Genomic DNA, 271323 nt, shown 5'->3' with positions numbered 1-271323 from the left:
TGATCTAAGCCACTGAGCCACCGGGTAAATTCTTACAGTCACCCCTTGGGGGCTTAGTAAGTGGCTTAGATCACGTGACTTCCTAAAAAGGAATTAGACGGGTAATTGGTTTTCCTGACGGCTAAACGTTTTCCCGCGGGCTTGCTAAGTGGCTTAGATCACGTGACTTCCTAAAAAGGAAATAGACAGTTAGGTTGCTCTCATTTCACTCTGAACAGAGAACACCATACCCCAATGTAGTAATGGAAAATTAATTTTCCGTTTTCCTTCCAAAAGAGGGCTTCTCAGAGGCCTCCAATTTTGGTAACGGCTTCTCCGATGGAAAGGCCTCCGTGGTGGCTCGCTCGGATCGATATAAAAGGAAACTGTCACTTTCATAAATGGTTGCTCTCATTTCGCTCCGAACAGAGAACACCATACCCCAATGTAGTAATGGAAAATAAATTTTCCGTTTTCCTTCCAAAAGAGGGCTTCTCGGAGGCTTCCAATTTTGGTAGTGGCTTCTCCGATGGAAAGGCCTCCGTGGTGGCTCGCTCGGATCGATATAAAAGGAAACTGTCACTTTCATGAATAATAAAAGTATCGAAAGAAAAATACACCCTCTATTTTTCATCTATTTTATCTGCTTTTATCATAAAAATGAACAATATTCCACCATCAGCCATTATTCGCCGCCCAACGCACAATCATCTTGAAGAAAAAAGACGTCGTCGAGTAGCATTCATCAAGCTCTTGACGCAACTTGTAGCACCCGCCATAGGAATGCTTCCTTCGGTCAATGCGAACATCGTCGCAGCTTACGCTGGTTCGCCGCATCATTTTCGAGCAGCCAAGATCCTAAGAATTCACAGCACGGAATATTGGACATTGAGCCACTCGAATCTTCGCGATGACGACGGTCCTGGCAGCTATAAATATCATTACTGCATGTGCAAATCCATATTGGAATGGCTTGTCAATACTTTGTCTGTGCATCAGGAATTTGTGTCAGAGTCATCAAGAATGATACCAGTTTATATTCAAGTCTGCTGCGTACTATGGCGTTTTACAAATACTCACATTGGATACAGAATGTTTGAGACGCAATTTGGCTTTTCTCAAGGATCGTACCACAACTTTACTGTGCGATTCATAAAAGCTATTTGCGACATCCATGGCTCCAAAATCAAGTGGCCACGCTCTCCAGAAGAAGCCCGTGAAGCTTCCAACGCCTTTTCTTTGCCCTCCGGTTTACCTACCTCTCGAGATGCCTCAGCAAGGCTGCAAGGGGCGATTGGAGCTATGGATGGCAAGCTCGTGGTGATCCACAAACCAACGAAGCAAGGTCAACGGTGCTTTGACCGCAAACTGCATCACTCGATAAACTTGCTTGCTGTATGTGCTGCAGATGGGCGCTTTACTTTTATTGACGTAGGTCAATCAGGTACAGTAATCTACAAGAGATTTATTAATGTCTTTAACGTACACGTTGCTGACTGCAACTGCATCACAAATATATGTTTACTAGGGCGAACTCACGACGCCCGCGCTTTCAATAACAGTGCGCTCAATACCAGACTGCTGAGTGATCCTGAACAATGGTGTCCTAATGGAACATACATTCTTGACGGTTAGTAGTCCTGTACTTTTGATGTTCTACAGCTTTGCTTATATTCTGCATTTGAACCTATTCATAGATTCTGCTTTTCCTCTGCGGCCAATAATCATGACGCCGTATCCTAGCTCATCAACTGATCTAGCGGAAAAGCGATTCAACAAAGTCCATTCTTCAATGCGAATGGCTATTGAGCGAGCATTCAGTCGTCTTGTTTCCTGGTAGAGGTTCATGCGACATTACATGTACCTCATGGATCATACAAACCTGACGCTGGTGATTTATGCCTGTTGCATACTCCATAATATCTGTATCGAGCAGCTCGATCCGCACTCTGACGAACTGTTTCCATTGAACACAGAAGAGGATGAACAAACCGGACGTATATCAATAATAGATACTGATAGACAGTCTAGTACTAGAGAAGACAGTACAAGGTTGTTTGCACAAGGGCGTCAGAAACGCGATATGCTTAAAGAATCATTGTCCTCAAATCAATAAACGCAATACATTATACATTGCTCCAGTAATCGCTCTATATCTTTTAGATATTGACGTGAAGTGCTGCTTGGTACTAAAAGTCTGCATATAAAATAATTGGGCATCTTTTCGTAGCAGTTATTGTCTGTAATGGCATGACTAGTTTTCTTCTTCACATTCTGTAAAGTGCAGTAAAGTGCTATATTAGAAGATTTAGTCATCACACAGGGTATTCTAGATACACTTTTAACAATTCTGAATAAATGTCATATTATAATATAATAAAATTTATTGTTCTTCTTCGTTATTATTACTAGGCTCTCCACTTCTATTTGTGTTTGTAGGGCTACCAAACAAATCTCTTAGTGTCTGCAAGTACATATCATACCGGCGGTCTTCTGCTTCCTGCGCCTCTCGCGAATACTGGTCTTCTGCCTCCTCAAACCGCTGGAATGCCTCGCTGATGCTGGCAATGAGGCGATCGGTTTGCCGATCGGCATTCTCAAGGACAAGCTCTTGAAATGCCGCTGTTTGTCGTCGCTGTGTGGGCCGCTCGCTGACATCGTTATTGTTATCCCTTTCTCGTCGGGTGCTATTGACAACGAGGCCATCGAGGGAATCCATCGTGGCAGGAGGTACAATTGCAGGGTCAGTTCCCACAATTCTGTCTACAGCGTCATAGTAGCACCATCGCTCTTGACCTGAAGGGCCGTTCTCACCACTGTTGCGAATCGTAGCCCTAACATCGCGATATTCATCGACTAGATCTTGCCATTTCTTCTGTAATGCTTCTTTACTTCGACCTAACGGATCAGCTGCAACATACTCAGAAAGTATTTCATTCCAGATGCGACCTTTGGCTTGCGTTTCGATAACTGTCTTCAGTCTATCGTATCGAGTCCCTACAGCCGTAATGAGTGCATCGATGTAGGCCTCGTCCCATGTATGGCGTCGTGCAGAGGTAGGAATGGGCGTCTGCGAACTGGGTAGAGGCGATGTCAAATCACTATCAGCGGCCACTGATGCAGGCAATGCTTCTGGGGCTTGGGATTCCGGTGTCTGCATCGGTGCTTCTGAATCTTGCCGTTGCTGTGTCTGCTGCTGTTGCTAAGGATCTGATGATGAACTGGCGGGTGTCCACATCAAGATTTGAAAGTTGTTGTGGTTGTTGCTGTTGTTTAGCATAATAGGTATTAGAAAAAATAGAGAGGCAATGGATGAAGTGAATTATAGAGAAATTTATTTATTAGCTTCTACTATATTCACAGCGTATATATATATATATATATATATATACAGCAGTTGGGTACAAAGTTTCTTATGGCAATCGCGTTGTTATTCATGCAACACCTCGGGGTATGTACAGAAAAGGAAGTTTCTCGGCGCGGTGCGCCTTTATGTTCGATCCGAGTAGAGAGGACTTTGAATTCTTGCAAAACTATTTTGGGTTCTCTGTTCGGAGCGAAATGAGAGCAACCAATAAGGGTATTCTCAAAAAGGGCGAACGGCCGTTCGCCCCACCCACGAATAGAAATAAATTTAAAATGCCGAAAAATTGTATCCATATGAAGGTGGGTCGAAGCTTCCAAATTGAGCGAATCGTCGTCTCAACAAATAGTTGAGACGACGCCTCGGTCCGAACTCGAAAAGGAAAGTAGCTGTGTCACATCCATGCAATGGCAATCGACTTGAATTTGGAAAAGCAGAAAAGATATCATTTTTCCTATACCTATCAATAGTACATCATCATTGTAGTACCAATAGTACAGCTAGGTATCGCTGATATGAATGTTTTTAGAAATACAAGTTTATTCTGATCGTGCTTAAAAGATACGAAGAAACACAAAAAAAAAAATAAAGAAACCGCTCTTTTCCAATTTTCTTTTTTTTTCAATGGACAACAACTCCTGTTTATCAGTCATTCAAGCTAATCGCAAGCAGGCTACTCAACGCCGTTGCCGTATCAGTGAACGAAGACGTCGACTGTTTTGGCTTCTTATGACTACTATGGCCAAAGCATCGCTCCGAACATTAGGCTTCCTTCCAGAAATGTATGCTTACATTGGTTCCCCTCTCCATTTTCGCCAAGTTCGTGGTCCCTATCAAGCAAAGCGATCTATGGATTACTGGAGAATCGAGCATAAGAACTTGACGGATGATGACAACCCGTGAAACAGCTACAAGGCTCATTATCGCATGAACAAGGCTACTTTCATTTGGTTAGTGGATATGCTATCTGCAGATCCAGCTTTCCAACGTAGCTCTCCGCGTGTTACTCCACCGTACATCCAAATTGCTTGTGTTCTATGACGCTACACAAACACGCATCTTGGATACCGTTTGTTTAGTACTCGTTTTGGTTTTTCGCAAGGCTCTTACAGGAACTTCAGCCGGAACTTTATGCAAGCAATGGTGAACATACTCGGAAGGATGATCCGATGGCTGCAGACCCCAGAAGAAGTACAGAGAAATGCAGACGACTTTGCAAAAGTAGTTTTCGAATCGGATCGAACAAGAGCGGTAGCAAGACCCAAATTGCTAAATGTTATTGGGGCTATGGATGGGAAGCTAGTGATTATCCACAAGCTAAGTCATAGTGGGATAAGTTGGATGGATCGCAAAAACCACCATTCAATGAATCTCCTAGCTGTATGTGATCCACAGCAGCGGTTTTTGACTATTTATGTTGGTAAATCAGGTAACGTTCACAAATCACAATTTCCTTTCGTAATTGTATCCTTGCTAATATATTGTCATGATACAAGGTCGTACACACGATTCTCGGGTGTTTGCCAATTCGGAACTAGCAAGAGATTTGAAAAATGATCCAGATGCCAAATGTCCAAATGACTCATACATTATTGCAGGTATGTAAAGATGATTCATTATGTCTATATAGCAAGTTTATGCTAATTATAGTTTGCATTTAACAGATTCCGCTTATCCTCAACGCCCGTACATTATGACACCTTATCCGAAAAACACACGAGAGCGAGCCAAAAAAGATTTTAATTATGCTTTATCATCACAGCGTATGGTAATTGAACACGCATTTGGTGCGCTCACTTCGCGTTGGCGATTCCTTAAGCATTACTTGTACCAGCTGAATCCAGTCGATCTCGCCACCACCATCTATGTCTGCTGTATCCTCCACAATATCTGCATCGACCGACCTGGCAATGAACTCCCGGATAACATTGATGATTTTGACCAGGAGCTTAACGATCATCATCTTGTGAGTATTGCCGAAGTCGACGCGCGTCGTAGAACAGCCGAAGAAGATGAAGATAGTGGAAATACCGAAACTGCAACAGTAGTAAACATGGAACCAAATACTTCCAGCCTGCTGTCTATCTCTGTCGAACAAGACGACATCTTGACCGACGCTGAAGTACGGTGGCTACGTCAAGCAGGGAACGCCAAACGCGACACACTTAAGGATGAGTTACAAGCACGTCATTCCGGCCGGCGTCAAGCATAATTTGTATCAATAAAACCACAATGATAAGAGTCTTTAAAAACCCAATTTGTTTTAAGTAAATATCACTTATCCGAAATGGTTTGTTGAAGTTAATTCTCGATTTCCAATGCGCGAATTTATTGCGATCGATTGTTTTATTTTCTAGAATCAATAACCTCGCATTGGTTCCACAAAGTATGAATGTGACAAGTCATTATAGTTTCCACAAGTGTCAATAATTTGTGATATGTCAAGTGATACAAATAATACACTTATTCTTCAGTGTTATTTTGCTCTCTATTATTTTGACTACGGGTGAGTCCTACAAGTGCTGCAATTACATCTGCAATTCGCTCCTCTGCTCTGACCCTTCTTTCTTCTAACTGTCGTTGGCTTTCAGCTCTTCTGTTTTCAAGATCAACTATCGCTTGAAGCTGCTGTTGAAAACGTCGCTCATCGGCCGCTTCGCGCTCTGCGTCGAGTGTACATTCTTGTTCGGTGAACTGTTCGAAGATGCTGTCAAGTTTTTCAAACAGCTGTTCCCGGCCCCGCTCATGCGCCTCCAAAAGCTCACTGCCCAAGTCGTTGTTAACTCGTCGCCGCTGGGCTGGTGGTTGTTCCGCATCATCTGTGACAGAGTTGCCGGCATTTGCTTCATCATGAGTTCGAACCAGGTTGCCTTGACGATTTGAATCGATCGTTACCGGCGCTATCACACTCGCATCATCTTGAAGAAACGCCATCATCGCATCGTAGTGAGAGAACCTCTCTTGGTTGGGTCCTCCCCCATTTCTAATCTGATTCGTTTCCCCAGTGAGTCTTTGGAAGCGTCGAAGGAGCTTATCCCATTTCTTCTTGCAAGCACTTCTGCTACATCGATGTCCAGAACTGGTATCCTCAATGAACTTATTGCAGATCTTGTCCCACCATTCCCCTTTTTCTTGGTTGCTTCTACCGTTCTTCCAGCGAGTATAATATTCTTCGACAGCGCGGATCAATTCTGATTCTTCTTCTTCCATCCAGTGAGCAGTCGATTCTTCTTCCCTATCATCACCAGAGCCTACTGTATTGAGGTCAGAACCTTCACTGGCTTCAACCGTTTCTGGTTCTTGCTGTTGCGTGACGGCAGGCGTTGGTCGTACAGGTTGACTACTGTTTCTTGTGTTAAAACCTTGTGTTTCTGGTTCTTGCTGTTGGGTGACAGGAGGTGTTAATCGTACAAGCTGACTACCGTTTCTTCTGTTAAAACCTTGCGTAGCAGGAGACCAAATAATAAAATTGTCGCTCATGATAATAAAAGAAGATAAACGAAGTTGATGTGATAAAATAAGAAAGGGATAGATTTCGATGATAATTAGCATTTATTACTTCTTTATCCTGCCTATTTATATAGCCTGACATTCGGTAGGCATTTATAATAAGGAAAGTATTCATTTTATGCTGTTTTGACGGTCAATCGTCTTTTTTTGTTTAATATCTCTTACTACTACTTGGAGATGTGGATGAAAATAGTAATAGCATGGTCCGAACGCCCGCAAAATTGCTCTCAAAATGTCCGTATGGACTATCACAATTTTGGTAATACCTTACTTCTAAATCAGGACCCCGTCCGGACGGCCGTTCGCCCTTTTTGAGAACACCCTAATAAAAGTATCGAAAGAAAAATACACCCTCTATTTTTCATCTATTTTATCTGCTTTTATCATAAAAATGAACAATATTCCACCATCAGCCATTATTCGCCGCCTAACGCACAATCATCTTGAAGAAAAAAGACGTCGTCGAGCAGCATTCATCAAGCTCTTGACGCAACTTGTAGCACCTGCCATAGGAATGCTTCCTTCGGTCAATGCGAACATCGTCGCAGCCTACGCTGGTTCGCTGCATCATTTTCGAGCAGCTAAGATCCCAAGAATTCACAGCACGGAATATTGGACATTGAGCCACTCGAATCTTCGCGATGACGACGGTCCTGGCAGCTATAAATATCATTACCGCATGCGCAAATCCATATTGGAATGGCTTGTCAATACTTTGTCTGTGCATCAGGAATTTATGTCAGAGTCATCAAGAATGACACAAGTTTATATTCAAAGTCTGCTGCGTACTATGGCGTTTTACAAATACTCACATTGGATACAGAATGTTTGAGACGCAATTTGGCTTTTCTCAAGGATCGTACCACAACTTCACTGTGCGATTCATAAAAGCTATTTGCGACATCCATGGCTCCAAGATCAAGTGGCCACGCTCTCTAGAAGAAGCCCGTAAAGCTTCCAACGCCTTTTCTTTGCCCTCTGGTTTACCTACCTCTCGAGATGCCTCAGCAAGGCTGCAAGGGGCGATTGGAGCTATGGATGGCAAGCTCGTGGTGATCCATAAACCAACGAAGCAAGGTCAATGGTACTTTGACCGCAAACTGCATCACTCAATAAACTTGCTTGCTGTGTGTGCTGCAGATGGGCGCTTGACTTTTATTGACGTGGGTCAATCAGGTACAGTAATCTACAAGAGATTTATTAATGTCTTTAACGTACACATTGCTGACTGCAACTGCATCACAAATATATGTTCACTAGGGCGAACTCACGACGCCCGCGCTTTCAATAACAGTGCGCTCAATACCAGACTGCTGAGTGATCCTGAACAATGGTGTCCTAATGGAACATACATTCTTGACGGTTAGTAGTCCTGTACTTTTGATGTTCTACAGCTTTGCTTATATTCTGCATTTGAACCTATTCATAGATTCTGCTTTTCCTCTGCGGCCAATAATCATGACGCCGTATCCTAGCTCATCAACTGATCTAGCGGAAAAGCGATTCAACAAAGTCCATTCTTCAATGCGAATGGCTATTGAGCGAGCATTCAGTCGTCTTGTTTCCTGGTAGAGGTTCATGCGACATTACATGTACCTCATGGATCATACAAACCTGACGCTGGTGATTTATGCCTGTTGCATACTCCATAATATCTGTATCGAGCAGCTCGATCCGCACTCTGACGAACTGTTTCCATTGAACACAGAAGAGGATGAACAAACCGGACGTATATCAATAATAGATACTGATAGACAGTCTAGTACTAGAGAAGACAGTACAAGGTTGTTTGCACAAGGGCGTCAGAAACGCGATATGCTTAAAGAATCATTGTCCTCAAATCAATAAACGCAATACATTATACATTGCTCCAGTAATCGCTCTATATCTTTTAGATATTGACGTGAAGTGCTGCTTGGTACTAAAAGTCTGCATATAAAATAATTGGGCATCTTTTCGTAGCAGTTATTGTCTGTAATGGCATGACTAGTTTTCTTCTTCACATTCTGTAAAGTGCAGTAAAGTGCTATATTAGAAGATTTAGTCATCACACAGGGTATTCTAGATACACTTTTAACAATTCTGAATAAATGTCATATTATAATATAATAAAATTTATTGTTCTTCTTCGTTATTATTACTAGGCTCTCCACTTCTATTTGTGTTTGTAGGGCTACCAAACAAATCTCTTAGTGTCTGCAAGTACATATCATACCGGCGGTCTTCTGCTTCCTGCGCCTCTCGCGAATACTGGTCTTCTGCCTCCTCAAACCGCTGGAATGCCTCGCTGATGCTGGCAATGAGGCGATCGGTTTGCCGATCGGCATTCTCAAGGACAAGCTCTTGAAATGCCGCTGTTTGTCGTCGCTGTGTGGGCCGCTCGCTGACATCGTTATTGTTATCCCTTTCTCGTCGGGTGCTATTGACAACGAGGCCATCGAGGGAATCCATCGTGGCAGGAGGTACAATTGCAGGGTCAGTTCCCACAATTCTGTCTACAGCGTCATAGTAGCACCATCGCTCTTGACCTGAAGGGCCGTTCTCACCACTGTTGCGAATCGTAGCCCTAACATCGCGATATTCATCGACTAGATCTTGCCATTTCTTCTGTAATGCTTCTTTACTTCGACCTAACGGATCAGCTGCAACATACTCAGAAAGTATTTCATTCCAGATGCGACCTTTGGCTTGCGTTTCGATAACTGTCTTCAGTCTATCGTATCGAGTCCCTACAGCCGTAATGAGTGCATCGATGTAGGCCTCGTCCCATGTATGGCGTCGTGCAGAGGTAGGAACAGGTGTCTGCGAACCAGGTGGAGTTGATGTCATGTTGTTGCTGCCATCATTGTCATCACCATCAATGGCTGCTGATGCAGGCAATGCTTCTTGAACTTGGGATTCTTGTGCTTGCATCGGTGCTTCTGAATCTTGCCGTTGCTGTGTCTGCTGCTGTTGCTGAGGATCCTGGCGGGTGTCCACATCAAGATTTGAAAGTTGTTGTGGTTGTTGCTGTTGTTTGGCATAATAGGTATTAGAAAAAATAGAGAGGCAATGGATGAAGTAAATAATAGAGAAATTTATTTATTAGCTTCTACTATATTCACAGCGTATATATATATATATATATACAGTCGGGTACAAAGTTTCTTATGGCAATCGCGTTGTTATTCATGCAACACCTCGGGGTATATACAGAAAAGGAAGTTTCTCGGTGCAGTGCGCCTTTATGTTCGATCCGAGTAGAGAGGACTTTGAATTCTTGCAAAACTATTTTGGGTTCTCTGTTCGGAGCGAAATGAGAGTAACCTTAATTGGTTTTCCTGACGGCTAAATGTTTTCCCAGACTAAGCAGTAGCAGACATATATGCTTTAGTTTTTTCAAAACTTTGCGTTGGTGAAGTGGTCTAACGCACTAGCCTTATGTCCTACCTTTGGTAGAAGGTGCGAGTTTAAATCCCCCTTTTGCCAAACTTTAGTGTAAATTTTTTTTGAAAAACTGGTTTTTGCTATTATCCAACCAATTCTGATTATTTTCATATAAATAATATACCATCAGATGCAGCTTTTTTTCCTCGTTCCAATAAGTATAAAAGCATATATTTTTATATAGTAAGTCTATAGATCATCCCATTGCTTATACATTTATGGTATTATACTTTTTAGATATTTAAAGAGCATCTGTAGTAGTATAATGTAGAGTAAACTTAAAACTATTTGTTTTATTTGAAACGAATGAGTATCTGATAAGATATGAGTACTTCATGATAGAAAATATCAGTAGTTGATAGATAAGACTTTAGTGATAAAAATACTTTAATATACCCAAATTTAGATTGTGACTTTTATTTACAGAATAAATAGGAGCTGAATTTGAATTATGTAACATACATTTATAAGGTATAAATACAATATCTTTTTGAGAATTCTTTTTTTTCTTTAGTCTTCCCAGTTTCCCCACGAGAAAAAAATAAACTAGACCCTTTACACTATTTACATCTACTACATCTACTCTTTCTCCTACCTATATCTAAATACCTTTATTCAAACACTTATACACATATACAACTATATCTCTATACATAAAACAAACTATTACAAGGTATTCTTTTAAAGGAGAGTTAAGTATAAAAGTAAAGGTACTAACTAGTTTATAATAGTATGCCAATCTATAACAAAATCCCTACACCTACTGAGCCTTACTTCTTAAGTACTGAGGCCTGTATTCAGTTTCTATATGAAGAAGGCATTTTTTACCGTAGTATGAAGTGCCTTAACTATGACCGAGATATGCCTCTTTCTTGGTCTAGAGGAGCAAATGGCACTTCCCGATATACTAGCTGTAATTTGGAGCGGACTGTTCGGACTCATTCCTGTTTTCAACACCAGAATGTACCTCCACATGTTGTCTTACATATTAGTTTAGAATTGTTAATTAATACTAGTGCTACTAATATTATTAATAAGACTAAACTAACTTAGGAGACAGTTCGCCCGATAAGATATGATTACTTTCAACTATTTATTGAAGATATGGAGAGTATATTCAAAGGTATATATATTTCTCTTTCTACTTTGATTATTATATTTTATAACTATTAATAATATAGGTGAACCAGTTAGTGGCCCAGGAATTATTGTAGATATCGCTGAAACGAAGTTTGGCAAAAGAAAGCCGTCCGCCAATGGTATTAGTAGCTATGTTAAAGGTGTTTGGGTTTAGGGGGCAGTAGAACGGACACAAGAAAGACATATTATGATGGTGAATGTAGACCGGCGGAACCACCCTACATTAGAGCACTTGATCCAAAGGTATATCCTTAATGGATCAATCATTTACTCTAATGGATAGACAGCCTATAATACCCAACGGTTAGAGAGGATGGGTTATACCTATCATATGGTGAACCATGAGCTATATTTGTTATTCCTGGTACACAAATCCATACTAATACTATTGAAGGTAACTCTTGAAAAAAAATATTCTCCTTTTATATAATATCTAATACTCACTTTTAGGCAATTGGGGTGGGATAAAGCAGCTCATTACCCGGAACTATAGAACTAAAAAGCTAGTTAAAAAACAGCTTTTTTGGTTCATTTGGCAAAGGCGGTTTGCTGATGATCTATGGAATCATTTTCTCCATGTTATAAGGGAATCATATTTCATAGATCCTAGTGATCAGCAGCTACCTTTTGAGGGTAGTACTGATGATGCTGTTAGGCTCTTAGAACCTTTCTCTGAAGTACCAGTAGAAGAAGGAGATAATCTAGACTAAGAGGAGGGTAATATAGACCCCCTTAACCTTAGAGAACATCTCATAGTATAGTGATTACAAAATTATTGCAAATTTTCTTTTAAAAATAACTTTTTTATTATTTCTGAGATTTAAATTGAGTATATTAAAATAATCTATTTTAAAAACAAAATTTAACTTTATAAATATACTGTTTATGATGTTATTATATATTCTTAAAATATAAACATCTTCCTCCTTCTTCCTCTTCCCTTCCAGTCTCACCAACGGTGAACCAAAAAACGAAGTTTTTTCTATGAGCGAAGCTCCTCTTCTTTTAATATTAATTATATTAGAAAAATACCTACTGGTATTTTTTCTACATAAATTTAATTATTTTTAAAGAAAGAAAATAAAAATTGAGTATTTTTATTTTTCTTTTTATTGTTACACAAGAATTTAAAATGCTAAGCATTTTTAAATTCTAAAATATTAAATTTGGTTTTTTAAAAATGATTAAAAATATTAATTTAAAAAAAATACCAGTGGGTATTTTTTTATATTTAAGAATTATAATAATTTATTATATGTGAAAAATACCAGCGGGTATTTTTCTAGTAGAAATATTAAACCTTTTTGTCGGAGCTTCGCTCCTAGAGGTCACTCCGTTGCTTACTCCGTTCCCAGGTTTTGTCTTCGACAAAGACTGGAAGAGAGGGAGAGAGAGAGAGATTTTATATTTTATATAATTAATGTTCTTATAGAAAATTTTGAAAATAAATATAAGTTAGATATGATAAATCTATATTTATTTTAAAGTAGAGTAAATTTCTAAATATAATAATTTCTTTAAATATTTAGAATTATTAAATAATATTGTTATTTTCAATATAATTAAAAACCAAAATAAATAAAATAAGCTCTTAAATATTGTTTATAATTTCTAAAAAAATCCGTAGATATTTCATTAAATTTCTGAAATGTTCTATTAGGGGTATTCAATTACAAAAATGAAAATTTCGTATGAAATGAAAATCTGAACGGTTTGTAAAAATGGTACTCGAAAATTTTCATTTTCATTTTCAGTTTTTATTCGGATAAGAACGTATAGGAAATCAAAAAATGAAAATGAGAATGAACCCATTCCCTTTTCTGGTATTTCGTGACACCTTTACCGCAGCCATTTCCTTTTGTGTTGCACAGTCGACCATTATATCATAGCTTAGCAAAGTATGCGCAGTCAACAATTACATCATACCTTAGCAAAATATTGCATCTTTTCTTAACATTTTGCATTAATCATCGGATCCGCAGCAGGGTTAGCAAACATATAAATACTTTGTTTGTCGCATAAATAAACGATATCTTTTTAATATCTTGCAAAAACATACTCTTCTGATTTTTCTGGCCTTATACATCAACATCATGCAACACGAAAACTCCATCACTGAACCATCCTCGGCGACTGTCATCCCGGAATCGCAATTATTTACATTTAACAGTAACAGCAGTTCAATGTCGAACGATGGAAACAAGAACAAGCGGCGCAAGGGAAATCCATCTAATGCGGACGAGTCTTCAGGTAACATGATTTTTTCTGTCATATAGCTGTCATGCTGTGTATAGTTCTAATATTTACAAACATTGCATTTAATATAACAGAGAAGAAGAAGACTAAATCATGGAGTAAAGATAACGTTACCCCTGACAGCAAGTCATCCAAGACAATACTGTTGGAATGGTTGCTTGAACCTGGTAATTATCAACGCTACTGAGGTACTGGCGGCAATATGGCCAAGAATTCAAAGACTCAAGGAAACAAGGGCAATTCGAAGGATACTAGAAAGGTGATACTTACTGAGATCGTCCGAGAGCTGCACGGTCATGGTTTAACCCATTGAACAGCACACCATGTTTCGTGTAAGTTAAACGAATGGATCACCAACTTTAACAAAGCCAATGACTTGATTGGAGAGACCGGTGGCGGTAGACCTTATGGTGATGGGGCTATTGACAATGACGAGGATGGAGCCGATGAGGACAAGAGTGGTATGTAGTAATCAAAATGATTAGAACAAACTATCGGCCAGTGTATACTTGTTTGAAGCTAACATATAAATGCAAAATATATAGACAAAAACGTTAAAGCCGCCTTCAAATTCTATTACGAGTTGGAACAGATAATGAGCAATAACCATGCCAGTCGCCCCCTCTATCTTTCAGAATCTCTGCACATGCCAACGAACCACTCAAATGAAAACATTACAACATCTATACTGCCACCTTCATCATCACTGTTACCCTCTTCACCTACTCAATACCATCTAAGTTTCAACAACGACGACGACAACCTATATGATGACGATGACGGCGAAGACATTGATGAGGGCAACTCACAGCAACAGCAGCCCCAACAAGCCTCGTCGTCACAACCGACTCGTGCTCAAATCAAAAAATCTGAAAAAATAAGAAAGAACCCCTTGGCAGCAACACTCTGGGATATAAATAATGACAACAAGCGGTTTATGGAAGAAAGTTTAAAGCTCAAGCGAGAACTCGCAAAGCACAAAATGGATGTTTTTGAGCATCAACGCAAACTAGATATCTATCAACAACTACAACAAGAGCGAATGGATCGTCAACGGCAGCAATTAGAGGCAAAGAAATTACGGATCTAGGATTGTGAATCCAAAACAGCAATGATGAAGATAATGGTAGAAGCTGGTTTCACCAACAACGCAATTCAAAGAGCCGTATTTGACGATGATGATGACAAGACAAACTCGGGTGATTACGATGATGATGAGTCGTTGGCAAGCGAGCTACAGGAAATTGTAGGTAAGAATGGTCACGACGACAATGATGATGGCGATAATGACAGTGACGAGGAGGAGATGGATGAAGTAGTAGTGGTAGAAGATTGATGTTGATCCGATAAAGAGAATAATGATAGTAACAACAGAATAAATATACGATACATGATGACAGATATAATGACTAATTGTGATCGTTAATAATATGATGGAAGAGCTCTTCCCTTCTGGCCTTTCCTGGTGTCAGTCTATCACTATTCGGGATTGTCCAATTCACATTGTTTTCAGGCTGTTGTTCTTGCTGATCATTAACGACAGTTCGAAGTTCTTCGTCGTCGTACATGTCTTCGAAATTGTGTTTAGTTATGATGTTGTATAGAACAAAACAAGCCTTGATCCAATGGATTATTGGCTTCGCATCATCTTCATCTATTAAGTGCGGCGGTAGTTCCCGAAGGCTTTGGAAGCGCATCTTCAGCATTCCAATTGTATGTTCAATCCGAATTCGTACCTTTGATTTTGAACAATGTTAAGTGAATACAATTCTATCCTTATAGCACACCATACTGTATATTTTCTTACCGAGCTAAGTTTGTAATTGAACATTTCTTGTTCATCTGTCAAGCTGCCGTTGCGTCGCTTTTTGAATGGCACAATAACGTTTGGCAAACACTCAAAACCTGAGTCACCCAGAAGGTACTCTTCAGGCTTGAAGTATTGCTCAGGATGATGGCGGAGAGTGCTGTTGCTGAAGATGCGGCTGTCGTGAGTAGAGCCTGGCCAGCTGATGTATGAATAGATGATTTGTCTCTGGCTATTGCATACCAAAATGCCAGAAATACCATACTTCTTTTTATACGAGAAGTAGCTTTGCGGCTGAATGCAAGGCTCGCTTGCAAACAGAAAAAGAGTGCTGTCAATGATACCGATGCAATCTTCAAAAGCAGATCCACGACTTATATCACTTTTGGACAAGGACTTTTCTGCATTGTTAGGCCATTGGATATAGGTACTTTCAAGAGCCAAGATCGCCTCAATACACCTATTTGTGTAGTTGATCACAAAGCCCTCTAAAACGTATTACATTACATAAGTCTCAAGTGTAAAGACGTATGTATATAACTAAGTTTATTACGCGTAGTACCTCCAATCCCAAAGTATCTGGCAACATTCCTGATGCTTGCACCATTTCCGTAGAAACTAAGATGGCGCAAAGTGACAAGCAGTTGCACAAATACAGGTTTTTGTGGTTTCTGGCCACTTGAAACAAAGATCGCATTCTCTTTAATCAAATCGAGAATTAAGAAGAATGCATCTTTAGACATCCTAACTTCTTGGATAAATCGTTGTTCGTCCAACTCGTTGAAAAGCCAGTGAATCCTACTAGGAGCACGAGCGACTTTTTGTGCTCTATCAAGGTATCGTCGACTGCAACTTGTGTTATACACTTCCGTCCAAGGTATAGACAATAGCAAATTATGCGATAGCAAGACATCATCATTATCGCTATCCGAGTCGCCTGACATATCTTCATCATCGTCGATCATGGCCATCGTACTCTCGATTTGCTGTAAGTATGCCAAAGCTTCTAGGACACGTTCGTTTTGCTGTTTTTCACTGTATCTGGGCATACTTGGGAACAAAGGTGAATGTTTTGATGAAAAGAATTGAAAGAGGGGAAGTTGAATAAAAATGAAAAAAAAAAATTGAGTAATTGAGTACCCCAATTATTAGGTTTGAAATGAAAACTGTATTTAGTAATGGCGAGATTTTTCATTTCATACGAAATTTTCATTTTTGTAATTGAATACCCCTATTGTGTTTCCTAAATTAATTTGTAAATATGGTGCCCGCCACCTAGAAACGTAACTTTTTGGAGCAATTTTCAATGTTTTATTTCAACTTTTTTCACTTATACAACCCACTTTTTTGGTTTCATATAACGATAGAGAGAGGCTCAAAGAATAATTCTATGAAAACGTTTTGTATACATATAAGCAAAAAAAAATGAGAAATAAAGTGTTGAAGTTGGTGTCGATTTCAAAATTTAGCAGAGGATTTTGTCAGAATGTCCACCCTACTATACACTATTGTATATGACATTGAATCGGCGATTTCCATATTAAGAAGGTAGTGTAACATTAGTGGTAAGCACTGGTGCAATATATACCTCAGCCTTCCAATCAACATTGACTGTAATGGTGCCAGGTAAATTATAAGTAGGATGACAGTTTTATTATTCCTTCTTTTTCCAAAACATTCTATACAATGGGGAGACTCAACAAGTACTAGAAGAACCTTAAAATTGTGCAAGAGTCAAAGAATACAATTAAGTAAATTTCTTGTGCATTCAAAGAGAACTATCAGTTTCTAATAATCATTTAAGAAGAATGCGAGAGTAGTTTGTTTATTTACAGTGGACCCCCTTTAATGTCAACCCCTTTAATGTCAACCCCCGATACGGTCAACCTTTTTCTGAGAACCTCAAATTTTAGCAGAGATAAATTTCAACTTCTACATAAGGTCAATGTCAACACCTTAGCCAGGGTTGACTTCTTATTGAGGTCAAACATATCCAATCAAAAAAATTTATTCTGTCGTTGGTTGAAAATATTTTGTCAGAGATGATTGCGTAGCATACATTGCCTTTTGATATCTATTTCGAATTAATTGGATTTGAGGTATGGCATGTACTACTGCGTCATGGAGTTCCTCCTCCCTATCCAAAATATCAAGAAAAGTATTGATACATTCAGATTTCTCTTTAGCCGTCAATTCCTTTTCTTCCTCCTCTTCAACAACAACCTCTTCTACACTTGTTTCAGCAACAGCTGTCACCTCCTCAACGATTTCTTGTTCTGTAAGTGATGCAAGGTATACGTTGCGCTCATACTCAGGATCAAGGTTGACATCAGGACATTGATCACGGTTGACAGCTCCAGTAGAAGTAAGCTGTTGAACTTGAGCCTCCAACTCCCATCTGTCTGTCTCCTCTGCTTGGGCAACTTCAGTAGCAGCAAGACTATCTCCTTCTCCTAAATACTTGAAGATCGTAGCTTGGAAACAGTTTTGGATTGTTTCGGCGGTTACTGCCGTCCATGCCGCTTGAATCCACCTCATCGCTTGTAGTTGATTGACAATGAAAACTTTTTCAGCGGGGCCCACAACTTGACCATTCGCGTTTTGGATCATTCCAATAGAACGATACGCCTTTTCCAGCTGTCGTCGTTTGTACTGTGCCTTAAACGACCGAATAATCCCCCCATCGAGAGGTTGGATCACGGATGTCGTGTTGGGAGGCAAGAACAAAAGCTCAACGTTGACAGGTTCATAATTGACATAATGTCCAGAAAAGTTGTCTAGTAGCAAGATCACTTTTCTCTTCCTGGCACCCATGGCTCGATCGAATTTTCTCAGAATCTCTCGGAAACACTTTCTAGTCATCCAAGCCTTCTGATTGACGAAGTATTGCTTGAAGCCATGAAAGGCAGCATCCTTGTGTTTTTTATCAACCTTGAACGAGTCTGGACATACAGCATGACCAATGATAATGGGATCAACCCATTTATCACTACCATCTGCATTGCAAAGAAGCGCGACTGAGAGTCTTGTCTTGTCTTGTTTTCTGCCGCTGAACCCTTGAGTCCTAATTGTTGTCTTCGGCTCCAAGCGATAAAACAAGCTGGTTTCATCAAGATTATAGATATCTTGTTTCTTATATCGTTCAAGCTTGGCATGGATAGTATCCCTCTGTGCTTCAAGGGCATCAAGGTCTGCTGATTGCGCTTCTCCATGGATGCTATGTGCACTTAGCCCATATCTCCTTGAGAATCGGTCCGCCCAGCCATTTGATGCCTTGAATGCTTGAATTCCAATCAATTCTGCAAAGTTCCGGGCCTTCGTTTGAATCAGGTCCCAGGTTATCTAGATTTTATTTTTTTGTGCACAGTTAATCCAAAGCAACACCGCTTCTTCAACTTGCTATATATGGAACATCATTTCAGATAGACGAAGAGAAACAATAGCTATCAGTACAGTTCAATCAAATATATATTACTACTGCTATATATATACTATATACTCATACTTACAGGATATTGTCCTTTTCTATTGCGCATCCTTTTGGCGTCCCTTTCGTCACCAGGAGCTTCGGTGGATTTTTGCTTGATAATTTTGGAGATAGTGCTCTTGCTAGGGACCTTACTCAAGCGAAACTCCTTTTTGGCATACTCTGCCGCCATCTGCAGTGTAATGCCCTTCTTCGAGCTCTTGTAAGCAACAATCAGATCGCATTGCTCGTTAGTGAAGGAGACGTACTCACATAGTGTGGTAGTTGAAGTAGAGCTAGACATTTTGACAACATTTCAATCTTCCAGAAGTTATTCTTTATATACAGTACGGTACTACAGTGTGTCGGGGTGCGCTGGTTCAAAACTTTTATTATACAGTTAAACTTTGTTCCTAAATAGTCCACCCCCTTTAACGTCAACCCCCGTTAGCGTCAACACTTTCAGCTATACTTGAGGGTTGACATTAAAGGGGGTCCACTGTAAGTCATCCTCTGAGAAAGGACTCACTGGATGAAAAGCAGAAAAAATATAAGTCCCACTAGCAAATTTTCGATGAATAAATATCACTTAACTAAAAATGGAAATTTATAAAGGCGGAATCTTAAATTTTTGAAATGTCCACTTGTTGTTTCTAGGTGGCAGGCACTATATAAAGAATTTTTATAACTCCTAAAAAATTTGTAACTCTTAATTTTTATGAAATATCACAACTAGAGTACATACCCCCTTGAAGAGGAAAGAGAAGAAGTAGAAGAAGCAGAAGAAGATCAACAGCAACAAGAACAGCAAAATAGGGCCCTTCTTAATCTGCAAAGACAAAGGGTCCTACAGCATATAGAGCATCGGGATGAAAGGAGACGGCAGTAAGAGCAGCAACAACAACAAGAACGCGAGCAACAACAACAACAACAACATAGACAGCAACAACGCCAGTCACAACAGCAGTATGAGCAGCAAGAGCAAAGGCAACAGCAACAACACTTATAGATGCAGCAGCTTTTACAGCAACAACAACAACAGCAAATAACACAGCTGCAATCGGAATTAGAGCAAAAAGACCAACAGGTCCAACAACAGCAACAGCTCTTACAGCAGCAATGGCAGTTGATTTTTAGCTAAATCAGCTATATATACAACAACATCAGCAACAAGCATAACAAGTACAACAAATAAGTAATAATAATATTATTACTTTTATTAGTGATGAGGTTTAAAATAGTAGTAATGAGGAAGTTAATATAGAAGATTAGCCTTATTTTCCTTCCCTTCTTCTCTCTTTTTCTCTACTTTTATTCCTTCCTCCTTTTCATTCTCTCTTTACTTATGCTACCTTGCAAACCCTTTTCTATCTTATCTATTCTATATTTTACTCTTTTATAAATATCACTCTATTATTTCTATCTTATATATATTTATAATAAGAAGACTCATCGAATATCTTATAATAATAAGATTTCTAATGAAATTAAGAAATCTATTAATCATTAAGATATTAAAATCTAAAAAAATAAATCTTATTTTTTTTTATTTTATTCTATTTGTTAAAATCGAATCGATAGTTTGATTCCTAATACTGGGGGGGTCTGATAAAAAAACTTTGATTTTTTTGAAGAGGTCTTAACTTTGATGAAATCAATCCTAAACAACCAGTAGGTTGTTATTTAGACTTAATTGAGAATCTGAAAGATTCCAATAAGTCTCCTAACATAAAAATAAGTAACAAATTTTTTTACAAATCTGGCCTTCTTTCTAGCTGAGACTATTGCTTATATGTGACTCTATATGTAATTTTTTTTCCCACACTCTAGAAACATTTAGGTAAGCCAGAAATGAGGTTTATACATATTGGTTGCTGATGGATTAGAACTCTCGATCTTTTGGGTCTAAAGCTGATGCCTTGACCACTTTTGCACCTACCTTTCTATATATAGTAGTTGAGCAAAAACAGTCACTTTCGAGGAGAAGCAGTCACGGTCACCCAAGTTTTCCCTCTTTTTCCTTTTCTGTTCTTTTGGTAGATTTTTCTCCCTTCTTTCCTTTTAGGTCATTTAGGTGGATTTTTCCCCTCTCTTTCGATTTCTGCCATTCAGTTACATTTTCACTCTTTAGCAATTATTTGAAAATCATCTTTTCCCTTTATTTGTTTATGTGATTCCAATGTAAATACTTATACTAATCATTTAACAATAGCTTTTTCAAGAACCCCTTTTTTTAAAAAATCAAATATGTCTGCCAACAACTCTAGCTCTTATGCTTCAAAGGTCCACTCGTGGGCTTCGTTTGCCAAGTCGTTCGTCACTGGTAACAGCCAGTTGCGTGTTGAGGACTCGGTTTTGCCTTCGCCTTCGCTGCCGCAGCAAGAGCCTTTCCCTGCTTTGCCTGCTGCCCAATCGTCTCCCTTGTTAGCTTCTCCGGCCGTAGCTCTGGCCCCTGTTAATCAGGGTAACTGTGCACCTCGTCTGGAACGTAGAAACTCCTTGGAAAGTCTTCCTTCGGATTTTATCTGGGACGATTCCCAAGAGGCTGCTTCTCGTAATTATTGTTGCTCTCTCACTTTGTTTTACGTTTTACATCTCATTCTCTGAAAATAAAAATGCACTTCTTTTTTTAGCTCCAAAGGCTGCTTCCCCTCCTTTATTGAAAAAGAGAAAGGTTGTAGAATCAAGCTCTCCAGTAGGAAATGCTCGTTCTAGTATCTCTGGTGCATGTACAAACCAGCCGCTAGTCGCTCCTCGTCACTCAGCCTTGGAAAAAGGAAAGTTCCGGGCTCAGCCCAGTGCTGTACGTACACAGCAACCGGTATTGCAATCAACCCAAAAGTCTTCAATCGCAATTTTAGAGTGTTCAGATATCAGTTAAGGTAAACTTATCATTTATTTATAAAAGTATTCACACTATCATTTTCTACTTACTAAAAATAATTCAATCGTCAAACTTTTAAAACACTTCAGATAATCGCAAACCAGGTACTCTAAGCAAAAGTATGTATCCATAGTCTTTTTACTCTTTTACAATCTCTAATTTTTTACATCTACATAGTTTTCAAAAGACGTCCTGCTCCTGTGATCTCATCTATACCACTTTCTACCCAGGCATCTCATCGCCAATCAGCTCTGCCTTCATCAACATCATCCTTTACCCATAGTCCACATAAAACAATCATTGATGCAAACATACCCAATAGCGGCAGTGACTATAACCCTAGTCGTTCAGCACATTCCTCAATATCTAGTGGTTCAGAGAGTGAATCTAGCAACAACAGCGTAGTGAAAGCAACAGTATAGAGCCTGGTACTTCCCAGCCAACACAGCATTCTGGTGTTCTTTGTGGAATTGAAGAGTATAATTTATATTTTTCTTCAAAATCTGCTCGTAAGTGACACATTCGGAAAATGCACCAAAAAAAAGTTAATATTAAATATCCAAACGATCATGGTGTGTATCTTTCCTATACCATCTACCATTTATATTACATTGAAGTACTAATCACTTTATAGGAAAAGTAACTACACTTCTTGTAGATACCAAGCACTATGTGCATTGCCGTTGTGGCTTCAAGTCTACCAACTTTCAAGTAATACAGCGCCACTGTAGAAACTGTAATTTACCTTTGCCTGCCCCAACAGAACAACCTACTGTCACTGTACCTGCTTTAAATGTAGCATCTTTAAGTAATCATCTACCTATTGCAGATGCTTTTACTCGCTTGGAACCTGCCTTTGGCCCAACCTCAAATGTCAACACCAACAATAAACAAATCCCTTGGTTTTTCGTCCATACCAAGTGGTATGACATTGTCGAGGAGTGGAAAACAGGTAGTTATCATTTTATATTAGTAGCTATACTACATTTATAGCATCGTCTGTGTATTCACCATTCTCTTAATAGCGCATAGCCAACACCAACAACAACATCCTACCAATACGTCAAGAAACATCCCTCTCACTCTATATGACTTGACAAAGAAAATACACGTAGAGGAAAATATACTTAAAGTAGTCGCCAAGGTTAACAAGCAGCTTTTTGTTCGTTTACACAATTCTGTTCATGAGAAAGATTATACATTGCGTCGCTATCTCAAACAGAAAAAGTAAGTGTTCAAATCATCTTCTTTTCGTCAATCATCTACTCTAATTCATCTATCCCCTTTAGGCTCTCTGAACCTCTCCCTGATCATGGCTTTAATCAACTCGAACGTGCTAGCATCCAACGCTATACACAAACAGGCGCTAATCTTCTAATCTTTTTACTTCGCATCCGTCGTTCACCACACTGGTCTTCTGTTTTGGGTACTTGGTCTTCAATTATCAATACAATCCTCACCAACATTGCAACACTATCAGCAAATGTCAATCCAGCATAATTGTCATCACAAACAGCTACACAGATCGAATCACAAATTTGCAAATTGTGGATTACTTTATTGAAAGAAGAAAAACCTTTTGATGTCGCTATGAATGGATATACTATCGCTCGATTTGTCATTGCTTCTTACTTGCAGTTCAATGGCCAATTCAAAGACGTTTCCTCTATTGCACCATTCATTTCTCAAATCAAGTACTGGTTCCGTTTACTCTTACTCAACAACATATATACAAACTATGCTAGTCAAAATTTAATTACAGTGTAAGTTCTTTGCTTTAGCCTTCCATATTAGCCATTTTACACTCATATAACAATATCATATACAAACTCTTTTTTAGCTTCACCGCAAACTACCAACAGTATCTGATTGATGGCAAAGCATCTGCATATGCTGCTATTGCTGAGTACAGTCGCATTGCTTCCATTTCAGACTCGTCAGAGTTTGTCACAGATAAGATTGTCTGGACACCGCACTCCAACCATCTGTCACTTGCCATGGTCGAAACGAACGAGCGTATTCATGTACATGATTTACGTCTCTTGGCCAACAATTTAAAAACCACTATACAACAGAAAATACGTAAACTCACATTTGACATCGACCTTAATAATCTTCTTGAATTCCGCAACAACAAAGCTATACATCTGTATGACGATTTCAACAATCGTGATATCAATTATTCATTCTTTACCAACCCAAAAAACAACCTCTGTCACCAATTCGGTCATATCCTCCAGCATATACACACTACACCACACTTATCCCGTCATTATATTCAACATATAACAAACAACAGTACAACATACAATATATCTGCCATTAAAACATACATCACCACAGCTGAACAAATCCAACGCGATTTGTTCATGCTAATGCACCTCACATACGGACAAACAGCTCGGGCTACAGAGCTAGAAGGCACTTTATTACAAAACACAACATACATAACACGCAACTTGTATTGGTCAAACGAACATCAAATATTGATGCTTCTCACAACATACCAAAAAACTCGTAATATTAAACAACGTGACCAAGCAATTGCCCGTTTCATTCCTCACTATCTTATCCGCCTATTTCTCCACTACATCATATTCATCCGACCTATAGAAAGGTATTTACATTTTAAAAGTCTATCATGCAATGTCTCATTCTATTCTTTTCTCTAGCCTCTTCATTTATGAATGCTCAACTTCACAACAAAAAATACTTGATACAATGGCATACTTCTTCATACGCAACGGTGCTAAAATGTCAGCTGACCTGCTCCGAACACACTTTCAAGCCCGCTGGCATCAACTCCTTCCTTCTCGCCTTAGTTTTCAAGATTATCGTCATGTGTCCGTTGCATTCTCACGCTATCACATCCAATACTTGCTCACATACCACGGCTCAAATTATACAGTAGACCTGCAGGCAGGCCACTCGTCCAGAACTGCCACATACAATTATGCACAGGCAACAACAGACTCGAATGCACTCTCTTCTGTGGAGGGTAACCCTTAGTGTTATGATTTTAGTGAAATTATAAATATGTAAAAAATTATAAGTAATATAATTTTTAAATGTTTATAATAAATCATGAAATTAATTTTTTTAATTAAAAAAATAATTTCTTAAACACTATAAGATTCTCAACCAATAGGGTTAATCTCAACCATTATGTTTAAAACACTCTAAGTGGCGCAACGGTAGTGAGCAAGTCCCCTCTCTAGCCGAGGAATACTTGGACGAAGGCTAGCTTGACTGTGAGAGGCATAACTAAAATTAATTTACTGTTTACAGTAAAATTAATTATTATGGATTGAGCCTCTGTAGCAATAGAAGAGTACTTTATTGCTTCAGAAATGTGGCATGATTTTCTTGGTATATTATCTTTGTTCTCATACTTTCACAACCTATCATTGAAATGTATTCACTACTCGTCAATTATAGGTGTCGGCCCTGGGTGTCATCTCTTTCCAAGTGCTATTCTGCAGGCGGAACAAGACCAAGTTGCTGCCCAGCATGGTAAATTCTTGGCAAACGTGGCTGCTGCAGAGAATGTGGCATTGCTTGAGATGCAACACAGTTTGCAAGTGCAAAACAACTTGGACAGGCGCCAGTCAACAACCACTTCAGCACCACCAGCACTTCCGCAAGGTACATCCTTTTTTTTCATCATCCTTACATGTAAAATCATAATTAATATTGCTCTCTACATAGGCACATCCATCACACCATAGCTGCTTAACGCACTTGGTAAAGCCACTAACTCGCTGTCGCCTTCCTTCCAATCATTCGAACAGGCATAGCTTATCACCACCGTCATCTCCCGAGAATCTAGCATACTTGCCATCCAACCTACAGGCTCTGGTAAGTCCCTGCACTCGTTGTAATGGGTTGGTCGGGGATTGAATATATGAAGGAAGGAAAAGAGACTAGAGAAGAATAGTGAATTGAGTTGTTCTTTTTCTTTATTAAAATACTTGGCTATTTATATGTTTTCAGTGATATCTGTTATACTATAATATTGCTACTATGATGCTGTTAACGGTGCCTTCGATGGAGGCGCTCTTGATGGTGGATGGCGGCGCTGTAGATGGCGGCGCTGTAGATGACAGCGCGCCTGATTACTGCTGTGGGCTTATTGGCTTGCTTACACTCGTCGAGTCACATTTGACAACAGTCGTCGTTGTCCCACTTGTCGCACTTTTGGCTGATATGAAACGCCAGATTCAGCAAGCTGGGTTGTCTGTAATAGAATATACTCCGGATATCACTATACAGCACCCCTTGCCTAACATCATCATCGTCCAAGTTGAACATGCTAGCAGTCAACGGTTCCTCAACGTTGTGTAGCAAATCAACGACCATAATCAGCTAGCCTGAGTCGTAATTGATGAGGTGCATACAGCAATCACATGGCATTCATTCCGTCCGGCATTATATACACTCCTTTTCCTCTGTTCACTCACCGTTCCATTCCTTCTTTTATCCGCAACAATTCCACTGTTATTCGAATCCGACTTACGTGACATGTTTGGCGCAGACCTTTTGATTATACGACAGCTGTCAATGCGACCAAGCCTCTGTTATCAAATTATCAACACCACCAATCTGTAAGCTGCAGCAATATCACACCTACAAGCTCATTATTCACCATCATCATCACCATTATCCACCATCATCTACTGCTCTGCAGTAGATGCAACAACATCTATCAGCAACAAGCTTAAACAAGCATTACTGTACTACACTACACAAATATCTTACTTCCACTGTAATCTTTCGGTAGAAGAAAAACATAAACGAACAACTGCCTTTGTTTCCGGTGAGCTAAAAATTATGGTTGCAACAAGTGCATTTGGTGCTGGCATCGATTGCTCTACAATCTCAACAGTGATTCACCTCGGTGGCTCTGCATCAATCCTTGATTATGCTCAAGAAACTGGTCGTTCTGGTCGTAGTAGCTCCTGTGCACGGTGTCTGTACTTTGTTGACGTTGAACGCCAAAAAAGACAGATACAAAGTCTCAAGAGGGTAAACCGGCATCTATCTCTGTGGCAAGCATTTAATGATGTCATTTTGGCATCAAAATGCATCCGGCAGATACTTGCAGAGTCTTTAGACTCTCAAGTTACCAACTGCTTTGGGTATGGTAATGTTGAGCTTTGCTCTTATTGCCAAAAAATCAAAGGTATACACACAGTTTCATTTTAATATTCAAATTTTTAGACACTTAAGCTTCCAACCTATTTGTAGATTCTCCTCTCCCTCCTTCTACTACTGTCCGCCCCTCAACCGATTGGATTATCGATCACACACCACCATCAATTGTACGTATCTACAAAGTCATCTTTGTTATTACTCTATCAGCATTTTGTACTAAACTATACACCTTTCCTTAGCCGACACCAATTGACGCATATCTTGGTCTTTCTCGAAAGAGAAAGTACATATCGGATGCTGACAACTTCAAGTCAGTTATGATGATAGCCAAGGATCACTGCATACCTTGCTTGTTTACTTTTGGCATAGCCGAAAGTGAGCATACAACTTCTCTCCAGTGCATTTCTCATATTGGTCAATGTTTCCGTTGCTTTGGTGACCACTATGTCTCTAACCCAGCATGTGTGAAACCAATTAGGGAGGGCTTTTGCAAAAAGTGCCTTGTTCCTAACCAGTGGAACCAGACCATCTTCCATGATGGTAACTGGTCAAACTGCAGTGGTACCTATGAGGACCTGTTATACCGTCTCTGCTGGGCAGCCTATCGGCGTAAGCCCCAATTTATCTGCCAAGCTGGTTTCAAAGAAAGTTACCTTCAAGCAATTGAAATTCAACAAGATTTTGCATACTGGCTTATAGCTGCTGGCCCCCACACATATCCCAATAATGCCATGCATCTAGGCCATATCATTCTATCACACTTCTTTTTACATAAACATTTACCTCTCTGCTCTCCTCTCTTTATCTCTTTACACATACTTTCTCTTCTCCCCTTCTCTTTTTTATTATACTATATCTCCCTTATCTCTATTTTCTCTTTTTCTTTCTTTGATTGCCACCCCCTTTTCTCTTATTTTTTAAAATATATCATACTTCTTTATAGATCGATTTACACATAAAAAAAAGTGTTCTAGTGCTAAGTGTTTGCCTTTGTCCAAAAAATGATACTTGATATCATTTAAATAGATACAATACAAATGTAAATCAACTACTTGAAGCTGCCATATAGCTATTTGTTATATTTTTCAGGTCGAATGTTTTCCCTCAAATTCTGATGAAAAAATGATGATTGTCATTTGAACGTACATGCATGTATACTGATCCCACTACTTTAAGGGGCCAAAGATTCAACCTCAAAATCCACCTAGTCTACATAAGAGTATACTATATATTCAATAGTAAATTTGTCATATCACTATCATGTATTAAGTAAGTAAAGTTTTTCATCATAATAAATCGTGGTCCTGAGCCGTTTCTGATGCCAAATATCTAAAAATATTGTGGAGTCCACCTGGGGTCTACCTAGGTGGACTAGGTAGACTTGGTAGAGTATACCTTATGCTCAACAATAAATAGCTTATATCTCCACAATGTACTAATTACGTAAGGTTTTTCATCATAATAAATCGTGTTCCTAGGCTTTTTCTGATGCCAAATATTTAAAAATATTCTGGAGTCCACCTGGGGTCTACCTGGGTGGACTAAGTGGACTGGACCTACTAAGTAATTGCTGTGGCAACTCTATAGACCCGATTCGATGGTGGACACTACTGTGGATGCAGAAGTTGTATGCACCACCGATGGAGTTGGCTACTGTCTGATCAACGTGGACACCAAGCGAAGTAAAACTGAGGGAGTTGTTGTATGTGCGGATGTTTGTGCGGAATTGGGTGGAGGCCTCATCCGTGCCACGCAACAAACGGGAAATTTCAGGAGGGGTGGGGGAAAGGGGTGGCAATCGGACACTTCCTTGGTCACAGCATAGGCTAAATGCAGGTCGTACTTGGGAAGAGTTTGAGATGCGCTCTTGAATCCAAAGACGTGCATGGCAATTAGAGCATTCCCTGTCCATGCGACCAGAATAGTGCCGGGGAGGAATCACAGCTGCAACAGCACGGGCGATATTATGCATCTACATGAAGTAAAGGATCATTAATTGATATACTGAATGCTCAAGCTTCTAACAGCTGATGACTATATATCAACGAATAGCAAGTATAGCTGGTATAGATATGGTCACTAACATTTTGAGCAGCCTGGTTTGCAGGATTGTTTGGGCACAATCGGTTGGTGGAGCGATGATGACCCTCTTGCCCACAGCTTGAACACACAGGAACGCGTTCTTCGGTTTCAATTCCAGCTTCATGTTCATTTTGCTGACGTATTTGCAACCGAGCGGGATTATGAAGACAGTTGCGGTGCGAAATGCGTTGATGGCCGGGCAAGCCGCATGAAGGGCAAATTGGAGTTGACATGTTTGTTGATTGAAGTGAAGATTAGAAGTGAGTTTTGAAATGCGAGAAGAGAGAAGAGCAGTATACAGTGCAGCTCTTGTTTCTTTGTTGCACACAATAACTATTATGATCTCAGCAGCAAAACTCTCTTTGAAAAGTACTTTTTGCTTATATTCTCAACGCTCAAGGTCATGTCAGCAAGTCAAAATGTCAGGATTAGAAGATTGAGATGGCGTGTCTAACAATGATATATGCCTAAAAAAGTAAAGATTACTGTACACTGTGTAAAATTATGTGTAATAAAGTCAAAGTAAATAGAGGTACTGCAGTAGAGATAGCTGAGAAAAAAGAGTAAGAGAAAGAACAGCACAATGTCAACTTCCTTTTTGATATTGTTCATGTATGACAGGCATTTAGTAGCATCCGCACTTCGAATCGACCAGCTACTGCTGTCTTTAAATTATATGTGATGGTGTGTCTGTTCTATCCCCTCCGAACACTACCTCTCTTAATCCAAAATACACTTGTATCGCTTGTTTTCTTAAAACAATATATAATATATACGATTTTGGACTGTTTATTTATTGTATCAACAGAAAGTTACTTTTTGGTTTGCTTTGAAGTACATTGGTTTTCGTGAAATTCTGCCATTGCTTCATCTATCTCATCCACGACGTCTCTTGGATATAAGTATAAGTACTTGTAGTCGTCTGTTAAGCCTTCCTTAATCTTGCCTGGGTAAGCCTTACACATCGCCCTGTACTGCTCAACTTTTGCCAAGATTTCTTCATCGGATGGGCGTGGAGAGAATTCTATGTGGCTTGCTGACATGGAGATGAATGTTTTGTGATAAAGAGAGAGAGAAAAAGTTTTGTGTAGTATTTAATATTTACACACTCTGTTGTGCTTACAGCTTTATTCTACGTCGGAGGTAAACAGTGAAGCCACATTTTGATCGTTTGAATGCTAGAAGACAATGCTGTAATGGTTACACGGTCGCCATGGCGACGAAAAAGCGTTATGGACAGATGGACATATCGAACGCGTAAAGAGACTGTGAAGGAAAGAAAGGAGGAGGAGATTGAAAAGATTTCCTTTTTTGTGAGTTATAAATCATAAAACTGAAGGATTTTAATAAATAGATATGCAATGAATACGGTGTCATAAGCTATATTTCTTATATTAAATTTATATATCGTAATATATTTTTCCATAAGATCATGTTCAATTTGCAACCATTTTAAATTTTTGCTACCAACAAAAAATTTGTTACCAATAGTTTTTATATGAAAATAGTTGGTAATGCATATGCGCCGATGAGGTTAACATCAGGGACAACGTCTGGGGAAGCGCCGGGATTATTATTGAGGGCATTCTCAGCAACCCTGATGTCGATCCGCACCAAACGACCTGGTCAGCGATGCCAGAGACGACCTTGAAGGCGCGGGAAGACTTGGAGAGCACATGCCAAGGATTTGCACCCTTGGCTGCGTGCGTGAAAAGTTGGGCTGCAAACAAGATCCTGCAGCTTCGCTGGGACCGGGCAATAACCACTGTAGGAAAATTCTTGTGGTTCTTGTGAATTTCTTGTGAATTTGGACCCCCGCTGGCCTCATTCTTTTGGTTCTTATGGATTTCTTGTGGATTTCTTATAAATTTGTGACACTGCTCTAGGTCGCCAAATTTTTTTGTGGTTTTTGTGGATTCTTGTAGATTCTTGTGGATTTCTTGTAAATTTGTGACGTCTGTCACTGCCTGCTCTGGGTCACTAATTTTTTTTGGTGGTTCTTGTGGATTCTTGTGGATTCTTGTGATTAAACAATACTATCTTGATGTGAGCTTAAGTTAAATAACTAGTGGTTGTGTTGAAATGCTCTGGGTACATTTATTATTCATTTGACTGCTGCCATGTTCCCTTTGCACAAAACTACTGAGGAAACGAATAGCCGATCTTGCATTTGCCGTGAACAAGTTTTGGACGTGAATAAGATTTTGCGTCAACATTACAACAGGGAGCGCTTATTGTATGTGCAAAGAAGAACGTTATCATAGTCCCTTATTTATTTAACTTTCACGATCCAAATAGAATAAAAGCTTTGCTCGAAGCAACGCGTGGCGTTCCGCGCCAAAACTTGGCAGAACACTGCAATGACGTTTTGGACGCTATAAACAAAGAATATGAGAGAGGTGATTATGATTCTGATTTGGATCTTTCGCGTTTTATATGCGACCAAAGGTAAGTAAATAGCGATCCCACGCTGTTATTCGTTGCCACTGTAGTAAATAAGTTTTGTAAATGTATACATAGAGAACCGCCATCAAATACCTGCAGCAATGGATCTGGCTCCACTCATGTATACTCACCTCCTTCCCATATTTGTATGGCGCAAACTCTCCCGGCGACGATTCCTCAGCGCCAGAAACAATACCTTCGACTGGTACGAACGATATCGAAAAATATAGCATCTCTGCTGAGGAAACAATACGAAAACTCCAGACCATAGATGAACTGTTCGACGAGCTAGGTCTTCGATAATGAAATTTTTAAACTATATAAGAGGCACGAGTCAGATAATACATTTGTGGTGGGAAGGCGTGAAAGTTGAAAAGGAAAGGGGTGTAGTTAAAGGTAATAATAAAGAGAGTAACACATGTGAATAACGGGAATTGAGCAAACCTTCGTTATGCTTTTGTGGGCGAATGGATAGATGCAGTAGAAGTGTAGTCAATTGTGGATTTCAGAGTTTTCTAATGTCTCCGAGGTTCACATAGCCAGAGACTAATCCAGGATATACATAATGTAAACCGTTTTCTGAAATGGATGATTTGATCGTACCTGCAAAACTTCGAATGTTTTGGGCTTCTGTGACATACCATTTTGTATTTGATCGTGATAAGCCTGTGGGGTAACCCCATTGAGAAAGCTTCACGTCGCGCTTCAGTTCCACCAAGCAAAGTGTTGTATCCAGAGGATCAGGACATCAAATAAGTTCCACAAAGACAATTTCTTTATATGAATAACTATTAATAAGAATATTGGGAACTCTCTCTTTCTCTCGTAATAAAAACTTGACCGTTAAGAGTCTCACGAATTATCTCGTCCCATTTCCGATCCTCGACAAAACACAAAGAATGCGGGTTATTCCTGAAACACCACAATCTTCGTTAAAAAAACGCCTACCCTATAACACTCCAAAAGTGATTAGTATCCTTTTAGTGTAATTCCTAACCTCGATATGTGTGTGCGAATGAAAGATGAAGGTCGCCGAAGAAATCACCCCAAATGGTCTCTTGCTCCCTGTTTGCGAAACGGTAGTGTTTGTCCATTGGAAGTTCGAGCCAGATAAAGTGTGCCATCCTACTGCACAAATATCCAGCACCTAGACTCTCATAGACAGTGCCGTCTACAAAAAGGTTTGGTGCAACAACTATGCTTTCTTCAAAAGCATTTCCAACTTCGTCGAGTCCCATCACATCATCTTCGCCATCAATCATCATCCTATCTCCCTCATTCTGCTCCGCGCCAGCTCGCAGTCTCTTGTAATACTGTTTAAGGTGAGCCTTAAGTCTCAGATGACTATAGTCTGTCAACCTGGCGTTCCTTTTCAGTCGAGGCCCTCTCAATTCTGGCGCATCCTCATCATCGCAGTCATTCACCCCGTTTTTATCGCAACCAACATAAAAGACGTCATTCGCCTTATTGTCGTCGCTAGTGGTCGAGTGCTCAAAATCAAGGACTCTGCCCAAGAGCCTGATAATGGCAGTCTTGACATTTGCATTCTGGGCATTAACTCCTGGAAGCTTCCTTGATTGTATACGTCTTTTGGCTTCACCTGCAAGTTTCCATTAAAAATGAAGTAGACAGTTACATGTAAACATCACTTACCAACGGCTCTTTCCATGGGACGTGCACTAATCGATCTGAGAGGTCCGAGCATGCGAATGATATCTGGCGCATGTCACAGAAGGTAGTGGCAGATGGTGTATATGTTATTGGGCATATGGGGACCAGAGAGGAACATATGCCAAGAATTGATGCGGCTAAAAAGAAATGTTGGTTAAGTTAAGTAGTTAATCAAATGACTGTAACTTACTTATCCATGTCAATAAGCTGCTCGTCGGTTATATCCCAAGAAAGAGCCAAGGCACACGCAATAACCAGATTATTAAGTTGCTCGATGTGCTGGCATCCAGCAGCGTTCAACTGCTCAAACACTATCGATGGCAGAGCGAGTGACAGGAAATCAATCCAGTCAGCTGCATGTGCACTTGCAGGACAGGTAAAGATATCTTAAAGGAGTATATATATCGATATGTTATGCAAAAGAGAAACACGCACACATTCGTATGTCTGTTACCTGATAATGCACCATCTAATCCTATAGGAAGACTCGACACAGATTCCGACATAGCTATACCCATCTGTCTGATAGCGGCATCACTGAAGGCAAATGGTAATTGTGCATTGGCATAGGTTTTCGTGATCCATCTGTACACTTGGTGTGCGATGTTCTGGCCAATTAAATGCATCTCATCAAGTCCAAAAAATGATGCACCATGGAATGTCGGTAAGGCTGCTAATGGTGTCCCATACAAACCGCGTCGCTATGATAGTATATTTTTTTTGTTAAGTAACGCATGTATTCCTCTATATCATAGTCAATATGTTCAGATATTTACCGTATCTTCGTTAAGATACTCGCGGTTGCTTCTGCTTTGGTCCAGCTGAGCTCCACCAACGAAATATCTTGCTCGGCCATTGCCACTGGGACTGACGCAACTTGTAGCAAAGATAACACATACTCTGCAGCCGTAGTACGAAGTGTGTCCTGAGTGATATGCAAGATCCGTGACAGCAGGTATGTCTCCAGATGCAAGCATGAGATGCGCTTTTACTGGTATCGGCGCAGGAATGCCAGGACAACGCACTCGCATTCCAATTGTTCCCAAAACCTGAAGATCATCCATCAAAGGCTTTAAAAAGCTATGAATGTCTTTGGGCTTGTATGGTCCAGGGATAATGGCGACTTGGAGCATATTCTTCAGTTTGTATCTATATAGTATCTGGTTTATATCAGTGCCAAATCAAACCTTTATACGTTACTAGAATACCTTTCGGATTGAAGAAGCGTGAAGACTACAAGGTGGACAATCGTCATTGATATTGTATTATTACGGCCTCGACGGAATGGCACGAAACCGTCTACAAACAAGCCAAGCGTAATGTCATACTCTCCATCGAAAAAATGGCGGCAGATTTCGAAGGCACGCCCATCAACAATATCAGTCGTGACGCCTTCTTCTCCTACACTCTTGTTGCCAAATCTTAAAGTATCGCGACTCGTAGCGGTGGCAAACAAACTTGCAAGAAGGTGTGAGATAGGGATATATCTCATGACCTGTGCAGGCTTCCCGTTTTCCAAATAACGAGGCTTCTCGCACTTTGGGCACTTGTCTTGACTGCTAGTGATAAGAACACATCCATCCGCGCATATATCCAGATTCCTCGGCTTGATAGGGCAAATATATCCAGCCCTTTTGCTGGCCAAGTATGGGCTACACAAGTCTTCAAAAGTTGCGATTTTCCACTACGAAAAATGTTTAACATGTATATACATTGATCACTACTCATTTACTTACTGAAGCTGTCGATAGAGTGCTTCACAAAGCGATTGTAAAAGCTAATCAGATTGTCATGACAATCCCTCGGAAGATTGTAGTTAAGAACAATCGCCAATAGTTCGAGATCCCATCTGTTATCTTCGGCTTACTGCTCGATATTTGAAACATCGATTTCTTCGACATCCCCTTCATTAATGCGAGTTGGCGCGTCCTCAAGTGGAAGCATAGCTTCGACGTCGCTACCTTCGTCGTTATTTTCGCCACAGCTTTCGTTGTCACTGGTCTCGTGGTCTACGCTGTCACTTTCGCGATCAGCCGCAATGATCTCGGGAGGGACCTCGAGATTAGCGTTTCCCATCAAGGTACCAGGATCGGCATTCGTTAGGTCGGGTGCTAACACCAACGCAGTAACTGGTGGAGGCGAACTGCTGCTGCTACGGCACTGTTCCCGCTTATGTTCTTTGACGTGGTTTTTGTACTTTATTGCAGACCTAAAGGTCTCATCACAGTTATCGCAACAATATATGGGCATGGTGGATAGTGGACGATGAGTATGAAATGATAGGTAAGTCTCAATTGAACGATATGTTATAGCCACTTGATTAATTAAGGTGACAAATACTTTTAAATTACTGTGAAAGTTTCGCAAATTTTTTTTTCTTTCTTCTCTTCTTCCCAAAAACTTTTTTTTAAAAAAATGAACACTAACCAAACACCTTCCAACGCTAACCTCAATTTCCTCCAAGTCTTCACTCGTATGGAGCATCGTCTTATCAATGTAGAGACGAATCAAGCAATCATTCTGGAGAAGCTCGACCAACTGCTAACGGCGCAATCCCTAGTCGAGGTGCCAGTTGTCGATGAAGCAGAACTTGCTGAGACGGTTTCCCTCATTCCCCACCCAGTGGCTCTAAATACCAAGGGGAAGATGGTGAAGAAAGCTAACAAGGATGATGTCGAGCGCCTTCTCCTTCAAGGCTACCACCAGTTTGAAGGTGGTGCTTTGATCAAAGCCTAGATGGACATCAAGCACATCCGGGAGCGTGTTGTGGTTGTTCTGGAGAAGAGATTGCTGGATCGTGCTGACAACAGCGCGACCTGCTACTTTGCTAAGCTGCAAAGCAAGGATAGCAACTGGGCTATCAGCCTTTTCACGAACCTGGCAAAGAAGCAGGGAATTGATTTTGCTGTCTGCCAGGACCAGTGGGCAGCTCGCCACATCGTCCAAGAATGCTGGAATAACCACGGCAGATCCAGCAAGTTGAGGTATGATAACTACTACACTAGAGCAACCACAATTGTATATATATTAACTTTCAGGTAGACAACAAGAACCGGCTTCTGCTTCTCTTCCTGTCTCTTCTGCTTCTCTTCCTGTTTCCGCTTCTGCTCTTCCTGTCTCTTCTGCTTCTCTTCCTACTTCTCCTCCTGTCTCTTCTGCTCTTCCTGTCTCTTCTGCCTCTCTTCCTGTTTCCGCTTCTGCTCTTCCTGTCTCTTCTGCCTCTCTTCCTGTTTCCGCTTCTGCTCTTCCTGTCTCTTCTACTTTTCTTCCTGCTTCTCTTAATGTCTCCACTTCTGCTTTTCTTCCTGCTCCTGCCCCTACTCCTTCCTCCACGCAGTCTACCAAACGACGTCGTACTACAAAGCGGCTCGGAGCTGCTCCCCCCACAAAAATAAACATAATTAAAAGGTAAGTTAAAGTATCAGAAAGTTGATTATTGTATAAACACACACACATACAGTGGTCCCCCGCTTTTTGCAGCCCCACTTTTTGCAGATCCTCAGTTTTTGCAGATTTTTTTGGAGCATACCCGCTCATCACTTAATAAAATTGCAGTTTCCTCACTTTTTGCATTTTGCAGGCCAAAAATGGGGACCTGCAATTTTCCGCTATTAACTCGAGAGCCTGGGCCACAGAGTCTTGAACCAGTGACATCTACATGTAATGTTAATAGATAGCGTCCTTTTGCTCATCAGTAAGCTTTGGGTATTTTGCTTTTACCATAGTGGTGTGGAGGTGTTGATAGTGCAGTATATAAACATCAAGAATGAGACGACAGCCTTTTATATAAGAGTTGATTTATTATAAGTAGCCTCAGTACAACACCGACACTTTTAATTGGTTTACTATCATTGACACTTGATTGACATAATAGACTCAGTCTGTGTAACATCTCATACTCATCCTCACTTTTTGCAGTTCCCCACTTTTTGCAGTTTTTTTCCACCAAAAACCGCTGCTGCAAAAAGCGGGGGACCACTGTATACACGTATATATATAGCGAGAGTGTATGTGATATATATAGAGAGAGAAAGGGGTGGTTTTCATCTATATACGCTCGACCAGTATTCCATCAATTAATAAACCTTAGCTAGTATCATGTAATTGAATAAAGCTATTTTTTAAAATCTATATAATGAATATTCCACAAAAATGTTTTGTGAACGTGTGACCGCTTTGGTATTCCACAAAACGTTTTGTGATTCTCTTGTGAACATGTGACCGCTTTGGTATTCCACAAAACGTTTTGTGATTTTCTTGTGAACGTGTGACTGCTTTGATTTTCTTGTGAACGTGTGACCGCTTTATCGCTACTTTAAATTCACAAGAATCCACAAGAATTCTTGTTACTTTACTTAGTGTTTACAAGAATTTAAAATTCACAAGAATTTTCCTACAGTGAACCTACAAAAGACGTGTTGCTCAGGGCAGCATCTCCAAAAAGAATAGTAAGTACATACTAGGAGTATTAGCATTTCTGGTATATTTACCTATATATAATGCTTACCTTTGGACATTTATAGTTTTGAGACACCATAACTCATCAACATCATCAAGCGCTACACAAGAGGAAACATCTGTTTCTTCAGAAGAAAGGTATATATACTCTACCATTGCTAATGTATTTGGCATACTTTATAGCAAGTACATACTCACACATTGGTTGTATTCAAGCAGTACTCGTCAGCACCACGAGGTCGCAGCATTGCCGTCAACACCAACTACAGACGTCGTTCCACGGCTCATGGTGTCAGAGTCGGAAGATGAAGAAACGGCACAACTGCCAAGTTTGTTGCTGTCATTACACCAAGGTAAACAATAGATCAACGATCCATATTGCATAGCATGAAACAAGCATCCACGATATGCTAACACGATTGAAACAGAGACCACATCACGCAAACGCGCCTGTTCGTGTGATGGCTCTACTGATGACGTATCTGAGAGCACCAGTGGCTCTTGCGTCGGTGCTCGTGGTCCTCGTGGCCCCCATGCTCGTGGTGGTGGTGGTCGTGCTCGCGGTCGTGGTGGTCGTGGTGGTGGTGGCAACTAATCATAGCAGAATGCTAATCACACTTTTGACCTATGAATAAAATACAGTTATCTCCTATCAAATAATTTTTTTCGTATATCAGTGGTCGCAATTAATTAAAAATGAACACTTATTTTGCGTGTATACTGTACAATGCAAATATGATTTTTCAAAGTTTTATAATAGAAAGCAAAATTTAATAATAAACATATTTTTATTATCCAATCATGATCAGTTTTTTGCATATATAATATGAAAGAAGGCCAATGGAGAAATGTGAATAGCTAATGAAGTATCCAATGATGCTCCCAAACGGATACAGCTATACGTACAACGACCAATAAGACACGATGTATGTACCCAATCATAAACACAGTTGAACGCATTTCACGCTTCAGCTGACCAATAAGACGAATCAGAGAAACCACACATATTAAGGTATATTAAGGTATATTAAGGTTTTTTCAGGTTTTTTCAGGTTTAAAAAAGACCTGAATATACCTTAATTTGCCCGTTTCAGGTTTTTTCAGGTTTTAGGTTTTTTTAGGTTTATTAAGGTATATTAAGGTTTTTTCTTTCCTATAGTGTGACGAAGACGGTTTTAGAGGAAATGAGTCGAAAGCCAAGCGTCTTGAAGAACGGAGCAACAAAGCCATGATTACAGTATTATGCTGATGCATCGTCAGCACAGGCGATATATGGTTACACACAGCAGACACAGCAACCACTGCCATCGCAACAGCAGCAACCCATTTTCACGTCTGCTGGCATCATCCCTTAAAACGTATTAAGCTCACTCAAAACGCTAAAAGGCCTGCGCAACGATCCTCATCAAGTCAGCAACATGCAACTAATCCGGGAGGGCTAGGCAATCTTACATTGTATGGAAGTGACGGTGAAGAAAAGAAGACTAAATAAAAGAAACATCCATAATCGCACATTTCTTTGAAACTCACAAAGGTACTGATCAAGCGAGATAGAATTGGGAAGTTCACATGGGATAAAACTGCACCTCTATCACAATAATTGTGAGAAGCCCCACGTGCATAAGCTGGAATACATGTGTATGTACTTACATAGTAAATGGTACGATGTCTTGTTTCTTGGTATAGAGCATGACCCATTTTCCTTTTCTGTTGCCTTGCCTCTGAGATATGTACTGCATAAATATGTTAGTTTCCATCGGCTAACTTCGCTTCGATATTATGACAACAACAACGTTACACGAGCTCCAGAAAACTAAAATATTCTGAGTAGTATGTTGCTATATATTTGGGTGGTATCAGTGGCAGTTTTTTAGTATGAAGTCGTATTTGTTTATCACAGAGACAGCTCTTCTTCTGTTAGATGTTGAGCGATCGACATCACTCTTTCACACTCTCAAGTCTTTCAGTTCTGACATGTACATCCGCGTTTCCGCGTTTCTGTCTATGTCTCTGTAATATTAGATGTGAGTCGATGTGTGTGTGTCTCCATGCTATTGCTACAAGTGGTTAATCCGGTGTGCGCGTTTTCCAAGTGTCAATTGTCTGCCACGCTTGTGTATCCTCGTATGTCACCTTCTCAAAAAATACTTTGTGTGCGAAACAGCTAATGTGCTTACATATCCTCATGAGATTTTGTATAGTTGATGTTTTACCTTTTATACTATTTTTACATGCAACAGGTTTTATCACTGTTCCCAATCTGAAACGTGGTTCTGTTGCCTTTGTGGAGCAGCATTGTGGCGCGATCGACCATCTTAGTTCCACGGCAAGCATACACGTGTAATGCGAGGGCTTTTAGCTTGCAGTCTATGTGTCTCTATTTCTCTGTTTGGTGCCATCCACTACAAACGATTCTAGCACTAATCAGTCTAGCCTCAACGAGTATGACCATCGCGTAAATAAAGCTATATTTGCGAAGACGGCTTGTACCTTTATGTAGGACAGAAAAAGTATAGTCCGGAAATGAGTTGCCTCTCAGCCAGCTCATATATTTGGCCCGTTTCACATAATCACTTACAATTCGACATTTCGTTCTTAGATTGCCAGCTGTTAGCGAACATCGGCCACTTCTTGGAATCGACCCAGCAGAAAAGTGACGTCGATATGCGTATTGCACTGCTTCACAATAATTGAGTTCGAGTAAATGATTTGGCGGTAGGTAGCTTTAATCTCCTTTTACTTTTCACCGCGGTCGCCTATTCTTAATAACTGAGATATGTGTATACTACATATAAAGCGTGCTATGCTGGTAGAAGACATAGCCAATATCGCGGCTCGGCATTGTTTGATATATGGTACCAGGCCAGAGTGGGATATGACCGAAATGGTCGACAGATTGGCAGACTAAAGCGACGCAAGTCAATATAATCGCCAAAGACGGCTGCGATGGATAACCTCAACTACACTCCCCGACCGTCTATCATGACGGATGGAGCTACACTGCACCAATCATACAATGATGGGGGGTCCACAAGGGAACAACAAGCAAGAAAGCCATGTATCTGAAAGAAAGCAGGCACAAAACCAGAGGAGATATGCATCCAGACGAGTGTTGATTAACCACAAAATTATGAGGATACTATGGGCCTTGACTTTGGAAAAGTGTGCCCCGTGGCAACTGTCCTATTGCAACCAAACGTGATTTTCGGGGACGGACATACTATTTATTATAAAAGATATTATATGCTTTGTAACACAACCATTTCCTTTCCTGTAAAAACGGCATGAATAAATAAACATATCAGTTCGATGAAGCATCAAAGTCTTACAATCACAAAAAAGCTCCACCCGCTTTTTACCTCTGCTATCGCGCTGCTCCTTAGACAATGCTCCAGGCACATATATAGTGTCGATCCTTGTCCTCGGTCATGCCAGCCACTTGACAGTTTTCATTACTAAGAAGACACATCTTTACAGCTCCACCCGTGTTTAACAGCTTTTCAAGTCATCACGTCTCTAGTATAATGACAACTTCGTTCATCCAGTAGCAATCACACCCGTTTTGAGTCTTTAGCTTCTACAAAAAGAGTAACATCGAATAAAAAGCAACATCATCCTATTTATATATACCATGCTTCTCTCTCACCCCCCCTCTTCTCCTAGTTAGTTGACTCCACGGCATTGTTACCCTGTTTCCTCCAGCTATACCCCTTGCTCCTAGAAAGTTCTTTCTATACACTTGCATTTACCTTGGTAACCTCAGCTTCTTGAAATTTGTTATTCAAAAGAGCCATATTTCTGTCAATAAAGCGTAGTGGTTGTATCACTTGAGGGAGGTCGAGTAGTGTTAGGATGGAGTGACGAAGGGTGGTAATTCAACGTAAACTGCTCACACCGTGTAGAGACTAAGAACATAAAGATACAAAGCGTGCACGACGATCACTCGGACATTTCCGCAGACAAGCAACGGTAGCGGTCCTATGAGAAGATTGGGATGAAAGTAAAGAGGGAAAACCTCTGTTGGGCGTTCCGCATACCTTCACCTGCAGTTGTCCCAGCAGAAAGTGCATTGCACGTAGCACCCAACGAAGCCAACAACCACTGTAAGGAAACAACAAGTGGTAATTTTCGACCATATTACTGACTTGATACGTATAGTTCTAATTGAGTACTTTGACAATAACGAAAATGCTACGCTTGAGGATTTTGTCAGAGAAAATAAAGCAAGACTTCGATGTGCCAACAGTAATGTCAAACAATACTGGACTGGGCTTTCTCACAAAGTGTCAAGAGACTTGAAACGTCAAGTAGGCATTTTCTCGTTTTCTTTTATCTCAACAGCAAAGCTTATTCATTATGTTTATATCGTCAATCAGGTACTTGGTACGCCAGACTGGGGTAGCGTTTATGAGTTCCTGTACCTAAATGCCCCCGTTGCTGTCGCTGCTGTCGGTCCTGCAACCGATGATGCTACAAAATCATGTCGGTTTCTTGTGCAAATGCGAGAGGCACATCGGAAGATGCAAGACAAGTGGGTGCTGCCATCTGGCGCTTGTGTCGAAAATGAGATGGTTAATTATTGCAGCACACTGGACTTTCAGCAGTAAGCACTATCGTTTAAAAACATCATGATTATTTAGATATAATAGATGGCAAAAACTAACCGAGTTATAGCGCTGGCCATAGTTACATTCTCGACACAAACGATAGCTGCTGGGAAAATGTCTTCAGCGATGAAGATTTGAAATACATCAGAACTCATTCCCTGCCCAAGATAGCATCTGTTGAAGACGAAGACGTCATTTCGTATATCCGCTCGTTAAAGGATAAGGTACGGGTTTCTTTTTGCTATGGCTTCCAATCACAGTGTTATATTGTTGTAAGCAGTGATAGTGCAAGCTCCTTATCATGGATTTATTCATTGGGACACTATTTACTGTACAGAAAACATACAATGAAATAATGATGCATCTGACAAGGCACGCCCCATACACTGACGAAGAAAAGTACGACATCACCTGGCTACGCCAGTCAGTCATGAACTTGGCCAGCAACTATCGATCAAATTTCTTAATAAAGGCAGGTACATCAGAGGATGATATCTTGAGCCGAGTATGGTCGGTCATCCGGTATCTGTACGATGATACAAAAATCGATGTCCACAGGTACCTATGATCTCTTCTTATCTTAACTCAATCTACATCTGATAATATTATCTTTTGCTGACACTGGTTTATATGGTTTATAGCGGAGAACAAAGAAGCCCTGGCAACCAGCGAAGGCAGAAATATGAAAAGAACTCTAAAAGAAAGAAAGCTGCATAGGACACGCGTGGATCTCCGATTTGTCTACGATGGCGTAGAAATCGCTTGTGGTGAGGCCGGTCGCAAAAGCGAAGGTGAAAGGGGCACGAAAGAGATGCATGAAAGCCAGTTGAAATGCCCGAAGACACTGCGCGACATGTTTGTCAGCTTGGCGAAGAAATACACGGGCACCAAGCAAGACGTGATAACATTCGGCTTCATAATGATGGGTAAACTACATGGCTGTTTGTCATTTTCAGAAAGAGATAGTTTACTGACACCTTTATAAATTTCAGGATTTTCAATCTCATTATTATTCATGGATTGCCCTGGGCGCAGTGTCTGTCGTCTAACGCGCCTGCCGAAATACCACGTAACTACCGATATCGATGCATTCACAGATAATGTATTACCGATATTGGATATTCTTCTACAAGTCAAACACACGATGCTGCGCGTCATCAAAGCAGCTAGATCTAGCAAACCTCCTCCAGCCGACCTCGCCAGCACTCATGAGTTTTACATTCCGTTTTCTGCTTCTCCTTCGAGATCCTCTGTTTCTAAATCATTAACGTCAGCACCTGCTTCAGGCGGCATAAGGACTTCCTCTTTTATTATCATAAACAACCACAACAGCATCTTCATCAGGGATCCGCATCAGAGTCAAAAAATCGGAACTGGTATCGTCTCGAAATCATTTCGGCCCTGGTTACATAGAATCAAAGGATCCTAGTGTGCTGTTAACACCATAGGTAATAAAACAGCTTAATTTCGCGACAGCGGAAGAAAACAATGTGTAAATAAAAGTAAGCTAGCATCACCATTCTTTTCTCATACTGTAGATACCGATATTCACTTGTGGGCATTGTAGATGCCATTTCGTCCTTGAGCTAATTACCGAAGCCAAATTTCCATCAAGCGTGATCGATCATACAGTACGAATTGTCAAAGGTGATGGACCTTTTCTAGCCGCCAAAGGTACTATAGACAACGCTTACCGCGATACCCTATTAGTTTGGTACACATTGACTCTTTCTCTAACCAAAAATTAGGTCGGATATCTCTGGATCACACAGAACATGCATGGAAGACTTAAAACCAACTGACGACCTTGAAGAGGATAAACAAGGCCATTCCGGACGATCATTGCTCCTATTTGTGAAGGAGGTCCATGACGCGGGATACGACACACTACCATCAGTTAGCATCCCGAACAACCTCGCCAAGTAATAATTGTTTTCATGTTGCCACCATGTTATCCTAGCAGAGCCGCTGCCCGCTCTTTTAAGGGTCGTGTTGTGATAAAATTTAGCTATGATATTATACAAAGTAACGGATTCTTTATAAGCACATACACTATCTCCATCGTTGGTATGAAATTTGGCGAGGTGCTGAGGATGCTCTTAGCTTCAGTAAACCCCCATCTTTCTCCTTCGATATAATACTTCCATAAGCTGCCAGCCGTCAACAACCATATTATCCATTGTTAGCTCACAAACCCTATGATAAAAATCTCAAGATCAATCTATTTTCACCTACACCGAATAAGGCTGCTCTATTTTTACCATTGACAAGCTGCAACCAAAGCTCATGTACTACTGCCATGCTCCATTCTATATCGTGCCGTTTTGAGTTCGAGCACGTTGCATATTTAAACTTTTGCCATCATTTCTGTCGGTACTGCTGCGTTGCTCTGACATTGACAGTGCTTAGTCATCCGTACTGTGCATGCAGAGTTCTTTCTTTTTAGTAATTTCTCTATGTATGATATCCCATTATATAGTATAGGAAATAAAAGAACAAACCACTTGGGTATACATAACCTTGCGGACACCCCCACAAGTATATATATAGGATGTGTGTAACCTGATGAGGGTTAAGAATAGAAGGGGGTATCCGTATCAAAAGCCGCCTTGGAAATATCTTCACCATTACAATACTGTAATATTTGAAGCAATCTTTGGCAATAAAAAAGCGCGTTGATGTTGTTCAATACAAATGAGTATAAACAAGTCTATAATCGTCTTCATATTTGCTATCGTACAAGCCGACTCTATTCTAAAGAATCGAACAGCACATGGATAGTAGAGGAATATCTGGCCATCCAAGCCGGTACGTGTATGATAAAATAAACCCAGATAGTTTATACAAAGGCGGTCTAGAGAAGCTTCCGATAGTGGTTCATCTATCTATAGAGCTATCGGGTTTCTATCTGCAAAGTTCAAAGTGTACTTTGAAGAAAACACACCTGCGGTGTTTATACTAAGGATATCTGGAGTGACGTTCAAAGTCAAGTATTCATATTCGTGGCCATATACTCATTGATTACCCATGATAACTTCCCAGAAGCATGCAACACATCATACACGATTCTATTCTCGCATTGAAACACGACTTATTTTATGACCATGGAATTTGAGAGTAAGTAATCAAAAGAAGTCTAGAGCTTAAACTCTTTATACGTATTCTGCAACTTGTTCATACACAACGTTTTCAGTATTTTAGAGACCAGGCAGCAGAAAAAACTCAATCAAGATTCATACGAAAGAACAACGATGATACATATGCATCTGCTTCACTGAACATCCGTGTCATATCGTTTATTATGTATGGACCACATGTTCCAGCGTGTTACATCATGAGGTCCATCCCCAATTAATCTTATTAGTCGTGCACTTTTGCAAACATCGGCATAAAGAGTTTATTTATCTAGTAGTCTTCGTCTTCGCTATCACTTCCATAGGATGCAAGATTGCCCAGACCTCCCGGGTTGACTGCTTGTTGCTGACTTGACGATGACTGTTGTGCTGCGGATGACGGTGATGCTGACGGTGCAGCAGCATCGGATTTTGGGCTTTTTAACGTTTTGAGTGAGCTTAATACGTTCTGGGGAATGATGCCAGCAGACTTGGGGTTAGACTGCTGCGGTGGTTGCTGTGTCTGCTGTGTGTAACCATATATCGCCTGTGCTGACGATGCATCGGCATAATAATCATGGGTTTGTTGCTCGATTCTTTGACGCTTGGCCTTCAATTCCATTTCTCTAAAACCGTCTTCGTCAACCTCTCGTTTGATTTGGGTGTATTCAGCAGGCAATTCTGATTCTGCGTTTTGTCGCTCGTAGAATTGTCTAGGATCAAATCCTTGTTGGTCTTTTCCGGCTGCACCTCTCTCTTCATCTCCCTTCATCGTAGATTGCTCTGCAGTTGCCCATCTGGAACAATGTACAATTAGTAACCAACTATCTCCTTTAATTCACGTAGTAAGATTCAAACAGAATATTGTTTGCCTACCGCACATTGATAATTTCGTTATTATCTAACCCTTGGTTCATCATTGCCTCTCTTGCGAATTCTGCATTGTTTCTGGATTTATACGCGACGAAAGCTACACCTCTGTGCCGTAACAGCTTAACTATAATAGTTATATAATGGACCGGTGAGTATGCACATCAAAACATACCAGACGTGTGTATCAAATATAAAAGTAGTACCTCTCTCCAATTCACCAAACGGGGCAAAATGTTTTATTACAACATCACGCATGTTCCCGGTCGACGCAATCCGGCCGACATAAAGTGTCTTGTTTTGTGTATTAAACGAGCCAACACCACCCATATCTTGTCGAAATTCCCTTGAACGAGGAACCGAAATATCAATACACACGGGGATACGCACAGATCGCTTATGCACTGCTCTTTTTCATCTCTCAGCCCCAACAAGCTTACATAAATTTATCGCGTCCAAAACAGTCAATTGTCGTCTCAACCTCGTCACTTTCATTTGGGATTCGATGCAACATGGAACACTGAGCACCTTGAGCACACATGCCTTTGGCGAAAAAAAGGCAAAAGTACGCGTTGCGATTGTTTGTACCAACAGTGTCACCTGAGTCACGAGCAACATCGCACTTAAACTTCGCACGTACACTGTAGAAAACAATATTAAAAAGCCGTTTGAGCGATATAGATCTTCGCGTAGACTGCGTAGATGGGTACGTGTGCGTGCTTACCCTTTTTTACTCCAATCTCTCTCCAGGCCCTTCCATCGATTATGCCAGATATTATAGGTTCCTCCTTCAGGTCTTCTTTCTTTCAAGTATTCATCAAGAGTGGCTTTATCAACCTATGACAAATTAGCGTTCAATCTAAAGTAGATGACTATGTGATCCCTTACTTGTTGTCTTGCAGGTGCCATGTCAGTCGAAGCGTAAAAAAAGGAAAGAGTGTGCTGACCTCGCAGAATTCGATTTCCGAGATTTAAATTCTTCATGTGCTGTGACACCCCACCCCTTTTTTTTTATTGGAAGATTCAAAGATGACAATGAAAGAGCATTCTAAGGTCGCTATTATTACTGGTGCCAATGCTGGCGTCGGCTTCGGCATTATCCAACGGCTATTACAGGAAGACAAACACATTTCAATTGTGATGGCTTGTCGCAATCATACTCGTGCAAGTAATGCCCGGAAATCTCTTCTCGCTGAATTCCCTGAAGCCAATATCGATATCAAGCTCGTGGACGTTGGTAGTACGATCTCTGTTTTTGATTTTTGCAAAGCTGTAAAAGACAGGTTTGTGATGTCTATTACTCTATGCAGTATCTATACCGAAAGTCGTGCCAGCATCATAGGTCTAACGCATATGTTAATTTGACAATCGTACCACAGTTACTCGCATATTGATTATATATTTTGTAATGCTGGTATTCTAAGCACCAGCGGTATCAACTGGAGTCAAGTCGTATGGCAGTTCCTTGCCAGCCCTGTTGGGTTTATGGAGAGATCTGATGCTACAGTACAGATTGTAGGAGAAATCAACGCTGATGGGATGGGGAACGTTTTTGCAGCAAACGTATTTGGCCACTACATCATGGTACTATCATGAAGTCTTCACCAGTATTTTCTTTTCGATGAATTGCGAGTATCGCTTACCAAATTAGATTTGATTTAGGCAAGAGAGCTCGAATCTCTGCTACATATTAGCGGCGAAGGTCGTGTAATTTGGACAAGTTCATTGACAGCAGAGAAATCAGTGTTCGACATAGAAGATTGGCAAGGAATTAGAAGGTATGTCTCCTTTTATTCCTGCTAGACGTTGATCTTATGCATTTTATGTGTATTGATTTGCTCGTATTGTAGCTTAATGCCGTACGAGTCTTCAAAGTGGGCCTGTGATTTGGTAGCTATCGGAAGCAACACAAGATATGATAACGAAAAGCAAAATATCACATCTTTTTCAACGAGTCCTGGAGTAGTAGCAAGCTCGATTGGTAACCTGCCAATTTGGATAACCAAACTTCGAACATTAATTCACTATGCTGTGAGTGCATTATGGAAGAGCGCGCATATCTTAAATGCGTATTACTAGCATTACGCGTTACTAACTTGGAATGTATATAGTTTCGATTTGCTGGTGTTACTTCACAGAATATCACAGGATATCGAGGGGCTGTCGCGCATGCTTTTGTTGCTTTACAGCCACTAAAAACTCTGAACTACCTTTGCAGATACACATCGCTTACAAGCTGGCGCGGCGTTTCTTATGCTGAAGCCGAACCAATTTCAGATTACGATCCTATGGACGCTGAGAAACTTATACAACACTGTGAATTGGCGTATCAAGCCTGGAAGAACAAGTATACTCAATCTCGGATAGGATAAGGATCTTTAAAGAGTTTATCCGGAACATTACGAAAATTACAAGGTCCTATTTGCCACCACTAATTACGGACCTCATTCAATAATACATCCGCAATACCTTCTTCTTTGATCATCTCCTTGATACCTGTATGCATTTCAATTAGTTTAAATGCTCTCTTGAGGAGGCACTGCATTTTCTTTTAGCTGCGATAGGAACAGCAGTCAGTTTAGTGGGTTAGTAATCGAGGGAGAAAGGAGAGCGGGCGTAAGAAGGATACAATTAGGGAAACGCTTATGCATTGGTGATAGCGTATGATATAGCTTTTTTTCTAGATGCCACCTTCAAAAAAAAATTCATCATAAAGAAAAGAGAACTGGTCTGTGACGAGGAATAAGTGAGGGATATTAATAAACAATTGTTAAGTGCAGCCATTTAAGATATATACCATTCACATTTGGGCAAATGTCAAACGCCCTCGCGTTTCCAATTGGCACTCAGCGGTTTCGAGCCCTCACCCACACACTCTTCGTGACACACGACGTTTTGGTAGTTTGGGTTGCCATTGCGCAGCAACACACCATCTCTTTTAACTGTGTACCCGACATTAAGGTGAGACAGAATTCTCCTGATCGATAATCCACTAGAAAATCATCTAATTGGTCTCGAAAATAGTTGTGGATAACTCATCTGTTCAAAGATGACGGATACCAGTCAAACACAGCGCACATTCGCCGTGATTCGTGGTGGGAAGAATGAGTTGATGAATCTGCTCAACGATGCTGAAATCAGCATTACTTTTGAGAAACAAATTGCGCTTACAGTTGCTGATGCTAAAGAACTCACGGCCAGAAATGCTGATTTAAGAGCGTGCCTGGGAAGGTATGTTTGTTTGACTGAGGTACATATCTGTTCAGGCGTTCTATTTACTTACACAGGCCTGCCCAAACCTTTGTAGTAAACCTGCACAAGGATTGGTGCTCGAAGCTCAAGATGTTGCTGCACGTTGGCTGGATATTATCAACGAGCATGATGCGTATGTATTACGTCTGTTGTATACCTTTATAAGCATTAAAGAACCTCCGTATACTCATTATTGCTATTTTACAGAGCAAAGAGAAAGTATCTTTACGGTAGTCCTTCGCAAGCTGTTGCTGAGCAAGATATTACATGGATACGCAAACTGGCCAACAAGCAGAAGAATACTGTTGCTGCAACAGGTTCAAAGCTTCCGACTGCTACAGCCCGAAAAGCAACTTCAGCGATGACAGCTAACAAGACTGCAGAGGAAAGACGTACACCATCCCAACAAACACGTGTTACTCAAAGGCATACTACGGCCTCCAGAGGCAAGCCTCAGCCTAAACTAACTCAAAAAACAGCCAGAGAAATCAACAAAGCTAGTATTCCACGGTCACGTAGAGAAGATAATAACACTGCGACAGCAATGAAAGCACAGAAACCTAAGAATACCTCGGTAAAATTCTTGCGTTCACATCGGTGACAATACAGGCATGTTCCTAACAATTCAAGTAAACTATATGTAACTGTATTATAGGCTACTCGTCGAACGGTGTTGAAAACGTCGAACAAAAGTAATGATAATGATGATACCCTTGCAACAACAAGCACTACAGCAAGCGATACTGTTGACAATACCGTTACTTCACCCACCCTGGGCGGCAAATCCAGCTCAGCTTCTACTTCTGCGCTGTCGGAAGAGCAAGAAACATTGGCAACGATGGGAAATATCAATGAGGATGATGCTTCAAGCGACCTTCTACAGCCAGGTATAACGGATATAACGAAACCGACATCGAATGAATCGCTGTTATTCGGTGAATCGCAACCTTCCGAATCAACCCACGCTCCAAGTGAGCAAGATGCCGATGATGCGGAAAGTGATCACGATGCTGAAGTTGCTGCTGCTACAAATCACACTACTTCGACTATACCCGCTACTGAGCACTCTGCACTCAGAGCATCGCTTTCACCAAACAGCGTATCCTCGTTACCCCGTCCAGAAACACCTGAAGTCGACTCACTTCGGCTTCGCTTTGAATCGCTTGGACATACACGACCAGCGAATGCATCAAACCAACACAGAAAGAGTCTTTCCCCCGAAGCAGCACTTAAAATTAAAGAAACACGACCAAAGACACCAGGTGGTACGAAGGTCAAGAGCATGGTTGATTTTTTCATGGACGAAAACCTTCATAAATGGGAATTCTGAGTGCGCAACCAATCCCCCAAACCTTTGTATAACTTATCGTATTCAATATCCTCTCTTTACCCTTTCCCACCCCCCACTCATTACACAAATTAACATTGCGCGTTTAATAAATGATAAAATATATATTATACTGTCCAAGAAGCTACAACGTCAGCATCATCATCAGCGATGAAAGGCTGATCGATCGATTTGATCATGATATCTCCACATAAAGCACATTCACTGGCAACAATTTCATCCAACTCGTCCTTCAACTGCTCGGCGTGCCCAGCCAGCAAACGTGGGTCATTCTGTGCCCCATCAAGCGCTGGAGCATCCCCAGGAAATATGACTCCTTTAATATTACCAGCAGCTGCACTCATGAGCTTTGCAGTTGTTCCCATGCTTGTTGGTGTCGTTTTGCGTGCGCTGCTCAGTTCTCGTGAAAGCTGTTCCTGCAAGTCCGCAAGTCGACGGATTTGTCTCGTCGACAGGTACTTTGTGGTCTGCAACATATGCAAGCCAGTTTAGCTTGCTGTTGAGCGGTTTAGTTGTATAAAGCAACAAACACATACCTCATCAATAAGACAGTCGGCGTGAAATGCATGCTGGCATGGGAAAATGTAAAACTGACGTGTCAAGAGAGGATAGTTGCATATATAACATTTCTCCACCGCATTAATTAATGCGAATCTAAATGAAAATGGCGGTGAGACGAGCAGTTTTCCCTTAAAGTGATTAGTCTACGTTAGCCATACCTTGACTTAAGTTCTCGGATATCCAAGCGAATGCTCTCTGCGCTCTTAGTAGCCTCATCCATCTCTGCTTTCAGCTCTTCGATATGAATGTTGTAATCTTCAAGAGCTTGGCAAATCTCGTCCTTTAATTATGTATCGTTTGAAGTCAGTCAAGAGTTATATCGAAAATCATATTGATACTGCCTACCTTGAAATCGTCAATCAGCACGAAGTCAGGGAAAAACGGAAGGATATCTTCAATCTTAAGCAAATCGCTCTGTTGCAGAAACTCCATAGCACTGTTTAAAGAACGGAAAAATAAAACAATTTTCCTGTTATTAAGAAAAATATATCTTTCTGCTGGTATGGAACCTTACGTTTTGATATCTTTGTTTTCTTGAACTACATGTTTCGCAATGTTCAACCAAAGCTTCTTTCGAAGAGCATCATTGTCTTCAGGCTTATCTGCATTGATGCGTGCAAGTTCTAAATCGTGGTGCTGACCGTTCACATACATAGTTAGTACCTACAAAACCATCCATTTTAGTTCCGCTTCGGTCTTGTTATACCTTCAAAGCAAGCTGAACAGCCTCTTCATATAGTCCCATTTGACTATAGATATGTACACAGCTCTGAGTACGGCCATTTTGGCTGCAAAGACGCAGTGCATAACCAAGATTATAATGCATTTCACGACCCTATAAACATAATTAGAATGATTGTTAAGGGGTATTCTTCTGATAAGTATCGTTGTCGAATTGAAATTTACCTCATTCTTCAAAAACGTCAGCAACGCAGTTTCATCTTCAGTTGGTTGAGTAGCATACAATGTAAGTAATAGGTTATGAACGGCAGGATCCGTGTTTCCAAGTGTGGAGACTACGTGCGAGAGGTAGCGGATTGCTTGGTTCTACACAGTGCAAATTAGAGACCTTGTCTAGTATAAATGGAAACCATACGGTGTATTACCTGAGTAACTTTTTTGGATATTCTTGAGTGGTCATAGCGCAGAAGGGAGGGTATAAGCTGACGTGGGTTCAAATTTGGCTGACGCATCCATACATCGACAGTCTCACGAGGCGCGTTTTCCATCAGCACCGGTGAGAATTTGTAAAAGGTCTCGGCTGCCACCTAGTTATAGAATGATAATAGGGTTAAGATTTTCATTTTTGCCTAATTGATAATCATATTTCCAGGAGCAATAACGATTCTACCTGTCGTGTGAGGACATCAAGTGCTTTTTGCCATTCTCTTTGAACAATCCAGTGACTGATAACGCGATCACAGTCACCTATCAGAGATGCATAGTACAAAAGCTCATTGCTGCGCCCGTGACTTGAAATCAACTTGTATGTAGTGGTCTTGTGCAAAACATTGCTGTATGTCTCCAAAAAGTCCTTAAATTCGCTCTTAATTTCAGAGAGTTGTTCTTCGTAATATGCCGCCGAGCTGTTGGCTGGCGTTTCAACTTCTCCGTTGCCATTAGTAACCGATGTACAATGAGCAGAGGATGCCATATCTTCCAGGTCATTGAGCTTCGAAAGATAGATTTCGACGAGCCATGTTGCTAAAATAGTCTTTTGCGTTCGGTCCTGTAAGAAGTAGGAGGATGTTTAATAAAATACAGGTCAAATAACAGCGGGAAAAAAGATCATATACCTTTTTCCGGAATCGTTCTAGTTTCTTGACGAGATATATTCTGAGCGCATCACGTTCATTTTTTTCGACAAACTTCAGAGTTACTTCTTCGAATGCAACCGCACTTTCAGCAAAGTATTTTGCGCTCATCTGATAGCGCCGTTGCCCAAAATAATCTTTTGCTTGAGCCGTATACACCTTATCCTTTTGTGCAGGATCCTTGCAGTATTGGAGAGCCATATCATACTGCGTTTTTTCAAGATATAGTTTCCAGACGTCACGTTCCTCGTTCTCGACTCCGAGTTCGTATATCGAAAAAGTAGTGTAGATCCAAAATGTCTTTTTGATATCATCGACTGCCATACCAACGACTTCTTCGTTTTGAGACTGAGAAATACAAGCGTACTCTTTAGTTTCCTCTTTTCCAGATATGCCGCTATTACTGTTATCAGTATTTACCGTCGGGATCATTTCTTCGTAGATAATTTGATCGTTTAATTGACAAACTGCCCTGATTCGGTCCTTGTACAGCAGAATAAAATGGAATTCCGTAATTGCAACCGATATTGGGATCTCAGTTACGAATCTACTCGATTCATCTTCGGATGGCGTAGCAGGATATCTAGAATTTGATTAGATTTTCGAGTGAATAAGCAGACATATTCTCTACGATACACACTTTATCCTTCGATCCACTTACTGTAAAAGTTGCACATTGTCTATGACACTATCGCCGACATTTTGCGATCCGAAAACGAGATCGCCGTGATAGATACCAGGTCCTATAGATGACGAGTCAGTAAAGCGTAAGCACATGTGCATTGGGATATCAGCTCTACACACACCTGTTAGCCAAGCAAACGTCTGGGCAACGCCCTGTTGTTGCAGGTCATGGAATCGGCTAAAGAAATGGAGCTCGCTATACGAGAGTTCCCCAGGTAATTCTTGGAAACCTATTCGGAGGAGCACAATAAGCACAATTAGCAAAAATACAATCGTATCAATCAGACATATTCTTCATATTTACCAGGGTTGACGTCGTATTTTGAGAACATGCTTTCAAACATTGCTCGTTCACCGCGATCATCCGATTCGACAAAACTAGGTGATCCCCGTGAGGTACCAGCGCTAGATGGTCCAATGTGTCCAACAAATTGATATATTCTGGTCGGGGTCGTTGCCATGGCAAAATATTTGCGATTGTTGACAGGAAACTGTTCAAAATGAAGACCAGTGATGGGCATGGTACTTTCGTGGATAGAGTACACCTGTTTGAAATATTTCTCCTCTTTGCGAAAAAACTCGTCGGTAGGCTCCAGACACGTCTCGTAAATCAAGCCATTACGCGTACCAATTAGAATCTCGCGGGTCGAAGGGTCTGTCAATGTTGCCTGCTTGTTCCAGGCGATGGATGATATCGTGACCCCCTAGAATTTTCAAAAGAGATGAGCAATCTACTAGCAACATTTCAGCTTAACATACATGCTTGTGATCAATTTACCTTGAGCTTTGACAACTGTTTCGCACGTCTCCATTTCTCGTACAGATAGAAATTCTCTCCGTGATCCGTTGTGATGATTAAATGCCGGCCGGTCGGGTCAAAGAACATCTTCACTATCTTTCCATCACCTGGTTTCCGTGTTATCTCAATTTCTATATGCAAAACATTATATCTTGTTAACAAACACCATTCACACGTATTAAGTAGACAAAGTGGTTGTGTTTCTCCAAAATAAGCCAAGAATCGAAAAAAGCACCCTCTCTTTCTACCTTCAACCTCCAAGGGCCGTTCCAGATTAATCCGCAAAATACGTGCCGTCTCCACAGCCATAATAAGTATATCGTTCGACACCACCATATCTACCAGCCGTGCCGGTAACTGGAATTGTACATAGTTTAAGGCGAAGATAGGGAGTTCTGTTTGACCGAAGCCGGAAGAAATGGACACATAGCCTGTTTCAAGCTTGCCGCCCACACACAATGCAGATGTTAATTCCGAATGTTATGGTTGTTATATAATAAAGTTCGCTTCTAATTTAGTAGACTTACCCTGACATTGTCCGCAGTATCAAAACCGGCCCCATAACCATTTTGTGTAAGATGGCCATCGCCATAGGAAGCTGACGCAGGCAAATAATTGGCTTCCGTAGATTCGTTGAAATCGTCAATGAGAGACATGTGAAACGTTTATGGTTCGCGTCGAACCTCTCCCTTTCTATTTCTTTTTACTTTCTCGAGTTAACTAGCGTTTACCAGAAATGGTAAGTGTGCGGAACTTGATCAATGCAGTTTTAAACACTCCATATGGATATGAGGCTAAGAGTATCACATAGACACACACAATACATACATACATCATCGAGCAAAGTATTCATAATTATAGGAAAGCATGCTTGCTATAAATAATAGCCATTATAATAGTGATGTCAATCAACTGCTTCTATATTACGTGGGATCCGGCGTACAGTTTGTGTCTTCCAATGATAAATTCGTATATCGCTGGATTGCCCGTTGTTCGGCCGCCAACAGCCGGTGAGTCAGCTTTTGCATAGGATCTAGGGCATCATCATCATCAGAACTATCGTATCCGGGCAACGTAATTAATTGCTCTGCAGAGAAAGCCTCCTCTAAGCCTTGTTTATAAAAAGTGCCGATAATGTGAGTTGGAGGTGCTACATCGGCATGAGCAATTATAGGTGATGATGGTAATGGCGTTCCCGGCGTAACGGCATCCTCCTGTAGGTTTCTGGGACAGTCTTCATTGCCATCGTCGTCTTCGGAACTATAAACATTGCTCTCTAACCACTCCTCGTAGTTTTCGGTAAACTCTGCATCCAAGCTAATATCCATGTCTTCTGTACCAATATCATCGAGGAGAGACTTGTCCAGCAAAGATGTGGTGGAATCATGTGAAGAGTTGGTCAAATTGTCTAAACCACTTGGCTCATCTTGCTGTGGTAGCAATGCGGGTATATAACGCTGTCCGTGGTATATTCGAATGAGCATCCGTAAATTGGTTTCTTGTACCTGGAATTAAAAGCATACATATCTAGTTAGTAGTCTGTATACAAACACGCAACTAAGTTATGATTTACCATGCCGTCTTCTAGATCAACTTCAGTGTCAGACTTTGATATCCAGTCGTCACGCAGAGCCGTATAGCATCGTAGGTAAATAGCAGAAATAATTTTCATGTTCACTAAATGTGATTGTCCAGTCAATATAAAGGATACCATTTTCGTGTACATCATATTCTAACTAGAAGCTAGAACCTACATGATCTCCACTTGCGACCGAGGTATGGGACCTGGCTTTTCAAAACCTTGAGTGCATAGAGTTCCATCATAGGATGAGATACTTTAAGAACACGTTTCAATATCGCCTACAACATGTACTTAGTATTGCGTTTTGTCCAACATGCACAACTAAATCCATTACGTTATTTTCTTTACCGATGACTTGTACTGAACCAATAACATGACACGGTTTGTTTTTCTTTTAGTGAGCATTTGAAGAATACGTAAAAAGTTGATCGTCCAGAACATATTACGACAGTTTGTATATGTACGTCCGGGCACAGGTGGTGCATCAGTGTCCGCTGAGGATTCCAAGTTCTGTTGTTGATTTCGTCGGAATAGACTAGAAATAAAAAAACAGGTTATGGCTATTTATGTATTTTTGGATATATCAAATAGCTTCTTCGTTTAGCTACCTGTGGCCATTAATTTCGGTTTCTGCGGAGACAATAGTTGTTATCTCTTGGAGACCCAATATTTTTAGAATTAGCAAAAGACAGCCAGAGTCCACCAAAAGCTGTGATATATATTCGAACTTTAACACATCTAAAACATCAAATTTAAAAGGTTAATCCGAAGTGCTAAAGATATTATAAGAGAGTGTTGAAAAAAGACATACGTGATACTTTAGTCCATTTGAGGAGCAGCAATAAAATAGCTGATATTGCTTTTGATAAGACCTCACGATTTCGGTTCGCATCAGCGTCCTCTAGGTCAATTTTTACACCGTTTGTTGCTTTTGCTGAATTCGGGTTTGCCAGCTGCTGCTGTTTAGAATTAACACCATTGGTTCCACTAGTGACTGTCGACAGCAACAACTTCAAGAGCACAATCACAATATTCTGTAGTTCAGGAACTAAACTGGCCTGGAAATGTATACAAGATAAAAAACGAATTAGACTATAGCATAACCCAAACCCGCAGATTAAAAATGCGAAAACTTACATAAACTTGCTCCAGTGCTTCAAACCGCTTTCTCATCGCTTCTGTAATACCCTGATTGTCTTGATTTTTGGATAAAATATCACTGAGTTCCTTTAAGCCTTCTTTTTTGTGCTCCCATTTATGGATAGATTTTTCTCTTTCGTGAATGATCTGCTGATTTGCCACTGACAAGTGCATGTTTTTCAAGAACAAATTTCCAGCTTCTACGGTACTTTGGGGCACACCTGGAGAGTGTCCATCCAACGGCAACACAAATGATTCTGACTGCGGAGTGGGCCATACAAGGGACGCCAAATTTTGTTGTTGCTGTTTTTTAAGTGTGCTGTTGGTGTTGTTTCCAGATGATTTCGGTGGGAACAATGTTTGGTAAGGGAGTTCTGTGTCAGCTGTAGCGTTAGATATTCCCATTGCTTTGACAAGCCTGGGCGATGCCTTGACAGTAAGCGAAGATGTAATAGGTAGTGGGATATCGGGCGGATCATAATTTGGATACTTTAAGATTGCTTCGTTTTGGAACGTATATAAGTCTTGTGGAGTGCATTTGGAGACGATATCTAATCGCAAAGAAGAAGCGCAGTAGTCAACATTAGTTATTGTTCATATCAACTGATATTTAAATGTTCTCACCTGCATTCAACTGCTCCAGTCCGTGACAGATCCTTGATGCTGTTCTAGTGTTTTGAAGCTCCTCGAATCCACCAAACGTCGCTAAAATTGCTTTCCATAATAAAAGAACCAACTAAAGTGTGTTTTAGCCGCCAATTTTTCTGGAAAACATATGCAAACAAATGATGATGATAGAGGCCGATGAGGATACCTTTTTGACAGGGAAAGACTTTAAATACTTGTCTCGTAATTGGGATGTCACTTCGAAAATGTTTCGTAGGATACTCGGATCCAGCATTCCTAATGTATAATAGCTCGTTCAATAGAGTGCTTGAACCCTTTGCCCTCTGCTTCTCCCACATCTTATCATGGTCTTACCATGATCGTCCGAAAATCCTTTTGTCGTCCGAACTGCCTCGAGGATGAGGTACATGATTGAAATGTAGAGCTCAATTTCATTGCTCACTATGCTCAACTCTTCCATTACTGGGCTTTGAGAACTATACGTAACAAGAGAACATAGCCAAGGCATCAGTTTTTGACCATCATAACTAGCTTCTCTTTCTGTCGATCTCCCGTACTTGTATGTATCATGCTTTTTGCAACCACGATTGAAAGCTTGAAATACCGCGGTCAAAGCGCCACATCTGTTTATTAACATTGTATTCGCTATAGCTACGTCTACACGATCTCGAGGTTCATTATCATCGCCATGACAATATCCTTTTGATCCGATAATATTCAGTATAAGATTTTTTCGGCATGTGGCGTTCGCAAGAATTTTATGAAAGATAACCTTCTTACCGAGTCCTATGCAAAGTAATTGTTTAGCTGCAGCTACACGCTCGTCGCGTACGGAATGTTCAAATCGATCGAGAATACGCTCAATATGTCGTCGTTGCTCGTCTTCATCCAGTTTACACCAATCTAAAAAAACCACATAAATAGTTTGTAATTGTTAGCCTGCCAATCCGAAAGAAAGGGAACTAATTTGTAAGATAGCAGATCAGTATATACCAAAGTCAACACTCGTTTCGTATTCTTGTTGGTAAGATTTGAGTTCATTCTCTACTTCGGAATAATTGAAGAACTCTTCGATCTCTGTCTCAAACTTGGCAGCGTCTGAATAGTCATAGTCGCTGTGTGGATGCTTATAAGAGTTAAGTAAGGTAAGAAAAATAAAATAGACTCGCAGACTGAAGAAGATAGTGTACCTTAATTCTGCTAGGCAGTTTGTTGACAATCTGCCGAAGTTCGCCAGGCTTTAAAAACGGATCAATGTCATGCTGCTGCTGTTGCTGTTGCTGGTCATCTTCATTCATCTTGTGATGTTGCTGTTAACAAGAAAACAATAGTATTATTTCATTGGGTAAGAGAAGCTGCTCAACTCCCCCCCCCTTACAAAAATTCGGAAACTTGTGATATGCACTATGTACAATAGCAAGAACACTTGGTCATTTCAACGCTAAGGAGGCGTTTGCAAGGCTTGGTGCTTATTAATGTACATGCCTGTTATAAGTACCATGGTCCCAGCGATTGATGTGCTCCTGGTATACACCTTGACTCGAAAATCAGTTGTTCAGTTACTCTGACGTAATACTTGCATTTTCCCTCAGAAGCATTAGTAGCAGCTTCTGCACAAGGCAGTGTAAACTGCTGGTGACAGATATAGAAAGGTTCTATGCGGCAGAAAAGTTGGCATACTGTCATAAGAGACCTTAGTCAGCGAACCATCAACCAGGGTAGATTGTATATTATGCATTTGATACTGTCGATATCTGGCATAAGTGTCTGACAACAAAATGCTTACCGTAGGACTTCAAATTTAAAAAAAAAGGCTTTTTCAAGATCTCTACACTTTTTTTTTAACATGCCAAAGATCTTATTTGACGAAGAAGGCGATGCCTTTGCAAATGACGAAGCTTTGGCCATCGCTGAGGAGCAGACGATCGTAGAACAAGTGACTGACGATCCAGAAGAGGATTCAGACGATGAAGCTCCCGAGGCTATATCAGCAACATCAGCCAAAGAATCCGTCTTGCAGTCTCAAAAAGCTAAAAAAGATTTAGTAGCACGGTACAAAAGATTCTCGTTGACTTTATATATGGGGTTATTTATGTATCCCTTTGAAAGCTAATTGGTTTTCTATAAAAAAAAAACAGTGCAGCAGCAGAAGAAAAAGAACGGAGACGTCAACGTGAGCAACGATTAAAGGAACAAAAGCAAGGAAGCAAGCGAGATTTGAAACACCAACAAAAGCGTAAGCAGCAGGAACAGAGCGATCTTGACGAGGACACTGACGGCAATGATGGCGAAGGACAAGAAGAAGAGATTGACGACGGTGGACTGCTGCCAGAAGAACTTTTGGTTCAGGCAGCAGCAGAGGAAGAAAAGGCAACCAGAAAAGGCCACTTAAGAGCCGAAGATCTGGAGCGATTAGCCGCCGAAATGCAGGACGAAGAACAAACAGAAAATAAACAGCGAAAGAAACGGCGGACAGAGGCTGGTGTGCGACAAGTAGGCGAATACACAGTAAAAGTCTTAAGCAAACGCCCACGAGCACCAGCACTTGATCAGGAACTCAAAAGCTTAAAGGACAGTCAGAGCTTGTATAGAAAAGGTCTTCCGCGCAAATCTGCTATTTTGCAACGAAGTGAAAAATTGGTGGGCAAAGCAGCACTCCAATTTCGACGCAGATAAAAATAAACTCATGATTCATTCATTCATTCATTCATTTTTTTCTTTTGCATGTGTTACTAATAAGAAAGGAAGTTTATTTCTGTGTATTGCTGTTAATAAACCTTGATATATCCTTCGCGATTACAACATAATATCTGGGTTTTGTCATCTGATTCTGTTGCCGCTAACACAATGGAATTAATCGGTTCAAGTTCGTTTCCTGAGTATTCGGTGGATAACGCGAGGTCACCATCGTCTTTCATCACACTGATGAGATCATTCGTGCAATATATGCTTCCGTCCGCTAGACAGGATACACAACTTCTTGTTACTACTAAGCATAACATGACTGATTTTCCTGGTGCAGATACAACATACCATTTGACACATATGCCAATAAGGCATCGTCGGCAGTGCGGTGGATGACAAGTGCGGTCACTGCATGATCTGATCGTTGCCACTGAAGACGTGGTTTGCTCGGGTCGACTAGCTCATACGCCTGCACTAAACCGTTCATGGTTGCGACAAGCAATATCGAACTTTTCGTATCATATTTGAGTGCAGACACTTTGTCATAGCCAGACTGGATCGAAAAGAACTATGGGCGATGAAAATCACAGAGTTGAGCAAAGAATAGTGTTTCAGCAACATGTCATTATTACCTCCTGTTTTGTACCGAGATGAATTCCTCTCACACTTCCATCATTTAGACCCACAAGTATCATCTTATCGGCTGTTTCGAATTCTCGCTCATCTAGTGTAGAAATTAGTCATGATTTTTTATGTAACTAACAGCCGCTACCTTTTCACTGCTTAGGTAGAAAACGCACCTAGTTGGGCTTGGTCAGCAGGTTTATAGTTGCTTGGCAGCGATTCCAGCGTCATTGTTGTCACGGGTACGTTGTAATTACCCAGTACCGATATCGTAGACCCAGTTCCTAGTACAACATATATCAGTATGTTTACATTATTCAACCACATATTCTATATGATAACTTTACCACAGTGCCATAAACGAATAGTCCCGTCTCTTGATGACGCTATATGTGATGAAGTAAGAGAAGAAGTTATTAGGCTGATCTCTCACTCTACTATATACCTTAATACACATACTTAATACGTTTTTTCCTCTAGATACAATCGCCAAGTCGGTAATGCCTAATTCAGATACATGCAACGCAAAAATACTTAACACACAGCGCACAGCGAAAACTAAAAATAAAACTACAGCGTACCTGCTGTATGACCAGTAAGCGTTACTGGATTACTTCCATCCTGTATGGACCATATTTTGGCTCGAAAATCCGATGCACCACTCAACAGTACTTGTACGAGGCAAAAAAAAAGAAACATACGTTAATGTTTTAGTATTGAGCATTTTCGATCTTTTAGCTTTCAGTACCTTGATTGCTTGGAAAAAAGCGAACTGCAGTGACATCCGCAAGATGCCCTTGCATTATCATCTGCTTAATACGAGTGTCAAATGGGAGTTCTCAGCACGAAAACATGTAAAGAAAAGCAATTGATGCAAACTAAAATTCACTCTTACCCGGGTTTCATTGTCTCCCAGCGCGGCCACAACAATATGCTGTTCCGAAGAATAAGCGTACAGTTGGCCATCGGACGTTGCATCAATTGCAAGTATCTACAGGTACATGTAAATATCCGGATGTCAGTGCTGGTATTATAATCAGCAGGTACACGTTAACTCTCCCACTAACTGACAGGCTTGCTTCGGGGCGATTTCCATTCTCTCCGGGGCGCATGGATGATAGCATCTTTAACGCCGATTTTTGGACATGATGCTTTTAAAGTTCTCTATCAACATTTTGATACCAAGAATGATGTTTGTTACTCTGCCGCTGCATTTGTGTCGTCTTTCCCTCTTGTCATTCACTATGCTTTACCGAGTTTATATACTCCACATCAACTTCGTTTTCGCCGCGAATTTTTAGCTTTTGTGCGCCGTGCACTCGCTCAACGTTTATATTACTATGAATGGAGGTGTAACCTAATGAGGGTGGTTAAGTTACTGCTGCAAAAACAGGTCTAAGGACAAATGAGTATCCCTCCCTTACCTTTCCGGTAGCAAGAGATCCAAAATGAGGTGTCTGCAGTACTATGGTCACTGATTTCAGGAATGATTCCGTGCCAATCGGGTTGTGGACAGATCTGAGGTAAATAAATCATTGTACAAGATCACTGACGCGTCTATTCACTAGACGAAGTTACAAATTAATATACACTCAAATCTGAGTTCCCGTGGGAAGTTGTTTAACAACATTCCACGTTATCAAGCTTTTAAGGCTTGGTCTTTGCAAAGCAATCTTCAGAATAATCATGACATTCTTTCGTTAAATTAATGTTTTCAACAATTCAAGGATATAACGACGCCACTTCATTACGATCGATTTCTTCGTCATCATATGTTTCATCTGTTTCTTCCACTAAATGATATTTTCCTTTTCGATGCATATGATGATCTGAAGAAAGATTCGACTTCGGCTTTTGTTCATCATTATCACTCGTCTCAAGGTCCCACAATGATGACTCGCCAAATTCATCCAGCTCTTCTTCTTCCTCTTGGCTGGGGAAGTCGGGCGTCGGGTTGCCATCCTCGTCCTCATCGCTATGCTGTGAGGATGAAAGTCGAAACTATATAATGTGTGGAGAACCAGTATTAATCCTACATTGTTTCAGCATACAACCTCATTTTTAACTCGATGGTAAAGAGAAGTACCTCATCCAAAGAGTCGGGCTTTATTGATGTATAACTACATATACCTGTTTTCCACCGAAACAATGAGGTTTGGCTGCATGCCCAAGAAAAAAAAGCTTGTGCTTGAAAGAGCCATCAGCGTTACACGTGAATTCGTTCTGCGTGGAACCTGGGCGTAATATAAAGAGCCGTCCTGTTGAAGTTGATTACGTTCGAGGTTCCATACTGCCGGATTTTGGTGTCACGAAAAGGGGTGCACACCATTTGGGGGTGCACCCAGTCAAAATAAGCCACTTCACCGAAACGAGCGATTAGGGTGCACATTTGAGAGTGCACCACCGTGTACCTTTCTAATTTATCGATATGTCAAAAACGTCCCCTGTTACAAAACCTGGCATCACCATTTTGCACGAAATCATAACGAGCGAGGATAAAGAAAAAGCGTTTGCACAGATTAAACACCCACTTGCTGCTTGCTATATGAAGGTTACCTGGGTGATGGGTACTGTAAACGTACTTCACCTTCCTTTTTTGGATTTTTACGTACTTAGCCTCCAAGATTTTACGTACTTAGCCACTCAAATACGTATATCGGTTCTGATGCTGTATATTCGTACTATAAAATTTTACGTACTTCCTATTAGGAATTTTACGTACTTCTTGTCTTTTTTGTGCCTCGTTTGAGTAGATCATACAAATAGCTACCATTGATGTAGCCTACTTTGACTCTGTATAACCGTTGCAGCTGCAATGGCTACTGTGAATTTTTACGTACTTCACCTTACTGTTTATGCAAAAATTTACGTACTTAGCCACCGAAGTACATAAATGTTATGACCATTCCTCGACCTCCAGTAAGTGATCATCCTCAACCTCGTTGATGACACATATTAAATCCCCATCCATCCATCATCATCCAAATTATCAACCTTAATACCAATCTTTCCATTTATTCACATCATTAAATTCTATAGTAAAAGATATATTTATATATATATCATAGTCTTTGAATGATAAAACATTAGTCAGTTATCTTGTTTCCTCCCTATACCTTGTTCTTGTTTCTTCCCTCACCATCTGGTCTCCTACCTTCTGGTTTCCTTCTTGTCTTGTCCTGTTCTTGCTATAAGCACCTAGCACATTCTCGTCCGGTGTTTCTGTCCTTGTCTTGTCTTGTCCCTGTCCGCACCTTACAGTAAATCAGTTCTCGCGCTGTATATTTGTACTACAAAATTACGTACTTCTCATTTTGGAGTTACATACTTCCGATTTTACGTACCTGCTGTATATGATTTTTACATACCTTGAGCGCTAAAAGAACCATAGTTGTTGTTGTTACCTTGAAGATTTTGTATATATAATTAAATTTCACGGAAGGGCAAGAAAGCCCACACTATGTTTTAAGGTACGTAAAGGTTGATGTACGTAAAAGTTGGTGTTAGTGAGATTGTATGAGTAGTGAGTGTAAGTAGTCAAGGAACGCGCTCAGAAAAAAGAGACCGGTTTTCCTGCCAGAGCGACTGCTTTACCTGCAATCGCTGAAAATGGAAGTACGTAAAAATTCGCGCACCCCCTGGGTGATTGATGTCCAGGATAGAGCACCACTTGATGATGATGACTTCGAAACAGAAAGGGAACTGCCATCAGCTCATACCACCATTATTTACAGATAGACACTAATTTTACATCCATCATTTTAATATCGTTGTTTTTTTTACTCTCTCTCTTTATATTTACATATGCATATATGTATTATACGAGCTACGTTATATACTACAAGACAAGTACAGCCCTGTTAGCGCATATTACATTTCATGCCAATATAAACAAGGAAAAATTAATGCGGATTGAAGGTGCACCCCGCTGAGAGGGTGCACCCTCACACATGAGGAAAAGGCGTTACACTTTAGAGTGCACCCCCTGATGAGTGCACCCCTTTTCGCGTCCCTCTTACTATGCCTATGCGCCTACGCGACTTATTTTTTTGGAAGAGCACTTGTGGACCTCTTTATCCGTTTCTTCTCCAGACATATTGCGGCTGTATGTCTCAATGTACACTATCTGCTTTACTGGTCACTTAGGTCACAAAATGCACAGCCAAATTTTCTGGCACAGTCATGGGCTGGTCACAGAAAAATACCTGTGTATTATTGACTTTACTAGCAAAGACATTGATACGGCACACAATTCTATTGGCTGAGAACGATCCTGGCTTCGAATCCGGCATAAAGTCCAGTGTTTCAAATTTATACCACCTCTGCCAAAAACCAGCAAAAGCAGCCGGCTGATAACTTTTTTTTCTACAAACAAAATAAGTAAACCCGAGTTCAATAACTATTCTAAAGATGCTAAAGAATGATATTTAAATAACAAATAAGCAAAGCATTAACTTACTGATCTTTGATTAGAGTTCACTTTTTTTGGCGATTATAAATGGGATGCACCATACCAGTTTCATTTGGATGGAATACTTGCTGCTTCATGCAGCACTTATTTACAATATTGATATTACACAGCTGTATGACGCAGGTGAACTTCTTTTTGAACTTCGAACTTTGTATCGATGTGCAACTACTGTAAAGGTCTCAGATGCAACATGACAGACATACAACGACGACGATTTGATGTGTTAGAGAGTTTTGAAGCGAGTTTATAAAAATTTGTTACTGTATTGATGCACTATAGTACAAATTGTGCTTTCCATACAAGCGCAGACATTCAGGCTCCGTCTCGATCCTCCTGTACAGGTCGTTTCCTTGTATGTTTTGCATGTATACTGTATACTTTTCCTTCAGGGTACCTGCAGCAGTCGCTGTTAGCAACCCGTTATGCTGAATTTAACAGTTTATTTAACACCCAGACCTTGCAGAGGTTGCTGTTAATGTCCTGTTGGCGCAGGGTCGCCATTGTTGCATATCAGTCCCAACAAAACCGAGAAGGGTCAAAGGATTGTTGTGTTTACGCTGGCACCACGTAGAAAAGCAATGTAAATGAAAAAAGAAATATATGAAAAAAAGCAAAGAAGATTGGGAGCCAAAGTCTGTTGTAGAATGGTGAAAAAAAGGAGAAGGAAAAGGAGAAATTTATTTGGCCCAGCCGGGCAACGTATCCATCGTTTTGCTGCTGACAACAACTGATTCGTTGACAGCTCGTCAGTATGGCACTAAATCATCTCTGGCTTTTCTCTTCTTCGACAATGCAATAAGCCTATCCAGCTCACCTAAGTGCTCGACGACCTTTGGGTGGATGGGGGGGGTAAGAAGCATAAAAAGTGGGACTGAGTCGGCGTTATGTATTGATTATATATCCCAGTAGTGTGCATGAGTGTTCATGTTTGATCAGATTGTAATAAGCACGGATGGCAGGTATAAAAAGTAGACTCTGTGGTTGTTCCTCTTTTTCTCTCTTTCTTTCCGTTTCTCTTCTGTAGTCAAGAATTATATGGTCTCTTCTAAAGTAAGTATTTCTTTTTCTTTCTCCCCTCCTAACTGCTGCTTTTTGATCACTTTTCCATCTTCACTTAACTGTTTCTTTCTTTCCTTTGCGCTTTAGTTAAGAGCAGCGGTATGTTACAAGTCCTGAAGGTAGAAAAGTAAGCCTACTTTCCAATTCAATTTGTTTTCTCTTTTTCTTCATTTCCTCTTCAACCTACTCATGTCCGCTTGTTCCTTTTCTCTGCTAGCCTTTATACCGCATTTCATAGTGTGCCGCAATATAGGTTAGTAGCACTACTGGAGAGTGTTGGACTGTGTAAATACTTTATGGGATTATCGTCATACTTACTTTTTATTGCTCTTGCAGGCCCCTTTACCACCGTGTTTAGCTTGCAGGTATGCTTCGTACCCTTTTACCATTCCACATCCACTTCGAATCTACATCTTTCATTCTGGCACAGGCCATTTACATCCACAAGCTTCCTCCTCTTATTGGATCCGTACCCGCTGCTACTAGTCCCCTCCATACCATAGCTTTAGCCTTAGATTTGATATTAGCTGTTATTATTGCTACTGCTGCTATCAAAGATACATATAATATAAATAAAATCTGTTATTGCTATAATGAAATTTATTTTTGCTATTCATTGCTGCTATTCTAAAACCAAAAACCAAATCGGTTTCTATTTGTTGCTTTCACCATCATCCTTTTTTTTCGTCACTATATAAATCGATGCTCATTGTCGCTGATCAAATAGATACAGGGAGTACCCAGATCGTTCTGCAATGTAATGTATAGTACTATCGTCCACATATAAAGAATTGGGGCATGGGGGGTGTTACGCTGCTCCTATTTGCATTACGCGAATAACCTAGGGTATTCCCCAGAATCTCACTTTCAGATGTCGAATAACCCACTGGGTTATTTGCTGTGTTATTTTTGAAAATATTACAGTTGTACCCCGGTTTTTGCAACCCCTGGTTTTGCAATTCCTCGTATATCTGCAACTTTTTTTGAAAAATCCAAAAAAAACTTAGTAGTTTCGCAAATTTGCAACTTGCAAATGAGTTTATACGATTTGCATGTTATCGGGGTGAAAACAGCTTCAATTTTTGCAATATCAACTGAAAGAAGCATCTGTTGCGGATCATGAGGAATAAAATGATGCGGTTAGATGTATTTATTGTCGAAATACATAAAAATTATTATTTGGTAGTTGAGCCAGTAGAATCGGGACACATATATAGCACTGATTGGATTGAATCCACAAAAGAAATGGTGAAGATACTGTATAAGAAAAAGGGAACACACTACATATAGATATAGAAATAAAATGTTTGCTCAAAGGAGCTTTTAACTACATATCGAAGAAGTCATCAAGGGATGATTGTCGGGAGATTGATTGCTGCCTGAGACTCTCTGGAATCCTACGCAAAGACTTCTTTAAGTCGTAGTTATCGATATTATCCAAAAAGCTCAAAACTCCTGCAATTGCAACCTGTTTTTCCTTCGACGTTGGCCCTGGAATAGGCGAATCAGCGCTTTGGTCCACCGCCCGCTCAAGTGCTCGTCGTACGTTCGATCCTCTTGCTTGGATGTGAACTTGTGGAACGATTTTGTCATGCTTAAAATAGCTAATAATTATCAAACCACTAGACAGCTTCAATGAGAGAACGGTTTTTAATATATGCAAGTAGTAACATCTAGAGCTGTATGAATATTCCCAAAGAACGTATCGTACATCATATCTGACAGATAAACAATGGGCTAGTGTTAATAGGATGACTTATCCAGTGTATACTTAAAGCAGTATTGTTTACCCCGTTACTTGCAAATCCTCACTTTTTGCAAAAAAAAATCGGAAAACCCTCGGTTGCAAAAACCGGGGTACAACTGTATAGCAAATAACCCACTTTTTAGCTGTGTTATTTGCCTACTCCTGCGCAGTGTATCTATATTTTGTAAAATAGAAAGGATATAGTAATAGATATAATAGCTAGTTAACATATGATAAATTTGTGGAAAAAGAGATGGTTAATAATTTTAATATTATAAATAACATTAATATAGAATAAATAATGTATATATTTAATTTTATATCTTAAAATCTTAATATCACTTGGATAGAATCAATTAAAAAAATTAGATGATTTAAATAAGTATTATTAGCACAAAGAAAGTAAAGCCTTACTAATAGGACTCCAATAATTCCATCAAAAGGAGCTTGCACTATCACTGCTTACAACAATATAACACTGTGATTGGAAGCCATAGTAAAAAGAAACCTATACCATATCCTTAAATGAGTAGATATATGCAATAACGTCTTTGTCTTCAACAGTTGCCAATTTGGGGAGGGAGTGATTTCTGATGAACTTCAAATCTTCATTACTAAATACACCTTCCCAGCAGTTATTGTCTGTATCAAAAATGAAACTATGTCCAGTGCTATAACCCGGTTGAGAAACATGTTATAATAATTAAAAAATTAGTATTTAAATGTTATATTTAAATTTTTAAATATATTTTTAAAATTTGAATTTTAAATCATCTTTTTAATATAATAAAACAGTTAAGTATAATATAATCTCTAGTATTTAAAATAAGAATTATAGGTTCAGTTAAAAATATATATATTCAATTATTTAAAAAAAATTCTTAACTTTAAATATAAATATATAAAAAAAAGTTAAATTTAATAGAAGTTGAAATGTGTCTCGTTAGTTTTTGCCATCTATTATATCTAAATAATCATGATGTTTTTATACGACAGTGCTTACTGCTCAAAGTTCAGTATACTGCAATAATTAACTATCTCATCTTCGACACAAACACTAGATGGCAGCACCCACTTGTCTTGCATCTTCCGATGTGCCTCTCTCATTTGTACAAGAAACTGATATGATTTTGTACTATCATCGGTTACAGGACCAATAGCAGCGACAGCAACAGGGGCATTTAGGTACACGAACTCATAAACGCTACCCCAGTCTAGTGTACTAAGTACCTGATTGATGATATAAACATAGTGGAGCAATCCTTAACTGTAGATTAAACCTTTGTATGATTGAACTTGTAAAGGTTATAGTTTAAAAATAATGTTAAAAATAGTATTTCTTTTAAATGATGTTTCTTTTATAAATATAATTATAATTAAAATAAAAAAAAAAGATTTAACTTTTTGAATTTGTAGCTTTTTTTAAAATATCATTTTATTTAAATGTTTTTATCTTTATTTTTTGATTTTAACTTTTTGAAATCTTAATGATTAAAAAAGATGAAACATATAAATATTTAATCCTTCGATTGATAATTATCTTAATGATTTAATTTTAAAAGATAAACAGATAAATCCTTCATAGATTAAAAATCCCCCCGGAGTAGTAACGAGGATTCTAATTTACAGGAGTAAGTTGCTCCTCCCTCTAGGGGGGTAACCCTTAGTGTTATGATTTTAGTGAAATAATAAATAGGTAAAAAACTATAGGTATTATAACTTTAAAGTGTTTACAATAAGTGATGAAATTAATTTTTTTAATTAAAAAAATAATTTCTCAAACACTATAAGATTCTCAACCCTTGGGGTTACTCTCAACTATTATGTTTGAGAAAAAACACTCTAGGTGGCGCAACAGTAGTGAGCATTTCCCTCCTTTAAGCAAGGAACACCTGGACGCAGCTTAGCTTGACAGAATAATAAAATATCATAATGTTGTTATTTATAACAACAATTATAGATATTATTTATTCTCCTAGTGTGATGTGGTGTGTCACACACACACACACATACTTGTTCATATGAATAATATATAAAGTTAGCTCCCGAAGGAAGCTTTTAACCCTGAAAGATGAATAATCAAGAATAATGAAATATAAGATTATTTTGTACTTACTAGAAAGTATATAATTTAATATTTTAAATGAATATATTAATTATTTATAGTTATAAATAAATATAATTAATAGAAACTTTTTATATAAAATAGAATTCAATTTATATATTATTTTAATTTAAATTTTAATTTTATTTCTAATTTTATCATTTAAAAAAAAGGATTCCATTTAGTTATTATTCATGATAAATAAAAAGATAGAAAACAAAAACTAAAATATTATTATGAATATGATCAGCGCAACGGTAGTGAGCATTTCCCTCCTTTAGTTGAGGACGAAGGACGATAACTAACTTGACAATGAGATTTAGAGATGGAAGGTTGCAGAGGGAGGCAAGCCTTCCATGGGATAATTAAAATAACAACAGCTTTCCTTAAATATAATTTATTATTTATTTTATTGTCGTTATTTATTCATCAAAGAGTAACTTTATATATAGTGGCGAATGGAATAAGCCATTAATATATAAAGAAATATTTATGACACTATTAGTGATAAGGAGAACCATTAGTGTCATGACACTATTGTGACATAATAGTATTCTTTATTAGAATTACCCCGTGAGGTAACTGCATAGGATGTTTTTTCTAACATTGCATCGGAAATATGAGGAATTATGGATTTGAGGATTGGAGGGTAACCCCTAGTATTATGCTTTTAGTGAAATTATAAATATGTAAAAAACTATAAATAATATAACTTTAAAGTAATTATAATAAGTAATGAAATTAATTTTTTTAATTAAAAAAATAATTTCTCAAACACTATAAGATTCTCAACTATTAGTGTTAATTTCAACCATTAGTGTTAATCTCCACTATTATGTTTATTCAACACTTATAGTGGCGGAACAGTAGTGAGCATAACCCTCCTCTAGCCTAGGAATACTTGGACGCAAGCTAGCTTGACTGTATTAAGAATAATAGAGAAATAAGTGGCTTACCACTAATTTATTATTATGATTTAATACTCCTAGTACATAAGTTGTTCACAACTTGTGCAGCGACTCTTTGTGGTTCTTTCTCTAGAGAAAGGTTCTCGAAACTCCATAGATAATCTTTGATTTTCGGCTTGGTAGTTTCGAAATGTTTATCCTTTTAAATATACATCTTTTGATTTTAATACTTTGAGAATCGTTATATACTATTTTTAATTTTAAATTTCACTATAAATAAATATTTTGTTTTATACCCGCCCAAAAAAAATTTGATTATATATTTTATTTTATTTTATTTTGAAATTTATATTAGTTTTAAATATATTATTAAATATATTATTAACATTAATTATTAAATTTAGAAATTAATTTAGAAATTAACTTTATTATTTTTTAATTTCCATCAATGCTCTTTGTTTAAACTATAATTAAGGATTATCCTTCATAATGAATAAGCTTTGCTGTTGAGACAAAATAAAATGAGAAAATGCCTACTTATAAGTAGATGTTCTAGCTTTGTTGCTAGTTTTTTATATAGTCCACTCCAGTATTGTCTGATATTACTATTGCCACATCGAAGTCTTGTTTTATTTTATTTGACGAAATCCTCAAGTGTAGGATATTCGCTACTGTCAAAGTACTTGGCAAGAACTATATGTATCAAGTTAGTAATACAGTCAAGAATTGCTACTTATTGTTTCCTTACAGTGGTTGTTAGCTTCGTTGGGTGCTACGTGCAATGCACTTTCTGCTGTACTGCCAGTTGTTGCCATAGAAATGAATGCAGGTGAAAAACGTTCTTCTTTTGCACAGCGTTTGTTGCTTACATAGCACTGCAGAGGGTGAAAACGAAGCGGTTATTGAGAAGGTATGCAGAACGCCCAACAGAGGTTTTCCCTCTTTACTTTCATCTCAATCTTCTCATAGGACCCCTCCTGTTGGTATGTCTGCGGAAATGTCCAAGTGAATGCCATGCATGCTTTGTATCTTTATGTTCTTAGTCTCTACATAGTGTGAGCAGTTTACGTTAAATTAGCACCCTTCGTCACTCCATCTTAACACTACTTGATCCCTCTCAAGTGATATAACCACTATACTTAATTGACGAAAATATGGCCTTTTTGTGATGATAGAGCTTTAATAAAGATGATAAGGGACAAGATTAAGTATCTTTGAGATGATGTTTTATTCCAACAAAAGATAAAGCTCTTTTATATTCTAGCTATTAAGACGGTGATATCAATTCATCCAACTAATGGATAAACTATGTGATAGAGGATGGATCAAGGACGTATCAGAACGTCTCCTGAAGTCGTTATGTTAATCGGGCACATCTTTGAAACCGGCGTTAGCTAATGTAATGGCCGAGGTACCTATTGATAGGTTCATTGTCCTGTTCACGTAAGGTGAATCATCCGAGTAAAAGATTTTATTCAATAGTGTTTAGCCGGAATGCCGTAGTGTCCATACGTGTGTGCTATAATGTTTAACCGAATATCTTATTGTTGATATCTTAAGCAGTGTATTAATGTGGTTCACCACACATTCGATGCATCAGGAAGCTGCTGATGGTGCTTCTCAGTTTCTGGTGGAAGACTGACAGTGATGCGCCAATGATACGCAGAACATGCCATAGTTTTGACAAAATCAAGGTCTTTAGCACGGTGGCACGGCAGTGGATAGACAAGCTGCGGCTCAAGTGAATGTTGCATTGGTTCTTGACCGATTCCAGCAACCGGTTTATGAATGTATTCAGTTGGGTACTTGAGGAGGTCAGTAGATAGCCCGAATATGTGACGGGGTCGGTCTGTATACGATCGTGACAAGGCAGAATTCCATGTTGGTGTAGCAAAGCATTCCATCGAGGTCGTGGTGCCCCTCCTAGTAGCGAGATTGCTTGGGTCTTTTCTTGATTGAACTTGGCATTTGAAGCGTGTTGATAGACATCCATGTGGTACAAAACCCGGCGCAAATTCTCAGGAGATTGCAGGAAAACAAGAATATCATCCGCGTAGGCGAGTGTTTTAATTGACTCGGGGGTGGGCATGGTGGCTGGTGCAATGGCATTGTTCGGTGATGTGAAGACATATCCTTGATATGATACGTCTCTTTGTAACGAGCGCAGCAAAGGCTCCAGAGTCAGGTTGAAAAGATCGGCGACAGTGGATCTCCTTGTCGTAATCCGCGTTGTTGTGCAAATGGCGTGCTAAGCTGACTGTTGATGTTGATACGTATACGCGTGTTGAAAAACAGTGAGTTGATGCTGTTAATAATTTGATCGAGAAAATCAAAGTGTTGCAAAGTTTGAACTAAGTACTGTGGATGGATCCTATCATACGCTTTTTCCTGGTCGAGTAGGAGGCCAATGGCTGACGACGTATTGCTTGAGGCGTGTTCCATGACAAGGCGTGCTACTAGCCCATTTTCGGCAATAAAGCGACCCGGCATGAATCCTGTTTGCTGTGGGTTAATTAGGGGTGCAGCGGCCAGCACGACGCGCTTATTTAGCAGCCGTGTGTATATCTTGGCATCACAATTGATGAGACTGATCGGCCGCCAATTCGTGAGTGTAGTCAGATCGCCCTTTTTTGGGAGGAGACGGATACAGGTTTCGGTCCAAAATTCAGGAAAAAGACCATTTTTCAATGCATCTTCATATACTTGACATGTAAGTGTTTTGGCTGCCGGGTGTTTGAATACGAGCCTCCATATGCCGTATGGTAAACCGTCTGTTCCAGGGCTACTTTAGCGTGGGGCTCGTTTAGCTCCGTCTTGGAGATCTTCAATGCTGAAGGAATCGACTAGGCTTTCTTTGCTGTTGGTGTTGAGGTGTGCTGAGGATGGTATGTTGTGCTGCAGTTGTTGGATAGCTGAGTCGTCAACGTCGTCGGGGGTATACAACTGTTCATAGAAAGCTGTTGCGGCTGAATGCATCGATTCCACTGTGTTACATATGTCGCTAGTGTGAGGATGTTGTAGAGTGACAATGTTGGCCTGTGACGTGCGTTGTTGTATGGTTCGCTTGAGATAATCAGCAGATTTCTCGCCTTGCTCCCGCTAGCGCTCTCCTGCACGTAAAGCGAGGGTATCGCAAACTTCATGTTGTGCTGCTGATATTTGTTGTTCAGTTATCTTTAAGAACCATATGCGTGTAGCGATGGGTGGATTTGACCGTAAAAACCAGCTGCGTTTCGATTGTAGTTTTTTGAGGTAAGCTGTTGTTTTATTGATGCGTTGCCGGCAATACTGTTGCATCTGCTGCTTTAGTAGACGCTTCAGTTCCTCCCATTGCTGCTGCGGTGTTGAAGTGCTGTCGCTGCGTGCGAAGAAAGCTGTAAGTTGTGTTGCAAGTTGATGTCGGAAGACCTTGGAAGCTAAAATCAGAGGATTGCCCCGCCAATAGCCTTTGCCGGTGAGAGAGGGACAGACAATAATGCATGATCGGACCATGAACTGGCAACATATGATACTTCCCTGGTCTTTACCGTATTTTGGAATACTGGTGAAGCGGCATAGATGTAATAAATGGTGGAAATCGTACTATCACCTCGACGAAACGTCGGATGCTATAGTGATGATGCTGAAGAGGTAAGTGTAATATAAGACGTAAAATATGGAAATCTTTCACTTCACCACACTTCTTAAAGCACTCGCAGCTGTGCTTGTAAATGGTCTGTTAACTTTATTTTACCAGTCTGTTCTCACAACGGTTCTGAGGAATAATGACCAATGACAACACCAACACCGCCATCAACCCTTCGGCTTCGGCTAGTGACACCCCACTTCCTGTTGCCTACCCTCCCCTGCTCCGAGAACAATGCTTCTGTCGCTGGTGATTCGGTAAAGCGACCACGTACCAAAAACTGGGACAAAGAAGAAGACCTCCAGTTGGTTAGTGCTTGGTTGCAAGTCAATACCGATCCCGATGTAGGCAACGATCAGAGTGAAAAAAGGTACTGGACGCGTATCTTCACTTTGTTAAAGGTGGCAATCCCAATGGGCGGACTGTGGATAATAATCAAATACAGATTCAAAATCATCCCAATGGTTGTTTCGAGATTCTCGGACAAAAAAAAGTGGCAAGACATCAGGAGATAAGGTAACTGCTTATATATTTAGCGTTACCGAATTTCTAAAATGAGGGAAAAAACTCTAACATATCTATTAGTGAAACCGTGCCTTGAAGGAGTATGATCGTAAAGCTCCCAAAAATCTGAAGATCTTCAAGTTGAAGCATCGCTGGGATGCCTTGAAGGACCAGCAGAAGTGGAAGGCATTCTGCGACGACGGAAAGAACGTCCCCAAGGAAGATAGCGATTTGGACCAGAGGCCAATTGGTAGCTAGCAAGCCAAGGCCCAGAAAAGGTGCTGTACTGAAGAGGATGACGATGAGCTCGAGAAGGTGCAGATTGAACTGGCTCGCGTTCAAAGCGTCCTCAGCGAAAAAATTGGCGAGAAGCATCGCGAAGCTTGCTCGTAGCGCCAAGAAGATGGCTGACCATGCGGAGTGGATGCGCACATACACAATTATGAGCGTGAATTTGTCAACGTTGTCTGCTGCTCAACGTGAGAATTATGAATCACTGCAGCAAGAGATTATTGCCAACAGACGCAATGGGAGGGTAGAAGGGCATAGTGAGGAAGAAGAAGAAGAGGAGGAGGAGTAGGAGAAGGAGGAAAGCGCTGATGAAGATGACTCTGAAGAATAAACAAAGTTGAAGCACTGGTACTGGTTTAAGGGTAAGTGTATAATAATTTTTACTCGTTGCTTTCACCATACAACTGCCAAATATGCTCGGTGAGGTCGTCTTGCGGTCTGCAGTGAATGGAACCATCTACCATGTCTTGTTTACGCCTTTAAATGACATGATCGATAGCGTCACCATCGCGCAAATAAGAAGGTGAGACAATAAAGGATACCTGTTCGTAATCAAAAGTTTCCTTCTTGTTGTAATCGTATATGTCTCTTTCATCTTCAGCGATCATATTATGCTCTACATATGGGTGAAACAAAACTGTAATCAATCGTTGACATGGTTGAGTCGCCACGCCTGAAAGTAGGGAACAGGACCTCATGGGTCGATAATGATGCATATATAGTGACAATGTAGGAAGGTGCAAAGTTGTTTTGTGCATGTCCAACCCGGGCGAGTATATGGCGTGAGTCGTCGAGGATATTGATACGTTTAAGCGGAATGTCGGACAATGCCGTAGTCTTTGATCCAGAATGATTGTGTGGCGCGAAACTGTTGATGTAATCATTGTTCAACGTCGGCGTCTTGAGCATGATGCTTTTTGTTATTCCAGTATCATTATATATTTATGAATATCCATTATTAGATAAAACTGAGTGTTTGCTTCTTACTTTCACAAATTGTTATATTGTTGGCAGTAATGTAAAATATTGCCTACTATACAGAACTAGTAAATAATCGCTCAGTTTGGGATGCTCTTATCAGTGAAAGAATAAGGGGATAGAAAAAAAATGAAAAGAAATGATATTTGCGATGAAAGGAAGGGTTACTACTACTACTACTACTACTACTACTACTACTGTTACTGCATACACTCTATGGTTGCCGTGTCATATCATTCGGAGTAATATGCAGGTTACCAAACTGTTGTTGAAACTGGATTGAACTCGTGCGTTCTCTTTGGGACGAGTCGACCAGATGGATAGGCTCACCGGGTAACGAATCATGTTGAATATTATGGTGTGCGAGAAGTGCTTGGTGATGGTGGGGCATTCGACCGTCGGTGAAATCATTTCCTGATGCAGCATTGCTGTGTTGTTGTTGCCCTACTGCTCCGGGTCCGCTTTTCAGGTCGTCGATCTTATCCTCCAATTCCTTGATCTTTTCTTGATACCGCGTCACTTCGACTTGAAGCTCTTTTATATGGTCCACTGACAATCTGAGAATAGTTCCCTTGTTGATCGCCCGCGCATTTGCTCCAGCTTGATTGGTAGATACGGACATGACATTTGAGCTTGTGGGTGCAGTCTCTAGTAGATGCTCCGGTAACATCATGCATAGTTCTATTACCGCGCAACAAAAATAACACAAATGCAAGTGTCATCACCACCATCATCATCATCGCATACTTATTTAGTAAACTTCTGCCGCACTTTCTTGAACGTCATGGATGTGTATGTGCGTACATGAAGAGAGTGTATGCTTATTACCATGAATTCTCTCATTAATGTTATCGCGCCGCCGCCTTTCCACAGCATTATGCGATTCCCGACGTCGGCGACGTTTCTCGAATATTTCCTGCAAACTGCAGCGTTGAATGATCATTTTAATCTTAGCGCAGTTTCCCTTCTTGTTCGTTTATGTCCGTCCCCTTATTATCAACAGTGAATCTTACTTTCGTTGTTGTGTTTCGTCCTCCTCTCCAGCTGTGAGCCCGTCCAGCTGGCTTGTTGATGTAGAGGGGGAGACGATTAGATCCCCACGTCCTCCTGCTCCACCAAAGATCGGCGGTGACTGTCCGAATGACGAACCGACGGAATCCATGCTTGTGCCAAACCAATGGTGGGAATTAGCTTCACCAAACGGAATGCCACGTCCACCACCAGCGGTCGTTGAAGTAGGGCTCATGGCAAGCGAAGCGGCTCCGAAACTATATGACGACGACGAAGTATTATAAGCTGGGTTATTCCGTACAGGGACTGCGCCAACTGTCGTATGTAAGCTGCCGCCGGCGCCGTTATTGTTGTTGTTGTTAGGGTCGTTATTATGGATACCCACTGCCGACGCAGAATGATAGTGATGGTCTTGCGTCTCCGTGTTGAACTGTTGTTGGGTAGGCGAATACATGAGAGAAGTTACCGAAAGAAAAATAAAGAGGAAAAAAGAGAGGGAAAAGCAAAGACCAACAAAAGGCAGATGTGAGAAAAAAGGGCATCCAACTTCCTTTTACGGTTGCTTGTGATCTGCAAGCTGTCGGCCAAAGTGATTCGCATTGAAACCTGTTCATAACAGCAGGCAATTATCGTGACGAACTTTATTTGCATAGAGCGACCTAACGTTTACCTCAAAGAGAATTGTACCACATCAGGCACACATCAGAACTTGCTAGAAAATCATGATGGCATGATTGTACCAGGTATTAAGCATAGCAGCAAATGTATGAACACATTGCTTTTTGCTGTTTATTACATATTGATAGATATAACTGATGCTTATATGAGTATCTCATTTTTTGAACACCTTGTTTCAATAATACTATAGCTTGCTTGCTATGTAACGCTCATTGATACATATGTAGGTAGATCACACAGATAATTGGCAATCGCATTTTCCTAATTCCAAAATTTGACATAAGCCCACGTACCCGCTAACAAGTGGTGGATTAAACTGATATCGCTGTGTTCAGTTCGATCCATCAACATACAGCATATGTATTTCCGCCTATTCCACACTGAGCGCCATCTCAGAAAGAACCAATGAACAAGAAGGAAGACCATCGTTTAAAAGCTTATCTTAATCATTGCGACACATGTATGCCTTTCTGAAGGGGACGTTGGGTATGTGAGCTAGTACTGTACGCAAAATAGTCAGAAACTATTGAAATAAAAGTATCACGGATGAAGAAATATTTTTCTTTATCATTCTATGATCATACACACCATTTAATTCTCATCGTAACTGCATAATGTTGCTCATAATACTACTACGCTCAATTCGTTTCTGTCAAAGAAGCTTCGTACAGACAACACGTATTCGTACATAGCGCTGCGATGAAGATCCTATATTTTCACCGACAAGCAGCGCTGCTTTGACCAGTAAAACGAGCACCGATAATGTGATTTGAGAATAGTCGTTTGTGTACCACCGTGACCTGGCAAATGTGTATACTACTCTACTGTCAACCGCATAACACCTTATCAGTTTGTAAGTTACTTACAAGCGTTGCTTGACTCTATAGCAGATACCACTTGGTTGTGAGGCATCGGTGAGCATTTCTCTAATCTTTTAGGCTAGGGTGACTTGATCGTTAAAGCAAACGTTGCTTATGATATACATGGCTCTGACATAAGCATCACTTTTTTTTGAAGTTTTTGTCATGGCAACGAAAATGAAGTTTGGTCTGTAGGGAACAAGATCACGTTGCTTGGTTACGAATTCATTTGCTGCACCGTGAATAAATAAACATCGCAGCCCTCGCTCAACCGCCCCTCGTGTGGAGTGTCCCAAACTGAGTTTGTCTCACAAGCGCCAAGGGGCTGGTTTATTAACCATGATTATAAGCAAATGCACAGAAAAGAGCGAGGAGAAAGAGAGACGAAAACAAACACACAGAAGCAGCGACACTGTCCTGTCAAGCTGAAGTTATCTCTTGCGGGGACTCTGAAAAGCTAGTCTATGCAGGATAACAGCGGCATCAGCAACACGGCGAGCAAATTGTTACCCACAAGATCGATGTGGTTAAATGCTTTCGAAACGCCACAGTACAGATGTGCATGTACGCGTGACACTTTCTCTGCCCGTGCTCAACTATTGATCCGGGGAACCCATCAGCTCCGTGTAGCTACTGGAAGTAGACAGCAACAACTGACAGCTGTCGCTTTCATAAAGTAACATCCCCTTCCATACTCTGTGCATCCGAGATAAAGGTTGTTTGTAAGGAAGGTGCTCGTTTTTAGGGAAGATGGGCTTTTGTCAGCTAGCCAGCCATGCCTATTAACTGAGGTGTTGACTCTACACAAGGTTTTCTCCTTCAGCATCCCCTCTACACGTTCATGTTTCTCTTTTTTGGTGATTACTTGGGAGTTGCCGGAGCTAAAACAACGTGCATTTTGTATCACGTTTCAGCTAGTGACAACCGATGTATAAGTCCACCGTTTTCTTGTTTCCTTCACTCCCTGTCTCTTTCTTTCTTCTTTTCCTCTCACACTCACAGCAACTACCCTTACTCTATTTGAACTTCAAGCCAACATGGTAAGCACTCATCATTCTTCTGTAATGTCAATCATGTCAGATGATTTTACTCATCTTCGCGTTTTGACACTCCACAACAGGATGAGCAATATGACATTATAGTTCTCGGCACTGGGTTGACCGAATGCATTCTCTCTGGCATTTTCTCCGTTGAAGGCAAGAAAGTTCTCCACATCGATCGTAACGACTATTACGGCGGTGAATCAGCCTCCCTCAACTTGAACCAGGTACGAGATAGAGAGTTGTTCTATATTTCATGCGTAACCCCCTCTTTCTCCCTCAGAGCAAAAGAGTGTAGTAATAAACTCAACTCCGGTTCCATGTTTGCTGCTTTGCAACTATTAGCTTTTTCACAAGTATCGTCCCGATGCATCCGTCCCCTCCGACTTGGGACGTGAGCGAGACTACAATATCGACTTGATCCCCAAGTTCATGATGGCCAATGGCGAAATTGTTCGCTTTTTGACGCACACCGATGTCACCCGTTACCTCGAATTCAAGCAGATTTCTGGCTCGTATGTATATCGGGATGGAAAGATTTGCAAGGTTCCTGCCACAGAGGCCGAAGCTGTTACGTCTCCCCTGATGGGCATGGTCGAAAAGCGCCGCTTGCAAAAGTTCTTTGAGTTTATCCAGAACTGGAAGGATGATGATGAATCCACTCATGATGGTAAGCTTTGGATATACCGGAGCATCTAATGCGGATAATCAAGGAAAAAGGGGGCAGAAGAGGAGATACTTGGAAGGGAATACTAAATGGTTATTTCTGCTGTTTAAAAGGTGTGGATCTTGACAAGAGCACCATGGTCCAATTATACGAAAAGTTTGGCCTGGAGCCCGGAACCCAGGACTTCATTGGTCACGCCATGGCGCTACACTTGGATGATGACTACCTCCAGAAGACTGCTCGTGAAACCGTCGACAAGATTATCCTGTATGTAGCATCCATTGCTCGCTATGGCAAGAGCCCTTACATTTATCCTCTCCACGGATTGGGAGAGCTCCCACAATCCTTCGCACGGTAAGGCACACACACACACACACAAATACATCGCTAATAGTACACGTGTTTTACAAATAATTAGAAGCTCGTGCTAAAATTTGCTTCACATATGATGCCTGTTTATTATAGTCTGAGTGCTATTTATGGTGGAACCTACATGTTGGACCATGCCGTTGATGAAATTTTGTATGAAAACGGTGTTGCCGTCGGGGTCCGCTCAGGCGAGCAAAAGGCCACAGCAAAGCAAATCATTTGCGATCCCTCCTATGCTGCTAGCAAGGTCAAGACAGCGGGAAAGGTTGTGCGAGCTATCTGTCTCCTTAAACACCCCATCCCGGAGACTGGTGAGGCAGACTCGGTCCAGATCGTTATCCCTCAAAACCAGGTTGGCCGCAAACATGACGTCTACGTTGCTTGTGTCTCCAGCAATCACAACGTCTGCCCCAAGGACATGTACCTCGCCATCGCCTCGACTATTGTCGAGACAGACGAGCCCGAGAAGGAAATCCAGGCTGGCCTTGACTTGATGGGCCCGATCCATGACAAGTAAGTATAACTAGGCAGTTGCTCTTCCCGCCCCAGCCCAATGTGTGTTTACTCATTGACCTTTTGCTATTTCTGCAGATTCATCTCCATCACTGACCTCACGGAACCTGAGTGTGATGGCTCTAGCGACCAAGTGTTTGTTTCCCGTTCATACGATGCTACTTCACACTTTGAAACTGTATGCGATGATGTCAAGGATATCTATCGTCGTATGACGGGATCGGACCTGGTCCTCAAGCAGAGACCCACCCAGGAGCAGGAGCAGGCTGAAATGAACGCCTAAAAACCATATATTCTTCCTCCCCTACCCCCACATTCTCTTCTTTTGTCCGTAGCAGCAGATGCATAGTCTCAGCCCATAGTCCTCTTTCGTCACTTTCGTCATCTTCTCTCTCCTTATGGAACCGCACATGCTTTTCTTTTTTCATTATAGCAAATTTCTTAATACCCACGCAATAACATTTACAACAACTATAACAGAACATGAGTTTTCTTTTGGGGTTTTTATTGCTCTTCGGATGTAACAGACAAAGGTGTGGAGAATCGTCAGAACAGGCACACAGTCTGGTCCATCCTCGTGAACTTTGAGCGATCACCCGCACGTGTATGATACTTCATGTAAACGATACACGTGGACGCTATCAACAGAAACGGATTATGGGGAGTCGGCAGCAAGACAAATCACACCTTTTGGTTCTTTAAAAAGAATCGAATACGTTTCTTATACAGGTTTTTTTGCTGGAAGAATGTGGAATGCGTGCGGGGCGTGGGCTATATATGTATATATACATGATGGATGGATGTGTGTGGATGTATGAAATAGATATTTATGTGCATGTATTGGGATAGCATATTTAGATCCTTACGATCGGTTGTTATTAGAGCTTGCTTCCAGCTCATATGTGCTATGATCTAATGTGCTTTCAGGACTCTTTGGCCTATCGTGATCTGCCAACAAACGCCGTCTGTCTTCGGTATCGTCGCCGTATTCCTCCTCATCGTCCGTAATTAGCACATCATCGTCTTCGTCCTGACTGAGATGGATAGAAGACTTGTGCTTGACGATTGTGTCAATGATCCAGAACTGGATGATATTCATAACCAGCGGGAATCTACAGAGTCATATTGAGGTGTGAGCTAGCTCCAACAAAACCCATCGGTGCTTTCGATTCTTCTTGTCTTACATGAGCATAACAAATACAACTTGCAGCTTGTAATCGCCCATGGTCCACTGCAAGACCCAGCGACCGAAATCAGATAGTTGTGGGATAAGATCGAAGATAAGAATCACGCAGAGTTTCATGAGAATCAGGCTTGCAATGTAGACAGCCAGTTGTTTGACCCAACGCTTCAGTTGTTTCTGAAGCGGAGGATCACCATATACGCCCGTCTGAAACCCAGACAGTCCAAGCTTATGGATCAGAATGTATTGGAATCCAGCATGTATGCCCCACAAGATTCCTATGCCGATTGTCGTATCGACAAATATATTCAAAAAATACCTAAAATACCGTCAAGTGCAACAGTAGTCAAGTAGTTTAGCAACAGAAAAAAACCAATATCTCTTCAAAAAGAATAAAACGTCAGGACTTCTTATCCACGATTTAAATTTTTAAAGCTCTTTACCAGACACAAGGATTCGATTGATTTCCCTCCGGATTACCGCCTGAAATATAAGACGCAACTACGTTTAAAGAATGAATGACGATACCGCCGACGAGCTGCTTACTAACGTCGAATCCCCTATGAACAAAATTTACAAAGAGATTCTGACATAAGTGATTTTCTGTTTCAATATACAGCTGCACTATTTTTTTTTCCAAAGGTCAATTACCAAATGCGCACAGGCCGCCGAGGGTGTTCTTTATGTCGCTTGAAAATAAGCGTCGAGAATGCAGCTGCTGCTAAGCATAACTGTATGAAAATGGCAAAAGAATCAAGAAGTTTACAGCCGGCTTCGTCGTCATTGTCTTCTGGAGGTGGTGGGGGAGGCTCGCGCACGTATAGCATAGTTTCGTACAAGTAATAAGTTAAAGGCCGTGATATTAATAGTAAAAGAGCAACAGCTCTGTAGGATTGTCGGAGTACAGCAGAAGCCTTGGCAGGTGGAACGACACACCCCAAGTGAACACTTTGCGCCCTTTTCGCTTATTAGCTTCAAGATTCCATAGAGTATACTGGGAGAATCTGCCACCAGGTTGTATTGCTTCGGACGCATGCATAAGAAGCCATGTTACACGTAAGGAAGATCATGCTCTTCTCTAGCACAACCTTTTTTTTCCGTAATATCGATTTTACTATGGGCTGTTATAAATAACCACTAATCTATCTATTATCTAGGCGTACTGCCAATGAATGACTGTGACCTTCTTCTTCTTCATTTGTACAAGGTAGCTACTGAGCCGAACACTTACAGTTACTTAGGGCTACTCTGCTGCTGAAGTACATCTTTTTGCTGAGATAACAATAGAAATTAACATCCGTGGCAACCCCGCCACCAGTTTTGCTTCTTTCCACCGCACTGCACTACTGCACTACTATGGACGATCAGTATGGTGCGATTCGCTTCGGCGAATTTAGGAAATACATGGCAAATAAGCAAGCGAAACTTAAAGACCAGGAACAACTAATGTAAGTTCCTTCTCATGTTCGCTCCGCGCAAATAAATGGATATTTGACATTTCAACTTTTTGCGTTGCAGTGAAACGACATCAAGCCAGGACGTGCCACAGATCTTTGAAGGGTTGTCAATTTACATTAACGGGTATACGAATCCACCTCAAAACGAACTACGTCGACTATTTATTCTTCATGGTGGAGACTATCAACACTACCGTAAGCTTTACCCTTTTCTTTCTTTTTATGTAGACGGAGTGCTAAGACTACCTCTTTTTGCCAGTAAAAAAATCAAGTGTTACACACATTATCGCATCGAATTTAACGCAAGCCAAGTACAATGAGTTTCGGTAATGAACTTGTCTCCCCTTCCCAGCCCATCGATACGCAGAACGCTCATAGTGCGTTGCTAACCTGACAAAATATATGTCAATGAAGGGCTTACAAAGTAGTAAAACCAAATTGGTTGACGGACAGTATCAAACAGCAACGACTTCTACCTTGGGCTGACTACCGCATCACTGGCAAAGATACAGCACAAACCGAACTTCAATTTCGAGCACAAAATCAGCAACAACAACCGCAGCAGCAGCAGCAGCAGCAGCAACAACAACAACAACAACAACAACAACAACAACAACAACAACAACAACAAAACCAAAACGCCACCGAGTCTCCACAGGGCAAAACTTTGAATGCAAGTCTATTGGCGAATCAATGGAACCGAGAAAACACGACAGTCACCCCTGGATTCGTCAAGAAGTTTTATTCGTCTTCGAGACTACACCACCTTTCAACATGGAAGTCAGAGATCAAGTCAGAAATTATTCGAAAGCTGGATGAGAAGTTTTCTCGTGGAAGTAAAAAACGAAAGCGTGAAGGACCACGGATAGTGATGTAAGGATGTTTGTTCATCTTCTTTCTTTGAGCTGTAAACATAGGCTCTGCGTATAGCATATTGGCTCTAACAACATGCTTATGCTCATGCTCGGCCGATTCGACGTTTCACTTTTAAGGCACGTTGATTTCGACTGCTTTTTTGCATCAGTGGGTCTTCTGGATCGCCCTCAACTAAAAGATAAACCGGTTGCAGTATCACACGTTCAGCAAGCCAAAATTGATTCATCGAGCGATATTGCGTCCTGCAACTACATTGCACGCTCATTTGGAGTACGTAACGGGATGCACATAGGCACAGCAAAGAGATTATGTCCGGATCTACAGGTCATACCATACGAGTTTGAAAAGTACAAGGCTATATCTGAAGCATTTTACGAGGTGCTCTATGGATTTGCAGAGGAGATTGAACCGGTCAGCGTAGACGAGGCTCTTATTGAAGTGAACGACCCATCTGCTGCTACGGAAATCCGACAAACCATACGCGAAAAGACAGGCTGTGAAGTCAGTATTGGGATAGGATCGAACATTCTCCTGGCGAGGTTGGCTACAAAGAAAGCAAAGCCTGCAGGTCAATACTACTGTTCGTCAGATCAAGTGCAAGAGTTTTTGGTATCTGATCTTCCGCGAGTGGGCTATGCAATGACCGAAAAGCTGGCAACCATGGGCGTTTCAAAAGTATCGGATCTTCTAAAAATGAATCTTGGTGCCTTACAAACCAGTTTTGGGTCAAAAACAGGCCAAATGCTGTATAACTTTGCGAGAGGACTGGACGATCGTCCCTTGAAGCATGATCAAGAACGACAGTCAGTCAGTGCGGATGTTAATGTAAGTACACGTAACATAATCGATATATCATCATTTTCTAGTGCTTAAGAAATCTATATATTGATGTCTAATCAGTTCTATGCAGTGGGGTGTACGGTTTGAAAACGAAGAGCAGGTTAAAGTAAGTAGATTGATGACCGTTTGCGCGAAATGGAAGCTGACAATGATACAATCGTTATCTTTACATTTTTGCAGAGATTTATGGAAGAGTTAGCCGAGGAAGTGAGCGAGCGTCTACAGAATATTGAAAGAAAAGGAAAGCGCATCACACTCAACGTGCTGCGACGACGTTTAGATGCCGGAGAAGCAACAAAACGTCTTGGATGTGGTGAATGTGACAGCTTCTCAAAGTCAGTGGCCCTTGCTGCTCCTACAGACGACCCTGAAACTATCGCGATGCACAGCCATAACATGCTACTCTCGTACAAATTCGACGTCACTGACTTACGAGGTCTCGGTATTCTGGTTACAAAGTTGGATTCGCCCAACACTGTTATTCGACAACAAAAGTTGTCGTTTTCACCCTCTCGAGAAACATCACCAGCACCCATGCCGCTTCCAACAGAAATTGATCCAGACGTATTTGCTGAATTGCCTTCTGAAGTTCAAGAAGAACTTAGGAGACAATACAAAGTACCTTCTCTCTCTTGCTCACCTGAGCTGTCTGCTGCCCGATTAACGCCGCCAATGAAAAGCCATGCCGAGCAACAGATGCAGATAGTTGAACCAACTTTTGACCAAGCCCCTTCCTCACCACCACTAACAACTGAAATTGAGCCACTGGCTTCCCTGCCTGATATCCCACCATGGTCTCAACTGGATCCAGCCTCGCTTTTGGCTTTACCTGATTCGATGCGCGAACAAGTACTTAAAATGTATAGCAAACAATCACGTAAACCTAAACAAGAGCGTCCTCGCTCTTCATCCCCTCCGCCTCAGCCAGTCCAACCCCAGCTGAATACTACACTGCGTGGCCGCCCGCGAATAACGAAACGAAGCACTCGTTCAGCAAGCCCTACCAAAAAAGGCGGTAGCACCACATTGACTCAAATGTTCAATCCAACGAAAAGCCCGCATCGAACAGCAACGACCCAAAAAAATCTTCCATGGGAGTCTTCTATCTGGGGCGAATTACCAGCCTGTAAGCTATCACTTCAGCAATCTATTAAAGTGTGTATTTTGCGCATCATGGAGGATTAACAATTATACAGCTATGCAAGCGGAAATTCAATCCGACCATATGCGGGAGCAATTGGTACGAGAACGAAATATCCGCAACGATCATTTCCGTGAAGCTCGCACCAAAGTAAGCAGTATCAGAGAAGAAGCAGGATAAATCATTTCGAGGGCTTACCAAACATTATTATATTAGTTAATGGACGATGCATCAGAGCCAACCACAAGAATGAATTTGCCGTTACCTGTTTTATCAGAACCAAAACTGCTTGGTAGGACCACTATTGATGATGTGCGTTCAGTGCTGCGGGAATGGGTTAAATCATTCCCTGAAGGTCCTGAATCAGAAGATGAGGATGTGGTTGCAAAGTATGTTTTAGAGCTCGTACGAAGCAAGGATTTAGAAAAGGTACAACTCACAGTGATGTATCTGGATCAAGTGACTAAACAAATGGGCGAAGGATGGCATTCATGTGTCGACAGGGTGCGACAAGCAGTGTCCGATGTAATTTGTACCTTATACAATTGTTCGCTGCACTTTTGAGATATATCCATAGGTGGCCATCACCCATCTGCGTAAACAGCAAAATATACAAATGACGTTCTTTCAATACATACATCAGATACCGCTTATACTCTACATTTATTGCTACACAGACACTTAATATTGAGCCTGTAATAAAATCAGAAATTTCGTTATTCTACCAGATTCTGTCTTATCAATACACAGTTTGGAATATATACTGTAACTCCCTTAAAATAGACAGGAATTTTACAGACTTCCACCTTTTCTTAATGAAGTTTATGTACAATAGCATTCTTTACCATAGGCACGAGATGAGCTGCCATTATGACCTTTGAAAGCCATTTTATGTACAATCTGTGATTATGTTTATTTAAGAGCAGTTGCACCACATGTGCTTCAGCTTATAAGATTGGTATACATGTATAAGGCCAGAAATAACATATTTTATGATCCAATGGCTAATGCGTAGCGTATGCACATATATACAGCAGTCTTTTCAAGCTGTATGTTAGATATCCTATTCTCGCACTACCCTCCTCCCCATCAAGTTTGAACTTTCTGGTTAAAGTGGCAGGTTTTCAAGCGCAGTACTCTACTCTTCTACTAAACAAGTTAATACTGTTTGTTTTGTTCATGAACAGGTTCCTCTTTCGGCAAAGTATCTCAATAATCAGAATATGAAAAGAAACTAGCTATTTCACCTGTCCATGGTAACCCGTAGGGTACTAGGATTCTGTAGCTATAATTTCTCTACTTAGCAAGCGATATAGAGCAGACTAATGACATGCACAGTATCACATATGCAAATATGCATATGCTCAACTCAAAGCTGAATTTAGCAGATACAAGTTGAGAAATTTGCTTACTGTTGCATATGTAGATACTAAAAAGCATCGATTAAATACAAGCATGCCGCAATTTATATTACTGACAAGGGTATAATGATACGAGTACAATACTAAAAAGAGACAATTACTACTAAACAAGTAGTGAAGAAAAACCGCGTACAATAAGAACATTCGCGATGAAACGATGTATCATACAGTACAACAAAAGAATGAAATAAGTATAGAAAGAACCATTACTGATCGGTATTAGAAAACCGAGAAGACATTTGTTATTCTTGCTGAAAAAAGTTCAGGTCTGGAAAATGATCTCATAAAATGGGGGAAAACGAAAAACAATATTATTCCCGCAACCAGTAAGCAGCATATTGATCGGGATAACATTATGGTGAGAGTGTTGAAGGTAGCGTAAGATCATGTGATGAGAGATATACAAGTTACGCACAATAATATAAAAGATAGCGATGAATATCACAACAATTATAGAGGTCTGACTCGATGACTAACACAAAATCATTTCTTCCGTGGTTTATTTGTACAAACAAAAAGACACAAACAGTGGTTCGCAAAAAAATGTAAACAAAGATCAGTCTTGAGGCGCTGGTTCCGAATCAACCAAAAAGGTAGCATGTTGTTCATACTCTACTGGTTGCTGCTGCTGTTGCTGTTGGTGGTGGGGTAAAGCTCGGTCGCTCTGATAATTTGACTGAAAAAACGGTGCAGCAGCAGCGGACCCTGCTGTATAAGGCTCTGACGATGTAGGTAACAGCATGGATTGAGGAGATGGTGAGTTGGACAGCGACACACTATGAAGCGAAGTATCTTGATGATGGTGTAAAGCGCAAGCAACCACTTCGTAGGGTGCAGACTCTTGCATCTTATCGCCGTTTTGGTTGCCGTAATAATAAGCACTATCGCTGCTGCTGGCTACTGCTGCGACTATGGAATGATGCTCGCCACTACTGTGGTGATCATGATGACCGGCCATAATACTAGGACGATGGTGTTGATGATAAGGGCGTGTCCAGTTTTGCGGCTCATGAGACAGAGAAAGCAAAGAATACTGTTGTCCTTCGGTGTTGGATAGTACGGCACTAGCACCATAAAAAGGATTGTTCTCGACCGAAGAGTCACTGTGCTCTTGATCATGTTGTTGGGGATGATGCTGGTTACTTGATAAGCCGCCGAGTACTGGAGGCGGAGACGGTGTTCTCAACAGCATACTTTTCTCTTCACCGTAGTATGTAGTAAGTGGAGGCCGATATGTCGATGGGGTAGCCGATAGCATTACCTGTTGTTGGTGTCCCATCGCATAGTATTGGTACTGCAGCGCTGAATCGGTTGCCGTTGACAAACGTTCCATCGGCTCTTCCAGATCATGACAATCCTCGTCAACATATTTTGAGCGCTCTTCTACTGGCGATTCTTGTTTGTCAGCAGTACGGCGTCGTTTAGTTCTGCGCTTCTTGGCTGGAAACTTTTTGCTGCCGTTACTAATGCTGGCCTGTGGTGATTCATCGGTTGTCGCCGCAAGAGCACGAGACGACACTATCGTTGTTGCTGCTGCTGTTACAGCTGTGGCAGTATCTTCCCTGCGAGTTGCTGTTGAGGTTCGTCTATTGACACATGTTGGAGGCATAGGAACCATACTCAGATGCCGATGTGTAGGTAAGCTGGTAACAATGGGTAGCTGATCGTCAGACTTTCTGGTTGGAGGAAATGCGTCGATGATACCTTGTTGCTCCAGGCGTCCTTTCACATATTTTGATAGTAACTGTTGGGTGTCCTCTTCGTTATCGTTCTCATAACACAAGTCCACACGCATCAGACATGCCAAGTCGGTGTTCTTGCTGTTACAGTCCACATCATTCGGCAAGATGTCGAGTAGCAATCCGGGAGCGAGCTCGTAGCGCGTGGCCTTGCCGTTTTTGTATATTTCGCTGAGGTCATCTGTAACTTCTCGTGTCAAACTGACCCAATTTCCGTTTCCAATGTATAATCGAAATAGACGGGATTCTGTAACTCGCCGTGTCTTGTTGGTCATCTTATGTGCTGACAACAGATGTTATGTGGCAGATTATATGTAACGCTTGGTGATGTAGTGGGAAAAAGCAAAGAATGAAGTTCTTCTTTTTTTTTTTTGCTCGTTCGCATGTGTAAGAAATAGCAGCTTATATACACTCGTGCGGAGTGTGGTATGTTATCTAGTGTTGTTTATCACTGTCGCTTATACATGTTGTTGTCGCAGTGATTATAAAGAATTGATTTGTTACTTATCGGAACTATCGTCCGTCAGTTTTCTTGTGCTTTTAGCTGACACTGTTTTATCTCATACGCTACGAACGAAACAAAGGAAAAACCGGTAGAAAAGACATTGACCACGTGTTCATCCCAGTTGCTGACAACACTTTGCAGGTTGCAAACTACATAGTTTACGACTCAAGACAACAAGGTGGCGCATTCAAACCTGCGTACACCCAACAAACTAAGATTTCTTCAAATTACGAAGGCAAAATCGAAAACTATACATTCTGTCGTCATGCTAATGTACCGAACGGTGGTAACGGCAAAATATCTACGGGAAAGAGCAAGTCTATTATCTATTAATAACATATTACATACATGCATCAAAAGTGTCAGCTATATCTAGTACATACATCTCCGGCTAATAACCCAATATTTGATTAACATATAGTATGTATACATAGTACATTGTTTTCTGACATGCAGTTCAAGGCGGATTATAAATCCGTAAAACCATCATTGATGAAAAAAGAAAGAAAAAAATAACTGAAAAATCCCACATCAACTTTTTAGGACCGTGCACGGCGATAGTGGAAAGTGAATCCTTGTTTGAAGGAGCAGTAATGGGAAATCCAGTTATTGCTTATTGTTTACATTTATGCACACTATGTTCCCAGGGTTTGAATGACCGTGCGAGAATCAAGCCCGTCAAGTAATGATAATAGGCCACATATTAATACTTTTCGTAACTATCCTATCCATGAAACGTATTGCGTGAGCTATATACATACCATATCAAGTGTCACAATAAACAATCAGATTAATGTCGCTCATGTCTCCTTCTCATGCAAAACATGAGAGCAAAGTGTATGGCGTTCTTACTAGTACCAATTACGTCGACATCATCATATTTCTTTCTCCACATTAGAAGAACGATAAACGCACATACAGTATGTAACCCGGAAAAATCCATGTCAACCTCCTGCTTATCATACTGATAACGAATAATGTACCACGTCGTCAAGCCTATAAGCGAGAATGTACAAGCGCACATAAGGAACAGGATGCAAACTCGGATATTTCTTCATGAATATAATGGGTGACCATGTATTGCCCTTCTTGCCTCTAGCCATAAACTATTTAGCGGATAAATGGAAAGATACAAATGAAATGGGAACGAATCATTTTCAGGCCATGACGTTTTCTTGGTGATGAAAAGACAATCATTACGTATTATACCCGAATTAGCACGTAGCTTGTTTCTCTTCTTATTCATTGTAAAATAAAGCATCTACTGTATGCGCTTTCTTACATCTCGTAGTTGATCTCTAAATTTTCAAATGCACAGACCATGGTTTGAGCGGCCGTTACAGTTGCTCATACAAACCCGTCGTTTCTGTAGTTTCACCAGAGGCAGTGATGCGTATATGTCGATTTTATTGGTCATTCTTGTAGCTCATCCCCTGTGTTTAGATATAAGCACACTGTTTCTACAAGCATTACTAGTAACAGGAGGAACAAAAGAATGCAGTGAAAGGATCAACAAGCCGAAATGCAAGATAAACAGTATTTTAATCTTGTTTTATTTCAAATGTAACCCTTTGTTGTTGTTCGACGATATATCAAAGCGAATATACTGGTATAACAATATCCTTTCAGAGAAGTTGCGTGATAGCTCCCAAAAATGCAAGAGATGCAGTCAACACTAGGTACGACAATGTCGCATTTGCCTTGCTTTCGAGAAAACCATCCTGTTCATCTTCGGCTGATAGTCCCTGCTCATCCACCTCGGTTGCATTGCTGACAATAGCAACTGGTTTTTGTCCTTGTTTGTATCCAGTGGTATTGAAAGAAAACTTGTCACTAACATACTCGAGTGAATCAGCAGCTAAAAGTGATAAGACATTCTTTTGTTAGTAGAAAGGAATTTTTCCACATACATACAATCAAGAAAAATGGTGGAGGATGTGTTATAACTTACAGGACTTATAAGGCTCGGGATCATTCAAGCATCCATCCATGCGTACGGCTGTATACCCCTCTTCATCAATCGTTTGAATGATGAATGGTACAGCTGCCAAGGATCCGCTACCCGGAATGTCGTATTGCACCGAGATGAACGATCCTTTGGCATCATATGTATCCTTTTGACGTATAAATGCATTGCGATAAACACTTTGGATTTTTGGGCCAGTTTTATGCAGATAATCCATGCTGTCAAGATTATGATCCACCAGGACAAATCCCAAATCTTTGATAATGTTTTCCGTGCGTGTGTCTTCTGGATCAGAATAATGTAATCGTACGTATTTGGGTGCAACGTGGATAAGCGTCTCGACCATTTTTGCGCTGTTGATAACATCTTGTCGAATTTCGCCATCTGTGTATGATGAGCCGTCTTCATGCTGTGGAGCGCGGTATGTCATGCCGATTAGATGTCCGGCATTGTACATGTTCTGAACAACCATAGCGTATTGTTGCGTATACAGCCTTTGTTTTGTTTCAAAGGTGTGATGTTGTATGTGCCATATAATAATTTGAGTCGAGTGTAAGTCGCGTTAGTATCATAGAAGTAGAGGTAAAGAGAGTTTGTTTTTTATACATGGAGAATGAGAATAGCTTACCAAGTAGTATTTATGAAAAAGTTGGCACGTACTTGAGCATTGTTGAGTTGACGGACAATTTTTGCAGTTGCATCGCTTGGGCCTTCACTCTAATAATACAGGAGAATAATTGTAAATGACAACCTCATAATAAATGTCCTTTCATCTGCTTCAGACATACATAAGTGAGTGCAATCTGGCCATGTGTACGACATCCTGTCACTTGGGGAACTGGTGGCATATCATTGCCTTCGGTATTGGTTGGTTCTCTATATACGGGAAGTTCGCCTTTTTTATTTTTCAGATTTGACTGTTGTTTTCCTAGTCAAGAGTATATGGTTTCCTTTTACCTCTTTCGAGTTCTTCTGCTGAGAAGGGAAGGGAGGGATACGTATCGTCACTCTCGTCGCTTTCCTCTTCCTCGTCTTCGTCTTCGCTGTCGTCTTCGCCTTCGCCGTCTTCTTTTAATTCATGATGCTCCGGTTCAGGCGTAGTAGCTGACATAAAGTACTCTTCAGCCGACAAATTTTGACCAAAGATATCATCCATTTCTGGCAATGCCACGGTTGGTGAAGCACCCGAAGAAACGCTCGCAGATAGAACCGAAGCACTGAGACATATCAATAATAGTACTATCGGATCATGGGATATCAAGGTTAATACCATTTGAGATATATATTGTCTATTTTTGAAGAGAAATATAAATTACATATAGAAACGAAACTGCGTCTGCACAACAGCATTGCTTCCGAAAATAAAGTTCCCGTGTCTTTTTCATCTGGAAGCTTTAATATTTATATGAGTTTCATTCATCAAGATAACCAGGTCACTATCGAAATATTTAAATTTTCCGTTTCAATCTGATCTGTTAAACACACCACAAGACGAAACGGCACATACAAGCACATGGAAGTAGTAGTACATAGTCTATTGCAGGTTTAATTTCTTACACAACTTTAAAGACTATTTAATCGTGCGTTAGCATGCTGTAGTGCATGCTTATATCTTTGCCATACTGGTTCGGATGAATTTTGGAGAAGCCCCGCATGAATTTTTGTTACGGTAGTAATAGATGATGATTCATTGGCAGCATCCGCCGAATCGGCCTCGAGATAAGCCATGATCAATTCATTGAGCAGTTCAGCCTGAGATCCTTCGAGTTCCGCACCTTGTACCTCGCTATATTTGAGCCATTCCTCTCGCATTTCACTGAAAAGGACATCGTTTGCAAACTTATCCGGCCCAATGATTGTTTGTGCCTGTCGAGCGATCTGTAATGCTTCTTCCAGACCGCGAGTTCTGTACGCTGGATCAGCTGCTTTAGTGCGCGCCCGTTCATTCAAAACCTAGATCATGTATGTTTTTGCTGCAGTGGTGAATAAACAGCCTCTTCAGGAAACACATACAAACAAAAGCATATAAAGAAAATATGTGTAGTTACCCTAATACACTGCTTGCCAAAGCGGGTAATCACTGGCGCGAATCCAAGATTTTCAATATCTGGAAATTGTTCGAGCATGTCGGTTTCCGTTAGCAAATGAACCTTCCAACTTGCTTCTTCCTGTCGCGTCTGAGTGAAATGACGCAGGGACTCTAGATATCGACTCTCTCCAAATTCTGCCAACGCCGTCGAAATAATGGACGCAATGCTGACAAACTTGTCAAACTCGAGCCATAGCGCTACTAATTTTGGATCATCTCTTGAATCCTCTTCTCGAATGATAGGAGCCTAGGTATGTAAAAATGATTTCCATAGTCAGAATAAAACACTCGTTACGAAACAACACGTTAGAATGTAATCCAACATTACCTCATACTCTTGATCAGTTGTATATGTAAATATGAAATATTCCAAAGCATCGCCGTATCCAAGCTTTCCAAGGAATGCTTCAAAGCTGGGGATATGTGCATAAGCATAAATTAATATGTGTGTTTGTGACTCAATTTGGTTGGATCAGTGAGAGCCATATATTATCGTCAGTAAAATACCTTTTCAGTAATCGATAATCGTCTCCACCATACTGCTCAGCACAGATTAGGACTTTTTGGATGTATTGATGTAATTTTCCTCGTAATATGGTATTATTTTTGGCGGTTATAGCTTCCTCTTGATCGGGTGGTTTTTGCTGCTCTTCAGAACTGCTCGTTTGCGATAATTGCGATAGTTGCGATTCGCTAAGAGAATGCTCGAGTGTTGCATTATCTGCTGCTTCCGATGGAGGGGCTGTTGCTGATACAATTGGCTGCGGTACTGCTTCCTTGTGGTTCCCGGTTGTAGTCGTTGCTGCTGTAATCGGCGTAGTTGCTGCTGTTGCATTTTCACCCACCGCAGTCCCATTGGACGCAGCATCACCATCAGTGGATATTGAGTCTCCATCTTGCGACACCGTCAAGCCTGGTGATTCTTCTTCGGGGTTACGCTCGCCATTGTTAAATGATTGAATTTCTTCATCAAAGTCTTCATTGTCCCTATCCACATAAGCCTAAATGAGCGTTGAATAAGAGTAATAAGTAAATTAGACACAAAACGCCACCATTGCATTTTGAAAGTTTACTGTCGAAACATATGTGTGTACCTGTAAACCACTTGGGATTATGTTGAATAGTTGGGCGCCAGTATATCTAGGTATGTCGCGCTTCACATACACGAGGGCGAACGGATTGGAGGTCTCGTTGAATATCTCATCTTCGTTGGATGGTCTGACACTTGCGTCACAGAATTTGAACCAGCCTCCCCTGTCATTTGGAATATCTTGTAGTAGGTTCTCCTCTCCAGGTTCGGCCCAAATATAGCCCCAATAGTGGCCAGTGCCACTCATGCCATCGTGATGAAGAATGGCACGGATATCATAAGGCGCTTGGCAATATTCTGAATCATTAAACAGATTTCGAAGATCGTCCGTGCGCTGCTTCACCAGCTCTTCCAGCTCTAGAATATTATGAAATAAAAAAATTATAGCTATACATTTACAAAGTGTTTTTGCTTAAGTCTTCAATTTACCTTCTAAACGAGCAGTAATGCCATCTTTTACTTGATTAAGTACGTTCCGCAAAGACTGGGTAGCTTCATCGGCTGAATATTCCTCGAAGTAATCGATTGTTTTTGAAAGAATGTCGCTTTTGTCGGCAGCTGCTGTTTTGCCTTGTCCATTGGTCAACTTTAATAACAGAGTTTTAGTCAGATGGAAACATATATTATACCGCTGCTCACCAAACAGGTACGTTGTTATTCCTTAGCTTAGCCATTCGTTCGCTGGCATCGTTGATCTCGTCCCGCCACGCTTGTGCTTGCTCGTAACGTTTTAGAATCTTGTCTCTGTTCTCGAATAGGTAGCGATCCATATACAATGTCCTGTCCACTTGGTAAAGGGAGTTTATGGTACCCGCTTTGGTCTTTAATGTCTTATCTTCCAGACATATAACAAGAATCGGTGGGACTCGCTCAAAGGTGGTAAGTTTGTAGGCCTTTCCTCCAGCAATCGATCCTTCGTCACTGCTAAAGCTAACGACATCGCTAGCAGTGTCATTTCCATATGTGGCGCTTTCGTAGACCAAAGGACCAAGGCACTCGTGAAAGCTGAGTGTTTGCTCGTTAAAGCCAAGCGTAAGATAATAAATTTCTTCCTTATCAATATCCCGGCCATATTCCACCTGCGCACAGAGAGAGAAAAGGCTATACACGCATATTAGAGTTTTTTTGCTCTTATGTGACTCTTCCAGTAGATGTTAATAATACCTTCGAAAACTGTTATCATTTGGTTGTGTTTTTTGTCGATCATCAGCCTCAACCAAAGTGTTTATGAAGAGATCGATAAATTCTAAGGAAAAATATTATGCCTTTAGCAGATTGGTCATTTTCTACCCTCTCTTTTTACATATAGGAGTGAGAGTCATACATACCATCAACGGATAAATCTTGTGCGTCCCAATTACTCCCATGTGCTGTTTTTGTATCCAAACTTTGTACAAATTGAGATACATTCACGTACTGGCGTCGCGAGTGGCCAAGAAAAGCAAAAAGCTTCTGCAGTTCGGCTACTGCTTTAACGCTACCAGCCAGCTTCCTGTCCATATTGTTTTTGCCAGCATTGCTATCACTGCCACTGTTGTTGCTTCTGTTGCTGCTTGGGGTCTCACAGGATCCGTTAAACGAGGGTATAGGCTCGCCATTACCATTCCAGTAGTTTAGTGCAGATCCCCATACATCCACGCCCGTAGGGTATGCAAAGACGCGTTGTTGAAACAAGCTGATATGAAATAATGATTGAAGGATAGCCGGGACGTACGGAAAATTGAACTGTGGAGGGCGTAAACCGATGGGTCTATAGCATATTGCACGTATTAATGCACACACTCACATACAGCTAGTTATGACAATTTAAACATCTACTAGTAGAGATTTTTTTCCAAACAGGAAGGCAAAAAGAAAAAAAAGCTCACATATCAGGTACAGCCAGACGGTTAGAGGGATTTTCAGGATCAGCCCACCACGTCAATGACGGCGTCGTATTAGCTTCAATACTTGGATTCTACAAGAGCAGCCCCAACCCGCGAACCCATTTTATCAGATGTTGAGTTTCCTTTTTTCTTAAGCTATGGCATTCACTAAGTAGAATTTATTACTTACTGCTGCTGGTACCACACTCCACAATGCTGGATCATAGGATACGGTGGTACTGCTTTCAGCCTTTCGATCAAAGTCTTTGATTAAATGTTGTCGCTCTTGACTTTGCCAAGGGACAGGATTGTTATCCCAGCTATATTGAGTATCCGGATTTGTCGTTGTATTTTTTGGTGGTGGTAGAGGTGGTGATGGTGGCGTCAGCGAAGGTGGCGACTTGGCTTCGCTCTCCTCGTTATTGTTGTTATTGCTGGTGCTGTTATGGTTGCTGTCGCTATCACTGTCAGAGTCGATTGCATTGCCTGAAAATATAAAATCTGCTGCACGGCTAACATCGTTGCCGTACCGCTTTTTAGAAAGTGATTAGGAAAAGCAGAAAATCAAGTGGATCTATATTAGATTCATGTATACAACGAGGAAAATGTCGAAGAAAGAGAGTGTGATTGCTTACTGCAAGTGCTTTAACCGCTTGCTTGCGACTGATGCCCTAGACCAAAAGAAAAGACGTCAAGCAGCCAATTCACCCGAAATGCGTCCATTTGAAGTACCAGATCTTGCAGCATTGCAATAGCTTGGGTTTGTTCTTCTGTCGCCATTGTGCGTGTACGTGTATATTATGAGTGAAAACCTGCAGTATACGCGGTTCTTGCGGATGTCACCGAAATCCCGCCGTTTTTCACAGCATGTCGTCATGGCGCATAATTCGAATTTTATGGTAGCCAAGAGATGTTACAAAGCCTTGGCGTATTAGTCCGTCAAACAGGAAGCTTTTATACAAGGTGCTACGACTTTTGTCTATCTGCTTATTGATGTGAATCAAGTATATACCTCTGTCATTGACTATCAACCAAGTACATCATGACATATCACTTAAATAGGGTTGTGCTCGATATTCCCTTTATATTATCCATGTATGGTATGCAGTACACTTGCTGCTGCATTATGCTATCATATGAAAGAGGTCCTGAAATGTGTACTCTATAAATAAACGAGCTACTGTATGCTAATATTGGAACATGAACATTCAGCAAGCAAAACTAACTTCCTATATTATATATTGTTTCCTAAAATAACAAATTCATTTGATTACTAGCCTAAACTAAGTATGTGCTGCTAGAAAACATGGTAAAATAAACTCATTCATGGAAATGAGATTATACATATGCCACATTATATTTACGAGTGTGAAGTTTTGTGACTAATAGCGAACATGTAATATGCAAACAATGCAAGTCTTCGTCATGATGTTATGGCGAAGATGCTGCCTTTAATGGATGCTACAAAAATACAAAGATCCGTTCTTGCTATGGTACTATGAAGAGCAAACCGTTGCTATGATTGCTAAGGCTTGAATATTGTTGTCAAGACATATACCCCGACTATTTGTTATTCTTCTCTTTTGGCCCACGACTTTTTCTTTGCCAACAATTTATAACACGGGAAAATGTTTCGAGCACTTCGACCTACATTGGTTGCGATCGCACGCCAGCAACGACCTATAGCATACCAGCAATTGCGTTTTGCTGTAAGTTGTCTTTACTTCCCCAAATGCAATGACCACACATAAAAAGGTTGATCGCCAGACTAATAGAAGGTTTACCGCTGTCAATCAAACATACATAATATAGGGACACAACAAGTGGAGTAAAGTCAAACATACCAAAGGTGCCAAGGACGCAAAGAAAAGCAAGCTATTTTCGAAACTATCCCTAGAAATAGTGTCTGCTATCCGAGGTAAAGAGGAAGTCTACTCTTAGGGTATACAAATAGATCATTTATGTTTTTGGAAACTTTTGTTTCAATTGTAATATTCTACTAGCCTCTGGAAACTCCGATCCTGCTCTTAATGCCAAACTTTCATCCGTATTGAACCGTGCCAAGGCAGCTAGTATGCCCAAGGATAATATTGAAACTGCCATGAAAAAGGTAAAGTTAGACAGCTGGTAGAAAAATGATTACTGAATGGGGTTTCATTCGGAATGTAGGCGGCTTCAAAGGATAAGGATACTGTTGAGGACGTGTTATACGAATGTTATGGCCCTGGCGGTATTGCTATGATTATGTGAGTTGTTACACGTTGGGCCGGTCCGGGGAGTACTGCCAAGTAGATTACAGAGCTAATTTGAAACTTATGAAATGATGGTAACAAATTAAATATAGCGAAGCTGTGACTGACAAGCCAACTCGGACGATCAAAGAAGTAAAAGAAGTGTTAAATCGAACAGGGTAAGAAAATTATCACAAGTAGTCATTGAACTGTAAGTTGACATTGAAAAATATAGCGGCTCTGTATCGTCCGTCGGTTGGCTCTTTGATAAAAAGGGCAAGGTCGTGTTTGCTGCTGGAGAATCTGGACATTCTTTAGAGCAAATGATGGACTCGGCTATCGAAGCTGGAGCAGAGGATATTGAAGATGAAGAAGAACTCGTCCAGGTATGCTTTTATATTCTGGGAAACAAATCAAAGAGTTGTATGTAGTCGACACTAAGTTAATATTCGTCATCCAAAAACAGATAATATGCGACTTCTCTCAACTGGCGAATGTTACTCGAACACTGACTTCACAACAATATGAAGTTCAACGAATGGAAGCAGCATACGTCCCACAGAGTACAATGGATATAACAGACAAGGAAATGGTGGAACAAGTAGAACGTTGTTTGGATGATATGGAAAATTTGGATGATGTAGTCAAGATTCACTGCAATGTTGTCATACCCCACGATCAGGAACAAGAAGACGCATAATGTCGATATTTTTGTATAGTTTATGTACAGACGGGATATATTATGTAGAAAAATTAGTAAGATGTAATGTATGAATGTATGTACAGTGCTTTAAATCAAAAGTATTGGCGCAAGGATGCATCGTTTTTAAGATCGTTATCGTTGGCAATGACGTAATAAGTGTGCAAAAAGAGATGCGGGAATCGTGCTGTAAAGTAATATAAGTAGTTATTAGGCGGTTCGCCCATTGTTTGCTTTACGGGTTCGGGTAAATCTTGCCAATGATGTTTCTAAAGCAAGATATTTGATTAACACTTTTTTCTGTCATTATATGGAGATAAAGAAAAACATCTTACTTTGTTTCGCAACACTCGTAATAGGTCACGCATTCTTTTGCCATCATACTTTCGGAACTTGCGCAAATCATTGTTTACCACTCGATCAAGTTTGCGATGCCAATCGTGTCCAATAATTGTTTCTACGTCAAATTCAAGCCGCTGTAAAACTGGTGAAGGCGGGTCGCGTTGTTCAATTTCAAATCGATCGGATGCGTCTTGAAGAAACGCGAGTCTCTTGGCGGCCGTCCAGAAAAATGGATGTGTCAACACTCTCTCTGCTGTGGGTCTAGAATATCATATCAGTCGGCTTTGCAACATAGTCAAATCCATCCTGGTTGATGTCACAGCATAGTTAATAAAACTTACCGAGAACGTGGATCGTTGGAAATCATGTGACTGATTAGATCCATAGCTTCGACCCCATCTTCACCCATACTCTCAAGCTTGACCAATGAATGATCGCCTTTTAGGATGTTGCTTTCACGGCTAAACCGATCTCCAAATGGATGGTCGCCACCAGATAGAACATAGTAAAACACACAACCAGCAGAAAAGATATCGATGGCTCTTGTTGCTTTTGAAAAAGATGCAATTGTACGTTCACTACTAGCAGCACTGGTACCAGCACCACTAGCGGCAATGCCGCTGTTGCTTGTGTTGCTATCCGATGCTTCGGCTAGTGCACCCGCCAATAGTTCTGGCGCACGCCAACCCGCGGTACCAGCTGGCGATACGGTTGTGTAGTGGAAGCTACTCTGTTCACCTTCCAGCTTTTTACAAAGACCAAAGTCGGATAGTAGGATACGCATACCCTTGTCCTGTCGAAGTTTGTTGGGCGCCAACAGAATGTTTTGGGGCTTGATGTCACGGTGAACGATTTTAAGTGAGTGGAGATGCTGTATGCCATTCATGATTTGCTTCAGGATGTTTCCGGGGTCCATTTGATCAAAAAGTTTCATTTCTGGGACGTCCATCGATCGGTCCATAAAGTCGTGTAGCGAGCCATAGCAGAGCTCGAGTGCAATGTGCAAAAATCGATCAGATTCTTCCTATTATCAACAATAGAAGGACACCGTCAATAAGTAAATCAAACTAGGAAACACAAGATAAATGGACAACGACGTACCTTGTAGAAATATCGGATAACGTTTGGATGATCATCACTTTCTTGCAATAACTTGACTTCTTGGAAAGCGACATCGTAAAAATCAATCAAAAGCCTCTTTACAGCGACAGCTCGTCCATCAAACTCTCCCTTGTAAACGACAGTGCCGTGGCTTCCATAACCTATAAGATTCTTCATCAATTTAATGCAACCAACCTGTGTCTATTTGAAACACAGATAAGAAAACTTACCCAGCACTGTCTCCGACAGTTTGAGAACTTGCGATTTGGTTTGCCGAAAGTTGTTAAGGTCCAAGCCTTTAATGCCGATGGATTGCGTTGAGCCTTTTGACAATAAAGCTGAGCTGCTGCGTAAGGGAGGCAGAGCAGGCACAGAAGGTGATGGTGGAGGGGACGATATCTGAATTGCCGTTGCTACTTTTTGTTGCTTGAGCTGTGTTACTGGTTGCTTCTTGTTATTGATAGTTGGCGTCTTCTTTGTCGTTGGTGGTGCTGTTGTCGTTAACCGGGCAGGAAGCCTAAAGGCTTTATCGTAATATCTTTTCTTGATATCCAACATTCGTGGATAAACATGTCTAGCATAAAGACGCAGTAGACGATGTCGGTAGAGATAGGTTGCAGTGGCAAACAACAGCAAATAAGTTTTCCAGAACCTGCCTGCTCCCTGATCCCGCATCATTTCCTCATATGTAGTTGTTGGCTTTGAAGGCATGTCATTTGCCGGAAGCTGTTTTGCAGGCTTGTACATGCTATCATGAGCAGACGTGTAATCTACTCGCAACGGCTGCAGACCAACCTGGCATTCTATACGGGGATCATCCGGTCGGCAGCGTTGTCTGTCGCCGTCATGGTTGTAGCTTGTATCACCTGCTGTTGTTGTCGATTCGCTCGCATCCAAGAGCAATCGTCTGTCACCGGGTAATCGGCCAGTGACAATAGGAGCAACCCGCGAAATTCGAGCCAAGGGATAGTTGTTTATGTCGAGCGCATAGAGACTACCATTATACTCGCCAACATACACACTAAGTTGCCCATTCTGTCTCCGCATAATGTCCAGCATCTCGCCTACAGCGCCTTTGTAGAGCGAGGTGGGAGGCGTTTGTCTCGAAAGCGCAATCGTATTGTCACGACGCATAAACACATCAAATACACTAACTACTGGGCTGGGAAGATCTTGCACCCACATGACACTCCCTATAGTCCATTCATAGCGTGACAACCAGTTAGTTCCAATCTACTTTATCATTGGATTTTACAAAACATATCGACACCAAGCTCACCTTGGCCAACATCGATAGCTGATATGGTACCAATAGCGTCGGGTGCAATGTAGATGTCACTCGCAGGATTAGTCGGTGGCACATCCAAATCGAGTTTGTTAGATACATATTCGTTGTATTCGATCTTCCACCATCGGTTGTTGTCTCCATCGAAAATGGCTACTTGGTACTCTACAACGGACACATTATAACATTGTAAATATGTATATCGGCTACATTTTCAAAAGAGAAGAAAAGAGCCTGAACTTACCATCACGTCCAAGATAAATCGTATGAGGAGGCAAAGTCTTTTGTGTTGCCATATAAAAGGCATCCTGTTTTTGATCCAATTCTAGCCTTTGCAATATTTCTCCTGAACGTGGATTGATAGCAAGCATCACCGTCTTTTTGCTACCGACATAGGTTGTTCCGTTCCTCGTTCGTAACGGCGACCGATACACCAATTCTCGGATCGTGAATGGAAGCCTCTGTTGTTGGTATATAATGCCCAAAAGTTTTAATATGATTTCCTTCCGAAACACATTTCTAAGACCGCAAAACGAAAGAAAGAAAGAAAAAGGCTCACCTCCAAGGCACCTTCGTCATAAAGGTACAATGTACCACCGTTTTGAGGCTCGACAATATAATGTGCTTGGTTTGTCGGCAACGTTTCTTCGCTACTTTCTGACTCTTCTCGTTGTTGCTGTTGCAAAAGATTGTCTCCTTGGTCAAGTGAATCAATATTATCCCAAATGTCCTGAAAGGCTTGTTGTTGTTGCTGCTGCTGCTTCCGAATATGGGCACTAGAATGTATCAATGTGCTCGATCCCGTTGCGGGTAATGTCCAATATACGCTTGCTTTTAAACGATCGACACTACGAATTGAACCATCGAGTAAAGATACGAGCACCATATCTGTAAGCAAAAGATCGTCATTTTTTGTTGGTGAAGGTGCATCAAGCTGCTGTGGTTGACGGCGTTGAAGCGCATGGGTTGTATATCTAGCCAATTGCTGCTGTTGATGTGGTGCCTCGGGAAAAGAAAGAGCAGGCCGATTGCTATTAAAGGACCCGTTGGCCAGGCTGTAAGTTATGCAAAGTATAAGTGTGATAAGTAACTTTAATAGCCATCGTTTCTTGGTACGCATTAGAAGGGAGAAAAGTGGAATTCAAAAGACGATTGAAAAGGACAAAAAAAAGTAACGCTTTTTGGTTGCTTGGCAATCCGCACTTACATAATTGGCAAGTGGGTGGCACAGACTATTTGTCATTATGTATACTTCTTGTCTTTCGCCTATGTTTCAAGCGGACATTTCCCATTAAAACAATAAAGCAACATTGACATATTGCCAATAGCTCATTTTGGCCTTCTATCGCCAACGAAGGTGCACATACATATCATCACCGGGAATAGAAAGCATGTCGAATAACGTCATGTTTGAAATCAGTTCGGAGAGAGGCAGAGAACTTGATGCATATTCAACGAGAACGTCCCTCTGGTGCAGTAACAGCATTCATTATTAGAAGCGGTGGATCCAGTCCGAAATCAAGACAGCCTTTTTCCTGCTTTGCAGCACTGAGTTTCTGCTATTTAGCACTGTTAAAACAAATGCAATAGCGTTGCCACTTGGTATTGCTACTGTAGTAATAGTATTTTTAATAGTGCCACTTGCCATCTCTTATAATCCCGTGAAACATATCACTTCCTAGTAACTGCTGACGGAGTAGACCGATGCGTACCCAAGCTTAATATATGACATCTAGCGCAACTACACGACGAGTCGCGTTTTCAGAAACATCAACACCTCCATCCATTCCATTATTGATATATGTATACCTCCTGTCAAAGTACAAGATTCATAGCATTCCATGGTGCGCCACAAGCATGAGTCGGCTATCAGAAAGACAGCATGCAGGGACACAAAGCACTCATTTTCAAGCTTTCCTGTATTACTTATGCTGTATATATCTTGCTTTCTGCCATTACCTTTCCTTGGAACTCAACACAACACCATAATTCGCAGCTGAAGCCCAGTATGTCATGTTAATAGGTCTAGGATGAATGCCCTGCAGCTCATCTAGAAACATATAAGCGTTGTAATGAAATTTGTGTTCTAAAACCAGACGTAAGTATCACGGTTATACAATGGCGTGTCTACTACACTACATACCGAATCTCGGCTTAAAAAAACTACAACGAGTAGAAAGGTACAGAAAGTTCGGTTAGAACGATGATATATAAGAAGTTATGTAGGATTATAAGTGTACATCGTTAATACCATCGTTCTCATACTGTTGTACGCACATGTACATATGATACTAATATTGAAACACCAAAACCACGCGAACACTTGCTGATCGTCTAATCCTTTTTTCCTTCCTTCGGTAACATTTTATATTCTGACAGAAGCTTTGATAAGCAGCAATTCAATCTCCCTAGATATGATAGGCAGTTAAAGCAGTAACATCCTTTGAGTGATTATTAGCTGATAAAGTTGGATCACCCAAGCAAGGGTTTCTCACCAGTGAAAGCAAGCGAGGAAGAGTTTTCCTGCATTATATGTAGTAAGTAGTAGCAGTTGCAGTAAACATATTCGCAGCAGTCTTATACGTAAAAGCATAGTCAATAATAGAAATACAGCAGCTCAATTCATGATGTGTTCTCTCTCGGTTAAATAGGAACCGTCGGGTGTGAGTTGATATTGCGAACAAACGCGTATTTTCGCGTAGCATTTCACGAAAGCGGAGAAATATACTTCCTTTCCGTTTCCATATACTATCATTTTTGAATGGCTGAAGAAATCGAACAATTAAAGGTAACATCGTTAAAGAAATGATAATAGCACGAAAGGATTGACATTATAGGACTCACTTAACAAGAAAAAAAAGGCACTTGGCGTCGCAACCATTGGTGATCTGCAAATCGGTCAAGAAGGCGATGTCTACGCTGTTGTCCAACAATCGAGACCGGTAAAAGCCACGAGGGGACCTGATTATTCACTCGTTGTAAACATTACAGATCCTTCGCTTGGTTGGAAAACGAAAGGAATGGGCATCAACATGTTCTACCCTGACCCCGAGGCTTTTCCGTCAGGAACCAGCGAAGGCGATATTGTAGTATTTAAAAAAGTGGATGTAAGCATAATATTATGTTGCTTTAGCGTCTTAACTACTCGAAAAAAGGTCAATACTTACTTTTTCCACCCTTTCCTTTCGTTTGATTTTTATTATAGATCAAGGGCTACAACAGTACAAAACAAGGTGTTACACACAAGTTCAAATCTTCGTGGACCTTCTTTGATCAAAAAACGCTCACTCCACGACTAACACCAAATATGGACAAACGGTGTATTCTGGATGAGAATGACGAAGAAATTGTGCGTATCTTGCATAAATGGCAGCGCATGGTTAGGGCCGATGACGGAGATTATTTGATGGATCTCGATGAGCAACAGCTGGAAGCAGCAATAGCAGCAGGAAACCACACCAACACCAATGAAGCGGCAGATCCAGAGAACCCACCTACTATGTATGGTGGCAAGCGTCCGATTCTGACAACAGCACAGATTGCCAATCATAACTCCTTTCTCGATTATATCGGCATGGTAATAAATCAAGAAGGTAATCATAGAAAGCGAGTACGTGTATGTATATACTCAACATTATCTCTTGTTCCAGGTTGTTGCTTGGGATCGCAAACTAGATCGTGTCGAATTGCTACTGACGGATTTCACTGAAAATAAAAGACACATGGATGGATTTAATGCGGTCGGAACGGTCGATCCAAAATTATTGATACAAGGCACCTTATGGGACGAGCATGCCAGAGGATGTCCCGAGCTAAATCAATATGATATTGTACGCATGCGCAACCTTTTCCCCAAGACAAGCAAGCACGGTTATTTGGAGATTGTGCTACGAGGTGAAAAGAACGCGCCAGCAGGATTCGGTAAATGCAAGATTGAAAAGTTCAATGACCCTAACCACCCATATGTTCGAGCTATAGAACTGTATGTATTTTGTGCAAATAATACTGGGAACAAAAAAGTGAAACTAAAAAGGTTATCAATCCATGCGTACACAGGAGAAAAGCTAAATTCTTCAAACGACAAAGTCCAACGTCAAATAAGAACATAAGCGTCGTACCACAAAACGTGGTAACTGGTAACATGTTCAATATTTTTCAATAACTTTATTCCAATAGCTTGTTTGGATGGCTGGTAATACTAACAACCTTTATTTTTTTGCGCAAGCAGTGCTTTCAGATAATATCAGAAAAGTCAGCGATATCGACGACATCCTACAAGATGCAACTGTACGAATGGACTAACATACGATGAGGACGGCGGTTCTTTTTCATTTGATTCTCTAATATATCAAACCTTACTATCTTATTAATTAGCCCGTCCAAAAATACAGAATTCGCGCACATGTTGTGGACTATAGGCCACATGATCTCAACAAATGGGTGCATAAAATATGCGATGACTGTCAACGGACGTAAGTACGGTAGTTAAGAGGAACCTTTTCTAGTGAACGATTTACTGACATCCTTTCCCACTAGCTCTCCATACACTGCAAGTAGTTGCCAATACTGTGGTGTGCCTGTTAATCGATACGGCTACAAAGCTGCGTTCTTAGCTGAGGATGCAGATGAAAAACAAATCTTCTTGCTGATCTATGGCGACGATCCCGTGAGTTTCATTCTTCCTTGTCAGTATATGGGCTTTGGCTAACTGATTATAACTAGGAAAATACCCTTTTCAAGGGCTTTCCTCCATCAGAGTAAGTTTGTAGATCTCTTTTTCGTTCTATTGTAGTATAGCACTATGCTAACTTTACCGTTTTCGTATACAAAAAGGCCCACAGAAATGTACATCAAAGGCCTGACCAAGCGACTACTGCAAATCTGTCCAGACAGCAATGATCACAAGACATGGGTCGATCTCGGTGTCGCATCATACCGTATTGATGGGCCCCAGCACCGTTATCAGATATATAAAACCCAATTCCAAATAATGGATTAAAAATGAGAACTTTTTTTACTATGTCTATATTACAAAATAAGAAACAAAACATGCTATATTATGCGTGCGTGGATGCGCATTTGCACACATAAATACACTTTTACAGTCTACGTTCGCCCCGGTTAAATCTAGCTTCCTTATCCTTCTTGTCCAATAACTGCTTGCGCCGCAGCAATCCATCCTTTGCAGCTGTTGAGATGACCTTGGCAACCAACTCAACACCACGAATTGAATCGTCGTTGGCAGGGATGGGATATGTTACACGTCGAGGATCATAATCTGTATCGGTGATAGCAATAACGGGGATCATGTTGAGCTGGGCTTCAGCAATGGCGATTCTGTTTTCAAGCGGGTTGAGCAAGACCATCAAATCCGGATTAAATGTTTCAGGAACTTTGCCTGGGTCGTTGGGATCGGGTGTGGCGTGGCGACCAAGAACTTGCTGTGCGTTTGTCAATGTGCCTGGAATCCACTTGCCGGAAACGTGATAACCTTCGCATCGTCGTGCTGCATCCACAGCCAAGTCTTGGAATCCAGGTCGTGTTGCGACAAACAGGATGTTGCCACCACGGTAGGCAACTTCGCGTGCCACGTTGCAGGCTCTTCTCAAATACACCAAGGTGTGCTCCAAGTTGATGATGCTGATACCTTCACGTGTACCGAAAATGAATGGGAGCGTTGCTGGCTCCCAAAGTGACGTCGAGTGACCCAGATGCAAACCAGCAGCCATTAGTCGTCCGATAGACATGTTGTATGGTGTAATAGGCTCGGCGGATTCTGCAATCGAGCGCCAAATTGGCTTCTTCAAGGTGGCGTCTGTAGGTGGCACTATATATAGCACAATCGTTTCAAGTTCTGTTTTAGTCGTGTACCGATTCAACCATACACACGTGATCTACAAGTCGTATGTGTATAGTATGTATGTATGATATATACCAAGGTCTTTGAGAGTTTGAGCTGGGGCCGATTGTTCGTTGGTTGTGGCAGGTTCCTGCTGTTGCTGTCGGGAAGGCTTAACTGTGGAAAAGGCTCGCAAAGAAGCTAGACGTAAGAAAAAAAGAACCAAGTAAGTACACTTCAATACAAGTGACAGATTGTTTTCCATTTGGTCTTACTCTTTTTCACGTTGTAGCTAAGCCGGCCCGTACTTGGCACGGCATTTCTTAACATTGCTCGTGAAGCCATTTATGTTTTTGTGTTTGAAAGGTAGAGCTTGGAAACTACCCGAAAATGCGACACAGACAAAAAAACACTTGCAGTCACAGCCCGCGGGGCGGGTTGGGTAACAAAAGCGGCAGCCATTACTCTGCGGAGTACTTTTTTTTCTCCTGCTTTTTCGTTTCTTCTTCTCACAAAATGGCATCTCAACTTGACAAAGCGCTCGAAGACGTAATCAAAGAAAACAAAAGCAGCAGTCGCCGTGGGCGATCGGATCAATTTTCAAAACGACCATCGGATCGTCCTTCACCTGGAGGCATCCGAAAGCGATCGGGGGGTCCACGAAATAATGGCGGTGGCGGCGGACCTATCGCTTCCAGAATCGTGCGCACTGTTCAACCACGGGGTTTCTCTGGTGGTTCACGCTCTGTAAGTAGTTTCATCTGTATGAAAAAGAAGAGAGCTGTAATAGAATTCTTACAAAATGATGTTTTTCTTCCTTCACAGGAGGGAAGGGGTAATGTTGATAAGCAATGGACGCACGATAAGTTTGACGATCGCAATTACGGCGGCTTTGGCGGAGGAGGTCGTTCTTCACTTGCTGCTAGACTAGGTGGACGCACAGGTTCATCAGGAGGAGGCCGCCAAAACGATGGAGGAGAGATCACAATTGAAAATCTCCACTATAATGTTGTTGAAAAAGACTTACAGGTAATGAAGAAGAGAAACGACAGTGGCAGTGGCAAAGAATATCAATGTTTCTTTGCTTTCGAAAGATAAGAATATCGATTAACACGAGACTCACTTTATAGGATCTTTTCGAGATGGTGGGACGCGTAGAGAAGACCCGTATCATTTTCGATCGCTCAGGTCGATCTACCGGTACTGCACAAATCAGGTTTGTTCGTCGTGCAGATGCAGAGGCCGCTGTTGAGAAATATAACAATGTTGAGCTCGATGGTGAGTAATGATTCTTTATAAGAGCGTTGTTTGTGAAAGAAAGACCTAGATGACAAAGCTTACATTGGCTCTTCCATTTGTAGGCCAAGCTATGAAAATTGAAATAGCCGCTGATCGCCGTGGTGGTCGCTCCACGTAAGTGTTTTCATCATAAGTTTGAAATTTATCCATGAAATCGGGTTATGTTAGACTAAAACTTCAATTCGGCAATATATCGATCCAGTGGTGGTACCTTTGCCAATGGACGCGGTCGCCGTAGCGGTGGACGTGATCGCCGTAGCAACAACGATGATTCCAAAAAGGGACGCAATGAGACAGATTTGGATGACGAGATGGATGCGTATATGAAATCGTCGACAACGGGAAATGGAGGGGTATGCTTGTTTGTTTTTTCCCTACTTTCGCAAGAAGCTTTGGTCTGGTTTTGTCTTTAACTCTGTATTCTTTCTCACATATAGGATGACAATCAAATGGCCCTTGACTGAAAAGCTCTCTTACAGTAGTGTTTGCAATAACCCCACCATTTCCATGTCCACAGAGAACCAAGCATACATTAAACTAATATCCGAAGTCTAGATCGTGTGTTAATAACTCAGTATGATGATGATGTGATGAACCAGTATTGATGGCTGATGGTAAGTGTATTTTAAAGAGATACCATTCTTATTGGAAGTGCACATGTACTGATGTAGATGCTTTGCTATAGCTTATATAATATTACCTGTTCATTCAGAAATGTTTGGCGCGATAATTTTTGCTGTTATTGGGAGAGAAAGAAGAAGGACGAAGCCCAACGTATTATATGCAAGCATGCATGTCCGTTGTTGATCAGTAAAATAACAAGTTGGTGTGACCAAACCACAGGTGGTGAAATCGTTCAACGAAAGGGACATGCTTATTTCAGATCCGGTGGACTAGAACAACATGGGGTTTTTGTGGTTGTTTTTTAACAGCCATCATACTTATACCACAAAGCGCCCAGAAATAAATCTAGTTTTGCGATGTTTCTTCTCGCGTGTTTATTTACGCCATCAGAAAACGTTCTTTGAGAAAGGAAAAGGAGGAAGAGAGGATGGCTGATAGTGCGTTGTCTTACAGTACGTGCATGTTTTAAATTCCTTCATCTTAATGAAGATGGATGTACCATGACAAAATCCGCGTTACGTTATGATCTGCGTCACTATATGCTAGTTTCGTGTTTTATCCTGCCAGAAAAAAACTTAAAGGGGTGGATTCGACCGTTAGTACCCTATCTTTACGATACTTCTCCACTGCTAATATCTCTAATTAACAAGCTTACTATCACATAGATTAGTCATTTGCTTCGAAGTACCAGCATTCTTATTTGCTTCAAGTTTACACACTGCTAGATTGACGATTTATACGTCAGACCTTTCTTTGGGAACACGTATGAAGCTGTGGATACATTCCACGACAGCCTTACTCCGTTCACGCGCGTAACTATATACTATATAATTTTGGCTGCCCAGACATTACACTAATATGAAACTATATACACGCTATCTTGCTATATATACTGAAGCGCTGTAACTCTACCGTCAACGCCGCGATTGTAATTTTAAAAGTATATACTAAATCGTCACGGAAAATAGATTTCGACATATTGACGTTCATATTAAGGGGTAAGATTTTTATGAATTTACCTACCGTACGCGGTCACTTGTATAGGATGCGAGTGACCAAGGGTGAGATAGCCAGTAGTCGCTGCTATATATATATCGCCATATGAGCCACGTGTCTTGGAAGCGTGTTATGTCCAAAAGTTCCTTCCCGTCATCATCATGAATATGCAAGCTTAAATCCTCAAACGTTTATCGTTCAGACTTCTTCCTATACTTGGCGCGTTCGTACCAGTTCTGCTAAGAAAGAGGAACATGGGTGCCAGCTGTAAGCTCAAACTGTGTTGATTATAAGCTCACAGCGCAGCTTCAAGTAGGTATACACTTGTGCTTTGAACTGCTACCAAGAGCGGTGTATTGCCATGCCACTATGTATATATTGTCTGTTAACGTCAGTCCGTTATCATTACAAAAATGGTAGATTTTTCATTTTTTGCATTACGGCAGTGCCAATCAAAGCTCCTGATTGGTGGGAGCTTTCCTTTTGCGCAGATAGAGACGGTTTGCGCGAGCTGAACACAATTTTGAGTTTTTTCTCTTACTCTCACAAAAATTCCCAACACAGCTTTTTTTTTCTTGCCCTCGATCCGTGTGTGCCCATTTAGATCACTCTACAATCTTTATTAAAACAAAAAAAACTTCTTTCTTTTCCTTCTCTATTTGAACACACTTTTCTTATTGTAACGGCAGAACGTCAACAATTTATATGACATGGCCGACGACGAAATAGTTTCGAGAAGCCAAGAACATCAAGAACAAGAACAACAATACGAACTCGACATGCCAACTAGTACCACCACTACTACAACATCCAAGTCGTTCCGCGTCAAGGTATATAAACTCATCGGTGAAGGCGAAGCCAATTGGCAAGACCAAGGAACTGGTTTTTGTGTCTACAGAACGGTAAGAAGAAGAAAAAAAGAAAATCACAAATGCGCGCCTGCTTTTATTTTATATCGATATCGCTTCCCCCTTTTCTTCGGTTTCCCCTTCCATCCAACGCAAATTAGCTTAAACTGATCGATCCACGATGAACTTGTTATTCGAATTACAGGGAGACAATGGCGACGAACCCGACGAAATCTTTGTCCAAAATGAGAAAGATCAGTCCCCCCTTTTGATATCCCAGGTTCTAGAACACAAAGAATATCAAAAACAGCAAGGTATAGATATACTATAAATTGTTTTTCTGTAACAAAGTACGGGGCGATCTGATGATTGGAACCATCATGACTGAATTTTGATCTTGATTTGTAAAAATGGTGCATTTAGAAACTCTGATTGTTTGGAATGAGGATACGGCAAACGAACTAGCACTGAGTTTTCAAGAACCGGACGGTTGTGATTATATATGGCACGTCATCGAGATAGAGAGACGGGGAAAGAGGGAAAGGAAGAATGGAAAGGAGTGTGCGAGCGTATGTGGGTCAGTAATGTACAAGAAGCTTATTTTTATCGCTCAAATGATTACAGGAACATTATACATGAACGACGTGACACTGCCACTGATAATCGCCTCAGAACAGGTACGGAACAATTGCAACAACAACAGCAACGGCAGCAAAAGTCGTGAAGAAAGTGAAATCTCGTGTGTCTAAACATGTCGTTCTATATGTATCTTGTACAATGGTCTATCAAACAAAAAAAGCTGTTGGTGAGATGACGGAAACTGGCAATCGAACACCACCGATGATGAACGATTCCCAAGACGTAGCTACGCTTCCCATGCCTGAACTATCCAACTTGGACGAGATCACAAGTATTCTTAGCAGTGCAAGAACAATACAAGATAAGGATCGGCTAGCATCGTTTATTGTACTAGAAGTAAGTACTTTTATTTTGTGGATTGGTTTCAGGGTGCTGCTGGGTGCAATGTATGTAACCTTTTAATTGACTTGTTATATCGGAAGAATTACATTGATAAGCTGTTATCCGTATTTGAATCATGCGAAGATCTGGAAAGCAAAGAAGATCTGCATAAGCTGTACACTATCATGAGATCTATCAGTAAGTTTCCTTTGTTCTAAGCTTATCGTTCGTGGCAGCAGTAGCAGCAACAACATTAGTTTTATACATACTGACCTTATGTACATTTTACGATGTAGTGTTGCTGAATGACAATACCATTATTGAGCAAATAGTTCGTGATGAAAGTATAATGGGGGTTTTGGGCATACTTGAATGTAAGTTCTGACAGTCTCCCTTTTCTCTCCTTGTATTTCATTGTTGTACTTGGTATATATAGACGTGTGGCTAAACTTAGCCTTTTTCGTCATGTGCATACGTTATTAGATGATCCCGAGATACCCGATAAGAAGGCAACACATCGAAGAAATTTAGCAAAACACTCCCAATTGAAACCAGTACGTGTTGTATATCCAAGCAGTCAAATAGTTCCCAACATGAGAAGAGAAACACAACATAAATTTTATTCACGCTTCCAATGCTTCTCGATCACTATTTTAGGTCGTCCCGATTGAAAATGAAGCGGTCAATTCCAAGATACAGCAAACTTTGCGGCTAAAATATCTCAAGGATGTCATTTTGGGCGACACTATCGACGACTCAATAGCATCAATCCTGCATTCGCTGATATTTTTCAACAACATCGATATTATCAATTATTTTGAAAGCAATCATGAGTATCTGCACGGGCTGTTTCATATTTTCAAGGACGAGGATTCGAGCGACGAGATGAAGAAAGAAGCTTCCAAGTTCGTGATACAACTCTGCATTATGGCGAAGACGGTTCAGACCGGTGCGCGTGCAGCTCTAGCCAGGTTCGTTTTTGGTTTGTGCGTTCAAACAATGGCATTTTTATTGGAATCGTACTGAATTTTTCTTATCTTTACTTTTTAGAACGCTGGCCAAACATGGCCTTTTCGATATGTTTCCGTTTGCCCTGTGTGCAAATGATGAGGTTTTGCGTACCCATGCCACAAACGTCCTTGCTTCCATTGTAGAGCTTGACGCATACCTTCTACGTGAATATACCATTGAACAAACGAGAACAACAAACGCTGAAGATACTACCTTGGGCACGGTCCTTAAGCGGTTTGCCCTCGACAACACGGATTCCGGTCTTAAGATACAGTACGCAGAAATTATCAAGGCGTCTATGGACTTGGGCAATGGCACAATGGTTGCGAGCACCATGGCAGCCGAGGTAAATGGCAGAGGAAGAAGGAATACTCAACAAAGAGAAAAATAGGCGCTACCAGCAGCTGTGGGTTACTCTTCAAAATATTCTGAAATTGCTTTTATTGTGTAGATGCTACGTAAACAAGATCCTGATACTGAAATTTATCTCACTGTATTCTACGAAAGCTACTGTAATTTATTCCTGCGTCCGTTTGAGCAAGTAGATGTCAAGCCGATCAAGTTAGATGGTAAGTTCTTTCTTACTCGGCAATGATGGTAGAAAGGATGCTTGTCCTCCGTGTAGACCAATAATACAATTCTTCCCTAAAAATGTTAATAGGTCCAATAGAAGAACTTGAACTCACTCGAGATCAATCAGATCTATGCTTATACCTATGCGACCTCATTTGCTTTGTTATACGACAGCATAGTATCCGTAGCAAAATTTTAATGCGTTCGACCGACTGTTTTGTCAAGATCACACAACTGTATCGATGCAAACACTCTCATCTGAAACTGGGTAAGTGAAAGCAGGAAGGAATGCTTCAAGCAAAATGATCATTGTAGATGTGAACTCCAACAACTAATACGCATATTTGATGAAATAGCGGCATTACGCGTATTCCGCACTTGCATCGGCCTAAACGACGAGTTTTATACCCGATATCTTATGAAATTCAATGTGTTTGAACCGACAATACGAGTGCTCTTGGATACCGATGGCCGCGACAACTTGCTTAACTCCGCGTGTCTCGAGATGTTAGAATTCGTAAGAAGAGTAAGTAGTCGGCAGTTGAATGGTTTTTTCTATGTGTATCATCTGGTATTATACCCTTTCAACTAACACAAATTAAATCATATCTTCTTTCACTCAGGAGAATATCAAATTATTGGTCGAATACTTAATAACAAACTACGGTTCGGTGCTGGACACCATTAACTATGTAACGATCTGCAAAATGTTACGGTTACGACACGAGCAAAATATCGAGCCAAATGACTCAAATGAAGCTGGAGATGAGGCAGCAAGGTGAGTCGACTCTGTGGTCAACATTAACATAGTACTGAAGCGTGATGCATTGTTGGTTGCTAACGAAGGCAATGAAACTTTACTATGGCAACATAAACAGAGATAACTTGTTACGTGGCAATGGTCAAGACGCTAGTGCAATAGATGATGCAGCGGCCGAAGAAGAGTATTTTAATAACCAATCGTCGGACGAAGAAGAGGATCAGCCAAACAAAGCATTAGCAGAAAGCGCATCGCCGAATGCAACGTCTTCAATTGAACCATCAAGAGGAGGACCGCTTGTCAATTATAATGATTCAGATTCATCAGACGAGGAGATGGATAATAATGAAGAAGAACAACAAACAATAGCGGTATCGTCATCATCATCATCACCGCCATCTGGTGATAAGCGCCGCCGGTCATTCTCACACGATCACAATAAAGACAGCAACAGCAACAATATTGACACTAATAATAATGAGAGCACACTTACTACAGCTGAAATCGAAGAATCGGCGGTATCGAAATCAAAATCGCCGTCTCCTTCGCCACCTACAGCACTTGGCACAACAGCAACAACAGAAGAACAGCAAGCAGAACGTGCATTGTCACCACCACCTTTACCCAAACGACGCATGGATGATGAGGATGACGAGGACGACGTCTTAGCAGCACGTGCGGGGGGAGAAAACAAGAGAAGGAAACGCACACCGTCACCATTGGCATCATCAAAAGCGTCTCCAAAAAAGATCATCATCAAACCTCAAATCCGAAAACTGCGGTCAAACAGTAAATGAAAAGACTCCTTGTTGAAAAAAGAACTTTGTACATATAACAATAAAAAAGAGAATATCCACGTTGCGACAATAACGTGTAAGATGATGTTGGAGGATCGTGTATTGACGTTGCACAATCTTTCTCGAGCGGGTGCTGTGGGAAGAGAGGCCACATGCGTGTGCGATAGGACAATATGTCCTAACCCACAGACATCCCAAAATTCTATGTTATTATTAGCAGAGAATCTTACTCAGGCATTATGCATTTTCTAATATTTGCTCATCGAGAAACGCTGTAATAGCAGAAACGAGGTACGTCCTACATGAGGCACGTGGTAGAACGACACTTTCATATACTGTACTGTATTTCCAGCAAGTAATGTCAATAGCGAGTGAAAGCTAATGTCGTCTGGCTTGCTTAGAAATCATGTCGCACGACTGGACAAAAATTTTATTCACTTTGCAGTCCAACATGAGTGTACACTTTTTGTATGATGGCCAAGGAAATGTCGTTGATGAGCATGGCAATCCTGAACCTATGGTTTAGACCAGCAACAATATGTTTCTTTTTCTAGACGCGCAACAACGCAAAGTCACGTGCATATAAGATATGAGAGGTGAGGAGAAAGAACTAGGTAGCGTTGGACTAGTTTGCGATAGAAGGGAGGTTTTTCTTGGGTGCGGGTTAACAAAAGAGAATGGATTTGCGCGATAATGTTATCGGGAACGAAGGGAGAGTTGTTTAGAACAAAGCGCCAGTGGGCGTTCCAAAGACATTCTAATATACAACTGAAAATAATATCTGAAGGGAGACGAGGAGGATTTTGGGGAAAGTACAGGTGAAAGATAACGTTGTGTACAGCAGACTCTGTAACAGATTGTAATAAGAGGTCGGGCCACACGGAGCACCAAATCGACCATTTCCGAGGGCATTGGTACAGGAAATGAGACAAATCATCTTCAAATTGGACAAGTAGCGGTGGTGAATTTCGAAGGCATAATCGAATGTAGACTTTTTCGGCTTGAGATCTTGTTGTGAAGCGCTCGATACCAGACATTTCTTGCCGTTGGCGATATCTTCAAACGCCAGAAGGTATTTAATTGTCTAGGCGATAAGAGCGTGTGTTCTCGGGCTTCGACGTAGACCAGACTTGTCAATGATGGCTTGCCTGAATTCTTTTGCTGTGATCGTGTTCAACAGCAACAATTTATTGTGTATGATAATCAATCGCCTTGCAATCGGAGTATATGTAAAAGGCAGCATTCTCGGAATCTTCCCAAAGCAAGCCAATGGAGTTATATAAGCTAGGTGATGAGGACACGCGTGTGAGAAAAGTGGCTGAAAAGCGCCAATATGTTGGGTACACTGCTAAGATAAGGCTCGTTTTTTAAGCTGAAAATTGACAAGTGTTTGAGTGCATATCCTACAGCAAAGCAGTGGAGATCAATTTTCGTACTGCACAGAGATGGTTAAGCAATATAATGAGCGGCCCGATAGTATTTTTGAGAATGGAGATAAGCAAGGCCGTAAACCGATTTAGGCTTGATGATGATCCCTCTGCTACAGTCAGCGAAGTAGCTTCTGTGGCTGCCACATATCTTGGTGAACAAACTGTATTGGCCGCGAGGAATGCTGCATAAACAAAGTGTCGCTACTTACTGATAAAGGCTTTCTACAAAGATCCTTGTTCGCGTAGAGTTGTGGACATGCACAGGGACATATACTTTCAAAGCAACAATAAGTGAATAAGTAATGGAATAATTAAGCTAATATACACGATTGATATACAAGGTCCTTTTATATAATATCACGACGATACGAGTGCTTCGTGTGCAAAAAGTCATTAGGCGCCCATGATGAAAATATCCTGCCGCAACTTCTGGAGCAGCTAACAGCAGAGTTTCCGGCCGTTCTGACTTACCGATGCGCTGTATCAAAAGAATTGATCGACATATCATACTGCGACCTTGCATGCAACATGCTATGGGAATCTCCAATTTTCATGACATGCTACAAGAGTTTCATACCAAACGACATATCCGACTTCATATCTTATATACTCTAAATCAACTGGATCATCAGCAAAATCAGCGTACTTTGGTCGAGACATGGAATGCGACCAAAACATATGCAGAATTTTCGACATTTGACAATCCTCAAGGCTACGCCGGCTATATCCCATCCATTCCGTATTTTCGCTTAATTTACAACGCTGTTCTGGATGTACTACGCCCGTTTATGGATAAGCAAATGGCAGCAGTCGATGGCGAGATATTCAAGGGTGATCATACCTTCAAGTTCATCAAGAAAATTGCTAAAATGGGCGACGCACCGACCTTTGTGGCCTTATACACAGTATGTAACGAATATGAAGAAGCTGCTAGTCCCGACAAAATCTCTATCGCACATGATGACTCCCCTTGAAGAAATGATGAAGACATACAACCAATATGGCTTTTTAACCGCCTCGTTTGTTCTTCACTGGCAATGTGCGAGGGGATAAGACGCTTTTGTTGAAAACGATCAAATTAATAAACGACGGACCAAAGCAAACACAACAATCTGCAAGTCAACCTGTTAAAAATCAAGCACCTTTCCTACGATTACCAAACAACATCAAACCCCACTATGTTCGAGACGCTATAGAAGCAAACGACGTGATAAATCGAAACATTATGGAAGACTCTAAAACGAGTACTATTGTCATCGGCATGGATTGTGAATGGAATTACCCTCCTCCGGGAAAAGTGGCAACGGTGCAGGTAGCATACAAGGTATAGCATTTTATTATCATAGCAGCATCTGTATAACCGTATGCTTACTCGGTAATCTGATTAACTCTGCTTTAGAACGATGTTTTTATACTACCAATACACCAGTTTGACAGTGTACCAGCATCACTCTGTGCTCTTCTCCGGTCTCCCAAAGTACTGAAAGCTGGCCGTCACGTAGGTGGTGACATGAAAAGGCTCCATCGTGATTACTTTTTATCATGTAACGAAAATACGGCACTGGAGCTTGGCAAATTTTCTCGTAGGCGTGGCTTTGTCGACAATGGAGGAGTGTCGTTATCTGTGTTGGCAGAAGCAGTGCTAGGCGCCCCATTGGAGAAGGATATTAGGAAGAGCGATTGGGAGGCACGAGATCTTTCGCCAACTCAAATATATTATGCAGCGCTGGATACTTGGGCATCACTTGCTATATACACAAAACTTGCCCCGTTTCTTACCGTTGGTAAAGCCATACCGTGGCCCGTACCACAAGGAGCTTTTGTTGCAATATCCTCGGCTAGCCTATGGTCACGTCCGATTGCTTATGGGGAGATGACTGAAAACGGGCATCAGGTTAGTTTAATATGTAAGCTTTTTATGAGAAAAGCTCGCTAATATATACAACTATTTATTTGTTGCTAGCATATGCAAATAACACGATAGTACAAATAAATAATGTCGCTATCCCCGGTGCAATAATCAGTATATATGAGAAGACTTTAGCCGATTTCGGTCAACCACCGTTTATGATCACATTACCTACTACGTCCATGCTACGATTCGAAAAAAATCGCTGTACCAGCAACAGCACTATAATACATGTAGCTCAACAGATGCAGAAACGCCATGTATCACCATGAATTCGAACTCGCCTAATGATGCTTTGGACGAAGACGACGGAAACTCGGAAGAGCTGTCATCATCTGATGAAGAAGCGGACGACGTTTGCAACAATCAAATTACATCGAGAACTCCACTGATTGCTGACTCTCCACAGACCGACATAGCCAGCTTTGAAGCACAGCAATATAGTTCGCACCAAACCAACCAAAATCCATCAAGAGTCTTAAAAGATATATATCATTTCATGGCATTGATTAAAGTGCCCAAGCGCCCCACGCTAGCAAAGGAGCTCAGCCGCCGACTACGGGATGCAATCTTCGTTGTGGATCCTCACGACAGACGCAAAGTGGAGGAATACCTAGCAAAACAAGGACTTACTTGGACATACATGCTCAACAGCAATCCTTCTTGGATTTTGCGAAGGGTAAAACGTTTTGTGCCACCACCAAACGAACTCGGGCCGGTTGTTAAGAACCTGTTCACAGAGTATGGCAACCTCATCTGCACAAGGACAGGACGAAGATTATTTGACAACGATGCTCGCCATCAAGCTCAAAATATGCTCAAGGCGATTTATGAAGGCCAAATTTCAGACCATCCTGATGTGCCGATGTATTTCAGAATTGGATACGACAAGAAAGCAGGCTTACCACTATATCGCTGTTGTCGCGGTACCAACTCTCTCGAGGGAGGGGTTCATGAAAACATTATACGCGCTATTGGTTCTAGTGGAGCTGGACCCCACATGGCCCATTGTTTTTTGGCTGAATATCGTCTTCGATATAATATCAGAGTAAGAAGCATATGGAGAATGTCGTTTTATTATATTTTATTATTCACTTATAAAGAGTTTTTAATTTAAAAAAAGGTTGGCACCATGAATCGCTATCAGCGTCTGCACTAAGGTCTTGGACCCCAGACTCGCCGAGGCACTATTGTATCTTGGAGTGAAACTTGGCATTGTTACAACAAGTGGTACTATTGTGGAACACGGCGCAGGCATCCTCACGCCAGGCTTACATTTGAAGGCATCTGATGGAGCTTTTGGTATATCGAGAATGGCAGCTGACGTTGCAGAGGAGCTTGGTATACACTTAGCGACGGCGGTAACGCAGCAGCAACACGACCAACATTTACCTATGGTACGTCCACAGGCTCTTGACATAAGCATCAACATAATGCTACCATCCGGCTCGACAGCAAATCCAAAAAACAAACGATATGTGTTTCTCGCTGACAAGCAAGGTGTTTAATACGCTGTAACGCCGATCCATACCCAAGAAGAATTCATCAAGTTCAACAACATCATACCGAAAGAAAGTATTAATGCATCACAATGGGTAGACCTGGCTAAAAAGTGGAATACATGCATCTTGAGGGAAGCTGATGGATCAACGATATTATTATAAGACACCAGACCATCTAGAGTTACATTTTGAGCGCTGAAGACGAAAGGAGAATGACAAGTGCAAGTGCTGCAATCAGTAATGGTGTTTGCGATACAATGAGAGAAGATCTTCAATTACCGAGTAGAGGGCAAAAAATCTATGCTACCTGCTAATACCCCGTCACTTTCACCATTTGCGATTACACCTTCCTTAACAGCACAGCTATACCAGCCGTCATCCCAGCAGTGGCAACTGCTCAGACAACAGCAACAGTATCAATATCTGCAACGACAATACAAATCTATTTACCCTATGCAGCAAGAAGAATAGCGCCTGCACTAGCATCGTCAAGTATACTATAAGAACCCTTGTCCCGTGTTAATGTTAATATCCCCAAAAAAAAGAGCACGACGAAAAACCATTACAAGGGAAACTCCACAATACTGTGTACATCCCTAGCTACATAAACAGCAACTATTACCGTGACTCTACTTAAATAATACTACAGAAAGCATTGTAACTTCAATTATTTTTTCTCACAGTAAACCTTTGCTACCTTGATCATCACAAGAGCGTGGCTTTATAAAAGCGCAATGCCTTGACCTAAAAAAATAGTAATTGTTCCCTAGAAATATTACTATGATAGGGCCCAAATTTTTGCTTGTGGTGTCTTTACATTTTCCTCTGCTTAGCCAGATATTCTCCTCTGCCTGACCGCGATTTTTCCTCGCCATATCTATTAAATGATATTAGTATTTTTACACTTGTTGATGTTTATTTCATCTCCACTGTACATTCATTTTTCGCCTTACTTTTATTTTTTTCTATTACTATATTTTGGCCATTGCTATATTTTGACTAACTATAGTAGTGTGTGTATATGTGTGTGTGTGTGTATGTACAGAAAAGGCAGGATAGATAGGAATGGATGGAAAGTATATATTGCATGAGTGGTAAATTTGCTGTCAAACTTCTTCTAGATATTAGATAAAGTTAACTATATCGGAGATACTTTAACTATTATTATTTTCTTAAAAAAATGACTATAGTTTTTTATCTATTGAAAATAAAAACATTATATTCTATAATATTTATATTTATCCAAAATTTATATTATAGTTAAATATCTAATCTTTAATAGAAATTAATTTTAAATTATAAAGATAATCAGATTTTATTATATTAAAATAGTCATGATAAAAATTATACCTCTATTATTTCATATATACTTTTTATATACCTTTTTTTTACTCTTAACTTTTTTTCTTTTTAATTAAAATGACAATGATTGATTAAAATAAATATAGTTTTTCTAATCTAGATTTTAAAATTCCATTTCATAAAATAAAAAGTAATATATTATATCAATGAGAATAGAATATAAAACCATTAAAAATTGAATAAAATAAATAAAATAAGGAATAATTATAATTAGAGTAATCTTTTAAAATATATCTTTATATATATATATATCTATTATTAAATTAGTTAGTTCTTTAAATTAAAATCTAATAAAATATTAGATTCCAAATATTGGTAGTTATCACCATAAATGATTAAAAAGAAATTCTCTTAATTCTTAGATTTCTTAAATATAATTGTTTTAATACATTAGGGATGAAAAGATTTAATAAATTTTATCATCTCATCTGAGTACTATCCTTAACAACCAGTTGCTATTTCAAATATATAATATAAGGTATCAGTAAAATATATCTTTCTAGAAATAATAAACGGCCATGTAGTTTTCTATCATTATGAAGCCGAGTGTTATCAGGTCTTGCTTAGTGCCTATGTATCTCTTCACTAAGCTGACAAACATGTCATGGAGGGTCTTTGGGCATTTTAACTGGGATTCCTTCATTTCTTTTGTTCCCTTTTTGCCTTCGTAGTTGCAACCGGCCTCACCATAAGCAATTTTGGTGCCATTATACACTGTAAATCGTAGATCGACTCGTGTACCATGCAACTTTCGTTCTTTTAATGTTCTGTTGGAATTTCTGCCTTCATTCGTTGCTAGGGCTTCCTGTTCTCCACTATAATCTATATAGTCTAGTGTCAGTAAGAGATTATATTATGAGATGCAATAAGATAAGAAGAGATCATAAGTACCTGTGCACATCAATTTTGGTATCATCATATAGATACCGGATAATCGACCATACTTGGCTTAGTATATCGTCCTCTGATATTCCTGCTTTTATAAAGAAGTTGGATCTATAGTTGCTCGCCAAGTTCATGATTGACTGGCGTAGCTAAGTGACATCATAGTTTTCTTCAGGGGTATATAGCGCATGTCTTGTCAGATGCATTATTATTTCTTTATATATTTTCTGTATAGTAAAAAGGGTCTAAATGAATAAATCTATGATAAGGAGCTTGCACTATCACTGCTTACAATAATGAGTAACGTTAATTATAAAAATAAAAATTAATAAAATTTAAAAGGAAATATATTTTTAATAACTAACTATTTTTAAAATTTAAATTATAATATTTTGGAACATATTCTTTTTCTTTTTAGTTGATTTCCCATTTATTTATTTTAGAGATGATAAATTTTTATTTGTAGAAATCTTTTTTTATAACCTTATATTATTTTATAAAAATTAATAACCACATAATATATAAATATAATCCATATAATTTGTTTTCTACTTTTAAAAGATATTCTTATTATTTTTTCTTTTTTAGTATAATTATATATTTTTTTATTAGCTATCCTTTAGAAGTTATTGTAGGGCTACTCAATATAATACTGTGATTGGAAGCCATAGTGAAAAGAAGCCCATATTTCATCCTTGAACAAGCATATATATGCAATGACTTCTTCGTCTTCAACATGTGCTATCTTTGGTAGGGAAAGAATTCTGATGTAGTTCATATCTTCATCGCTGAAGACATCTTCCCAGCAGCTATCGTTTGTGTTGAGAATGAAACTATGTCCAGGACTATAACTCGGTTAGTTTTTGCCATCTATGATATCTAAATAACCATGATGCTAAACGATAGTACTTACTGCTTAAAGTCTAGTGTGCTACAATATTCAACCATCGTATCTTCGACACAAATACCAGATAGCAGCACCCACTTGTCTTGCATCTTCCGATGCGCCTCTCTCATTTGCTCTAAAAATCCACATGTTTGTGTGGATGTATTCGTCGAAGGACAGACAGCAGTGGCAGCAACGGGGACATTCTGGTATAAGTACTCATACACGCTAAGCTAGTCTGGCGCACCAAGTACCTGATTGACAATAAAAACACAATAAATAAGCTTTGCTATTGAGATAAAATAAACATGAAAATGATAGATCATTCATTCTTTTTGAATTAAAACAGCAATCTTAAAGACTTCTAGTTCCTTTCTATTGTTGAACACCACACATTTCATAAAATAAAAAATATTATATTATATTAGTGAGAATATAAAATAAATAAAAATTGACTAAAATAAATATTAACTTTTTCTTTTTAATTAAAAATAAGGAATAATAATAGTTATAAGAGTAATCTTTTAAGTTATATCTTTATACTGTATACATCTATAATTAAATTTATAAATTTTTTAAATTAAAATGTACTAAAATATCAGATTCCAAAAATTGGTACTATTATAATAGGCTTTTTATTTATATATCAATATTCAATTTCATGTTTTATAAATTAACTTTTTTTAAATTTCATCTTTAATTAAATCAAATTTAAAATTATATTTATTACTTTTTATATATCTAGTATTCTGAGCATCGATGGAAATTAGAAACTAATAAAGTTAATTTCTAAATTAATCCATGAATTTAATGATTTAATATTAATAATATAATTAATAATATATTTTATAATTAATATAAATTTTAAAATAAAATAAAATAAAATATATAATTAAATTTTTTTTTGTGGGGGGGGGGTAAAAAACAAAATATTTATTTATAGTGAAATTTAAAATTAAGAATAGTATGTAACAATTCTCTCTATACTCTATCCAATTTTTTCACTCTGTCTTTGAACCGTCTTCTTGATGTCTCCTTGTTTTCTTTGCTTTTTGATATAAAGCCTTGTTTTTAGCGGCAAACTAGGAGAACTATGACGTCGACTTGCCGTCGAACAGCTTTGACAATTCTGAAGATTTGCTCGGCAGACATTTCAACATACTTGTACACCGAGTTGTTCTTCAGATCGTCAGGTAATAGAACTTGATTGACGAAGTCCAACAGCTGTACTCGTGAGCCTATGAAAATATTCAATACTTTGTATTCATACAAACAAAGGAGACAATATACCACGAGAAAGATACTCATGGATGAGGTTTCTTTGGTCAGCGTCCTCATCGCTTTCTTCTTCTGCTGCAGATTGTGTGCTTGTGTGGTGATACTGTTGGTATTAAAAAGGAACAAAATCAATTTTTTTATGCTACCAGGAATGGTTCGGTTGTGTCGTTGTTGATGTAGCAAAGATCAACGCAGCCTATTTTGTCTACACAATCCTCGCACTCTTGTTCGTTTTTGGCATTCAATGGTTCCCTAAAGAAAATGCATGCTGCCTGGGCGCGAGTAGTTGGGTACGTTGTGACATTGGTTAATGCGGAGAAGGGTGGTATGTGAGGGATCCCATTTTTTATTTTATATACCGGTCAAGTGGAACATATATGAGTTTCTGACGTATTCTATCTAATTCACTCGATGTATGCTTTTCACCAACAACCACGCACACATGCTCTCTTTCTCTTAATATTGTATTCTTCCTCAACATTTCCTCACATTCAATATATCATAGAAAAGTAAACTTCTCACGTAACTATAATAGAGTGCCCAATGAATGAATAAAATATAATCACGTCTTATCGAATAATTTATTCGTACATCATTTGCTGCCTTCTATCAAAAACCAGCAGGAAGCGCCTCAACAAGTCAAACAGAAGTCGGAACGACATACCAAAGCCTTTCAGCTAGTCCAACATATTCTAATTCCTCTAATTAATCAATAAAAGTCGAGGAATATCAAGGACGGCATGCACATAACCCGAAAACATAGCGATCCTGAATTTTATATATAACTGTGTGAACACGTGCTTTCAGTCCACCTTGTACTTTGGCTCAGTTGCAAGGCGAGTGCCAATGACCCAATAAAAGAACCCCCACCCCTTGTCAACCAGTGCACTGTCCGTGGTGAAACTTGGAAACTTTGAGAGGGTATTGGGCGTCGGGGCTCATGTAATTCTGTTGCTTTATACACCATACGTGCATTTAGTTGGGTCGAATGCAAGCAGCGAAATTCCAATGGTTGACACGTTCAAAAATCATACGAGAAGACAGCACAAAAAAAAAGAATATGTTTCTTCCCTGGCGAACGAGCCTAAGGGAACGAGCCTTGTGCGAGCAGAAACCAGGGAACGGCCCGTGTTTCGGCAATGCAGCTGCATTTGTACAGTACATACACTACGGTTAGAGAGATAGCAACCATCACACGGTGTCTGAAAAGTGTTGAAACAGAAAGAATGAATCCGTGATCTATGCACGCAGCAGATTCTGAAAACCGATTGAAATTGAAAGTGTCAACCCGAAGCAATTGTTAGAGACCGAGGCAGCCGAATTCGTGGCAACAACGAACCTACTTTCATCCCATGACACGCTCACTTCCGGTGGAACGATGGGACCATCCAACTCGACAAAATAAAAAAGAGCAACTATTATCCATTGCTGTCCACAAGGACGTTGTACGTTTTTTTCCTAAGCTTGCTTGATCTTAGGGAATACTGCAACTACCTATCATAGAGCCTGAAGGCCAGGACTCGATTCGCCTCCAAATGCCGATTTTCGTCCTACGTCGTCATTGTTGCACGCAGTCTTCTGCACGACAACCTCACCCCCCCCCCCACACACACACTGAAGATCCCTAGTATTTATGAAAATGCAAAGGCATACATAGCCAGTCAAAAACAATGGATACTCACTCGTAATCAAGTGTATTTCTAGCAGCAGTATATCGATCTTGTTGAATGGCTTTGGTGAGGAGTCGAACGGAGGGACAATCAAGTTGCAAACTCAAATCACGACATAAACATGTAACAATTTTTCAGCATTGTCACCTCGTGTTCGGGTCGACACTGGACGTTAAACATTCACTCAGTTCACAGCGGCTATGAAACAATTATAATCGACTACATGACATATTGCCCATACGTTAGTAGTTTTAGGTAGGTAGCTGGTTTTCGGATTCGGAGATGCAAGTATATATGTATACCCTCCATGGGAAAGTGTCCTCCAAGTTGTGCTGCGATCTAGCGCATGTTAGAAGCGATGTAGTGTCAAACACTGGCTACTGCTACTAAGAGTGGGTAGCCGTTCCTCACTATAATAGCCGCTATATGTATCTCCGTTATCTGGTAACATATATATCAAAACACAATTACAGTAGGAAAGACACTTTAGAATTTTTAACGCCAACAGAACACAAGTAACAAGAAGACATAGCTGTTGTCAATGCCTTATGTGGATACCGACGGTTTCCTTTGGTAAATAATCATATAAATTATTTAATATGATACGATGGACATTTCAACAATGACGAGAAGAACCATTGGCAGAGAACAAGCTAGAACGTGAGGATAAAGCAAACGTTGGCAACAGCATGCAAGCATGTTATAATTAAATGTGGCTATCTGTAAATGGACATTAATAGTGAAGACTGTTTATAGGTGTTTTCTGGAAATAATTTACTGATTCTTTGTATAAAGCGCCATTGGCAAAGCATATATATTGATATTAAATCACCACTATGCATACGCATTTTTGAAACATTCATCCCCTAGACCACGTTTCTACAACGCTATGTACCACCCACATGTCGAGAATTTCTGTACCGACGACGCCTTGCAATGCTGTAATTCGCGGATGCTGGACGTTTATATCACGGATAAACCAATTGATCACCGCGTCAAACAAAGATCAGGGTATATCTCAACGATGATGGCTATAGAAAGAAACAGAGGATGCGGCTTAGGGGCGAGATATGTTTCTGTTTTCAACAAGTAGGTACAGAGTGAAGCGAGAATAGTTCCCAAAAGCCAATGATGGGGAATTTATTACTGTTGGGGGGTCCCTTCATGCTTTGATCATCGGGTCAGCTACCTGCTCTTTTGTTGAAGGTAAGGTAATACGAGCTGTGTCGTCACTGCACACACACACATATATATATATATATATATAGCCCATTGACTTTTAGGATTCTCAAACGTCAACAGACTGGCATAACAATATCGTTTAATTTCGGTGCACCGTTTTTCTTAAAGCAGTAAATTCATTACATATGCAGGTAAAATCTGTCAGGCTGGCAGATTTTCACAGTATTAGGACAAGCGTGATTTTTTTACAGTATCATACGTGGCCATGCATGCACTATGTACATACACGATTAAAAAGGAGAACACGATTCAATGATGGACATTCGGTCATATCTCCCAGGAGAGAGACAGAGAGAGAGAGAGAGAATGTGTACGTATATTGCCAAATGTGATCGCGTGTTTATATTTCATGTTGTTTGCAACAATTAAACATTTGAAATTTTTACACTGGGGTCCTCCTCTTGTATAATCTCTTTGCACCGACGGAACCACAAAGTGGAGTGCACAGCACAGTTGCACGTTTACCACAAAAAAAAGAAGAAAGGTTGCACGAGCATTCTACTCCACCACCCCCCCCCCAAAACTCATTTCAGGTCCAGCAATAATTGACTCCCAGTTTTCCTCGTTCCTCTCTCTCTCTCTCTCTCTCTTGCTTTTGCTCCCCTTTTTGTTCGCTCTATACTCACACACAATATACCCGGTCCGAAGAGAGAGAAAGAGAGAGAGACAAGTCCAGCCTCAAGCCGCTATTTTTTTTTATTGAATTCTCAAACTCACTTTGTTAACGGCTCATCTCGACAACCATGACCGAAATCATTAAAGATGGTTACTTGTCTGTCAAAGAAGAAGGTTTGCGCGCATGGATATGGTCCAAGCGGTTCTGTGTTTTAAGAGATCAAGCCCTTACCTTTCACAGAAACGAGGTATAGAACAAGATTAGCAAAAAGAAGTGTTCGTGTGTGTGTCCCCCGCGCTGATATACAAGGTATATTGTTCCCCATCATGGAAACGAAATAGCAATCAGGTCAATGCGTTGCCCTGATTTTTCTGAAAGAGATCACATCCGTTACGCGCACCGACCTGAAACCATACTGCTTTGAAATTGCAGTCAAAGACAAGACGTACTATATCGCCTGCAAAAGCGACGATGAACTCTATTCCTGGATGGACGATATATACAATGCAAGTTTCTTTTTCTTTCTTTCACCGTGAGACATAAGGTCGTCTTCGTGTGTGCTAACACAAACTTCGTTACAGAGATCACCTTTAGGTGCTTCAGGACCTACCAACTTTGTTCATCAAATGCACGTCGGTTTCGATCCCAATACAGGTGCCTTTACTGTACGTAGTATCACACATTGTGACAGAGAAAGTATCCTATATATAAAAGTGTGTGTATATTAATGACAATTCGTTATAGGGTATGCCGGATCAATGGACGAAACTGTTGAAAGGATCAGCCATCACGGCCGAAGATGCTGCAAAGAACCCTCAAGCTGTCTTGGACGTACTTGAATTTTATACCGAACAAACCAAACGCGAGGCAGAAGAATATGGCGCCTCACATCTCCAGGGCGCCGTTGAGCGTATGAGTGACGACCGATGGGCAGCACTGCTACAAGAGTCCAAGAGAGCTGCTCCACCGGCAGGAGCAGCAGGACCAGGAGCCAATGGCGGCCGTGTACCGCCACCACGTCCACCACCACCGCCTCCCATGGCAGGAGGTTTACCTGATGTCGATGTCAATGAGATGATGGATGAACTGTCCATTCGCCAACCGGTAAGTAGTTTGGGTTGAGGAGGTTTTTCCAAAGGAATAAAACAGGGGGGGGGGCAGCAGACAACTCACATACATGTGTTGTTATATAGCAATCCAAACTTTCGCCCAAGGGTGATCCAGTAAGTATATTACATTGAGTGGTACACACTTTCTTTCTTTCTTTCCTTTCAAAAAGGGTAAGTGTTGGGATATAAAAGGATTAACACAAGATTTCATTAAAGGGGGCTTATCCCAGCTCACCTGTTGTGAAACCACCATCGAGCCCACGACCTGAAGCCTCCAAATCTTATCGACAGCAACAGCAGCAGCAGCAGCAGCAGCAGCAATACGATTATGAACGTGAGAAACAGCAACAGCGATTAGAGCGTGAGCGATTACAATTGCAGCAACAACAACAACTGCAACAACAACAACAGCAACAGCAACAGCAGCAGCGCGAGCGCGAACGTGAACGGGAACGGGAACGTGAGCGAGAGCGAGATCGATTGCGTCGTGAAAAAGAAAAGGAACAACGTGAGCGACAGCGCGAGAGAGAAATGCGTGAGCGAGAAATACGTGAGCGAGAGATCCGGGACCGAGAACGAGAAAAGGCAGCAGCCCAAGTGTCAGGGGCAACGCAGCAGCAGCAGCAGCAGCAGCAGCAAAAGAAAAAGGTTGAACAGCGCATCTCGACAATGACGGAGGCACAGATCATGGAGAAGCTGCGGTCGGTTGTGACACGCGGCGATCCAAACTCCTCGTACAAGAAATTGAAGCGCGTTGGCCAAGGCGCATCGGGATCGGTCTATGTTGCGATTTCGCATGCGACAAACACCAAAGTTGCTATCAAGCAGATGGATCTTGCCAACCAGCCGCGCAAGGAGCTTATTGTCAACGAGATCCTGGTCATGAAAGAGTCGCAGCACCGCAACATTGTCAACTACCTTGACTCGTTCTTGGTCGGCTCCAAGGATCTCTGGGTGATCATGGAATACATGGAGGGCGGTGCTTTGACAGATGTGATTGACAATAACACAATGACGGAGCAGCAAATTGCCACTGTTTGCCTCGAGGTAAGAACAATCTGTTTACATAACAACAGCAGCAAACTGACACGGGCCCCAATTCTATAAGACGTCAGCTGGCCTGCATCATCTCCACACGCAAAACATTATCCACAGAGACATCAAATCGGACAATATCCTCCTCAACTTCCAAGGCAAAGTCAAAATCAGTGATTTTGGGTTCTGTGCTAAACTGACGGAATCCAAGAACAAACGTGCGACGATGGTTGGCACGCCCTACTGGGTAATTTAAAGCCGTAAAAATGTGTCTTTTATGCATTCTACTAAACACTAGGGTTTGATGATGATGCTTTAGATGGCCCCTGAGGTGGTCAAGCAGAAAGAGTATGGTGCCAAGGTGGACATCTGGTCACTGGGCATCATGGCCATTGAGATGATCGAGAATGAGCCTCCATACCTGGACGAAGAACCGCTCAAGGCTCTGTATCTGATTGCTACCAATGGCACACCTACGCTCAAGCACCCTGAAAAGCTGTCCCGAGAGCTCAAGAGCTTCTTGGCGGTCTGTCTTTGTGTCGATGTTCGATCGCGAGCCACTGCCACTGAGCTGCTAGAGGTAATTGCTACAAGTCCTTATTTAATAACAACAAAAGGAGAGACAAAGAGACTGACTGACTTATTATAATCATAATAGCACGACTTTTTAAAGAAGGCAGGGCCTTTGGATATCCTGGCGCCACTCATGAAATTCAAAACCAGTAAACGCTAAAATAGTTGTTTCCCGAGAGAATAAAAAAGAATTATTTATTTATTTCGGAATAATATCCCTCCTCCTCATCAGCATCATCATCCTCAGCATCATCATGACAGGGAAGGCCACTCTATCTATGCAGGGATCAGCTGTGGATAAATTTGCTGGTGGCTATTCGATCTATCAGCGAACAGCCACTCCCTCCTGCCAAGTCACCCTTTCTAAAGAAAAGAAAAAAGACACCTAGGCGAAATTCTTCCGTAGATTCGGAAATATGGTGTGCATCCTCTCTCTCTCTCTCTCGCTCTCTCTATGTAGAGTGCCCAACTGGAAGCAAAATAAAAGAGAGAGAAGAGAGAGAGGCAAAAAGGCGACGCACGTATTTGTTGTAGGAAAAGGAGGAGACAAGCGGAAATATTTTTCCTCGTCAAATGGTGCCGTTGAGTCTCCAATGCCTCTTTCTTTTCCAACACCCCCTAGCTTTGGCAGACACGCACGCACACTCACAGAGCACACACACACACACACACACACACGCACAGCACGACATTGCTCTTTCTTTCTTTTCTCTCTTTCTCTCTTTTTTTTTTCTTCCTTTCCTTTCAATTCTTTTTCTTTTTCGCTCGTCGATTGTCCCGTCGTCTCAGTACTTTCTTTCTTTCTCATTACTCGCTACTCTCCTTCTTCTTCTTCTTCTTCTACCTCCCTTTCGAAACCAACACAAAACCAATAAAACGACAGACAGAGCAGCACACACAACACCCTCTTAAGAAGAAAGAAAAACACCCTACGCGCCGCTGCTCCCATATTTTATACGCCTTTGAGTGACACAACAATACAACAACAACAACCGTGAACTATCAATGCCATTGCTAAAGCCAGGCCAGCCAATCCGAACCACTGGCAACAATCTGGTGGGCCTCTGGCGGCCGTCGTTCGTCAAGGTGGATCACCGTCTCTTCGTCTATGGCGGTGGCGGAAACGTAACGAACGACTTGCATGTACTTAATTTATGCGATATGCGCTGGGAAACGATCCAGGTAAACAAACAGCCAGCCGCTATCTCTCTATAGGACATCAACAAAAATAATCACTCCTCCTCCTCTTCCTCCTCCTCCTCCTCCTCCTTCCCTGTCCATCTATTCATCCATTCATCCCCCACCCCCACTCTTAAGCCCTACATTTGCACATACACACACACACACACACAAATCAGCAACAGCAGTACCACCAAACACCCCCTCCCTTTTACGCCCCCCCTCTCCACCCTCCCCTTCCCTGTGCAGCCCCCCCCCTCCCCTCTTCCGCTTATCTCTTTCTGCTCTTTCTGCTCTTTTCTGTGTGTGTGCGTGTGTCCATCCCTTGTCAATGTTACTGATGTTTACAACAACGGATAGACCGTCAAAGGCACTGCTCCTTGCAAACGGTACGGCCATACTGCAACACTGTGGAACAATTGCATTATCGTCTTTGGTAAGCTTTTTTCTTCTTTCATGATGATGCGTCCGCCTTTAATAGATAGATAGATAGACAGTCTACGTCAACATGATCTAACCGCCTAGAGATATAGGTGGCTGCAATGAGATTACAGAGTATTGCAACGACATTCACATATTCGACCTCGACAAGCTGACTTGGTTTCAACCCCAAGTCACCGGAAGCGTGCCTGCACGCTATCTGCACAGTGCGGTCGTGTTCGACAACAAGCTCTTTGTCTATGGTGGATTTGCAAAGAACTCGGATTGTAAGTCTTCCCTATCTAGCGCGTTGCGACCCCCACAGTTTTTTTTTGGTCAGAAAAAAATTACTAAAACCCAAGAATGCTTGTAGGCACCTATGTACTGGATGAATTGAGCGTGTTGGACCTAAAGACATTTGTTTGGTCTAAATATCACGGGGTTCCGCCACGGTACAACCATTCGGCAACCTTGATCGGACACAAGATGTACATTTACGCCGGCAAGGACGAGCACGGTAACACCGTCTCTGATCTATTTGTGATCAACCTCAATGCGCCACCTTACACGCCGCATCTCGTACTGAGCGGGTCCCAGTCGAGTGCGAGCTCACACATGGTCTTGCTCAAAAGCCAGCATTTCTGCGAAGCGGTCTGTGGCAAGTTATTGGTCTTTGGACGTTATCTCGCGCACGGTCAGCAGCAACAGCAACAGTTGACAGGAGCAGCAAACGGTACGAATCATCCAGACTCTGTGTATGGCCTGTGGATGCTGGATCTGGACACACTCGAGTGGGAGCGACAGGAATGCAATGCAAACTTTGAAGTGGGTGGCTGGAACTACTTTACCATCGTCAGCGAGACTGGGAGTCTTGGAGGAGACGAGCAGTCGCAGGTTACGATGAACAACTTGTTCTTTCTGGGTAACACTGATCCATTCCGACCCCAGGGCTATGACCATTTCAGGTATGTACTTGATCTATACATAGAAGAAGAGCGATACGTCCTGACACTATATCGTCACAACAACAACACACGTTTTTAGGGACGCACTGGTGATTAACGCAGAATCACTGGGACTGTATGACATTCCACCACCCAACTTTTCGCACGAGTTTGCACAGCTCCTCAACAATCCAGAACTATCAGACTTTGTGATCGTGCCGTCGAATGGACAAGAACTGCATGTGCACCAGGTTATCTTGATTACGCGCTGGCCGCACTTTAGGGATATCTATCGGTCGGGGATGATCGAAGCGCAGCAACGACGCATGGAAATTCCAGAACCGTACGAGATTGTGCTTGCATTTCTCAAGTACCTGTACAGCGACCGACTGGACGACAACGAGCCGTGGCAGGTGGTCTGCGAAGTGCTTGTGGTGGCCAACATGTATCTGTTGAATCGATTGAAAAAGATCTGCTGCGAACGCCTGTTTCGCCATCACATGACGGTCGAGAGCTGTGGTTTGATCTTTGAGAAGGCCATCATGGCCGATGAGGCCGGTCTCAAGATGCTTGCGCTCGACTTTATGTTTAGAAACTATGGCTCGGTCCTCAAGTCGGATGTGCTCCTGCAGATGCCCATCTCTGTGCGCCAAGAGTTCATGGAGGCGGTGCCGGACGAAGCAGTGCTCGAAGTCAGTCGCTCGTCGTCTTCCATTGTTCCTCGCACGTTGCCGTCGCCTACCAAATGTCTTGCGGCAGTCGCTGCTGCCGCGTCTACCGCTTCTTCTGTGAATAATAATACCGTCAACAATAACAGCATTACTACTACATCTACTACTAGCACTTCTCATCATACTGCCACTAATACTAATACGACTCCGTCCAGCATGCTGGGTATCTCCACTCCTCCACATTACTCGTCCCCTACCTCCTCCTCCTCGTCTTCTTCTTCTTCGTCGTCGTCGTCTTCATACAGTCCTTCAACGGCGACAGCAGCAAGTACAACAGCGGCAGCGGCAGCGGCGGCAGCAGCAGCAGCAGCAGCAGCACGGATGCGACATTCGATGAGCAGCGGGGTGCAAACAAATGGCATGAGTGTGGGCGTATAATAGACAGAAAACAAAAAGCAACATGGATCCCCGTTCCCCCACAACATTTAAAAGCTGTCCCCTTTCCCTCCTTCCCCTCCCCCCCACCCCACCCCCAAACCAGGCCAGCCAATCAATCTCAAGTTGTATATTACCGCACTTACTTTTATTATGAACACAAACAGGCACCTTTTCCTTTGCCTTTATTAAACGAACAAAACAACTAGAAAGTAGAGTCGCTGTTGGAAAAAAACCGTATTTTTCATTAATGCTGTTGTTGCTGTTGCTGTTGCTGGTGGTGCTGGTGGGTGAACACTCCTTAAGAGTGATCTACGTGCCTGATCCATCTTGTTGTTAATAAGGAATTTATTTGTTCTAATAGCTGAACCAACTGGCGTGATTTGCGCAACCTCAGACCACAGTTTTTTCTTCCTTGTCGGCTCATATGCGCTCTACTTGGTAGCGTACATACAGTCTTGTTTACCATGATTACATACAAAGAAATTTGAGTTATGTATGCTGCATTTTGTCACGCCACAGTTTTGTTTGAGTTTGTTGTTGGACTAGCACGATGTTGATGCCTATTACTTACCCACTTACTGCTAATATCATACCTCCACTCACACACTAATCAGCTCACACACACTCTCTCTCTCTCTCTTTGCCTTGCTGCTGCTGCCTTGCTGCTGCTGCTGCTGCTGCTGCTCGTAGTTTTAAACACGATGCCAAGAACTCATCCCACTTCTCACTCTCACCCCTCTCCTCTCCTCCCCCCCCTAACCAAATTTTCTTTTTTTCTACTATCGAATTTGCCAAGAAGTTCAGGGCCATGCATGACAAACCAGGCATATATCATCAACATGCAGAGACACACCGGAATTGGGATCCACACCAATTCCCACATAACGTATAAATACTAACCACCTTTCTCGCTGTTTTGACATTTTGCTCTGTATCACACACACACTACTTTTACACTTTCACTCACTCACTCACTCACTCACTCACTCACTCACTCACTCACTCACTTACTCACACAATGTTCTTCCAAGCCTCTTACTTTTTCGTCAATCGACGCGTCATTCTTGCCTTGCGCAACTCTACTAGCCATACCAATTCACCTGCAACCACAACCACCAATACCACCAATACCACTGCCTCTAGTCAACGCAAGAAGAAAAGTGTTCGCTTTAGTGGTGTCGACACTGTACGTTACACGCATAGTCCTTCGGAATACGACCGATCATACCAGATCCAGCAGCAGCAACAACAACAACAACAACAACAACAACGACACCGAAAGGCTGCTGTTGCTGCTGCTGCTGCTGCTGCTGCTGCCACAAGCACAACCACCACGATGAAGAAACCACGAAACACCAACCTGAGGATCGACACGCAGCTTGCATTGGGTGACAAATATACGGGTCCGCTTTTCTTTACGCAGCTTTCCACCAATTACGGACGCCACTGCAAACCGCATCAAGAACGCAATATTCTAATGGCATCAACGTGCTAAGACTTCCTGTCGTTCCCTTTACACACACACACACACACACACTCCTCCGACAACTCCTCTACCTTGATGACCTCCTCTTCGGTCACCCCCTCATCTGAGCAACTTTTACATATCCCAGACACCCTGCTTGTATTTCTCACATACATCTTTTACATATATACCAAAAAAGCACACACACACACACACTCTCTTTCTCTTTCTGTTTTTTTCAAGACGTTCTTTGTACAATCTAAAACGCGCACTTTGTAAATAATCATGATATATTAGATATTGTATACAATGAAATTATATTAAAAAAAACATAAACATATATATATATATATTGACTGTGAGTCGAGTGTGTCTTTCTGAGGATGGGATGTTGGAGTAGGAAGAGAGGGATGAGCGGGTAAAAGAGGAGGGATTCGACAAAAGAAAAAAATGACGGTGATGAGGTGTCTTGTTGATGAGAGATAGAAACAGTTTTTTTTTACCATGCAGCTTCTGCTTCGAGTAGCGGATATTGTTCCTAGATCATAAATGCGCGACGGAGTTATATTTTGGGATCACAGGTTGTCGTGTGTGTGTGTGCACGGAGAGCAAAGGTAAACAGGGAAGGGAAAAAAAGCCGTGCGCAGGGGGGGGGAGAGGAGCATAAAAAAGTCCTACTATCAAAATGTCACAAAATGTAGGTTTACCTGCTGTTTCTCCGTTATTACGGATGGTTCCTGCCGCTGCAGGGTTGGGGTGTATCCATCAAGGATCGAAGTAGTAGTAGTAGATTTTGCAGGTTGTTCAATTGTCAGCGTCAGAGGGTGGTGGTGGTGGTGGTCGTCGTCGTCGTCGTCGTGGTGTTGGTGCTCATGGAGAACGACATCTTCTGCATGGTGAGACTCTGGGGAGGAAGGGATGCTGTACGAGGCTGTAGGTGTGTAAGGCGGAGCAGAAGCAGGATAATTGGGCTTCTGGATCACTTGGTGACAGAGGAGCGATGCTCCCTTGGAATGCGGGCTTTGTAACCAGTACAAGAGGGCGAGTTTGTAGACGTTGTAGTTGGGGAATAATGAGAGGATATCGGATGTCCAGTTATCGAGCACTTTTAAAATGTATTAAAAATAGAAAGTATGAGTACTTTGCTAGGACCGGCGAGCGACATCCCACGGCTTTCTTACCTTGAAACGTGCCATAGATAATCCAATAGGTGAGCCATGACTTGTACTCACGTTCACGCTCAACCGCACTGCTGCTGCTGCTGCTGCCATGTGTTGCTTGTTCTTCAACTTCTTCTTCTTGTTGTTGTTGTTGCTCCTTAACAAGTCGCCAACACTGCCAAGCGGGGTAGACAACACCCACGAGATTCAGCGCGAGCCGTGTTGACTGTTTGTAAAATCGCCGAACTCCACCTGCAATCCCTGCCGTCAAGCTCACAAACAGAAGGATCGGATTGACTCCTTTCCGTACAAGAAAGCGGAATAGCCGTGACTGGGCATAGATTGTCTCTAGCGAATGAACACGGCTTATGGATGCTTTACCGAACGGTCGAGTGAGGAATTCGAGGTTGATCGGAGACTGGCGATTTAAGGATTCCAGAAAGCGTTCAATCGCACTCGAGGTGGCATGCAGTCGAAAGTCAACACCCGCGTTATTGTTGTTGTTGTACGGATGGTCGTGATCGTGGTATGAGTGGTACGATTCCGTCATGTTGAATTAATAGGCTGGTTTCTTTTTTTTTTTTTTGCCCGTGCTTGAGGGGAGGGGTGAGGGGGGAGGGGAGGGAGTTTTGGTAATATGTACAGGGTAGTATTGCTGTAGAGTGGTCAGCTCTATTAGCAGTTGTAGTTAAAGTGCGAAGGAGGGGCTCCAAAAAAAAAAAAAAAAAAAAAACTCAAAGAGCGAGAGAGACCAAGTAATAATTTCTCAATTAGTCTTGCTGGAGGGAAATCTGCTACTGCTATTACTACGCAATTATCGCCACTAGTAGCATTAGCAGTAGCGGCAGCGGCAGTAGTGGCAGTATTAGCAATGGTATAAATCTCTCTCTCTCTCCTTTTGCCTATTTTCCCTTGTGAGTACTTGGCCGGATGGACACGATGGAAACGATGGAATGGAACATTCACTTTTCGATATCCAAGAAAAGGAGGATCATGTTCTCCTTCTACTCCTCGTCGTCTTTTTTGCTATCAAGAGACCCTTTGTCCTGTTCCTCCTTTCCCAATGATGAATGAAAGTCGTCGTTTGGGTGTCACAAGGGTTGATCAAACGCTATCACGTGGAAATGCAATTCACGTAATAAGCCTCGTGGTTTTTCTATCTTCTGTTCAAATTATAGCAAGGGAAATTCTTGGTTGGGTATATATATATATATATAAAAGAAAAAAGTTCTAAACTATTCGACGTTGTGGGGAAGTACAACGACGAGGTTTTTGCTTAACGTATCTGCCACCATGACCAGCATTTGTTCCTGCAGCACTGCTTGCTGTTGATACGAAGCAAGGACGTACTGAACTGCCGAAACAACCTGGGCAGCTGCATACTGGTACACGATATAACCCGTCAGGACAGCCATCCCATACATGGCACAGATCGATGCCGCAGTCTTGGCAAGGAGCCACATTGCTTCGAATGGACGCAGCGACAGGTGGAGGCGCTCCACGTAGACAGGGAGCAAGGATTGGCTGAGTACGCGGATGTCTCGATACGAAAGCGGAACAATCATCGTCAAACCCCGTTGGCCAGCAACAGTCAGCCGGAATTCCAGGTAGCTGCAGAAATCGTAATACGCTTGTTCAGGCACGAACAACTTGTACCGCATGTCGCGTAGAAACCGTTGTTCAAGCCGGTTGATCTCTTGGCAGTTGTATTGCTGTGTAAAATCGGCCCAGTCAGCATTGGTCCATGTCACATCCGCACTAAATATAAAATAGAGTCCAATGGAAGAGGGAGGGAGTTAAAAACGCCAGCAGTCATTGTCGTCATCCTCATTTTAACTGATAGGTATATCTATTTTCTTTTCCTCCCCAGACACATAATATGTAGCTACAGGATCCGTAGTTGCTTGAAAAAAAGATATATTGACACTTACAGGAACTTATCGGCAACAATAACGCTGGCCACGAATAAGTCACGCGGTGTCCAGTTCGTGTTGCTGCTGATAGTACTCGCAGCATTGCCGCAGCCCGGATGGAGGTGATCAATGTACCAGAGACAAAGGATCAAGGACGAGCATGAAATTTGAGCACGTGCAAGGGTTTTTCGAATGAATTTAACGTTGGCGCGCAGGGCTTCGGAGGCCGATGATGGTAATGAGGAGTAGCGGTTGACAAGACTTGCAATAAAAACAGCAGTGAAATCTGTAGCAAACAGTTAAAGTCACTCCCGCTGTTGTTGTTGTTGTTGTAGTAGTAGTTCATCATCTGAATGGATGGATGGATTTCTTAACGGGTTCCATTTTCATCCCAAAGGGAAAAGTTTCTTTTTAGGTTACCTATCAGTTCCATAGGTATCACTGTAGATGTATCATGATAACCTCGATGTTTTGCCACACCGAGCATATGCTGAAAAGCAACCATGTGGCCATAATACTAAAAGTGGGTGGGCAAATAAGTATCAGGATACTATCAATGTCGACATTGTTGTTTTCTTTCATATGAATTATTACCGAACGATCGGCATGGTGGGCCATTTTGTCTCTTTCTGACTGTTCTTTTCGTAATAATGATCGTTTTGAATTGCGTTTCGACATGACGATTCGGGGATATAGGAAAGAATGTAGCGAGTAATAAGAAAAGAAGGAAGGGTTTTGAAGGACGCTAGTACAATTGGGCTTATGTTTGCTAGTTTATTTGGGACCCCGCTGCAGAGGGCAGCTCATGCGCATAAGCAGTGGAGGACTGACCAAAATTTACTGACACCATCATCACGCTGCTGCCCTAACATGCTGCTGCTGCTGCTGTGGGCCTTCTTTTGTATATGTCTCATGAAATATACTTTATACGTAGTACAGCATAGATAAATTGCACTGAAATACTATTGAAGCTTCAAAAACAGCACATTACATAAAAGTGCCATTCGTGGATACTTGTGAAAGATATAATACGTGCATGTGCAGGCTTATTTTCCTTGGGCGCGCGAACTGCCATGGATGATCGATAAGTCCATCGGTCATAGATTGCCTGTTTTATGATCCATTGTTGTATCTTCCAACATATTGAGGGTACCTTGGCTGTCTGTTTTACACAAGTTTCAGAAAAGACAATGTCAGCAGCTAATCCAGCAATAGAGACATGGCAAGCTTCATTCTACCTGCAAATAGTAGAGCTTTTCTGTAATTCCGGGAACAAGCATGATGTGGCTATGTATCACGATCACACAGCACGTCGAGTCACGCTACTGTACTGCTATAACCATGACATAAACGTCTTGATAGACTACCTGATGTTCCTTGTCAAAAGTTTATGAAATACTGTTTATTTAGCTCTGACATGTTTCTAAATTGCAATGTTTGTAGCTTCTAGTCCAGCAACAATAAAGTGACATGGTTTTTTTAAGCTCCTTTTGTCTGCAGATGGCATTTGCATCATTCCTGTCCAAGCATGCTGTGAACATGACAATCTCCGCGCGATGTGCTATTCTTCTTATGAATAACACGTTTTAAGAGTCGTTGCGACCGATAAATAAACCTTAAAGAAAGCAGGGTGTATATTTCATACTAGCCAAGTAGCTGAAGCACCCATTTCCAGTACCACTCCGGGGCCTTCACGGCAGTAAGTTGCGGGTACATCTCTTCTAGGACTTTCGCCCATGTCTCTCCCCTTTTACCAATGTCGTCCTATTTTTGGAGGATCGTCACCCTTCGTCATCGTCCAGGTCATCTTTCCACATGATCACAATTTTTGAGCAGCAAAGGCTATTATCCATTCGTTCAGATTGGACAACTGCTGGCACCAGTGATGAATTTTCAATTGTTTTTTTTTTTTTGGTGAGCAGCTTGGGTTTCAGATAGTGCGTAGTGGAATGTGTGTCGGTGATAGCAAAGAACATGAATGAACGGGCTCTATATAATGTACTTGGTCTTCAGAGTATAAAAGGCAATGAAAAAAATTGGACCTTAAGCAATTCTACCAGTGAGTCACCTAACAATTGATTTATGTCATTTCTGATAATTGCATGTAATGAGTAGATATTTCCCGTTAATAGTTAGCGCAACAAGCATAAGCACTAAACTGTTTTGTGCTTGTGCGACACTTTTAAGCTGCCACGCACTGAGCTTAGCATCAACGATGTCCGCGGTCAGACATATTACTTCTTTTAGTTAGAGAGAAGGAGGGCTCTCTTTTTTTGTGTAATGAGCTTATTTCCACAGGTGCTTAGCATTGAGTTATATTATATCTAACTACAAACTTTTGAATCACTGCTCTTTCGCAAATGAAATACCTCTTAGGGCAGAAAAGTTTGCGATCAAAGCTATCCCCAAAAGCAATTAATTTTCTCTCCCTTTATCTGCCTTACATTAATTCTGGTACCCATTTTAATTCCAATTCTTATACTACGTTCTGTAAAGGCATCGCAACACGTCTACTCTCAAGTCAATAGCTTTCAAGTACTACAGCGAGATTTTACTACGAACACGGCGTTGGTCAAGCAATCTGATGGTCAAACTCTCTCACTCGAAATTGGGGGGCCTTATACCATTGACAATGCAACCAATGTTCTTGTTGGTGACGTTTGGGTTATGAGTGGCCAAAGCAACATGCGTGGGAGTGCCTTTTACACCAATCCTTGGACTGACCCCCCGTCAACATACCCAGAATATGTTGATGAAATGGTACACCTGTTTCAATCCAATGAGGATTGGAGCTTACAGTGGTCCCCCGCTTTTTGCAGATCCTCAGTTTTTGCAGATTTTTTTGGAGCACACCCGCTCATCACTTAATAAAATTGCAGTTTCCTCACTTTTTGCATTTTGCAGGCCAAAAATGGGGACCTGCAATTTTCCGCTATTAACTCAGGAGCCTGGGACACAGAGTTTCGAACCAGTGACATCTACATGTAATGCTGATAGATAGCATTGCTTTGCTATTCAGTAAGCTTTTGGTATATCGCTTTTACCATAGTGGTGTGGAGGTGTCGATAGTGCAGTATTTAAACATCAAAAGTGAGACGACAGCCTTTTATATAAGAGTGGAGTTATAATAAGTAGCCTCAGCACAGCACCAATATCTTTTAATTGGTTTACTATCATTGACACTTGATTAACATAATAGACTCAGTCTGTGTAAAATCTCATACTCATCCTCATCTTTTGCAGTTCACCAAAAACCGCTGCTGCAAAGAGCGGGGGACCACTGTATAACGACGGACTGAAAAATCATTCTACTACTTCCTGTACAGTAATTCCCTCTCTTCTCGAACACCACTCTCTACATTTCATTGTTATTTGATATATTCTGGCATGTGTTAAATAGCGATGTTGATAAGATTTACTCAATACCACAAAGGAACATTATATTTTACATCACTTTGATTTATGGCTCTCCCGTTAATATATGGTATAGCAAATAACAGAACACACCACTTAGGTATACTCATAATCTTGCGGACACCCCCACAAGTATATATTTATAGGATGTGTGTAACCTGATGAGGATTAAAAATAGAAGGGGGTGTCCGTAAGGATTAGAGGGGGGTGTCCGTATCAAAAGCCAAAGAAAGATTGTCCAGTTCAAATAAGTCCCTAGAGCAAAAAGATCTCTGTAGTAGGCTCGTCAGACTTTCTATAATAGAGGGATGATCCTTTTGTTGAGTGGGGAAAGAAGGATGAACCGGCATGGAAATACCAAAGCATTCATGTTCTTTAGCGTTCTCCAGCTTGATACTAGGCTATATGAGCAGCTTATACAAGATGATAGAGGTAAAGACGTCTTTCAAGGCACAATCACATAGAGTATGTACAGTACCGCATTGTTAAGCTCAAAATTTGTACAAAAGTCTCTTTGTGGAAAGCTCACCAGCTATGTCAGCACCACGAACCTTGTAGTGACTCATCAAGCAAGGAGTGAAGTGGTAACAAAGAGACAGCCGCTATTGACATTACACTATTTAGACTGTTGGATGTGGGACACGAGGATGATTATCGGAAGAGCGTGTTGGTGCAAAAGCGAAAGAATGAATAACACTCACTGCCGTATCGTTTCTTCTTATGCTTTATTCAATGGTGCTTACGAACGAACAGCATAACCAACGCGCTAACAACACAAACACGACACCTGTTCACTCACCAAACGATTACCATCGCGCAATCAATAAAAAGATCATGCATGAACTGTTCTATAATGGGCGTTGGATTCCACGCCTAAGATCTCTTAAACTCATTCTTACCCTTTCTTACCCTTTCTTACCCTTGCTTACCCTTGCTTAGTCAAGCTTTTATATGACACTCAAAACTCCCTAGATCTGATGTCAAATAAAACACCAGCTTTTAAACGTATTGCAGTATAGAGAAGGATAAGGCATTCTTGCTTGAATCCAAACCCGTTACCAAACCCACTTGGATAAATACCATCCCAATGTCAGTGAAAGCAACAGAAGACAGTATATGCTCCCAGAAAATGCAAAATAAATATGTGTAAATCTTTGTTGTTGTTGTATGCAAAAGAAACGAGTTCTCTAAGAGAACGAAATGATAGTGTATGTCGATTTTACAACTTGTCGTAGTACTTGTCGAGACCAGGGATATCTTCGACAAGACCCTTTCTCTTACGGACGTTACGGATGATATCGTAGACCTTGTTACCGGCTTCCAATGGGTCACCGGTCATGGCCTGCCAGTGATCGAAGACAGCTTGAGGGAAGGCCTACATGAATAAGAAAGTTAGTTCACAATTCATTCATATACACACCAACATGCGCTCTGCTCAGCCTCCTTCATGATATTTTACCTGACCAGCAGTGGCAGCACGCAAATCAGCGGTGAAACCGAACGATTCGTTGACGGGCATGTAGGCCTTGATGTTCATCATGGGGGTACCAGGGCGCTGCTCCTCAGAGAAGACCATACCACGACGACGGTTAAGAACAGAGTAGATACCACCCATGGCAGAGTCGGGGCACTGGATTTCGACGAGGTAGACGGGTTCCTGGATACCGGGCTTGGCGGTAAGCATGGAAGCGTAGACGACACGACGGAATGTGGGGATGATCTGACCACCACCTCTGTGGATAGCATCAGCGTGAAGGACGACATCCAAGATGTTGAAGCGACAGCCACGCAAGTTCTCTTCGGCAAGGGGACCTTCCTTGGTGGCCCACTGGAAGGCAGCGACACAGGAGTCCTTGATTTCGTTCAAGTACTGGACAGCCTTGGTGACATCGACAACAAGGTTAGGACCGGTGGCATCGGGACCGAAACACCAAATCTTACGGGCCTCAGTGACATCCCAGTTGTACTGGTCAGCCAAGATACGGGCACGAGCCTTGAAATCATCCTTGGGACCGACCTTTGCCTGTTCGATATCGTTGGAAAGCTCGTCATCCAAGGGCATGGCACGCATGAAGATACGGTTGTGCTTGTTGGGCGACTTGGACAAGCAGTCCATTGAGGATTCGGCAGTGACGGTCTCACGGTACTGGACGACGGGGTCACCAGTGCGGATGGGGACCTGGGCGTGGTCTTCCTCAAGATCCTTCAAGATAATTTCCAAGTGAAGTTCACCAGCACCGGCAACAATGTGTTCACCAGAGTCAGAGGTGTAGGTCAAGACACAGGGATCGGACTTGGAGAGACGCTTCAAGCCTTCGACGAGCTTGGGCAAGTCGTTGGCGTTCTTGACTTCGACGGCAACCTGCACGACAGGAGAGACAGAGAACTTCATGACCTTCATGTTGTGGGCAACCTCGGAGGTGGTGATGGTACCGGACTTGACCAAGAACTGATCGACACCAACCAAACCAATGATGTTACCAGCAGGGCAGTCATCGATGGCTTCGGTGTTACGGCCCATCATAAGGACAGTACGCTGGATGGACTTAACAGCCAAGTCGGTCTTGGAACCGGGGACGTAGTTGGGACCCTGGATACGGACCTTAAGACCAGCACGGATGGTACCAGAGAAGACACGACCGAAAGCGTAGAAACGACCCTTGTCGGAGGTGGGAACCATCTTGGAGACGTACATCATCAAAGGACCGTTGGGGTCACAGTCGCGGATACCCTGGGCACACTCGTCGTCGGAGGGACCTTCGTACAAGTTGACGACACGGTACTTCTGGGCAGTGACGGGGGAAGGCAAGTGGATACAGATCATTTCCAAGAGAGCATCACCAGCAGGCAAGAACTTGCGCATGACGACCTTCATCAACTGCTTGCCCTCCAACTCCTTTTCTTCGGACTTCAACTGGATGTCGAGCTTCTCCAAAAGAGTGGGGATCTGCTCCTTCTTGAAGTTCATGATCGTATCGAAGATCTTGTAGATGGGGTCCAAGATGAACATGTTGAAAGCACGCTCCAACTGCTTACCGCTGGCATCGGTGTCCTTGGTAGTCCACTTCTTGGTCTTGGGGTTGAAGTAGTTCTCGCCCCACAAACGCTGCATCATCTTCTCCTTGTCGACACCGAACTTCTTGGAGTAACGGACAGCGAACTGACGGAGGGTGAAGCCCCAACCGTGAAGACCGGAGGCGAAGGCAACAGTGCCCTGGTCGGGGTAGACCTGGACATCACCAAGAGCTTCATCAAAGTAGGTGGCAATGATGACGTTGACGGATTCGATCGTACGGGCGAAAGCCTAGCGGAAATATTCATGTCAGTAAATAGGCCTTAAAAAGGATAAATATGCACATATCCCACACACAGCACGCAGCAGACCACAAGAGATTTGCTGCCGCCTGGTCTCCTGAAAACCACAAATATGCACATACATTGTACAACTCCTCCTTGTCCAATTGCAATTCAAGCAAGGCACGATCAATCTTGTTGATGACGATGACGGGCTTGATACGCTCACCCAAAGCCTGACGCAAGACAGTCTCGGTCTGGACACAGACACCTTCGATACAGTCGACGACGACAAGAGCACCATCAGTGACACGAAGGGCAGCAGTAACTTCAGAAGAGAAATCAACGTGACCGGGCGAATCGATCAAGTTGATCAAGAAATCCTTGCCTATAAACAAACGATGTGTTGTCTGTAAGTACCAACTGAAATACTAAAGGGAGTATTTCTCAATATTTTACCAATAGTCTTCTGGTTCTTGATTTCCTTGATATCTTCCTCGTGCTCCAAAGCGAAGTACATGGAGATAGCGGTGGACTTGATGGTAATACCACGCTCCTGTTCATCCTTACGGGTGTCCATGAAACGGGTCTCACCAGCACGACCGGCAGAGATAATACCGGCCTTGGAGACCAAGGAATCGGTCAAAGTAGACTTGCCGTGATCGACGTGAGCAATGACAGACATGTTACGGACGTTCGTAACTTTGTCCTATAATTATTATTATAAAACATGGGTTGGATTAGCAAATGTTAGCCGTTTATAACATAAGCTCCCCGTTGTTATGTAAAATGTCGCCGGCGAATTCCGTATTTTCTTGCTTGGTTGTGTTAGCTATACAAAATGAATAGCTTACCATCAAACCACGGATCTCCTCAATAGTAAAGTTCTATAGACACGTAAGACATCCAGGATTCAACGATTAGTTACATTGAACACTCTCAGTGCAGGTTCCCTCTTTGCATAAATCCTGTCTTTTCCAACTTACCACTAGTTACGCGCGCATGGGAAAAAGCACACACAAATAGGTATAGGTTGTTGTTGTTGTTGTTATGTTATTATGGTTGTAAAGCGTGTGAGAATATGTCATTTTTTGGCTTGCTTGCATCCATCACACTTCCCCACCCCCACCCCAAACATTTTCCCACACGTCCATCTGACAGGTAAACACATCCATCCATCCATCATCCATCCATCCATTCACTTCACAACCGATTGACGTTAACCCCAAGGTAGGATACTTTACCCATATTGAATAGCTTGGCAAAGGGATGGAGTGATGAAGAGAACTTCGCCTTTGGGCTGACTTGAAAACTTCAAGACTGGGCAGGCAAAATGAAGCAATCTGATTCGTTGCTTTTCTCCAACTTTCGCGTTCGGGCGGCATAAGCTTCACGGGTAAACTATTTAATTTACTCGGCTGGTTTCGCAAAAGTTGCTCATTTGCTAGCGTCACGTCCAGCATGCTGGATAAAAACTGCCAGTTTATTTATTGGATTTCCACTAATACAGCATATGTTTGTTATGGTTGCATATGGAATGGGAGCATGGCCTCCGTTGTATAAATTTTTTATTACATGATAAGGTTAGAAAGCAAGAGAGGCAAAGAACAAATGTTATTACTTGTGCCTTGATTGAGAATGGTACAATACGAGTTTGTTTGCGCTCAATACGTTGCTATACATTGAAGAGCCATGACAAAGAAGAGAAATAATTATCTCGTGTCATACTTTGCTGGATCGTATGAAAAATAGAATGGTGTCGCGTCTGAGGGGTATGTGAAAAAACACACGTGCGATTCCAATTTAGTAGAGACGACACTGTTGATTACATATGGTATCGAAGTGTATGCTGCACCTGCTGTAGATTCAATGAATCTGAAGGGCTTTACCTTGCGCTTGAGAGCCAGATCACTGAGCGAGAGCCAAAGGACGGACCCAAGAGAATATAGAACCATGAAGTCATCACACCCCGTCAATTCCTAATGCTACCGTAGAACTACCACAACACCAATAAACCGTACATAAAAGGAAAGATTTGGCGCGCAATATGAATATGTTCCTGTCTGAGGAGCGACGCTGTCCCTATAATGCAAAGTAATATGGAAAAATAGCAGACCCATCATCTCTCCTTCCAATGAACGAAAAGCTTTTAACGCGAGAGTAACATCCTGAGGATCTACTGTGAAGAAGTGACCACATGTACACGAGGACGCGAGAGGTATTAGTACATACAAATGATTGGCATTGATGTAAAACATTGTATGATGACAGAAATATGCGAAAGAATGAGAAAAAAGGTAATTGAATTATAGAGCACTTACAATGTCTCCATCTCCGTGTATTTCCATATACTTCTGAGATTTTCACTCAAGCAGTACAGTAGCGCTGAAGAGTATCATTATTATGATACAGTATGCGAACTATTGAATCCAACGATGGGTTCACATTGACTGCATATCAACATCTGACGCAGCCCACCGATACACTCCCCCTCTTTTTTCTCTTCTTCGTAGCAATTAGCACCGCCACTATCGTGACCATCTCCGTTTATATCTATTGACAATATAGATAATTATAACCGGCTACTTTTTCATAAAAGAAGCCAGACCAAGTATGTACTGTATCCAACAAATCACTCGAGTAATATTTCTCAGATTAAACCACGTCATTAGTCTTAAACCGGCTGGCACCTTTTACTTTCCTGTCTCATGTAATCGATATATTACATTGCAAAGACCAGTACATAGATATGGATGGGAAAAGGACTTAGGACAAGAGACTTAAAGCTTATCAGTACGCTCTCCATAGCTTTGACGCGCCAAAAGGTTTGTAAGACTTTTTTTTGAGCGACACAATCGCCCATTGTGCACATTTCACTGTTTTAAAAAGTATGATATTGTAAAAGTTTGATAACTCTGTCTCTTGGTTCAGGTATCATAAATGCTTTATTCTATCGATCTTTTTTTGGCGCGACGTATGAAAATATAATACTAGGGAAGTAATCAATTTGCTGGATATAGTGGTAACTCCCAAATCAAAAAGGTACATACTAAACCGAGCGTCTGCTGGAGTCCGCTTGCTGCCATATCAAATGCGAAGTTGCTTTCTGGACGTGAGCCGTGGAACCTTCCTCAACACCATTGTCATCACGTACACACTAGCCTCTTCTTTTTTCTTTCACGCTGGTTTTCCAAGCTTTTTTGCGCTTTTATCCTACAATCATTTGTCCTGGTATACAGTACATGTTGTCTCTTCTTCGGAGGAGGTCCCTCAGGAGGTTACGTACTCTCGCATGATAAACGTTTCTTTCAGTGGAAAGAGAGATGACTGCTCTGTTTTTTATCATTACTACTTTGCATTATAGTGACAGCGTCACGCTTAAGACAAGAAGTTATTAATATTTCGCGCCAAACATCTCCTTTCTATTTTCTTGGATGTGCGCTTTCCTGCATGTTTTATACAGTTGCACCCCGGTTTTTGCAACCCTTGGGTTTGCAATTCCTCGTATATCTGCAACTTTTTTTTAAAAATCCATAAAAACTTGGTAGTTTCGCAAATTTGCAACTTGCAAATGAGTTTATACGATTTGCACGTTATCGGGGTAAAAACAGCTTCAATTCATATCAACTGAAAGAAGCATCTGTTGCGTATTATCGAGGAATAAAATGATACGGTTACTACACTAGACAGCTTCAATAAAAGAACGGTCTTATATATACAAGTAGTAGCATTTAGAGCTGTGTGAAATCCCCACAGAACGTATCGTACATCATCTCTGACAGATAAACAATGGGCTAGTGTTTATAGGATGACTTATCCAGTGTCTAGTTGAAGCAGAATTGTTTACCCCGTTACTTGCAAATTCTCACTTTTTGAAAAAAAAAAAATCGGAAAACCCTCGGTTGCAAAAATCGGGGTACAGCTGTAAGTGCTGTGGTAGTGCTACGGTAGCATTAGAATTTGAGGTATGGTATCTCTACGGATCAAGTTTTTTTCTGGGACTTTTGGCTCTCCCTCAGGGACATGGCTTTAAAGAGCAAAGTGAAGCCTTGTACATTCGTTTAAATCTACAATTCAGGTGCAGCATACACTTCGATACAATATGCTACCATCAGTGTCCTAGCTAATTTGGAATCGCATGTGTGTTTTCTTATACATATACCACCCAGACGCGACAACTATCTATTTTCACTCGATTCAGCATAGTATATTTGTTTGGTCATGTCAACTGCTCTGTTTAAAAATGCTCTCAAATATCTATGTAAAAACATAGAGTATCTTTCGAATTGTTTAGGGAGTTTATATGCCAAGTTCCTAATGTTAAAGGATATGATCTGCCAAGCTCTTAGTATGCTTTTATAAACAATACTGTTTATATCGATCATAGTAGGACATGATCCTATGACTTCAATGATAATACAAATAGAGCATGGTGCTCCTTATATATTACAGCAGATGCGTGTTACACTCTAGACCATGGTTACTGACGGAAAAAAAGACATTCACAACAGCTAATATTGTTATTGTTGCACATTAACTTATCAGGAATCTTTTTTTCACGGGTGCATCACGTAACAAAATGCACAAGTACACAAGGACGGAAGACAATGATATACAGAGTTCCATTGTTTGTTGTCACTGGGCTATTTTTTCCGTTTTGCGGGTAAGATGCATAGATTTAATCAGGCTTAGTCAATTGCTATTGTCATAGGGCAAAAAAAAAGTGTGATTCATATGCCCATATCTGTGCACTGTGCATAGCAGATCCGGCTCACCTGCTTTTCCACAGAAAAGTTTAATTTTCGATTGTCATAGCAACCATATATATAAAATGACTTGGTCCGAATGTAAAAAGGTCCGTGCATGTAAGTTTTGCATCGTAGAATGCATTATGTGCTATGTTTTTCATTATAGTGTGAATAACTATGATACTACAGTTTCAATTCTTGAAAAAAAGGAGGGATGTACATTTTGTTTTGTTGGTGTGTGTGTGCTGTGCGTGTGTGTGTGAGAAAAGTGAGGGATAGGATGGTATGAAATGTGTTTGTGTGTGCTTGCTTACAAAATTTTCAAGAGGCACACAAAGACAACAAAGAGATGGTATATGTGTCTATGTCTGGATGGATGGATGATGGTGATTTTGATGATGGAGTAGACGAAGAACACAGAGAAGGTCTATGTAATAGCGTAGTTGGATAGAGTAGAGGGAGGTATAAGGAGGTTAGGGAGGGAAAAACAAACTTTATACAACGAAGCGACGATGTGACATTGGCCAACCTTCGTCTTCACGGCCCTCCTCTTCTGAAACAACGTCGAGGTTTTCAAGCTGGGTGCCGAAACGCGGTACCCGTACATACGCATCCGTACCCCATCCATCCATCGTCACAATATTGATATTTCCGCCCCAGTATTCTGTATAGACCCGACTCATTGGCAGGCCAATGCCTAGTGGGACCGTGACTTGATCATGCTCGGTGATACGTGCAGCCAGCTGCGAGACATTTCGAAAGTTACCAAAGCGAGCATGCGGTCGTTGTCCATATGACCATATCTGGTTGTAAATCGAAGCAGACATCCCTCCTCCTTGATCCGATATACGGAAAAGAACGTCAGCGTCGTTGGAGCAGACGGTGACCTTGATTGGCGGAAGCGTGTGTTGTGGATGGGTTGCAATAGTATGTCGGAACGAGTTTGAAAGGAGTTGGTAGATTATGTATTCAATGTGGTCAAATATGTACGTGAACCAGACGTCTTGTCCGTCTATCATCACTTCAGGTGCCTGGACGTTATCTGCTGCACTATGCGCTCGGGCCAACGCAACGCACTGGGCGACGGTATCCCGAGCAGAGCAGCTGCTGAACACTGTGTCGTGTGATGCTCTATTATTCAACATATCTGTTGCTGCGGTTGTTGTTACGGTCGTCGGCGTCAAACCATGTGATGATGATGAAGCAGCACCACTACCAGGTGATAACTTATTTCTGAGTTGTTGCGACAAAGCCAAATGCTGTTCTGCTAGGACTCGGCGGGATACTCGGGAGCGCAGCGTTGCATGCATGAAGCGATCGATACGGTCAGGGTCGATATGTTGTTCACATTCGGAGATGCCCAGAACAAGGCGCGGGATCGCGACCATATGAGACTGGAGCGATTCGATCAGCTTGTCACAGAAAGCGTCATTCTCCTGGAGAGTGCGAATCGGCGGCACTTTACGCAGTCGTTCAAACGCTTGCCAATAGATATCGTAGACGGATTGAATATGCGGGTTGGTGCCCACAATGAACGGTAGTTTTTGGAATTCACGTATCCTATGCGATATTCGAACGGGTAGTTCGCGCCGTACATAGTTGGCGGATTTGAGGAGTCGATCCGTGTTAAGCTGACGTTCATAGAACAAAAGTTGTCGCAGCGTTATGGGAGTTGTCTTTTGCTGTACATATTCGTCCAGAAGTTTGTTTCTGTAGAAATGAAGGTTGGAGTCGACGTTTACTACAGTTCGTGAAGGAGGAGGAGGCGACGTAAGAGAAGAGTGAGTAGGGGCAGTAGACGGGGATGGCGAATGGCTAGTTGATTCTTTTAAAATGTGCGAAGCTTGCTGTTGCGCCACTCGAACATGGGATGAGAAATGACGAACTCTGGAGGTAATTGTTGTGGTTGCTGTTTGCATTCCGTCTGTAGATATCAGTAATAAAGGAAGAAGGGGAAAAGAAAGGCGAAAAAGCTGAACCATTTCTCTACCCAAACGAATTAGAGCTCCTAATGAGTCACTTGCATATGCGAGATACAAGTGGCCCAAAACGATTCAATTTTTCAGGATCAAAGGCCAATTCCCGATTTTGTGTAACAGAACCAACTACAATGAAGGTTTTTTTTATGAAAAACATCACATGTTGTAGCAGTATCGATCGATTAAGGTTGCCATACACTACCTGCTTACCGTATTCACTTGGTCAACGTGAGATCTCCATGCACTCACAGGGACAAAGCATCTCTTTCTATGTCACAAAGATCATGATTATCAGGCTTAAGCTGCTATGCATGAGCACTGCAGTCGTCTTGTTGCCTTCACCAATGCCAGCTCATGTTGACACACTCAAACCGATTTGATATGGATAATATTGGTTATTTTCTGACGTCGAGTCACAACATGATTACAAGAAAAACTTCACAAAGACGACGACACCATTGCAATAGTAACCGTATCGGACAGTAGTAACAGCAGAGGTAAGTACGGAGGAAAGACTGCTCGTTCTTTTTCTCAGTCAAGTATGGACTAGTGGGAGATAAAAGATAGGCGCGGCCCCTCTTTTATTTATACGTGCCAAAACATTCCGTTCGTCACTGATTAAACTTGATGTAGTAATAGCTGACAGCAAATTTAAGCTAGTACCAAAGCATCCCATGACATCAAACACTCATATCCTAACATGCACTCTATGTGGGATGCTTATCATTACAAAGGAGGATGCACATACTCTCATGCCATACTAAGACGAGGTTAGCTAGTGTATGCGCATAACGGCGGTATAGCGTACATGTAAATCGTTATGATCACCTATCACACGCTTTTCCCGACGAAGCATTTTGTCAAAATCAACTTTGTGGTCAGTATGAAAAGAAAACGGATGATCGGCAGCACAACCGAAACAACTGCTAATGTGCCAAGGAAAAGGAAGCGCCTGAAAAGAAGAAGCCGACAAAAGAACAATTCAGGGACCCTGCCAGCAAGAAAGGAGGTGTGTGGGGTGGGTGGGGGGATATGTAATGCAAGCCTTCTTTAACGACATTCAGAATATTTATATTCGAATATCAAACAAACGGCTCTGCCTTTTGAGGAATAGTTGATCGCTCCATAAAGAGCAAAGTCTATTAGCACTTGGGGCCCGGAAATGTTGCATGCTGGTCTTCTATCGTACGAATAACAACAACAAAGCAAACAGCGCATAGACCAACAAGAGCGGGTGTCCCGCATTGTATGTGGGGGAAAGTCAAAAGGGCCTTGCATATTCATTGAGCCGACCCCTCCCCCACATGTTATCTAGACCCAAAACATGTCACATTCTCAAATAAACTTTTGGATGAAACAATTTGGCTTTTATATATGTTTATGTTTATGCATAATCGATCTGCTAATCGACATCATCATAATAATAACTACTTACTTGGCAGGAGTGATAGAGGAAAGGGAGGAGGGGCAAGAGTATAAAGAAAGAACGTGCGGGTCGTCAAATGTCATGTGATAGCTGACCAACTACAGTATGAACAGCATCCATCAATACCAGCAACAACTTTAAATTCTGTGTTTTGATGTTTGTTGTGGTTATGTATTAGGCGCAGACATCATATTCCTATCGTCATCATAACATTCATTATCCGCTTATACTACATCCAGCCATCACCCATTTCTGCTTGCAACGGTTAGAAAGCCAAGTCATGATCCGCACATGTACATAATATCTGTACAAACTAAAACCTTCTTTATCAGCAATTATTATGCCTATCATATTACTAATAGAACACTGAGATGCGTGGGAGTTGGTGAACGGATAGGACAACGCCACAAAGTTGCCTAATATGGTGACGCGTCTCTTGGTTTCCCGCTTTCCCCACCCGATCTACCACATGCGCATTGTATTATCAACCTAATCGTAAGTACAATAGTTGACAATACCTTAAAGAAAAGACCCACGATATGTAGACCAGGCACGTATGAATCAATGAGTTCAAAGTTTATTTGAGCACTTGGTAAGCTACCTGCAACATTTCTTATTAACCGCTACCGTTATTTTTGGCTGCTTACAATTTACTTCTTTGGCTGCCACTGTCGCCGCCGCCGGTGATGAAGTTTATCCATTAGCAAACACCACGTTCGATTTCTTTTTTTAGCCTTTTTGCGCTTGTTGTACCTTGACCTTTTTTTTATTCGTTACAATTTCCATTCATCAAACCAATTCGGCCAACAAAGGGAAACATTTTCGCGGGTTACGAATTACACAATGTCGTCCTTTTTTGTTTCAGAGAACAATGGCGCTTCGCAGTTACCAGAACCAACACGTCCAAAGCGCCCGAGATCTAGTTTAGCGGTAATTAGTAAAAATAAAATAAGAAAAAAAAGGGGGGATTGCTGTTAGTGGTGGTCCACCATTTGTTCAAAGTCTCTTTTCATTCCACGGAAAAGACAAATAAAAAATAAAAATAAAAAATGGCCATTCATTTTAAGTCCCCATTATGGTAGTGCATCCGTTGTCGAAAGAAAAAAGTAAAGTGCGACTTTGTCCAACCAACGTGCAACCGATGCGCCGCTGCAGGACTTCCGTGCAGTTATGCGACACCCCCGCGACGAGTAGACGGCCATGCTTTTGACCAACTAGGCAACCACGTTGAAGAACTCAAGGAGCGCATGCAGAAGATGCAAGCAGAGCTGGCATTGATGAAACACAATTTGCATCCTTTTTCGCCCACTCCTACTTTGTCAGCTACTTGTGCCAGCAACGACCCAACGAATCTTCATGATAGTACGGCCGTATCTGTAGTATCAACAATGGCCACACAAATACCCTTGACCATTCCTCCATCGCTCTCTGTTGCTCATTCTTCCGGACCAGTTGTCGTCTCCCAGCAACAGCAACCATCAGTCACCTGGAAACTATCGCTTTCACCCTCCGGCCTACGTATTGATACCAACATTGCAAGCGTGGCAGACCTTTATCGAATCCTTCTCAACGGTATCAGCCAGCTCAATGTTACCACAGATCCATCCATCAGCTTATTTGGCACACCAGAAGCTATCAAAGGGGTACGTGACAGACGAAGACACATCAACGATGATGGCGGGTCAATTGATGATTGTAATGACAACAGCAACACATCGACGCGGTTATCACATCAGAGTGGTGGTAATGCTAGTGGCGGACGCGTTTGGGAAGTGGATGAGAACGAGGCGCGTAAACTTCGCAAAGTAAAGGTGCATTTACTACCAAAAACCAAGATGGACCATCTGATGCATACATGCTATAACTCGTGTTTTGTGGCCTACCAAATTGTCGACAAGGCTGCTTTTACGCGACAATACATCAATGAAGAGTTAGACCCTTTGCTCTCTAACTCAATCAATGCATGGATGTCCAAACATGGGTGTATCTATCACGGGGTAGAAGAAGCATATGATCCGGTAACGATGGGCGAAGAATACTTTAACAATGCCCGGCAGTTGCTCAAAAAGTGCTTTGACATCAGCAGCCCGACGACAATCCATGCGCTTCTGCATCTTTACATGTATCAATTGAATAGCGAACGTTCCAATATGGCCTACCTGTACATTGGACTGGCGATTCGAATGGCGCAAGATTTGAAATACCACAAAAAGGATTACATGTCGAGCGATATGCAGCAACGAGAAACAAACAAACGACTCTGGTGGTCAGCGTACTGGTTAGATTTGTCTGCCGCACTTGAATCCAACAGGCCGACAATGGTAGATGACAAGGACTGTGATGTGGACTATCCTGCAAAGCTGGATTCAGAAGATGAAGAAACCGGTTATCGTCTCAGTTTCTGCACATGTTCGATCAAGCTGATGCGGATTCGAAAGGACATTACCAAACATTTGCCGGTTGAACAATCGGGTCAGTCGCTTTTATCTGCCATATCGCGGTTAGAGAATACTTTGACACACTGGTTGAATGATCTGCCACGAGCCTTGCGATTCACTGAAGAGCAGCAGCAACAATTTAATAAAGACAGCAACAGCGATCAGGGGTCGTCAACATCATTTAGACGAGACGCAATGCTTATCCTCAATGTCCAGTATCAAACGACTTGGATCATGCTACACCAGCTGTTCCTTCCTAAGCAAGGCCATGCAGCTACTCCCGTTGCGCTTTTGTCTCTCAACATCTGTACGAAATCTGCCAACGCGATCACCAAAATGCTTGCAACTCAACGTTTGAAATGGTGTCATTTTGGGTTTGCGTTGGACGGTGTTATTGCAAGCGTGGCGATCCATCAGCTCAACGCACTCTCCAACGAAACAGGTGTCGCCTGCCTAGCACAGCGCAATTTGATCATTACGGCCGATTTGCTGAGAAACTGTCCGTTGATCTACATGGACAGAATCAACAGTATCATTGAAAGTATCCAAGCGTTTTTCAAGAAAAACAACTTGTCAGATAATCTCAACGACGTACCCCCTGTCAACGAAGACTCGGTCAACCGCCAATCAATATCATCTGTGTTTCATCCTGACGAGTTTGAAGCCCCTGGTTCTTCTTCTTCTTCCTCGTCCCTACAACAAGAACAGAACGAGTACCACTCAGCACTAGCAGCAGCACCAAAGGGACGTAGCCACCATCATCTGGAGGTCCCTATAACAGTTTCTTCGGGAATGTCATCGTCAGCAGCATCACTTTCTCCAAACAGCAGCACTGCATCACTGTTGACCAGTCCAATTCCGATGGCGATATCACCGCAGCCACCGACTATACATGTTCAACTAGCTACTAATGACACCACTTTGCAGCAGCAACAACAGCCACAACAACAACAACACAGCAGCAAACCATCATCATCATCATCCATTCCGCTGGGTCAAGGCATGATCGACGATACCAACAGTTTGCTTTTCAACAGCTATAGTACATTATTCGATTATAATAACTTGACCAGTGCCGCTGCCGCCGCGAATACGACGACTACTACTGACGCTGTTGCTGGAAATAATAATGGTAGTAGTAGTAGTGGTGTTAGTGTTAGCACCCCGACAGGTATCATGACTACGAGTGCCACCGACGAAAATCACAACAACATGGAATCGCTTTTGATGGAATTTGATGCGACATCCGAAACATTTACGCAAAGCATGTTTGCAGCGGCCATGGCGCCGAATATGTTTGCGGGTACGGACAACAACAATAACAATAACAGCAATGGCGGCGGTGGAATGTTCGCGACCGCAACGACCGATGCATCCTTATTTGCTGCGCATCAACAACAACAACAACAACAACATGCAGGATACCCAAAACTGATGAATAACGGCACGACGACGGCGACGGCGACTGCAGCAATGGGAGCTACTATTACGGCTAACACTAATAATAATGTCACGACGAACAGTGATCATCAACAAATCAATGCACTTCACCAAGCGATATTACGACGATACCCTCATCATCATCTTCAATTCCAACAAGGAGATTTTGATCCCGCCATGTTTCTCAGCCAACTTGATCCTACTACTGCTGCTGGATTAATAGCATCGACCTCCTCCTTGCACCAGCAACCCTCAACCACAGGAGCATCATCTTCTTTCAGCAACAGCAATAACGATACTAATGTGATGGATACTTATGCTGCTAACAGCACCAATCATACTCATAATGCTGAATTCACGGCGGCGTTTTTGGCAGCGTCAAGGAAGCGCATGCGCGAGTGGGATGGATCTGTATAATCATGATAAACATTCATAATGATAATAAAATTGTAATAATAACAACTGTACAAACTCCAAGTATACCCTCAGCAGTATCAGAAGAGATGCATCATGTTTAACTACATACACTGCTACACATTAGCAAGTTGCTTCTTGATCGCAACTTGAAAAAAATCATGTGCACATGTTAAAAATTACAAGTTGATATGTAAAATTGACAGTTTGATGAAATTATGCTTTGCTTTGTTATATATTTTTTCTGATAGAGAAAAAAAAATTGACTGCTGTACATATAAATTGTCAGCTTGGATTATACATTTATACTCACTTTGAATATTTACCAGCTATATCGATATTGCTACATCAATAGAGATCTTGCTTGTACATTTCATATAACGTATAAATGCCCAAAAGTTTACATATGTGGACAATAGTGAGGGTTGAAAGTTAGCGAGAACAAGCTTCACTGGTAACCTTTGCTATTCTTGCTTTCTATTCTCGATGGCTCCAGAAAGTCTGGTAATGACAAGAGCTGAAAATTGACGTGTGAAATTAAAAGGAGGGTCGACTGTGACTGAAGCATGTGCGCACGGCGTTCCTGCATTTATGCAGTTTCGGAAATTCACCCCTTCCGCTTGTACGGGGATTTCAGTAAATGGGTACATATATCAAGTAATTTATTAAATAAGTGTGAGAGCAAAATTGTTAATAACGCTTAGCATATACGACAAAGGAACGAGATATCTAAAAGGTTATTTTCGGAAAGTGTGTATTATGTCGTTTTGGCATTGACTGCCTGTCAAATTTGTCTATCATTAGGTAAATATATTCTCCTCCTCCTCCGCAAAAACGTGTCTTCCTTTTGTTACGTTCTTCTAGAGAGTAATGGCATATGCCTTGAGCAGCGAAGAATAGATGCACCGATTATGCCCTTATCACCCCGTTCCAGAAGCTGCTACGTTGACATGAATTATAAACACGAAGGTTAAGATAAAATGAAGAGCTACATATATTATTCACTGCTATTTGCCTATGATACACAGCTAAACTATGTTGATATACTGGAATCACATATTCTGTCCGGCCTTGACCAGTGCCTCTTTGTTTTTTTGCTGATATACTGTGAATAACATTACGCTACAATCTGTATATCTCGGTTGCACATACTACAACGCCGATCTCCATAAAGAGGTGTGATAGTACAGGGAAGGGTGGATTTTCATTATTAATAATTTACAAAGAAACATAATGAAAAAAACAATGATAGCATATGTGGCTGATGGAGAAAGATATACATACAAGTGGGATAACAAATAATATGACATAGAATGTGAAATGTAAGAGTACAGGAGAAATGGGTGGTGATGGAGGAGGGTTATGACGAGTAGAATGACTACATATGCAAGAGTAATTAATGGAAAATAGTAAAGGGAGAAAAAGAATCGTTGTTGTTGTTGTTGTTGTTGTTGAAAATGTGATGCATGTACTACAGTAAGTTGATATGAAGTGTGCAGTTATTTTTACCTATTCAAAGCATAGATAGCTGTTTGGTCTTCTAGCTGCTGCGTATCAAAAAAGGTATTGAGGACAGGAGACTGGTAGTGCTCCGTACGTCTTCTTCCAGCCGGCACGTGTTCGCCATTCGGTCTCACGATAATGCGTCGCGTAGTACCTATTCCCGACATGTGCTGCACAGGTTGGCAAACAATGTTTTTTTGCCAATCCGGACGGATTTCATCTAGAAAATGTGGAAATGGGTTAGAGACCCGATGATCGCAAATTTCCCCCACCCTCGGGTTAAGAAGCACACACCCATCGAAGAAACGGCCTCTCTTCCATCCCGCCAACCCAGTCTGTGTTACCCAAAGAACCTACCAGCTAGAATAACATCTGGATCATTCGGTCCAAGACGGTTTCGTCGTCGGGGTCGGATCTTGTTATCCGGACCGTACGCGTATTGGATCAAGTCGGTTCTTCGTTTACTAAATTGCTATATACGGAATAAAAAAAAAGAGAGGAGACGGATGTTCCATTGTTTTTTTTTTGTAAATCAGCCAACAGCGCAACGGTGAAAGAAGAGGAGATGTAGTGGTAGTAGTACTAGCACCAATAGGAACAAGGACTAACCTTGTAATGCGGGCTGAATTTCGGTGGTACATGGACAACCCCAAAATTAGTTTGCACACAGTATGGACATTGTACCGGCACGAGTGGAGTGTCCACAGAACGCTTTATCTGCAAAAAACATTCAGTGCAGATCGGCTTGTCGCAGCAGCGTGTGTAGTTGATGCATATGGGATAATACTAAAGTAGGATGGGGGTTTTGTTGCAGTTGTTGTTGTTGTTATTTAGTACGACATCTCTCTCCAAAAAAAATATATATGGTCCGTGTCCCCCTCTCCTAGTGTATGTGCTACACTCTTCTTTTTACCCACAATAAACCCAACAAAAACACCTACCAAGAAACAAATGGGACATTCCGTAACTCGGCTATACGCCATGGAATCAGGAGGTGCTTCATCCGTCGGTTGGTGTTGCTTTCGCTGGTGTGCGGCTATGGTTTTGCGAGCACCCGCTAGTTTTCCAACAAGCCCTTGCATACCTGGATCCTGTGGCTGTGCTGGTGGCATGTATGTGGTTCTAGGACAGCAGGTTACAGCCAAAGCTATGTCCTGGTCCGTAGTGATCGAGAAACTCGGTGGATCCTCAAGACCTAAACAAGGTTTTTGTGTTATTTATGGATTTTGCCACCCACCCCCCGCCTCTCATCATGCATTGATGATACACTCCGCCTTTCAAAAAAAAAAAGAAAAAGAATGGTATCATACCTCGATAGAATGGCGCCAACTTGCCGTCGCGTATAAATTTTTTGACCGCCTTGACGCAGTAATCTGCTGGGGAATCCGGGTAGAGTCCTTGCGGCTGGAACGATCCGCGATCAAACTGTTCGCGATTGTCGACTACAGTAGTTTTGGAAATGTTGGCTCCCATGTCGAATACTTTGTGTTCAATGTAGTGAGTCCCGGTAAAGGTACAGCAACAAATATACTAGAGATATAAAGTGTGTGTGAGGAAGTGGAAAGAATGAGACTGAGGTGGATTGTAACCCAAGCAATGAGGAAACAGGGTATTTATACTTGTAAGAACACGGGAGAAAAAAAAAAGAAACGTGATAAGAAAAAGGATCTCATAGTGACACAATGATGGAGTCACAGCGTTTAGCTCTCCTTGTTGCGTGCCAATCCCGGCAAGACGGTGACAACGGACACGATCGATTGGACTATCAAGGATCCAGCATTCTTGCCTTTTCAAGGAATGTGTTTGTTTGGATGCAAAGCGCCACACTGGTCTCTCTCTCTCTTTATCTTTTCTGACATGCTGCTGCTGCTTATTAATCGAAACCGTTACAATGCGACCCTCCTTGCGTGCACGCGAGCACGCAATACTGCTAATGCTGCTGCGCGCCATAATCGTGATAATGATGTGAACATGAGCGTTTTGTGCACGTGCGCTTCGTCTTTGGATCTTCGTACAACCCGGGTGAGCACGGTGCACTATGCACTCACTAATGCCATGGTTACTATCACCAGCACGATGTGATATGTAACTATCCTACTCACTGTACAGTTGCTACCTACACATTCGGATGTGTTGTCATGCGATCTAAAAAAAGCATGTGATGTTTTTTTTTCTCTTAGGTAGAAACACCAAAGGGACAAATGCACCCGCTTCTCTTTCTCCAAACGAACAAGTTAGCAACGTACTTTCTTTCTACTGCACTGTAAATAGAGCGAAAGACAAACGACCAAGAAAAAGAACAAAAGATTATGCCCAAAGGTACAGTGAATAGCCAATCCGGCTGCGGAAGAGGAAAAAGGTTAAGGAGTGGGATACCTGTAGCCAATGATAACGTCGCTTTCTTTTACTTTCTTTCTGCCGGGCTTGCTCTTTTCTTTCTCTCTCTGTGTGTGTGTGCGTGTGTAAACGCGGCTTAACTGCGCAAAAAAAAAACTTCATTGTCCTCCCCTCTACACACACCTATAAACCACACGTGTAAAACTTCATTTCCTCACTCATGTCAGTGGTTTCGACGCAGAGCAAACGGCCAGGACAAAGACCAGCAAGCTCAATGAGCACTGCCCATGAAGGCCCGTCTCCAGCTGACATTGTTTCTACTTCAAGCCGACAACGCCAGACTAAAAAGGATGAGGTAAAAAAGAAAACAACCAAAAAAAACAAATGCATGTGCAACCCACAGTACTAAAAGCGCTGAGAAATTCAAAAACACAGGCCATTCGCAAAAAGATCGAACAAGAACTTTCCAAAAAACGAGGAGGGTCTACACGCATTCGTCAGACGAAAAAGATTGCAGGCACAGTGTCGGCCTTGAGACCGGCTCAGGCACTGACTGTTCGAGAAAACATTCTTGTTATGGAGGCTGCACAGTTGATGGCTGCTAAGCGTAGCGACTGCGTTTTGGTTATTGATGACGACGAACATTTGAGTGGTATCTTTACGGTAAGAAAAATACAGTTCCCTTATTGTGTGTTTTCCTTTGCTCCCCAACCCCCCTTCGCGCCCTTGCTCTCTCTTTTATTCTTAATCGTGCATATCTTTGCTTGTGCATATATTTTAGGCAAAGGATTTGGCTTATCGCGTTGTTGCTACTCACATGGATGCCAGGTATGTATATATACAGTCAGCCATACCCTGGATATATAATAGAGAGTGGAATTCGGTAAAACTCTAATTTATTATATGCGTGTATATGTATTTGTTTAGGTCCACCACAGTCTCGGACATCATGACCCGTGGCCCAATGTGTGTAACTGCCGATACGTCAGCTCAAGATGCGTTGAACCTGATGGTCTCTCGTGGATTCCGCCATTTGGTATGTATTCATAGGGGGGGGGGTTGGTGGTTAGCCGTTGCCAAGGAGACATCTCCGATATTGATTTACTTCTTTATTGTTTAGCCGGTATGCAATGAAGAGGGCGATATCTTTGGACTGTTGGATATTACAAAGTGTCTCTATGAAGCACTTAGCAAGATGGAACGTGCATATGGGTCATCGCGCAAACTATATGATGCATTAGAAGGCGTTGAACGCGAATGGGCCAACAGCCCAGTGCAATTTGTTCAGTATATGGACGCCTTGCGAGAAAAGATGTCGTGCCCTGATCTGACCACCGTGCTGGACGAAGAAGCTGGCCCGGTCCAGGTTGCGGTCAAAGCCAATGTTCGTGACGTTGCAAAGCTCATGAAAGAACATCATACGACTGCAGTTCTCGTGATGGATCACGGTGGTTTGGCGGGTATTTTTACGGTATAGTTTATTGAGCGGTTTTCTTCTTCTTATCAGTGACAAAATAATGATGATGCTTTAATAATGATCAAGGTCTAATCCACTTCTTGTTGTCACTGTTGTTTATATCAGTCTAAAGATATTGTTTTGCGTGTGATTGCTGCTGGGTTGGCTCCGGAGACTTGCTCCGTTGTTAGAGTCATGACACCTCACCCTGATACTGCGCTTCCAACAACGAGCATTCTTGATGCATTGAAGAAGATGCATGGTAAGCTAAAAAGAAAATAGTGATGTAGGTTTGTCGGAATCACGACTAAATGTCTTTGAATTAGATGGTCACTATTTGAATTTGCCCGTTGTGGATGATGAAAAGGCAATTATGGGTCTAGTCGACGTACTTCGCCTTACCTACGCTACTTTAGATCAGGTATTGATATCCTTGAAGGGAGAGAGAGAGGGAGTGAGATCATCAGTGAAAGTGTCTGATAGCTGATGCATCAACGTGTGTGTTTTTTTTATAGATAAATAGCATTGAAGGAAACGCAGGCGATGGAGGCAAGTTTTGGAACAGCATGATGGCGGGCGACCACACAGAGACCGAGTCTGCTATTTCAGACTCTCTGTCACAAGCTGCAAACTCGCACATGTTCCAATCCCCCTCGAGTCCTCATCCTGACCGTACGCTGACACCTACCAGCCACCATGGACCTCCGGGCCACACCACGACTGCTTATTCCGGCGTTGGATACCCCGAACTTACACCTGGCGACAGTGCCTCTGTAGCCAATGGTGACGATGTACGCTCGACTGTTTCGTCGCATACCCAAGGCACGTTTTCGTTTAAATTCAACTATGGGACCAAGACCCATCGCTTCCGCTGTGAGTACAACAACTATGCAGCGCTGCGCGACATTGTCCGTCAAAAGATCATGGCCGAGCATCTTTCGCTGTCGCAAACGTATGTCAAAGTATCTGAAGGCGGCACAGCAGCAGACGAGGGAGATTGTGATGGAGCAGCAACAGCAGCAGAGAAAAATCGACGTGACGATGATGATGATGACAGCTGGCTCAACATTGCATACCTCGATGACGAGGACGATCAGGTATTGATGACGTCTGACTCTGACATGCAAGATGCGGTTCAGTTGGCGCGCAAATTGGGACACGATCGTGTACGTTTGTTTGTGCATGATGCACTTGCGCCGCAGCAAAACCAACAGCAGCAGCAACAGCAACAGCAACAGCAGCAGGCGCCGCCACAACAACAACAACCGGAAGATTCTGTGGAAATTCCTACGCCTCCAGGACAGCCTACAATTTCGGTGGCAGTACCTCCCATGGAAGAGAAGAGCGGATCGTCCGAATTTGAAGAAGACAGTGGCTCACGACGACACCAGCGCAGTCGTGCTTCGAGACGCTATTCGGTAAGCGCTAGCGAGACTGACAGCGGCAGCAGCAGCAGCAGCAGTAGTAGTACAGATGAGAGTGGCGACGATGAGGCGCACCACGGTAGTGGAGGACGCAGCAGCAGCAGCCGTCGGCAACAGCGGCGCCACCACCACCAGCACCGCCACCACCACCGAAAGGCCAAGAAGGACGCAGCATCGGAGTTAAATTTACCTATTCCGCAGGAGATGCTGCTTCCTGCGGCGATCACCTTTCTCGGCGTGGTGATCCTTGGTGTCTTTACGATTACTAAACTCACTGGATCCTCAGATCACCGTTATTAGAAATTCCTTTATTTTTTCCCCTTCCCCCCCAAAAAAAAAAAACCTTAAAACTTTTTTTCAAAAGATGATGATGCTGAAACCATTTACCCTACTATATCCTTACTAATTGAAAGAAGTATACTAGACCCAAGTGGGGAGGAGAGACTCGGGGCTTTTTTTATTCTATCTGTCCTTTGCCTTTGTTTCTCATCACTTACTATCACTCTATATCTTCCGTCATTCCTTCTCTGTTTCCCTGATGTAAAACATTTGGATTTTCCTCTCTTTTATGTTTCTATATTATTACCATTTTCTTTTTTATTATAAAGCACAACAACATCAACAACAGCAGCAGCAGCACTCGAAACTTTAATGTTTATAAGTCTGTTATGTGACAGATATGAAGCTGTCGAATACCTGCATAAGGCATGCAGGCTTTTGAGATAAAAGGGATGGGAGAGGGGGGGGGGACAGGGTAAGATCTTCCCGGAGCATGATCCGCATTATCATCTGAACGCGCGCGCGCGCGCGCTCATTCTGCTCGATATGGTCCCTTGGCAACCGCAACCCCCCAACCTGCTTCTTCCTCCCCCCCCACCTCCATGAACGCATACATTATAATCCACCATCTTAGTTTTACGCTCCGGCCGACGGAACCAACTGTTTTGTAGGTGCACTGACATTTCATATGTGCTCACCGAACCGTCGGGTGTTTGTCCTCTCTCTCTCTCTCTCTCTCCCTTGCTCTCCGTACATCATCAGTCGGCAGCCTAGATCGATATGGTAACTTCAGTCAAACCGGATTTCTCTCTCAAAATTTTCATATTACTGCACTCTCAGCCCTATCTTGACAATTTTACAACAATGGGGCCTTGGAGATAAAACGTGCGTACCTGTCTGTCTGTGACCATGGTAACCGACACACACCCCCGCTATAGCAACAAAAAACACAAACAACAACAACTCCACGAGGGATACAACAAGCCAGACAGGTCTGTTTGCGTTGAACTACGGTCCCCGCCGAAAAAGAACAAAAAACAAAAGAAACGAAAAGTTAAAAGAGTGGGCGCCGCCTTGCCACTAGGACCCTCTTAACATCTCCCCCCCCCCAAACACACACACACACACACACACACACAGAGTTTTTTTTTCTTGAGTTCTAATCGCTAATTGCCTTTTTAGACTGCGGAAAATGGGATCGTGGACATAGCAGCAGCAGCAGCAGCAGCAAGAAAAACAACAACAAAAGCAGGTGAAAAAAAACGGTGAGTGACGCCTGACACAGTTTATCAAAATCGGTTGACCCTATCTTCTTTTTCTGACTTTTGCCTTTTGTTGGGGACAAACAACGAAGAGTAAATACTGTAAATAATATATATGAGCACCCTCGTATCTGACAATGCGTGTTTTTTGTTGATGTTGTTGTTGTTGATGTTGTTGTTGTTGCGCGTGTGTGAGAGTATGAATGTGAATGTTGGACGGGTAGGTTCTAGTCCCACCCTACTGTTGTTGTTGTTGCTGCTTTTTTGCTGTGTATTATGTGATGTGGGGTTTCCAGGTAAAGAGAATCCGAGCTAGAGGTTGAGTTAGCAGTTGGAAGGAGAACAACACACGCTTTTTATGAGGTTGCTGTTGTTGTTGTTGTTGTTGTTGTTGTTGTTTAGGGCTCAGGCACCAGCGTGTGAAATCTGTCACAAGAAAATGGGACGGATGCGATGCCGATAAAGAACTTGTCATGGGAACTATTAGCAAAGGCCTGGTGATGGAATTACCAAATATGTGAATTCCGCTTCTTTCACAAAAAGTGTAACTTACTTAAAGATCAAACGGCAGAGGGGACAAAGTGACCAACAGGGTAACCCGATTTTACCTTTGAAACGACCGGATCCGATCCTATTGTACAGTCCCTCTCTCTCTCTCTCTCTCTCGCTATCCCTTTGTTTGTAGCAGTAGCAGTAGTCGTAGTCGTACTTGATAGTGCGCGCGCTTATTTTTGCCTATTCAAACAAACAGCACTTTATATAATGGTGCCTCTAGCGTAGTCTCAAGTTGATTCTTTCTTCTTTTCTCGTTTCCTCCATTTACGATATCTCTTTATATAAATATACCCTCTAACAAACGCGCTCGCTCTCTTTTCTTTTTTTCTCCTTTTTTTCTTCTTTACATTTCTTTTCTTTCTAGCAAACCTCGTCTTCTTCTTCTTCTTCTTATTCTTCTTCTTGATAACAAGTTCTCTCCTTTTACCTCTAACTCTCTCTCTCTCTCTCTCTCTCTCTTCTCTTCTTTATCTCTTGCTTAAACCACAAACCCCGTCGCATTCTTTCTTCTTTATCAAGTAGTCCTCCAAAATCTTTCGTTGATCATGACATCCGCGTTCGTACCTTTCCACTCCGAATCGCTTCCATCACCTCCTTTGACGACGTACATCCATCCCATCTCGACCAAACTCCCGTCTCTTTTCGACCATCGAACGCGTACTAACAACAACAACAGCAGCAGCAGCTTCATCAGCACCAGCAAAGATGATCTGCTCAAGTCTGCACTTCCATCGTACGGCTACAGCCTCCCGCCTTTGCAAGACATCATGTCGGTGTCTTCACCGTCTTTGCCGCCACAGCTCTCGCCACCTTCGGAAGACGAAGACTTTCCGAGCCGCAAAGGCTCTATTGCCTCCATTCTGAACTCCGCACCGGAACTGCGCCAGCTAGACGAAGAGGAATTCCGCAGCGGCTATCAGTCGCACTTTAACGACACGTCGTTGAAACGCGGTCGTCCTCGTGTCGTGGATCAGCAGCAGCAGCCGCTTCAGACAGCAGCCAAGAGACGCAGGTGCCATGACCATCCCCAGCAGCAGCCGTCACCCCCTTCTGAGCCAGTCCCTCGGGCGAATAAGGGTCTGCGCCATTTTAGCAAGCAGGTGTGTGACAAGGTGGCGGAAAAGGGCGTTACGACCTACAATGAGGTAAATAATAAACAATCAATAATATATACACACAAAATTGCGGAAACAATCTTTTTTTCTTTTTTCTGTTGATTGTTATCCGGCAAAAAAAAGCTTATAGTATCAATAATAATCGTAATTCCCTTTATATCTCTTTATTGCCAATTCCCAATATAATAATAATAAAAAAATTGAAATAAATTTGAAAAGGTCGCCGATGAGCTAGCCTTGGACATCAGGGCTACCATGGAAGCCGAAGGCAACGATGTAAGTTATCTGCCAAGATTCGATTATTTATGTTTGTGATTATCAGCAGCAGAAAAAAAGATAAAGATGTGACTCACATTACACGTATACAACGCTTGTAGAAACGCTCGTTTGACCAAAAGAACATTCGGCGACGCGTGTACGACGCACTCAATGTCTTGATGGCGATGGACATCATTGCCAAGGACAAGAAGCAAATCAAATGGCTTGGTATTCCAACGTGCTTCCAAGAAGAAAAGGAAGATCGAAACCTGGAGCTGCAAAAGCAGGTCGATCAGGAGGAGCGCCGTCAAGCCGAATTGATGTCTTCCATCAACCGCACCCGAGGATTAATCCGAGACAAGTTAGCACAACACTTGCAATTGTGCAACCTGGTCTGGCGTAACTATCACAACAACAAAGAGAGCGAACAGCAACAACAACAGCAAGCCGTCGTCGTCAATGATGATCATCTTGACAATGACAGCAGCAAGGTGTCACTCCCGTTTTTCATCGTCGCGTGTCCGACCCAGCAAGATCTGACTGTGAACGTTGCTAGCGATCGGTAAGTCATTTACAAGCATTTAAGTAGTAGCTAGTGAGCACTAACTCATGTTTCTGACGACGAAACAAATTGTAGTCGCAGTGCAGAGATTTCGCATGCTTCAATGGACAGTGACGATGACAGCAAGAACAACAACAACAACAACAACCGTCGCGTGGTGTACGAAGACGCGGATGTGCTTCGGCATTTGCACTTGAATCGGATCTCTTCCGATCAACTGGCTGCCTGGCTTCCGGATCCAGCATTGCAGTCATTCCTGTCCGTGCGTCACACCACCGATTCATCAACATCTTCTATTTATATTCAATCCAGTGCCGACTTGTGCACAACCTCTGCATCATAACCTGGAGCTCCAACCCCAAATAACAAAACCACCTCACAAAACAGAACGAAAAAACAACACACCACACACACATTTGACACAAACCCGCCTTTCCCTTTTTCTATATTTCCAACATTCCCCACTACTTTTTTCTCTTTCTATCTATCTACATGTTGTTTTCACTATACTACTACATATGTCTCAATACTTTTCACTCTTTTGCACTCTCTTATACATCACACACTCACACACTTATCTTACATAGCACACACACAAAAGCAGCAGACTTTTCTTCTTTGTTTTTATTTTATTTTTTTTACACTCACTTTATTTTTCTTCTTTGCACATATTTTCGTAATTTTACTTATGCAACATTTCATCTCCGCAAACACCCCCCCCAAATCACACATTCATGTTTCTTACCTTTTTTTTATGTATGTTATCTCATTTCTAAGTGGACATATTGTATCCAAACTTTTTTCTACTTCTTTTATCTATCTTTTATATAAACATTAACAGAGCAAAGCGTGTTTATTATATTACCATCAACAATTTTCAAAATTACATTAACTTATGTTTTGACGTGTCCACATGATTTTTTTTTATGTTTTTCACATGTTAAGAAGAAAGAAACAGCTTGTTGGTATATGATGTAGCAGTTAAGTACTCATAATGCATATCCCGTGCTGCTGCTACATACTAGAGGCATGCATGAAATATGTATAGTTGCTGCTAATACAGCTTATTATCATTTATAGTTATCGTTTTAAATGTAACTGTGATTATGCGCATGCGTTTCCTTAACGTTGCCTTGAGCGCCGCCTTAAATTCGGCATTATGTGTATTCTTGCTATTGCTAGCAGCATATGCATATTATTACTGCTTTTGCTGAAAGATGATGCTCTTGTTGTTGAGGGTTGTTGCTGAAAAGAAAAGGCCGATGATGCTATTAATACCTCCAGCAGCAGCAGCAGTGGTAGGATCAAGTTGGCTGAGAAACATGGCGGGATCAGAACCTCCTTGTTGAGGATGCTGATGACGATGATTATGATATGCGGTTATCGTCGAAAGTATCACTTGTTAGAAGTACATTATATTGTTGATGGATAGCGTTCATCGTATCAATATCAGCGTGGGCAATAATAGTATGTAGCTGCTATTGCTGCTTTCGCCCTCGTCGTGCCGTTATTTATCAGATTCGGGGATCCGGCATGTTGTTGTTGTTGCTGATGATGATGATGCGCGGCAAATAAGGGTGCATCGGTCTTTGCGGTCGCGAACATCCCACCGCCGCTTGTTGCTGTTAATGTTATTGTTATTATTGTCCGTACCCGTAAACAGGTTCAGAGCCATGGCAACTGGCAAACAACTTGTTTTGTGTAAATGTTTCAAATGTCGCGTCGAATTCCATCCCATCAAAAGCAAAATCCATGTTGTTGTGATTCTCGGCGGTGGCACTCGTAATCATGATACCGAACCGGGGTGCAAGGATTTACTGCTAACAATGGTGCTAGCAGGCGCTGATCGATATTATCAATAAATGTTGTTATAATGTTGTACCACAGGAAAGAGAGAACCTGAAACACATTAAAAAGTACTTTTTAGAATTTTTGAGAGGGATGTTTTATCAGAGAATACCTATATAAGCTCGAATGCAGTAAATTTTCCAGTACTTTTATGGTAATGGTAAATAAAAAAAAGGAATGAAAATAGTGACTTAAAAAAAGAGGGGGGCAGAGTCGTTTCTAGTTGTCCTTTTGATACCAAATTCTTGCATAGTAGTGGACAATAAAGCATGCTCAGTTATAATGGAGTACAGAGAAACTGCTGCCATCAACATTCCCATAGGTTCCAGTGTGCTTTGATTTCCGCATTAACATCCTACTCAGTAGTACATGCAGCCACCTATATAACGTCCCAGATCACATAGAACTTTAGATTAACTCATAAATGTGGTGCCCACCAGTTTGTACATCCTCGACTCCGGCGGGAACTTCGTCTTCTGATATGTAATAGTTACGGCGTGTATGATTTGAGCACAAGTACAGCCTTTCGGATCCTGAAGAACATATATTGACGTACGATCCCAGAGCATTGGAAATATTCGATGATGAGATGAAGGAAAGAACTGAAATATCCAGACGTATTGTTACTGTGAAAACCATTGGAACGGTGCTCACGAAGAGAACGTGTAATTAGCTAAATTTCACTGTATCTTTTTCTTTTGTACAGTATAAAATGTATGTTATTAGCGGTGGTTCAGGTTCACTTAAAGGGGCACAATTGAATTTACTGCCCACTTGACAGTGTATTTACCATAAGACACTGTTTTTATGACCCTGAACTTACTCAATAGCCTGGGACTACAGTAAATGAAGTCCTGATTTACAAACTCGACTTGAGCATTAGTAGACGGCATGTTGACGCAGGTAATGCTTTGTTTGGTAAAGACGATTCTGATTACGCCATCGTACACTTTACGACGATGCCTTACAGGAAGTCCTGGGACCGTTAGCAGCCAGGTTCTACTTGAAACGAGCTTAGAATTCAAGCAAGATCATCAAGGATCTCTGAATAACGTACTCTCTGCACTTCAGCATCAAGACGATCTCGCAACAGGCTACCTTATCTTGGCAGATTAGTATGCTTTCAAAAAAGCTATCAGATGCCGTGCGCTTAAATAGGCAACCTGTATCTTTTGCAGCACAACATCCGCGAAGCGATGATTGTTCTGTCGACAATAGCTTATCAAAGTATCAACAGCTATAGAAGCTACTGTATGTTGTTTGCTATGGAAAACGAGGCTCGCCAAGCAAAATTGGTTGCTAACAACACTGCCATGCGAAATGGTTGCAGAGATCGTCCACAATTTTCCTGTCGGCCATGTATCACACGTGCCATGACTCGGCAAGCACAACACGTTGCACCCTTCTTGAAAGAATGTATGGCACACACTATCTGTATGTCATCCATTGGTGCCAACAATTAGCCAAAGTGCTTGAATGCACCCTCTGCTATGCCTGGGCAACACGTGAAACATTTTGTGATTGATCCTCAGGAGGAAACCGAAAAACGCGATAGAAGCCTTCATCAAGTACATGATTGACAACCTATGGAAGTAACTTCTCGAGCCTATAAGTAGATACCTATACTGTAAACGCTGTACTTTTGTATGGCTGATCTACTAAACGGCATTTGCACAGCATTCAAAATCATGTAAAAGCGCTATAGTGTAATTTACATAGTAAAAAGGCTTTACTACAGCTCTGCCACTCTTTCATCAAAGACAATGCTCAAGAACATCAAACTTGGTTCGCGTAGTTTGTATTATCATTTGGACCCATATATTCTTCATGTCGAATTGACCCATAAACGATCCTTCATCGTAAATACCAAAATGTTGCTAGCATCTACACTGCGGACGCCTATAGTCAACATCTGAAGTATACATTCAAAAAAAATGGAGCAGAAGTGAACTTTAATAGGTTTCATAATATCACTTTATCAAAACTGCCAGCCTATCGCACATCGGCAGACGAACAGTGGTGATATCGCGTAACCTTTGGTGCATGATGTGTTACCGACATGGTTAGCATAATCTTATATATGTCGTACACTCACGCATACTTTAAGCTTACAATAACACACACACAGGCACAAGCAGCAATTTTACTTTTTTCTGTTTTAACCATCTTTTACACTCACTCCTTTCTTTTTCGCGCAATACTCCCTTTCTCCAAAAATTCCTCCAAAAAATCCTATATTTTCATGCTTCGTACCTCTTTTATGTTCTTAGTAGTGAGGGCAACTGTAGTAGGTTCCTTCTCTCGATTGACAGTAGCTACTGATCAAAAAGAAAGCATCAAAGACGCGGACATAAAGGAATACCTTTTGCAACGATTATTCTTGACTTGATCGAAGACACTGCTTGAGTTATCAAAGCAATACTGAATGAGCACTCTCATTATTCAGGTACACAGATTTGAAACTTGCAAACTCCGTCTTAAAAGTTAGTTACGTATTACTGTAAGTACCCTCAAGGGATGTATACTAATACAATTGATTCTTTTATGTTGTATTGTAAGACAACACTTGATGAAGTATAGATATTGATTTACTGCCGCTTTAGGTACGATTTACGTGTAGAGAATGATAAGTATAACTCATAATGATGGTGTATAAATATTTTCTTGTTCTATTTTGATGAAGATGTAAAAGCTTGTACAACCGAATGAATGTAAATATCCACTCGTGCCATAAAAAGCATTGCTGTGTAGCATGAAAGTGCCATATAAAGTAGTCCTGCGCCTCATACTTATTCCCAAATTATGTAGCTACGCAAAAACCTTTTTTTTTCACTTACCCACTATCTTCTCTTCTTTCCAAAAACTACCAACGGATGGTGTTGCATATTGCACGCATGGACAAGCTTTTGTGGATTGCTTCATTTGCTTTTGTGCTGTTCAACAGTCAAAGCACGGCTTTGCAGCCTCCTCCTCGAATGTTGGCAGGTATTATGAACTACTGTATCTGAGTATTATTATTGGTTCGATCGAATTCGTTCAAATATCAGGGAAACCGTGTGACAATCCACACTTATAATCAATGCAACTTCGTGTCGGTGGGGGGTGGTCTACTTATAGGATGTGTATCGCTTGATTTTTGGATATACTGCTATGGTGGTAGCCACGTAACATTTTCAGCAACCAACACCTTTGACAGTTCGGGCGACTTTTATGCTTTGGATGTTGCAGAAAGCTTTACGGTTAGCAGCTCCAACTCGGCATGGGTGGAAGTGCAGGTGAATGGAACGGTGAGACCGGAAAACAACACAATGTTTGGCATGGTCGCACTACCACAGCAAGACGCAATTGTCCTTACAGGTGGTGCCGGAAGCGTGTACTCGAATCAATCCATCAGTAATCCTACCATTGCGTATAACATAGAATCAAACGAATGGCAGACTTTGAGCTCAAACGCTGGACTCCAGTCGTAAGTCTTGCCTTATTAGCCAGTAGTTTTTTGAAATTGCTGCATAAATTTGTTGACAAACTAATAACTGACATATGTGTTACTTTGGGATGTACGAAAGTTACGCTGCTGGAACAGCTGCTGATGCCAGTGGCAGAATTTATGTGTTTGGCGGTATCAGGTACAGCAAAGACTTGAGCGGACACTAGCAGTACTAAGTACAATTACATCGTGAATTACAACGAATGAATGACTGAATGACCCCTTTCCATAATTTTATTTCAGTGACGAAGCGACAGGCGAGCTTGAAATGACCGATACGCGAAACATGCGAATTTTCAATTATGAGGTAAAAAGCCATATGGAAGAAATATTACTTTGTTATCATGGTCATAACAAGAGATGACTACCGTTTCGCTATTCTAGTCAAATCAATGGTCTATTGTCGGACTTCCAGATCAGTTCCATTCTTATGCTTGGCATGAGGGCGTCATGGGCAATGATGGGCGCACGATCTACTACATGGGTGGTGAAATTCAAGGCTACTTTACTTTGAACAACGGATCACAAGTATACGGTGCTTCGGATAACACGTTCGATGAAATTATGACCTACAATACAGAAACGTCCTCGTGGGCGACACTGAATGCCACAGGAGAAAGAATTCCAACTACCCGAATGTGGCATACAGCAGCACTCAGTATGTGTTTCTTTAATGTTGTTTTGCTTATCTCTAATCACACAGCAAAACAAACCCCCACAAATAGAGCCAAACTCGGATGACATCGTTTTGTACGGTGGTCGCACAAGTATGTAGATTTTCTTTTGTTTTTTGACACATTATTATTACACGGGAGTGATAATTCGGGTCAAGAGAAAGACAATCAATTGCTAGCGCTTAATCTTGTATCTCAATTATCGTGCAACAACAACAACAATTTGAATTAGCTGGAGATTTAAACGTTACTGCCGATTTTTGCTATGTTTTGAACACGGTTTCCATGGCTTGGAGACAAATTGATCTGAGCTCAAGTGCTGGAGCTGGTCCTCGCTTTGGGCATTCAGGTAAGCCCTTGATGGAGGTTGAAATAAAAGTGACCAAAAAAAATAAGTAACAGATAAAATATAATGATTTACCTTTTAGTTGCTTTTCCTGGAAACAGTACCATGATGTTTGTCATGTTTGGCGTCGATGCTAATCTTCACCAACGCACGGATTTCCAAATTCTTGATACTGACAGTTGGCAATGGATAGATAACTACACTGGTCCTGGACGCAGCAACTCAACTGAGGATCAGTCCGATACTTCTGGAGATAATGGAGCCGATGGTGGAGCTTCAGCGGGCACTATTGCGGGAGCAGTTGTTGGCGCCCTTGCGGTATGTAGCTCAACGCTGCTATATAAATTAAGCGTAGTAGTATGCGCTATTGTTGGCTTTCCATCTTTATCTAAGAACTGGCTTATCCTTTAGGGAGTTGCTATCATTACCGGTGCGCTTTTCTTCTTCATCCGACGACGGCGGCGGCAGCAGAGACAGGGCGCAAATGCGACCAGACAAGTGGATGAAAAGAATATGGGAGGAAGCGCTAAGCCTCCTGCTTCATACAACTATAGTAACCCCAATAGTAGCTATACTATACAACAACAACAACAAGCATCGGTATCACCACCGCAGCATTATTCACAATATGCGCCAGCTGTACCAGTGACAGCAACTATGAGCTCAACGAGCAGTGGGACATTCCCTCCGACAACAAATCAAGGAGCAACGACGACAACGTCGTCTCAAGGCCAGATTGCTTCTTCTAATAATCCTCAAGATGCATATTATACTCCACATCTAAGATTGCAGCCCGTGAAGCCCGATGGTGCAGAATAATGGCATTATAAAAGCAGCCTTTTTTCTTGGACAACAACAACAGCAGCGACACGTTTATGATATGTCCTTTATCTGTAACTCTTTGTATATTATAGTTTACGAAGTCATATTTATATATTTTACCCGCTAATAGTAGGGTTAACAAAAACTTGAGAATGACGAATATACAACATGTATTTATTTAACCATGAATTATGGTTTGATATGTTTACGTCAAAAGAATGTGAAAGGATTATAATTTGACATATATAACTTGATTTACAGATTGACAATAAGGTGTATAATACAAACGACAGCACAAGCTTATCCTCGATTCATTCCGGTGATGTGTAATCTTTTGGTGAGCCATCCGGCTTTACCGGCTGGAGTACTAGCTTAGATGCAATGTTATCATCATCTTCTTCTTCGACACCACTGCTGTCGGTACCACTATTATTACTACTACTGCTATTGTGTCTTCCGTGGTGAAAATGCCCATCTGGTTTCTCCACACCGTACATGTATGCAACAGTGGGTCGTCGCTCGTCATAGTCTCCAGGGGTATATGTATGGGGAGGCTGCATGAGGATTCGTGCTTGAGAAGAAGTGCGTCGTTCATCGCGGTCCTTGTTGGTATTAAAAAATAAATGTTTACGCTCGGCGGTGTAGCCATCCATATCATCATCGTTTACAGCGTGTGGTATATTATTTCGTTGAGCTGCTCCTTGACGCTTCTTTTTCCTCCATTGGAAGATGATTAATGTCAATATGCCAGAAAGAATAGCAATCTGATAAATAGAAAAGAAGAAAAGCGTTCATGTTAAAAAGTCTTCGACACTGACAAAACCTAGGGAGCTCCATAACTGCTCACGTTCTCCCCCTAACATGCTGTATATGACTCTTACCCCAGCTATGCAGCCCACAATAATAATTGCCGTAACCCCATTTGAATCGTCCTTTGCTCCAACATTATCGCTATTCTCGCTATATTGTCGCGGCTGCATTTGTTGCCCTATTCGTGGTTTATACTCTGCGTGGTAATTTCTTGGCACGTTCTCTTGATTAGGCTGTCGTTGTACGGTGGCTACATAATTCTCGACCGATGACCAAGTATCAACATTCACTATTTCTACAATATTTAGCGGCACCGTGACATTCGTTTTGGCATCGCTATTTGCGGATAGTATAAAAAGATGTCTGTCGGCAAGCACGGCTGTTTTACATATAAATGTTTGAGTAATATGAAATGTCAGTATAAAAGGCTCACAATGATTACCACTACTGCCAATTTTTTGACTAGAACTCATGTGTACCTGTGTGGTATATGCATCTTGAGCTACTGGTAATTGCTCTCTTGTTATTTTCTATACGTCTGGGTTGCCACTCCATCGTTTTAATGTTCAATGTAAATAGATCATCAGATGCGGCTGACTCCCTGGTATCTACATATACTTTACTAGATTAGCCCAAACTCCATTATAAAAACTTTCCAGACGTGTACATATTGGAAATATGGACACTATTGTGCTACGTACCAAATGTATGCCCGCCATATAGAATAATATTCTCAGATTCAGGATCTATGATATCATTCAAACGCAACACAGCATGATAAATTGTTATCAACAAAAGTGCCCTAAATAATGTGCTTTTGGTAGCATCAACGTCCTTGTAAAATGCTTCAAGTTATTACCAGCTATCAGGATATGCTGCCACCTGGGTGATGGCACCGAATCACCGATGGTTCTTATGTTCTTGCACGTGGCGCTTGATGTGTCACACACTTGAAAATTCGTCAAATCCGCTGGATGAATTTCATTTTTTTGAATTGCAAAGCCGCCGGTAATATATATAGTTCCGTGGCTGAATGCACTTGCGCCCAAGAGATTCCATGGGGTTGATAAGTATGCTGTTGCCGTTACATTACTGTTTATACCGCTGATGTGAGATGACTGTATAATTTGAAATGGAAGGATATGTTACGAAGAGGATTTCGATTTCATGCATTGGATGTTTCATAAAGTGTACCTTAGTATCCAATTTAAGCATTGTTGTCATGTATTTAAAAACACTGTTTTCCTTGCTACTATTCATATCACGCACCACAACAATAAATTATAGTTAGTAGGTGGGTCCGGCGTTGCAAAATACAGCTTAACTATATCGTCAATGAGCTGCTTACCTAGTGCCGAATCGATCCCATATGCAAATACGGCCCTCCATCATCACTGCATCTCCATCATTTTTGTCCTGATTTTCTCTTGCATTTCTGTTTTCTTTCATGTCATAAATAGTGCCTGATTGCCTGTAATTATATAAGCTTTATATCCCATTATCTTCGTTTCCTTTCTAACCGCATCTCTAACCACATACACTGGCAGAGCGCTGGCGAGCGTATTCCATTGATTTGTGATTATATCGTATTCCACCAGCACACTGGTGGCATTGGCGGAGGTGCTTTTTTCAGGTAGATCCCTCCTCTTGTTTCTGATTATAAGTAACTTGTGCTGAAGGGGAGAGGCAATCATTGAATCTGCAAATAAAGGAATGCTCATGTTGCTGGATTTCTGTGGCTCGATTCGTGTCCACGATGACGACGCGTCACCCGCAAACATTGAGAAGCCTCGCGAGATATCCAGCACGTCAAGTCCCGAGCGATTGTAACAGTATATTTTGCGTTGCAGGTAAGTGCACTGCTTGCTGACGTGTTCTTGAATTGCTGCTGTCAAACATATTGCTAATGAGTCCACGCAACATGCTACATGGCGTGCATAAAACAAGTTTTGCAAAAAGAAAGTACGATCTTGACTTCTTACATGTGTCGTTGTGGTGGGAGAGAAGATAGTTATTAAAAATTTGCTCGGTGGGTGTCATTTCCATGGCCAAGATAACCGATCGTCCAACTGTTGATGATATAGTCAAAAGCCAAAGAATACTCTGGATCATAAGTGGGATGGTGGTGGTAGTGGTGGAATTTCGTGTCAAAAGTATGTGGAATTGATGAGATATTAAATAAAGGAAAGAAAAAGAACAAGAGAAGATTGAAGGAAGCCACGTCCCAAAAAGGTGGGATTGAGACAAAAATAAACTTGAGCACCTTTTTTTGTGTTCAATCACCCATTGTGGCACACTGAAAGAAGAAGTAGAAGATGCCAGCCCGGTATCTTGTTCTTGAAGCGTTTGTGTATCCGATAATTTGCAGGAAGCTTCCTTCCGAGTATGGACACTGTTCATACTCGGTTATACCCAAAAGTGGGGTCGAACAATGCGAATTGGCGCGCCATTTGATTTGTATACAATATTAATATCAGTCAACGCGCCTCTGCCTAACTGTTGTTATACATCACAATCAACGCAAAAGACGACAATCAAAAGGATTGAACGACATTCGTCATCAAGATGGCCATCTCGTAATGACGAACGGGTACATCGAGCGGTAGACTGTAATACACCTTTTTTCTTCAGTTAAGAATAGAGTAACCTTAAAATTATAAAATGTCATTATATTGCCGCACCTTCCAAAAATGTTGAACTCGCACGGATCCTTTCGTCCAATACGGGTTGCATAACAAATATTTTTGGGGATGCTGATCAATGTAATATACGATATATGAAGATGATTCATTTTCTAAAGAACACCAATGAATTGTGTACAATCATAGCTATTAGTTATTGCAGTAAAGAATAAATGGAACGTTTAGTTGATGTTATAAATTGGCAAGCTGTTGTGTGGGGCATACCCGGGCCACTTGTATACAGTAGATAGCATGGTTCCAACCCTATTATATGATTTTTTCCCCGGAACTGTTTCCGATATTTAATGCAAGCTCTATTCTGATACTTTGGGTACACTACTGCAGCTATTTACATAGTGTCGCTTTACTTATCACTAGCTCGTACACCATCCACACAAGTTGAAGAGCACGGCATGGATCAAGCTATTTGCATTAGAGACGATAAATATGACCTTTTTCAAAAACACGGAAGCAAAAGAACGATACTTAGTGCGTCGTGTAAAAAGATGTTGTTATCATGCTACTTTTAATCTATTAAACAATCCGAGCACTCTACATCATTTCAGCTCTGTTTGACGTTTCTTTTGTGGTGGTGGCAAGCGTTGTGTTAGAGATCGTCGCTTGCTTAATCAGCAAACAACTACTGACCACATAGTAGGGTGCTCCATAAAGAATGACATATATAAAAACGCGCCACTGTGTAAATTTCTTTCTTTCTTTTACCTTACTCCTATCCTACTTTTTTTTATACATTGAGTACTCTACAATGGCTGAATCAGCTCCTATGGTAGAAGAGGCAGAAAAGCCTCTCACCGAAGCAGAGATCGAGGTATAAATCTGGAAACCTTTCTACGATTTTTATTTATTCCTACTTTTCTGGGCACTGTCAACCATTACTTTCAAGCAATTCATTCCATTGAATAAATATAGGTCCTGCGGAAACAATACGAACGCGAGGGCGAATATGTCACGATCCAAACCAAATTTAATTATGCCTGGGGACTAATCAGATCAAAAAAGGTCGAGGAGATCGCGTTAGGAATTACAATGCTTACAGGTAACTGGTTTCTGTCGGTGTCTGCAAAAAGTACCCTTTGGATCCTTGCATAATATTAATAAAGCTATCCATGGTTGCTCGGGGTGGGACGATACATAAAGAAATCTATAGAGATTCGCCTGAAAGACGGCGAGAGTGCCTTTACTTTCTTGCGTTGGGACACTACAAGTTGGCCAACTATGGCGATGCGCGTCAATTCAACCAACAGCTTTTGAAATTTGAACCAAATAATGTGCAAGCGAAAGCTCTAGACAAGCTTATCGAGGAGAAAGTATCCCGAGGTTCGTCACTGAATATGTTTAATAGACCATTATAGTCGCTTATCGTATGTTGCTTTATTATAGAGGGCGTCATTGGGTTGGCGATTGTAAGTGGTGTCCTGGCCGTTGGCGTTGCTCTCGTTGTGGCTATTATCCGACAGAGATCATCAAAACGCGGCTAATGCCTCTTGGATATAATGACGACTGGATAATAAAAGCTTGTATACCATTCCTTGTCGTCTTTTTGTATTAACCAGCGCCACTTTGTCCACCATTGCATATAATCTTATTCTTTTTGCCATAATATTATTAGGTAGCAGGAAGCGTATGTTGGCTATGAATGCTATACAATTGTATATCAGCTTATCAACTGCTTGGATAAGCTACATACAAGATTGTTCAGTTTCAATCAACTGCTCAACTAAGATGAGAGATATTACAAACGCATGAAAGTACTGTAAAGTCATATGAACCAACACAGAACGAAGAGGACTCACTGATAGATTGCCTGAAGCTATTGTCATTAGCAGTAAGTTTCGCGTCATAAAGAAGAAGGTTAGTTGTTGTGATGCAAAAGTCACGGGAATCAAACCATTAAATACCGTGTTGGTGTTCGCGTACGTGTTTTACACAATTTTTTTTTGTTCCCCTTCCCTCTCTCTCTCTCTATTTTTTTTTGACAGGGAAGAACAATGGCCAACGATCCAGCTCCTCAATCCGTCATGATGGCCCTACAAGAAAGTGACACAGCAGCAACACCTTCTGCTGAAGCAAAATCAGTACAAGTGCCCATAAAAATAGATCAAGGAACCAAACGAAATTGCGATTCAATCACGGATATGGACCTTGAAAACGAAGAAAATCATCCTCAACAAAAGCGACGTACTGGATCACCAGCTGGTACTTTGCCCACAATGAATGAAGCAACACGACGTACAAAACGATCTGGCAATCGGTCTGCTACACAACCGCGTTGGCACAATCAAGCCTACATGCTTTTCCTGGCTTTACGGCAGCATCCAGATCGTTGCCTTTCGCGGCCTGAACTCATTAAAGCGGCACTCGCGCTCGACGAAAAGATTAGCAAAGAACGTAAATTACCACGCGTTTTTAAAGGCAAGGTACACTTCTTTGAAGATAAAAAGCAAATAAGGAGGGTTATTGAAGGAACACGTGTCTCTTTCTTTGGAATAACATGGTAGAGCTTTTTCAAACTAAAGAGCAAAATTGCGTTCTATTCACATAGACACCAATGAATTCTGCATCAGCCAGTCTGACTACCAACACGGACCGCTACTTTATACCCTTCCGACCCGATGGCAGTCGCTCCATGCACTTTAAGCTCGCGTATGAGCCAGGAAACTTTCAACGCGCGGTACAAGAGTACAGGAAATGGGAACGAAAACTCGCAGACCACGATTGGCCTTTTTGTTTTGGCATACCGAAAAACCCACCACCGGTGGCCATTGACAGCGGTGATGGCACTATCCAAGCTCATCAAGGAGAAGATAGCAAGAAAGATGAAGCACCAGCAAGGCCACCCGCAATGACCGAATTTGACGAGTTTATGATGAGTCGCAATGGCAACGGCCGAAAATATCACCAGGACGACATGAACGGCTATAGTAAAATCAACAACAATGTCACAAACGACGACAACGACGATGACGAAGGCAAGGACAAAATGGACATGGATGAAACAACAGCTGGGGAAGACGGCAGCAACACGGCAGTGATGAAGGCCGTGAATGAACTGGAACAACAGCAACAGGAGATCAAGCTTGAAGACCTGGATCTGACCCATGTTCCCAAAAGCTGGATGGATGTATTGCGAGTAGGCGATTCAACGATTTCAGGTGCTGGACAGGGCCTCTTTGCTACACGGAAACTGCCGTACAACACGCCGCTTGGGTTTTATTTCGGTGTGCCAATGACAGAAGATGAATACGATTCTTTGAAGGACGGTGTCGGCCGTGCCTCCGAGTACTCGATCATGTATCGAAGGACAGTGCTCGATGCAACGGATGAAGAAGGCCAGCCATTCACGGATCCAAAAGGAGAAATGTTCTGCCCCTTCCACTTTATGAATGAGACCAACGAAAACAAAGCAAACATACTTTTTATTGAGGGTGCAGTAGTGAATCAAGTCATCTGTTGGACGAAGCGAGATATTGAGCCGGGCGAAGAACTCTTTGTCTGGTATGGCCGTGATGTGGATCGACACTGGACCCCACAAGCAGGCGAAAGCAATGGCAGAAAGATATCGTCCACCTCACCATCATGATATTCAAAGAATGTTGTGTAGCATGGAATGTGTAAATAATAAGTATTTATATTTGCGAAAACTACTCTGTATGATTGTGTATATATATAGGTGTGTGTTCGTGTATATATCCAGGGGGTTGGTGTATTTTTTGTTGTTGTTGCTAGGGATGTATTAAAGGTGCGGGGTGTTGCATGCGAACTGTAATGATGAAAGATGAGGTGTGATGTATCTAAAAATCAAAGTAGTAGGGCATAGTAGTAGTGGTAAAAGTGATGGTGATGGTAGTAATAGTGGATTGTATGATTTAACAAATGAATGGTTGGAATGTGCCTGGCGGTTGTTCTTCTTGTTGTTGCTGCTGCTGCTGCTGACGTGGTTGCTGTGGCAGGTGTTGTTGTTGATGATGGTCATGGTTGTGGTTTTGTTGCTGTGAAGAATGATTGGCTCGGGTATCGATAGATGATGAAGCAGAAGAAGATGGCTGGGGACATTTTGTGGAAGTAGGAGGATTCATGGTTGGGGTGGTAATGCTGCCACGGCTGCTCACTGTGGATGTGCTTGTAATGCTGCTGTTACTCAACCCACGTTCCATGACCGGTACTGAGGATGATGTAGTCGGCGGTGCGTTGTTCTGTTGAATGTGGTTGGCCAAAAAGACGTGCGGATCGGGAATGTTAATCTGGCGCCAGCTTGTCTGCCGTGGTGGCGACTGTGAGCGTGCCCGGAAGCGGAAGGACGTTGTTAGCTTTTTGAGTATGGTGCTTGTACTGGATGTGCTCGTGCTCGTGGTACTGGAGATGGACATGGCATCGAAATCCAGCCATGTCTGTTGGTATTGGTATTGGTGGTGGTGTGGGGTGGGCGATAAAGTCGAGCTGCTGGACGCGGTGAAAGTGTTATCTCCACCAGAGGACAGTGAACGCGATGGCAGAGGTGATCCTGGCGAGAGCGGGAGAGCAGGTACAGGCGGGGGAGGGGTGGTGTCATTCGCGGCAAGCGACGGAGAGCTACGCAGCCTTCGTGGTGACAACGCGGACGAGTTCTTGTTGTTGCTACTACTACTACTACTACTACTATTACTACTACTGTTGGCGGATTTGCTGCTCAGGGTCGTTTTAGAAGGTGTCGGAACAATCATCCGGTTTGGATCGGTGACAAAAGGAATAAACGCACTGATCCGCAAAAGTTCGACCACGGCCACGCATGCGGGTTTGAGAAGTGCAGGGTGATAAGACTGGTGCTCGTGGTACGTTTGCAGCAAGTAATGGCGTAGCTCGTAGGGAATGTTGACTTCTTGCGCCGCGTTGGTCAGAATGAACCGTTCAATGATATCCTCAAACTTGGCCTTGAGCGTCTCGAACCGGATCCGCTCCTCGTGATTCAGCATGGGCCGCTCCGATTCAGTAAACCGAAAAGGTTGGCCACTAATGATGACGGGCGCGTCCAGGGTCTCAGGGGTGCTGCCAAAATACAGACGTGCCGATTGCTGGTAGTCAGACACTGCCATGTAGAACGCCAGGTTTTCCGCACAGTACGTTTGCTCTAAATAGTCTGCGAAATCGCGCAAGCTGAAGGGACTGGCTGTTTGGTTCTGTAGCACCTTCTCCAGAGTCATGCCATCGGTTGACGGTAGATCCAAGGGTTGCCGGATCGACGGTAACTTGCTGGCGACTTTATCAGAGAGTGGCATGTCGATGATGCAATGGACCTCATGTACTAATGTGTGAAGAAAAGGAACAGGAAGAAAGAAGGAAAGAGAAAGAAAAAGGAACGACAACAGAACGGGTGAGTGGTGGTGCGGCGAACTTTGAAGCAGTCCTTTACAAAAAGTGATGTTCTTTTTATTTTTTGGGAGCGGCAAATGAATATTGCGGGCCGAGAAGTTGCGCCTGGAAAAAGTCCTTCCAATTTGCACCCGAGCATGCACGTACTGCTAGCAACAACCTTCTCACCACTGTAACTTTCGACTTGGGACTAGGGTTAACAGTATACAAGAGATCATACGGCTCTGTGCCAACCAGCAATATCCAAACGTTTTAGAAAACAAAGAGTTTCTTATCACAGCGATGAACGAGTAACGCTATGTTACCCTGGGGCATATACACTGCTGGTAGGACACAATAAAGAGTAACCCCAGTTTTTCTGCCAATATTAGTAGTGTAGTCGAGGTGATTATAGCAGCTCGAATATTATTAGCAAACCGAAGATCCTTTTCGATCTGAATTTTTCTATTAGAGTACGTGACTTGTTGCTGTTGTTCCAGCCCTCTTCTTCCACGGGTGGGGCTACACATGGTTGTGTCCTATATGGTCAGAAACAGGTACATAAATGATCATATAACGTGGGAATGCGCACGTGTAACATCTCTCGCATAATTTATGCCTCTGCAACACTATCCACACACAGGACGTCAGATATACTGTATCCACTAGAACGCGTACTACTTGCTATACTAAAATAAACCCATCAGTTGCATATCAGGGTTCATTTCTTATCTACAAGGTTGCATTAACATGATGCAGCATGCTTCAGCCGACTACTGCCTTTAAGACATCGATCAACCCCCCCAAAATAATCAAGGTAAGCCCCATGCTTTTTGTTGCTGTAGTACTTGTGAATCAGCCAACCTCCAAGAAGAGCTGTCTTTCTTGCATACACTGCAGCCTGTCTTCTCTTGCGTTCATATGATGCAATCAGGACTACATAGGCTCACGACTCTAGACTTTCTACTTTTCTGACGGTCTGCAATAAGTAACATGATATATGCCCAAAAAAACCGATCCATTTCAGCAGGTACTACGTGTCACACGAGCCACAGATGCCGTGTGTACAATAAGTATGATAGTCGGAAAAGTTGACTGCCCGACTGACGGAAAACCTGTCAACAAGCTGGTTGCTGTGATTATAACCGATTGCTTTCTTTTCCCCCTCTTTCTTCTTCTTTCTGCTTTTACTTTTCCCTTTTCCCCTTTACACACACACACACTCATGCCTCGGATGCTCCGAAAAAAGATCGTCATAGTAGGAGACGGGTCCACCGGGAAAACGAGTCTTTTAATCGTATATCAGAAGGGCAAGTTCCCTGAGGTATGTAATAACCATACTTATGGATGACGATGACCAGCAAGGCTTCTTTTCCTTCTTTCAACTAACAGACAGTCTCATTGCTCTCACAGCACTATCTGCCCACTGTTTTCGAAAACTATATCACTCGACTCGACCTCCAGAACGGCAAATCGGTGGAACTGGCGCTGTGGGATACGGCGGGCCAAGAGGATTACGATCGATTGCGACCGTTGTCCTATTTTGAAACGAATGTTGTACTTGTATGCTTTGCGGTCGATAACCCCATCTCATTCCAAAATGTGCGGGATAAGGTAACGTATTTTTGCACACACGGCGACAACAACAACAACAACAGTGACGATACATACCAGTTACATAAAAGTTGCATGGCACTCCAAAAAAAGTAATGATGCTTATATTGCTGTTTTTGAAACAACGCTTGGGTGTTTTTTTTTAGTGGCTTCCGGAAGTGAAGCATTATTGTGGACGAGACGTAGCACTCGTCCTGACGGCGCTGAAGATCGATCTGAGGAAGGAAGGCTGCATAACTTATGATCAGGTATTTGAGAAAGCGTGTAGATAATACTGCGGATGGCAACAAGTGTGTTTATTCGGGAGCAAGGCGGGAGAAACGCAACGAAGATAACAGCTGCACGTAACGATGTTAATCATGGTGGTGGTCGTCGGGTGCTGCGGGTGTAACTCTGTAGGGAGCCGCGTTGGCAAAGGAAATCAAGGCAAAGTACTGCGAGTGCAGCGCCAAACAGAATGTGTACGTTGATAACGTCATCCGAACAGCAGCACAAGTAGCGACTCGGCCCAAAGCTTCCTTGATAAGAAAAAGGTGGTGCCATATTCTCTAGTATCAGCATCAGCATATATACACGCATTATTTCTACACAATCTACTACTACTCATTCTTATACGCTCACGATATCTCCTTTCTATGCCACCGACCAGCCATCCATCCATCTATCATCATCTGTTCTCTATTATCTGTACAAAGACAATCAATCCACATTTCTGCCATCTATTGTCCGTTATTCTACCCTTCCAATACCATTACACTCCACCACATGCCTGCATACTTAGCCCTCCAACATACGAATCAAAGCTTTATTTTTTAATATCTTTCGACGCTGTTTATTCGATCATGCTTGTTGTACGTGTCTCAAGAATGTTAACCACGTGCAAAGCCCGCTGCTGCTGCTGCTGCTGCTGCATTTCATGAGACAAATACTAAAATGCCCCAGGCCCCGTTCGGAATCAATTTACCATCTCAGCCTGCACACTTCGGAAGTGTCGGTTCAGTTCCGCAGATGGTATGTTTAGTACACCTTTTACTGTACTTTGGGCTTTTGTTTCTTTTTGATTCGCCAGCCGATCAAACTCGGGTTTTCCGCATTAAGCTCCTCTTGGCAAGTCGTCTAGAGAACGAAAGAAACGATTCAGATTATGGTAATTGGCTGACATCTTGTGTTATGCTGGACAACACGAAAGAACTCCGACCGTGACATGCTTCTGTCATCATCATCATCATCATCATCATCATCATGTTGCTTGCTTGCTGCTGCAGCACGTCACTTGGCTCCATCGTTGTTTCCAAACTGTGTTGCTTCAAAGGAACTCCACACGCGCATATAGTAACTCTAACATTGTATGCTCCGCAAAAGGGGTTGCTTCTGAGTAGTTCTTTTAGAATAGATTACACGTTGAGCTGCTGTTCCTCTTTGGAGCAAAGACGCTTTGCTATAAAGAGAGGAGCATTGTGTCTTGTGGCATACGAATGAGATGTAACATAGCCTGACCGGACTTATGTTTCTAAAAAAGCGATCGAAGCACAGGTCCGGCACCCTGGGGAACATTCTCTAAAAAGTAATTTGTTGTTGCGGGTCCCAACCTTGATGGACAGAGCCAACGCCTCAAAGCGAAGGTGGCGGAGTGCTTCCTCTTTTGTTTTGTGAAACAAGGATCCTGGCCGATCTGGTGCATCCCTACTCGAAGAGTTTTCAACCATCATCAGCATCAAGACGATTTCATAGAACCAGTTGTTAATGAATTACATTCTCGCTGTATTTATTCATCATGAATGTTTGTCTTGTGTATTGGTTAATATTACAAATGCTAAATACAGATATTACTGTATTCTTCACGGCTGAGATACTATATGATGATATTGATACGCATTTTGTGGTGATAAAGCACACAAACGAACAAATATGTAAAAAGCATCCAGAAAAAAAGTCACTGCTATTTAGATCCGTCTGGCTTTATTGAATGCAGCGTCCTATGCGGAACTTGCCCTTCCGATCCATCTGGCTTTGTGCTTTCTAGTTCAAAGTTTGGACGTTGCGCCGAAGGAAACGAAGGGGGTCCCATGATGGAATAAGAGGAGGAGGAGGAGGAGCCGCCAGTAGCCTTTTCGGTAGTACCGACAACAGGGAAGCCAGCATTACCTGACAGCTGTGATGTAATGTTCCTATCGTGATGGATTGTATATTGAATAGGAGGTGGTGTAAGACCTTGTCCTAATGACTCGTATGAAGGCTGGTTGCTGCATCACCATATAACGTTGGTGGTTGAACATCGTCTGTAGATTTGATGTCGTTTCTTGAGCTAGAGTAGTTTTTGAAATCTTGATGTGGTCGTCGCTTTCGTAACTTTAGGAAATAGAGAGCACCTGCAATGATTGCAGTCTATTATATGTAGCAGCGGAGGAGAGCAAAAGTTACTACTGTAACGCCACTCGCAAAATGGATGTTTCTTTTCGAAAAATATACTTACAGCTGCAATGATGCCAACGATGATACCAGCAATTGCACCACCGGAGAGCGGTTCAGAATCTGATCCATTGCCATTTCCTGCTCCCTGTTCATCTTTGTGTAAAGGGCCAGGTCCCTCATAGTTTTGTATCCATTGTCATGAATCCGTATCAAGTATTTAAACATCTGTGCGAGCACCTGCGTTTTCATCCGTGCCAAACATTAGAAACATAAGAGTGCTGTTACTCCAAAAACGCACAATCGTTCCATGTTGGGTGGTTTAATAGCTAGCGCCAATTGATGTAATCATGAGAATAGGTCTCTATTAACATGTCTTGGATCAGATACTTTATCTGAATGTCCTACTCTAGTTCCTACTCCTTCGATCCTACATATTGAGATTTATGATCGTCCAACCCATTGATGTTGTATCCAAAACACAGCAGAATTTTCAGCTGCCACTGTATCGATATCATTCATTTCCGTTGATCCTCCGTATACAACAATTTCATTCGTGCTTGGCTCCATGCAATTAGGGTGATATCCAACCGTTATTAAGCATAGAGGGCGGTACTGCCAAAGAGTTTGAGATGCATACTTGATACAGCCGTGTGCCAGTATCGAGTAGATGTCATATTTCCTTCTGTAGTGTTTCGAGTGACCCACATTCCTGTCGCAGTATCAAACAACGAGATGGTCGACATGGGTACAGGGAACTTGTCGTAGTATGAAGTCCCATTATCGGATGTCTGTAACATTTGCGATTGGCCACCGATGTACAGTAGTTCCCCGTTTAATTTTAGTTTTTATACTTTTTTTCTGCACCCCGTTCAAGCGTATAACACTGCTCGAATCACGCTCAATTGTGTCAACCCTCAGTAGTTTCAACACTTCATAAACCCCTTTGAGGATGAAATTAACTGGGAACCACTGTATAGCACATTCAAGAAAGCATGGTATGCTCAATAGATATATACGCATATATACTAACCTTTGTTTATAGATAGGTCCGGATGGAAGTGGACGACACGTTGCTACATACTATGGTAACGTTTATTGCTGCTGCTATAACGTGCTGCCACTGTTGCACCGTTTTACCATGATGGCATTAGCAATTTCTAAGGTCGTTTAACAACAGGATCATTGTGCCGCTAGAAAAATCTTATAATGCCTCAAAGCTAGAATACATTTATACAAATTAAAGTATAACAGATATGATATGTATTGCATAGATTATTAACCATCATCTGTGACATACAGTCTTAACGTAACATGGTAAATATACACTTTGCACCATGACAGTTGTAAATTTTCTTGGATGAAATTACTTATTTTTGGCTCTTGACTTGAATATACATATAACATAATTTGACTGATGAGCTAGTGCAACAATGAAACACAGCTCTCAAATGTAGAGGAGTAGATAATAGTATGCGGTCAGAAGAAGAAGGGATCAGCATTTATTGCTACGTTTAGGTCTGTGGTGGTTAAGAAGTATTACAAGATGTTTGAAAGTAAAAGCGAAAATAGTTAAGAGAAAAATTATTTATGGAGGGGTGATAGTCATCATTTGATTTACTTAAAAAGAAAGTCAATATGTTTTACTAACTACTGCCAGCACCATCAGGCTTTACTGGCTGCAAAGTCATACGAGGAGTAGCATCTGAGGCATCGGGTTTTCCAGCTTCGACACCAAATGATCGTCTACCTTCAGTTAGCATTGCCTCACTCGTTGAGCCACTGAGTCCCGTTTCTGAAGTGGGTTCAACCGTGCTAGAATAGGAAGAGGATCGTTGATGCTCTGCTCCTGTCTGTGATGGTGTAAGCGCGCTGTAGTGCTCCTGATGGAACATGGCAGGTGCTGTTTGATCGTCATAGCGAGGTGGTGGCGATCCCGGTCCATGATCGCTGACATCTACAAGGAATGCCGGACGCTGACTGTCGTCTCCCTTTTCCCTGGAGTTTTGTTCGCCTTGATTACGTCTTCTTCGTCGAAGGAAGAAGAAAAGCGCACCAGCAATTATACCAACTCCCTAAGAAACAAGTTCGCTATTAGCCTATCACCAATCTTTTTGTTCCATGTAGTATTAAATGCTGAACAGTTATTTGATGCTCACAGCTACCGCGCCAACGACTGCTCCCGCAATGGTGCCTCCTGAAACTCCACCCTCTCCTGAGCCACCAGCGTTGTCTGGGTGCTCTGGATCACCCGAGGATCCATCATCCTTGCGACCAGGTCCAACATAGCTATCAACCCACTGCCAATCATCTGTATCGAGCACCTGGAAATCAGTTCGCTCATACACATTGCTGTCAATACCAAACATGACAAATAATAACGAGCTATCCTCAGGAAATACGGCTAACCACAACAAAAAAAATAAATCTTGTCAGTATCTCCATACAGAGCTGGATACAATAATGCGCTATCTTGCAAATCGAGGCTTCTACTGGATCTCTTACCTGCGTGTCCAAAACGTGCTCCTGCACCGGCACTTTGGCTCAAATTCACATTTGTCCATTGCATCGACGTCGTATCCAACACAGCACAAAAGTCCGGAACGACGCCCAATGAAATATCTAAAACAGACGGTTAGGCTGATCGTATCATTATATTTATCCCTTTAAAAAAAAGAAGATAACGTAAGTTTATATTCTTACTTGTGTGAGCACCACCATAGATAACAATTTCATTGGTGTTCGGCTCTATCAGTTACACATAAATATTGTTGTCAGCAACAAATGATTCACTATTCAAAATTAGAGAAAAATTATGTCAAATTACTCAGAGCTGCCGCATGGAGAACTCTTGGTGTTGGAATGTAGTCGCCTGCTGTCTCTCTGGTAGCCCAAAGTGAAGTCTCTGTGTTGAATGTGAGGATATCAGAGAACAGTGCATCGGCTTCTTCAAAAGAAGTGGTGCCGTTTTCGTTCGTGTATTGCTGCTCTGTTATGCCTCCCAAGAAGTAAATGGTCCTTTGGTCGTTGCCCATGACAGAAATATGGTAGATACGCGCAGCAAAGCTATTGGGTAGCATGACTGTAGACCATTGATTGCTCTGTTGTTGTAACAGTGGTACATACAACCCAAAATTCTGAATTAGTACCGTGAACGAGTCCAGCCGTGCTGTTGCTGTTGTTGAGTTTGTAGAATACTTGCATTGTAGTCCAAGATTCGCATATTTCGTGGATAATCCACGCTGATGTAGCCGTTTCCTGAATCGCTGTAAAGATATGAAAGCAAATATCAAAATTAGCACAATGCGAGCTATGAATCTACTCGGGTCCGTCATGTTGTGGGTTTAGGCATGTATGTTATGGATCGGACATTTTGATTGTACCTTACACCACCCCAGACATAGACCTTGTTGTCCGAGCCCACGGACATCGAATGTATATAGCTTTTTATACATTGGTATATTAGTGCTGGAATGAAATGGAAGTAACGAGAGATACACTCATCGTCCATCCTTTTTTCTCTTTTGTACGATGACAGAAGTTGAAGCTTACGTTTGGAGACCGCTGTTTCCGCTTACGGCGGTCCAGGTCTCCGTCTTGGCGTTATAAGCGATAGATGGATTGACGAGCAAACTGTTATTCATTGATCCAACGCCTCCATTAATATACAACGTATTGTTTTCTGGTATCGATGTTATGGCAAACATGAAATTATGCTCTGCTTCCAAAGATCCGGTATTGTTGGCTCCGATCCATGCTGAACCAGAGCTGCTGATCGTAAAACTTTCGGCGACGTCGAGAAAAAACAGATCGTTCATTGTTCTGGATGCGTCGACACCTGCTTGAAAGGACCAAGTACTGCCACCAAAGCAATATATTCTTTGTAGAGCATAGGCGCAACCTTGAGCGTCAATCGAAAACCGTGGTTGAATGGTGGTGGTAGCATTAGTAGGTCACATAAAAATAGGGGATAAGAACCCATTAATGATGCTCGTTATTGCAAACGACTTTCTTTTAGTGGGGTAATTGTACCTGTACCCCACCGTGCTGGTGGTGAAATTGCCGATGCCAGGTGCGGGGCAAAAGACAAAGCAACGAGGGGCCAAGACGAGAACCTCATACAGCTAAAAACGAATCGTTGGAAGAAGATAAAAGAGAAATCCAAAAAAAAAGAAGAAAAAAAGAAAAAAAGGTAAAAGAAGAAGATGCTCTAAGCTCTTGTAGCTGTGGGACACGGAACAAAGTAAAAAAGGTGATACTGACTTTTGGTAACACCATTGCTTGCTAATACGATACGTTTTCTATGCCATGTGACATGAACTTTCCTTTTGTTTTGTCTGCCACTACTACCACTACTACTACTGCTACTACTGCTACTACTACCAGTGGCCAGAAAAATTGCTACATGGTTCTGCATCATTTAAAAACAACAGTCTAGCAAGAAGAGAATGTGAAATAAATGGCTCAAACAAAGGGAACCACAACGGTGTAGTACATTAATATACAGCTTGCAGCAACGTACACTTGTGCCTGCTATTATTGTTACTGATCAAATTCATCTTTATTGGTTCCAATAGGAGACGCGCGAATATGCTGTGAGGTTACACTTAATACTAGATTGGTTGTAAAGCTGTGTACAGGAAAAGGCAGTTTTATTACCAGGTCTTCTTCCTTTTTCAGTCTGCTGCGCCTCATCTTAATGATTAGGTGCGGTGGACCAGTGTAATAGTGGAGCTTGTACATGTAGGATACATAAAAGACGTATCAACTTTTTCAAAAGCTCAGAACTATGACTCACGGCAAAACTTCTTTCGAGCTATTGTTTTTTGACAGATGAAGTGACAAGGCTATCGAAAGATAGTTTTGTCTGCATGTCACAGTGGCACTAATTTATTGAGCGGAGAAAATATCTAACGGCGGGCAAATAGGCAGATTTTTTTTCTCTCGATGCACATACTAAGGTCACAAGTGAAAATAATTCATGAACGCTGTACTCTATTCAAGGCCCAAGGCACTCACAACTTTCTATCATCAACTAGCTGGGAGCCGATAATTATGGTGTTTTTTTTACGAGTCGAAAGAGAAAGGTAAGAAAAGACTGTTAGAATACAGGCTATGCTTTGTCAACGAGAACTACCGTTTGGTGTTGATGCTTTGCTCAGCAAATGAGCCTATCTGTAACTTTGTTTCAATTGTACATATGACTACGGCTTACCAGAGTATGTAGAAGAGAGGATGAAAGAACATTCTCGCTAATAAAGATCAATGCTCCGGTTTTTTAAGAACGAAACTGTGAATCTAGTGTAAGCAAAAGCAACAGAGACACTCGTACCAACATCAGTATTAGATGCAATGGCAGCAGGAGTGGTAATATGTACTACATAACAATAATTCACCCGGTTTTAAAGTTTCATTGTGGCTGACCCATTACTTCATTTTGGTGCACAAAGGCTCAGGTACAGCAAAAACGGTCCGTGACTCCTGCTTCTTCTTCTTCTTTGCCGGTTAAAGTGACCTGAACCAGATAGAGGGTCGTTTTTGTAAATTTTGTAAATAAAAATAAATTACAACTGCATGCGATATAATAAATAACTCAATTATAAGTATAGTCTAAACTCGGTTAAGCTATATACCATCTATTGGTCCTGTATGGCAGAATCAGACACAGAGCACCAATTGCAGCAGTAACAGTGTATAGAGTTTTATTAGGTCCTCAGCTGTTGAGGGTAAGAGCCATCTAATACACATAATTAAAAAGTAAATTTACCTCATTACACGCATCCACATTTTTACATATTCAACAAATTTCACATAGTTTATACGGTACTGATATAATGTATAGTAGCACTTCACGCTACTACACTCGATCTTGCGTCAAGGGAAAAAAGCAAATTATGAGTTCTTAATGGCTCGTATCCTACAAGATTATGGCTGTGATGAACGCACCACATCGAAGAATGACAGAAAACTTTTTTTTTCGATTATTTCGACTTATAAGTATCCTGCCATGATGTCCTTTTATTATTAGCCACAGCATGGGCATCCGACTACATCACACATTCTTATCCCAAAGAAAAATCTTGTGCTACCATCCAGCGCGGTTTGCTGTTGTCACCTCGATAATTGCATATAGTGTAGCTGTGAGACATTGCGCCACAATAGGAGGCAGGATGGCCGCTTCAATGAGTTTATTTATTATTTATAGGCACTCGGTTCTCTCTTGCTTCCTTATTCTTTTCCTTTCATTCCAATTGCCACAGAGCAGCCCATACTAAGATGCCTGACGAACAGCAATTGTATATCATTCTTCCAATTGTAATAATTGGATTTGTACTTGCAATGGTTATGTGTGTTACTCTTATTTACGCACGGACTCATCGTCAACGTAAGCAGAAACGAACAGAGGAATAAATCAGGATCAAAATTAGAGTGTACCTTACAAAGAGCTCTCATGTCGTAGGATACGTTGTATATACTGTTCCTGCCGAAGAATACGATTTTAATGCTCGGTCATCCTCATCAGTACCCTTGACAACCAGCAATGGTCGCCGAGGAAGAAGCTACAGTCATCATCATAACCATTACAGCCAAGTGTCAATCCAGAATAATACTGAGGGTGAACCACTCGCTTTCGAAGAGCCGCGATCATTGAATTTACCACCACCCGCTTACAACGAACATCGAGGTGATGTTAGGATACCGGTTCCCCGCAATTAGTCACATCCGTTTTTTAACGTTATCCTTGTTCGTGTACATAATTCCTTTTGTTTCATATTACATTTCTTCTCTTATATTCTACTACAACTCTATCATTTCATATTACGAAGAAAGGTCCTTTGACCTTGAATTATAGTCATCATGTGCTATCCGAGAAAAGAAATGTTGTATACGGAACCTCGCAAACTTTACAGTTACACAACCTCAAAATCGGAGTTGTGGTACTTGAGAAGTATTGTGGCTGCACCTTTCATTAAGAACAGTGAATACTATCCTCAACCTGCAAACATCAATGGATCCATACGGTAAGGAATCAGTTACATTTACAGAATTAATTTGGTTTCTGTTCTCTATGAATAAAATTCGATCGCTGTTCCTGATCTAGTTTTTTTTTCTGTTAATTCTAGGGCGACCGCCACCACCACCGTTTCAATCGCCACGTCCACCTCCTCCTGGACAACATTTTGTTCAACCACCAGCAGGAGCACCGCACCCACCACCCATGTCAGCAGATTACCACGCAGCATCTCCTGCTGCTCAAGGACACGATCAGTTTGCGCTTTCAACAGCATATGACAGTGTGAAACGCGTCATGTTGAATCCATATAACAACAATCGCATGGAAGAAAAAGATCTCGACGATTTTAAAATCATTTTGCAAATGATTATGCAAGATTGCTCTCGAACGAACATTGAAGTACTTACCATCCTCTCTACTTCCCTTATTGTGTTTGCCTGATATACATCGTGTTCAGCGTTTAAAGAACAAACCACACCTGAAAACTCGTTATACTCACTGACACCTTAAACACACACACACACAGTCTGGCAAAACCTGGGTATTCAAGTATTGTTACGAACCACAACAAATAGAAGTCATAGCAGATTTATGGCTGGCCTTGTCTCAGTCGCGAAATTCATTTTTGGAACGACTACATTTGATTTATCTCGTCAACGATATTCTGTTTCACAGGTATAAAAGTGATGGCCATTTTGTGATAGTTTATGCGGCATGATAGGAAGGTTGTCACTTTAACGTGAATGTATTTCATAGTGTTCGGCGGCAGCAAATGTGGATGAAGGAAGCCATTTTACCACGTCTAGTGCCACTCCTCAGACAAGCGTACCATTACAGTGGCATTTCTACCGACATGAAATCAAAAGTGACCAAGGTATAGAAGAAAAGAAGAAAACATGGGAGATAACAGGCTACATGTGATAAAATTGATAAACTGGGTATAACTTCCCTGGTGATGGTATGCTTACACTCATTCCTTTCTTTTTGATATCCAGGTTATTTCGATTTGGAGCGACAAACACTTTTTTGATCCCAATGTCCTCGATTCGATAAGGAAAAATGTTGTTATACCTCCGCCACCACCAGCTCCACTGACTCCATACGATGTGAAACCGACGCCCCCTCCACCAGGAGCAGTAGGGCCACCTCTACCACCACATCCTAATATGCATCCATCCATGGCTCCACCAATGCCCCCTATGCCTTCTCCACACTTCAATCCTGGATTTCGACCACCATTTCCTCCTCCTCCGGCAGGATATCCATATCCTCTTCGACCTCACATCAGACCTCCGCCAATGCCACCCGCTGGAGTCATGCCACCTCATCCACCACCAGGAATGAACCCACATTTACCACCCAGACCCATGATGAGCATGCCTCGCCCTCCGCCACCACCTCCCGTGATACCAGCTGCACCTCCTCATGCGTACCCTCCAACAACTGAATCACAAAATCCTACCCAAATTGAACAGACTGCTCCTGAAAAGCAGTATTATGAGCTCCCTGCTGGTCTCATGCTATCCGCTGTGCAGGTAACTAAATTGTGTCGAGTAGAATATATAACTACAACTGTCCGTAATGTAATTGGTAGTTGGGACTACATACTCACCAATTAGTATGAATAACCAGATAAACGATGACACGTACTCTGCGATTCGCCCATCTGAGATTCAACAAGTATATTCATATCCATCACCCACGGATGAAATGAATCGCGCTGTGGACGACTTCTATTGGGGGTTGGACCTACGGGATAGAGACAATGCTGAGGAGTTTGAAGAACAGGCAGATAGCAAACTCGATCGGAGCGGATGGGAGCCAGGTTACCTGGATACGCATTATGAAATGCTCAAGCAAAAACAAAATGAAAGACGGGAAAGAGAAGAACGAGAAGGACGACGGGGAAGACAACGGCGACGCAGTGATAGTCACGAAGAGGAACGAGGAAGGTATGGCCGTTCTTCCCGATCAAGCAGACGTGATCATTCCCGCAGCAGAAGTCGAAGTCGCAGTGATTACAGTAGTCGTAGCCGCAGTCGCAGCTACAGTCCTGAGCGTGGTCGTAGCCCCAGAAGAAGACATAGCCGTGGAAGTCGAGGACATCACCGGCACCATTATCACAGCAGGTCAGTCTCATAAGTATTAGTCTTATCATTTAAACGGTGCAAATGCTTAAGCTGTTTCTTATCCTACTTTGCGAGTCTTACTAATGCATTAGAAATCACACCATACATCTTAAAACATATAGAAGCCGCTCGCCTTATAGTCGATCTCGGAGTCGTGACAGCTACAAATCACCGCGGTCCCGCTCCATGTCCCCGTACCGCCGCAGATCCAAATCGCGTTCGGACTCTCGTTACAGATATCGATCTCGCTCGAGATCACGGTCGCCGCCACCTACACTTGGTTTAGGTGGAGGAGGAAGCGGCAGTATGAATAGATATCTTGCGCATGTCTCGCGCTCAGATCGAACCGGACCCTCACCTGGTATCATGCCTTCAGATGATTCGAGCAAATATGTCGGGCAAGGACATCCACGAGGTTACCATCAAGCAAATGAGCTTACATGTTATAATTGCTCAAAGGTATGTATTTTAGTTATTATTGAAAGCACATTGGGTAGTACGAGGAAAATAGTAACTAGTTTGTTCTAATAATGTTGTATATGTACATATGCATATGTATAGTCAGGTCACTTTGCAAGAGATTGCCCAGAAGCATCATCAACACCATACAATCGGCAGAGATGCTAGTATGTTTCTAACGTTTGCAAAAGTAATCCAATAAAACACAGATTGAATCACACACCACACGGAAACACATACACCTTGGCTAAAATAGGGGATGGGTTGACTTGTTGAGTTAAAAGAAGGAATTAAGGAAAGATATATAATAGTACATGCGATTCTTTTTGGCGGCTGCTCGCTATAGTTGAGGAGCTACATATTGTTTGATAAGGCTGCAGCGTCCGGGCGCCTTAAGCCAGTTGCTGCTTCTGATGCTGCATCATGGCTAAATCGCTGTTGTTGGTGTTGTTGTTGATCACTATATATATCATCCTCGTCCACTTCATGGTCTGCTGCTGCTGATCTCCGTTTTCGTCTTCGCTGGCGTAAAAAGCGTAAACATCGTGCTTCAGCTGTCGTCGCTTGTTGTAAGCCAAGTAGATGGATTTGTCTGACAAACAGGCACATTATCAGTATAGCGAAAATGGGCAGATACACCAAGCATGTTTCAAACATGATCCAGCCAAGAGTTGTAAAATTGTAAGTTTCGTGAGTCACTATCATGCTGAAAAAGAGCCAAGCTTCAGCCGCCATGCCGATCATGGATATAGTAAATGAGAGCATTGTTGCTTTCAAAAAACATCCATCACGATATAAGTTATTAGTTTTCGTCGATGCCGCTGTTGCTGTTGCTGTTGTTGACGATGATGATGATCGTGGTGTTGGGACAACAGCCAAGAAAACAAACAGTGCATTGGAGGCGGCTAAAACAGCCAGTGCTGTGATGCACAGAGCCATGATTAGCCTAGTGGAGCCAAGATTGTCGTTCAATGCCAGACGGACACAAACAAGCGCAACGACTAGACACGTGTACGTGATGAGCATGCAAACATTTGCCCAGTACGTTTTTGATCTTTTTAACCGAATCGAGTTCTGTTTGCGTTGCTGCTGCTGCTGCTGCTCTTGTTGGGATTGCTGCTGAGATTGTCGTTGACGCCGTTGCTGTTGCTTCTCAGGATCGTCTAGGTCTCTACTGTTCCAGTGGTCACGGTTCTGGTAAGAGGTATTTACATGCTGAATATACATAAGCTGGCACTCGATCAGTGCCGCGTACAGGAGGAGTGAAAAGATGGGTATATGGTTGATGATGGGGCTACGATCCGCTAAAAGTATGACAGAATCGCTCTGGTATCGTCGTGCAAGCATGACAAGATGTGAAATTGTTGATAAAATTGCAAAAACGATGAATGGAAGTAGTAGGAGGTTGTGTCGACACCGTACGGCGAGTACCGTAGTCAACAAAATCAATATGGTGCTATAAATGACCCATGCGATATCTTCTCCTGTCAGCATAGTGTGTGTTGGATGTTGACGTTGGTGTTGGTGTTTTAATATAGATATAAAAAGAAGAATAAAACGATTATGGAATGTCAAGTAAAAAGGAAGGAAGACGGGAAAAACAACAGAAAGCAAGAGTTAGCGACAGAGGAAAGGGAGGCAAGATTGTGAAAGGGGCATTTGTGTTCTAATGCATGAACTCTTTGCTTTGCCAAGCCAGTATAAACCATAAAAGGTCAAGTTCTTTCACAAATCTTCAAGTTGTTACAGCATTGTTTACAAGCGTTCGATAACCAAGGCGGAAGCACCACCACCACCGTTGCACACACCAGCAGCGCCATACTTGGCATCCTTCTGCTTCAAGACGGAGTAGAGCGTAGCAATGATTCTTGCACCAGAGCAGCCAAGAGGATGGCCCATCGCAACAGCACCACCAAAGACATTACTATTCGATGAAAAGGGGGGAAAGTGAATGGGCGAATGATGAGTCAATTTCAAGGTCATCTTAGCAGCTGAGTGGCGATGCTCACGCATGCAGCTTGCTTGCAGGGTCTGGATATATCCCAAATAACCCTTTTTTCCTCTCTTCCTCGACATCTGTCGTTTCCCCTTCCCTCTCTCCAGCCAACGAGCAGCCTTCTTCCGTGCGAAGCCCCTTATTCTTTTTCTAAAACCCTGACCCTATCACTGTCTAGCTTGATACCACGGTACTTACACCTTATCCGTAGAGATGTTCAACATTTTGACGTTAGCGCATGCGACAACAGAGAACGCTTCGTTGATTTCGTAGTAGGAAATATCCTCCTCCTTCAAACCGGCATGTTTGATGGCCTTGGGAATAGCAAGGGCAGGAGAATCAGTGAACTTGTTGGGAGCCTGAGCAGCATCGGCCCAACCAGAGACCTTGGCGATAAGAGTCAAGTTGTACTTTTCAGCAGCTTCGCGGGAGACCAAGACAATAGCAGCTGCGCCATCCGACAAGGGCGATGCGTTGGGAGCAGTAACAGTACCGTCCTTGGGCTTGAATGCGGGACGCACTGCGCGAAGTTTAGCCTCGTTGAACTTGTTGATTTCATCATCAGTGTCCACCACGCGATCAGGCTTGCCGCGGCCACCTGAGACAGTGACAGGGACAATTTCATCCTTGTAGTAGCCAGCAGCAAAAGCAGCCTGAGCACGCTTGTACGATTCGACAGCATAGTCGTCCTGCATCTCGCGAGTAATACCGTGACGCTCAGCACACTCTTCAGCAGCCACACCCATGGGGTAGTCATTGTACACATCCGTCAAACCATCCTTCAAAACACCGTCGACCACCTCTTGATGGCCATAGGTCGAGCCGAAGCGCTGCTTGGGCAAGTAGTAAGGAGTGTTGGTCATGGATTCCATACCACCGGCGACAATGACATCGGCATTGCCAAGTATGATGCTCTGAGCAGCCATCGCAACAGCTGATTAGTAGTAAATAAATAGCCATGTCAATAAATTATAACATGTCATCTTGCAATAACAATGGAACTGTGATATGCAACCAACGGCAAACATCCGTCGATCCCTCTTCCCCCTTTCCCTATCTCCCGTCCGTTTTTCCACTTTGCTTCCGTAATACAAACTTACCCTTCATGCCCGAAGCACAGACCTTGTTTACAGTGGTAGCAACGGTGGTGTCAGGGAGTCCGGCACCCAATGCAGCTTGTCGTGCAGGGTTCTGACCGAGGTTTCCTGTCAGGACACAGCCAAAGACAACTTCCTCAACAGCTTCAGCAGGAAGGTTGGCCTTCTTGATGGCAGCTATTAGATAGAAACACGCTCGCTTATCAATATACTTGCATACAAACACGTCCAATCGTCATATCGTCCTTTCTTCTCGGGCCTATTACCTTCAATAGCAAGCGAACCGAGCTTGGTTGCCGACAGGGAAGCCAACGAGCCGTTAAAACCACCAAGAGGAGTACGGATAGCAGCAGCAATGAAAACCTCTATAAAACGTTTTTTCGACAATTAGACTACAATGATTTCCATCAACTTCCCCTATTACGTGGTGTGTCAAATTGTCCCACGGGCGAGGCGTGCGAAAGTCCAATCCGACAACCCGCCAGATGCGCACGATCGCAATTGCGTGACTCCTTATCTAGAAACACTTGAGCTTTTATCAATTTACATACCGCGTTGAGTCATGATGAGAAAATCGGAGATGTGTGTTCGACGAAGAAAGGGACGAAAATAAAAACTAAAGCTGGGAGAAAGTTTATATAAAAGCGGCGCGGAGACAGGCACAGCTGAAACAACGACAGCCAACGAGGACGTCTGTCGGTGTTACGGTCCATTCCCGAAACTGGATTGGGACGAAGATAGGATTACAAGAAAACTGGTTATACACAACATTTGGTGTGTGATCTGCATGCATATCCGTGCCTTGCGACGTCTCAGACCTTAACAATATGTTATATAGACACTTTGATATTCTTTGTCTGCTATACGATTACTAAGCAGAAGCTTTACGGGTTTCGCTTATTTATTTCTTTCGTGCTTCAAGGTTGGCATCGTAATGACGGTCAATTTCGATTTAACTTGATGTATGCAGTTTTTTTTGAAGCATAGAAAATTAGGAGTAAATTATGCATAGCTCACTTTCATTGTTGTAGCAGTGCTCTTCTTGAAAATACTGCATGCTATTGGCGTCATCACACTCACTGCTTGTTTTATTGCTAAGTACCCCAAAAAACGGATGCATGCACAGTCAGATTGGAGAAGTTCAGCGCTCCCCCATTAAACTTTTCAGCGGTTGCACAGAGATTTTTTTCGTCCCACTTTCCCAAAAAAAATTACGCGCCATTGCCGAGAAGCTCTCGGCGCCTCTCACGAGAATTGTTTGACAGCAATGAAGATGATTTTGAGACGCTCCAGCTATCATAAACAATTAACAGGTTAGCGAAAATCGAAAGTGGGATCCATTTTGAAATTGGGACGCCAAGATTCCACTGGACCATGTTGCCAAATTGAGTCGCTAACGCGAAAGCTGGGTAATACGCGCGAAACTGCGCATTTCTTCTTCTTCTCTTCTTACTATATATTTTTTGGCTGGAGATCCCTATATTATGATGGTTGTCGTACATGACCGCCAACCAGAAAACATCCCTTTAAAAAACCCCAAAACAGTGGTCAAATGTTGGTCACATTTCACGTACCCATCCATCTCTTTCTACCCCCTGCATGGCATCTCATACATGCTCGCTTTCCAGCTTTCTGACAAGATATAAAAAGAAACAAAGTCTCAATGCGTGCGTTTTATTGATATTTCAATAGCCGGTGGTCTTCTTTCTCTTTCGAATTTTTTGCTTGTCAAGCAAAAAGGTAATGTCGGTGGCCAAGAGGGATTCATGGTACAGGAGAAAGTGTCAGCATCATTGCTTCTTTGTTGCAATGTTTTTCAGAGATGTGAATGACATTCTTTAGGCGCGCCAGATTCGTCAGGTATGCAGGCACCTCTGAGACAGACATAGGGACTTGCACGCGCAACAATTCTGTCATGGTGTAGATACCATCAGATTGCAGCTTGATCAAATAAAAACGATGGAAGGTGCTAGGAAATAGAACAAATTCAGCGTTTTTTTTTTGGGGGGGGGGCATATGCTCACAAACCTACCGACAATGTGGATGCTGATATTGCCACCAAGGTGATTGTCATCAATGGCATTTTTGCCAAAGAACGCGAGGCGAACCAGGTCCCAGTTCACCAAGTAATGGTTCCTTGCCATAGAGATTTTTTTCACTTCACTGTAGCCAATATTGATGCCGCCATCTGTTTGGTGGGTGAAGCGCGTGATGATGCAATCTGGGCATCCGTTGAAGTTGGGCGGTCGTTTGCACTTTTCAGCAAGCTCAGTAGCTGTGAAATCAAGTCGGATGTTTAGGTCGTCGTTGTCAAACAGAGGCTGCAGTAAAAGGACAATATATCTGGTGATCAGCATAGTCTCTGAGATGTCAGCGTTACTGGGATCTATGGGAAGAGACTGGAGAAGCTGTGAAGCCAACACGATCAGGCGTTTGTTGATTTTGTCATCTATGGTGCTTGCCAGGTTGAGGATTGATACGCTCACGCCGATCTGATCGATTGTCTTTTTATACACACTTTGAGCAATCTCAATGGTTTTGAGCAATACATCACCGGGAAATTTGCTTGTCGAGTTCTAAGAATCAAGGTTGTGTTCACGGATTTGGGTATAGAGCTTGTTTCTGAAAAAAGGCACCATTGCTTTGGGGAGGCAGTTGTTGTTTTGAAGGAGGAGATTTGAACTCAATGAGAGGATCAGGTGTACGCCAGATTCCAGTGTCAAGTTGTTGGAAAGAACAAAACCAAAGACATATTGCTGCATTTGATAAAATTTCCTTGAGATGTCGATGTTGTTAACTTGGAATCGATCATGACCAGGCACTTATAACTGTAAGGACAATTGTGATGGTGACGAACTGTCGCCTGTAGGTGAGGGGGTCTAACTGGTAACCTTCTAAACTCTTTTTGTTTTATAACATTTATAAATTTAATATAAATCATTACAAGTGAAATAATCTATTTCTGCCAAAATAATAAAAAAATGAAAAAGTTCAAGATTTAATAAAATTAAAGTATTTTAATTTTAACTAATTTAACATAAATTTATTTTAAAATTGAAAAATCTTTATTTAAAAAAATTAGCAATTATAAGAACAAAACAATGATGGGTTGTTTTAATACAGTTCTTCCTTTTTCTAAAAATAATTTAAAAATAGATTTAAAATTAGAGTTAACAGAAATGATAAAAATAGAATGCAATCATATTATAAATTAAAGATTAATACATTTCATTAATAGAAAAATAGATGAAAAATAAATAATTTATTAAATTCGGATTTTTTTATTTATAAAAATTTGGATAATAGTTTATGTATGCATAAATATAAAAGAGGGAAAAATGAAGAAAGGTAACCTTTGTTGTAAAAGGATAACTAAAAATGGGGATAAAGAAAAATTTATTTGTACTAAGCATAATAAAAACCATATACCTGAAAAAAATAATAAAAGAAAGATTGAGAAATTAAATAAAACATTAAGTGAAAAAAAATGAAAAAAAAAATTCTTTAAATAATGAAGGATATATTACAAAATTATATCCAGACATCTATTAAATTAATCTTTTATTATTCATTTATATATTATATTTTCTATTAGGTACATTATGCTATTTGTTTCCTTCTTTCTTATTTCAATATAACATGTTCCTTTATGTTATATTTTTACTTAATTATTATAAAAGATGAAGTTTAAATTTATTGCCATAATGATTATTTTATTAATAATGAATACTTACTATTAATATATCTCATTAATTGATAAAGATAATAAATCTAAAAAAATCGAAAGGATCAAAATTAGTCACTGAGAGTTCTTCAGATGATGAGTCCTAATGCAGATCAGCATCATCCTCAGTGTCATATTGGCTATCAATTGTATCTTGAGTGGATTCTTTATTGAGTGCAACTGGGTCGATCAACTGGTGCACTTCATGTGCTGCAGGGTGTGCTGCTGTCGTGAGTGTAATGATTGCTTCTTCATGAACGTGTCGAATGCATTTTCTATGTTCAAAGTTTAATAAGATGAATAGGAAACATACAGTGCCCGCGCGCTATAACGATACACCCTATAGACCGAAAAACCTATCGTTATATCGAATTATTGGTATATCGAATTGGCTCTCAGGGCAGATGAGTTCGGAATAAAGCTTATCCATAGTCTACTGAGATATCCTCCGCAAAAAAAGAAGCAAAAAGAATGTACCGGAAACATAATTAAACTAGCGTCCATCATTAGCTTAGTAATAATCAATGAAGAGAGAGGAAAACATCACTTCTTTATCCACAAAATAGCTTATCGTCTTATCACAGAATCGCAGCTGGCTCCTCTCGCATTATCAATGCAGGTGCCCTAACGAACCAAAAAATCAACACCAAATGCTTACTAAGCGCCAAAAGCTTGCAATCGTGTACAAGCATAAACAGAGTGGCTGGACCCAAGGCAGGCTTCTTGCAGAATGGGCAAAGGAAGAATATAAGCCTATTTATGTAGGCTATTTGTTTTTAAATTTATAAAGGTAGGTGACGACACTGAAGAAGTGGAGCAGAGAAAATGGTATGATGAATAGGAACAACAGCCTTTGTCCTCGAGAAAAGTCTGTAAGCAGATATAGGCGTTGAAGACAAAGATGATGCTAGAATCATTTTTTCCATATAAGAGGAAAGTTGAGAACGCTGGCTGCTGCAGAGCTAAAAACCGCCAAACAAACAGATATCTTATCTTAATTTGGAAAATAAAGTGCATTATTTACCGCTCGATAAACCGATATTTTGGGAAATTATATCGTTCATCGTTATATAGAATTACCGATATTTTACCAAGTAATCGGCCTTGCACCTGAGAATCCTATCGTTATATCGAATTATCGTTATATTGAATATCGTTATAGTGCACAGGCACTGTATTAGGCACATACTCGTGAACTCGTCGTTTAGAGCTCTTGAAGATGTCATTCCAAAGAGTAGTGTTGCAGACTTTCGTGCATGAAGATTCATCATTATTAATAATATTATCTTTTAAATGATAGATAATAGATAAACTATTATCCTATTATAAATCTGCCAATTCCAAAAATTAAAATTTTTTATGGAGATTTATAACTAGTTACTTTTCTGGAGAAAGTAACACAAAGAGACCTAATTTATTTGTATGAAAATGAACAATTTGTTTGTTTTCTACTAGTTTTGTATACAAAAAAGATTATATATCTACTAGATGTATTTCAATCATCAAAATATCTATTTATATATCTTCTCTTTTTTAACTTTTTTAAAAATATTAATGATAATTAAATTTATTACTTCTAGAAATTGTTCAAGGTGGGTAACTTCTGTCCAAGAGGTTGTCGATTCGAATCCGGCTATTTGTTGTCCCTTGCTGCTGTCCTAATGTGGGTCGTCACTTCGTGGAAATCGCTATGACAAGATATGCATGGTCCTCCCTAGTGCTCTTGATTGGTTCGTACTTAAACACATCGGTGTGTCTTAGTCACTTCATCCTGTGCACTATGTATCTTTAACGTTATTGGCAGTTACTGATAATTGCACATTTTGATAAACTAGACCCCAACTGGGGGCTTCCCCTACAAAAAAAAAACTCCAGAGGATTCTATGTTGAAAAGATAAGGAGATTTGTAAAAAGAACATCTCACTCCTTTTTTGTTCGAGGTGCTCTAGCTGAGTGGCTGTCAGAATTGCCGCGCTTGCTGGAGAAATAACATTTGTTGAAAATATCCGGCCATGAACTGTTTTTTTTTCTTTTCCCTTCTCAACGATCCAACAGCCAAGGAATCTACTTGCCATGCACTTGTAGTAGCCACGCGAGGTTCAGTCCCCTGGCGCCCTAAGTGAAAGTGATTGGGCCTTAGAGTTGCTATGCATATTGGTTTCCGTGTGTATAGACCATCATGAGTAGCACAATATGTCTTATCTGCACTGGTTCTGGATACCCACAATCAAGGCAAACAGAAGAGATCTATGGTGGTCCAAAGACTATTCAACATCTTTCGCTAAGTCCAGCATTCAAGTGCTCGATGACTCTTGATAAACAACCTTACAATCTCTTTTAAAATAAAAGTTGAAATTGCTCATAGAGCCTGCCCTTGCGATATGACTCCCACTCTCTCTTTTTTAATCACATCAAATAAATCGCCAAAATGGTCCAGTGGAATCTTGGCGTCCCAATTTCAAAAAGGATCCCACTTTCGATTTTCGCTAAACTGTTAATTGTTTATGATAGCTGGAGCGTCTCAAAATCATCTTCATTGCTGTCAAACAATTCTCGTGAGAGGCGCCGAGAACTTCTCGGCAGTGGCGCATAATTTTTTTGTGAAAGTGGGACGAAAAAAATCTCTGTGCAACCGCTGAAAAATTTAATGGGGGAGCGCTGAACTTCTCCAATCTGACTGTATGTAGCCGCATTCTCTCGTTCAATTAGCTCCAAAGCGATGAGTCAGTCGGCAAAACAACATTGTAGTACAACGAAATACTCATAGAGTAGATCAACATATACAACACTTTGAAAATGTAGTGCTCAACATTATATTAATCGGGCCATCATCACTACTGTTTCTACGCGCTCGAAAATGGGTCATCTTTCATAACATGTGAGTGATCCCCTTAGTATGCCAGATTTTACGTCTGAATTCCCTAAATATTCACTGCACCATAGTCGAAATGCAAGGAAAGGTAGTACCTGGTGCATGGTGTACAATGTTTTCGTCAGGGTGTCGGATTCGATCATACCATATCACGACCATGATATCCCGCATGAGATGTAGTAGTTCTCTTCTAAGTAACCATGGATCCGTCACCATCAGCAAAGAACGGACTGGTCCAAACGTATGAGCAAGGATTTGTATGGTATGTGCTCCTCAGAGCTGTTCGGATCCATAACGCATGCTCCTCCTGCTTGAATTTTAAGACCTGTCATCGCTAATTCGAGTTGATGGTATAAATCAGTATTATGTAAATATCACTGTCATATCTTGGCAAAGACCTTATGAGCCCGCGGAGGTTTAGAATGCAACACCAAACTATACTTACTTGATTTAAATCGCTTACTTTTGACGTTGATTAAAATTTTTATATAAAACCTGCTCAAACTTCCAAGCTAAATCCAAATCAAAGCATAGTAAGCTAGTCCCTACGAAAAAGCTTAAAAAGTTGCATTATACATATTGAAAATCCTTCAAAACGGCAAGCACGCGTCTATAGAAAGTCGTGCAAGTTACTCTATGGCAATAAGTCTCTTATATGTTTGCGGTACAGCTTTAGTAAGCTAGTAATCAAATACTACGTAAATATTAGTCTTAATTGAAACCTTAAAAATCGTCGTGGGGCTTGGAAGATCACTTAGTGTTACGATACTCGTGCTGTCATGTCATTGTCATTTGCTGTGCTTGTACATTCTTGATTGCATTATTCATTCAGCACTATGGTCTCTCATAGAGAGAGAATAAGAGAAATGGAACAGCAAAAAGATATTTTCTCGCCATTGTTGACCTTTCACATATACCGGCAAAGTGTATATTGCGATTACTTGTTACTTACGTATTGTTGGGAAAAAACTGCTTTATGAAAGATTATTAAAGTTGCATGGGCTTTCGTGTTCCAGCGCATACCATCACTAGCTAAATAGCATTAACTTGTAAGTACTCATCATCTTCCCGTTACGTTGCGTATCATAACTATCTAGCAAATGTCAAATTTAATTAGTTAAGGAGCAACATACGGCAGCGTTTGCAATTTTATTGTTCTTCTAAGGTCTCCTAAGAAATGCATTAACAGTGGTGTATATCCGGCGAATTGATCGTGTGAGCTCCAATGTTAGCAGCATCTGTCAGAGGTTCGCCATCAAACTGTACTTATGTAGATGCGGTATATCATACTACATAGGGATACAATGGAAAAAGAAAATGAATTCTCATTATAACTATACAAAGAATTACACCTAGCTGCTTTTTACAGTGTATAATCAATAAAGCGACTCAAAAAATGGGGCTTAATTCGTTGAATAGTGGGGCGGCTAAGAAAGAAACACGCTGTACGTAGTAGCCATAACATGGCCTGGGGAATTTGAGTATGGGAATGATGGACCGCCATATAGCTGTTGTTGAGAAGGCTGATCTTATCTTTTATGACAAAAGAGAAGTATATTTGAGATATAGTTATATTAAGTGACTAAACTCAACATAAGGAGCAGGAAACATAGTGCTCCAAGCCACACCCTCTCCCACTAAACTGCGGATTGTAGCACGCGTGTGAAAAAGGAAATTTTGGTCGCACGGTTTTGATAACATGACATAGCTCCATCATCTCAAAAAAACTGAATGCTCCGCGAGCGCGCAATAATCTAATAGCAACAAGCGGCATGAAATCTGTTGTTATTTGATGTATGGTGATATCCGACAAAACTTTAATTAGCACATTGATGGTGACATGGCAGAGGAAAAGTGCATGTGAGAATGCTGTTTGGGTTTCAAGGTGTACTTTCACAGAAATCATATCGAAAAAAAGAAGGATAATACATATGATAATAATTGTCAAAGGAAATAAAAACAATCAACCAAAAATAAAAGCCATACATAGTAGTAGTAGTTAGAAGGCATACAAGAAAATACAAAGAGAATAATAATCTCATTACACAGAAAATAATAAAAGATAAAAGGGTTGTATACTACATCGTGAAGATATTAAAATATTTGAAAAGAATAAGAGCAAAACTGCACGTGTGCAAAGAAGAATGTGGGCGAAGGGGATATTTACCAAGGAAACAAACTGATGGATCGTAATTGCGAAGAGTACATGGTATCGTTACATATGAGCTACTTTTTTTGGGGTTGCTGTTGCTGTGGCCAGTAGGCCCCACTGTTTGTTTGAGGCAGGTAATTTGAGGCGTTTGTAGAGGAGCCATAATAGTTGTTTGGATTGTTGACAGGCGGCTGTTGGTACGTTGCACCATATGTTGGCTGAGAAGGATGCTGCTGGCTCATGCTATAGCTTGGCGTCGTCGCACCTGGCTCATGACCGTATCCATGCGTATAACTTGTCATTGGAACGCTTCCGTAAGCAGGAGCCGGGTGCTGTTGCCGAGATTGTGATTGCTGGGAAACCTGAAAATGGGCGGGATAACGGTGAATATCATCTATCATCAGTGACTCTTTTTTCCGGTGCACACGTACACACACACGGTTGTGATCTCATTCTTGTGTACAGAACATATACGCAGAATCATCTATCATGTATAGCGCCTAAAATGCCCTTTTCCATTCCCCTCTCCTTCCCGCCCACCCAACGCAGACCCGCAACAGCGCATTTTTTCGTACCTTTCGGTCTGGTTGACCGTAGATATCTGACGACCCCGCAGCGGTATCTTGAGGGAAGGTACTCCCGTGCACTGATTTACCCACGGCGGCGTTTGTTGTGGTTGTGTTACTTGGAGTCGTGTGGTTTGAGTGAGCTGATCGTGGCTGTGGGCGAGAGAGAATATATAGATCAGATCAACAAGAGGTAGATGCAAATGAAAATTAAGCAGGCGGTTAGTCAAACAGGCAAACAACTACAGACAACAATGAAACAGTATAATACGGTACCGACGATGATGATGCTTCGCCAGGAGCAGCTGCTGGATCTGGTGCATTGAGACACGCTTGAATCAGATTCTTTCCCTCGGGTTTTGTTACGAGTGGCTGAAGCTTGGGAGTGGTGAACGTGTACACCAGTCCGGTTTCTGATACCACCAGCAGGAGGACCTGGGTGCCCGTGAGGGTGCTCAGCTCGTAAGCCTTTTGTTTATATGATTAACGAATGGACAAGAAAAAGGGCAGGAAGAAGAAGGAAGGGAGAAGCATATGAGTTACGGAAAATGCGCAAACGTCAAAAAGAGTATAGACAGAGAAGACTCCCAAAAAGATAAAAATCCCCCTTTTGGAGAGTGAAGTTTGTTACCTTTTTCATGATGCCTGCTTTTCGCTTCGAAAAGGTAATATGGCGTCTCGATTTATCTTCGATAAACTCAATCTTAATTTTGCGCCGTCCGGACCTTTTTTCGGGCTTGTCTTCGCTGTCCGAGTCGTCGTCGTTGACGCAGTTGTTTGAGTGTATCATTCGATCGTTGTTTATAATTTGTGTCGAAGCAGCCGCTTGAAACGGTGCCTGTTGCTGCCCTGCCCCAGCCCTAGCAGCCGCAGCAGCCGGTCCGAGCCCTGGTGGTATATGTCCAAGGTTGTTCATTTTAGATATTAGAGAGTGTGTAATAAAGCAGTAAAGGTGGTTGAAGGAAGAAGAAAGTAGATAAGAAGATCAAGAGAGAGAAAAATAAAGCAAGCTGTAAAGAAATGGAAAAAGAAGAAAAATGGAAGTGAAAGCCGCTTTTCAAATAAACTTTTTTTCACTCCTCTGCTGCACTCGTTCTCTCAGAGTGCGTGCGAGTTCTCAAGCGCGCGCACGGCAAACATACAGGCGTGCTCACGCCATGAGAGATACAGCTTTTCTTGAGGCTGATTAAAAAAATTCATCACGTTCCCTAATTTCTACATAGATTGCAGCTGCTGCTGCTGCTGGAGACGACGATACGTAGCTTTTACTTTACAAGCATGCTGCAAGATCAGATAAAGCAGCTGCATACATATTACCTTTTTCTTCCTGGCTCTGAGTGTTTAAAAGGAACAATGACCCAGAACAACGGTGCTTTTTCTAAGCCAAGCACCACTGCAAACGAGCACAAACGTTGAAGGGCATGCGATAATAGAAAAAGGGTTTTGCTTACAGTTTCCAAACTCGGGCTAATGTCGTCAAATTGTGACACAAAGTCCAGCTGCCTCACAGCATCCTTTCCGTAAACTCTTGATCAATTTTTTTTTCTCATGTCTTGAAAATACTTTTCCCCCAGACCATGGACTCGATGACAAGCCGTCAGTCATTTCACCGATCAAGTGGTTGCTTCGAAACATCAACAATCACATAACCAAAAAAACCGTTGTCATAGAGATATGCTGTCATAGAGACGATGGGCTGTTATGGAGACGATGTGTTGCCATGGAGATAGATAATATCGATCTCATTATCAGTCGTTTCCTTGGAAAGATTTCCTACGTCCGCCAATTCTAATCTCTCGCCCCCTAGGCTCCGCTCTTCCTTTCATCTTTTTACTTTCAAAGTTTGACTTTGGGTAACCCAGTGTCAGATGTTTGGCATTCATGACATGTGAAGGGATGATTGGCCCGAGGATACCTAATTTCTGAATGAACTGTCATTTTAGCGTTTGATAAAGTGTGTGTGAACTGAATATGACGGTCGTCATCCCAGGCCAGTACGTATAGTATAAACATACTCCTGTCATAATTATAAACACCAACGTCCGTGCTGAAATCAAAAGACCGATTGTGCAATTTACTAAATACCATGACTAGAAAGAGGAAGCGAACAAAGAGACTCGATATACCCACTAAAATGATCCGTAATCCCCCGACCTTGACAAGAAAAGGACGATCCGTTGAACTGAAACACAATTTCTTCCTCTTGAAACGCGATGCGAATCCCAACATAAAGTCTTAGACCCCGTGGGAGCATCAATAAAGTCTATTGTCGGATCATAGATAATCAAAAATCATATAGGGAAGAACTCATCATACTCCTCACAGAATCCGATAATGTTTGTCAAAATATATAAGCTTAGCATATGTGCATATTTTTCCCTCTCCACACTTGTTCTTCGGGGCCGTCTTGGAACGATAAGTAGTACCCACTCTCGCTTATTTTTTTACAGCATGGTGATGATAAAAGTGGCAATTCAGAAATTCCCATTAATTCAGTTGACTGAGTCTACAGAGAGCCACCTGCTCTTCCTATAGTTCGATGGAAACCGACATGCCCGAAGGTTTTGCGCGTCCCGGTTAGCCGGACGACGAGCAATTGATAGCCTTCAATCCATTTCAATACAAAACAGTCTCAAATAGAACAAAAAGTTATATATTGTAGAGTTTTTTTCTCTATGTGAGCGTGCCGAAAATTTGATTCGAAGTTTCAGATGATTGCCCAGACCCTGCTTTGCGAACACCTGCAAAGCCTCGTCTATCTCCTTTTGTCATCATGATCTTCCAATTGGCTTTGAGACTGGAAAGAACCCGTTCGATCTCTTCGTTATGATCGGGTGCAGAGGCCAAGAGCGAAGTCATTTGCAGCATTTTTGCTGCTGTCGCCGCGGGGTTTTGTGAAGACCCAAAATCCGTAAATAGTTTTGCAAATACATCTAATAAGCATAAATGTGAGTAATGCGTATAACTGCGTGTGTAGTATGAACGGGATTTTTATACTCCTGTACCTTCTAGGCGTTTTGTTTGTAATAAGATGACATTATCTCTGAAACTTCGCAGTGCCATGTTACGGACATTCCACATTTCAGCTTCGTCCAGTGTTCGGTAACGCATGTCCGTGCGAAGGGGCAAAAAGACGGCTTCAAAGTAAGGTAATGCGTAGGTGAAAAAGAACGACCATTGTTCAACGAGTCGGTCCAATAATTTTTCATCGGTAACACCCAACATTTTTGCATTCAATGTAAACATGCCGTCCCGCAGCAGTCCTTCGATATCGCTGTACAGCTGTGGAGATATTGGATCCGATAAGCAACGCCTATTTGACAAAGCAAAAATTTTGAGCTAAGCTGGCCAGCTTCTTTTACTCTTTCCTAGTCCTATATTTCGCATACCGTAAAAGCTCGTTTAGATCTTCAATGTTTCCCTTAACTCCCTCGCCGTTAAATAAAGGAAGAACACGGACGCATAGTGTTTGCCATACGTCGCCTTGCGGATTAGATATTGGTAGAGGTGGTATTGTAGGGGCACCGCCAGTTCCTGCGGCGGTAGAAGCTGCTCCACCAACGACAGACGGCGCATTGCTGGTCACAGTTATACTACTGACGCTCCCTTGCCGGATATAAGGGTGGCCAGGAGGTCCACCTGCTACTGACGTTGTGGAAGGATGATGTCGATGATGACTATATGGGCCTGGACCACCACTACTGCTACTTGCTGCATTCGTGTTGTTTGATGCTGAAAAATAGAAACTGGAAGGGTTCATACTGCTCGCTGTTGGCGATGACGGTGAGCTGATCATGGTATCGTCGCCTCGCATATATTGAGTTGACTTTTCCATATCACGAGTAATCGATTTGGCGTCGAGCGCATTAAGAGATTTATGTATGCTAGGTGAAGTCACGGGTGAAGTGGGTCGCTGTTGATAGGTGGTTGTGATAGTAGTAGTAGTCGTGTTGTTGCTTTGCAACGATATTGTGCGATCGAGTGGTATAGAGCTAATACCACTACTGCTATTGATGCCATTGTTGTTGTTATTGCCAGTGAAAGATCCATGACGCGGTAGATGTTGAAGTGGAGGTGGCGGCGATCGTAAACTGTGTCGTTTCGTCTGACTGCCTCCACCGCTAGGAGGAGACCGTATAGTTGGTGTGGTAGCAGATAATGAGCGAGTTGGGACAGGTGGTAAAGGTTGTTGTGCAATTGCTCCACCTACTGGCGTTGCAGACGTCGGACTGATGCTGCTTGGAAAATTCGCAGAGGTTGGCGTTGCACGATCCAAGTAGTTTGACAATGATGAGGAGGAGTTTGACGATGGGGAGAGTGGAGAGTCCATTTTTCTTTTTGTGGACGTTTTAATTAGTAGCTGGACGAGGGGTGGGTGGGTGAGAGGGACGATGACAACAGAAGAAAGGGAGCGGCTTTATTCTCCCTTGTTTTCAAGGAGGAGTGGGTACTTTGAGGTCGGCATGAGAATTTATTACGATGTTGTCAACTTAAATTCTTTTATCTGAAGTTTATTTTTTATAGCTTTCTTTTCTTCTCATTTACTGTGTACTGCTTTCCAGAAAAGACCCATTCGTCACCATCGATCCGACGTGCTTCCAACGTTGCATGGTCAGATGAAGAGTCTGGTGTCGTCGGCTCAAGAGAAAAGGAAGATCCCTCGACTTGAATACGGTCTCTTTTGAGCGCGTCTTCTTGTGCCTTTTTGTTTGCTGCTTGCAGTTCATCCCCCAGTGATCCCGGCGTGTGCGTTTGTGAAAGTCTGCGTTTCCATTCTCGCTCCTCCGCTTCTTCTTGTGCCATCCGTTGCAACTTGTCAGTTAACGAGCTGGTTGCTCCTCCTGATGATCTTGTCCAGAAGTCACCTTCTTCCCATTGACTCGGCAATTTGGCAGGACTCTTGCCTTTTCTTGCTGTACTACTAATCGAGCTTCGTAGTGGCGTGCTTTGCAAGGGAGTGCTTCTCGATTCCTGACCTATAACAGTCGATTGCTTTTTTGCAGCTTGTATTTCTTCCCAGAACTTGTTGTTTATCTTGCTACCGTTTGGGCTTCTGCGTGTCATCAACCATCAGCACGTCCCAACGCAAATGTGTGTGATAATGGAGTTAGCGTTGATGAAAAGAATGATTACATAATTCTATAATCTGTAGCTTACCGATATGTAGCAGTCGAGCGCAGTCTGGCTGTGGGTATGTCATCTAGTACATCTCGCATCACTCTAGTGGGTGTACTGGATTCGGCTTGGTGCGTAGTAGCTGGAGGCGAGCGAGAAATTGGAGTCTATGTGGCCAAAAGAAGTATGCATCTGTCTAAGTAAAACGGATGTACGCATCTAAGCAGTATTATATAGTAACCTTATTAGACCGCATTGATTGGCGCCGTCTAAAGCTTTGTGCAGATGTGGATGGTGCTAGTGCCGGTGGGGGTGGAGGTGGTGGTGGCGGTGGTGGCGCAGATGGTGGTGCAATGATTGGCTCACCAAATGATTTTGCTATAGAAACCATTGATCGAGGTTGTATAGCTGGGGATGATTGAGATCGCATTGGAGAAGGTTGTGGAGACTGTTGTGGTGAGGGGTGTTCAATTAGAGAGTGTGGGCCCGAGTCTCGTCGAGTGCTGCGCAACGGAGAAGTTTTGAGTGACTCGAGCGTACGGTGTTGTCGTGCTGTTGTAGTTTTGGTTGCGAATGTTGAAGCATCGAGAGGCTGTGCAAGAGTCTTGGTCTAAAAGACAATGCCTGAGTATTAGAGAAAACCATCCTATTTTTTTTCACCCACCCGATCAAAGACACTCATTTTGATCATACTAACTTACAATGTTCCTGATTTCCTCAAGCCGTTCCTGGAGTCTATCGAGGCGCTCAAGCTCTCTGCTGCCTTTTAGTCCGGTGTGTAATGCGTCTGATTGTGTCATTGTTACTGCAACTGGTCTCGGCCTGAGCGAATGCCGTACAGGCGAACGATAGGCAGGTAGTATTTCTTCTCGTGGGTCACCCGATAAGACGTCATTTTCACGATCTTCCAACATACAGATCGACGAACGGTTTGAGGGAGCTACAGATCCTTCCAGCGACGGCGTCGGTGCTCTGGAGTCAATGCTCTGCGATGCTGATCCAAATATAGATTCACGGTATCGAAGTGGAGAACGCGGTACTGATGACGAGGGCATTATTTGAGGACGGTCTTCATCAAAGCTAGCGTCACGATACAGTGAATGCCGTTCAAGAACCGGTGTTAAGGAAGTGCTGTTTTCGCTGAGATCGTCTCCGATCCTGCTTCCGCTAGATTGCCGTCGTCGTACTGAAGGAATCAACTCAGGACGTCGTTTAGTGATTTTGTTGCCCTAATCATCGCGTGTAAGAGATGTGTAAATATATATCGTATATGGAATAGATCGTTGCAATCTACGATCAATAATATGGTTGCTGTTGCCGTTTTTCCTCGCTGAGAGCTTAATTTTACCTCTACTCTTTTTGGTGTTGAACCAGAAGTCCATTTCGAAAAAGATCCAAACAAACGTTGCCAGTCGCGTGTTCCTTCTCGTTTTGCATATCGAACGGCATCGACAAGGGGAGATAATGCACTTAGGACAGACGCATTGTCGGCCGGTGTCTCTGGCTGATCGTAAACAAAGTCGTCATATATATTCTTGCGGTGACTGGTGCTAGTCATGTTGATTCAGGATGTCGTTACGGAAGAGTGAATTAGATAAATTTTAAAAAAAGAAGAAAGAGAGAAGAAGAAGTATGGGCGCAATATGCTGCTGTAATATCGAGGCAGGCGTCAACCTTTAAAAAACAAAGAAATAAAGAGACGCGTCGTTTTTTACCATCGGCAAACACAATGAAAAGACTCCGGCTCACGACATTGCCGCGTGACACGAAAATGTAATAAAGCAGCAGCACATACTACATAGCATCAAACGGGCTGGTCTTACAGTAGTATGTTACTTATTGAGAGAGAGAGCAAGATAAGCTGTCATCACGCAGGTCTTATAAAGGTGTTTTGAAAGTTTATCGACGCATGGAAGAAAATCGTTCCTCTTCGTAAACACCCGAAGTACCATGGACAGATGTATACAACATAGTAGCTACAACAAGCGAATAGGGGGGTTAAGAAATATGCTTCCTTTAGAGTTACTTGGCTTCCTTTCCGGCGGCGCTCTCATTTTTTTCAGCAGTAGGCTGTCCCTTCTTCTTGACATCTTGTTTTTTGGTAGTCTGAGTGTCGCTTTGCGCGGCCTTCTTCTTCGATGACTTTGGAGACGACGTTGTCTTGTTAGCGCTACTTGATTGCTATGTGTAATCATTATTATATGTCAATTAATACAGATATCCTTTTAACATTGGCACTATACGCTACGGACTCAAAAAGACTATCGAATCTTTTGCTACTATCTTTGGCTGACATACTTTCTTGGTCATGTCTTATGATGGGAACGACGGTTTGTATGAAGCCTATAGTATGAGACGGCAAAAAATGCGGAAATAACTGAAGTTGTTGTAGTATGATCAGGAAGGATTTAGGCTTAGCTACAGTGGCATGCTTGCTTGAAGTGCTCTTTTTATATGTTTCTTTAGCGCGTGAGAATTGAGCTCACTCCCTTATTATTACATACCAATCATATCCAGTATTTGCCAAGCTGTAAAGCGGCTATGAGAGCTTGGTAGTCTGCTAGCAAAAGGACCCTGCCCCTTGTTGATATTTTATGTTGTTGATACTTTCCTTGTTGTATCATGATCAAATTAAGCAAAAATCCAGATGATTGGTTCCTTTTCTTCCTTAAATGACGGAACGGGCCATTTACGGCCGAGTCAGGATAATGTATTGAGCCAAAATCCACAAAACTATAAAGAACATGCTATCCTCCTATCATCATCCTTGATAGCGACTCACAGCAGTATTCATCGGAAGGTAACTTCAATATTAGTTTGTCAGTTTTGCCTTACTGCTACTGGATAATGCTATGTGCGTTAAACATGAATTTTAGTAAGGATGTTTTTGCATGAATACATATAAGAAGCAATATCATTATAACAGTCATCGACGAGCATCTATCATCCATATCAGCAATCTCCTATAGCTATTAGTAATTCATTATACAGACTAGCTATATTCTGCTACATAATAAGTAATACAGCTGTTCATTTATTGAATAACCAATGCAAGTAATGACTTATGCGTCACCCCATAACACGCGTGGTAATGTCCCCAATTACTGGTCTGTATTGCTTTATAAATTAGGCTCATGGATTTGCCCAGAAACAGGATCTTTCTCTGCAATGGAGTCAATAAGGCATTGCTGAAAATTCAAATTTTGATAGTTTCAAAACAGAATCTATCCATACAGTATGTAGATACGCTTTCAGATATATATCTTTATGGACTAGTAAGAAGTACGCCGTGGTTTTTTTTGGTAGCAACATGATTTGCTATGGCTGAGGTAGGCTTCATCGAATCGAAAGCTATACATGCAAAAAAAAAGGTTGAAGAAAACCCGAGATGCATCAACAATAACGATTGGCGAAGGTTGATCTACTGCCTTCTGTACGTGCTCGAAAAGCAGCTGTGAGTGCTTGTCAGAGCTGTTGTGTAGGCCATTAATTTTTTACAATGCGACTAATAACAGCGTCGCCTTTAACGAGATACACAGCATAATATTATGCAGTAACTTTTACATATACAATGGCTTTAGTGCGTGTGTAAGTGTGTGGGAAAACGTCCGTACTCTGATACTTTTAAAGAAATAAGGACTGTTTATATGTCTACTATAGCACATACACCACCAGGTGCGGCACAGGAAAGAGGAAGAAGGGACAAGTAAAGCATTTCCCTTCACACGGATATCAATCTTCTACTGGTTCTGTACCTACGTTTATGTAACAAAGAAATAACGCCGTCGTTTAACTTAGGACTACAGTATTACAATCGTTTCGTTATCACAAATTCATGTATCATCTGTCGATTGATTTTGATACAATTATTCCCTTCTTTTACTTGTTTGTGTACTGTATGTACAGTGTAACGTCTTAGTTTGTGTAAGAGTTACGAATCCCGTTTAATAGGATGGATAGTATAAGAAAAGCTGATAAATGTGGATGAAATGCTAAGTATTAAGCAAAAGAGATGAAATAGAAGTGTGGGAGTTCAACAACCAGGAATTATTACGTCTGGAGCCACAAAAGACAATCCTTTTGATAGGAAAGGGAAAAGCTAAAGTTAAGAGAAAGAGAAGCTAAAGAACTGAACTGTTTATTATTCAATACAAAATATTGGTCTATTTATACTAATTCTAATACACTATCTATATCTAATCTAATTGGTGCCTGATCCAATGGATACCGCAGTAGTGCGAAATGGTTTTGCACCTGGTGTGAGTTGGTTTTGCACTCGCAGTAAGAGTGGTGTTGCGCAGTAAGCGTATTGTTGCGGGTGTGAGATAAATTTGCACTCATAGTTACACCAAGTCTGTGATGAAAATGATAGAGAGTAAACTGACAGATAGTGATACAAGTAGATTACAAAGCCAATACTAAGGGGAAGAGCCCGTTTATTGATACGAATGTATTGGGGACAACAAGGTAGGTTACAACAGTACATGCGGGTTTCATATGCTAGTATGCCACTTTTATGCAGAAATCTTGATTGCGGTTATATCTCCTTGTTACAATTGGTTAACAGCTCACATGGTACACGTTCTTTGAAACGCTCTACAGCGCTGCACACTTAATGGAGCGTAACTTGGGAAACAAATCAGTGTGTAGGCTTCCACGCTTAGTATTAGGTATATGCTTTCTCGTCGTCTTCAACTTGCCAACTCCATAGCTATGTAATTTACTACAGGAAAATCACTATCACAAACTGATACGGTGAATACACTGTGCAATGTAGAATGAATTTCTCCTTTTTTTAAGTTGATACGTTGATTATATACTTATAAGAAAGTAACGAGTGTTTCTAGTCATCAACTTGAGAAGTAATATTTAGAATCTAATGTATGTACTACACCATATGGTTGATCCTTTTTATAAACTCTATCCAGTCTGTGGGAACTTTGTGTATCCCCAAAGAAACTATCTGGATTTGGTATCGATCAACGAGTTCCCAGTGACCCTAGGTCTTGTTTGCACGTATGTCATATTATATAACATTATCTTGTGTACCGCCTTTTCTTTTTCGAGAAGTACCTTATATTCAGGTGCTGAGTTGGTATTAGGTGAGATCACCTCATCGCGCGTGCAACATAAAAAACTATCTGGTTGATACCAATTTATGAAGTATTTCCTCTCTTCCCTAAAATGCTTGTACGATGACGATATTCAAACAAAAGAGAATCAGGGGCGGGGGTACACGTAAGGGGGTCGTGTGCGGTACTTGATGCTGCTGTGTACCGTCACCATTCGGTGAGATGCGATTAGCTGATGCATATTTAACTATAGTTCCGATCCAAACGGTGGTCACAATCGGCTAAAGGGGAGTGCAGAACCGTTTCCCTCCGCTGTCTCTCAATACACGAACGACACTAGTGCTTTCCAGAGACATGAAGTGTGACGTAGGTACGAAAGAGATGACACGGCAGCCGCAGTTCATACAAGTCCTCCTCCCCTATAAAAGGAGGGATTAGCCTTTGACCTTCGCAATACATACTCCAACAAACCTTAAACAGCACCAATGAAATCCTCTTTTAATTGAAGTGTTTCATTTTTAATTTCAAGACAACCTCCTGAAAAAATGCTGTGTCCCAATTCCCGCAGCAGTGTAGTAACTGAGCCAACGACTAGACGTTCGCATTGGCTGAAGACTAGGGTTTGGCTGCGCTTAAACTTGCTTGGCAGAGCAATTATAGTATCATTCTCGATTCTTCCGCGAACTGACCAGATTTCCCCCTGTAATGTGTAGCTGGGGCTCTGTTGATTTCCTACATACCCTTTTTGGGGGACATTGCGTGTAACCCCCTGAGATAACATGTAAAAGAAGCCCTAAGGAAAAGCTGCCCCGGATACAGAGAGGAGACTGGTAGGTTTCTCTTGCAGCAGCCGTGATGATCCATGACATATATATGCTCTTGATGCCCTTTTAAGGCAATTTCGATCGAGATTGAGATTTAAAAGGGGCGCGGTGGTAACTGTGGGTAAGGGTCGGTATAGCCTTATTTATTTTTAAGCAACGACCGCTGAGAGGCGGTGTTTATCGTGACAATCGAGAAAATTCTAATTGTTACACGGTGTAACCATATACGGAAATGCTCCCCATAAGTTCGTCTTTTCGTGTTGCACTCAAAACATCCAATTGGTCGGCAAAATGCAAAGAGACACATTTACAGCGCCCTTCATCTGCCAAAAGTCTAGGTTTTCCAGCAACCAGAAGTTCATACAGCCCAGCGGAAAAAAAATTACTAGAGATGTGCTGAATTACCAGCTATTATTAGGTGTTGAATGCGTTAGCCTCATATTATCTTGCCTTTTTTTTCCCTCCCAATCGGGTTACAAACAACACTAGCGATTTTATTCGTCGCTTGCACCCTTTTTCCCCTTCTTCCTTGCTTTTGCTTACTTCTGGTTTTTTGTCCCTCTCTAGCAAAACAAGCAAGTGAGAAAAAATAACCAGAAATCTCCCCCGAGTCTGGCCCTTGTATGAGCCATTTGGACTGGTCGCAACCGCTTAATTTGGCAGGCCAGACCTGTTCACGTCTACCCGCGTAAGCTTTTTTCGAAATCTACCTTCTAATCTCGGAATCGCTAATGACAAGAAATAGCTCATTCGAACTGATCATTCGACAACAGCCGGTGCGATCTCGTATGTGTGGCGTTGGAGAACGAGGTAATAGAAATGTCATGTTTTATATGCAGTGCTTGATCTTTTAATATGTGTTGCCGATATAAGGGAACTAACATGTTTGCTCGTACTATTTCTCTCGTGTACATCGTTTGGGCTTACAAAGTTGATCGGAGACCCATTGATCCCCCTCCAATCGTACAGTTGAAGCTGATTGGGCAAACGAACGATGAAACGTGAGTTGTTCATACTGGAGTGCGACGTTTGGCACCATTATCCGGTTCAATCGTGTTTTGTTTTTACTTACCTTTCCTTTAGTTTGCAGAATCTCTCTCCTTACATATTTATGACGGCTGTACTCGTACCTGCTGGAGACGAAACGGACGAACCGCCGCGAATTGACTTTCACAGCAAACTGACGATAGGAAGAACAGTCTCATCGCTATACTTGCTACGTGACCTTGATGACACGGAAGGAGCCTTTTTCGCGTTTTCCGATATCTCAGTTCGCGTTGATGGTTACTATCGCTTGCGAATGTGCCTTTTTGAGATAGTGGAGTAATGAATCTTGTTATGACCCGAAGCTACTATACGCTACAAAGTATAAAGATATTCGCTAACAGCAAAGCCTTTCTCTTTCTTGCTCCCTGTCTCTTTCTTTCTATGCTCTCACTACTCGTCACGCGTCTACAGATCCGGCGTTCATTACCGACGAGGGGTGCTTACAGATCCATTCACAGTGTACTCTGCTAAGAAGGTAAAAGAACTATCGTACAATTTATTTAGTATTCTTATTCTTTTAGCAAAAGCTTATTATTCTTTTCGATAACACGTAGTTTTCTCACTATGTCACACTTCTTTTTCTATCGCTGTCAACTCTAGTTTCCTGGAATGCACTTGTCATGTCCTCTTGCACGGCACTTCGCACAGCAGGGTTTGAAAATTCGTATACGCAAAGAATCACGTAAGAGAGGCACAGGGAGCCGACGACAGTCGCGAGATAACGATGACGACGACGACGGCGGTAAGGAAAGCTTTTCTGATTTTCACTTCCAAAAGAGAGCATTACTGACTTTAGTAGAAGATAGCAGCAGCGATGATCGGGCTGGGTCAGCAACGCATGACGCAGAAGAATCATCTTCGCCGCTTAATACAACACCACCATTCGATGACAGACGTTTCCCACCAGAACTTGGATTATATTCACAATCATCGGCGAACAGCAGTAAAACCAATTCAGCATATCGACGGGTTAGCAATGGTAACGAAATTTCCATTATTGATATTGAGATGTCGTAGTAACAGCTGTTGACGGCCCATTACATCCTTACGATGATCATATAGTTGAATCATCATCCAGTGGAAAGATGCTACGGCTAATAGCAAGCGATACAACAACTTCAAGATCGAATATAACGTCATATTCCTCCTCGAGTACTCAAGAAACACTGGAACGAGCGCCTATTCACCAAGGTAAAGGCCTTTTAACTTGCATTTGGATAACAATTCCCAGTTAAACGACTTTACATTATATCACTTGTTTAGATGTCGGAGCTTTCAAGATCAATGTGGCTAGCTTACTACATCCAAGTTCACCAGACGATCCAACGTCGATTATTAGCAATAACATGATCCACCCATCAACTACTACACCGTCATCTTTGTCCCCTTTTATATTGACCAACAATGATGCGCTACGATATCCCTTGACCCATGCTTCGCGTAGAATCGAAACTCAACAACCACATTCACAACAATTACCTGCGACACCACCTTATTGGCGACTACCACCTCTTACGTACGACAGCAATTTTACCCCCACCGCTACCAGCGGTTCCAGCACTACCGACAACATTCCATCAGTATGTCAAGCATCGTATGAGCAATCTCATAGGCCTGAAGCTCGCAATACCCAACAACAGCACCATCATCATAATCATTCACAACATTACGAGGCTTCAAACTTACTTGCTTCTTCCTCGTCACGAAGAGAATCGTCGTCCTCGTCGTCAAACCCATCTTTAGCATCATTGCATAATATCGATCAAAACCATCAACATCAGCAACAAATGCAACATTCGCTACAACGACCTTCCGCAACAGTAACAGCAGCTGGATCAGTAGTATCTAGCAACAAACAGAGTGCAGCATCATCCTCATTAGAAGCTCCTCCAGATCGACCCGAGCTAATTTTGCGTACGCGACCAATTCTGAACGCCGGTCGTCACTCGCAAGAGGATGTGGTTCTTCCCTCTTTACGAGAACAGTTAGGTGGATTGGCTCCTCCGCCTGACGAAGACGAAAACAACAGTGGTTGAAAGCGACACCACTTTCGAAGCGTCCAAATTGCAAACTAATCAGATGTAATCATGCCATATTCAGAACATCATCAGCATCCAACTTACTGCTACTTACCACCATTCAACCGACTTGCTACGATTCAAACGTTTCCTTCACAATCACGCCTATGATACTATCAACAACGACAACACCAGTCGTATTAAAGATCAAGAACAAGAAACGAAAAATTACTATTATTACGGAACACATAACAACACTCTTCACTAGATACAAACTTCACAACGCTAGTGCTGCACACACAACAACAACAACAACATCATCATCATCAAAGGTTATATACGGTGACACATAAACTTACGTGGGGAATTTTACTGCTCGGCCACTTTTCAACTATACGAAAATTTCTTTATCTTCCTGCATGAATTTTTGCTAATAATACATTCGTGTTTGTACATCTGCATGGGACACACATTTTTTAAGAAATAAGGATACATTGTAAGCTTTATTTACGCTTAAGAATACAAAACAAAGAGGATTAAATATTAGCTTGGTTGGATTTAAATCCAATTACTATGTTAAAAAATATAGCAAAATATATATACATAGAAATTGCACCCTTCTTTGCCTGTCAAAGGAAGCGAAGAAATAGTATTATTCTCATCCTTGCTGCTGCGGTGATGACGATGGTGATGATGAGGATGTTCTATTTTCCATAGAAGCTTGCTCTGCTGCTAACCGCGAGCGCGCATGTTGTTCTTTCTGTTGTTGTTCTTGTTTCAATTTTTCTGTTTCTGCACGGAATCGCTGTTCACGATCACTGTACTGATCGCTGTAAAACCCTTCTTCATTACCGTCAGTATGTGAAGCAGCTGGGGTGGGTCGATGTGTTCGTTTACCATATGCTAATAAAAGTAATTTGACGTTTTGGAATGAGTGATTATGTACTTGAAGGCATAAAAGGGTCTTTAATATTGACGTCTGTTATTTCATTACCCCAAGCGCCTGCATAAATCGTTCCTGCTGCTGCCATGGCAATCCCACCACGACGAGCAAAGATCTTAATTTTGTTCAATTTCTCGGCATGTTCCGAAGATCCAGGCGGACCAATTGCCATAGGCTCTAAGCGGTCTAAAATGACCTTAATGCCGTACACCGAAGCTCCTCCGATGAGTGCCAATAGTAATGGAGGTAAACGAGGAATCATGGACATGGTGTAGAGTTGCTGTTTCTTTCTCTTCAAGTCGCTTCTGAGTTTATATATAACTTTAGCGTGTAATTAGCGTCATTGCCACGTCTCATTCGACCAGTATCGATTATTGCATAGCAATAATCTATGTCTTCTTAGTTTGCGCTGGTCGCCTGCTTCTTGTGCATAAATCGGTCATGGTTATTTTCATGTGCATGCCCCACAGGTCGTCTGATGAATTACCCCACTAACCCATTATGTCGTAATTTGCCAACAAACATAGACCGACCATCATCCATGGGTTGCCACATAATAAAGCGTGTGTATAAATGCTCGAATATAAATAACTTATTATGGGATGATCCTCATTACGTTTGACTACGACAACAATTAATAGGTTGCAAAGGCGACATAGGCTCTTGGAAATTAATAATGGTAAAATAATAAAAGAAGTAGAAGAACATAGTGGTGGTATAATTATTATGCTACAGATTTTTGTTGATGTTGGTTATAATCTTGCGCTTTCTTTTGCCTCTGTTCTGTTCTTGGGCGCCTAGTTCTGATTTGCGTCTTTGTCTGCTCTAGTATGTACAACTTCTGCTGGCAATGTTCTTGTGGTCAATTCACCGGCTTCTACATCAACGTCTGAGGATATTTTCTCGTCTTGTGCTACCACAACTGCCTTCTTCTGTTGGTCCTCATCGTCTTCGCTCCGATGACGTCCAAGGAATCTTATCTTTTTGATGAAAAGTGTTGCAACAAATCCCAAACCAGCTGCTACCAAGGGGAGAATGAAGACGTTATTCAGGGCTTGCATATAACATCTGATAACGCTTTCTCGAACACCGTCAGGGAGGTCATGGATGTATATATAGTTACTGAGAGCGTCGTACTCTTCAGCAATGGCCTATTAATAAAATGGCAACAAAATAAATATTCTGAAAATAATGGCTCTGAGGCTTCCTACACAACTTACAAGTTCTTCTGACGTGAGGTTTGTAAATTGGTATGTTAAGAACAGCTGGAACAGCGCTTGAAAGATCGCGATTCCCTAATTCGGTAGTCATCATAGTGCGTGTGAAAAAAAAGCCCGGTTAAGCAGTTTTTCCAGAAGGTGCAAAGAAAAAAAAATCCCACAGTGTGGCTGCAAATCACAAAGCAAGTTCATCTTACCACTGAAGATGCAAGCATCATAAAAAAGTTGAGCTGATTATGCAATGAAAAACAAATTAGAATTGTTGCTGACAACGTGGGAGGCAGTATATGCAAGTGTGTGGGAGATGACACGCTTACCAGTGCTGTGGCTACTGCCATATATTCTTTGGGTGCTATTTTCTGTACCGACAAAATAGCGTTTTGTTGTGATAATCCAAACGCCAAACCTATGCCAATAATACTCTGTTATTCAAGGATGATACCACTATAAGCAGATGTGATGACACAAACTCTCTGCTTGATCTTTACCACAGAAAACCAGGTAACCAGCTTGCTGACCCCTAAGAATCGACGAATTAAATATTATGCTTTTCATACTTTGATAATTGTAATTAAAAAGCTTACCAGTTACTGTTCTCATTCACAGTGTAAAACAGGCCATAGCCCAGCAGATTGGAAGCTGATGCAACAACAAGAAAATATTTCATATTGAACATATTGACCCAGTAAAAAGCTGCTTCCAACAGATCCTACGATTAATAGCGCCATATAGGGAATTAGGCGAACTCCAGATGCTGTGCTACTTGCGCCGAATACCGACTGATATAGGACCGGGCCAAAGTATAAAGTTCCGATGAAGCTATATGATCCGCCAGTTATTCTAGCGTTAGTGGATACACCAAAAGGTGGCACTTTCTTCTTTGTGTCCTACCTCAAACCGAGACACATAGCATAGATGTAAACCGTCAAAATAGCAGGATTGAGAACAACTTGTGCAGGCATAAGCTGTTTCCAAAAACCAGAAAGATTATATAAAGTTATTACGCTCGTCTGTATAGAATTCCCGGAACAGCTATTTTACTTACCGGTTCATGGGCAACCCAACCTTCAACGACAATAAGTCCAATGAGAGAAACTGCAGCAGCGATAAATGATGCATATGCATGTGGCGAGCTCCACCCGTATGAACTTCCCCAATTAAGTCCAAGCAAAAGACAGCAGACGAATGCCATTGAGAAGAGTACACCAAGCCAGTCAACTCGCTTAACCTTGGACCAGAGGCTACTTTTTGGGATATCTTTTGGTTCCTTGAACAGCAAGAAGGTGACGGAAAAGGAAAAGCCTCCCAAAATGACATTGAGCCAGAAATCCCAACGCCATGTCAGCTTGTCCACAAATGCTCCTCCTTTTTTTGATTGTTCAAAATGATAAAGTGTAAACACATGTGTCTATAATGTCTCTTTCGGTGCTAATCACCATCATGTACTTACCAATGAGAGGACCAATCACGCTCGAAAGGCCATAAACAACTGCAAGTGAGCTTTGAAGTTTTGGGCGTAAACGTAAGGGCGCAACCTATTACTTTGATTAACGATGATTGTCCCTTCTTTCTGCATTGTTATGACCTTTTTTGTTTTAAAAAAAATAACGTACATCTGCAATTATGACAAATAGCATGCTAAGAATGGCTCCGGCACCAAAACCCTGAACCGTGCGTCCAGCAATCAATCCGTTCATGGTAGGTGTAAGAGCATTAATGAGAGAGCCAACTGTAAAGAAAACCATGCCAAATAGTACAATTGGTTTTCTGAAAACATACAAATATGTGGACGAGAAATCAGTAAATATAAGCGTATACATATCATGCTTCAAGCTTTTTCTCACCTTCCAAACACATCTGAAAATTTGCCGGCGATTGCTTGTTGGGAATTCTATACGTTTATTTCTTTCAGTTTTAAAGTTCTTTTTTCTTTGCCTGTTATGATCTGTCAGGTAGGGCTTTACCATGGCAACGAGGTATGCGGTGGCTATCCACGTTTGATTTGCGATATCGTCTAGCTCTGTTGCTATAATGTTCATCGCTGGTGCGACTACGGTTGTGTTTAACGAAACCATGAACATGCCCATCAACAGACCAAACAGCAGGATGCCAAATTTTATTGATCGTATGATTCGCTGTTTCCGAGTAGCCGGAGATGCCTCTTGGTTGTATATCTTGCTAAATTTTTGTTCACCATCAACATCATCGTCATTATTCTTTCCGTATTTGGCGGTGGAGGCTTCTTTTTCTATGTCTATTATTGATGTTGTAGGGTGTGCTACTGGTTGATGCTGTGTAAAGCTCTTCTTTTGTGACAGTGTTGAAGTCGATTCGCTGACATCATTCTTGTTTTCATCGTACGAAGCGATGGTATTTGTGTCATTACTGCTGCTACTCTTGGTGATGTTCGCCATAGTTTTGTGATTTGTTTCTGGAAAGAAAGGGAAAAAGAAGATCCACTGTTTCAAAATTACATTATCCCCACCTTTTATACGGCCTTGGTCTTTGGAGCCAGTGATCTATTGTGTGTGCTACGACACACAAGTACAATGATAACTCTGGATAAAAGTTGCGCCGTCATCGCCAAAGCTCTTTTTCGCTCACACTCATCTCTTTTTCTTTAAAAACACACACTTCTTTACTGAGCGCTAGGTCCGTTTCTTGACCAGCTTTGTATAGGTAACTTTCATCGACAGATATTACAACAATGGTACTTATGAACTTACTTCCCTGAAGAGACAGGCAAAATATCTTTCTTTAAGAAAAAGTGTATATGTGCATTTTTATTTCAGACTATACTGTGTGATTTTTTAATGACTAATCATATCTTGTAGTAACAACGTAACAGTAATAACAGCAGCAGCGGCATCAGCCGGTAGGGCGCATACTGTTTAAGATGGAGGCATTTATAAGGAGCGGGGAAGTTCCTCCCGATATTAAGGTTGGTTGCTCTAGGTACCGACCGTCTCACACTATAGACAACAGTGGAACCCGTCGACACCATGACAATTCCTAAACGTCTTTACTCGTTATCATGGGGGTGGTACAGAGTGAAATCCAGGAAATCCATAAAGGGGTTTCATTTTCCCTGCCTGATGCTGGCTATTTTTTCGGCAAAACACACGCATCGCGATATACAAAAGAGAGAGGGCGTGTGGGGGGAGCTGCTACCACCTTTGGACAGTGGCGATGATCGAAGATTGCCTTCATAGGATACTAAGTTGACTTTTTTGATCTGCTTTGCTACTTTCTGTTCAACAGACAGTATTAGTTTTCCCAAGAGTAGCATCTTTCTCACTCTATACTAATGTACGAGGCTATCTTTTATGGAAAATATACCTTTAAATGCATATTTGCACTCTGTTCCTCATATTGTAAGCATGAGCAGTAATACATTGGCGCAGAACACGTCTACTTGTTATTTACCAAACCAAAGAATGGGATTACGGAGGAGCTTAAATTAACCCTGCTAACCCAAGTCATGGCTACCGAGCAAAACGGACCACTTAACTTAATCTTGAAGCATGCCAATCATCTACAATGATACCCGTATATATTTAACGTACGTCCTCTTACTCCCCTTTATTCATTATACATAACGTACGGTTGGCTGTACGTTATCCTATCGTTCAAACTACCATACGGATCAGCATTGTCGATTGTTAATCATGCACACAGTTTGCATATGTGGTCGTCGTGGTATGATAAAGGGAAGAAGGTGTTTGATATGTGAGATATATAGCGGAAGGATACGTCTGGTGAAGAAGGTTCGTTTATGATTGGAATGCAATTGTCTGGGCCGAGAGCTCCTCTCTTCTTAAGTTATACGAAACAATAATTGCACTCCGTTACCGAATTGCTACACGGAGACCTTTATGCTGTCACTTAAATGAGCAATGTCTATTATACAGCATATGACATATCTCGCTTATTAGATACAATAACAAAATGATTTCTACGATATCCGCTATTAATGAGTTTTCGCAATGATTCTGTTAGAAAGCCGCATGAGCAGAGTCAATTTTTGAAATAGCCTAGAACCATGACGATTCAAGGATAGGCACACATATCGTCTTTTCTGTGAAAACGGAAAAAGTAAATTCCTAAAAGGCGATGTACGTTGCAGTACAGGCGGATCGGGGTAAACAACAAAAAAGGGCAAATGACTTTATCATATATTGTTATCACAACATTGGTTAATCCCATGTAGTGCTGTCTGCTGATATTATAAAACTAACAGTAAGGATATCATGTTCACTTATGTTTTCGAAAAAAAAACATTTACTCAAAACAAACCATTAAAGTACTGACAAGGATTGGGGAGGTACGCGATTGCGACGTCCTTGACAACCAAGTTATTAGTTCGCTTTCACAGCTTTTCTCTTGCCGGCAGCCGTGTTCTCCATTTGGCCGTTTACAAAGAACATATTACGCACTTGTGTTTCGCTATAGTAGCAGTCTGTTCAGTAGCTACCATAGTCATAAGCTTAATTAGCGTGCCTGTGCTAGAAATTGATACAATAATCATCTATTATTAGTTCCATAGCTTCACATTGCCGTTTCGGTGTGCAGCCAGAAATTGGTAACTTGATATTAATCCTGCTGAAGATCTCCATGGAAATAATTCGCTGATGATAACAGCAATTACGGTGCCCGTTTATTAGTTTGCTACTACGATTATTGATATACATACATGGCAATCACCAAGTTCCCGTGTGTTTCCACTATCTTTTCATTACACACTTTGTAGTACAAATAATCTTGTTCCCACGTTTCAGCATCATAAGAAAACATCACAACATATAGCAAACTGCTGCTGCGTTTTTTCTAATCCTATCTTTTGATACTATCATCAGCCGGTTTATTAGCCACTTTTATAGTAATTATTTCAGTGTTATATGGTTATGACACCGTTTACCTCACGTTTGCAACTCGAACCCTGCTTCGAAGAGGCCCTGAAAGCGGAACAGACTCCTAGATCGGAATGGACTCCGGAATCTCGAAGAGCTAACTGGACCAACGCCTCCCTTGATCCGCAATGGTTGAAACGACTGCCGACAGTCATTGAGCAGGAATTGACCATTCCAAACAGAGCTGGTGATGCCTCAATTCAGTTGACCATTAATCGACCTTTAGGTACAGAAGACGTCATCTTGCCTGTAATTGTGTACCTGTATGTTGCTTGTGTGCGTTATTGGTCTGCATAAATGAATGATATTGACCCGAATACCTTTTTTTTTGCTCATTTTTTAGACACGGTGGTGGATGGGTCATAGGTAACTCTTCAACGCATCATCGTCCGCGAACCGAGGTAGGGACCGACACTTGTTTTTTCCCCCATTCCCACTTGTTTCTAAAACAAATCATTATTGTCAAGAGGCTGTCCATCATCAAGACTAAAGTACAGATACTCTATCTATTGTGGTGGTGGTGGTGGTTGGGTTGATGTTCATATAGCTGGCTGTTGCTGCGCGAGCTGCTGTGATCTTTGTTCATTATAGGTTGGCTCCCGAGTACAAGTATCCGACCGGTTTAGAGGATTGCTACGATGCAGTGACGTGGGTAGGAACCGAAGCGAATGCGCGATCCATCAATGTGGATGCCAACACGCTGGTCGTTGTAGGAGATTCAGCAGGCGGGAATCTAACTGCGGCAGTGACGCGTGAGTTGGGATGGACCCAAGAACAAATATTTGCAAATTTAATAACCTTTTATTTTGTTTCTGGATCATGCTGCACACACACACATACACGGTTTAAAGTCCTTGCCAAACAACGAGGATTCAAAGGCATACGTGCACAAGTGCTTTTTTATCCTGTGACGGACTGCGACTTTGACACCGAGTCATATCACAGGTTTGCCAACTATGATCCAGGCCGGGAGCTTATGCAATGGTTCTTTGATCACTATGTACCCGACAACAAGGAGCGAGAGAAGACTACCGTGTCACCTTTGAAAGCGACGACAAAAGATTTACAGGGCTTACCGCCTGCTCTGGTAGTGACGTGCGAGGCGGATCCACTTTTGGATGAAGGTGAGGCATACGCACGGAAATTGTTGGCTGCTGGGGTGGATACTACGGCACTCCGAATCTTGGGATTCGGCCATGGATTCTTGGATATGTGCTTTTATGACAGTAGTGCGGCACAAGCAGGGATTGATCAGGCAGTGGCCATGCTCCGTAGAATCTGGAAGGAGTAGCCTTGTTATGCTGTATACTAGATGTTGAATTGTCTAGCAAACAAATAGTAGCGTGTCAGCTTGATTAAAAGATAGCCAATTCTTTCTACGAGGCTATAAGCGACAGTTAGGATGGTGAATGTACATACATCAACTTGAGTGAAGACTGGAAGGAATCAGCTTTTACTAGCTTGTACTTTTTATGCCCTCCTTATATTCCCACTCTCTCGGATCAGCCCACCACCACTACGGTATAACCGCATGAAGATCCTCAAGTTGTTACAAGTACTTGTTGTAACCAGTCATGTAACTTTTCCTTTGGTGATCTCTTATATACTCGGAAAGTTCGCTTTTGAGTTCCGAGATCAACCGCTGCATACAAGTCCATTCGTCAATGGAGAATATAAAAAAGGAGTATCTAATGAAACATACTAGGCTACTGTCTGTTTCACGGGACAAGACGGTCCCAAATTTGTTGAAGATCGCCAGACAGTGGCAAACAATATTGCAGCAATATGGATGAGAGAGACACACAAACACATACGTAATTAAATGACAGGAAATATTATTGCCCAATGTTGGTTGGCTATTATTGATAAAAAAAGAGAATTGTTGGGCAGTGCTATGCATTTGCTCACCGGACCTGGGGTTTGAGAAGGAGGGGGCAGCTGCATAACAAAGCAGTGGATGGTGTTGATGCTGAGTGAAGGTAGCAGGCGCACACAGCACGCACAGAGTGAAAGGAAAGAGTTTGAGCCATAAAAAACAGCACAGCGCCCACTTGCTCCACCCGATCATCTTCAATTATAAGATTACCCCACAGAATGATGGGTGATTCAACCTGTAGTTGAAAAAGAAGGATGGGCGATGCAAGTGTGGGATGCTGCTGCTGCTGCAGTCAAGGAAGGGCTCTCTCCGCTATTCCAATTGGGCCCCTTTCCTTTCTGCTGCGTTCTCTCCCCTTTTTACTGGCCCCCTTATTTTGTGTTTCTTTTGCCGTCCCTGCCTCTCGTTTTCTCTCTTCTTGTTCCTCTTTTTTCTAATTCTTTTTCTTCTTGACAGTCAAGTCCCCAAAAGGCCCTTTCTTTTGAGCAAACGGAGGCCCGAGTCCACCTTGAAATACCACACAGCAAGAAGGGAACAGCCCAGGATCCACTATACTCATTGAGGCTCTGCACAAACACAAGCACAACACGCACGCACAAACCAAGAAGCTCCGCAAGGACAACCTTTCCACCATCTCACAAAAAAGTGCACGGGTCACAGGCTTTTGTCAAAGAGAAGAAGACGCGTTTTTTTTTCTCCCTTCTATTTGCCCTTTATACACACACACACACACCCTCTTGTAGCCGAGCGTACCACAGCTAACCGTATGTGATAAGCCCTTCTTCTGAAATCAACCCCACCAGCAACACACAAAAACTAAAGCAAACCCCTCTTCTTCCCCTCTTTTTCAACCTTCTTCTACCTACGAAGTACTTCAGTCGCTTCGCGGTGGTAGCGAGTTAACCTGCCAGATTTAATTCAAAAATCCCTAATTCAAATAATTCAAATCAGTCAAGCCATTTGCTTTTCTCTTTCTCTTTCAATCAGTATCCTCAGTCTTCTTACCTTATTCTCTCACACAAACTCTCTCTCTAAATCAACTCATTCACTTACTTTTCCCTTTTCTATCAACGATGGGAACTCGACGACAACGACAACAACAACAACAACAACAACAACAGCTCGTTGGTAATTTCAATACAACGGTGACGCCCTTGGTTGGCATGACAAATCAGACAACGACAGCACCAGCAGCAGGGACCATGACAACAGCAACACAGCCACCACTACCACTACCAGCCACAGTAGACGGCAGCGGCGGGGGAGCAGCAGCAGCAGCAGCAGCAGCAACATCAACATCGTCATCAATGCCCCCACGTCAGTTGTCAGGAAGTCGTGAAGCGGTAAGAGAAGTTTCGTTTCCGACATGAATCGGAGGAAACGGGACATCGGCGTTGGGACTTCCGTTTTCCGTTTTTGAGGTGGTACTAATGCCATGTTCTAGATGAAACCTCTTTACGATCGACTGTTGGAACGCTCATTCGCAGACAGTGCCTCGGCTGTAGAATTCTGCCGGACTACATGTGCTGAGCATGGCTTTACTGTAAAGCAAGAAGCGAGTGCAAACAAGGTATGCGATATACAGCCACCCACAAACACACACACACAGTGTGTCTCTCTACGTGTATCTTTGTATTTCTTTATGCAAAAACAAGGTTTGCGCCATGTACGATATGCTGAGTATCAAAAAAAATATAGAATAAATAAATAATGAATTCTTTTACAGCATATTTACGTTTACTGTTCACGCGAAGGCCTGCCTGATTCTGTTCGAAAGCCCCGCTCCTCACCACAACGTAAGCGACCCTCCAAACGCTGCGACTGTCGATGGCGCGTCGTACTGTCCGAGACCGAGCCAGGCCGTTGGGAATTTCGACGTTCACTCAACCCAAACGCAGCAGAGCATAACCACGAAATGATGTCACCTGATGAAATGGTTCAGAACTGGCCTAACGAGGTCAATGAATTGATAATAGGACTAGCCCGCCAACGTATGCAGACGCATGAGATCCGTGATAGGGTCAAGCAGCGGTATCCTTCAATCGCATGGAACGAGAGGCGATTTTACAACCGGTTGACGGAGGAACGGAAGCGGATACGGCAACGTGATGTCATGGATCGAAGCCAGCGGCTGTTAACGGTTTCGGCACGCGTGTGTTCCCTTGTGGCTGCCAACGAGGACTGGTCGACATGCGTCGAGTCTGAATTCACGCGTCTGTTGAAACATTATTGTCAGCTAGCACGGACGGATGCAGAAGGGTTGGTCAATTTTGATACGGATGCCATGCAAGTGGTGGATGATCAGCAAAGTGGTAGCGTCTGCGACAGTGCGTCGTCATCGTCCAACAGCGATTTTGATAATAGCCAGTCGGATGAGATTGAGGATGACAAACCTTTGCCAAAACGGCGCAAGTCGGTCGCGTCCATGGCATCCCAGAGTCAACAGCAAAAGCAACACCATCACCAACAACAGTCTAATTCAGCAGCAGCAGCAGCAGCAGCATTGGCAAAAGGAACACAGACGGTGCATATCCCCGGTTACACATTGTTTGTGCGACTGCAGTCGCAGCGTGGGTCGTCTGAAGGAACCTCTTCCTCGACGCAAAGTGTTGGACGACGCAACACGGCGTCAACCACAGATCAGTTGGATGTCAACCCGCTCTCGTTCCCACTTGCATCTCCGGGAGCATCCTCCTCGTCCTCACAATCATCAGCATTGCTGCATCAGTATGCTTTGCAACAACAGCAGCAGCAGCAGCAGCAGCAGCAGCAGCGATCACCCAGCTCACCACAACCACAACAACAGTCCATGACAGATGCCGCTCTAATGACGACTGCGCCATATCGCCAGCAGATACCAGGTCATCATCACCATGCCCACGGGACAAAATTTGCAGCAATGCAACAACAACAACAACAGAATCATCCGACGAGTAGCAATGGAGCTGCGTTGACGCCAGCATATGCAGTTTCAGGCAATGCATTCTCGTCGCCACCGTCAGAATTGTCCTTTGCATTTGAAAGCCTCGTCCAGCCGCCTTGGGATCAACAACAACAACAACAGTCGCAGCAACAGCAGCAGCAGCAGCAGCAGCCACAAAGAATGTCTGAAAATGGTGCTATAGCAATGCATCCGAATCAATTTGGTTCCATGGTGATGGATGCTAAGCAACAAGCGCTGCTATTTGGCTACATGCCGGACAACCAGCAACTACAGCAGCACCAGCAGAGATCCATGCGTATGAATGATCATCCGTTGCGCCACTCACTGCCTCTTCAGATAGATGGTAGCAGTCCTGACCACACTACTACTGTGAATGGCTCTCTGCACACAGACCCAGCCCATTGGGGCTAATATAGCAGTATCTCCCCTTTCCAATTTTTTCTTCTTCTTCACACTCACATCATGGTCTTCTTTTCCTCATATGTTATATTCTTTCAAAGTTAGCAGTATTAGTAAATAGCAGCAGCAGCAGTACTCACATTCCCTATATTCTTCCTTTATCTCGGTCTAAAAAGCAACCGCCTTATCTCTCCCAAACCCCCTCAATTCTTATATCAAGTTATACTTAGTTATTTTGTAAAGTTTAGTTCTGGTACAACCTTTTATTTTCTTTCTTTTGTGCAATCTTCTTGAAAGCCATTATGCACACACACAGAGATTATTTTAAAAAAAACAAGACGTATTGAATTTGTATACGTTGTTTTATTGGATGTGTTTTTTTTATTCATGCTGGTATAGAGCATTGTTGTATAGGAAGAAGAAGAAGAAGAAGAAAAAGAGGAGATGGTAGAGAAAGACGAGCAGCCCATATATGAGAAAAGCAGCAAAGTGGGAAATATATAAAGAGAGATTAGTATGGAAGGGGAGGGGCAGGAGAGGGAGAGAAAGGGAAACGATGTTTAATAGGTTGTTTAGTAGGGTTGGAAAAAGAAAAATCAAAAGGGACGAATAATAAAATGCAGGGTATCACTTTTTTTTTGTGGGTGTTGGGTCAGTAGGGGCTTTATGTTATTTTTGCGGTTTGTGTCTTTCAACTTTCTTCCCTCTATGACATTGGTAAATGGGCTAATGACACTAGATCAGATAAAGGTGGATGGAATGAAGAGGTTGCTCGCATAGCTGTTGTTGTTGTTGTTGCTGCTGTTGCTGAAGAAGAAGTGGAAGAAAAAGAAGAAAATGACGACGACGACGACGACGATGATGATGATGCTTGCTGATCACAGCGCTCAATCTCCGTTCGAACCCAACGACATAATTCGCTTGCAACCAACCCTCGCTTTATTGTTAGCCAACCTTCCAATAGATCCACCAGCAGAGCGCGTTTAACCGGTCGTAGATAGCTGTCTGATAAGAGCTCGCATGCTCGTTGCACTGCACACTCGACGTGATTTTCGCTCAAGATCTTGCCAATGAATGCTGCGCCCATTAGATCAAAGCAGGCCGATATACTGTGCAACGTATCGAGCAGTCGACTCGGTACGGGTGGTAATGACGATGACGACGAGTGTGATGATGATGATGTTGATCTTGGTAATGATAAATGATGGTGTTGTTGTTGTTGATGTCGTGACCGACTATCATTACCGGTACCATCAATCGCTGTAGCCGTCGTCGTAGTCGTTGACGAGTTGCATAGAGCGGCAGATTGGCATGCAGGACCAAAAACCATAGAGTACAGCACGTCTCCTTGTTGTTGAGTCATTGATTTGTTGGACTTGGAAAGGAACATGAGCTTATACCCCGTGTATTCTAAAAACGCCTTGATGTTGTCTGCCAACGTAAATGTGATTTCGCGGCAGCAGGCAGGAAAGGCAACGTCCAAACGGGTCAGCAGGCGGACCATCATGGCGGCCAGGGCACGGTTGTTGGAACTTGCATGCGTGCAGGCGAGGCGCACAGGCGAACGAGAGACCGAGGTGACAAAGACGGCGTGGTGGAAGATGACATCGACGGCGGACCGGATCCGGTTGCGGATGTCAATGTCTTCAATCAAGACATATTTGTGCTTGTAGGACGATATGCCTGATACGATGCGCTGGTGCAACCGTTCCTCCCGTCGCATCAGGTGGTGAAATAGTTTGCTGTTGCTGCTGCTGTTGTTGCTGTCTCCTTGTTGTGGATGATGATAATGATAATGGTGATGAAGATGAGGTGACGAGTGGTGTGGTGGTGGTTGCTCTTGGTGTCCCTCTTCTTCTTCTTCTTCTCCATCTTCTTCGTCCTCGTCCTCGTCTTCGTCCTCGTCGTCTTCTTCTTCATGGTGAGGGTGGTTACTGCTGCTGCTACTGCTGCTGCCGTTTGCACCATCACCACTGCCACTATCCAAAAGGAGTAAACGTTGAGGGTGAAGCTCGTCTTCTTCACTCAGTTCATCTTCTTCATCGTCATAATAAGGAGACATGGAGCGCGCAGACGAAGGCCGTCGTTGGTCCAATAAACCAGCAGCGGCAGAAGCAGCAGAGGCAGCAGGATCGGGCATTCCCGAAGATGCGGAGACAGAAGATGCTGCTGCTGCTGCTGCTGCTGCTGCGGGGTTGTTGTTGTTGTTGTTGTTGTTCGTAGTAGTAGTAGTAGTAGAAGCGGAGAGGTAACTTGTCTGATATGCAAAAGGCGTCACTCTGGTCTGGGTGGAAAGCTGACAGGACAAAGTTTCCAGGGCAACCAATGCTGCTCGACATTGCACTTTCATGAACGATTCTGGTTTTGACAGGTCCATGCGCCAACGCATGTCGATTGTGTATGTTGCGAGATAGCGAAAGGACCTGGACACTTGTAACAGTTGCCACAAGTCACCAATTTCCAAAAACTGTTTGAGAATGTAGAGTAGAAGCTCATTGGGTAAACCCATGAGCGCACTCGTGGGTTGTTGTTGTTGTTGATCTATGGGTGGTTGCATTGCTGCTTCTGAGAGAGAGAGAGAGAGAGAGAGAGAGAGAGACGAATAATAAGGCAAGCACTGGCCAAGTGAAGTAGGTGTGTTCTGGTACGGAACAAACGGATAGCAAAAGGGGCAGACGACGACGACTCTTGCTTAAAAATATGGAGTTTTTGGTTCGCTTGGTTGTGGTGTGCACTGATGCTGCTGTCGATGCCTGCTTTGCTGTAGAATTGGTTCCTGGGTGATGGCAAGCGTTGGCACTTGTTGACGAAGGATAGAATGAATGACAAGAAGACAGAGATTGATGGCCTTTGCTTCTTATCAAAGGTGGTAAGTGTGGGCGGTGTATGTCCTCTGTGTATGTGTGTGAAAGAGAAATAGAAAGAAGAGGAAGGAAAAGAGGAAAAAGGCAAGACCGGGGGTGTGGAGGTGTGTGGTGTGGTGTGGTGTGTGGTGTGAGTGGATGGGGGGCAGACCGACCCCCTTTATTGCACTCTCTTTCGTTCTCTCTCTCTCTCTCTGTCTCTCTCTCTCTTTTGTGCGCTGTTGGTTGAGAACACGGGGTCGCCCATCTCACATGCATACATAATAATAATAATAAAAACACACACACATTGCACGCACAATCAAACGAATGCTTGTTTCCAACTACGCAGTACGGTCTTTTATTGTCGCATACGCTCGTCGCAGTGTGCCTGACTGGATTGCAAATCCACTTGCCTCTAACTCTCGCACTACCACTGCTCCCGAAGCCCAGTCGCGCCTGCGGATACATTCGTCCAGCATAATCCCCCACGTGTCCTTGGTCGGCGTGCACTTTTCCTTGCGCATCCGCAACAGGCACGTTATCGCGTCATCCAGCCGGTCGTGGTTGAGAAACGCACAGATAATAAAGTGGTACGACGCCCGATCCGGCCGCATGTCACTGTTCTTGAGTATATTCTGGAACGTCCACATGGCCTTGGTGAGATCGTTGGTGGCAACGTATCCTTGGATCAAGTTGGTATACGTGTGGATCGTCGGCTTGAGGTTATAGGGCGCCTTGCGCATGAGCTCAATGGTGCGCTCCGCCTCGCTCAGCTGTTGGTTTTGGATAAATTTGCTAATCACTGCATTGAACGTGTAAATGTTGGGCTGCATTCCCGTTCGGTGGAGATAGTCCAGCATCTCTTCCGCCGACCGCGGCTGCTTGTTGGCGAATATGCCGTCGAGGAGCGTCGTAAACGTCACTGTGTCCGGTTCGCATTTGTATTTGTACATGTCGGAAATCACCTCCAGCGCAGCGGGATAATCGGATACGAGAATGAATCCCTTCAGCAACGTATTGAACGTCACCATGTCGGGTTGGATGCGCGATTCGAGCATCTGCTGATACAGTGCCTTGGCTGCTGCCAGCTCCTTGTTGATCACCAACCCGTCGATCATCGTATTGAGAATCACATCGTTCACCTTGAGCTTCGGGTCTCGTTGGATAAAATCAAATACATGGAACGCTCTGTTCGCCATCCGCGACTTGAGGTACACCCGGATCAGCTGGTTGTAAATCAGTTCGTCCAATGGATATCCGCTTTCCACAGTGTCATTCACAATTTGTTCTGCTCCCGCAACATCACGTTTTGCAGCATAGATGGTGAGCATGCTGACGCAAATACCCCCATTCGGCTTGTATCCGGCCTGGCGCATATCGTCATAGATACTCGAGGCGTCACGCGGCGACTTGCCATCCAAAAACCCTTTGATGAGCAGCTGATAAACCAACACGTTCTTGTCGACGACGACTGCCGCCGCCGCCGACGCATCTGAGGTAGTGGAAGAAGAAGAAAAAGAGTGGCTGGATAATTTAGGCTTGATGGCATTCGCATAAAGCCACCGTATATCGCCCAGCATGCGTTTTCGGAACAAGTGAGCCAAATTGCTTTTCATGGTTTCCACATTATCGAATCCGTGCAGACTGATTAATTCGCGCGCCTTCTTGCCGATCGTCGAGTTGCGCGGCATGCATCGATGCATCGTGCGCTGGAAATCACGAATATCCGGATGCAGACCCCACAAACGGTGTGCTTCGCGAATAAGCTGGATCGCCTCTTTTTCCATGTTGAGTTGTAGATACGCGGCCAACAACACATTGAACGATCCAACACTCAACCGCAGCTTGCTCGCCTGGAACTCGCCATTGAATGTATCGAGAATATCTTGATGTCGCGCTTGGTATAGCTTGACCATGAAATATTCATTGTATTCCAAAATGCTCCATTCATAACCCAGTCGCTTCATGTCGTTCAATACTTGCAGAACCCGGTCTTCCGCGCCCCATTTGTGTTTGCTGTTCCATAAATTCGTTCGTAGTTGGACAAAATCTTGGCGATTAAGTTGACTGGCAATGCCGAGTTTTGCAATTTGCTGATAGCGATTCCACACATCGTCACCGCCTTTATTGAGCCGTTCTCGGTATGCATTGATTGTGGGTTCTCTAGAGGTCGTCGCGGTGGTGGTGGTCGTTGTTGGTAGCGGAGAAGGTGCATTTACAGTATAACGACGAAGGTGAGTTTGGCACGGAATATTAGATCTGGAATGATGTTGTACAGTTGAAAACGGGCATTTGTTGGGTCGTATTATTCGTGTTATTAATGATCTATGCATCGTATGTAGGGTGGGTTTTTTGTGTCTAAATACGTGTGTGTGTGGTGGAGTAGGAATATAGTGCCTGCAACATCCCGTGCCCCCTCCCCCCTGGGACTTGGTGGCTTATGCATACATCTTGTGCCTGCCCGGTCAACTTTTTTCGCGCTTGGATGACCAGAAAGTATGATATTGATGTTCTATCCATTGCACCGACCGACCCCAAGCTGCCGCAACTCATTCTCGTTGCTATCCTTCTTAAGCCGCTATGAATGTGACGTTAGTCAGCGTCAAAACGAGTCGGTTCATATGATACAGTACTGAAAATTTGACAAATGCTGCCAGAGGGGGGAATAGTTTTATGATTATAGCGTCTTTTGCACACCATGTTTTGACTCATGTAACTTAGAAACACTCTATATCAGTAGCAAAACTATAATTTTGCCTACAGAGTAGTTATTCCGTCCAAGCAAAAGGTACGATTAACGAGCACATGCTCAAGAGGTTCTGTGAGGTGCGTGACAAGAGAGTGATATCACTACCGATAGCCGGTTATCGATCCAACAGATAACACAGAAACTAACATATATATATATATCAATTTGGGCTATGAAAGCCTTTCTTTGAAGATAAGAAATGGACTACTTTCGCATAGTGCGTAGATACAAAGCGCTCAACTATCTACGATGAAGATTTCCTTTGACGAACTCTCTACAAACAAAGGCGCTCACATTGTAGTACTTTGAAACTGGTCTCGATTTCTTTCAGCTAGAGTTGATAAGGTGCGTCTTGTGGAGAGCTATCATACATGATGTCGCCAGCTTGCTGTGATAAGAAGCTATTGGTCAATTCATGTCGTGATCATCACTGGATATCCAACAATACACATCAAGACCATCCAGAATGATGTAGTGGCGAAAGCTGAGCAAAAAACGCATGTTCTATAGGTGTACATCAAGAAGTTGCAGATTCACCAAAGGCAAAGGAAACACTTGGGCTAAGTATCTCCGATCAGCAAGAGTCCAAGGCACTTTTCTCTTTAAACAGTAAGCATTTCTTTGTTGGGTGTAATCATATTGTGTCGGTGACATTATTTCTAGGCTGATAGAGATATGTAATCAAACACCATGTACACTAGACAAATGCCGGTGTATTGCTAGGTTTTAGTGAAGGATTTTCTGTCCAGACGTCAGCTGCACGTTGATACAATACATAGCATGAAGAGATGAGCAGCATCTTCTCAATATGAGATGTAGTTCATTAAATAATGTATTACCAAATGTGTTACAGTCTTTTTGGACAGTTACAACGGTCCAGTCATCATGCGTAAAGAGAGTTCAAGCAGTTTCGGGTAATGTGCCACTTTAGGCTTTGTAATTTTGAGTAAAAGAGCATGATGTCATCCTAGAAAGGTACAAATTGCCGTGTTCGTAAGTCCTTTTTGAGCATCTACAACATAAAACAACCTTTCCAAGACCACTGCAAGGTCTCAAAAGGCCCCAAACGCTAATCTGAGATTTTGGATGCTTTTTTCCTTCTATATAGTTTTTTTTTCGCGATGCTAAAAAAGGAGAAATCTTTACGATACAGCTCTATGTACAAGTTCTTTTGCGACCACCGAAAGCTCTTTCCTTTTGGTGTCATCATCTTTCGAGGGATTAAAAGAAGTGGATCCTTAGTAGCGAGGTGATGCTGCACGGACTCATATGCAGCAGTGGCAGCAGTTAAAAGAGCTCCATGTCTAATCGACAAAGTTTTTTTTCTGTAAAGCCTTTGACTCCGGTAGGGGGAGGCTGCTATCTGGGTTAATACTGTATGCTCTATATACAGCGGCTTATTCTGGTTCCTGCAGGTTCCCTCTAATACTTCACACCCACCCCTGGATTTTCCACACCTTGTCACTTTTTACTTTCTTTCTTGCTTTGAAGCTTTATATGTGCATACAGTGCTCGTGATGTGTGGTTTGAAGGTTGTCCTACCTCAAAGTTCCGCAGGCTCGCAGTGCGTGTGTTACACAAAAATGTGTCACGACCCCCCTTCCATCCTGTATATGAAAGAGCGATTCCATGAGTGGGATATAGAATAATGACTACTGGAGATGGCAACTAAACTCGGCTCGGGTTTGGTTCACAGCGCTTGGGAAATAAGGAGTGGGTGCAAGTAGGCAGAAGGGGAGAAGAAACTGGAACTTCATTTTCTTTGTGCTGGCTATGCTATACTGGATATCAAAAATACTGCATGAGCCCGTTCATGCGCTGGTCTTGAACAGTTGCCAATCATTAAAAAAAAAATCTCCCGCGACTTTCCACGCACACACACGCACTCACTCATAGTAAAACACACACACACACACACACACTGGTTTATTTCACCTTCCTTTTCTCTTTTTTTTTTTTGTTTCGTAATTCCTCCCTCTCTCTCCTCCTCGACCCCCTTCATTCTTTACGAACTACTGCTTTTTTTTTGGCTTTTCCCTTAAAACATGCCTCCTATGGATTTCATGTCGGCTGGTTCCTTTACGAATTCAAACCTTATGAGACCGAGAAGCCATGGTATGTAACAAGTTGTTTGGCTTTCTTTTTTTCTTTCTTTCTTTCTCTTTCTCTCCCATTATTCCATTGAATGGCATTGAACTCACCCATATGGGTCGCAACAGCCAATAGCTTCCAAGGAATCAGCGAATTGCAAGAGTACGACCAAAAGTTATCTGATATCACAACAGCCACCTTGGAGCAGGTAATGCTACAGACTTTCTATTGAAATCGATGGGCAAGTGGCGAAACTATCACTGCTTTCTTTTCCACACATGTGCTCCATATTTTTCATCCACAACTAACAACAATTATGCTGATCTGGTACATAAATGTCATAGGGCTTCCAAGGTGACCTGAATCATGTGGATCATTGGTTCAAGCTGTTGACGGATACAGAACAAATGGCCGTGCTCTACACACTCTTGCAGCATTGCTCGCAGAATAATGCCCGATTCTTCATTACGGTTCTCCAGCAGATGGTGGATAGACGTCATCCTCGCTCCAGGACGTCTGATCTCATCGGTAATACTACAGAGAGCTTAGCATACATATCCATTCTCTATTGGAGTAGGAGGAGATTGGCAGAGCGTGAAAAACGACTCGCTCTTGGGGTGCTATGAGAAGGGGTGGATGAGGAGAGGAAAGGACGTATATCTTTTTGAGGAGTTGATTGAAACCACAAAAAAAAAAAAGAGGGAAGAGTTTTTTGTTCTCTTTTACTAAAACTGTTTCGGGATGGGTTGTGTTTTGCGTTCTAGACGATTACCAGCAGCAGCACCGCCCCTATCCCATTACGCGGTCATCCGCCGCATTAAATAATCGTCACTCTATCGCTTTTGGAGATAGCCCGCCTAACTTATTTTCACCCCTGTTTGGAACATCATCCTCGTCGACCGCCTCACAGCCCCAGCAACAACAGCCGCATCATCATCATCATCATCATCATCAACATCTTGATCAACAGCAACAGCAAAAGCAGCAACAGCAGCAGCGACCTCGATCTGTGATCGATCATTCTTCTTCTACTCCTTCATTCTTGACCCCGGCCTGGAATCAAATCATATCGAACAACAAGTCAGTGATAGGCGATCGCAGGACGATAGCACGCCCCAAATCAGCTGACGTGTCCACTTGGTGGGATCCATCCAAGTCATTGCAACATCCCGCTACTACCAGTAACAGCATCCCTGGTACGGTCCCAGAAGCAGATGAGCAGCAGCAGCAACAGCAACAGCAACAGCAACAGCAACAGCCGGAGAAAAGATCATCGTCGTCCGTTGTGTCAGATCGAGATTCGTTAGGTAGCAGTAAGCAAAGTGAAACATCGAGTGCAACCACAACAACAATGGCAGCAGCACCACCAGGTACTACGTCAGTTTCGACGCAGATACCCTCAGCATCTGTGTCGTCGTCACGTAGTAAAACACCAAAGACACCCAAAGAGAAAAGATCCAGTGAAACTATTGATATGGACTTGGTCAAAGGTATGATAGCATAGCTGAGCAATCATCCAAAAGAAGTCGAAATCAAGCTTCAAGTCTGCTAACCGCCCTTTTTGATACTGTCATTAGATATTCCTTCGTTTTTCAGATCGTTACGTTTGCATAAATACACGAGTCATTTTGAGTCCATGAAATGGCAGGATATTCTCAAAATGTCGGACGAAGAGCTCGAAGCCAAGGGTGTGGCTGCACTCGGTGCTAGACGAAAGATGCTAAAGGTGTTTGAAAACATCCGTGCTCATTGTGATGCTAACGTAAGTCCTGTCTCTCTCAATGGCACCTGTCCATACATAAACGACTCATCCTCTTTGTTGCCTTGGTGATAGGATATTCCGTACTGATAAACGATGCTCTTACTGCTTCTTATCGTTTCTATACTTTACATGCATACTGTCACAACGTATAATTGTTTCCTCTCCCCCTCTCTCCTTCTTCCGAACACCCTTCCCTTAATCCAAATCTGTTTTGTAATGTTTTGTTGATGTTGTTTTGTGCGTCATGTTCTGTGCGTGTTGATGGAGGTGTGGGTCTTTTTATGCCAGGACAAGAAGTAACGTCGTTTTTTATTATTATTGTTAATCCCCCTAAAGTGATGGAGAAATCATAATAGAAACGGACTTTTTTTGTTTAGGCCTTGCCAGCCTTAGCGACCAAAGCCTTCTGGGTACCCTTCTTGGCGAAGCGCTGGTTGCGGAGGAACTTGGCATCCACCTATAAACATATACACAACGGGACCCATTAGTCTCTTTTAATCTTTGGTTGTTTTCCCACGTATCTCCACGTCAATTTATAAAAGATTACGTACACCCTTGAGCGAGGGGTAACGGTGCTGCTTGGGCTTCTTGATGCCGTTACGGTGAGCCTTGCTGTCTATTGAATGAAAAAACGTGCGCAATTGTGTGAGTAATTAAATTTCGTCGTAATTTTCCGTGCATGTTGCTGTTTCTTTTTTTCTGGCGAGAGAGAGTGTGTGAATGAGGTCTTTGATGAAAAGCAAATTCGTTCATTTACTTTGGTTGTGGTTGGTGTGGTTCTTGGACTTGGCCATTTTCTAAAGGGAAAAAAACAAAAAGTAATGGTTTTTATGCAAATGAGTCACTTTTTTTCTTTGCGCTTTCATCCATTCGTTGAATCCATCTATCCATCTGTCAAAGTCATCCATCAGTTTTCCGTAGGATGGATTGTTGGCGGTATGGATGATGGTCGTCTTTGGTATTTTATATAAGCAGTCTACATACTCTTGATCAATGGATGAAGGAACGGAAGGAACTTTTGGTAGCTTTGCTGAAAATGGATATGGTGGGGCCCTCCGCCGGAATTCCAAATTAGGCAGGTAGTACCATATGCGTTCTTGCTCGTTTTAACTCTCTTTATTATGTCATGGATAATAATGTACTGTCTGTTGTATTGTCGATACCTGAATCTTATGGTTTATATTTACTGCTTACATTCAGTAATTGATTCTTTTGCAATCATTGTAATATATAGTCGTCGTGAGTTTGCAAAAATATTTGGCTCCTTTGTCAATGTGTGTCCTGATGGTGATATTGTGACAAATAATGCTCCAATGCTCCTAGACACGCTAATGCTCCTTGACATGTTTTATGCAGGCTGCTTGAAGTAATTATAGATACTTGTTGAGAATAATGGCGTTTAATTCCACTCATTCCTCCTTCAACGCAGGAAGCTGACACTCAGATCCGTTTCGTCAGCTCTTAAGATCAAGCCTAAGAAATACAATCATCGTCATGAAAGCTGCTTTTGCATGCATGAAGCACCATACATGGTGTACTAGATGAAGACCATTGGTCTGTTTCTCCAGAAGCTCTTCTGCCTTTTGCTTTACGGTGTTGGCAATCGATGTTGGCGAGATGATGACATGATGCGGTTGCCCCGGGGGGGGGGAGGGGAAGGCGTAGACGAGGGTGTTGATGCTTACGAGAACTCGAGCACGCTGCTCCTTAACGCCGAAAAACCGGCGGATCTGGCCTCAGAAAGAATGAAGGTAGTTTGGTATGATGACACATCGTATACAGCAATAAAAGTAGGTCGTAATGTGAAAATTTATGCGAGGCACGTTTTGCAATGTGCGGATACGCTTGGAGTGCAACTCCTGGGTATCGATCCAGGTACATACATTCGTGAAAATTTGATTACGTTACGTAGAATGATAAGGGCATACGCTATTTGAACTCTTTCTGATATGTTTTCCTATAACGAAATGTAGCTGCTCAAATTACTTTCACATTTTGGCTGGCTATTTTCAAGTGGTAATTCCTCAGCGTAATAAAGCTAGAATAGATTTTGCCATATTAAACTGTAAGTACATGAAGATATTTATTCAGCATGAGCTGCAGCAACTTCGTACAAGTAAGTACCAAGCAACTTGGTACCACACACATAGTTGGAACGATCCAGCTTCTCGTTAGTTGAGTGTGCGCCCTATTAGTAATAAGAGACAGTAAGTTTCAGTTCCTCGTAGCTTTTCTCACCTCTCCTCCAATAATTGATATATATAAGGAAAGGAGAAGTATACTCACATCGTCACCACGGCCCATGGGCAACAGCAAGACGTTGGTCTTCAAAGCATCTTGGAAAGTCAAGGTAATAGGGATTGAGCCACCTTCACGAGTCAGATCAGGCTGGACATTGTACACACGTTCCACAGCCTTAGCAGCGGCAACTATGAAAAGTAATGTGTAAGCACATACGCATGAGATTATAATATAACAATCATCCAGCAGTAACTTGGGCTTACCATAGCTCCAATGTTCAGGGCTGGCCAACCAGTGGTTGCCAGCGTGGGAACATTGAATCTTCATTGTGTTCTTGCTACCCAACTTGTTGAATTCGTCATTGACGTACTTGACCACCAACTCGGTCACCTTGTCAAGCGTCATATCGGGAACGGTACGGATAGAGAACTTTCCAACGACGCGGGCTGGAACAACAGTCTTGTCACCAGCGTTGTAAAAGGCGCCCTCAACACCGTGCAAGGAGAGCGAGGGGAAGCGCCAGCGATGTTGGAGGACACCACGTACGTCATCGTGGATATTGATTTTGTTACCCACAGCATCATGCAGTTCATGCATCTCGAATGCCAGGTTGTCATAGGTCTTTTCCTCGACATCTACAAGAAAAAGGCCCCTTGAATATTTAGCAGCAGCACAACACAAAGAAGCACACTTTACGATAAACATCCACTCTATTGGTTTTTTTCCTCTTCTCAAGATCGACAACAGTAGAACTTACCAGTCAAGGGACGGACTTGATCGTAAATACCAGGAACAAGGATCTTGCCACCAGGAGTGACCAACTTGCTCATCAAAGCAAACAGATCCGTCATGGGCTCGTGCACAGTGCCACCAAAGACACCCGAGTGCAAATCACGAGCAGGACCTTGGACGGTCAGATGGAAGTATGAGACGCCACGAAGACCGTATGTCAAGCAAGGCTTAGTGGTACCCAACCAGTAGTTGTCTGAGATGCACACGGTATCGACGTCCTTGAAATACTTGTCGGCTTCCTGGAAAATGATGGGCTCCAGTCCCTCAGAACCAGATTCCTCCATTCCTTCCAAACAGAATTTCAAGTTAACAGGCAGTTCGAGACCCAACTTCTTGTGTGCTTCAACGACGTTGATCCAGCCCAATACGGGTCCCTTGTCATCAGAACTTCCACGGCCGATAAGTCGCTGCTTGTCGTCCTCTACCAGTGTGAATGGATCGGTGTTCCACCCATCCTCCAACAATGCCTGTACGATAGTTAATGCATAGTGTAGACAGAGAGTTAGCTTGATACTCTTTTTTTTCTCTCTCTCTCGCTTGTCCACACATCTAAACGCACAACCCATCCTTTATTTTCTAAATATCACGTACGGGTTGGACATCATAGTGACCATACACCAAGATAGTCTTCTTGGCAGGGTCGTTGCCAACAGTTGCCAAGACAATGGGTGGCAATGGCAACGGAGTACCGTGGAAATCTTGCTGGCCAGGATCACGCGTCTCAACATTAATAGCACCAAGCGACTTCAGTTCTTCAATAAGAAACTCGGACATTTTGAACACGTCCTGACGACGCGAAGGATCGCTACTCACGCTACATGAAGAGAGAGGTGTATATGTAAGCATATATGCTGGTTTTTCATTGCTAAAAATACGACTGTCTTGCTCTCTTTTTCTTATCGTTTATAGTACATACCTAGGAATAGCGACTGCCTTGCGCAGACGTTCAACGAAATCGTTTTGGTGTTCTTCGACGTATTGGAGGAATTGGTCAGCCATGGTTCAACCGGGGGAAACGGGTAAAAAAAGGTGGAAAAGAGGTACCCGTGCGAAACTTTTGACCGCTTTAAAAGGCCGCGTGTCGTCCCCCGACGATTGCCCCCAGCAAGCTCAGCTTTTTTTCACAGTGGTCCCGTGTGCTCGGCTTGCCAATACAGAAGGACGACCGGTGCATGAAAATTCTAAATTTTCTATTCATGACAAGTTTGTTAACTTGTTCCATAAACAGAATAAGCGTATCGGAGGTGGTCCGGGCAGGCGCCGCCGCCGCCCCTCGCTTAAAAAAATTCTTTTAACTAGAGGGGGAGCGCTATGTTGAGCAGCAAATACTTTTTGTGGTGACCTTGATATAACGTAGTAAAAAGGTGAAGGTACCAGTGCTCGCCTAGCAAAAAGCTGATCATTGGACATACGTTTACAGCTAACTAAAGCATTTATTTTAGCAAAGAGCCAGGTTCTTTCATTTGAGTCGGTGTGTGCAATGATAGAACATTCTCTCTTCCGCACAAACCACTCTGTGCTCTCAACTGTCGCAAAATAGTCGTGAGTAACCACAAAAGACAGCAATCAAAGTCTAAGCTGCACCCTTGGGTAGAAGTGGGGGCCTGTGGTTGTAATGGGCTGGTAGATCCAAGTCGCTCGTCAAAAGGCACAGCCTATTACTGGTCCGTGAGTTATCGAAGAACGTCTACATATCAAACGTTCATCCAAAGGTAAGAACGGACGCACTGGGGCTTGAGCCTTCTCGAGAGTCGGAGGAGTAACATCAAAGAGAGGTGCTTATATAGCTTGATTGATTTGCGCGCGTCAAGGCGCGCTTCGATATCTGCTGTTAGTGCCGAGAACAGGATTTTCCCTTAACAATGATGACACTGATTGAATTTCCATGAGCTAGAGTAGGAGAAGCGATAACGAAGTGACATGTACGAATGAATGTCTTTGGCTAAAAAAGATGCCCGAGAAAGGCGGTGTCAAAGCTTCTTCAAATGTGCTATAGCCCAAAATACCAACAGAAAGTGCGTGACTGTATCAAGTCAAAGAAGAGAAAGGAGCGTTCGATGCCCGCGACCGGACTGCCTTGAAACAAAAATACGGGAAGCAGATCAGACCAGTTGACATGTTTTACGATATAAAAAAGATATTCAAGCTAATAAATAGGTATAAGTAAGAAAACTAGAGAAGTATGACTACAAAAAGCAAACGTTTTCCAGCGATCAATTATTAACAATGTTATGGTCGATGGCTCTCTTGGTCTTTTCTAAGCTTCAAGGTCTAGTAGTAGCTGATAACCTGTACTTTGCAGTCCAAAAAACCATTCACAGCAGCGAAGATGTTTAGGTAGAGTTCGCTTTTATGACTTGTTGAAGATACGTAGAATTCAAAGATCAAAAAAGATTCCTATGTGTTAATTTTGCTCACACTTCAGGGTCCTGACACACCTGCTTCAAGCTAGCGGTCATGATAAAATACGTTGGTCTTTCCTTGCTCACTGTCTTGATAAAGTATCGCGAGAAGAAACGTCTGCAAAGTAGTACTGCTTATCCTCCTAATTCCAAATAGAGTCATACGATAAGTATCGACTCACTGGCCTTTCAATAATAGTCACTTACTATCTTTAAGTGCTCACTGAAGGGCTGTCACTCACCTCCATGTTTTGATTTAACGAATTAACAGTAGTACACGGCCACCAGGCATGGTACACTTGCAATAATAACAGTGTGTATATCTTGGGCGTCAATCTGTTTCATGTAATTATAGCTTTGCAGCTGAAAAAAATGAGCCTATTACGGTAAGCACAAGTCCCATTCTCAAATGTAAACAGTGTTTGTATATATATTAAAATGCTAAAGAAACAATTGCTGACAGGCGCAAAAATACTGGCCTGATTTTTTTTTATTACTTGGGAACTACTGTAATTTAAAAAAGCGAAGCGTGTTGCTTTCCTCGCTTTGGACGGCACCCATTATCACTGGAGCTTTTTCTCGCTTTCCCTTCTTTTTTTAAAACCGCCATGACAGCGTCCAATACAAAACCAGTTATCAACTCGAGCCGGCTTCGAAGCAATCTACAAAGATCAGACCTGTCACTAACCGTTCAAGTCAAAAGTTGTCAAACCTTCAAAAACGACTTGCGCAATCGATGCAAAGCATGTGTAGCCAAAAAAGCCGAAGGCTGCCGCTTCGTAGGGATCCGTGCCTTTCCAAGCGATCGCATTCCCACCACCACCACAACCACCAGCAAAAAGTCCAAAAACACAAAAAGCAAAAGCAAAAATGTGAAACAACAAGTTATTGACAGCGATGATGCCATATATTTTGTTAATTTCGACGGTCCAGATCTGATCAGTGAGTATCGAGACAAAGAAAAGGCGGCAGCAGCAGCAGCAGCAGCAGCGGAGAACAAGAAAACCAGCAGTAACGGCATCAGCAAAAAGAGCCAACAGCAGCAACATCGAGATATCATACTACATACGGTTTGCAAAGCATTGTCGAAAATGCTTCAAGAAGAAAGCCAACGATTAGCAGAACTCGACAATTCGCTGATTCGACGTCGCGCTCCAATAGTCAATATGCGTCACGTCTGCGACGTTTGCCTGACAAGTATTTTTAACCTGCATTATATGTGTTCCATGTGCGCACTGGACATATGCGTCGATTGCCACGACAAAGATTGGAGCGACAAGAAGAATGAAAAGGTTGCGGCTTGCAGCTATAAGCGTGCTCACACTAAGGAACATATGGTTCCCGTCATCAAATACGATCCAGCGACACTTGGACGGTTCAAAGAACAGTTGATTAGCATGGATCATGGTCAACGCAACGTGAAAACAGAAGCTTGTGACCGTATAGATGGTGAAGAAAACGACAACAACAACAGTACCAATGGTTGTTCGACACCAGTAAAGGCGGTGACACCACTAACAACAACGACTGTTGAAGACGACAAAGATGGCTATTTAATATCTGATGCGGATGCTTTAACGTTGGATAACTTTCGTGCATGTTGGAAGCAAGGCAAGCCCGTAATGGTGAAAAACGTTATGGACGACGCCAGCAGAGTATTGTGGTCTCCAGAGACTTTTATCGAAAAGCACGGTGATTCAAAAACCGAAGTCATTGACTGCAGAACTGGATATAAAGACGAATCTACGGTGGAACGGTACTTTAAGGCCTACAATGACCCGACACTACGTTCAGGATATGACACTGGTAATCCAGAGGTGTTGAAAATCAAGGTAGATAATTTTTATTTTGTTGACGACAAAGCATTCCACAGAAAAAAGTTTTCGCAGAAGAAATTAATTCGTGGTTTTTCTTTAAACGAGTTTAGGACTGGCCACCCAAAGAAAACTTTAGTGAACAATTCCCAGACCTATACCAAGATTTCATGCGCATCTTACCTATAAAAGAGTACTGTACCGTGGACGGGGTTTTCAACTTATCGAATCGACTCCCCAAAGAACTATTACCGCCAGATTTGGGGCCGAAAATGTTCATTGCATTTGGTTCAGACCAAGGCGAACAGGGCGTGGGCACAACCAAATTACACTGTGATATGGCCGATGCTGTCAACGTCATGTGTCATGCCAACAACACCAACGGCGACAGGAACCATAGTGCAGCTGTCTGGGACATTTTCCCCTACGAATCCTTGATGACAGTACGTGCCTTTGTGGGGAAAATTGCAAATGAAAACCAAGTCAAACTTCGAGGCGATCCTATCCATGACCAATGGCTCTACTTGAACGATTCTTTGCTGGAACGATTGGAAAAAGAGCATGGCGTGAAAGGTTGGCGACTCCACCAGAATCCAGGCGATGCCGTGTTTATCCCTGCTGGTTGTGCACATCAAGTTTCAAACTATCACAGTGCTATCAAATGTGCCTATGACTTTGTCAGTCCGGAGAATGTGGTGCGTTGTTTGGATATAACCAGTCAATTTGGCCGCGTTCGACGTGAAGATGCTCTTCAGCTCAAAAATACACTGCTGTTCGCATGGTCTGATCTTTTTAATTGATTGAAGAATGTGGGTCATCATCCATTTATATATATCCTCCCCACCTTCTAGCTTGCCATCTGAGCTCACAAAGAACCATTTTTATCTCTTCTTGTGTCTCTTTTCTTTTTTTCCTAATCTTGCATTGTAATCTTGTTGTGTTGTCGACTCTCTCCCCCCTCCCACACATACTATGTAACTCGTATATTTATTTATTGATATCCAATTCATCACCTAGTAAAATCATGTACAAAATTTGCTATAAGATATGTCGAGCAAATCCTTCTCACTGCTGTTCTATGTATGTTTTTTTATACATATGATATACTATCATCTTCTTTATTATTAAAATCTTTAAAAGTTAGCTGAAAAATCCAAAAAAGGAAACTCTCATCCATGTAAATTCACAGACAGAAAAAGAGAAAGTAAATACTTACGCAAAGCATTCCCCAAATTCATGGGGGACCTCGGCCGCACTTTTTACCCGTGGGCGCGGGGAAATTGTAGATGAAGCAGGACTTACGCCCGGAGGCTGCCTGAGTAAAAAAACAGCCGTTCGCGTGAAACGATGCAACATCCGAAGATGGGTCGAGACAGAGGCTACTAGGAACTGTGAAAGAAAGCAAAGGGGGAGGGGAGGGGGATAAACTATATAAAGAACGCAATAGACGCTTTTAACGACTTCCTGGGTCAGAGCAAGGGGAAGGGGGGAAGGGGGATAAAATATACAAATAAGCAATAAGAAGATGAGGCTTTTAACGACTTCCTCAGGTCCAAGTCAAAGCAAAAAGCACACGCCACCGTCCAGATGGATGGATATATCTTGACCACTGCCGATGGACTACTTGACAGGTCGGCTTCTAGGAGCGGGATGACAGTGGAGCATCAATCTTGACTAGCATGGAGGTGTCTGTGCACTATCGCCATTCCAAGAAACAAAAGAGACGAATAGTTAATGGGAAACTGTCAAACCACACACACAAGATTCTATCGTGCTATACTTACCCATACTTCTACGATGAGACACAGGATAACCGAACACCCAGCCAGTGTAGAGCAGAGAATCACAGCCAGAACAGAAACACTTCTTCTAGCTGGATAAAAAAAAGATTATTAGAGGGCTGCACCCACTGTGCTATCTTTGTTTTTTGACACGGCATTACCATCCTCCTCCATCCCAAGCTGGATCCAGCTATACTTACATTTGTTTGTCGTTTTACAGCAAAGTTATACACAGAGAGAGATGGGGTCTAAGCCAATCCAAGTCCAAACAGATCACCGCAGAGCCATACTCTATTAAAAAAAAAAGAAAACATCTATGAGCAGCTGCATACACTTTTTGACATGTCACGGCACACATCTTCCTGGTTCTTCAAACACGCAAAGACAAACACAAGCACAGCGATACTTACTATTATGACATCCTTGGCTTGGAGGAAGAGAGCCTTGAGTTAGAGAGAGGAAAAGCAAGAAGGGGATGACCAATTCTGAAAAAAGAATAAGAGAAGAAAGGGGAGGAGAGAAAGAAAACTTTTTTGAGAGACTGCCATATTGCATACGTCATGGTCAGGAGCCCTTTCCCGTCACGCTGCTGTACACACTGCACACCTTTGACGCGTCATCCCCAACACCCATGTCATCCTACTCACCTATCATACCAATGTTCAAGTCCCCTTTTGCTTATACTTACTATCTGTTATTTGTCCGCAGGACACAATTAAACCAACCAGCATAAAGCGAAACCTGAAGTAGAATGAAAAGAAGAAAGATCATGAGCAGGCTGTTCTTAATATGCAACTATTCCTGACACGTCATGGCATCAGCACCTCCAACAGACACTCGACTTCTCTCCAACTCATCCTCACATTTCATTCCCTACCGTACTTACAGTTGTTGCTTATGTTCAAGGGTGGGATGCAAACACCAAACCGAACCAACCATTTCAAAAAGTCAGAATCCTACAGTAGTAGCAGAGAAGAAAGGAGGATAACATTAGCGACTGTATGCTGTACACACACTTCTTTAGACACGTCGAAATTCATATCTTCTTTCGTATATCACATCCACATGCAAAACCTCAAAGTACACTTCACACTTTCCATATTGTACTTACTCTTGCATTTGTGCTTTGAGAGCCAACGTGAAGGGGAGAAGGACCAGGTTAAGACGAGAAGAAGGTCTGTGTCAAAAAAGAAAGAAAGTGAGATAAACGGATCTTAAAGAAATCACTGTATACTCACAACCGGTTGCATACACTCTTCTCACTCACCACCATAAACATACACTCTCCGATCCTCTAATTCGTTCCAATGACACTCACCTTGAATAGCTTTGGTTTAGAAAAGTTGACGAAGAGGAAGAAGAGTGGCATGATTGCTGCGGATGCGCGGTTACATAGTAGAATGAACACATATGCTACCCGGCATTTGAGCCAGTTCATTCTATCCAATCAGATTGCTCTCTCATGGTTATGACGCGCCGAGGTGTGTGGCTCCTCCAGGTCAGAAACTTTGCTTTACAGTGAATGTATGTCATTGTGAGTAGACGGGTATCGCATTGAGGAAAGACTCAAAGGATAACCGTCATTAACACGATATGAAGCTCACTTTAAATCCTTCATCATCTGAGAAGCGTCATCGCTACAAACACGCTGAATACAAGTATCAACGTATTCACTACACTATGTATACAGGAGTATCTAAGATCTCATGAGACATGACGATCCCGCACTTGCCGATGTTCCATTTGATAAGAAATCATGGTCTTTGGTGTTGCCTTTCGCCAGGTATACAACATTGTATCCTCTCTTCTACTTTGCATCCTTTTACTATCGAGCGGTAGTACTTACACCAAAGTATCTGCATCAAACCTGTTGATAGGTCCTTCCTATGATATCATACCAAATGCATCGCGCTCGCAAATCGTACAGTAGTATCTAAATCGTTCATCAATTTGGCCCAGTGTCACCGTCCACCGCCTTGAAACCAACATGCGCGTCCAACAACCTGCCAACACCAATGACACAAACGAGCATGGCCAGTTTCTACAGTATTTACTTTGCATCGGTGATGGTGCTGAGCTGTAGGTGCCAACCACTGATGACAGAGTCCGGCTACCAGATCGGATGCTCATGCCACATTACAACACGTACGAGCTTATAGAAGCCATTTACGGCGACCTGAACGCATCACACGTAGATCGCGATTACCTCATCAGTCGCTCCATCTTGACTCCCAAGAATGTCTATGTTACAGCAATTGATAATTTGGTACTCGACCATTTCCCAGGCACTGTTCACGAATTCCAGAGCGCAGATACCGTGGATGATCCTGAAGAGCAAATAACGTACCCACCAGAGCTGCTCAATTCCATGAATCCATCCGACCTCCCTCCGCATTTGCTAAAACTCAAAGTCGGTTGCCCAGTCATGCTTTTGAGAAACTTGCACACCCAAAGTGGTCTCTGCAATGGGACACGGCTGATTGTACGCTCTTTCCAGCGATATGTATTTGAAGCTGAAATAGCCACTGGGCCTCATGCCGGTAACATCGTCTTGATCCCTCGCATAACTCTCACACCTTCACAAACACGTTCCCCCATTCTATTTAAACGCACACAATTCCCTGTTCGCCTGGCATTTGCAATGACCATCAATAAGGCACAGGGTCAAACTTTTAACACTGTTGGCCTCTACTTACCTGAACCTCCTTTCACGCATGGTCTACTCTATGTAGCCATGTCACGCGTCCGCACCCCTTCATCCATCAGAATCATGTTAGATCCCGAGAACTCAAGTATCGCAGGTCAGCAAGGCCAAAGCACAAGAAATGTTGTTTTTCACGAAGTTCTTCTATAATTCTTTTTGTCACCTACTCTATTTTTACAACGCCCATTCTCTTTTTCTACATCGCCTATTCTCTTTTTTTATATTGCCTATTCTCTTTTTTTATATTGCCTGTTCTCTTTTTTTCTCGCCCATTCTCTTTTAATCAATATCACTACATCATCTTTGTCAACACTTCTTTTCGCATTGCATTCTAAACTGGAGATAGTTAAGTATCCAACTTTGACGACTTTCTATGATAGACTACTTCGCACTGCACAATGATCTTGCTTTTGTTTTTGAAAACAGACAATTAGCATCTAATACCAAAACATTGATCCAACCTCGCTTGACAGGGGGGTTTGGGGGGCTTGCCCCCCACTTGGGGGTCAAGGGGGGAACCCCCCTGCGACGCGTTTCCGTTGAATGACACGGAGCGAAGCAGAGGGGCTCATTCATCCGAGCGAAGCGAGGAAGGACCGCTAGTCTATATTATTAAAATCTTTAAAAGTTAGCTGAAAAATCCAAAAAAGGAAACTCTCATCCATGTAAATTCACAGACAGAAAAAGAGAAAGTAAATACTTACGCAAAGCATTCCCCAAATTCATGGGGGACCTCGGCCGCACTTTTGACCCGTGGGCGCGGGGAAATTGTAGATGAAGCAGGACTTACGCCCGGAGGCTGCCTGAGTAAAAAAACAGCCGTTCGCGTGAAACGATGCAACATCCGAAGATGGGTCGAGACAGAGGCTACTAGGAACTGTGAAAGAAAGCAAAGGAGAAGGGGAGGGGGATAAACTATATTAAGAACGCAATAGACGTTTTTAAAGACTTCCTGGGTCAGAGCAAGGGGAAGGGGAGGGGAGGATATTTATAAGAATGCAATAAGAATATGAGGCTTTTAAGGACTTCCTCAGGTCCAAGTCAAAGCAAAAAGCACACGCCACCGTCCAGATGGATGGATAGATCTTGACCACAGCTTGGCAGATTGGCTTCTTGCAGCAGTTTAGTCACTTGAATGGCATTATGGACCTGAGACAGGTTCTTGACAGGATGAGAATAAGCTTGATCTTCTTCCAGCAGCAGCAGCAGCAGCAATCCAGCCTTCGCCGCTTCTAGCATGATATGACGGACATTTGTACCCACAGTATCGACAGCACAACCAAAGCACGGTCATGTTGTAAGAGTACATATACTGAGAAAGAAAGAACCATGAGCGAACTACATACACCAAGTGCTTCTTTTGACATTCCATGGCCACCTTCCATTTCACTCGCTGAACAAACCCAAACATCTTCTTTCTGCTCAAATACTTACAAGCAGCCACAGCAGACTGGCCAATTACACGGAGAGCACAACAGCCGCAGCAGCAAGTGACATGGCATGACACGCATTGTTTCTTGATGGATAGATGTCAAACGAGAAGTAGCACCTGGAGGACACATCAGTGGCGGCAAGCAGGAGTGAATCTTATAGTATTGAAAGAAAGAGTAAATTCATTAAAGATAAAGTTGAAAGAAGAAAGCAGGCATGGCAAGTGTCTACGCCAATGTGCAAACCCTTTTTATGTCTTTTTGTTGCTGACGAATGGGTTAATGACGTGTCCTCGCTCCGGCCAGGTACAACACGATAAAGAAGCGAGACTGCAGAAATAGATTTCGGATTACAATGGCCTTTTGTACAAAGTCGTATCGTTGCAGTTGGGCTGGTATTGATACCGTTTGAATGCTATGGGTCTGCTCTTCAACGCTCATATTTTTGTTTTCTGTTCACAACACGCAAAGCATCCTCAAACGATAAACAAAAACATTAGGTTGGTACGGCTCGCCAGAAGCAAAACTGTCATCCATGCATAGCCAACCCAGCATATATTTTTTCTTATCTTCTGATTGGCAGAGCAATACACGTACGAGTGCAGAAGACGTGAGACCGCAGAAATTGGTTTTAGATAACAAGAATCAGGACCGTTCGAGATAGATAAAGGGAATCATTGTCACGGATCAAGCGCATCGATTTTTCCCGATCAGATCAATGTGCTTTTCTTGATGTGCTATACTCTGTTAATGGCATGATGACTCAAATATCCGCTTGTTTTTGTTTCATTTCGTTATGATTCGGTTTCTCTGCTGTTGTTTTGTGATGTTAGCGCACTTCTGCCCATCTTTTTATAGAATGGCAAAAGTAAGTTGTTTTACAGAAAGCGAATCAGTTATCTTGCTATTGGCCACATATACCGAACACTAAGTTGTAGATTGGTAAGTGTGCACCGGGTACCAAGTGCCAGCCTTTAATAGTCCATTGACTTGCGGGTTCCGCCTTATTCATAGCTGCCTATGGATGACAAAATTCTTCGCAATTCAACACTTTTGTTCTCATCATACCAAGAAAGCTTGATAAAGCATACTCGTTATGCAGGTGCATAGTAGAACATAAAAAGACGCAGACACATCGACTCAAGAAATTTCTTTTATAATCGAGGCAAATGATGGATAGCAATTGTAGCTATAAGAACTAATCGAAATGCTAAAGGAAAAAAAATAAAAACATAAGCCTATCATAATATAATCCACAATAGCGCCTTCTTGCCGTCTAAAGTGCTGATGGCAAGGAAATATAATCCACAGTTGAAAGTCGAGTTATATTATGATGCATTTACTTCGCATAAACTGAAAAAAAGGTGCTTTAATCAATGCATGGTTTTACAACGGTCGTTTAATTATCTAAACGAGCAAAGCATAAGCATTATAGTGCTACTTTAGGCTCCAGTTGTAACATGTCATATAAACCAGGCAAGTTGCTAATGAAGAGCCGTTGCTAATGAAATCGATCGATTTTGTATTTGTATTGTGTTTCTGCTGCCCCTGATATCCCGATTGCGGCCGCAGCTTGTGCATCCCTGCCTCGTGTGTTGCAACCGGCCTGGTAGGAAGGGCACCAGTGGGTGAAGCACTGCGATCCCCCGTGTATCGTTTTTATTTGCGCATCTTTCGTACACTTTTGTCGAACGACGGGGTTCAGGCAGGTGCAACACGTCTGACTTGTGTTTTTTTCATTCGTCATGACTACTGGACAATTCCTGCTGTGGATTTGTCGAAGTTTTTTGCCGCCTCTTCGCTCATGGCCACCGATTCGACTGCCCACTCCCGTTCCTTGTGTTCCGATATACATCACTGGGATGACGTCCTTGACACCACCGGAAACAAACTCACGCTCTTTCGAACAGATCTGGTCATATGAACGACTCTGCCGTAACTGGACTGTGTACTTAGCGTGATGATGCTTTTTGCTGTTGTAATACTTTTCGACGACAACCCGTTCGTTGACAGTCTCCTAAGCACATACATAGTAAAATAAAAATAGTAAGTATACGATGCAAAACAAATTGGAGTATTAAAACGGTACCTGGTAGTGTTGAGTTGTTTGGTTTTTGTCAATGGCAAGGTCTAAAGACTTTTTCGCCAGCGTTTCCTCAGCGACAAGCACCTCTTTGGGCTACCATATAAAAAAATGTCAGTATAAGCCTAATTTAATCGTAGCCAGCGCCCACAAATAAGATAGTAGTGTTACGGTGAATTTGGGGTATTCCAGGTAGTTGCGTAACGGTTTATGTGTATGTTTTGTAGTGAGCACCAGTAATAATATCGTTTATTACAGACGGGTTGTGAAGTGATATGAGTGTAAAGTAAGGTAAAAATGTGTATTGGTTATGTCCAAGGTTGTAAATAGTGGGGAGCTGCTGTCTTGATTAAGCTCAGTGAGTAGAAATGAGGATCAGGGATGTTACGTCTGTCCAAAATGAATGAGGAATAAGGATCAGGAATGTTACGTCTGTCCAAGTAAATGAGAAATAAGAGCAGGAATGTTACGTCTGGTCTTAATAGAAGAGTTTATTTAGCTTCAGTTATGAGCAATAAACAATATGTAAGATAAAACAAGCCGTGTTTAGGTCTTGAGTGATTGAAAACAACACTTGAAAAGTTAAGTCAAAAGTGGGAGGTAGAAATTCAATGTCTTTATTCAAATAAAATGAGGGGGTATTTATATCTTTCAAAATAATTCAATACATCTATAATAATTGAACATCAAAGATGATGCTCGAAGGTTGTGGAAAGTACTCGCATCCAATGGTTACGGATGTGGAATCAATTGGAAAGTCTAGGAATAATGCTATTATTAGCTATTCCTTGGCAATTTGGAAGGTGCCAGAAGTTTGTAGAGTTGTTGCTGCGTAGTTATTGGATCGCTGTGTCCTTGGCTTTATGGAAAGTGCCAGAATGTTGTAGTAATTGCGAGGCTGCTGTAGTAGAGCTCTTGTTGTTGTGTGATGTGATGTGCTTGATGTTTGTTATGCAGCTCTTTCTTGTATTCAGATTTTATTGGAGGGATAGTTCTCGGGGTATCAGTAGTTGATCCAAAAAAATGATAGCAACCTTCTTGTTGTTCTTGCACCGTGCGACAACAGCTCCTGAAGCAGTTGAGATTTCTTTGGCACGGATGTTATACGGGCGGGGCAGCTTTGGATCTAAGGAGGATAGTACTTGATTGCTTGGTATTTGTCCACCCTTGTTCGCTTTGTCAACTTGTATCGCTCCAATTACTTGAGCCTCAGTTACGCGGGATGTACAAGCCATAACTGCAATGCCATAGTCGGTTCCACTACAGTTGACTGATTTGCCGTCTTGCTCAGCTTGTCTTTTAAGAATATCGAGGTTGGTACACTGTGGCACGTCCATGCTTCGTCTATCATTCAAAGTCGGTGTGCTGGTGTAATTCTTGAGGGCTCTTGTTGAAGAAGCCACCTCGTTATCAGCCTTTTTTCCTTTTGCATCTTTGATTGCTTTTGCTGTCGTGTATTTATCCAGTCGGCATCGGTCAAGAGCAACTACAACATGTACGTAATTTGTAAAGTATATGTTCCTTTCTTGTTTTAGGTTCTTGATTTCCATCGCGAGAACTGGTTTCCTGTCCACTTCTTCAGTGCGCTTTCGTTGGCGCTTTAGGGTGGTGATCTTGTTCCATGTTTTCATGAATTTCTTCCGTTCTTAGTTTCTTGAACCAACTGCATGTTGGCTGATCATAGTCAGCTGCTTGAGATATTGATCCGCTTCTGGTATCTGGCTCGCTTCAAGAGCAATGAAAGCGTCTGCTTGCAAGCAATTTCTCTTTTTCCGGACATCGTAAGCCGAAACTGTCGGCACCGTGCTCGGCTGCAGAGTGCCAATAACTGTACAATAAGTATCATTGTTGAGGATGATTGTGTAGTTGAAATCGAGGCCCCGCGAATCGCAAATATCTCGTACATGGTCGATATCGAAGACACTGCCAAACATCTCTGCTTTTCTCGATGTAGCCTCGGTAAAGCTTGTAAAATAGACTCCAGCTTTGGTATATAGTGAAAAACCGTTCTCTCGTACACCTAACGATTCGTATAACGTAGCAGCACTGACGTGAAGTGCACCGATTTTGCCGGAGCTTCTTACTGGACTGATCGCCCTCGTAAATGATGAATAACTGGATAAACGAAGCACGATGTTGGTGATGATGATAATTGATAATTGATATATGATGGTGAAACGATTGCCCTTCGCGGGAATGTAGGGTTTAAGTAGTCCATACACCTTCATAATCCACTGTACTTCGTAAAAAGTGAGGTCGTCCTCTATAGTGAATCTTTCCCAATTTTTAATGATGTCGTTTTGAGAGTAGGTCTTGTCGTCGAGTAAAATGGCAACCAGCATGGACTTGATCCGATTGACCCTTCGCGTGGGTAAATCCTTTTCGATCTTTATTTTCTTAGGTTGGTGCTCATTGGTAGATTGATTCATCGCTCGACTGCCGGATCCCTCCGTCTCGTCTTCTTCCCAATCGTCGTCAGAGTCAGCATCTTCACCTCCAACTTCTTCTTCGCCAGGTAAACCGAGATTCAATGCAGATTCAGTCTTGGACGGAATCATTTGTTCTTCTGTAACTTTATCGGCTGTAGTGGCTTGGTTCCTTTTCTGTATTTTGTATGCTTCTTTTTGTTGTTGATAGCGATCGAATACTACCCGAGAGTGCTTGATATTAGCGCATAAGCGCTTCTGCAAAGCTAATCTGCGGCCAGGATCGCTCTCCTTGTTGATAGACTGCTGTAATTTTTTTTGAGTACTGCTAAACTTGTGAAGCAAGGAGCGATTGGGGCGTTTTTTGATCTTCTGACGCCTTTCTTTCTTTTTTGTGCTGAAGACTGTGCGATATTTGATGTATCGAGCTTCTCGGTCTGGTGCAAGATTGAATCGGCATAATTGCAGAATTAGCTTGTGCAGGGCGTATTTGAACCGTTTACCGTCCGCATACATCTGTTTGAGGTTCTTTGCAAAATTCTGCGCGGCTACCGATAAGCTTTGAGACATTCCAGGTGGTGATCTTGAAAAGGTATTTGTAGCAATAGGCCTGATTGCTTGCTGATCCCATAACTTCCATGGATTGTTTTTGTGCTCCTTGTAGTCATTTGCCAGATATACGCTCTGAATATGCTGGATGTGAGTTTGAGAGAATATATCTTTGCCGTGCGATTGATCCTTTAGCTGTTTGATAGTTGCAACCGGGAAATAATGACCAATGGCCTTGACGAAGCGTTGTTCGCGTTGAACATTCTTCGGAACCAGGTCGACGACAGACAATCCATCTTTTCCGATATCTCCCCAGCCAGCGGCAAAATCAAGCATTAGAGCGCGCACCAGAACATCTAATTGCTGTATGTTGTTACTGACGGATTTGGCAGTGGACGCCAGTAAGTTTCTGGCGTGTGTTTTGTCACCGACAGGCAAATCTTTGCGGATTATCTTGGTCAATTTAATTGGTACAGCACGATACATGGATTCATTCAGCGAAAACTGTTGATGATCGCTGCTGCTGCCTGCCTGCTGTTGATGATCGCTGCTGCTGCCTGCTTGCTGTTGATGATCGCTGCTGCTGCCTGCTTGCTGTTGATGATCGCTGATGCTGCCTGCTTGCTGACGATCTCTTCCACCCGACAAACACTCTTCCACCAGAGTGCTCCAACTTTCCAACTGCTTTTTGTAGATGGCGAGGTTTTTGTTTTTGTTCTTTGGCGATGCATAATGTTTATAAGCTGTTTGCGCATCGTATCCACCAAGTATATCAATCTTATCGTTCAGACCTCGGGGCAGTCTTTTCGTATCACGTAATTCCTCTCCTTTTGATTCTAGCTTTTGACGCATTTTTGTGGTTTTAGTGCTATCCCGTTTCTTCGGTTCGTTTTTTCTAATGATCGCATAGATAATCTCTTGCAGATACACTTTGCATGCCGTTGCGCATGTTGCGTCGATCAGTTTCGCGTTTGGCAATTCTGCCTTTGTTCGGCGCTTGTGTTTCGGATCATCATCATGTTTCCTTGTTGGTAGCTTGATGTCGCTAACGCGGATCTATTACAAATTCGAAAAAAAGGGTGAAAATAAACATCTATCCCTTTTAAAATGATTTCTCAAGGGTTGATCGATACCTTCTCTTGCTCACCGATCTGTCTTGCTACTTTATGTTTAGTCATAGCAAACGGATTCACTTTAAAAAGAGTGAAAACGAAAAGAGAACCACGCTTTTTTTTGTTTTGAGAGTGACTGTGCTGTGATCGATAGGGATTATTGTAATAGGCCCTTTAAAAAGACTGTCACACTGTGTCAAAATACAACGATACATATATCAGAGACGAAGGGGGATAGATACATGAATGATAGATGCTAAACAGAAACGACTAATACATACCTCAATCTAGGAGGAGGACAGAGATACAACGACCGCAGAGCAGAGATACAACGTCTGAACGACCAGTGGTAACGTCTGAGAACAGGGATATGGGAGTACAAAAGCAGATCAAAACTTTTATAATAATCGACCGTTAATGACCATTACGAGGCTATTGAACCAAGAAACCCTTCTTGCCATCACATACAATTCGAAACCGATGATGAGAAACGACTTGAGAAAATCCGCACCAAGAGATAGAGGTGCAGGGAAGAAAGAGATTGTTTTTTGTTGATAATTCGTAAACTAGATAAATAGCGGGTTGGGTGGTTTTGTGATGAAGAGAGACAATAATGGTCCGTCAGACCAACGTCATATAATTTTCCACCTTCTACAGGATTTGGTGTGACTTAATAGCTAGACTTTTCCAGATAGAAACTACCAGAATGTACGCGACAGCCAATACTGCAACAACTAGAACACCAACTACAACGCCCACTACTAAGCTAAATCAATTGCTAAGGTCAAAGCACAATTGTCAAGGTTAACGACCATTTCATCAAAACATTGTAATATAGGTGCTAGAAAGTTATATAAGAAAAGCAGCTTTATTACTGTATATAGTAAAAAATTAGCATCATACAACATGTAAGATGTAGCTTCGGAGTGTATGATACGGAATACAAGAATAGACAGAAATGTGAACTAGGTGATGATAACTATCATATATGAGATAATCTTTATTTAATATGTCAAGAGAGTGGATTATATAGTTTTACACAATATTAACAACAGGCGATTATGTTCTTATTCTTTAAACATGTTATTATTTTTATGTAGGAAAATGGCATGATGATTTATATAAGAGAATGGTTTTGATGATTCTTCTTGATTTGAATCCGACAGGTCAGCTGATTGCTGACACTTACACAACATCAATCACTATAAAATCTTTTCATACAATCTGGCAATATTAGGTCGAGTAAGTCATGGTAATAAGTAGCAGTAGCGATCATTGGGTGTAATTTCATCGTCGCACAGTTTCGTCATCACGACCTGCCACTCATAACACCAAACAGATCATTATTAGATATGCTACCTTAGGGGGGAGGCAATCAATCAGAAAAAAATTGATGCGCCTTTTTGTTGTTCACACGGCGAGAAGATACTTTACAGTATAACCATCTTGTAACTGGATCAAAACCGACAATCCGCGGTGAAGTGTTCACAATGTATAGCTAGTTAGAAACAATAGCAAGTATTTGAAACAGATACTGTAAAGTATCTTATTACGGTTGAGTCGATTAGCTGTTTATTATAATGTAGTATACGTAGTTTAACCACGGTTTACGAGAAGTTCTCATATGATTAAACGGTCGATAGGTGTAGACCGGGCCGGATTCCATCCTTTTTTTTACATTGCAATATACGGCATACTAATACCTCTGTTGGTGAAGAGAGTTCGATGAAGAACATACTAGTGATGTCTTCGGACTGATGACTTTTGCGTATGGATGTTTCAGTTGCGCCACTTTAAAAGTATAATCATTGGCTATGCAAAATAATTATCATAACCATATGGAGATGTCGAGAGGGCCTGACACATGGGTAGTAGCGTACTACAACTACATGATGGAATTTACTACAGTAGATGCAAAACACTATTTTTTTCGGAGCCCGTTTGTCAGCATTATTGTTTTTCTGCAGCGTCAGAGTAGGGAGTTCATGTTAAAGATGCGTGTTTGGTAGGGCGAATCCACAGCTATCCATACTACAATACCCTCATCACTGTTGAAATTAATAGGTTCCCATTAAGTGTAGTAATAACCGGATAGTTCTTAGTATCCACAGGAGTTACACCGTCATTTTTATTCAACTACTGTTGTCGTGTTTTCTGAAACTTCGAGCAGCAGTTGACCTTCGTCGTCAGAATCACGTGTGGTCACTGACCGTGTTGTTGTAACGATTCGCGGACGCGGTGCGTGATAAACGCTGCTTCGCAGTAGTCAATTCTTCATTTGCTGTACGAAAGCAATGTTGTCAATGTTTTTTGCAAGCTTTGAAGTTCTGTGAATGATGGCGTTGGTGTCTTTAAATGTATACAATGTTGCATTATTAGTAATAGCAACAAATCATCGTTTCTGATGAGGCGTCGTATTAGATAGAACACTCTGCAAACCGTCTTTAATAAGAAATTGCTACTCGAGAGAAGAAGCCACTTTAGCTTCAGGAACAGCTTCCCATCTGGACTGGTAACAACAAGTTACGTTTAATTCGCAATGGAAACGCTATAGATGATGGACCATTTAACATTTGAAGATAAAGAAGTGCTGTTCATCATAAGGCAAGAAGTCCTACAGTACTGGACGGTTATACTACATAACCTCCTGCATATTGCACTTTTTACATTTATCTATGATGCATTTCACCTTAAACCGACAAACTTTTATTTTGTTGCAATTCATATTTCAGGTCCTGATTCCAAAAATGGCTTAGACCTGGTACCGTACATAGCACTGACGCATTGTACACTTGGATAATGTTTTACTTAAACGCCGTGTAAA

General features: G+C 42.0%; 74 protein-coding genes across 74 annotated transcripts; 37 read left to right on the top strand and 37 right to left on the bottom strand.

The window, feature by feature from the left end:
* Positions 1-13512: 13512 nt before the first annotated feature.
* BDB00DRAFT_789591 (uncharacterized protein) lies at positions 13513-14144 on the top strand (the record flags this gene model as incomplete). Its single annotated transcript, XM_053120883.1, has 3 exons — positions 13513-13669; positions 13750-13842; positions 13993-14144. The coding sequence occupies 3 exons, from the start codon at positions 13513-13515 to the stop codon at positions 14142-14144; spliced, it is 402 nt and encodes a 133-aa protein (XP_052977726.1).
* A 23586-nt stretch (positions 14145-37730) lies between these two features.
* Positions 37731-38643, top strand: BDB00DRAFT_833099 (uncharacterized protein). The gene is made up of 3 exons (XM_053124253.1): positions 37731-37780; positions 37859-38401; positions 38453-38643. Exon 2 carries the CDS (start codon positions 38050-38052, stop codon positions 38275-38277), a length of 228 nt encoding a protein of 75 aa, XP_052977725.1. The 5' UTR covers positions 37731-37780; positions 37859-38049; the 3' UTR covers positions 38278-38401; positions 38453-38643.
* A 2993-nt stretch (positions 38644-41636) lies between these two features.
* BDB00DRAFT_874356 (uncharacterized protein) lies at positions 41637-44175 on the top strand (the record flags this gene model as incomplete). Its single annotated transcript, XM_053127218.1, has 8 exons — positions 41637-41745; positions 41801-41949; positions 42019-42245; positions 42329-42473; positions 42587-42725; positions 42891-43175; positions 43242-43518; positions 43998-44175. The coding sequence occupies 8 exons, from the start codon at positions 41637-41639 to the stop codon at positions 44173-44175; spliced, it is 1509 nt and encodes a 502-aa protein (XP_052977724.1).
* Positions 44176-45470: 1295 nt separating this feature from the next.
* Positions 45471-47174, bottom strand: BDB00DRAFT_959678 (uncharacterized protein). Its single transcript, XM_053129699.1, has 6 exons — positions 47121-47174; positions 46957-47069; positions 46673-46873; positions 46439-46578; positions 46239-46359; positions 45471-46159 (listed from the first exon to the last, which is right to left on the bottom strand). Exons 1-6 carry the CDS (start codon positions 47139-47141, stop codon positions 45655-45657), a joined length of 1101 nt encoding a protein of 366 aa, XP_052977723.1. The 5' UTR covers positions 47142-47174; the 3' UTR covers positions 45471-45654.
* On the top strand, positions 47162-48983 carry BDB00DRAFT_833093 (uncharacterized protein). The gene is made up of 6 exons (XM_053124252.1): positions 47162-47221; positions 47254-47515; positions 47612-47816; positions 47895-48010; positions 48083-48263; positions 48344-48983. Exons 1-6 carry the CDS (start codon positions 47215-47217, stop codon positions 48602-48604), a joined length of 1032 nt encoding a protein of 343 aa, XP_052977722.1. The 5' UTR covers positions 47162-47214; the 3' UTR covers positions 48605-48983.
* A 58-nt stretch (positions 48984-49041) lies between these two features.
* Positions 49042-50945, top strand: BDB00DRAFT_833092 (uncharacterized protein). The gene is made up of 5 exons (XM_053124251.1): positions 49042-49193; positions 49257-49463; positions 49540-49617; positions 49692-50058; positions 50140-50945. The coding sequence occupies exons 2-5, from the start codon at positions 49282-49284 to the stop codon at positions 50812-50814; spliced, it is 1302 nt and encodes a 433-aa protein (XP_052977721.1). The 5' UTR covers positions 49042-49193; positions 49257-49281; the 3' UTR covers positions 50815-50945.
* Positions 50946-51696: 751 nt separating this feature from the next.
* Positions 51697-55346, bottom strand: BDB00DRAFT_767045 (Pep3/Vps18/deep orange family-domain-containing protein; the record flags this gene model as incomplete). The annotated part of the gene is made up of 14 exons (XM_053119638.1): positions 51697-51829; positions 51908-52029; positions 52100-52228; positions 52300-52440; positions 52599-52661; positions 52745-53122; positions 53190-53555; positions 53628-53790; positions 53869-53950; positions 54014-54121; positions 54196-54595; positions 54670-54821; positions 54939-55131; positions 55218-55346. 14 exons carry the CDS (start codon positions 55344-55346, stop codon positions 51697-51699), a joined length of 2559 nt encoding a protein of 852 aa, XP_052977720.1.
* Positions 55347-55438: 92 nt separating this feature from the next.
* BDB00DRAFT_833075 (uncharacterized protein) lies at positions 55439-59718 on the bottom strand. Its single transcript, XM_053124250.1, has 14 exons — positions 59230-59718; positions 59033-59165; positions 58820-58942; positions 58597-58738; positions 58394-58515; positions 58227-58315; positions 58037-58148; positions 57410-57963; positions 57084-57330; positions 56881-57010; positions 56621-56807; positions 56445-56550; positions 56264-56367; positions 55439-56195 (listed from the first exon to the last, which is right to left on the bottom strand). Exons 1-14 carry the CDS (start codon positions 59335-59337, stop codon positions 55614-55616), a joined length of 2739 nt encoding a protein of 912 aa, XP_052977719.1. The 5' UTR covers positions 59338-59718; the 3' UTR covers positions 55439-55613.
* Positions 59719-59832: 114 nt separating this feature from the next.
* BDB00DRAFT_833069 (uncharacterized protein) lies at positions 59833-60777 on the top strand. Its single transcript, XM_053124249.1, has 2 exons — positions 59833-60091; positions 60178-60777. The coding sequence occupies exons 1-2, from the start codon at positions 59886-59888 to the stop codon at positions 60713-60715; spliced, it is 744 nt and encodes a 247-aa protein (XP_052977718.1). The 5' UTR covers positions 59833-59885; the 3' UTR covers positions 60716-60777.
* On the bottom strand, positions 60778-62997 carry BDB00DRAFT_833067 (WD40-repeat-containing domain protein). The gene is made up of 12 exons (XM_053124248.1): positions 62773-62997; positions 62602-62705; positions 62420-62512; positions 62244-62339; positions 62097-62160; positions 61930-62019; positions 61808-61852; positions 61696-61734; positions 61525-61632; positions 61357-61448; positions 61073-61292; positions 60778-60998 (listed from the first exon to the last, which is right to left on the bottom strand). Exons 1-12 carry the CDS (start codon positions 62882-62884, stop codon positions 60808-60810), a joined length of 1254 nt encoding a protein of 417 aa, XP_052977717.1. The 5' UTR covers positions 62885-62997; the 3' UTR covers positions 60778-60807.
* Positions 62998-75408: 12411 nt separating this feature from the next.
* Positions 75409-76340, top strand: BDB00DRAFT_940356 (uncharacterized protein; the record flags this gene model as incomplete). Its single annotated transcript, XM_053129348.1, has 3 exons — positions 75409-75632; positions 75757-75778; positions 75866-76340. 3 exons carry the CDS (start codon positions 75409-75411, stop codon positions 76022-76024), a joined length of 405 nt encoding a protein of 134 aa, XP_052977716.1. The 3' UTR covers positions 76025-76340.
* A 97-nt stretch (positions 76341-76437) lies between these two features.
* Positions 76438-76966, bottom strand: BDB00DRAFT_874343 (uncharacterized protein; the record flags this gene model as incomplete). The annotated part of the gene is made up of 2 exons (XM_053127217.1): positions 76438-76534; positions 76713-76966. The coding sequence occupies 2 exons, from the start codon at positions 76964-76966 to the stop codon at positions 76438-76440; spliced, it is 351 nt and encodes a 116-aa protein (XP_052977715.1).
* A 283-nt stretch (positions 76967-77249) lies between these two features.
* Positions 77250-78500, bottom strand: BDB00DRAFT_883829 (uncharacterized protein; the record flags this gene model as incomplete). Its single annotated transcript, XM_053128268.1, has 4 exons — positions 77250-77329; positions 77432-77683; positions 77864-77958; positions 78049-78500. The coding sequence occupies 4 exons, from the start codon at positions 78498-78500 to the stop codon at positions 77250-77252; spliced, it is 879 nt and encodes a 292-aa protein (XP_052977714.1).
* A 1901-nt stretch (positions 78501-80401) lies between these two features.
* On the top strand, positions 80402-82661 carry BDB00DRAFT_833050 (GDP dissociation inhibitor). Its single transcript, XM_053124247.1, has 6 exons — positions 80402-80624; positions 80705-80851; positions 80970-81294; positions 81405-81645; positions 81757-82173; positions 82252-82661. The coding sequence occupies exons 1-6, from the start codon at positions 80622-80624 to the stop codon at positions 82454-82456; spliced, it is 1338 nt and encodes a 445-aa protein (XP_052977713.1). The 5' UTR covers positions 80402-80621; the 3' UTR covers positions 82457-82661.
* A 569-nt stretch (positions 82662-83230) lies between these two features.
* Positions 83231-84141, bottom strand: BDB00DRAFT_735293 (vacuolar membrane protein-domain-containing protein; the record flags this gene model as incomplete). The annotated part of the gene is made up of 4 exons (XM_053118377.1): positions 83231-83285; positions 83358-83675; positions 83800-83916; positions 84008-84141. Coding segments are annotated over 4 exons (624 nt in total), but the record flags the coding sequence as incomplete, so codon positions are not given.
* A 571-nt stretch (positions 84142-84712) lies between these two features.
* Positions 84713-87714, top strand: BDB00DRAFT_767092 (uncharacterized protein; the record flags this gene model as incomplete). The annotated part of the gene is made up of 7 exons (XM_053119644.1): positions 84713-84804; positions 84875-85008; positions 85073-85139; positions 85228-85686; positions 85806-86514; positions 86600-86635; positions 86710-87714. 7 exons carry the CDS (start codon positions 84713-84715, stop codon positions 87712-87714), a joined length of 2502 nt encoding a protein of 833 aa, XP_052977711.1.
* A 1933-nt stretch (positions 87715-89647) lies between these two features.
* On the bottom strand, positions 89648-91105 carry BDB00DRAFT_874338 (uncharacterized protein; the record flags this gene model as incomplete). The annotated part of the gene is made up of 1 exon (XM_053127216.1): positions 89648-91105. The coding sequence occupies one exon, from the start codon at positions 91103-91105 to the stop codon at positions 89648-89650; it is 1458 nt and encodes a 485-aa protein (XP_052977710.1).
* Positions 91106-92960: 1855 nt separating this feature from the next.
* On the bottom strand, positions 92961-94149 carry BDB00DRAFT_767037 (uncharacterized protein; the record flags this gene model as incomplete). Its single annotated transcript, XM_053119637.1, has 4 exons — positions 92961-93193; positions 93287-93795; positions 93930-94018; positions 94090-94149. The coding sequence occupies 4 exons, from the start codon at positions 94147-94149 to the stop codon at positions 92961-92963; spliced, it is 891 nt and encodes a 296-aa protein (XP_052977709.1).
* Positions 94150-94835: 686 nt separating this feature from the next.
* Positions 94836-99125, bottom strand: BDB00DRAFT_789575 (uncharacterized protein; the record flags this gene model as incomplete). The annotated part of the gene is made up of 14 exons (XM_053120882.1): positions 94836-94871; positions 94970-95254; positions 95350-95637; positions 95719-95803; positions 95898-96391; positions 96485-96837; positions 96910-97066; positions 97131-97581; positions 97645-97726; positions 97809-98230; positions 98271-98272; positions 98536-98877; positions 98981-99016; positions 99078-99125. 14 exons carry the CDS (start codon positions 99123-99125, stop codon positions 94836-94838), a joined length of 3081 nt encoding a protein of 1026 aa, XP_052977708.1.
* A 1032-nt stretch (positions 99126-100157) lies between these two features.
* On the top strand, positions 100158-101276 carry BDB00DRAFT_959656 (transcriptional regulator TACO1-like protein; the record flags this gene model as incomplete). The annotated part of the gene is made up of 6 exons (XM_053129698.1): positions 100158-100263; positions 100349-100455; positions 100515-100591; positions 100690-100755; positions 100812-100962; positions 101043-101276. The coding sequence occupies exons 2-6, from the start codon at positions 100420-100422 to the stop codon at positions 101274-101276; spliced, it is 564 nt and encodes a 187-aa protein (XP_052977707.1). The 5' UTR covers positions 100158-100263; positions 100349-100419.
* A 679-nt stretch (positions 101277-101955) lies between these two features.
* On the bottom strand, positions 101956-104890 carry BDB00DRAFT_767100 (kinase-like domain-containing protein; the record flags this gene model as incomplete). The annotated part of the gene is made up of 6 exons (XM_053119645.1): positions 101956-102642; positions 102720-102880; positions 102950-103876; positions 103999-104169; positions 104249-104465; positions 104564-104890. The coding sequence occupies 6 exons, from the start codon at positions 104888-104890 to the stop codon at positions 101956-101958; spliced, it is 2490 nt and encodes an 829-aa protein (XP_052977706.1).
* A 1834-nt stretch (positions 104891-106724) lies between these two features.
* BDB00DRAFT_832994 (uncharacterized protein) lies at positions 106725-109024 on the top strand. The gene is made up of 9 exons (XM_053124246.1): positions 106725-106792; positions 106866-107111; positions 107210-107581; positions 107655-107986; positions 108061-108140; positions 108233-108291; positions 108379-108476; positions 108541-108761; positions 108838-109024. Exons 1-8 carry the CDS (start codon positions 106766-106768, stop codon positions 108710-108712), a joined length of 1386 nt encoding a protein of 461 aa, XP_052977705.1. The 5' UTR covers positions 106725-106765; the 3' UTR covers positions 108713-108761; positions 108838-109024.
* On the bottom strand, positions 109025-110234 carry BDB00DRAFT_832990 (ribosomal protein S2, flavodoxin-like domain-containing protein). The gene is made up of 3 exons (XM_053124245.1): positions 110119-110234; positions 109940-110044; positions 109025-109831 (listed from the first exon to the last, which is right to left on the bottom strand). Exons 1-3 carry the CDS (start codon positions 110186-110188, stop codon positions 109104-109106), a joined length of 903 nt encoding a protein of 300 aa, XP_052977704.1. The 5' UTR covers positions 110189-110234; the 3' UTR covers positions 109025-109103.
* Positions 110235-110359: 125 nt separating this feature from the next.
* On the top strand, positions 110360-111606 carry BDB00DRAFT_874332 (uncharacterized protein; the record flags this gene model as incomplete). Its single annotated transcript, XM_053127215.1, has 6 exons — positions 110360-110590; positions 110669-110872; positions 110974-111121; positions 111205-111256; positions 111345-111495; positions 111580-111606. 6 exons carry the CDS (start codon positions 110360-110362, stop codon positions 111604-111606), a joined length of 813 nt encoding a protein of 270 aa, XP_052977703.1.
* Positions 111607-113293: 1687 nt separating this feature from the next.
* On the top strand, positions 113294-117805 carry BDB00DRAFT_930480 (component of IIS longevity pathway SMK-1-domain-containing protein). The gene is made up of 15 exons (XM_053129004.1): positions 113294-113664; positions 113816-113924; positions 114034-114115; positions 114235-114287; positions 114410-114585; positions 114672-114768; positions 114867-114944; positions 115054-115124; positions 115228-115541; positions 115621-115927; positions 116033-116150; positions 116243-116422; positions 116511-116680; positions 116778-116932; positions 117033-117805. The coding sequence occupies exons 1-15, from the start codon at positions 113473-113475 to the stop codon at positions 117709-117711; spliced, it is 2781 nt and encodes a 926-aa protein (XP_052977702.1). The 5' UTR covers positions 113294-113472; the 3' UTR covers positions 117712-117805.
* Positions 117806-124413: 6608 nt separating this feature from the next.
* BDB00DRAFT_767078 (uncharacterized protein) lies at positions 124414-124945 on the bottom strand (the record flags this gene model as incomplete). The annotated part of the gene is made up of 2 exons (XM_053119641.1): positions 124414-124729; positions 124806-124945. Coding segments are annotated over 2 exons (456 nt in total), but the record flags the coding sequence as incomplete, so codon positions are not given.
* A 5673-nt stretch (positions 124946-130618) lies between these two features.
* BDB00DRAFT_731784 (kinase-like domain-containing protein) lies at positions 130619-133101 on the top strand (the record flags this gene model as incomplete). Its single annotated transcript, XM_053118326.1, has 8 exons — positions 130619-130738; positions 130833-131023; positions 131075-131156; positions 131236-131599; positions 131872-132060; positions 132160-132647; positions 132709-132882; positions 132955-133101. Coding segments are annotated over 8 exons (1755 nt in total), but the record flags the coding sequence as incomplete, so codon positions are not given.
* A 1268-nt stretch (positions 133102-134369) lies between these two features.
* On the top strand, positions 134370-136860 carry BDB00DRAFT_767080 (uncharacterized protein; the record flags this gene model as incomplete). The annotated part of the gene is made up of 6 exons (XM_053119642.1): positions 134370-134390; positions 134748-134823; positions 134921-135094; positions 135181-135501; positions 135556-135772; positions 135852-136860. 6 exons carry the CDS (start codon positions 134370-134372, stop codon positions 136858-136860), a joined length of 1818 nt encoding a protein of 605 aa, XP_052977699.1.
* Positions 136861-137878: 1018 nt separating this feature from the next.
* Positions 137879-138355, top strand: BDB00DRAFT_874326 (uncharacterized protein; the record flags this gene model as incomplete). Its single annotated transcript, XM_053127214.1, has 1 exon — positions 137879-138355. The coding sequence occupies one exon, from the start codon at positions 137879-137881 to the stop codon at positions 138353-138355; it is 477 nt and encodes a 158-aa protein (XP_052977698.1).
* Positions 138356-138402: 47 nt separating this feature from the next.
* BDB00DRAFT_832947 (uncharacterized protein) lies at positions 138403-138664 on the top strand. Its single transcript, XM_053124244.1, has one exon. It carries the CDS (start codon positions 138422-138424, stop codon positions 138602-138604), a length of 183 nt encoding a protein of 60 aa, XP_052977697.1. The 5' UTR covers positions 138403-138421; the 3' UTR covers positions 138605-138664.
* On the bottom strand, positions 138665-140218 carry BDB00DRAFT_832945 (TB2/DP1, HVA22 family-domain-containing protein). Its single transcript, XM_053124243.1, has 3 exons — positions 139507-140218; positions 139033-139430; positions 138665-138863 (listed from the first exon to the last, which is right to left on the bottom strand). The coding sequence occupies exons 1-3, from the start codon at positions 140033-140035 to the stop codon at positions 138825-138827; spliced, it is 966 nt and encodes a 321-aa protein (XP_052977696.1). The 5' UTR covers positions 140036-140218; the 3' UTR covers positions 138665-138824.
* Positions 140219-140621: 403 nt separating this feature from the next.
* Positions 140622-142117, bottom strand: BDB00DRAFT_832939 (uncharacterized protein). Its single transcript, XM_053124242.1, has 4 exons — positions 141993-142117; positions 141819-141915; positions 141417-141684; positions 140622-141243 (listed from the first exon to the last, which is right to left on the bottom strand). Exons 1-4 carry the CDS (start codon positions 142074-142076, stop codon positions 140721-140723), a joined length of 972 nt encoding a protein of 323 aa, XP_052977695.1. The 5' UTR covers positions 142077-142117; the 3' UTR covers positions 140622-140720.
* A 3913-nt stretch (positions 142118-146030) lies between these two features.
* Positions 146031-149299, bottom strand: BDB00DRAFT_832933 (elongation factor 2; the record flags this gene model as incomplete). The annotated part of the gene is made up of 6 exons (XM_053124241.1): positions 149279-149299; positions 148961-148994; positions 148566-148815; positions 148250-148494; positions 146272-148116; positions 146031-146187 (listed from the first exon to the last, which is right to left on the bottom strand). Exons 2-6 carry the CDS (start codon positions 148961-148963, stop codon positions 146032-146034), a joined length of 2499 nt encoding a protein of 832 aa, XP_052977694.1. The 5' UTR covers positions 148964-148994; positions 149279-149299.
* A 4049-nt stretch (positions 149300-153348) lies between these two features.
* On the bottom strand, positions 153349-154773 carry BDB00DRAFT_767032 (branched-chain alpha-ketoacid dehydrogenase; the record flags this gene model as incomplete). Its single annotated transcript, XM_053119636.1, has 2 exons — positions 153349-153968; positions 154071-154773. The coding sequence occupies 2 exons, from the start codon at positions 154771-154773 to the stop codon at positions 153349-153351; spliced, it is 1323 nt and encodes a 440-aa protein (XP_052977693.1).
* Positions 154774-157102: 2329 nt separating this feature from the next.
* On the top strand, positions 157103-159555 carry BDB00DRAFT_767089 (fungal-specific transcription factor domain-containing protein; the record flags this gene model as incomplete). The annotated part of the gene is made up of 3 exons (XM_053119643.1): positions 157103-157189; positions 157342-157689; positions 157732-159555. Coding segments are annotated over 3 exons (2259 nt in total), but the record flags the coding sequence as incomplete, so codon positions are not given.
* Positions 159556-161234: 1679 nt separating this feature from the next.
* BDB00DRAFT_940339 (uncharacterized protein) lies at positions 161235-163527 on the bottom strand (the record flags this gene model as incomplete). The annotated part of the gene is made up of 7 exons (XM_053129347.1): positions 161235-161702; positions 161836-161929; positions 162061-162208; positions 162412-162526; positions 162664-162840; positions 162996-163249; positions 163365-163527. 7 exons carry the CDS (start codon positions 163525-163527, stop codon positions 161604-161606), a joined length of 1050 nt encoding a protein of 349 aa, XP_052977691.1. The 3' UTR covers positions 161235-161603.
* A 738-nt stretch (positions 163528-164265) lies between these two features.
* BDB00DRAFT_832921 (uncharacterized protein) lies at positions 164266-167917 on the top strand. The gene is made up of 9 exons (XM_053124240.1): positions 164266-164373; positions 164633-164746; positions 164827-165054; positions 165173-165219; positions 165319-165427; positions 165512-165862; positions 165974-166109; positions 166174-166268; positions 166363-167917. Exons 2-9 carry the CDS (start codon positions 164666-164668, stop codon positions 167569-167571), a joined length of 2256 nt encoding a protein of 751 aa, XP_052977690.1. The 5' UTR covers positions 164266-164373; positions 164633-164665; the 3' UTR covers positions 167572-167917.
* Positions 167918-168855: 938 nt separating this feature from the next.
* BDB00DRAFT_832916 (uncharacterized protein) lies at positions 168856-169211 on the top strand. Its single transcript, XM_053124239.1, has one exon. It carries the CDS (start codon positions 168928-168930, stop codon positions 169126-169128), a length of 201 nt encoding a protein of 66 aa, XP_052977689.1. The 5' UTR covers positions 168856-168927; the 3' UTR covers positions 169129-169211.
* An 819-nt stretch (positions 169212-170030) lies between these two features.
* Positions 170031-171776, top strand: BDB00DRAFT_832912 (E2F/DP family winged-helix DNA-binding domain-containing protein). The gene is made up of 3 exons (XM_053124238.1): positions 170031-170512; positions 170702-170758; positions 170860-171776. The coding sequence occupies exons 1-3, from the start codon at positions 170135-170137 to the stop codon at positions 171304-171306; spliced, it is 882 nt and encodes a 293-aa protein (XP_052977688.1). The 5' UTR covers positions 170031-170134; the 3' UTR covers positions 171307-171776.
* A 4055-nt stretch (positions 171777-175831) lies between these two features.
* Positions 175832-178734, top strand: BDB00DRAFT_832904 (uncharacterized protein). Its single transcript, XM_053124237.1, has 10 exons — positions 175832-175861; positions 175959-176135; positions 176268-176616; positions 176717-176776; positions 176881-176944; positions 177022-177295; positions 177363-177404; positions 177544-177660; positions 177740-177975; positions 178069-178734. Exons 2-10 carry the CDS (start codon positions 176024-176026, stop codon positions 178474-178476), a joined length of 1662 nt encoding a protein of 553 aa, XP_052977687.1. The 5' UTR covers positions 175832-175861; positions 175959-176023; the 3' UTR covers positions 178477-178734.
* A 4002-nt stretch (positions 178735-182736) lies between these two features.
* Positions 182737-183469, top strand: BDB00DRAFT_767072 (mitochondria fission 1 protein; the record flags this gene model as incomplete). Its single annotated transcript, XM_053119640.1, has 4 exons — positions 182737-182799; positions 182901-183027; positions 183129-183308; positions 183372-183469. 4 exons carry the CDS (start codon positions 182737-182739, stop codon positions 183467-183469), a joined length of 468 nt encoding a protein of 155 aa, XP_052977686.1.
* Positions 183470-184201: 732 nt separating this feature from the next.
* Positions 184202-185896, top strand: BDB00DRAFT_959623 (uncharacterized protein; the record flags this gene model as incomplete). Its single annotated transcript, XM_053129697.1, has 2 exons — positions 184202-184408; positions 184534-185896. The coding sequence occupies 2 exons, from the start codon at positions 184202-184204 to the stop codon at positions 185569-185571; spliced, it is 1245 nt and encodes a 414-aa protein (XP_052977685.1). The 3' UTR covers positions 185572-185896.
* On the bottom strand, positions 185715-187398 carry BDB00DRAFT_489598 (uncharacterized protein). Its single transcript, XM_053117580.1, has one exon. It carries the CDS (start codon positions 187241-187243, stop codon positions 185858-185860), a length of 1386 nt encoding a protein of 461 aa, XP_052977684.1. The 5' UTR covers positions 187244-187398; the 3' UTR covers positions 185715-185857.
* Positions 187399-188430: 1032 nt separating this feature from the next.
* On the top strand, positions 188431-189750 carry BDB00DRAFT_832898 (small GTPase superfamily). The gene is made up of 4 exons (XM_053124236.1): positions 188431-188640; positions 188730-188930; positions 189077-189178; positions 189330-189750. The coding sequence occupies exons 1-4, from the start codon at positions 188542-188544 to the stop codon at positions 189480-189482; spliced, it is 555 nt and encodes a 184-aa protein (XP_052977683.1). The 5' UTR covers positions 188431-188541; the 3' UTR covers positions 189483-189750.
* A 1119-nt stretch (positions 189751-190869) lies between these two features.
* On the bottom strand, positions 190870-192139 carry BDB00DRAFT_874311 (uncharacterized protein; the record flags this gene model as incomplete). The annotated part of the gene is made up of 4 exons (XM_053127213.1): positions 190870-191098; positions 191191-191315; positions 191404-191495; positions 191980-192139. The coding sequence occupies 4 exons, from the start codon at positions 192137-192139 to the stop codon at positions 190870-190872; spliced, it is 606 nt and encodes a 201-aa protein (XP_052977682.1).
* Positions 192140-192752: 613 nt separating this feature from the next.
* On the bottom strand, positions 192753-195568 carry BDB00DRAFT_832893 (uncharacterized protein). Its single transcript, XM_053124235.1, has 9 exons — positions 195372-195568; positions 194892-195240; positions 194723-194782; positions 194542-194605; positions 194167-194440; positions 194043-194087; positions 193845-193961; positions 193499-193743; positions 192753-193414 (listed from the first exon to the last, which is right to left on the bottom strand). The coding sequence occupies exons 1-9, from the start codon at positions 195457-195459 to the stop codon at positions 192986-192988; spliced, it is 1671 nt and encodes a 556-aa protein (XP_052977681.1). The 5' UTR covers positions 195460-195568; the 3' UTR covers positions 192753-192985.
* A 2010-nt stretch (positions 195569-197578) lies between these two features.
* Positions 197579-198056, top strand: BDB00DRAFT_832891 (uncharacterized protein; the record flags this gene model as incomplete). The annotated part of the gene is made up of 2 exons (XM_053124234.1): positions 197579-197724; positions 197800-198056. The coding sequence occupies exons 1-2, from the start codon at positions 197616-197618 to the stop codon at positions 198054-198056; spliced, it is 366 nt and encodes a 121-aa protein (XP_052977680.1). The 5' UTR covers positions 197579-197615.
* A 292-nt stretch (positions 198057-198348) lies between these two features.
* On the top strand, positions 198349-200769 carry BDB00DRAFT_789550 (uncharacterized protein; the record flags this gene model as incomplete). Its single annotated transcript, XM_053120881.1, has 8 exons — positions 198349-198361; positions 198464-198753; positions 198881-199029; positions 199111-199228; positions 199350-199889; positions 199987-200179; positions 200229-200483; positions 200606-200769. 8 exons carry the CDS (start codon positions 198349-198351, stop codon positions 200767-200769), a joined length of 1722 nt encoding a protein of 573 aa, XP_052977679.1.
* Positions 200770-201153: 384 nt separating this feature from the next.
* Positions 201154-202784, bottom strand: BDB00DRAFT_489485 (uncharacterized protein). Its single transcript, XM_053117579.1, has one exon. It carries the CDS (start codon positions 202434-202436, stop codon positions 201297-201299), a length of 1140 nt encoding a protein of 379 aa, XP_052977678.1. The 5' UTR covers positions 202437-202784; the 3' UTR covers positions 201154-201296.
* Positions 202567-204711, bottom strand: BDB00DRAFT_489475 (Thiolase, N-terminal domain-containing protein). The gene is made up of 5 exons (XM_053117578.1): positions 204587-204711; positions 204302-204400; positions 204039-204212; positions 203137-203872; positions 202567-202866 (listed from the first exon to the last, which is right to left on the bottom strand). The coding sequence occupies exons 1-5, from the start codon at positions 204597-204599 to the stop codon at positions 202698-202700; spliced, it is 1191 nt and encodes a 396-aa protein (XP_052977677.1). The 5' UTR covers positions 204600-204711; the 3' UTR covers positions 202567-202697.
* A 1088-nt stretch (positions 204712-205799) lies between these two features.
* On the bottom strand, positions 205800-206404 carry BDB00DRAFT_767051 (uncharacterized protein; the record flags this gene model as incomplete). Its single annotated transcript, XM_053119639.1, has 2 exons — positions 205800-206004; positions 206064-206404. Coding segments are annotated over 2 exons (546 nt in total), but the record flags the coding sequence as incomplete, so codon positions are not given.
* Positions 206405-207862: 1458 nt separating this feature from the next.
* On the bottom strand, positions 207863-208189 carry BDB00DRAFT_874305 (uncharacterized protein; the record flags this gene model as incomplete). The annotated part of the gene is made up of 2 exons (XM_053127212.1): positions 207863-208034; positions 208116-208189. 2 exons carry the CDS (start codon positions 208187-208189, stop codon positions 207863-207865), a joined length of 246 nt encoding a protein of 81 aa, XP_052977675.1.
* A 4625-nt stretch (positions 208190-212814) lies between these two features.
* Positions 212815-213607, top strand: BDB00DRAFT_489448 (uncharacterized protein). The gene has a single exon (XM_053117577.1). It carries the CDS (start codon positions 212995-212997, stop codon positions 213544-213546), a length of 552 nt encoding a protein of 183 aa, XP_052977674.1. The 5' UTR covers positions 212815-212994; the 3' UTR covers positions 213547-213607.
* Positions 213608-213661: 54 nt separating this feature from the next.
* BDB00DRAFT_752690 (SRF-type transcription factor (DNA-binding and dimerization domain)-domain-containing protein) lies at positions 213662-214196 on the bottom strand (the record flags this gene model as incomplete). Its single annotated transcript, XM_053118643.1, has 2 exons — positions 213662-213817; positions 213981-214196. Coding segments are annotated over 2 exons (372 nt in total), but the record flags the coding sequence as incomplete, so codon positions are not given.
* A 939-nt stretch (positions 214197-215135) lies between these two features.
* On the bottom strand, positions 215136-215364 carry BDB00DRAFT_832875 (uncharacterized protein; the record flags this gene model as incomplete). The annotated part of the gene is made up of 1 exon (XM_053124233.1): positions 215136-215364. A coding segment is annotated over one exon (179 nt), but the record flags the coding sequence as incomplete, so codon positions are not given.
* Positions 215365-215892: 528 nt separating this feature from the next.
* BDB00DRAFT_832874 (HbrB-like-domain-containing protein) lies at positions 215893-217805 on the bottom strand. Its single transcript, XM_053124232.1, has 3 exons — positions 216739-217805; positions 216355-216662; positions 215893-216282 (listed from the first exon to the last, which is right to left on the bottom strand). The coding sequence occupies exons 1-3, from the start codon at positions 217677-217679 to the stop codon at positions 216023-216025; spliced, it is 1509 nt and encodes a 502-aa protein (XP_052977671.1). The 5' UTR covers positions 217680-217805; the 3' UTR covers positions 215893-216022.
* BDB00DRAFT_832871 (uncharacterized protein) lies at positions 217806-220157 on the bottom strand. Its single transcript, XM_053124231.1, has 5 exons — positions 219813-220157; positions 219166-219693; positions 218706-219074; positions 218507-218631; positions 217806-218402 (listed from the first exon to the last, which is right to left on the bottom strand). The coding sequence occupies exons 1-5, from the start codon at positions 220020-220022 to the stop codon at positions 217868-217870; spliced, it is 1767 nt and encodes a 588-aa protein (XP_052977670.1). The 5' UTR covers positions 220023-220157; the 3' UTR covers positions 217806-217867.
* Positions 220158-220305: 148 nt separating this feature from the next.
* Positions 220306-220906, top strand: BDB00DRAFT_832870 (uncharacterized protein). The gene is made up of 2 exons (XM_053124230.1): positions 220306-220645; positions 220763-220906. The coding sequence occupies exon 1, from the start codon at positions 220415-220417 to the stop codon at positions 220604-220606; it is 192 nt and encodes a 63-aa protein (XP_052977669.1). The 5' UTR covers positions 220306-220414; the 3' UTR covers positions 220607-220645; positions 220763-220906.
* Positions 220907-224984: 4078 nt separating this feature from the next.
* BDB00DRAFT_913221 (velvet factor-domain-containing protein) lies at positions 224985-226121 on the top strand (the record flags this gene model as incomplete). Its single annotated transcript, XM_053128678.1, has 4 exons — positions 224985-225170; positions 225292-225683; positions 225819-225882; positions 226008-226121. Coding segments are annotated over exons 2-4 (507 nt in total), but the record flags the coding sequence as incomplete, so codon positions are not given.
* A 257-nt stretch (positions 226122-226378) lies between these two features.
* Positions 226379-227708, top strand: BDB00DRAFT_489187 (uncharacterized protein). The gene is made up of 2 exons (XM_053117576.1): positions 226379-226598; positions 226671-227708. Exons 1-2 carry the CDS (start codon positions 226493-226495, stop codon positions 227441-227443), a joined length of 879 nt encoding a protein of 292 aa, XP_052977667.1. The 5' UTR covers positions 226379-226492; the 3' UTR covers positions 227444-227708.
* Positions 227709-227763: 55 nt separating this feature from the next.
* On the bottom strand, positions 227764-228981 carry BDB00DRAFT_489179 (uncharacterized protein). Its single transcript, XM_053117575.1, has 2 exons — positions 228420-228981; positions 227764-228328 (listed from the first exon to the last, which is right to left on the bottom strand). Exons 1-2 carry the CDS (start codon positions 228634-228636, stop codon positions 228084-228086), a joined length of 462 nt encoding a protein of 153 aa, XP_052977666.1. The 5' UTR covers positions 228637-228981; the 3' UTR covers positions 227764-228083.
* A 184-nt stretch (positions 228982-229165) lies between these two features.
* BDB00DRAFT_874299 (major facilitator superfamily domain-containing protein) lies at positions 229166-232002 on the bottom strand (the record flags this gene model as incomplete). Its single annotated transcript, XM_053127211.1, has 13 exons — positions 229166-229519; positions 229589-229663; positions 229786-229818; positions 229906-229994; positions 230077-230108; positions 230173-230297; positions 230365-230407; positions 230480-230553; positions 230634-230953; positions 231039-231123; positions 231202-231355; positions 231433-231479; positions 231553-232002. The coding sequence occupies 13 exons, from the start codon at positions 232000-232002 to the stop codon at positions 229166-229168; spliced, it is 1881 nt and encodes a 626-aa protein (XP_052977665.1).
* A 2226-nt stretch (positions 232003-234228) lies between these two features.
* Positions 234229-236246, top strand: BDB00DRAFT_832837 (alpha/beta hydrolase fold-domain-containing protein). The gene is made up of 4 exons (XM_053124229.1): positions 234229-234761; positions 234842-234899; positions 235046-235250; positions 235350-236246. The coding sequence occupies exons 1-4, from the start codon at positions 234487-234489 to the stop codon at positions 235787-235789; spliced, it is 978 nt and encodes a 325-aa protein (XP_052977664.1). The 5' UTR covers positions 234229-234486; the 3' UTR covers positions 235790-236246.
* A 491-nt stretch (positions 236247-236737) lies between these two features.
* On the bottom strand, positions 236738-237479 carry BDB00DRAFT_832834 (uncharacterized protein; the record flags this gene model as incomplete). The annotated part of the gene is made up of 2 exons (XM_053124228.1): positions 236829-237479; positions 236738-236807 (listed from the first exon to the last, which is right to left on the bottom strand). Coding segments are annotated over exons 1-2 (250 nt in total), but the record flags the coding sequence as incomplete, so codon positions are not given.
* Positions 237052-239855, top strand: BDB00DRAFT_489069 (uncharacterized protein). Its single transcript, XM_053117574.1, has 3 exons — positions 237052-237717; positions 237819-238040; positions 238101-239855. Exons 1-3 carry the CDS (start codon positions 237448-237450, stop codon positions 239727-239729), a joined length of 2121 nt encoding a protein of 706 aa, XP_052977662.1. The 5' UTR covers positions 237052-237447; the 3' UTR covers positions 239730-239855.
* Positions 239856-240075: 220 nt separating this feature from the next.
* On the bottom strand, positions 240076-242726 carry BDB00DRAFT_832826 (uncharacterized protein). The gene has a single exon (XM_053124227.1). It carries the CDS (start codon positions 242272-242274, stop codon positions 240424-240426), a length of 1851 nt encoding a protein of 616 aa, XP_052977661.1. The 5' UTR covers positions 242275-242726; the 3' UTR covers positions 240076-240423.
* Positions 242727-242893: 167 nt separating this feature from the next.
* On the bottom strand, positions 242894-244941 carry BDB00DRAFT_832825 (uncharacterized protein). Its single transcript, XM_053124226.1, has one exon. The coding sequence runs from the start codon at positions 244894-244896 to the stop codon at positions 242905-242907; it is 1992 nt and encodes a 663-aa protein (XP_052977660.1). The 5' UTR covers positions 244897-244941; the 3' UTR covers positions 242894-242904.
* A 2818-nt stretch (positions 244942-247759) lies between these two features.
* On the top strand, positions 247760-248029 carry BDB00DRAFT_767016 (uncharacterized protein; the record flags this gene model as incomplete). The annotated part of the gene is made up of 1 exon (XM_053119635.1): positions 247760-248029. A coding segment is annotated over one exon (270 nt), but the record flags the coding sequence as incomplete, so codon positions are not given.
* Positions 248030-248979: 950 nt separating this feature from the next.
* Positions 248980-249138, top strand: BDB00DRAFT_726150 (uncharacterized protein; the record flags this gene model as incomplete). Its single annotated transcript, XM_053118244.1, has 1 exon — positions 248980-249138. A coding segment is annotated over one exon (159 nt), but the record flags the coding sequence as incomplete, so codon positions are not given.
* A 248-nt stretch (positions 249139-249386) lies between these two features.
* Positions 249387-250386, bottom strand: BDB00DRAFT_488870 (ribosomal L29e protein family-domain-containing protein). Its single transcript, XM_053117572.1, has 5 exons — positions 250360-250386; positions 250150-250279; positions 249923-249962; positions 249717-249781; positions 249387-249622 (listed from the first exon to the last, which is right to left on the bottom strand). Exons 3-5 carry the CDS (start codon positions 249957-249959, stop codon positions 249539-249541), a joined length of 186 nt encoding a protein of 61 aa, XP_052977657.1. The 5' UTR covers positions 249960-249962; positions 250150-250279; positions 250360-250386; the 3' UTR covers positions 249387-249538.
* A 516-nt stretch (positions 250387-250902) lies between these two features.
* BDB00DRAFT_959600 (uncharacterized protein) lies at positions 250903-253329 on the bottom strand. The gene is made up of 6 exons (XM_053129696.1): positions 253115-253329; positions 252790-253012; positions 252164-252665; positions 251670-252041; positions 251452-251594; positions 250903-251353 (listed from the first exon to the last, which is right to left on the bottom strand). The coding sequence occupies exons 1-6, from the start codon at positions 253195-253197 to the stop codon at positions 251249-251251; spliced, it is 1428 nt and encodes a 475-aa protein (XP_052977656.1). The 5' UTR covers positions 253198-253329; the 3' UTR covers positions 250903-251248.
* Positions 253330-255997: 2668 nt separating this feature from the next.
* On the top strand, positions 255998-257214 carry BDB00DRAFT_766999 (uncharacterized protein; the record flags this gene model as incomplete). The annotated part of the gene is made up of 2 exons (XM_053119634.1): positions 255998-256432; positions 256528-257214. 2 exons carry the CDS (start codon positions 255998-256000, stop codon positions 257212-257214), a joined length of 1122 nt encoding a protein of 373 aa, XP_052977655.1.
* An 8400-nt stretch (positions 257215-265614) lies between these two features.
* BDB00DRAFT_940318 (uncharacterized protein) lies at positions 265615-267887 on the bottom strand. Its single transcript, XM_053129346.1, has one exon. It carries the CDS (start codon positions 267871-267873, stop codon positions 266059-266061), a length of 1815 nt encoding a protein of 604 aa, XP_052977654.1. The 5' UTR covers positions 267874-267887; the 3' UTR covers positions 265615-266058.
* A 64-nt stretch (positions 267888-267951) lies between these two features.
* BDB00DRAFT_832764 (uncharacterized protein) lies at positions 267952-268496 on the top strand. Its single transcript, XM_053124225.1, has one exon. It carries the CDS (start codon positions 267958-267960, stop codon positions 268204-268206), a length of 249 nt encoding a protein of 82 aa, XP_052977653.1. The 5' UTR covers positions 267952-267957; the 3' UTR covers positions 268207-268496.
* The last annotated feature ends 2827 nt before the right edge of the window (positions 268497-271323 follow it).

This window comes from Zychaea mexicana (genome assembly GCF_025766255.1).
Source record: "Zychaea mexicana strain RSA 1403 chromosome Unknown BDB00scaffold_58, whole genome shotgun sequence".
Classification (NCBI taxonomy): domain Eukaryota; kingdom Fungi; phylum Mucoromycota; class Mucoromycetes; order Mucorales; family Lichtheimiaceae; genus Zychaea; species Zychaea mexicana.
The sequence above is the reverse complement of the archived record's forward strand: the minus strand, read 5'-3'. Positions and strand labels throughout refer to the sequence as shown.

Excerpts from the sequence above, each read along its gene's own strand:
- BDB00DRAFT_833099 (XM_053124253.1), top strand. The coding sequence starts at position 38,050 with ATGCTAACACGATTGAAACAGAGACCACATCACGCAAACGCGCCTGTT.
- BDB00DRAFT_959678 (XM_053129699.1), bottom strand. The coding sequence starts at position 47,141 with ATGGCACCTGCAAGACAACAA. Across the intron at positions 46,874-46,956 it reads AGAGATTGGAGTAAAAAAGG|TGTACGTGCGAAGTTTAAGT; the intron begins GTAAGCACGCAC and ends TGTTTTCTACAG. Across the intron at positions 46,579-46,672 it reads TTTGGACGCGATAAATTTAT|GGAATTTCGACAAGATATGG; the intron begins GTAAGCTTGTTG and ends TCCTCGTTCAAG.
- BDB00DRAFT_833093 (XM_053124252.1), top strand. Across the intron at positions 47,516-47,611 it reads TGCAAAGCTGTAAAAGACAG|TTACTCGCATATTGATTATA; the intron begins GTTTGTGATGTC and ends ATCGTACCACAG. Across the intron at positions 48,264-48,343 it reads GAACATTAATTCACTATGCT|TTTCGATTTGCTGGTGTTAC; the intron begins GTGAGTGCATTA and ends GAATGTATATAG.
- BDB00DRAFT_833092 (XM_053124251.1), top strand. The coding sequence starts at position 49,282 with ATGACGGATACCAGTCAAACACAGCGCACATTCGCCGTGATTCGTGGT. Across the intron at positions 49,618-49,691 it reads ATTATCAACGAGCATGATGC|AGCAAAGAGAAAGTATCTTT; the intron begins GTATGTATTACG and ends GCTATTTTACAG. Across the intron at positions 50,059-50,139 it reads AGAAACCTAAGAATACCTCG|GCTACTCGTCGAACGGTGTT; the intron begins GTAAAATTCTTG and ends ACTGTATTATAG.
- BDB00DRAFT_833075 (XM_053124250.1), bottom strand. The coding sequence starts at position 59,337 with ATGAATGAAGATGACCAGCAACAGCAACAGCAGCAGCATGACATTGAT. Across the intron at positions 58,943-59,032 it reads CGAAACGAGTGTTGACTTTG|ATTGGTGTAAACTGGATGAA; the intron begins GTATATACTGAT and ends TGGTTTTTTTAG. Across the intron at positions 57,964-58,036 it reads ACTGGAGCAGTTGAATGCAG|ATATCGTCTCCAAATGCACT; the intron begins GTGAGAACATTT and ends CTTTGCGATTAG.
- BDB00DRAFT_833069 (XM_053124249.1), top strand. The coding sequence starts at position 59,886 with ATGCCAAAGATCTTATTTGACGAAGAAGGCGATGCCTTTGCAAATGAC. Across the intron at positions 60,092-60,177 it reads AAAAAAGATTTAGTAGCACG|TGCAGCAGCAGAAGAAAAAG; the intron begins GTACAAAAGATT and ends AAAAAAAAACAG.
- BDB00DRAFT_833067 (XM_053124248.1), bottom strand. The coding sequence starts at position 62,884 with ATGATTTATTTACCTCAGATCTGTCCACAACCCGATTGGCACGGAATC. Across the intron at positions 62,161-62,243 it reads TGGGAGACAATGAAACCCGG|CAGATGATAATGCAAGGGCA; the intron begins GTAAGAGTGAAT and ends ACTCGTATTAAG. Across the intron at positions 61,853-61,929 it reads GCTTACTGGTCATACAGCAG|GCATTACCGACTTGGCGATT; the intron begins GTACGCTGTAGT and ends TATCTGAATTAG.
- BDB00DRAFT_833050 (XM_053124247.1), top strand. Across the intron at positions 80,852-80,969 it reads CCTCCCTCAACTTGAACCAG|CTTTTTCACAAGTATCGTCC; the intron begins GTACGAGATAGA and ends TGCAACTATTAG. Across the intron at positions 82,174-82,251 it reads ATGGGCCCGATCCATGACAA|ATTCATCTCCATCACTGACC; the intron begins GTAAGTATAACT and ends CTATTTCTGCAG.
- BDB00DRAFT_832994 (XM_053124246.1), top strand. The coding sequence starts at position 106,766 with ATGGCTGAAGAAATCGAACAATTAAAG. Across the intron at positions 107,987-108,060 it reads TATGTTCGAGCTATAGAACT|GAGAAAAGCTAAATTCTTCA; the intron begins GTATGTATTTTG and ends ATGCGTACACAG. Across the intron at positions 108,292-108,378 it reads ACATCCTACAAGATGCAACT|CCCGTCCAAAAATACAGAAT; the intron begins GTACGAATGGAC and ends CTTATTAATTAG.
- BDB00DRAFT_832990 (XM_053124245.1), bottom strand. The coding sequence starts at position 110,188 with ATGGCTTCACGAGCAATGTTAAGAAATGCCGTGCCAAGTACGGGCCGG. Across the intron at positions 110,045-110,118 it reads TAGCTACAACGTGAAAAAGA|CTTCTTTGCGAGCCTTTTCC; the intron begins GTAAGACCAAAT and ends TCTTACGTCTAG. Across the intron at positions 109,832-109,939 it reads TCAAACTCTCAAAGACCTTG|TGCCACCTACAGACGCCACC; the intron begins GTATATATCATA and ends TGCTATATATAG.
- BDB00DRAFT_930480 (XM_053129004.1), top strand. The coding sequence starts at position 113,473 with ATGGCCGACGACGAAATAGTTTCGAGAAGCCAAGAACATCAAGAACAA. Across the intron at positions 115,125-115,227 it reads AACACTCCCAATTGAAACCA|GTCGTCCCGATTGAAAATGA; the intron begins GTACGTGTTGTA and ends TCACTATTTTAG. Across the intron at positions 116,933-117,032 it reads GCTGGAGATGAGGCAGCAAG|AGATAACTTGTTACGTGGCA; the intron begins GTGAGTCGACTC and ends CAACATAAACAG.
- BDB00DRAFT_832947 (XM_053124244.1), top strand. The coding sequence starts at position 138,422 with ATGACCTCCTCTTCGGTCACCCCCTCATCTGAGCAACTTTTACATATC.
- BDB00DRAFT_832945 (XM_053124243.1), bottom strand. The coding sequence starts at position 140,035 with ATGACGGAATCGTACCACTCATACCACGATCACGACCATCCGTACAAC. Across the intron at positions 139,431-139,506 it reads TATCTATGGCACGTTTCAAG|TGCTCGATAACTGGACATCC; the intron begins GTAAGAAAGCCG and ends ACATTTTAAAAG. Across the intron at positions 138,864-139,032 it reads TAATAACGGAGAAACAGCAG|GAACAATATCCGCTACTCGA; the intron begins GTAAACCTACAT and ends TTTATGATCTAG.
- BDB00DRAFT_832939 (XM_053124242.1), bottom strand. The coding sequence starts at position 142,076 with ATGTCGAAACGCAATTCAAAACGATCATTATTACGAAAAGAACAGTCA. Across the intron at positions 141,916-141,992 it reads CCCACCATGCCGATCGTTCG|TATTATGGCCACATGGTTGC; the intron begins GTAATAATTCAT and ends ACCCACTTTTAG. Across the intron at positions 141,244-141,416 it reads ATTGTTGCCGATAAGTTCCT|TGCGGATGTGACATGGACCA; the intron begins GTAAGTGTCAAT and ends TTTTATATTTAG.
- BDB00DRAFT_832921 (XM_053124240.1), top strand. The coding sequence starts at position 164,666 with ATGAGCACTGCCCATGAAGGCCCGTCTCCAGCTGACATTGTTTCTACT. Across the intron at positions 166,110-166,173 it reads TGCATTGAAGAAGATGCATG|ATGGTCACTATTTGAATTTG; the intron begins GTAAGCTAAAAA and ends TCTTTGAATTAG. Across the intron at positions 166,269-166,362 it reads CCTACGCTACTTTAGATCAG|ATAAATAGCATTGAAGGAAA; the intron begins GTATTGATATCC and ends TTTTTTTTATAG.
- BDB00DRAFT_832916 (XM_053124239.1), top strand. The coding sequence starts at position 168,928 with ATGAGCACCCTCGTATCTGACAATGCGTGTTTTTTGTTGATGTTGTTG.
- BDB00DRAFT_832912 (XM_053124238.1), top strand. The coding sequence starts at position 170,135 with ATGTCGGTGTCTTCACCGTCTTTGCCGCCACAGCTCTCGCCACCTTCG. Across the intron at positions 170,513-170,701 it reads GCGTTACGACCTACAATGAG|GTCGCCGATGAGCTAGCCTT; the intron begins GTAAATAATAAA and ends AAATTTGAAAAG. Across the intron at positions 170,759-170,859 it reads TGGAAGCCGAAGGCAACGAT|AAACGCTCGTTTGACCAAAA; the intron begins GTAAGTTATCTG and ends CAACGCTTGTAG.
- BDB00DRAFT_832904 (XM_053124237.1), top strand. The coding sequence starts at position 176,024 with ATGGTGTTGCATATTGCACGCATGGACAAGCTTTTGTGGATTGCTTCA. Across the intron at positions 176,617-176,716 it reads TCAAACGCTGGACTCCAGTC|TTACGCTGCTGGAACAGCTG; the intron begins GTAAGTCTTGCC and ends GATGTACGAAAG. Across the intron at positions 177,976-178,068 it reads CAGTTGTTGGCGCCCTTGCG|GGAGTTGCTATCATTACCGG; the intron begins GTATGTAGCTCA and ends CTTATCCTTTAG.
- BDB00DRAFT_489598 (XM_053117580.1), bottom strand. The coding sequence starts at position 187,243 with ATGCCACTCTCTGATAAAGTCGCCAGCAAGTTACCGTCGATCCGGCAA.
- BDB00DRAFT_832898 (XM_053124236.1), top strand. The coding sequence starts at position 188,542 with ATGCCTCGGATGCTCCGAAAAAAGATCGTCATAGTAGGAGACGGGTCC. Across the intron at positions 188,641-188,729 it reads AGAAGGGCAAGTTCCCTGAG|CACTATCTGCCCACTGTTTT; the intron begins GTATGTAATAAC and ends TTGCTCTCACAG. Across the intron at positions 188,931-189,076 it reads TCCAAAATGTGCGGGATAAG|TGGCTTCCGGAAGTGAAGCA; the intron begins GTAACGTATTTT and ends GTTTTTTTTTAG.
- BDB00DRAFT_832893 (XM_053124235.1), bottom strand. The coding sequence starts at position 195,459 with ATGAGGTTCTCGTCTTGGCCCCTCGTTGCTTTGTCTTTTGCCCCGCAC. Across the intron at positions 194,783-194,891 it reads GGAAACAGCGGTCTCCAAAC|CTATATACATTCGATGTCCG; the intron begins GTAAGCTTCAAC and ends ATGTATAAAAAG. Across the intron at positions 194,441-194,541 it reads TGCGAATCTTGGACTACAAT|AGCAATCAATGGTCTACAGT; the intron begins GCAAGTATTCTA and ends TTACAACAACAG.
- BDB00DRAFT_489485 (XM_053117579.1), bottom strand. The coding sequence starts at position 202,436 with ATGCTGACAGGAGAAGATATCGCATGGGTCATTTATAGCACCATATTG.
- BDB00DRAFT_489475 (XM_053117578.1), bottom strand. Across the intron at positions 204,213-204,301 it reads CGGTTCGCTTGCTATTGAAG|CTGCCATCAAGAAGGCCAAC; the intron begins GTAATAGGCCCG and ends TCTATCTAATAG. Across the intron at positions 203,873-204,038 it reads CTGTGCTTCGGGCATGAAGG|CTGTTGCGATGGCTGCTCAG; the intron begins GTAAGTTTGTAT and ends ACTACTAATCAG.
- BDB00DRAFT_489448 (XM_053117577.1), top strand. The coding sequence starts at position 212,995 with ATGTTGGCTGAGAAGGATGCTGCTGGCTCATGCTATAGCTTGGCGTCG.
- BDB00DRAFT_832874 (XM_053124232.1), bottom strand. The coding sequence starts at position 217,679 with ATGGACTCTCCACTCTCCCCATCGTCAAACTCCTCCTCATCATTGTCA. Across the intron at positions 216,663-216,738 it reads GATCTAAACGAGCTTTTACG|GCGTTGCTTATCGGATCCAA; the intron begins GTATGCGAAATA and ends TTTGTCAAATAG. Across the intron at positions 216,283-216,354 it reads ACAAACAAAACGCCTAGAAG|ATGTATTTGCAAAACTATTT; the intron begins GTACAGGAGTAT and ends TATGCTTATTAG.
- BDB00DRAFT_832871 (XM_053124231.1), bottom strand. The coding sequence starts at position 220,022 with ATGACTAGCACCAGTCACCGCAAGAATATATATGACGACTTTGTTTAC. Across the intron at positions 219,694-219,812 it reads CAACACCAAAAAGAGTAGAG|GGCAACAAAATCACTAAACG; the intron begins GTAAAATTAAGC and ends CGCGATGATTAG. Across the intron at positions 218,403-218,506 it reads CGCTCGACTGCTACATATCG|AAGCCCAAACGGTAGCAAGA; the intron begins GTAAGCTACAGA and ends GATGACACGCAG.
- BDB00DRAFT_832870 (XM_053124230.1), top strand. The coding sequence starts at position 220,415 with ATGGACAGATGTATACAACATAGTAGCTACAACAAGCGAATAGGGGGG.
- BDB00DRAFT_489187 (XM_053117576.1), top strand. The coding sequence starts at position 226,493 with ATGCTACGGCTAATAGCAAGCGATACAACAACTTCAAGATCGAATATA. Across the intron at positions 226,599-226,670 it reads ACGAGCGCCTATTCACCAAG|ATGTCGGAGCTTTCAAGATC; the intron begins GTAAAGGCCTTT and ends TCACTTGTTTAG.
- BDB00DRAFT_489179 (XM_053117575.1), bottom strand. The coding sequence starts at position 228,636 with ATGTCCATGATTCCTCGTTTACCTCCATTACTATTGGCACTCATCGGA. Across the intron at positions 228,329-228,419 it reads GATTTATGCAGGCGCTTGGG|CATATGGTAAACGAACACAT; the intron begins GTAATGAAATAA and ends TACTTTTATTAG.
- BDB00DRAFT_832837 (XM_053124229.1), top strand. The coding sequence starts at position 234,487 with ATGGTTATGACACCGTTTACCTCACGTTTGCAACTCGAACCCTGCTTC. Across the intron at positions 234,762-234,841 it reads TTGCCTGTAATTGTGTACCT|ACACGGTGGTGGATGGGTCA; the intron begins GTATGTTGCTTG and ends CTCATTTTTTAG. Across the intron at positions 234,900-235,045 it reads ATCATCGTCCGCGAACCGAG|CTGGCTGTTGCTGCGCGAGC; the intron begins GTAGGGACCGAC and ends ATGTTCATATAG.
- BDB00DRAFT_489069 (XM_053117574.1), top strand. The coding sequence starts at position 237,448 with ATGGGAACTCGACGACAACGACAACAACAACAACAACAACAACAACAG. Across the intron at positions 237,718-237,818 it reads TGTCAGGAAGTCGTGAAGCG|ATGAAACCTCTTTACGATCG; the intron begins GTAAGAGAAGTT and ends GCCATGTTCTAG. Across the intron at positions 238,041-238,100 it reads AAAAACAAGGTTTGCGCCAT|CATATTTACGTTTACTGTTC; the intron begins GTACGATATGCT and ends ATTCTTTTACAG.
- BDB00DRAFT_832826 (XM_053124227.1), bottom strand. The coding sequence starts at position 242,274 with ATGCAACCACCCATAGATCAACAACAACAACAACCCACGAGTGCGCTC.
- BDB00DRAFT_832825 (XM_053124226.1), bottom strand. The coding sequence starts at position 244,896 with ATGCATAGATCATTAATAACACGAATAATACGACCCAACAAATGCCCG.
- BDB00DRAFT_488870 (XM_053117572.1), bottom strand. The coding sequence starts at position 249,959 with ATGGCCAAGTCCAAGAACCACACCAACCACAACCAAA. Across the intron at positions 249,782-249,922 it reads CCACACCAACCACAACCAAA|ACAGCAAGGCTCACCGTAAC; the intron begins GTAAATGAACGA and ends TTCATTCAATAG. Across the intron at positions 249,623-249,716 it reads GTTACCCCTCGCTCAAGGGT|GTGGATGCCAAGTTCCTCCG; the intron begins GTACGTAATCTT and ends ATATGTTTATAG.
- BDB00DRAFT_959600 (XM_053129696.1), bottom strand. The coding sequence starts at position 253,197 with ATGGCTGACCAATTCCTCCAATACGTCGAAGAACACCAAAACGATTTC. Across the intron at positions 252,666-252,789 it reads GTCACTATGATGTCCAACCC|GCATTGTTGGAGGATGGGTG; the intron begins GTACGTGATATT and ends ACTATCGTACAG. Across the intron at positions 252,042-252,163 it reads TCAAGTCCGTCCCTTGACTG|ATGTCGAGGAAAAGACCTAT; the intron begins GTAAGTTCTACT and ends TTTTTCTTGTAG.
- BDB00DRAFT_940318 (XM_053129346.1), bottom strand. The coding sequence starts at position 267,873 with ATGTATCGTGCTGTACCAATTAAATTGACCAAGATAATCCGCAAAGAT.
- BDB00DRAFT_832764 (XM_053124225.1), top strand. The coding sequence starts at position 267,958 with ATGATCGCTGCTGCTGCCTGCTTGCTGTTGATGATCGCTGATGCTGCC.